The sequence below is a fragment of the Colias philodice genome, chromosome 1 (assembly GCF_061535455.1).
Source record: "Colias philodice isolate Cphi_HAF_F1 chromosome 1, ilColPhil1 Martin Lab GWU primary, whole genome shotgun sequence".
NCBI lineage: Eukaryota > Metazoa > Arthropoda > Insecta > Lepidoptera > Pieridae > Colias > Colias philodice.
In genome coordinates, this window is record NC_143086.1 from 6,958,969 (window position 1) to 7,175,099 (window position 216,131).

Here is a 216,131-nt window from a genome sequence, read left to right on the forward strand (position 1 = left end):
ACGGGGATGCACGTACAAAGTCGTGGGCGGAAGCTAGTATAAAATAATTATGATGTTCCCAAAGTCAATGAAAGTAGGTATCTACTCATTATGTAACGTAATCGTCGATTTAGTATTTACTATTTAATTTGTTCCTTTCCTTATTATGAATTAAAATACACATGTTTTTACATGGCATATTTCACTATTTTAATAATTTGTCAGTATAATAGTCCTCTTGTCGTAAGTATTTTAGTATACCCTTCATGTATGGCGATGATACATATACCTTCGAAGTTGGTATCTACTAATGCGTAGATTTATTGATGTAACACAGTTACCCCCGTGATTCGTGCAGGAACACGGGTGAGTGTGGTTAGAAAGAGGTCCAATTTCGAACATGGCGTGATCCTTGTCCATATAAGTATTGTTTATTCACCCATATATATATGGGTATATATATATATATATATAGGTATATATATATATATATATATATATATATCAGTTATTTATCTCATTTAAGAACCAAATATTTACTACATTAGTCAACAAGTAGGTATAATGGGAGAATTAAGCCTGTACAATTTTCAATTATGTAGTTAGGTATATTATGTTGTACAGGAATATTTCTTGATTATTATTTACGAACAACAGGATAAAAAGAGTGAAAACAAAAGGAAGAAGGTTGAAATAAAAGACTATTTACAGTACAATTTTAATTACAGAAGAATAAAACAATATAAATCGAATTAAACCCACAGTTACAGCAAATACAATATTTAATGCAACATAAAACAGAAACAATGCAGGTAAAGATAATAATAAATACACGTTGCAACTTGCAAGCCCCGCACTTATGGTTTGTTGAAATAATATACTTCAATTTTTCACCGTATGCTGAATATTTCTATTACAAATCAATGAACTCATGTGATTAGTGTTAGTCCAGATCACGAAATTATTTTTCATACGGATTTAAGTATATCTATTTGTGCAATTTTAAGTTTATTCGTTAAAGATCTGCCCCCTATGCAAGTGGCTTTCTGTTAGATACGTTTATCTACAGCTTACGTCAATCTCATACATTCGTAGTCTATTCTATTGAACGCTACGCTAACAGAAAGCCACTTGCATAGGGGGCTGATTCTTCGATAATAGAAGGAGAGTTGCCAAAATAATTGCAAAATGAAAATAAATAAATCGATTACAACTATGGTATCTACGTTAGCTAACTAGAACGTAGTGGACCCTATGTATTTATATTATATTTTACGTGGAGTAAAATGCGTAAGATCTATTTAACGAATAAGCTTTTGAGAACGGATAATTACATAATAATTTAATGACCACTTAGAAATTATAACGAAATATTGAAGTTACTACACGACTACTTTACAATTTTGAGAAAAACTCGGATTATTAACACTGTGACACAATTGTTCAATAAAACTGTTTGTCTGATTAGATTTGAAGAGAAATTGAAGAAACATGATTGCACGATCTGGATTATCAAGTGAGTATGTAATATAAATTATGTAAATCTCCGCGATGTGCCCAGTAGTCGGTAGTAGCTTGTAGGTTACATCTTCTTGAATTTGTTTAATTAAATAAAAATGTACTAAATTACCCTTAAATCATGTAACCGTTACAATGATTTTTTTATTCTCTAATAATATTTCACAATATATATTAAGCTATAATATTTTTAATGTAGATAAATACATGCAATGTTATTCACTAAATTTTAGGTACTGTTGGTAAGTAGTAATTGCTTAATAGGAAGGATTAATTGAATTTAAAAAATTGACGAGCTATGCCTAAAAGATTACAATTGATTTAATTTGGCTAATATCTAGGATACTTTTGTAGGAAAATAGGGTACAGTTGGAAGTTGAGTTATAGATAAGGTACAAGTACTATACTTAGGACTCGTGAGAAAGTTCATTAGTTCATTTCATATACACCTTTCACTACCAAAAACAGCGCCATTTCAATAAACATCAACGAAAACGATTGATGACTATGTTTTTGTTAGAACGATTTTAATTTAACAAGGAATCGATTGAACATTTCTGGGTCTATTTACCTTCTCACTTTTACTGTAATTATCGGAAATTATTCGTTGAAAAAATATGATAGTGGTGATAAAGTGACACATCTCACAAGCCGAGATTACGCCGCACACCATTACACTCACAATACACGAACGAGAGTCGTCTCGAAACGTACATAATCATTACATTTTGTTCACAGCGCCCGTTACGAAACGTGCTAAGGCAACTATCAAGTAATCTTCCCCGTTCTATCTGCGTTTCAACGTTTTTCATCTAAGTATACCTCTACCACTTTCACGTATGTACTACTCGTTTCATCACTTTAATGACATCACATTCTACATCTAATGGTATAAATATTGTAAGTAATTAAAATATAGTTACTAAATACCTAATGTGCCTAAAGTCTATTGTGACTAGTATAGTATAATTTTACAGTAACATTAGTTTTAAAAGCACATGTTTCATAAAATAACACCTTGTATTAAACCTTACCTAAAATCTAAACAATAAAACTTAAAGTTATATTAGACATTTTCATACTAAACCCAGTACGCAATAAAACATCAAATAAATGTAAATATAAAAATATTTATAATAATGAGATCTGAAACCTAAGTAGTAAAAGAATTCGTTGTAAATTTTCGATTACGTCGCTGTCGTTGTCGCATTATTGCTTTCGAATGACCTTAAAACTAAGAATTATGTCATGATTCTCATAATAATTATTAATTATCATTTATAATTTGTCTTAAACTTAGGCACACGTCCGTTAATAACGTGTTTATCGAAAATATAAATTAATTTTTATGTATAACATGCACAATACATTAAATACCTATCGCTACTTATCAATAATTACTGTACAAAATGGAATATTCCTTTACCGCACATACAGGGTAATTTGAAAAATTAAATTGTTCATGATTTACCTATCATTCACATCTATTGAACGATGCATTTACAATCGACATACTATTCCAACGCTATAAAAACAAACGTTTGCAAAATTTGTTAGTTGATAGCAAGAACATATTTTTATTCAGTTTCTTTTTTAAAGCCAGGCAGTCGTTCGAAAGCTTTTATCGCGCTGTATGTATGTCATTGTTAATACTGCAGGTATGCATGTAGGGTACACTTTCGCTTCATTTGTGAAAACTTTTAGCTATTGTTGCTGTTCTAGTATTATGACGTCAACACTTTTTTTTTAATCGGAGTCAAAATACAAATTCTGAATATATAATTGTCTTGGTTATCGATCAATTAAATACAGCTATTAATTAATTCAAGAGTGCAGTTTACTCGAATTATGCAAAAATACAATTACATTAAATGAAACGTGTCATAGAAGCGATTATCTGAAGAAACTGTGAATATTATTTATACAAATAATTTTGTTCCTAACTATTTTTTTTCTACTTTCAAAGTGTGCCTATTATTAATTGTAAGAATCAGAACAATATATTTTTAAATATTCTGTTACTAATCACATATGAGTATATTCAGTAGGTATATGCAACGTTATTAATTTACGAATAAACTTTGGCATCATGGCTCATAAAGTGAAATAGAATGATTATTGATTAGTATGTATAAATAATTAGCTTCTTTTTTAACATATTATTAGTAACAGTTTTTTTAGAATTAGATAAAATGTAAGCTCTCCAAAAACTCTATTCTTTTATTTCGATTATTAATCAATGGCACTTTTAATTAAAGCATCTAAAGCCGTACTTTTCTGAATTAAATTAATGTTGAAATATGGATTATCAGTAATTTTCTTGATTAGATAAACTACATACTAAAATTTATGTAATATATAATATATACGGACTGTTTCCATAGGCACACTTTGTAAAAAACATAGAATTGTTTATTTCTTAATTGGTTTAAAGAAAAATTTCTTGTGGAGCCAAGATAATTAGTTGTACCTATTATGACTGATTTTGTATTCAGTTCCTTCAAATAAACGCTGTAATACCTATGCTTAAATCAATCACAAGGTTTTATTGTTTAGGTTACGTTCTAGAATTAAAATTTCTTATATCGAGCAATATATTCGATTTTAGGCCAGTTTTATTATCATAATTTCTTATTTATAATACTTTAAAATTCAAAGAAGTAAGGTGTTAAAATTGTAAGTTCACTCGTAACATATTTTTGCATGAATTCACAGAGATGGTAATTGGCGATAATTCGTTAATGATATTAAAAAAAGGAGCCGTATATTAGCAACGCGTTGTATAAGTTACATAAATATATATTTAAATCTATACTTATATTGATTGGTGTTCTCTTTCTCAACTACAAAGCTAGACTAGGCATTAAGTAATATATTTGTATATAATTATTTAAATGCTACCCATTTTAAAGTGAAAAGTATTGCTCTGCGATTTACATACAAACATCTACGTGTATCACTTGGTTGCAGTCTAGTTATAGCAACAAGTTTAGATGCACAAGTATTTGTGTTTGTATCACTTTTCCTAGTCTAAAATACCACTAGATAATATTGCTTTTCGTTTAGTTACATTATTGCTTAATGTTACATACCAAATACCAATATTAATATACATTTTTTTAACTCATAACTTTAGATTTTATTGCTTGCATATTGCTTTTTTGGACATAAGTAGTATCACTATTCTTCTTATAAACGAGAACAATATCAGAACACTGTTTTAAACATTTATCACGGTTTACAGTTAATTTATATAGTTTCATTCGTTGCTTATGGTAGTCACTAATTTATTTAAACTTAATGTTCAGTCGGCGCCAATTAACCAATATCAACCATCAAATATACCAAAGAAATATTATTTTTGCTCTTGGATAGATTCAGATTCTCGGCGTCGTAAGTAAGCTGTTAAGGTACTTTGACCAATAGCGCAAATTATTGTTTAAAAGTAATCACAACAATCGCATAATGGAATTAAGATTTCGTAAATATCAAATATTTTTTTACAATTGTAGTCGTTTCCCGATTTTGATCTAAAAATATCTACTTAAAATTTTGTAAATAAAGCTCACGTAAAAACATTCAGTATAATACTATTGAAAATATTCATAATATATTGTACTGTGTTACAAACTAATTGATCATTCCAAATTACATACTTCGATGTTGTTAATAATTCTCCGACTCGACGTCTTGTCAGTCGTATTCAAGTGATAGCTGGAAAACTTTAATGCATTTAAATAATATATTACTTCATTGTTGCCTTTTTTTATAGAATAATGTTATTGTACGATGTTTTCTACGGAAGAAGCTTTTCCTTTGCTACGTTAATTGAATGAGACTTCCCCCCTTTTAACCTTTTATTGTTATCGCAGTATTTAAAATGTAAAGTGCAAATCGTTTAAGCAAAATGCTCAAAATGGCTTAATTAAAATAAACCTTAAATTTAATTGTTACATAAATATGTAACTTATGCTAAATATTTGACTCCTACAACTACAAAAATTGTAAAGAAGGTAATTTGGTACATATGAAAATATTTACATTTAAATATTGGTATATGTTTTTGTATATATTATATTACCTTCGTAATGTAAGATTTTAAACCATTGCTTATTCGTAAAATAGCTACAACTACAATAACGTTAGTATAAATATTTGAACAAAATATTTTCTCGATTTTGTTTTTTCTTTTTTTTTTTTGAAAGCCATATGCTTGCTCTATTCTACAAAACGATATAATTACTATATCTATCATATTACGATATAAGGAAAATGCATAGGAGTACATAGTCTCTTCATAATAGGTAGCATTAGAGATTTAATAGGTATTAAATAAAACTGATAATAAATTAAAACTTATGCACTACTTTAACACATTGTAATATTAATTTTGAAACAAAATATCACAATTGAATCATTTTTACGTTAAAATTCGATGTCAGATTCGTTCAATACTGTACTCCAAAGCACCAAAACCGACTAGAAAACTACTAAATATACTATTATTAAACAATATAATATATGACTACGTTAATGCTACCCTAGTATTGCTTATCGTTTTACATTATATTGCTTATTACGCGCAACCTTTGTTATTTTTTAGCCTAATAATCGAAGTTTGACTGAAAAGATGTAATCATGTTTTACAATAATTAAGAATTACCACAAAATCAATCCTTTATAAAGACACTACATCTACGTTAACTAAAACATAACACTAGGAGTAATGTAATGGAAATTAATAACCATAATAAATAAATCAACACTTTGTAATAATTTTGATTTTACAACAAGAGTAGGGAAATCCTGGTTATTAAAATTTTATATAAAATGACCACTTAAGTCTCATCAACATGGTTAGTAATTTTGCTCCAAATAAATTTCAACGAAACAAGGAATTGACTGATTTTGTTTCACAAGAAGGACACAAGTACTTAATTCTTTTACAGAGAAGATCTCTTAATTGACAGGGTTAAAGAAATTCATTAAGAACAAATTGACACGCGAGGCACTACCTATACACTATTATACGACAGGAAGTAAGTCGACGGCCCCATGGATAACCCTTATTACGACCTAACCTACTTCGATTTATCTATGTGCATACTACTAATAGTCTTTTTTTGCAAATTGGTCACTTGAAAACGCAGGAACGTACATAAGATATACCAAGAGGCCGGCGCTACACACCGTCTACGAGAGCTACGGATCGCTACGGGAATAGAATAGAATAGGAAAGTCTGCTGCGTCTACCGACTGCGGTGCGCGACTTATTTAGTGCCTACATTATTATTGCTTTTCGAATACCCATTTCTTACCGAGCACCTCGTGCTCGTCTCTTAAACCTACTTTAATGCTACCTTAATCTACATTATGTTATTGCCAGTTACACTTTACTTTTCCTAATAACACACTCTCAATCTGAAGGCATGCTCGCTGCGTAATGCGACGCTGCCCGTCCCCTATCGTCGCGTTATGCGCCCGCCACTCGTCCAAAATATAAATTCCCATCATTTTAAATCAAATAGCGCTCCCTTTTTATTTATTGTAAATAAGCCTTGAATTTGTACTCGAGATTATTTCATTCGCTTCGCATAGTATTTATTAAAGAAATATTTATTTGTAAAAATTATTTCATAAAGACCGATAATTTAGGAATGTAAAATAACCTTTTCATAAATACATTTCAATACAATAAAAAATATTTTAAACTCGGATTTTTGTCGCTAAGCACGTGAAAAATTAGGCGCGGTGGCGTTGCGGATGCTTAAAGGCCAAGACGGGGGAAAGATTCGGAGACCGGAGTGGCAGGGAAAGGAGGGACGGGCGGGACGGGGCGGCGCGTGTTCGCCGCTAAGGCACTGTGGCGGGCGGCCGACGCGGCGGGCGCGGCGACGTTGCGGAGCTTCGGACGGAAAGTTTCGGCAAGTTCCTCGCCGACGGACGACGCGGCGCGCCCGGGCGCTCCCACTCCGTCCACAGACGTACTTCGCGCTCAGCTCTCGCATCCCCATACTAAACTTACACCGTGATACTCTAACCTACGTTGCGGTTGTAAAAATCACCTACAAAAGATATTAATTTCATTCGTATTTCGTTACTTCTATGTATATAAGGGTATATTTATCGACGTTAATATGTACAATACACCGTTAATGTTTATCTTTAACAGGACGTCTGTCGCTACGGCCTATCGCCGCGTTTGCGGCACTACGGGGTCGTACGTGATTCGTTGTTTGCGAAACGTTGCTCGATTGCGGCACTGCGAACCGACAGACGCTTACGCGTCGAATCGGCCGCGAGGCCTCTTATATAATATAATAATATTTTTATAATTTTACTTTACTTTAACGAACTAAATTCATATTAATACTTTACGTTATCGAGTAAACCAAAATGGCGATTGTAACGGTCATTCAGACGCAGAGGCGGAGGCATCAGGCGACGATGAATCATCCTCTCGAACACAGGCCGATTCTTGGTGTTTATTGAGGTAGCTTTTTAATGCAAAAGTTTTGTGACAGCGCGAACATTCGTAATTTTTATCAGAAGAATGTGTTTGCATGTGAGCGCGTAAATTAGAGCGATCGGCGAATGCTTTCCCGCAGTGCGCACAACCGTAAGGCTTCTCGCCCGTGTGAGAACGAAGGTGGCCTTGCAGTAACCACGGCCGGGAAAATAGCTTGCCGCAGACGCCGCAGACGTGCGACAGTTGATGAGTCAGCACGTGCATAGCTAAAGCAGGCATAGACACATATGCTTTACCACACTCTCCGCAGCGCTTCGCGGCGACTGAATCGAGGCTGCGATGAGTTTGTTTATGTCGCGACAAATTAGAAGATGTAGCGTAGCGCTTCCCACATTCGCTGCATGTATACTTTGACTTGGTTTCGGTCGGTTGTTGGGCACTTTCAACAGGTGCATTTGCATAATTGCGCCGTTTGGACCGACCGTCGCTGACAAAGAATGCGTCGTAGGTGTACGCGACCGTTTCCCTGGGGCGTTCGGTAGGTTGTTCTTGGGTAGGTTCGGGTTCAGGAGGCGGAGGCGGCGGTTCGGGGGGTGAGGGCTCCGCGCGAGGCGGCGTGGTCAGAAAAACCGCGTGCTGGCTCAAGTCTAGGATCGCGTGGGCTGCATTGAGATCTTCCTCCGGGCGCTGTAGATATGCACTATCCCCTAAGCAATACGGACGATAAATGTCCTTCTTCTTAGGCGGTAGTGACAGTAGAGTGCCATTGCTCGTGTAACACATCGAGGTGGATTTGCCGCTCGCCGGTGGCGGAGGAGGGGAGACAGGTGAAGATTGGAGATGCACTTGGAGGAAGGGCGTTTCTGATGAGTCAGAGGTTGAGAGATGTAGAAGAGCATAGGAGACAGGCTGAGGCGCCGGCTGAGATGGGCCGGGGGGAGCCGAGCTCACCTCGGTCGGAAGCTGTGCGGTGAACTGCGTGGAAGGCTGCTCCTCGGTGTAACCTGCGATACAAAAATCTATTAAACATCCAAATTGCATTAGACTACTATTAAATTACTTATTTAAATTCGCAGTTTTATTAGCCTCTTAATAATATAAGTGTCAGTTATTGATTTTGTAAAAAATTATCTCGATTGTATCCCGTTCTTCGTCGATCGTTCTTAAAAATATATTATGCAGACTTCAATCGAACCTTCAATAGGGCTTTTTTTAAATCCTTCACAAAGATGCATGCAAATCAGGTATTTTACGAGGGGGTGGAAAGGCGCTCAGTGCGAGAGTGTGAGGGTCCCCAGTTTACAAGAGTTATTCTGGGTCCGTTAATAATTTACGAAGGCAACCTGTAGCATGCAGTCTAGCACCTATATCAACCAGTGGCTACGTTTTTGACGTGACTTCAAAACATTGACTAATACATAATGGGGTATTTGGTTAGCACAGCACTAGCCTTGATTAAATATGAAATACTTCTAAATGTTGTCACTAGAAATATTTCAATTGATGACCTTCTTTTTACTACAATTTCTGTTTAGTTACTAGAAATTCCTTCATAATGAACTGCGTAGCAAGGATCAATAATTGCAATTGCCATCTCCAATTAGAACAAAAATTCGTATAGAAATTTGAAACCATGTGCCGTTCGTGCGTCTCATCTCTTTTTTCTGATCCTTTTAAATCTCTGCGATACTTACATGAAGGCCCCTCTTTTGGACCATTGCCTTTAATTAAACCACGCTGACGCGTTTCAAAAGGCAGACTTATTCATTCGAAACATTGGTGTTTGAAACTGAATATTAAGTTTTTTATTCATGTTGAATTGCTTTATCGTAATAATTTTAATTACTTTCGCAGTGATTTATGAATGAGAGCCTTTGATAATTTAACGATATCGGTAAACTAAGTACCTAACTAGCTAACTAACATAAAACGACAATGTAAGATCAATAGTCAAAGGACTTTGTCTCTTGACTAGTAAAGTAAATGAAACTTGGTCACAAGTTGTGATTAGTTAGTGCGAGTATGAGTAAAGGGGGCTCGCGGGAGCTACACCCTCCTTTGTGAAGTGAAGAAGAAAGGACGCAATTTCGTGTTCAGCTTCAAGGACTCAATTTCGGGTTAAACATTTTCTCGGGCTGCACAATTCTTTATTTGTATAGATTTAACTTTTTGATAATGGAATGAATAAAATCTCTCTGCTCAATGTTTTACGTTACATGCTTGATGCTATACTGTGTTACTAGGTACCTACCTGCAAGAAGATTTCGGATTACTAAAGCTAGCTGGAAAATTATTCAATTTTATTAAGTCTAATTTAGACTAAAAAAAGTATTTAATCGTAGTAGTGATTTTGCATCATATTTGTAGATAGTCGTTAAATATTTATATCACCCGCATCAGCATAAAAACGACATTCACTTTATTTCTCTATTTTTTTTAATTAGGCAAATTTAACCCTTATCTTTAACAAGTATTCGCTCCCTTTTAGCCAAGAGAATGTGTTCACATTGCGGAATATATATCTCGACTGAACCAAGCAAAGCTTACATTAACTAGATATTATTATAAGCGATGTATGGAACATTGTATATTCTAGAAGTTCGGTTAGGTCGACATTCGTGCTCACAGACTCTACCAACGGCTTAAGGTGCTTTATGCAAGTAGTTTTTGAATGAAGCGATCGTGCTTGGAGTAGACGTGCATGTTCTTGTACAAGTAGATCACCGTAATATTTAATATGCTGGCTAGTTTCATGTGCTTTTGTGCATCTGATACTGACAATTTCTAAACAATCATTTTATTATTGCTTATTACGAGTGTGAAATGTGAAACACTGAATATTTAAGTTTATATTAACATTTAATTGTAACATAAAACATTTTCTGTAAGTATCCCTAAGTGAATAATAATAATGAAGTGTATAACTTGGATTGATTTCTAGATTCATTATTAATTAATGTGATGTGTTTAAAACTTACCATAGAATAGGTATAACCTATCCCTACCTATTATACCTTAGCTATACCTTGGACAAACAGGAGTTTACAGAAAATTAATGAATTGCAGTTGATTAATTTTCTGTAAACCCTTGGTTGCGTCCAAACACAACGTGTTTATAATTTCAATTTGGCACGCAATTACACAGCTGCATAACAGTCTATTATCTCGCGAAATTGAAATTATTACGTGAATTAGGAAGTGCACGTGTGAAAATTACGTTCCATCAAATTTTGGAACCGCAGCCGATTTTAATTATTAGAACAATAGGATGTAATTTGGCGTTTACGAGTCGAATTGTGAGTCCGCCGGCTTCTAACAATTGATGTTAAATCGATTTCTGCAAACAATCGACAAACGTATCTCGTTTACAATAACCTATATGTACATATGTATAAATGGGAAGAACTTTCGTGTCGGATGGCAACAATGCTTACATAGAACAATTGCTTCTGAAATCAACAGGTATGTTTCGTGTGTACTTAGCATGTTTTGTTGGATAACAAATAAGTCAATTCAGCGCGTTTGCACCTTTACTATTTAAATTTTAAATCGCCTTGAAGCTCGTTGTCTCGACAAATTCGTATGGAAATGTGAATGCAGTGGTGTTGCGTCAGTTTACGGTCAAATACACAACTCTCTCATCATACCATTTTCAAATAAAAAGTAATTAGTTTATACTTGACCATGCTCCAATTCAGACAGCCATTCAATCAATATATAATATAGAAGAAACACTTACGTAAGCTGAATTATCGATTGAGCTGATCATATAATCGAAATCCAATCTGCACCATATAAAATTAGATTTAGATCAACTAAAACCGCTTACAAAAATTGTTATAGAGTATAATACCGCAAAAACGTAATAAGATTATAGCGAACAACCAAAACAATCTTTAATAGAATTTGCTAAGCACAGAAGCAAATTTTAGCGTAAAATGGATTTCATTTCTCTCAGCATATTTCATAAACAGAGCTGGTTCATTGTTAAAAAAATTAACACGTTGCGGCGTAGTTGTGTACTACGAGCGAACTTTGTTAACGTTGTTTACGTTAACAGTTACAAAGTTAAACCAACATTTGTATTTCAAAATACAGAAACAAAGGTGAATAGCTTTTCTATTAAATCTTTCTTTTTTTATAGCAGATTAGAAACTTGCATTATATATTGTACGTTGAAAAAGCTCTTATTATGGCTATTTTACTTATAATATAGGTGATATCAACTGAACGGCAGATACTTATTGTAAATAATACCAATATATTGAACCGATTATAATCCATAATCATTGTTAAACTACAATAACAATAACGTGTAAAATTTTGTATCGATTTACAATTTACAAAACAATATAATTATTCAACAAAGGCAGGCATGTGAATTATGCCGCAGGAAAATTTTTCACACGTTTTCAATAAAGGAATTTCGCGATTAAATATTTCGTCCAATCATTTATGTTAACACGTTTATTGAATACCACCTGCAATTTACTTTTATATCGTGTAATAAAATACTGCACGGGAATAAATACTTTTGTTATTTCAGTTTGGTATTTTGTACACTAGATATTTATGGTTTTTATTTATAGCATCTACCTATTAGTATTTCAAACTACGCAATCATAAACTTTCAATCGCTTTTAATAATATTTATTAAAAAGTCACTGAGTAGGTACTTACAAACTTTATCATAGTTATAAATTGATGTGGATGGCAGATAAAGTTCAGACTTATAAGTAACTTCATCGCAAGGATTAACGCAATGTTATTTTAATACAATATCATAAGCTTAACCAAGTTCTATAAAGCCTGAAGCTATGCTTAAGTTACGAATATAAGTATATTTTGTTAGAAACTGTTTAATTTTACATCACGTAGGTACCTACTCAAGAAAGTTGAATAAATAAAGTCTCCGTTAACATTTTCAGAGTATTACTATTTTACATTTAAGCAAACATCGATGTGTATGATTATTTGTTTAATTATGCAATCAACAGCTTTAAACGTATGAATTTACCGTACAACCAATATTCATTTCTATCAATGCTTGAAATTAAAAGTAATACTGTAATGTTTATTAAATTTCAAATTTGCTTTGATCAAATATTTATTCAATAAATTATCAACAGCAAATTCATAAATCTAAAAGTAGTCACGTAGTTAAATAAACCAGTCTGGCATTTTAACGCAATTATTTGTTTTAGAGTGAAACATTAATTGGACGCTCATAAATTATTTCAGTCGCTATAGAAAACCTGAAACTGTATTTGAATATCTCTTGTCACCTAACAACTCTATGTTGCACAAACATGACAACAGTTGACCTTGTTGTTTATCTAGTTCTAGTTTATAAACTTTACGAAACTTTTCTTTTCGATCCTGTGTATAGGATTTCTTACGGCAAACTTCTTTCAATCTTCCCTTGAGTTTAATTCAAATATTAAACAGTATAACCATATTTTACAAGAAAAATGTTCAGTTAAATAAACATACTGTGATTTACGATTATATATGATAAACTTTATACATCTATAAAAGTATTGAATAGGTGCCAAATTTCAAATACAGCCATGAATTGAATGAAAACATTACCGCATTAAGTCCGCAGTGCTTTGTGTAGCCCATACTGAATCTACTAATATCTACTTATATAGCGAAAATAAGTATTATTTTGTATAGATTGTTGAGCGTAAAAGAAGTTAATGAACAGACACAAGTTTTTATGAAATAATTCAATCTTTCAACTATTCACACACACAATAGATGACCTTTTTGTACAGGTTTCAGATCATCCGATCATTTTCCTCGATTTTCTGGTGAAAATGTCTCGAAAGGATATATAAAATTTTCTTTAAACTCAATTTCTTACAACCTTTTATTAAAATACATTTCGGCGCTTCATAATACACGTCGACTGTGAAGAGGGATATTGAAAGTAACTCACGAGCGATCGAAGAATATTCTTCAGGTTGTTAACATTTTACAAGTATTCGGACCAGGAAATGTGAAAAATGATTCTATGTAGTAGATTTCATCATTAGGCACTTCAACGTACTTCTGAATAGACATTTACAAAATATAAATTTAGTATCTAAATTGTAATGCAATTGAAGGTTATCTTTCACAATTTATTCAGCTTGTTTGAATCTCATGTAAGTTATTCTATGAACGTGTACCAGTTATCTTAACTATGTTACTTATACATACCTATTACCTAGTGAAAGTTATAAATAGTAAGTGCTACACATGAAGCGACATTCTTAATGATAATAGCAACCTACATTTAGAAAACAAGTGGTGTAGTGACTAGGCATAAAGTAAAATTGCATTAGAAGTGCAAAGTATAAATAGGTACCGACAAGGTAATTGTTAAGAAAAGAAGGAAGATAGAAACATACAAGTATACAGGTAAGTGTATAGTAAAAAGTAAAGATAATAGGAATAAGAAGAGATAGTGCGGTAATAGGGTAAATTAATTGTAACATAGTTGGAAGATATGTTAGTTTTACAGAGGTTGCGTATTAGATTTCAGGAGTCTCAACGTACAAGCAGCGACGTAATCAACTCGGTCAATCTCAATAAACGGTCGCTACTGGCAAATAGGGAATAAGCGGAATAATGACCAGCCAACCCTCATTTAAGGTACCTACTGGTACAAAAGAAACGTAACAAAATCAACGCTTAGCGTGCCAACTGTGCGCCGCAGATACAATAGCAAAAACAAACCGGGACAGTGGGATGAGCGAAGGGGTACGCCGCATTGCACCAGTTGAATCTCGACCCCTCGACACCCCACGTGCCCCTCCGTCCCTCCCACACTCCCCATCATCTCAACCGGAGGGCGAGGGAGCACAGAGTACTTGTTGACGCAGTTTCATATGCGATCGGGACGCTTACTCGATTGATTTCCTAGAAAATACACACACGACTAGTTTAAGCTCTTTCACTTGCAGAGTTTATATGCACCTACCTTAAGAGTACCAAGAATTCTCTACATAGATATACACAGGATTGCTTTCAATTCTACGTAATGTTAAGATACTTAGAAAATCTTCATGTCAATTACCGATATAATTAGGTACCTATTTCATTAATATAAGTTTTCAGAAATTATTATCGTTAATATCGTAATAGCTTGGCGCAATGTGAAAATGAAAATTTATAAATACAATGAAAACGTTCTCTGAGAAAATTATTTTTCAAACAAATAATTTTACTAAAGTTGTAACAAAGACAATTCATGATTCATAATTTATTTTATGAATTTTATATTTTTTGTAAACTGATATTAAAAATAAAGTAAACTAAGGAATATATTATTATAAGAGAGTCTTTTAAGGATCATTTCTATACATTCTATGTATACATACATAGGTATGTATGTATACATATATACATTCTATGTATACATACATAGGTATGTATACATAGATTACACAATATATTATGCACCTAACTTAATATCTTAGACTTACCTAAACCAATTCGTTTCAAAACATTCAAGTAAAGAATATTCATAAAAACACAATCTGTTAACGTGTTAGTTGGTCTGGAAATACATTTATGTATACTCAAGTAACATGAATTCATGCAAATGAAAGCAAGGCTTTGAATTCTCATAGCTTTATGTTTCTAACTACCTACACAAACATCTTTGTTCCTCCTACATGAGACGGGACTTAAACATGACGCTACACAGGAACTTGGAACTTATGATAAATTTAATAGTAAGTAATATACTAATGAACGTCGCAAATATTAAAGGCTGATTGATTTCTATCATGCACACACATTTGATACCATTTTAACTGACTATCATTATTAAAACAAAAAATAAAAGAAAATCTAATAGCTATGAAATGTGTCATATTTTTTAAGAATGATGTTTCTATTTGTAAAACAATAACTTTGTCATGTGCAGAAAAGTTCACTGTGCTTCAGTTTTCTGGGTCAATGGGTGGGAGGAATAAATACAAAGCTATAAGTCACTAAGTCAGCAAGACGCCGTGCTCAAGGGTACGATGAAAGATTAAAACAGAAAATCCCAAAAATATTAATTATTAAGTATGTTTAAATGAATCCTAGTTGACTTAAGCAGACTTTCTCCTAAAATATTAATCGACTATAGTGCAGTAATTATGGTATGACTAATTATGAAAGTGATAACTTTATGAAGTTAAATGAAGCTACGGAAACCTCTTTTATTCCTTAAATCAAATACGTGTCAGAATATTGCATTATATTTGAAATAATCGTGTAATATAAAACATATGGTATTTTAAAAGCTTGTTTTATGAAGCAATTTCTCTTCGAAGAATTCAAATCCAATACTTATAATAATTATACGTCTTATGAGGGAACCGTGTCATGTGCGCAACGTCTACAATCAATAGCAAGGAATATTGAAAGATGCACAGCTGAGCCCACTTATACGTGAAAGGGATATAACATTTTGATATTCACTCACTATGACATCAATTCAATTTAAATAATACTACCACGCTATTAGGCAGGGTATCTTAAAATAGCAAATATTGTCAATTGGATTTAATAAATTACCTGTTTCAACGATATTCCAATCACCGATTTCGTAAAAGTAGACTTCAATTTCATCTTAATCTCACATATTAATAGAAACTGAGAATAAATAATCTGAAACATTTGAACAGTTAAATGCATCATACATTTTTAATCATAATTATAATATAAGCTTAACCGTAAATTAATCTCGTGTGTCGCTCGTATTTTAATACGCGAAGTAAAAATTAAAACGAATCTGCCGTCGTCCATTACGGGATTAAAATAAACAGGGTCAGTGACAGTAATATATATTTATCTACTTGAAATTCGAATATGGGTTTGATTTTTATTATAAATATGGCAGTAGGTACTTTTGTACGTAAAAAGAGATTTCAAATCAACAATAAGATATAATTAAACTGAGAGCTTCCGGTTTGAGTTTCAGTAAGATAATCGAAACCAAATCATCAGTTATGGGAAATGTGAAATTAACTATTAGATTTAAGAACGATCAAAAGTGTTAAGGTTTTATTTTTTTGCAGTTCGTGATGTGTCGTTACGTATATTTTACATTTCCACTGGCGTACGGAGTGATTTAAATTTAATTAAGAGAGAACTTAATTAAGAGAAATAAAAAAGATAATGACTGCGTCGGCAGACCAGAACTTCAGGGAACACCACTATTTTTTTATTTTCGTTTAAGTCTCCCAATTATTTCGGAAAATATATGGGAACATCTTTTAAAAGTAATTTAAAAATTTTACACGTAGTAGCTATCTATGCGTAGTACCTACGTACATCGAAAAAGTACGTTAATTGATACACGATGCGCTGAAAATAAAGCAAATATTCTAGCTATTCCCTTTCTACACGCATGGCTCGATATTGAATATCAGAGCAATACATTTGACACTTTTTTATTTGGCTGTCTATTAAACTCACCGACGTTCAAATTTCCGGATTTTATTTTTCACAAAATGTTCCGTAGAGGATGTGATTGATCAATGTTTTCTATTGAAAACAATTTGCCTTTTTACGAAGTTTTGTAATTTCCGTTCAAATTTTATTACTATATCCAAGTAAATATTTGTATTTGTCAGCAGGAAATTAAAAATAGGGAAATATCAAATGACAATTTATTTCTTAGGACTTAGGAGTGCAATCAATCATTTTTGTGAATGCTTTTAGATGTTTAAAATACTAAATAGACTGTGGTAGAAGCCTTTGAAAATAATGAAAAGATAAAAAAAATCGCAGTCGGATGAAACCCATTAGAAAAGGAGGGGAATATGATAAAAATGTAAGGAAAAATAAATTACGGTCAATCCGAGTTCGGGAAGCGGGAGGGGGGAGCTTTTAAGAGAAAAAAATGGTTTCTCTCGATTTCCGACAAAACTACAAGTCCTATGGAAAAAAGTTCAATGGCAAAGTTGTAGGTAATTAAAAGTTCTACAACTTTGGATTCACAATTTTTTCACATAACCTAAAAATTTAGGTGAAAAATTCAAAAAACCAAGTTTTTGGTCTTTTATTTCTATCTACTTCAAAATTTATTTTTTTTCTACGAAATTTGGTGGAAACTTACTTTATTATGTCCCAAATACACTGTAATTTATTTGATTGAAAATATTTATTTTTTCGCCTTATTTTGAATTAATACCAAAAAAACAACCTAATTTTCAATCGAAAAGTCACCCGTCAAAATATCAGCTTTTTTCAAAAACTTGGGGTGCCTTTTATTTATTGAAATCTCTACTTTCATATGGTGTAAAAAAAATAAACACCACCATAGTAAATGTTCTCAGGAAATGCATACAAACAGTGTGATAATGAGCTTTTACTAAATCAGGCACACTTCTTGAACTCTATATCTTCTCTTGTATCGGCTTTTCGGTAATATTTCAAAAGAAAAATAATTATCTGTTCTAAGTTTAATATTTTACAGCATATTCAAAAGCAAAATGATGTCGATAAAAACATTTCAGGTAGTTCGAGAAGTGTGCCTGATTTAGTAAAAGCTAATTTTCAGACTGTTTGTATGCATTTCCTGAGAACATTTACTATGGTGGTGTTTATTTTTTTTACACCATATGAAAGTAGAGATTTCAATGAATAAAAGGCACCCCAAGTTTTTGAAAAAAGCTGATATTTTGACGGGTGACTTTTCGATTGAAAATTAGGTTGTTTTTTTGGTATTAATTCAAAATAAGGCGAAAAAATAAATATTTTCAATCAAATAAATTACAGTGTATTTGGGACATAATAAAGTAAGTTTCCACCAAATTTCGTAGAAAAAAAATAAATTTTGAAGTAGATAGAAATAAAAGACCAAAAACTTGGTTTTTTGAATTTTTCACCTAAATTTTTAGGTTATGTGAAAAAATTGTGAATCCAAAGTTGTAGAACTTTTAATTACCTACAACTTTGCCATTGAACTTTTTTCCATAGGACTTGTAGTTTTGTCGGAAATCGAGAGAAACCATTTTTTTCTCTTAAAAGCTCCCCCCTCCCGCTTCCCGAACTCGGATTGACCGTAATTTATTTTTCCTTACATTTTTATCATATTCCCCTCCTTTTCTAATGGGTTTCATCCGACTGCGATTTTTTTTTGTTTCAAAAATTATCTACTCTAGTCTAAAAGTGACAGGAGTTTTGCGTTCTTCCTTCATCATTTTACATGAAATATAGATACGTAGCACAATTATAAATGTTGAACGTTGCTGACATATATCGTACCTATAACAACAAAAAGTTCTCCAAACAACGCTTACGGATATATTCCCAATATAACGAAATTAGAGTACCTGTACCGCATATGAGCTTATATTAAAAAGGCTGAGGAATTTGGAACGCTACGTACCTCACCTAACTCGGCATGCCGGTGGGGCGAGCCTGTATATTAATCGTAATAGCTGCATTCTGTATTTCCATTATTCTTCTTGTTACCTACTCAAACAGCATATGGTTCTTTTGTATTTGACGAATGTGAAATAAATCACTTTATATTACAAAAAGGAAAAATGTTTTGTTTGTAGAAAGCAACATTATTAGGAAGTAACAAAAGTTTTTATCCTGGGTCAGCCCAGGTGCAGCCTGTACGAGCTATTATATTATATAAATCGATTAAGTTGTGTATATCATTAATAAATAACTCAAGGCAAACTCAAGCTCTTCCCGAACTTTTATGCCTGTTACATATAAATAGGTAAGGATGGAATAACTTAATTACTGTTTTTTTATTTCTCAAATAAAGACGTCTTAACAACGAATTAAACCCAAACATGACGATGCAGAAACCCAGAGCTAATTTATAAATCACCCTCATGAAAAACATGAAACGGAAACCTTATTTCATTAGTATGATAAAATAAAGATAAGACTTGTATAATGTAACAATAAAGCGTTAAAATCTACCCACCACCACTAGTTATTGTCGTATATAATTCAACATACCCTAATATTTATTCTAATTACAATTAATGTCCAATAATGCCCCAGTTTCAGTTTCCAAGAATGCAAAAAGTCCGTAACTACTATTTAAACTCGACGTCGATTAAACTAATTGCATTGTCATTTACGGTATCGAAGGATCTATAGAGAATTCCAAATCAAAGGAACAGTATCTGTTTCCGAGTTAATGCAATAATTTAATTAAAGTTGTCTTTCCGATCCATTCTTGAGTCTTCGCAAATAACGTAAGCAATTAGTACACAACTTGCCAATGAGGAAATAGCGAATAAATAATCAATTTTTTCTATCTATTCCGTTTAAGCGGGTAAAATTGTTTGTAATCCCATTATAAAAATTAAATGTATACTAATATCTACTTATTAAAGATTAGAAAGATATTACTGTATAAATATAGGTATTATTAATATATTTCAAAGAAGTAAAATGGAAATAATAGCACGGTTGATTTTTTTTTTGCACTAACGTTTTAATACTTTTTATGGCCTAAGTTACAATTAATCAATTTCATGATATTTTTAGATTTGTCAATACCTACCTACTTTTTTATAATGATGATTAAATGCACGTGCGCGATAATATAAAAATGTAGTAATAACTCTATATAATTACAAATTCGGACCAGCTTAATAAAGTATAATTTATCGGTTAACATAAAAAAAAATTGTTAGGACATGTCCCACCTCTGCCCAAATACTGCCACATCCACAAAAGCAACGTAAGTATATTTACGTAAGGCGCTCCTGAAAACAAAATGTGTAAGCGAGAGGGAGACAGCTTAGCAACATCTGCTCGTGGCAATAAATTTCAGGACATAAGGAAAATGGGTTTAGCACAAACAATTCTCACTAAAGTGCCGCCTTCGTTTACTTTTCAATATGTTCCCCATTTTATTACATGTCCTCATTTTCTGATAAACGAATAAATGCTTCAGTTATTATTTATTAATCAATATGCTCGATACATATTTATGTACACTTATGTGTAGTGTTCATTTAATCTCCAACATCAAAACCTAAAGGGTTATTATAGACATATAGATGAAGGGGGCGAACACAGACAAAGCGGCGGAAGGGATCAAATACTAATGAGACAATATCAATTCGATGTACCTGTATAATGTATATGCAATACGTTTCGTCTGCATTCAATTGTGTCTATTTAACCTGACAGCTAAGAGACTATAATTGCCCAACAAGTGCAATACGCCGTGACTACAAATTACAATATGCTTATAACGAAGGGAGGGCTGATAAAATTTCAGCAGCGGTAATTGGGACCGTGAGCTGGCGAGCACAACTCACGATCCCAATTACAACGGCTATCATATTATATGTATTACATTTTCCAACAAATTGACCGCAGAACAAGCGCAGAACAGACTGATATGAACGCGGCTACCTAATATTAAACACGTTAATAATTTACGGGCACCGAAGCAAATTAGATCCCAATTTTGCAACGTGACTAAAATTTAGCTTACATATATTTTAAATTTACATACTTTTATATTTTAATTCCTATATCCATACTAATATTATAAATGCGAAAGTAACTCTGTCTGTCTGTCTGTTACTCAATCACGCCTAAACTACTAAACCAATTTGCATGAAATTTGGTATGGAGATATTTTGATACCCGAGAAAGGACATAGGCTACTTTTTATCCCGGGAAAATGACGCAATCCCGGAAATCCCACGGGAACGGGAACTATGCGGGTTCTTCTTCTTCACGGACTGCGCGGGCGAAGCCGCGGGCGGGAACCTAGTACATTATAAAAATAACATACCCTCTAGCGAAATAGACAGATTATTTCATATTTTTGTCTTATAAAATTGGAAACCTTTTCATTAAACGACTATTTGGCCACAATATCCTGTCTGTAGTTTCCTTGTAGTTTCTATTAAAGTTTTATTATTGGTTTCCGTCGGCAAAGCAATTAAAGGTTAATAAATAATACATATAGAATAGAGGTTATATTTATTTATAATTTTTATATTGGTAGGAGAGCGATTTAATATATTAGAAGTGAAAATAGAAGAGGACCTTTATTGATTTATGTGGATGTCATTTACTTTAGTATTAACAGAGATAGAAACAGAAAGGTACTTTACTAGAATACAATAACAATTTTCCCTTTTATTACATTGTAATATACTTGGACACAGGAAAACTTTCAGTGAGAACAGTGCCATTGAAAACTTCCTTTATAGATTGCTTTTAAGTGCTTTCCAATTTCTTATAAAAGAGAATAAAAAATTAAAGAACTTGAACGTATTTGTTGTACAATTCTTACAATATAAAAGTTAAGAGATGCAATTTCATAACTTGCATAAGCAACTATATTCACTTCAAGTTTGCTCCCACTACGTCATAGTTCTAAAGTGCCGCATTTGCTGTTCAAAACTTGTTAGGATAAAGCGAAATTGAAGTCCAACAATGTAGGTACGGTCTGTGACCAACATGCTAACGCAATATTATGTAAATTTAATTTCAATTATTACTTATATATTAAAAATGCGAAAGTCACTCTGTTTTTGCATTGCACCTTAGCAGCGTACACGCCCTAGATATACACTATACAGGATTTAATCAGATTAATAAATAATTACAAAATGTATCCTATGTTGCCTTTGTAAATTATTTTACTAAGAATAAGTAATAGGTAGGAAAGTACAGTTAAGTAGGTCTCTTATTTTTTTTTTGATTGAAATCAGCCATTATTTAAAGTAATTTTGGTATGTTGAAAATAGCAAAACGAAACTTAAACAAGTAAAATATTACAATAGAATTAGGTTCGGCACTAGCCGGCCGCTGCCGCAGCACGCTCACTTCGCTCGGCTTATATGATGTGGTCACAGTATTCACCTAATCTAACCCAAATCTAGCCATTACAAGAAGTATATCTTTACAATACCCATACAACATATCTATTATTCCATAAAAATAAAGGGTAGATCAATAGAACGTAATAATTAATGTTTAGTTACAATTAAATATGACGATAAAATCTCGGTAAATATTCTATATCACAAAAATAAGACTGCTACATTTACGTCAAGGCCTACATAAAATATTTATCTTCAAAAGCTCTATACTGGCAATTAAGCTTAAACGATGGACAATTAGTGCAGGTGGTAGTGCACTAACCGCAAATTAATAATAATAGCAGTTAATCGTTACCAAAATGGTGCGGTCGTATTGCCTCTACCTACAGATTTCGATTATAGCACACGTCTAGATATACGTCTAATATGATAATTTTAACGAGTAATCCTTTTTCACATGTGCTCAGATTGAACTACGTTCTTACTTATAAGGTATCACTGCCTCACATAGATATACCGATATCGGTATATCAGTATACCAGGAGTCGAGTATTTGGGTCACTTAAAATACCTTTAACGTAGAATAAAGGCATGTCAAAGACGATAACCTCGCCACAAACCTATATGGATCCACCGTAAAGATGCTTGGTCATACACATTTGTACGTAACATCCTTGCAAATAAGAGTTTGTTTGCCTCAACATTTTAGGAACGTTGAGCGTTTTATAACCTGAAATAAAAGTTACTATCTTCAGAAGAAATGTTTTAATTTTTTAAATGTTTATTTAAAATTTGTTAATTCACAAAAAATTACGCCCGAAATTAAATCTAAAGGAAAACGTATAAGATGGTAGGTACCTAGTATTTAAAATTCTCACAGTATGTTTCGTATTATCCCATGCCGTTGAACAATTAATTTAAAAGGCATGCGTTATTCAATGACTTTTCTACTTGTTGCATAAAATAGTATCACCCTAAAGTCTAATAGAAATCGTTAAACGGATGATCTTATAGGGCTTCTAGTTGACACCGGAGGGTAGCTACGCTCGATCGTACTTGTATGATAAGCGAGTACTCTTTTACAGAAATTAATAACAGTATAAACCGTATAACAGTACTATTGAAGGACAAAGGTTAAAACGTTATCGTGAAATTAAAAGCCCTAGTGATGTTGGCTGCGATTATCATCGATTAGCTGTTGTCATTATTTCAATTAATAAGCCAAGTGCATTAGAAGGTTATATGGGTAATTGCTTGCATGATATATTTTATTTACGCACAGACAACATTTATACGATATTTGTACTAAATACTGTACTCGTAGGTTTATATTTGCATAACGACTTATTAATTTTGAACAAAAATTAATGATGCTCTTCTTATGGTGTTTATAAATGTATTTTCTATTAAACGAACATCCGATCAAATAAAATAGTCCGCAATGGACTGATAAATGATTTATTTTTATCATTCCATTTAGCACTCTGAGTTTCAATGGAAATAGATTTTTATTTACAAAATGTAAATATACATTTGTAGTGAAAGTGATGTGTGATATACAATATTTATTTAAAAAAGGTGCATTCATCGGATATCGAGAGTTAACAATGGATAAAATTATGATATTTTTGGTATTTCAGCTCGATTTAGAAAGGTCTTTTGGAATTTTGATCAGTGGATTGTAATTGTTGTTTGTTACAGCGATATTTCTCTCTTTGTTCATGTTCAATGGATTATTTACCCTTTTCCAGTTAATTCTTTTTTTGTGTTAACTTTAGTCATTTTAAAGTTTATTGTACAGCGTTGATTGTGCTTCACTTGTTTTTATTATTATGATAAAACATCACAGGAAAATAGCTTGTATTTGCGGATCTCATTTCTCAAAATGTTTTGTTAATAACTAACTCCATTATACGAATTAAATATCAATAATTATATCTATAGCATTGAAAATCCATAAAGTCGCCTGTCATACCGTTCCGATTTGAATTTTTTTATTAAACAATGGTTAATGCATAGTAAAATTCCCGTTTAATGAGATTACATATGCCATATTTGCCGAGTGTATTTTAGCAGCTTGCTTGCTATGAAGTAATCCGCTTTTCTGGGACACTACTTCCATTATGTCCGTTCGGAGTTCAGGAGACGGGTGGGACATTTAACGAATGGGTGCTGCGAACAATACGACTAGTACAAATACAATTGTAGTGAATTACTTGCCTGGAAATCGTTCAAAAGTTCAACATGTACGCTCGACGTGCTATGAGGCTGTTAATGGCGCACGCTTGGGAAATTCGAGAACTAAGCCTTAGAGAATTCGACATGATAGCGCGAGGAATATTCGGTCAAAGCCGACAGGATTTACGAACGAGCGTAACATGTTGCTGTTTTCAAGTTTTTCATGAGTTAAATTTCATGACAATTAACGAAGTGTTATTAATAACGTTCATTTTATCAATGGCTTAACCTTTGTATTGTAGGTACTCAAATGATCAGGAATAATGTATGTAATAAAAGTGGGAAAAAGCAGAGTGAGGTAAAAATTACGATTCATTAATTTTATTACCTATACTGTAATAATATGTATATTTAGTATTACATTAAAAAAACAAACATCGTATAATACAGTAATGTGACGAACAACACGTGTATAAACCACACCATCATTATAATAATTATTAAGACAGAAACGAACCGTCCATGATAATAAAAGTAATAAATAATGTTATTTCATCGCTGCTAACACGTACGCTCTACGAGTTTCAACTGCGGAAGCGCTACGTTCGCTAAGAAAATCTATATTAGGCCGCCGTTACTACGTACGAACAAGCTTTTGCCGCCGTTCGTTTGTAGAAAGAAAACGGTAAAATATCTAATACAGTACTCACTAAACAAGAATTGAAAATTTTACTTTGTCACATGAAATTTGTTATTTCATATGATGACTACAATAATTTACAACTAAAGCATGCGTGTACTAATATGAAATGTAACACAATTAGTCTGTTAAATGTTTGGAGCGTTAAAAAGAGCAAAATACAAGCTCACGTATTTTATTATAATTTATATAGACATATTACGATTAATTTTTTTTTAATGTTCTATTAAAGGATTGATAGGGGTAAGGGGTTGCCAGGAAGGTAGGATAGATATATCTATTCCTCGAGAAAAACTAATCAAAGTGGGGTTTGTATTGATGAACAGAAATCTACCTCGTAACCCAAAACCCGTAAGTGCGATAGCGTAATCTGATACGCCATTTACTAGACGTTATCAGTGTGGTTAGAAAAAGTGGCGTTATTCTTGGCTCAATTCAACGTTAAAACAGTTGTACTTTTATAAAATTTCTTACAGAATCATTTTTAATCACTATCACTATAATAATATAGTTTAAAATATATCTACGCTGTCTCTACGCGCTTGTCCAATGTCCCAATTTACGCTTATCTTTAAATTAGATTTGGTTTTATTATTAATCATTTTTTGATTTTAATATTTGTTTATAATAAGTTAGACAAAGAGGGTTCATCCGGGCGAATGCTAGTATATTATAGCTTACACAAGCATGTTAAAGATGTTGCATATTATTTCCTAATCTATTTTAAATTATATACCTAATCAAAGTTTGCATAAAGTAGAACAATACTGTGCTCATTAAGATCGACCAACGGATCGCACAAAGTCTAAGAATAGTCATTGTAAAATCATAAAATGAAGATAGTTAAATGAAAAGTTAATTTATGAGAGACATATAACAACAGCTTAGTTATGTTCTGTAAATCTCTCAGTAAAATATTAAATAATTATTCAATATTTTTAACTGAAGAATGAAGTTTTAATTCAAGGAATGTTTTGATGTCAGTCGCAACTTTCTTATTCTTTGTTCAGAAAAGAGTTAATTTATCTTTCTATGTTTTTTTATTAATTTATATCTAATAAAATTCGTTTTGAAACTGAAATCTCAGTATAATAAAAGCATTCAAATGCTTTATAAATATAAATTTATAAAGAATAGAAAAAATTCGATCACGAGGCGGGACTCGAACCCGCATCCTTCGCGCCATTCCATTATAAATTTATATTTATAAAGCATTTGAATGCCATAAAACCAAAAATATAAATTCAACAAAAAAGGTCGTGTTCCATCGTTACAATATTGTATTCACTGAAAAGTGCTTCATATTGGTTGAAATGGTTGTTAATCATCTCAATAGATGGCGCGCGGTGTGTCCCTTCAGACACATAAAACTGAAAGAATAGAATAAATTCGATTGCTCTGGCGGGTCACGAGTGGCTGAGTTGGTAAGGCATCCGCCCCGGAATGGCGCGAAGGATGCGGGTTCGAGTCCCGCCTCGTGATCGAATTTTTTCTATTCTTTATAAATTTATATTTATAAAGCATTTGAATGCCATAAAACCAAAAATATAAATTCAACAAAAAAGGTCGTGTTCCATCGTTACAATATTGTATTCACTGAAAAGTGCTTCATATTGGTTGAAATGGTTGTTAATCATCTCAATAGATGGCGCGCGGTGTGTCCCTTCAGACACATAAAACTGAAAGAATAGAATAAATTCGATTGCTCTGGCGGGTCACGAGTGGCTGAGTTGGTAAGGCATCCGCCCCGGAATGGCGCGAAGGATGCGGGTTCGAGTCCCGCCTCGTGATCGAATTTTTTCTATTCTTTATAAATTTATATTTATAAAGCATTTGAATGCCATAAAACCAAAAATATAAATTCAACAAAAAAGGTCGTGTTCCATCGTTACAATATTGTATTCACTGAAAAGTGCTTCATATTGGTTGAAATGGTTGTTAATCATCTCAATAGATGGCGCGCGGTGTGTCCCTTCAGACACATAAAACTGAAAGAATAGAATAAATTCGATTGCTCTGGCGGGTCACGAGTGGCTGAGTTGGTAAGGCATCCGCCCCGGAATGGCGCGAAGGATGCGGGTTCGAGTCCCGCCTCGTGATCGAATTTTTTCTATTCTTTATAAATTTATATATAATAAAAGCAGTTTTTCTATAATAATGAGTCAGACTTTTGTAACGCAATTTAATTGATGTTAAATGAAAAGTCCTCTTGAATATTAATTTAAGCGAAGGATGTCTGGGTCTGAATCTCGAATGACGCTCAATTCACTTGCATGTTCATTTTATAACAGTGCCCATTTCAGACACCATTGTTATTATTTCAGAATATTTTATATTTAATTGAAAACCGGTTCGTCGGCGAACTGGCATTGAAACATTTTAAACAGAAAATTTATTCTCTATTAACGGTACAAACAATTTCACGAGCACAACGTTGTGGATATTTTAATTAATTAATGTAATTGATAGCATTAAAGATCATTGTTTGGTCCTGGATGTTGCGCTTTTATGATTTTTATTTTGTTTTGATTGTTCTGTTTTACGTAATGCGCATTATGCTAATGATTTGTTGTTTTTATTAAACGTTGTAATTGTTTTTTTAAATATACAATAATATATTATTTATGCTATTTATCAATAAACAAAATTCATAAAAATGTTCAATGGCCGTAAATACAACCTCGCATGCGCTTAGCTACTCTAATGTATGAAAAAAATTATTAAAAATTCGCAAACCAATAAGGCAGTCGCTAAGCTATACGTAAACATGGTTTTCCCGAAACTCTGTAATATACTTACGTTACCTTCAGATATAACAATTGTTTTTTATGGTGAACTCCATTCAGAAGCATTTTGAACGTAATGTTTTCTAGATGAAAAATAATAATGAAGAACAGTATGCATGTTTATTTTACCATGGATCCATAGAAGAGAACGTTCGGCTGGCTCCAGGTGATCGCTGGTCTGCGCAAAGTTCTAGCCAGGCACGAAGTAAGCATGAGTAACAAGTGCTTACCGTTGTAGAGAAGCGTCGGCTCTGGGTCGCGCGGCGAAGGGCCCGGCGCGGTGGCAGCGGGCGCGGGGCTCCGGCCGCGCCCCTCGCCGACCACGTCGATCTCCTCGTCGGATTCATCGACCAGCTCTCCCGCCGGAGCCACCTTCCACTTCTTGGCCATGAGGCAGCGCGGCATGGCGGCGCCCGCATCGGCCTCAGCGCGACTGCATCAGCGAGAAACAGACGAACAGAGAAAAAGAGAGAAGAGAAAGAGCGGCGCCCCGGGCGAGCGGCGTTGTGGGCGTTCGCACGCGTTCCTCTTGCGTTGTGAGGGTCGGCCGTGCGACTCGCGGTATATATTGGGGGTAGGGTGGTGCGCGCGCCGCGCCTTCGATCGGCATGGGAGGCGGGTGGCGTTCGCACCATGCCGCACAAACTTTACCCGCTGCCAACTTGAGCGCCACTTGCGGAGAGCGGCGACGCAGCGATCCCGCGATCAACCAGTGGACGCTCCGCCGCACGCCGCTCGCGCCCGCCGCTCGCCGCCGCCGCACGCCGCACACACTCGACCTCTCCTATTAATATTAATCGCTTACACTAAGGATGCTACGAAGGTTACTTGAGGAATGTTTGCTCTGCGTTCACTTTTAGAACAATAAACATGCTAACGAGGAATACTAATTATAATAAAATTTAATATTATGTTTATGAATGAAGCATCGATAAAAGTAATTACTATATAAAAATGTACAAAGATAATATTCTTATCTTTAACTATCTATAGAAAAACTTTTCTACATGCGGATCTAAAACTTGGAACTACATAATATATTAATTGCTAGAAAATAAACACCAAAACGTTTGCATATTTTTTTAAATTTAATAAATATTCCATTTTGAATTCAACGTTTTGTCTAAATTTAAATAAAACAACAGATAGTGAACACGTACAATAACATTTTATTTTTGTAAAAATTTAAATACATTTTTCTATCTAAATACGAATAGCGGTGGAATAACGCTAACCTCGTATAATTATTATTAGAATTCTCTTGGAGTAAAAACCTACATCAATTTTCTTATAAATGAGGAAGAATGTTATGAGTAAAAAAAAAAAATTTATCGCTGACATCATTACTTCGCCTAATTAGGGCAATGCAACTGCGACATAAAATTATGGCGTAGTACAATTATTTGCATATATCACAACTAGAATCAAATATTGGTATTTTATATGTCAATAAGGACATAGATAGTGTTATAACAATATCAGGTTCTCTGAGACAGGCACTAGACAGGTCTGTATTGCCTAGACTTGAAAATGATATTATTACAGTTCGCTATCAAATATCCTATCCATCCTATCCTATTCTACTAGAATAAACGTGAACATATGAGGATAGATGGATCAATAAGTCATAGATTGATGGATGTATGTTCATCGGATATGTACAGAGATATATTATACCTAATATTAATTAGAAAATCGACTACTTTTCTCTCGCATGCTATGCGAGTAAAGCCACGGTGTCATATATATATATATAGCATAATTGATGCCCCAATGTAAAATGGTTGAAAATAAGTTCTCGTTAAGCATAATAAATAATTACACAATAAACAGTAATAAAAATAAATAACTAAGAAAAAATAACTAGCAAAGATGCCAGTCTCGAACAGTTGATTGATATATATACCTATCATTATACAATTACCACCTAATGTATTTAGCTCTAAGGTTAGGTTAAGTTTGATTGAATAAACGAATTTGAATTTGAATTTGAATTTGAAACAAAATATTATAATAATTTATGTAATGTAGCGACACGATAAACCCTCGCTTCCCTCTCTCACAAGGAAAATTCAAATTTTAAAATTCTTTGCTGTCATATACACGGAGCTGTTTAACCAAAGGGGTGAGAAACACGAAGGGTTAACAACGCACATTAAATTTTCGTTTAGCTTATGTCAATACAACATGCTTTGGCGTGAAAATGTCATGTTTATTTATTGTTTCCGTACATTTTTAGAAAATAGGATAAAAATACGATCTCAGAAATAATGGCGGTCGGGTACGCTTCGACATAAATGAGACCACTTGTAGACAATACACTTTCCCGGAATAAGGATATAAAGCTGAAACATTGAAGATATTTTACTATTATTCTATAAACTCATCTTTTCACCCGACATGATCAATTACCAACAGACACTATAGGTTAGTTATACCAGTTATACATTACTCGTTACGTCCTGTCGATGGCACCCCTTCGTCGCTGAACAATACATTTCCAATCTACGGTATATCAATTTAGTCATTAAAATAGCAATTGCTGCATTTTTTTCATCAATCAATAACGTTCAGGCGCTCTTTTTATTTTGTTTCCTTCATATTTTTCGTCTCGTCAGTATTAAGTCAAGAAGTAAAAGCAAAAATGGCGAATGAAATACCTACCTTCGTTTTATTTTATTTCTGCGAAGCTTGAAATCATAACTGTCACAATTTTATGTCCAAATGTTTGTGTTTGAAATTGTAACTCAATAACGATTCAAGTTCATGGACGTCGACATTGAGCTACGGAGCTTACGTAATCGCATCAGAAAATACATCCTTCATTGTTTAGGTTTGGTTCTTACTATGTATGAAAGTGATTTCAATTTCCAATACAAATAGTATAAGCAAAAAATGTACTTTGAATAAAAGTACGGAAAAGGTATCTTCCTAATATCAACAAATACCTACGTACGGCATTGCTACTTGTTGATGATGTATAGAAAAAAACATTTGTACATTCATTATATTTCGTTTAGAAACATATATAAATAGTAACAAAATGTCGAGTGAATATAATGTCAGTTTAATTAGTTCCCCTATTTATTGCCCTGTAAAATTCCATAGAAATGTTAAAATAGAAATAACATTTCATGGAAACTGAAAGCAATTCAAACGTCGATTTTCTAGTTCGTTATGTGGTTATTTCAATAAAAGTGCGCAGCACCTGTGAAGTCGGAATGTAGTTCATGAAAAGTTTTATATCGGTACATTTTGTCCTGGTTTCCTTTCATCAATTTTGTATTAATACCTACCTACTCGTCATAACTCATAACATGAGCACATTACGTACCTATAGCAATATTGGTATACATTTGCTTCAATCTGAACAAATGCCCGACGGACAGTTCATTTAATTAGAGATGATGTAGCAGCGCACCAAAAATAAAAAACCAAACGACCGAAACAGAATTTCAAAAAAGTCCCCCAGCACGCGAGTGACCCCTGGGGCGTAGCTTAGTATTTAAAATTTCAGAATACCGCGTGAGTGAAAGCAGTGATGAGTTTATTTTTGACGCATTGTATATTCTCATATATGAAAAAATAATATGAAGGGGTTTCATGTAAAATTTGACTATAAATTTCATTTTTTAAAATCATCAATTGCTATTTATCAAAAGGTTCAAATTATCATACCGAAAAGAGAAGTTACAAACCTTTGAAGTAAACAAAAAGCAAGAAACAATAAAAGGGCAAGAAAACAAATAATTATTCCATGAGGCGACGAGATAAAAGCTATTAAAATGCTCTGTAATATTTTAACTTTACACTTTTTAAAAGTCACGTAAACAAAAAGATTCGAGAACACTGAAGGTACTCAGCTAACCATTTGACGGTTTGTGTTTTAATGTGTTCCTTTTTTACAACGTCCATTGCGATGCTGGCTTTGGCTGAGAAAAGTGTGTTTATTAACTCACCACATACTCCACCATCCACCATATTCGTTTGCGAATATTCTCTCAACATTTCACCTTTTTAAACATTAAAACAATCACAATCTATACTTAATACGGTGGTATTATACATTTTAACTTTGTAATATACTATCATTATATTGTTAATAAGTAATGTTTCTAGTTTTGTATGTGTGTAGGGGTTCTAGTTAGGTTGTTTGATAATCTTCGGAAATACTGGTATGACATAGTCTATTGTAATCCCTAGTCTAGCGAGCGAAGCCAGGACAAGGCTATAAAACATAATATTATATGTAGCAAAGCTTGAAATAACGTTTCTTCGAATACACATTTCATCGATCTTTTAAAAAGTATCAAATCCTCTGCACAAATATTTTATATACAAGCCAAAGGAAAACTCAAGTGAGTCGCAATACTGAAAATATTTCACAACTTTTAAGCCACAGGTTTTACGTCTTTCTCGATATGAACTGTGAATAGTTTTCTATCCAAGGATAAAGTTGAAGATAGGTACAATTTCCTCGAAGGTGAATACTTATAGGTACCAACTTCTTCGTATTAAACTTATATCAACAGGATCAGTGCTCGTTCTTATGACTTGTACCTACTTCAATAAAGGCAAAGAATAAATCACCTAAGAATAAATATACCTACAATATCTATATAAAAAGGAAGCCATATTTCACGGTACCACGCATGAAAAACAGGACCGTTTTAATGATTAATAATTTTTTTAGATGTTTGTATTTTAAGGAGAAGTCTCATGCACAAAACTAATACTTAAGAAATTCAATGCACCAATCATTCCGAAAATTAAGTAATGTTATCGGCTATTTATTTTTATCTATCAGTTCGCGTGAAGATGTCTGCCATAAAATAAAGATAGAAACGATGTATAAAATATCTTTGTAACGATAAATTAGATATCTACCTAAGATCGGCTGTTGCAAATCAATGAATGAATGAATGAATGAATGAATGAATGAATGAATGAATGAATGAATGAATGAATTGAATCAATTACTGAATTAAAAAAATGCTTCATCCTAAATGCAATTTTCCAGGTATTCGTAATCATCAGAACAAATATGTAGGCTTTAAATCAACAAACTAACCGGCCCACATCACCGGCGTCAATCAAACGAAGCTATTACGAAAATTAATCGCCAATCTCACTGGATAGGTACCTCATATACAGACCGTTTGAAGTTTTTATTGACTTTTCAGTTTCAAGCAGCTGCCGTGGAATTAATTTGGAAATCACGTTTGATACTGAACTCTGAAGAAGCGTATATAACTCCTGTATAACCGCTAACAGAATATTAATAAAATGAACTAGATTCAAACATACGTGAAAATTATAGGTATCTGTGACTGAGTCTGCTTTGCACACACACACTGTGAAATCCTTAGAAATGTATTTCACTTCAAAATATTTCACACTAGCTTTCCACCCGCAGCTTCGCCCGCGCAGTCAAAGAAAAGAAAAACCCGCATAGTTCCCGTTCCCGTGGGATTTCCGGGATAAAACCTATCCTATTTCCCGGGGTAAAAAGTAGCCTATGTCCTTTCTCGGGTATCAAAATATCTCTCTATACCTACCAAATTTCATGCAAATTGGTTCAGTAGTTAAGGCGTGATTGAGTAACAGACAGACAGATTTTTCGCATTATATTAGTATGAATTAATGACATAACATTAAATTATAATTATTAAATATTGCTGAAATTCAAATGAGTGAGAATATAATACCTCAAAGGGTTTAATGCCATAACCACACCGCAACACTCAGCATCCAGTACCTATAATTTATTTAATGCAAACCGTATTATATAAAACATAAAGTTGTAATTACTTGAATATTTTAGAAACGAATTTAATCGGAGCATGGGTTCAGTTTAAAACGATTTATTATATTAATTTTCGTAAATACATCGAATATTTGATCAACCATTACGGCAGGCTTTTAATCCTCTCGTTTGTAGGTACCGACTAGTTTGATGAAAGTAATTTATTCAACGTCATTTTCTACAATACAGTATCACATTATTGGGTTTTATAATATTCTGTTGAATGTAAACAATTTAATGAATGTGTTGGAGTTTATCGGAAGGCAATACCGCCTATTGTGTCTACAATTTATCAGAATAATTCAACAATTATACGATTTAATATGTGTTCTTTAGGTAAATTTAACTAAATCGGCCATTGTAAAAACTTCCATTGTCATTTAAAGGAAATAAATTAAGTAATTAAATGCTCATATGCGTAATGTGAGCCTTAATATCTTGTTAATAATATGCATATTTATTATACCGAAATAATAAATCAAAGCCATAAACTTAGGTATATCAATATTTGTTTGATAATTGGAAACCAATATGGAAGTGACGATCAAATTCGTAATGTACATAACATAATTGTAGATACAGCAGATGATCATTTGACATCAAAGGGAAATACTATATCTACTTGTTACTGTAAATTGCGGTTGTAATTTAGTCTGCATTTCGTCCCCTCTGCGGACATACCCAGTATTCATATTTTGCAGACTAGGTTTAAAGCATAGTCATAACCAATGACAGCAATTTAATAAATTGTGCTTTATAGTAAAATAAATAAAAATAATAGCTAAATGATGCCAATACGATTAGTTTTATGATGTATGTACCTATGCATTTAAATACAATTGACTAAAACTCTAGTATACCTAAGTGTCTAAACATTCCTAAAAAGTACATATCAGTTAAATAGTGACTCTCCAATATCACTACATAGTATAAAACAAAGTCGCTTTCGCTGTCCCTATGTCCCTTTGTACGCTTAAATCTTTGAAACTACGCAACGGATTTTGATGCGGTTTTTTTAATAGATAAAGTGATTCAAGAGGAAGGTTTATATGTATAATAACATCTAATAAATAGTGGAGAAGTACTGTTATTTTTGAGGTTTCTAATGTGATGTCGTAAATAATTACATTTTTTCCGCTTACATTGCAAACGCATCGTGAACCCTACGAGTTTTATCAAAATAATGTACTAAGTATTGTACACATTGAAAAGGTCTACAGAAAAGTCCGCGATGGTATATGTCTATCTCTTATGGATAACCCACAATAACTTTTTTTTGCCATTTACTTTTTACGACAAATAATGGCTAATTTTCGAAGCGATTTTAACCAATACAGCATTAATCCTTAACCAATTAAATACCTTGAATACATTATTCATTTAATTTAGATCTATATGGCCCTTTACACCGTATGATTTAAGTGAATATTTTCGAAGATATTACAGATTTAAAAATTGCGGGACGTAGCGTTTGCGGCGGTACCAGCCGGCCGCCATTGCACCCGTGCGAAGCCGGGGCGGGTCGCTAGTATAAGTATAAAACAAGCATATACTAAGAACTTACATTTAAATTGAATTCCTTGAACGCTATATTAAAATACTCCAAACTATAATTAAAATTCCATCGAAACAAAAGGATTGTCTAAGTTTCTCATTTCTGCACATTTAATAAACTCGTAGAAAGCTACAGGAATATTCAACAAACAAAGACGCTTAAATCTGTATGAGAAGACAACAATGGCAGTGATTTCTACGTTAAAACTATTTATCAAAAGACTTTGTACAACTGACACTGCTGAACATTCCCTATTTTACACGGTGATCTCTTTGATTAAGTTATATAGTCCGGGATACATCGCCCATTTTTGCAAGTGATTACTATCAAGCTAATTTTTCGTGAGTAGCTTTATTTTGATGAGATGCCCAATAATTTCATGGACGAAACTCTCGATTGTGGTAGCTAACAGAGGTAACAAGGATAAAAATTTTTGATTTGACGGTTCTCAAATATTTATTACGCAATTTGTAGGACAATATGTCTGTTGAATTATATAAGTATTAAATAAGTGAAAATAAAAAAATCAGCTGGTTAGTAATCATTTATGATGACTTCGTTATCGATACACATTGGAAAGGGGGACTCTTTGATCAAACCATAGATTTTGTAGGACAAATATTTTTTCGAATAATTTAGATAATTATCTTGAGATTGAACAAAAAAAAACATTCAGTTAGTAATTAATATTTGAGAACCATCAAATCAAAATATTTTATCCTTGTTTCCTCTGGTAGCTACCACAATCGAGAGTTTCGTACATGAAATTATTGGGCATCTCATCAAAATAAAGCTACTCACGAAAAATTAGCTTGATAGTAATCACTTGCAAAAATAGGCGATGTATCCCGGACTAATACTGTATATCTAACTGATGACATACGGAAATAATATTCATGCGCAAATAGTACCTACTCGCTTACATAAGACCATAATTATGTTGGATGAAGTGTTTGGTTGCATATCGATTATTTATGAAATTAAAATTTATGTTTCTTTACTGTTTCATTAAGAATGTTTTGTATTTAATGATAATAATATCTGACATACGCAGTCGCAAAAGTAAAATTGAATAAGAAGTGAGACAAGAAAAATAATTCTTTATTTTAAGTACGGATAGATACATTCAACGTACAAAACTCGTTAGTTGCTGTCCTCGATTTATTACCTTGGAAGGACATCAAGGTCATTGGAAACTAACACGTAAGAGTGTTTAATTAAGAATGAAACCTTTCATTCTTAATTTAACACTGTATTAAAAACTTGAATACATCAACAGAAATAAATTTGAAACCGAACACAGCACATACCATAGGACAAAACACGCATTCGAATAATTTAAAAAATAGATATAAGCTTAACATGGAAAGCTTTTATCCATCAAACATGGGAATAATTAATATTGCAAAAGAGAATACCTACATGTACAGTGTGGACTGTGGAGTACAGCTACTACGCTCCCTCGCACCCGCCGGCGTATATAAATATAAATCTATAGATATCGTCTCTACAAAGGGCTACAGTGCACCGTATCAGCCCGTTGTTAGGGAACTGTTATGTTACTCTATTTGTGATGGTCCCTGCGACGTTGCTATAGCAACACGATGGAAAATACCCTCAAAACTTGTTGTTCAAATCATTGTTCTCGTGATCTCGTTCAAATCATTGTTCTCGTGATACATCTCCTCACCTGCTGTACATTCGCACACTGGATAAAAATAAATTTTTATTTTTAAATCAGAAAAGTTTAGATCTTTATCAAATAAAATAAATAAATGTTGGCATGTATTCAAGAAGAATAATAGATACGTACATTAAAAGATAAATATTATTTTGTGATTTAATAACGGATTTTCTGCGTTCATAACAATGTAGTTTCTCCAATACGCGCGTAGACATTGCGTAGCACTCGTAGCAAAAAGAAGACATGATATTGCATTGGCAGTAACAATTAAACAGCTATTGAACACATTGTAATTTAGTTAAGTATTATTTCGAATAACTTAAAATGTTTTCGTCACTATATTATTAAAAGTAGGTATTATTACTAATTCGACACTTGAATACCACAAAAACCTCATCAACAAAATATTCGTATCAATTCCCTAATCGAAAAAATGAAACAACGCTAAAGCCAAGAATGTATCGATGTATCTGGTGAATGAAGATTCCCATCGAAATAAAGCCTACCTTTAATACACAGCTAGCAAATAATGCTAGCATAAAATAATAACAAGTCGTTGGATATATTTTAATTTAATAAATCAAGAAATCGTACATCAATATCATATCTGATTTACGGAGCATTCTTCGCTAATAAAGACAAAGGAAATTATTAACTCAATAATTGACATTCACGACAAAATGAAAAATTCTTTGCTTTAATTAAAAGCTTATTTTCAAATACCTTTCGCAGGAGCTATCGCTATCCAAATGCTGAGCGAAATTTTATAAAAGAAGGTTGGTATTGTGTCAAGAATAAGTACTGAGCATACTTACAATGAACATCGAACCGGAAGAAATGTGTTCTGATGCGAAAAGTTTTTACTGAAGTCTTACAGCAAAAGTTTTAAATTAATGAAGATAGTTTAACACAATGCTTTTGTAGAATTTAAGCAGACAGTACTTAGTAATTTTATTATATTTGTATAAAATACAATCAATAGCAGTCATGATATTCTGTACATTGATGTTATAATCATCACATCGATTCTTTCCTAGTTATTAACAATATTTTATGAATAGACTGTATTCATATTTGTTTTGGTAAAATCTACAGTAGGGTTACGGGTGAGCTACTGTGAATTAACTTTTTATTTGTTTTGTGTAGTACAAATATTTGCAGCGAACGTTGCAATTACTTGTTTAAAAATATTTTCCTTTATACCTCTTTTTATTCCGCGTTGACTCTGCTCCAATAAGTGAAATAAAAGGGAGAATATTTTTTCTAATTTGTGCTGAGTTTTCATACACGATCCGTATGAATTGTTGCGAATTAATAATATCTAAATGTTATCTTATCTGGCGCCTTATCATATTACGATCTAATTATTGCAAAATAATAAAAATTATTTCCAAAACTTACACCTGAAAGTTCTACGATGAATCTACTAGGAATGTTATCTTATAAACTATCTGAAAATGTAAGGTATCTACGACAACATGGCAGCCACCATCAATCGGTGAATACGAACGATGTTTCATATTTGAATTGACATAAATAGGTACCTGATACTAAGGGCTCGACAGTAGGACTCCGCGACGGCGCGATGCTGGCCTCGCTCGGGCTGCTCGGAGTGCTTTCTGTTTCCCACCATTTCTGTATCAGGTAACATCGAGGCATCCCTGTTGAAAGGTTATAATTAACAATAAAATAGTTATTGGAAAAGTAATAAGTATAAATTATCTATACTTAATATTATAAAGCTGAAGAGTTTGTTTGTTTGTTTGAACGCGCTAGTCTCGGGAACTACTGGTCCGATTTGAAAAATTCTTTCGGTGTTAGATAGCCCCTTCATCGAGGAAGGCTATAGGCTATATATGCTCGTGTCATCTCGCTAAGACCAACAGGAGCGGAGCACTGCGGGTAAAACCGCGGAGCACAGCTAGTATAAAGATAAAATATATCATAAGTAATTTTTCTGCCTAAGATGTCGCATACTTATCATTACTATCCATAATAATTGCTCTACTATAATATTTTTAAAATCATCAAGGTCGAGATTACATCGTGTCCTAGGTATCTACCTGATTGGCTACGGATTCAGAGACTAATTCTAAGTTGTTAGTAAGCTGATAAGCTATTGATTAAATTTAAGTATGTAAATAATATCAAATGTACACTTGATACAAAATATGACGTAATAATAAGTATGACGACATGTGACATCTGAAAACCAGCACTTGGCCAGCGTGGTGGATTATGGCCTGGACCCTCATAGGAGGCCAGTGTCCCAGCAGTGGGAAGATATATGGGCTGATAATGATGAACAAGTATACGTTACAACAATATAAGCATATCATATTTAAGAATAAGGCAAACCGACCTTATACTTATTCTGATTCATGGGTGCGGTATGATTCGATTGTAACCTAAAATAGAGTGCTGGATGATAGAATTTCAAATCATTTAACAGGTTAGACGTTTATTAAACTCTCGTTATCAATAATGTATTTACAAAGTTAAGGTTTAAAACAAGTTTCAGAAAGTTTTCGTAAGGATATCGTAATTCCCTTCAAACAGTATGTAAGCATGCCTGGGGCGACCAACTTTGGGGTGAGCAACAAGTGCTTTGAGATCTTTTGTTATTGTCCCGAAATTATACCGTGACTGGAAAAATCTCTAGTCTCGACTTTTAAAACGTAGTTGAGTTTCAGCTTACTTTTTATGCCATTATAAACTGGCACGCTTAACTTACAACTCTACAAGTTTCGACCTTTAAATTTCGTAGGTTGCAGTCGTATAAAACTTTTGGTGCCTTCCTCTTTAAATGATAATATATTGAATGCATTTTAAAGTTAAACGTTTTTACAGAACAGTGTACGAGGAAGTGTACGAGTCTAAATACAATTTAAAAAATCACTTTACGTTCATTTTTAAATCGTTCATATAAAATTACATTTTAAGTTATTGATTGACTTAAAAAGTATGAACGTATAAAAGGAATAGGCAAAAAGTAAAATTATTCAAAATTTATCTTAAATTGATTAATGTTTAAGATCATGTACACAGTACAATGTTCATACAATTTCAATGCTTGTGTCTTCACGTACATATTGATCACCAAATGCCACTTTGATCAATCGTGTGTTGACCTTATAGGTATTCTCCAATAATTGAGCATAAGTAATAAGTATTATCTTAAGCTTAGGATTGATTGCTGGATGCATAGTTCAATCGAGTGCGATTACATTCGGTCTTATTGGAACAATTGATAACTATATACAGCTGCAGTGTTAGCTTTTAGCTTTCGTATATAAGCAATCTATAATAATATTTTAAAGCTGAAGAGTTTGTTTGTTTGTTTGAACGCGCTAATCTCAGGAACTACTGGTCCGATTTGAAAAAATTCTTTCAGTGTTAGATAGCTCATTTATCGAGGAAGGCTATAGGCTATATATCAACAGGAGTTGGTCGCTACGACCAACAGGAGTGTCGCCACGGGGGTGAAACCGCGCGGAGCAGCTAGTAAACAATAAATAGAAAGTAGCATGATACCTTTCTTTTTCCAGATATTGTTCTACGGAAGGTAGGTAGACGGTAGGTTTTGAGGTTTAACGAAATATATAAATACTTCCTACAATGCATTATTAATTTGATAGATATGTAGAGTAATATGAATTCGCTTTTTGTTGTTGTTTCTTATGGACATCGTAAACAAATTTGTAGATATAAATTATAAATGAGATGAAACTTTTGTTTCAAAAAAAGATAGGTACGTATGTTACTGAATTTTAACATTACTAAATATTTGGCCTACTAATTAGGTAGTTTAAAACATACATTAGAATTAATCGATATTTATTGTAGGTATACTTGAGCATTATCATATCTATTCAATATCAATATGTAACTGCAGTGCAATATGTAAATAGCGAAAGTAAACAAGGGTCGTTGATTAGTCAGACAAAATTAATACCATTTCGAACTCACTTGAATTGCCTGCGGTTCCTGTCTACACAGACTGATTGATATTACAACCCCTTTGACTCCGATCCTATATTAAAATGTGTCCGAGGGCTAAATGTCTGTACCTTTATTATATTGTACATATTTGTTTTTTGTACATATATGTCCTGACGGGCACATTTTTATACCTACTAATTATATGGAAAGAATTGATTGTTTGTTAGTTACGATTTAACTTTAAAACTTCTTGAGCGCAAGACATTCAATAAGAAATTCTGTAACTTAATGAAGTCGTGGGAAAATATAATGGGAAGCTGGATTAATAAAAGTAATAAATGAACGAAAAAATAACCATATTATGCTCATAACTATCAGATTTTAATTTATAATATTCATACAGCTCTTTATATGTAAATTGTATCAACCAGCAAAGAAACCTCTTTTTATCTTACCTCTACATATTTTCTCGGTAAAAATACCTTAGCTTAGATGTGAAAACCTATTCAAGATAAATTTAAATGAGTCGCTTCAACGTCGCGCTCGTCTTTCTGGAAGACGTTTCAGTATTTGCTCATTTAATTTTTGATTTAAATTTATATTGTAAATTATTAAATGTATATTTATCAGAGGACTTTATATACTATGTGTATGATATTTTTGTAATGTCATATCCCACCAAAAACATTTTCATGTAAAATGTTGCCAAGACGAGCCCATATGACTCGCACTGTCAAAAAGTTATCAGATCTCATGTAGAGCCAAGCTTCTAACACTACACGCCCTAACTCTACAAGGCCTAACTTCACAAACTCTACACCTTAGTCAAAATATGTGGCTTGGCCATTTCGCTACATTCACATCGGCGTAAGGTGAAAAATTAATTCACTGTTCATTACTTTTGTGTTATACAATAGTTCTTGTAGTAACGAACGGCCAAGCCACATATTTTGACTAAGGTGTAGAGTTTGTGAAGTTAGGCCTTGTAGAGTTAGGGCGTGTAGTGTTAGAAGCTTGGCTCTACATGAGATCTGATAACTTTTTGACAGTGCGAGTCATATGGGCTCGTCTTGGCAACATTTTACATGAAAATGTTTTTGGTGGGATTTCATTTCTTTTTGTAAGTTGTTTGTAACATTTTTTTTTAACAAGGAGTACCTATACATATATATATCTAGGGGAACCAAGTTTTAGATTATTAGATTAGACCTCTAGCGTCATCAAAATTTAATTTAAAATTACATGTCTCATACAAACTCCCATCCCCTAGTTTAAGGGGTTGGGGGATGAAAGTTACAAGTTTTATAATTTTTTTGTTGTTTGTGTGCTAATACTAGCTTACATACAAAATTTCAGCTTTCTAGGACATTAGGAAATACCTTAAGAATTTTGATGATCATCAGTGAGTCAGTGACGAAATTAGCGTTTTTTAGATATAAATAAAATCTGAAGTATAAAAGCTAATGTAATTAAAACTTAATATGTTCAATAAGTCCGCTATTGACAATATATCCCGAAAATTTTGTTGATCTAGCATAATCCAAACCCAAGTTATGAGGGTTCAAAAAAACGTCGAAGCGCTTCGAGAAAAGGTAGGTAGTGCCCGTGCGCCTCGCTTGGCTCGTCTTGGCGGGCGCACTACCGTGCCCCCAGATATGTCTACTCATAATTGGATAGGTCATTCGTAGCATGTCCGTAACAAGAGCTTATTATTCAAGTGGACGGTCCACTTGAAATAAATGTCGGTAAATCTATGACACGATACCGAAACGCTTTAAAACGAAATTCATCGTAAATTATTATTAATATTATTTATTATTATTATTTCAGGAATTATTCTACAACTTTTTGTACATTGTATTGTACTTGTACATAAACTCTACAAAGAATTGAGGTATACAATAGAGAATTTACGTATTTTATACCTCTAAATAGTATGTAAGAATAATATATATCGTTCTTATTTAAGAACATATTTTAAAGACAACATTAACTAAGTTTTAATAGTTACGAGGAAACGCTTTTGAGTAGTGAGTCAGTCGTACGTAGGTAGTCTATCTAAAAGAAGATTATCAGATTACCTAACTTTTTATGGCATAGCGGGCAAAGGAACAGGTGGTCCTCCTGACGTTAAGTGGTCACCACCACCCACATACACACATGAACACACATTAGTAGGTAATATAGGTGGTGTTACAGGTGTTTTGGTTTGGCACAATTCACAGTAAAACCTTTTTTTAAATAGAGGTTTTATATTTTGTACCGTATTTTGAAATGCCATTCCACTAAACATTGTTACTTGTGACGTGTTAAAATTGCTTCAAACAGTCTTTTATTTCGTAAAGTTTATTTTTATTTTCCGACATCCTTTTGAACAAGTTTTTATTGTGTATATATTTCATAACTTCCTTTTATCGTTTATTATTCTTCCATGCAATAAAAATATTATAATCTATCTATCAAAATTTAAAAAAATACCTGCATGTAAAAAGAATCGGCAGATTAAATTCAATATCGAAGCTTCATTTTATAATCCTTTAAAAGCTTAAAATGAAAATACCTAAATTACGAGAGATTACATACAACATTTACAGCCGGTTTCTGAATCAAGAATTGTTAAGATTTTAGTTTATGTCAGATAAGAGAAAATATTGTCTTTTTAAGCAGTATTTAAATAAAGACAAACAAAGAAACACGCATTCCCATTTATAACATTTAGTGAGGATAGAAAAATATTACAATTTAATTATTTTATCTATTCTTAGATTTTATTATTTTGACTGACCGGTTGGCTTGGTTGGTAGTGGCCCTGCCTCCCAAGCCAGAGGTCGGGTTCGATTCCCACCCGGGGCAAATATTTGTGTGATGAACATAGATGTTTGCTCTGTGTCTGGGTGTTAATTATCTATATAAGTATTTATTTAAAATTATATATGTATGTATGTTTATCAGCCATCTGGTTTCCATAACACAAGGGAAACCTTAGTATGGGATCAGATCGTGCCGTGTGTGAAAAATTGTCCTGAAATATTTGAATAAAAATTTAAATAAATAAATTTAAATCTTCTCATCTTTTCGGTTTGACATAAATATATACCTTTTTTTTAACGTTGGGAAATGCTTTTACGCCTCTCCCTCTGCAGTTTTTCTGCGTGAGGGGGTATGTGGGACTCGCGAAAAGCCATACCCACTAAAACCCAACGGTGGCCACCGATCACCTACATACTTACCTATAGGTACGTTTATATTCATTTAGGTCTAGACATGCTCTCATTTAATTTTTGACATCCTATAAAATATATTTCGTTTGGCAATGTATTGACTTTTCCATTGAAAAGTGGATTAAATGCTTTTAAAAAATAAAAAAAAAAAATAAAAAAATAAAAATCATTTATTGATCAATTTGTGGGTTAGGTACAAACATGTAACATTTGGACCCCAAACTAGGACAGCCTGTATTTTGGGGTCCACCTTCCTTAATGACACAATAATAACAGAACTATAGCATAATATTAACTTAAATAATGATTTAGGTAATTTAGCTATTTTTATACAAAATTATACAAAATAAAATTTAAATTATACATTTTTTTACTCAAGTTTAGTAGATATACTCATATGTTGTGCGTGCGTGTTTGAATGAGTGCGCGTGTTTGTATGCATGTGTGAGCGTGTCTGTATGTATGAGTGTGTGTGTGTGTGTGTGTGTGAATGTATGTGTGTATGAGTGTGTTAGCGCGTGAGTGGATGTAGTGGCCATAGATAGAGGTTTGCTAAATTTTTATTTGAACTATGTATTGTTCAGTATCTGAATAATTCTGGGTCAGCAACCACTCTGTAACCTTCTTTTTACATTTTACTAAGGTAAGACTGTGTATTAGTCATATAACAGCTTAATAAAATAGCATTTTTCATCCAATATCCAGAGTTACAGGAAACATCCTCGCATACGCCGATTAAAGGGGTGGCACCACGGTGGGACTGAGTTTTGATGAAAAAACAAGTAGGTAGTGACTTTTTACGATGACAATTTCAGCTTCAATCTAATAAAAGCATGCAATCCTAAAAGAGACAAAACAATAAACGACAATGCGTTTTTGGCGTCCATTGTTAGGTGATCAATAATGAATCTCTCTGATTAAAGTTCGATTTACACCTTTATAAGATCACGGTCAGGAACTAAGGGGATTAAATTGGGAGAAATAATGATATAAATTACATTAGATAATACTTTTTATTGATTAGCAATCGAAGAATGAGAGCCAGTCTTGCAAAATATAACTACTATTAATATATTGTATTTTTAACTAATAGGTAAAAAGTAAATACATACATGTGTATGTATATATACTTTCCTAAAAACGAACGTAAATCGTAATATACGTACATTGTCACTACTATATACTATATGTACTCAGATGATACTTCCACATACTATTTCATCCCCTTAGTTTATAGTACACGGTGGTACACGTTTACCTTTAAATTTCCAAAACAGACCAAAATAGCTGCGACAAACTGACGCTATTCTGTTTATTCAATAATATTTACCGAGCAATTTAATGCAATTTCTGGTGTAGCTTTATGTGCATCAAATACGAATGGATACTGATTTTACTCTTTGACAAACATTTGAATAACTGGACAAGATATTTGAATACATTTTGAGAATCCAACTCAAGCTTATAAAGTTGGCTAAAAGGAAAGAAAATTGCCTTAAGAAAATTATTAAAATAAAGCTATTTTTTGAATGTTTACAACCCAATACATTTAGCAATGCCTACTGTATTTTTTAACTCACCGCCACGACGTTATACAAATAATCTTAATCCAACATTACCTACAAATGTAGCAAATCTAAACTCATAACAATAAAAATAATTTCAGGTTCAGGTGGTTATTGAAATTTACGTTAAAATATAATGCAAATTGTAATTCACGACTAGATAGTAACAAATGCAATAAAACCACATTAAGAGCCCCTTGTACTGAAAGTTTAGGCATTTTAGGCACTGAGATGGCTCGCGCCCGCGTTGCGCAGGAGCCGGCGCGGCATGAACTCCGGTGACCTATGAAGGCGGGCGATTATGCCACAGTATAAATAAATCAGTAGTTCGATTTTATTTGCTATCGTAGGAATGTTGTTGATAAATAAATTTACTACTTATCCTATACCATTAAACGAGCAATATTTGCATATTTATATATTTGTTTGTATATATACAGTGTGGAAATTTTCGATGTGCCCTGAATGGAAAGTACTTGAAATACTAGGGATAGCAAATTTTTCTGAAAGGAAACATTCCTTTTTCAAATTTTATTTTATTATTCAAATCGATAGAAACAATATAAAAGATAATTTATTGTTAATTTCTCGTAAAAATTTTTTGGTCTATTATCTATACTTGCAAGACATTCAACTATCCACAAGAAAATAAATCGTGCGAGTGTAAGATATTAGAAAGTGCTCTTACCATCAAATACTTAGGTGTTCACTTAGATAACCAACTAACCTGGAAGTATCACATTCAAACTCTGGCATCACGCACTCGCAAACTAATGGTCATATTCAGGAAGCTTCGTGACATCGCTGACTTAGATATCTTAAAAAAAGCATATTTTGCCATTGGTCAATCGATTCTAAGTTATTGTATCCAAGTATGGGGCGGAGCAGCAAAAACGCACATGCTCAAGATTGAAAGAGCGCAACGAGCAGTTCTCAAAGTAATGATGGCTAAGCCAATGCTCTACCCTACCTTAACACTTTACAATGATTGTAACCTCCTCTCTGTCAGGAAACTTTATATATTGGACTGTGTTCTAGGCACTCATAACTTGGCAGCTCGACATACAAATCATACTGAAAAAAGACGTAATGATAGAATCTTTAACTTACCTCTTGTTCATACTGTGTCAGCTAAGCGTTGTCCCGCCTACATGGGTCCTTTGCTCTATAATAAAGTAAATAAAATAGTAAATATCCGCAACATGACATATTTTAACCTAAAAAATAAAACCACAAGCATGTTACTTACCTTATCATACGTAGAAACCGAAGAATTGCTAAAATTATGAATTAATAATGTGTAATAATGTTAATTGTGTAATAATATATTATTATAATGTAATGTGTAATAATTTTATGTGTAAAAATGTAATTTGTATTAATCTAACTTTTTTAAATCAAATGTATTAGGTATGTAAACCTTATCTATTACTATATTATGCACGCATCCTCGTACACACTCACACTTACACACACACACAAACACACTCACACTAAAATACACACTCACACACACACACACACACACACACACACATACTCACGTTACTATCTTTTCCTACGTTTTTACTCACGTTATAATGGCACTGTGTCATAGGAGTGGAAAGCGTCGATCGCCTATAGCACAGGTCTAGTACCTAGTTTAGGCGATCGTCGTGTCTCATGTATGTAAACTTTTATAATGTGGGTCCAAATAAATATTTTTTCATTTTTCATTTTTCAAACAAATATATTAATATGCAAATATTGTTCGTTTAATAGTATAGATTATAGAATAAGAAGTTAATTTATATTTACAACAATAATCCTAGGATAACTAACAAAATCAAACTACTGATTTATTTATACCGTGACATGCTCGCCGTTTTACTCGCCGCTCGGTTCTAATACGCGAGCGGCGACTGCAACGTGGTCGGGAGCAAAACTAGCACAGGTCCTCCTTCGATGACGTCCGGCTGGACTCTGGCGGCACTGACGTGGTGCGCGCGAGTCGCATTTTACGTATTATATTTTATATAGAAAAAAATAAGGGCTAAATTAAAAATCTATCCAAAAATTTCCCTGTAAAACCTGATCATAAATGAAATGTCAAATTTTCATAAACATAGCGTTCCCCTAATTCTCATAAAACTGATTATGCTTTTAAAATCGATGTTACTTCTGATTTTTTTTTGATCGAGTCAAATGTTTAATATTGTGTTTTTATCCAAAAAAGTCACTAGATCAAACGTTTATCTGTGCTATATATTTTTTTAGGATTTTAAATATGATGATTTCTATCCAAAAACCATGATTTAGAAACATACATTTCGGAGCAGGGCCCCTTAAGGAAGAAATCGATTAAGGAAGCAAATATTTAATTTAATGTGCATTTCACTATGCTTGTGTAACTGCTTTAAGTAGTATAGTTTCACTATCATAGTCCATTCGGACGGAAATCAGACACGACCCAAGAGAGATTAGGCGCGAGATCGACAACTTAACATGCTGTTCCAAGGACGAGGTGTAAGAGTAACAACAAGGCCAACTTCCTGACAACATTCTGTTATCGACAGATTTTTGGACAGACACATTGCGTGTTGAATCGGACAGAAGGTTTAATCTCATGAGTCATAATACATCAAAGCAATAACAACATCATACCTACCCGTAACGATAGACTTTTCTACACGATCCAGACAATTATTTCCCAACTGAGACCCCATTATCGAAATGCATCCAACATGTAAAGTTTTTCTTCTACCTATTTTCAGAAAAGCCTTAAGTTTGTTAAACGCAGATAATTGCACTGTTCCGTTTCGCAGTTATATATAATAATAGAACCTTCTAACTCGTTACAGCATTTAAATTCCCGCATATTATATTCCAAACTAGCTGCTCCCCGCGGTATCACCCCCGTTGCTCCACTCCTGTTGGTTTTAGCGTGATGATATATAGCCTATAGCCTTCCTCGATAAATGGGCTATCTAACACCGAAAGAATTTTAATTGTAGTTCCTGAGATTAGCGCGTTCAAACAAACAAACAAACAAACTCTTCGGCTTTATAATATTAGTATAGATTTTACCGATGAAATTAAACATACCTAATTATTGATTCATATCCGCACAAACAGAATTTATGTATTTGATGGCAGTTGTATGAGTTTATGTTTTAAATCAAGTGCAAATAAAATTAATTTGAATGCGTGATTTACATGGTTGGCATGGGTTCTTATTTAATTAACTATTTATCATTCATCATACATTAAACCTATTATTTTGATATTTTTTAGATTGAAACACTTTTCAATTGATTTGTTTTGAAATTGATTTTAATTAAGATGACTGCGTTTACTGCCAAGTAATACATGTTATGTCAAGCAATTAATACTTACCTGCTAGAACTCTTTACATCTTCAAGCAAAAATATTTTTAAAGTTGTTCGTCATTGTGTTCAAGTATTCAGAGATGACGATCGTGGTTATACTTAGTTCCCGATACTCTTGTTAAGCTTAGCGGTTTAAACTTGAATTTAATAAACAAGATTGGTCTTTGAATGACTTAGAATAGCTACCATTTACCAATCTTACGAGAGTAGCCATTTCATTTAGATGATAGAAAAGGAATGAAGACTATTTTTGAAAGACCAATACATTGATAAGACATTTGTGTAAAAACATCTCAACTTAAGATCTCAACAAATTTCTAAATGTAGAGCATTTTGTAAGGGTAATTGTATTAATGAAAAGTAATTATATTAAAATACTCCGAAATAATAGAAATGAGAGAGAGTATAAATCAATTTACAATAAAAAAATAAAATAAAAATCATTTATTGAGTACCAATACAGTGACATAAAATAATACAAACTCGACGATCGCCTCAACTAGGTATAAACCTGTGCTAGAGACGACCGACGCCTTCCACATTAGACTTAGCCATAGCCAGTATTGTACTATAGTCTATACAAATTTAAATTTCACTACACAATAAATAAATAAAAAATGTACAAAAACAAAAAATAAAAAGTACAAAGACCGGAATTAAAAACATTCAAATTTCAGGCATGCAATGTGTGTGTATGAGTATTTGAGTGTGAGTGCGAGTGCGAGTGTGTGCGTGTGTGTGTTTGTGTGTGTGTGTGTGTGTGTCTGTGTATGTGTGATTAATAAAATTATGATATGCGGTTCTTTTAAAGTGTTATACTTGCGCTTTCAGAAAATCTTCAGTTTCCCCGTAAGAGAGGGTAAGTAATAAGTTTGTTAGTTTGTTTTTCAGTTCAGTTAATGTCAAATTGCGAATGTTTAAGATTTTATTGATTTTGTTGTAAAGAAGTGGACCTAAGAAACCGTGGAAACGTTTAGCAGCTGCGGTGTGTACAAACCGCAAGTTAACAATGAATAGTAAATAGAGAAAATAAAAATAATTTCAATAGTCTAGTGGACTTAGATATTACAAGACTACATTAATATTGTTCGTTCGTAAATCAGTTTTCCGCTGCGAATTTGTTTATACATACAATTGTTGAGATAAAGCACTTACTTTCGTGAGTGTATCGTACTCACTCTTGTGTGTATACCAACAGCAATAAACAAACGAAATAAGAAGTTCATTCCTTATTCTAGTTGTTTTGTGGAACAGAATATTAAATGGCTTCGTAAAAATGTATCCGTTGATTGTCCACTAAGCGGTGTTCTTGACAACTGAGATTAACGAGAACCTCTCATCGGACTTATTGCCTATTTTGAGCCACGATCCTAGTCTATATAAAGCTCAGATAACTGACGGCAAACTCAATTCGAGAGATGAATATTCGTAGCTTCGGTCACTTTACACAAACCACCTATGCGAAAGTTATTATACAGGCACATGATTATGTTCAGCATGCGAAAGCATGATAAGAAACATGATAGGAAAATGTAATATTCTTGGAAATGGACATACGAGAAATGAAAATATCAAAGCTCAATCGCGGATTTATTTCAATGGAAGCTCGACGGGAAATCCAGTGCAGCAAACCTAATAGCTTTGTACCTACTTACAATATTATTCAAATGGTAGATACCTAGAATCTTGTAATTTCTCAACGGCATAACAGATTGGATACGATATTCAATTCCACGAGATACTTTTAATCTGGAATTTGCAGACAAATCATGTCATCTAATATGAATTTGCGAAATTGAAAGAACCTATGCTATTTGTGACATGTGATTTATAATAAAAAATGATGCAAAATTATCTTGTAACTTTAAGAGATCTCAGAATAAAACATTTAATTAGTTTTTAATTATACTTGTAAGGATATATATTTACAATAAGTTTAACTACTTATGCAAGTTGTAGATGTTAATAAAATTAATCCAAGTTATTGAGTGGACCTGCCCCCCTATGCAAGTGGCTTTCTGTTAGCGTAGCGTAGATACGTTTATCTACAGCTTACGTCAATCTCATACATTCGTAGTCTATTCTATTGAACGCTACGCTAACAGAAAGCCACTTGCATAGGGGGGCAGGGTCGGATCTCAAGAGTCGCAGCTCGTATTCTAAACAAATTAAATAAATTGAATAACTTTGATTTCTCTTATTACCAGGGTATTATACTGGAATCAATAAAAAAGAGTCTACTGTATTACTCATTGCTAACGATTTTTTTATTTTCCTCATAACTATACTACTTAACAAGACTTTAGTGTAGTGGTGTGCAGGGAGATGAATTAAAGATTTCAGCCAAAAGAAATTATATATTTTCTAATAATAAGTTACACAAAATACACTACACTAATTTATAAACTACTTAGACGTGGTTTGGTGACGCGAGTTACGGGATAGTCTAAGATCCCACCGCAGGATCTTTGCGTTCATAGTTTTTTTTTTTTTTATGAAACCAAAATTTTATGTATATTTATAATTAGGAGAATATATATCGACTAGGTTGCCAGTAAAAAATTTGCCGCAATCATGTTTAATAAACTTTTTTCGTATCGATTTTTGAGAAAAAAATTCGTTCACTTATTTTTTATATAAAATGTAGTCTACATCACGGCAAATGATATAAACATTCTCTAAAATCACGGTTGCCGTTTTTAACATGGCCGCAACATCTTCGCAGCCTGGTGCAAACAAGTATCCATTTATACATTTATAACGCACATTTATGAATCATATTTCAAATTAAAGCTAATTTTTTTCTATTAATTATCATATATGGGTGCCTTATTAAATCCTGCCGCAAATAAGGGTTGCTGGCTATTAAAGATGATTAATATTAATTTTTTCGCTTATTAGGTAATATTATATAAAATATTATTAACGCTTTCAAGATTCAACTTAATATTTTACTAACCCAACTTTCCATTATCTACATAGGTACCTAAAATTCAACATACATATCTTAATTACTGCTATAATCGTTTAAAAATTATAAATGCATCTATCCTATCCTATCCTACTAATCCTATCCTACTAATATTATAAATGCGAAAGTTTGTGAGGATGTGCATGTGCGTGTTTGTTACTCTTTCACTCAAACACTAGTGAACCGATTATAATGAAATTAAGCACACATATAGAGGGTAACTTGGATTAACATACAGGATAGGTTTTATCCCGTAAATCCCACGGGAACGGGAACTTTGCGGGTTTTTCTTTGAAAACGCGGGCGAAGCCGCGAGCGGAAAGCTAGTAATATTATAAATGCGAAAGTTTGTGAGGATGTGTATGTGTGTGTTTGTAACTCTTTCACGCAAATACTACTGAACCGATTACAATGAAATTAAGCACACATATAGAGAAGAGAGAACTATGTTTTTCTTTGAAAACGCGAGCGAAGCCGCGGGCGGAAAGCTAGTTAACAATATTGACAATATTCTTAGTATCTTTTAAGTCATATAAAGGCCCAGGCAATATTCAAATAGCTGTGGCGGCAAAGCAGAGGATTTAAAATTAATTATTACTTAATAAGACGCTTTCATAACTATAAATATAGAGAATTAATCCTCACTTATTCCCATCCTTCGTGCCATCCTTTGTCTACTTTGGGATTAAGCTATCTTCCTTTTAACTTTCAAAAGGTGTATTTGGGAGTTTGTACTCTACAGATTAATAATGTTCATTATTAAAATATTCATATACATTATAGTAGGTATACGTACCGTAACTTGTTTGAGCTCGGGTTCCGCCGGTGAATGTAGAGATTATTTTTCGAATTATACTAATTATATATTATTATGCTTATTTTTATTTATTATTAAACTATTTTTGTAACTATCGAAGAAACTTATCACGAAGAGTTATTTAATTATGCTTAAATACACAAACTATTTATTTAAATTTAATGCAATTCATGAATCCTGAAAGAAAGATACCTATTGAATGTTTTTAAGTTCATAAATAGACAGAGAAGTTTATTCAAATGAGTGGAATTTATATTTTCAATATGTCAATTTTAATAATAAAATGTTTAATATTTGGTAAAATTGGTTAGCATCATATTTTTTGTTTTAAAAATAATGATGTTATATTATACATATATAAGTACACAATGGTATTCACATTTTTTTTTTGTGTTATGTAAAATAGGTATACTTGTCAAGAAGTTACGTGTACTGATCGCTTGTGATTAAATAACGAAATTATAAAAATATGTTTTTTTTTATATAAAATACCCTATTATTTCAATTCCACACGAACTAACGTGACTTTTTTTCATATTAGCAAAATGGAATTACCTACAGTAAATTAAAAAAGCAAACAAGTAGCGTTTATTCTTTTATTTATTTTTTGTTTTTAATATTAATGGTATGAAAAAACATCGCGCGGCAACTCATCGCGCTCAGACATTGGAATAAAACCGTAATCAACAGGTACCTAAAAACTATATGGGATATCCGAGCGCGCACGGCGTTGTCACCTGTAGGCGGGCGGGCCGAATGACGAACGGAACGAGCGATTGCATCCGCGATGCACTGGGAACTGCCGGTGACTGTAAAGCCACTACCTATATACTTGTGCTTATAGAATATATGAGAACAATTTATACCTGGAACTTTCCAACTGGACAAAACAATGTTTACGTAGATAAAATCTGGCACTTAGTCCACGTAATAATTGCCGAGCAAATCAGACCGCCAGCTAGAATCGAACGAAAACATAAAAATGAAGCCTTTAACGTATGTAAATAATAATTATAACGCATTTTTATTTTTTGTAATATTCACATGAAAGCTTTCGAATTTTTTTCTGTTTCCAATCCAAACTACTTTCGCACGATTCAAACTTATTGACCTAATAAACAATCAACTAAGAGACACACTTCTGTTCTTCTCGAACTTAAAAACGAAAAAATGTGACTGCTGCTGCTACTCTGTTATGGAATTAAATTTAAAGACGCTTATGATGACTGAGTCACCGAAATTCATTTTATTAGCTTTGGCTAACCTGAGATTAGGGTAAACTTTTAGTTTAGTTGTGTTTGAAGGGTTATGGAACATCAGCATGTGATGAATAGTGTTTTAATAACTCTAGCGGTAAAAGTGGGTTGTGATTTTGTTGTGATTTATTCGTTTCAGGTATTAAAAATCTAGCCGTAAGTCTAAATTAAGATCATTAAGATTATTTTCGGTAATCGGCTAGAATGCGGAGAGGGAGTCGTTTTTTCACGGCCTTCTGAAAAGTTCACTTTAAACAAGGTGCTTTAATAATTACTATTGATTACTGATATTCTTTTTGGTCTTACGTTTTGTTATAAAACTACAAATTGTTTTAGTTGACTGAAGCGCATTATTTTATTTTCGTTCATTTGATTCCACATTTAGTACTCATAGTACCTACCTACTCTGCTCATTATAGTATTTATTGTTCAGTGGTTTTTTATTCTTAACACTGAATTAAAATAAATGCGTATAAGTATAAAAAAATATTTGCCAAATAATTAAAAAAATCAGACCCGTCAGTGGCATCTCCAGGCCCAACGCGACTAAGAGCTGTGGTGGGAGGCCGCCTGAAACAGCCGTGTCCGCACAGCACCTGTGTCAGGCGGAAGGTGATAGCCCCATGCCGCCTGTCGCACCACTCACGTAGGACCGGTCGGATGGCTTTGACCGTCTTTACTCCTGCGCTGGGCTCTTCGAGCCGGAACGTTGACACTCAACCAAATAATATTATTAACTTCTCATATAGTATTTTAATTAACTCAAATTAATGTAAATATATAGCTGTTTTATTGATTTCTCATCACTCGCAGTTAGTCGCTCATTTAGTTTTATATGTGCTATGGAAACGGGGTGTTCGACGGACCCAACCTAAGGTTGGGTTAGGTTACCCCAACCTACCAAGGTTGGGTCCTTGGTAGGTTGGACCAAGTATGGACCGTGGGCTATGGACGTCTGTCTTTTAAAGATTAAAAAATTGAACGGATAGAGATGTGGAAAAGCGCGGCAACGGTTTCATCATCGCGGGCCCGCATGCCTGAATTGGGTTTCCCTACTATTAGGCGCGGGACAGACACAATTGCGGCGCGGCGCGCATCGGGCGCACTGCCGGCGCGCATCGGGTGCGCTATTGGCTATTTCCAAAGTTCTTTCATACAAAATGTAGAATAAGGAAGTGGTGCAAAACAGGTTGAAGAGGTGCGCTTATGGCACGCCCGCGCCCGCGCTGCTTGTGTTTGACCCGCGCCTTATGCCATTAGACACTTCAACCCACGAGCTATGGCTGTAGCGTTCCACTTTGGACTGTCAACAAAGGCAAGCCAGAAGTGAGAAATTCTGAGCCTCGTCCTTGTCACTACGAACTATCACCGAGGCAGTGCGGAGATGAAGACAGAGACCTCCCCCGGATACTCCCACAGTTTTTTAACATACCTATATGTACCTATTAAATTTTAATATTTGCCATATTGTGTAATCCGTATTGCTCAACATTGTAAATATCACCTGCAATGACATCTTTTATTTATGAAATATGAATAAGGAGTTTGGGGGCTTCCAGTTAACTGTTAGTAGTTAGGTTTTTTTATCTATATGTTTGCACAGTAATAAATATACCAGATATTATTTAAAAAAACTATTCATAATCCTGGGGTAGATTAGTTAGCCACGAAGTCTATGTAAATTAATCTAGCAATAAGGATTTTCTCTGGACTATGATATTAGTGACGTCTTTGAGTCCTTCATACAATGTAAGCGTAAATGAACAGCGACGGCGCTCGAAAATTTAACTTGATAATAGATTCTCCTTGCAAGGCCCGAGTAAATTACGTCCTGGATACGACCACAAAGCGTCGAAATAGTTTCAGCTTGTATTATTTATTAACATCTATCGCAATATTTTATGTATATTATGATCAGGCCGTTCTAGAAGTTAAGGTGACCTACAATACTGACGACCCCTTCTTTAAATTTGTAACATTTCACGTTCTTAAATAACAGTGGTAGTTCTCTCGATATAGTTCTGTGGGAAGTTCCATATTTTGCAGCGTTTTTCTTTAATAGGTACCTATCTATTTGTGCATTATAAATCACGACCTAGGTACTTGTTCGGTATCATAATTTTTTTTAATGGTAGGGGGAAGTTTGAAACATGACCTTTTATATGTAGATTATTTAGAAAGTATATAGAGTTAAAAACGTGAATTTACCTGTATCAATATTAACTGTGCCCCGCGGTTTTACCCGCAGTGCTCCGCTCCTGTTGGCCATAGCGTGTTGATATATATTATTAATTATTATACTTATATAGCTTAAAGCCTTCCTCGATATAAATGGGCTATCTAATAGACTACAAGCCCGCATAGGACAAAAATATGGGTCAAATGAACCACCAGGGGACATATCTAGAACGATAGCAGAGCAAAAAATAATAAGATTCATCACTATGCCGTCACTTGTAAGCTGTCCAACTGAGTGCAGATGAGAATGGAAAAGTACAGGTAGACTCGGTAAATTTTGGTCATATATTTTTTTACGGCATTCTTAACCATCGATAGATTCATTAAAAATAATAAGAAACCGCTCAGTGCCGTACAAAAATGGTGGTCCACCAAGTCGGAATTTTTATTTAATTTCCGAGAGTTACCGGGGGTAAATTTGGTCATTTGACCATGTACGGCATCTGTGTCATACTATTGCTATACTGCTTTTAATCCATTATTCCGCAACGCCGTACAAAAATCATGGGGACAAGGGGAAAAAATCGAGAGTTGCAATCCCCTCTCTTTCCCCACTCCACGGGGTCATTTGACTAAGTACGGCTTCGGTTCCAAAACATTATCTAGCACTCAAAAGTACTATTAAAAGCAATGCCGTCAAAAAATAATTGTTCTTTTAAATGTATACCAATAATCATCTTAATTTCATCGAATTCTTGATATAAAGAGCTGTAAGGTCATTTGACCCTGTACGGGAACTTTTTTTTTAACATGATATTGTAAAATTCAATTGTTGTATAGTATTGCCGTTCAAAAGAAACCGTTCTAAAAAAAGTTATAGAGAAATGCAAAACCAGAAATTTTGTTAAAGTTTAAACATCGTAGATTAATGAAATATAATAGTTTTCTACACTTTATCCGTTGTTTTAAATAGTATTAACATAGATAAATTAGGAAAAAACGATGCCGTACATTTTTGTGCAGACCACATCTTTTAGGCTGATGAAAGCGACGAAAGCTACAATTTTAAGGGTGCTTTATGGCCATTTGATACAGTACGGCATTAACATATTTTTACCCAACTACGGCAAAGCAAAAGGAGGGTTATGGTTGTTTACAGGTCATGTATGTATGTTCATCTATTCCCTCGTAACTTCTAAACTACTTATCAGAATTCGACAAATGACATATCATTAGAAGCGTCTGAATTGTTCACTGGATAACCAGCGACCAGCTAGCTAAAGGCCATATGGGGTTTCACAAAATCTAATGTGGCGCCCTCTAGCGGACAAAACATACAGAGTAAAAAAATAAAGTTAAGATAAATATGCAGTATTTGGTATCATTTGAAAGCGCTTTACTTGTACATTTTGAATATGTATATATTACTAGCATTTGCTTGTGACTTTACCTGTATTCATGGACTGATTGCATATAATTCACATCTTTTCGTTCATAGCTTATTTATTAGTTCATCAATTTAACGGAGTCCATTCCACCTGACTCCGACTTTTCAAGGTGATAATTAACCACCTCGAGCTTCTTAATATTAATGTATATTAATATTTTATTATAAAAATATAAAGCAAACATTTCGTTATATGGATTTTTTTCTTTTTCAGATTTTTCCCCTTTGAACCAACGAAAATGTACGGCACATGAAAAAATATTATCTATGCATAAAATACTTTAAAAATAAATTTATTTCGTGTTGTGTCAAATGACCCCCTGGAGTGGGGAAAGAGAGGGGATTATAACTCTCGATTTTTTCCCCTTGTCCCCATGATTTTTGTACGGCGTTGCGGAATAATGGATTAAAAGCAGTATAGCAATAGTATGACACAGATGCCGTACATGGTCAAATGACCAAATTTACCCCCGGTAACTCTCGGAAATTAAATAAAAATTCCGACTTGGTGGACCACCATTTTTGTACGGCACTGAGCGGTTTCTTATTATTTTTAATGAATCTATCGATGGTTAAGAATGCCGTAAAAAAATATATGACCAAAATTTACCGAGTCTACCTGTACTTTTCAATTCTCATCTGCACTCAGTTGGACAGCTTACAAGTGACGGCATAGTGATGAATCTTATTATTTTTTGCTCTGCTATCGTTCTAGATATGTCCCCTGGTGGTTCATTTGACCCATATTTTTGTCCTATGCGGGCTTGTAGTCTATAACAGCGAAAGAATAATAATATTAATAAATTGTGTGTTTTCTATTTTAGGTGAAATTTTAGATTGAAAGTAGGTAGCATAAATAAAAAAATAGTAATTCGTAAAATCTATGATATGAAAATAAATCTTACATTTCCATTAAAATTTTCACATGAGCTAAATTCGAACCGGTTTGAATAAAAAAAATATCTGCGAATATTTAACCTAACTGAAAATTGGCGTGGAAGATGTGTGTGTATGTGTGTGTATGTATGGTATGTGTGTGTATGGTAATTAAAGCTGGAGGCTATTGCTATTGCAATCGAGTTAGCTTACACTGGACACAAATTTACTTAAATGTTGGCCCGAATACATGTTAGGATTTGATTGCACAAGGGTTAAGTAATTAAGTATGCTATTTGGTTTTCAGACCAAAATAATTCCTTTAATTTAACGCCAATCTCTTAATTAATAATAATTTTGATCATATAACTATCGTCTATTAATATACTAATAAAAAAATCCCCATTATTACATTATTTATTTTTACCATTTTTTGTCTTTGATTCATATATTTTCAGAAAATCAACTTTCGTTATTTTTCCTAGTCAAAGTAATAAAATTGTGTCCACCCTTGACATATAATTTTTTAAAATGTATCAAAGTAACAGTTGGCATTACCTTCTGCTAAGTTAAAAGCTTACGTGAGCGTACAGGACGTGCAAGTTACGTTTATTAATATTTAACAGCTTCGCGTTAGAAAGCAAGCAACAAAATGATAGAACAATAAAAAACCGGCCAAGTGCGAGTCGGACTCGCGCATGAAGGGTTCCGTACTATGGGGACCCTTAATGTTTTAACTTTTACTTTTTTTAATTTTTAGTATTTGTTGTTATAGCGGCAACGGAAATACATCATTTGTGAAAATTTCAGCTTTCTAGCTATCACAGTTTATGAGATACAGCCTGGAGACAGACAGACAGACATTCAGACAACGAAGTCCCCTTTTACCCTTTGGGTACGGAACCCTAAAAAGGAATACTATTGGATAATTGCTTTACTTTGATAAAACGAAGAGAAAACTATTGAAAAGTAAGAATCATCTTGTCTTGTCCTACGATTGTTCTACCTAGTTCAAGACATGCTCAGTGCTTTCTGATAAACCGCATCATTTTCTCTCTTTATATCGCATATGTAAGAAGCAGTCTCGAATATAATTGTACTATATGGGACCCCTACCAACATAAATATATTTTAAAGCTCGAAAAAGTCCAAAAGAAATTTTGCAGATTCATTTATAAAAAAATGTACGGATACTATCCATACATTTATCCCCCCTTATTTGTTTATGGAATGACAGGCTTTATGTCACTGGAGTCGCGACGCAAATATTATATGTTAATACATATGTACCAACTGTCACGGGGACGTGGACAACCCAGACGCCCTAGAGCAGATCTGTCTAAACTTTCCGCCTAAGATCATGTACAGCGTGGCGGGTCCTCAGGACGTGGGCCTGCGACGCCTTCACGATTTGTTCACCGTCCAGTCGGGAGGGCGAACGAAGTGGTAGGAATGCTCCCCTTATACGAGGAATAAAGCTGCTCAATAACATGCTCGCTCACAGCAATGATTGCGATATATTTTGTTTAAGTTTATATAAATTTAAAAATAATATTTTGTTCTTTCTTAGTTATAAAAAATGATGTTATTTTAGTTAAGTAACTGCCTTGTTTTGGGTATACTTATCTGTAAATTAGGTACTTGTTTTGGAAAATAAAGAATAAAGAATAAAGAATAATTTCTTGCCACCAAGTAGAATCACCACATTAAATTAATCATGAGCACAGAATATATAATAGTATGTCATGAGTAAGATATCATTCAAAAGGTAAATATTATAATTTTATAAAATAATGTATTTGTAATTACTACAACTAGTTTAAAAAATGAAACTATAGGTCTGTTTATGAACTTTGATTGAGTATTTCTTTATGTATATGACTGTTTGTTTCTAAAATAAAATAAATAAAATATAATTGCGAGAATTGGATAATTTGTCCCAAATGAAAATTCCATCTCCTATTTGCCGATCGTAACACAAACTGTAAGCCGCAAATATTTGGAATCTGTTAGTGAACCATTTCATTTGAACATTGTTAAGGGACATCGCTTGGATTAATTTTACGTTACAAACGACCGCAGTCAATAGAGCTTCGAATGGTTCGAGATTGAATCACTAAAATGAATAGGCTGATCGATCAACGGGCTAATAACGCTCCGTACATTCGTTAACGGTGGTCAAGTCTGCACATAGAGTAGATGTCATGCTCATGCCATATATGTAATTTAAGGGTTCATCTACTCCGATCACATTATAAACTACAAGGATAATTGACATTGAGTCATGTAAAATTGACGTAGGTACAAACGTTAGACAGGACGCATAGTGTTAAACATGGTTTAACTTTAATCAGGACCAAAAAGTGTTGATTGTGGTTGATTATAAATGTTATGGGCCCTCTTCACAATAGGCAGGGTTGGGTGAATAGAGGCAATCAATGATACTTTCTAAGTTTTATATTTTTGTAAATAGCTTGCATCGGCGATAGGTTAAATAACTGTAAGCTGGTGCAACGTATCTATGAACAAATAAATAAATAAATATATACCTCATAAGCCCTTGAATCTTTTCGATTTCGTTTCATTTCCCACTACCTAAACCAAGTAGTAAAATAATCGTAATTTATGTTGTTAGTGTTTAATAGTTTTATTACCTGCCCATGCACGAAAAGGACCTGGGGCCTTAGACAAAGTAACAATTAAAAAACGATAACGAAGTTAGAAAAGGAAAAATGTATGGGATTGACATTAGATAGACCACGTGATCTAACGCGGCGTATGTCAATCCCATACATTTTTGCCTTTTCTAACTTCGTTATCGTTTTTTAATTGTTACTTTGTCTAAGGCCCCTGATGATAAAGTTGCTTAGCATTTTTTCAAGTATTTATGATTTTAATGATTTTATTTCAAAAAACCTTTTACCAGTTTTGATAGCAGTGGGTCCCATTTTTTTATTTGCCCCATTTTGTTTACCTAGCTACGCCACTGGTAATCACGATAGCGTAGAGGACCTAAATGATAGATGCTTTATGATCGGCTCTCATTGTCATTGTAGATGTTTATTCAAAATCACCGTAATGGCGGCAATCATCGACGATCATATTTTTGTTGGGCCAACGTCGCCCATTGTGAATAACCATTACATAATATGTAAAATATAGGTACCATAATAATCATGCCAAAGAACTGTCTTACTCGACAACTTTCCCAAGCTCAAAATCCATGAAAAATGGTTGCGAGAACCACAGGACAGTTTTTTAGCATTATTATTATGATATAATATGTTACATATTATGTAAAATTGACATTATTTTAAAAGATCAACTACAAAGTTTCTTGCCTTTTCTTCTCCGTAGAAACTGCTCTCCGAATCTGTGGTAAATGGTAAAACTATGTTATGACTAGTCAATATAGTCCTTCTAGAAGAAGTCAAATTCTATAAACATGATTTTGAGTTTGAGATAATATTCGTGATGAGGCACTGACATTCAAAGAAGTAAACGAGATTAAAAGATGTTTTTATTGACAATACGTATTAAATTTCTTTGGATGAACAGTAAAATGTGTCGCGTTCCGCATCTCTAGTCTCTACTCTACATTCGTCATTATACCACATCTTTAGCATACTAGATATAGCTCAAGGAGATGAAAAAGTAGTTATGGGTGATTTTGAATTTAAGTAACCACGAAGTAACTTCTTAAAAAATACATTTTCCATATAATTTTCTGCCTAAATAATAATGATAATGATTTCAGATAATAATCAGAAGTAGGTAAGAACATAAATAATAATTTGTACGTACCTGACCCCGGGTATTATAACCACTTGTGGAATATGTTTCAGTAGCTATTTATAAGTCAATGTTTTCCTCTACATAGCATAGGTACTAAAGCCTTATGAATGTTGTTGAATGATTTAAATCCTGTGTACTGTCACTGTGTAGGTAACCTGCATATTCTGAGTTAATAGAAATAAATTTCTGTTTATTGGTTTCTCAAAAAAAATGTCACCTTACTAGTTACGTATGCAAAAAAAATACGTAAACTGAAAATCAACATTGAGAATTCTCAATTTTAAATTGTTTTCCAAAAACGTCCCCTTACTAATTACTAACCCTACTTTGTCTATATTTGCCATATAAAATCGTATATAAAACATTAGCTATTCAGTTACATTTGTATGTAACATTTGTATGTACATAAATATACTTATACTGTAGTCACGCTTACCTTATACTGTCGGTGACTCCATGTGTTAACAGGTGGCGCTTTCAACAAGTCGCGGAGTCACGCGGCCCGTAGCTCAGGCGTGCGGTAGGGGCAGAGTCCCGACAAGAACACGGCACGCTGCATGCGAGACGCAAGCGTGGCTATACCTATCGCCATCGATTTTTTATATACCTACTTAAGCGGCAACACGTGGTTTAATCTTCAAAAAATACACTCGTAATTCGATCATATGTTCGCGCTGTGTAGGTACTTCAAATAAAGAGAAAGATCATGCTACGCCGCTATTTGAAAATTTCATAAAATTTATTTTCCTCCCATGAAATTCCCAGACAATTCTTAATATTCGCATGTTAATTTTGATTTATTCAATATGTGCAATTTTAATAAATAGATTTATGTTGTTTATTTTACAACAAAATATGTAAGAGCCATAAACTGTTGTGGGTTGTTACTAGCCTCTACAGTCTAGGTTCGTAGCTCGTAGCTAATGCGTTCCGAGCAAACGTTAATAACGACTGCTGCTGACAAAAGATGTCGCTCTGTTAAATTGTATTTGTTGTCATCTAAGTTATAACACCGTGAACTCAGTGATACATCAGGGATATTATGAGGATATTCATAAAACATAGAATACCTAGTAACAGACCTACATACTTATAATATTACATGAACAAATTATTATTAAGTAATATGTATCTAATATTAAAGTTTACTCATATTTATAATTAAGCACGCATAACGCGTCGCCGTGCACATGTGATACTTTAAAAAAAATGAAAGGTATATTGCACAGTATATTGTATGTGGATTATAGGTTGGTTATAGGTATAATATTGCATATCTGACTAAATACTATAACACATGCTAAGAACACATCACTAGATAGTATAAAACAAAGTCGCTTTCCCTGTCCCTATATCCCTATGTCCCTATGTCCCTTTGTACGCTTAAATCTTTGAAACTACGCAACGGATTTTGATGCGGTTTTTTTAATAGATAGAGTGATTCAAGAGGAAGGTTTATATGTATAATAACATCCATTAAATAGAGGAGAAGTACTGTTATTTTTGAGGTTTCTAATGTGATGTCGTAAAAAATTACATTTTTTCCGCTTACATTGCAAACGCAGGCTGAACCCTACGAGTTTTATCAAAATAATGTACTAAGTATTATACACATTGAAAAGGTCTACAGAAAAGTCCGCGATGGTATATGTCTATCTCTTATGGATAACCCACAATAACTTTTTTTTGTCATTTACTTTTTACGACAAATAATGGCTAATTTTCGAAGCGATTTTAACCAATACAGCATTAATCCTTAACCAATTAAATACCTTGAATACATTGTTCATTTAATATAGATCTATATGCCCTTTTACACCGTATGATTTATAATAAGTGAATATTTTCGAAGATATGACAGATTTAAAAATTGCGGGACGTAGCGTTTGCGGCGGTACCGGCCGGCCGCCCGGCTATATATTTTATACCCGCGCGAAGCCGGAGCGGGCCGAGCCTATGTTTTTATATATACAACTTTCTCAGTTATTCTGTAGTGTATATTTAGTATCATTATTGCACCCGTGCGAAGCCAGGGCGGGTCGCTAGTGTATGATAATCCAGATAGCTTTCCGTGAAAGATGCCAACATTGCCCACTTTTTTGATACAAAAAAGTGGGCAATGTTGGCATCTTTCACGGTACTATTTTATACATCTTTACTACCTGTTACCTGCCCAAGTAACCACAAGTCCACAACCCAAACTCGCTAGTCGTTTTTATCTGTATAGGACACATACACAGAGAAACTTTCAACTTTTATAAATTAATAACGAAGGTCTGGCCGTCGTGGGCTCTTGGAATAATAATACTACATATTTACAATCATAACGTAAACGCTTAATACCTAATAACTACGATATCTGAAAAAAATAGGTAACTAGGTAGTTTCTTTTAAAATGAAAAGAGATGGATTTGGAGCACATATTGGAGATTTGGAGATTTTTTTTATGGCAATGACAAACCTTAGTGTACACGTCGTTGTTACACATCACACACCGACGCCTATCTGGCAGTGTCATCCAATTGCTAAAAGATCCAGGTAGGCCACTTGTCATCCTAGTCATGTCTGTAATAAAATATTTGGTAATCAATTTCACCATAGCAGTTTCAAAATAAATGTACCTATCATATAACAACTTATAGATTACGGCGACATTATATAAATAGAGAAAAACGATTTAATCTAAACGGAAATATGGTCACCCGAACTAAAAACATTGCGGCCTTTGGATCAAGTGTTAAGAGATTTGAAAAAATCACTGTACATCCCAGTTTAGACCCTAGTGGATTATATACGGAACGCCCCGATGGATGTGATCCTTGTCTTTATCATCCTCAGTCAATCAATGAAATTTTTCGGGTTAATCGACATAGAAAAGTCGATAAAGATCCTTGGAGATACAACACTGAACTAGAAGATTGGGCAAGAAATTTGGGATATAGAAATCAGAAAATCTTAAATCAGAGGAGATGGCAAAACTCTTTGCTAGGTCCAGCTTGGCACGAGGTCAAAGAACTTCCCAAATATAAAGCTTCTTGTATGAATGTTGGTTTTGGAAGAATGCGAAGGTGGAAACCTCTTAAAAGTAGCACTCCGTGTCCTGGTACGTATTATAATGCTGTACCTTTTAAATTACCTTATGGTCCACATTCTAATAGACCCACATTTGAAAGAGAAGAGCCTTGTCGATTCAAAGACACTTCTCCAAAGTGGTCTCTGGCACCAAATAGGTACGTGATTGTTGACAAGGAATGTATCGAACAAAAATCCAAGAAAATAGTGTCCTTAAAGGGTCCATATGATTTATTTACTGGAGTGCGCGATGAGACCACAATAAAGAATCACTTCAATACATCGTTGCGGTGCGCAGCGGCCACTTGGCCGATAGCTCTTAAAGGATGCTTGGAGACATATAAAAAATCACATTTAGGTACAATGAATAAGACCAACCGTAGTGTGCCATACAGAGGACGAAACGCATTGGTAGATATAACAATGTGCCTAAAGAGCCCAGACGAGCCTGGACCAGCACATCTAAATATCGATACACCTAAACATTTTAAACAAAATAAAAATGGCTTCAACAGTAGCTATGACAAACCGCCGGGATACAAACGCGTGGTTGTATGGCCAGGTGTCGGCCGATATACCATCGAAGGTGACAGGTGCATCCCGGGTCATGGCCATAAACACGTATTTATCAGTAAAGAACAAAGAACGATAGGCGCAATTTTACCACAACCAATGAACTCTTTTTAACATCAGATGAAAATCCAGTACCTTTTCCTGTGTCGAAGTATACAAAAACTTGTTCAAGAAATAGGCATCTAACTACGTTTAGCTTCATGTCAGCCCGGGATATTACCAAAATTAAATATAGATTATATCGCATATGGTAGACCTTTTCATTTCAACAAACAACTCCAATAAGTAGGTATGTAACTAATAGTAATAAATCTTAACTTTTTTCATTCTAACAATCAATAATCCTAAAAAGTTTGGAAAATCCAAAAGTGCACGCCTCATATTTTTTTTTTTTTTAATAATTATTTATTAATTATTATTTTTGTTTATTTAACACGTTCAGTGCCACCGACTCGCCCGGAGAGTCCACGTAAATTTTATTCCAGCGCCGTAGACTCGCCCGTCGAGTTCAATGTGTTTGCTATTTTTTTCCAAAATGCATGTGTATTTTCTGGTTAAAATGATACTGAAGACTAAATATACCCTAATCTAAAGAATTACGTGGTGGGCCGGGTGTGCAGACCCAGTTTATAATCGAAAGAAAATAAACTGTTCTGCAATGCCTTGAACTCGCTAGGCGAGTTCACTGACATAGATTCTCAAACTTTTATTAATGAAATATCTATATTTACGGTTGATACTTTTATTTCATTATATTCATTTTACCAAAAGTCACATTCACTCGTAAAACAACGGCGGATTGTGTTCTACACCTTGCAGGGGCTCGAATTTGGTGTTATTATATAGGCAAAGGTTACCTTACACGCCACTTTATCACGCAATTGCCGACATTTTAAAACTGTACTGTTTTTTAAACTATATTCTTAAAAAGCCCGTATCAAAATGTTTCCGGGTAAAATTGTTTTTTATTTATTCGAATTGAAAACCTCCTGTTTATAAAAAACAATATTAGATATTTAAAATATAACCTCAACAATAACCACTATTTATAAGATTGAGAGCCACTGCATAAATTACGAAACAAATTTACCTTTTCTTTTTTCTATAGTGTTTCTTGCCATTTTTATATGTTAAATTACACCGTATGTTAGTTAAACTCTTTTTAATTGCGTTAAACACGTAACGTACACTGTCACGGCCACAAAAATAACAAAACATTGTTTTTACCCTAACCCAATGCCACTGAACTCGCCTGGCGAGTGATTCAATTCGTGTTGCAGCGCCGGGGACTCGCCTAGCGAGTCCAACGTTAAATGTAGGCGGCAGCCGAGAAAACATCGTGAAAATCGTAGTGGTAATGAAAGTGTTAACAATTAAACCACATCGAATCAGACCCTGAAAAATGAAAGGGTTCTATTCCTGAGCATACTCAAGCGTAAGAGAAAAAAAAGACTCGATTAGTAAAGTATTTCGGTCGCTATCGTGTTAACAAGAAAATCCTCCGCACATACAGACACACGGACGTCCAAGACAGAACTTTTTTAAACTGTTTTTTAACTAGTTTAAATAACAAAAATGACATCAAAAATATCATGAATGTTAAAAATAGTGTTTTTTCTTAATATGTGTGTGTATGTATTATCTTACAAGTGCAATGTATGATACATAAAGATATTTTAAGTTTGAAAAATCAGATGTTTTGCGCGAAGTGACAGTAGTACCCACCTCAACGCTTCGCTTATGAGGCGTGCAATACTAGTTTTCAATGTTCATAAATATGAATTATTAAATTTTGTGATATATATTATAGGTAGCAATAACTTCACTACATATCTATACAGATGTATCACAGATCGCTATCGAAACTTAATTCACATATGCGTATTATAAAATAAAATAAAAAAAAATTCATCCAGTCGAAATTTAGTTCGTTGGTGTGACCGAACCATTATAGGTAGCGCGCAAGAACGACTTATGTCTCCGCAACTATTTTGTCTCTCGCAACTCGCAGCAGCAGGAACGTCAACACATTCACATTGCACATGTGTATTGTGTAGTGTCTGTGAAGCTCGGAGCAATTATCAAGCCTGGAGAAGTAACAATTAATTGAACAATAAAGCACTAGTTTGGCCTTTTTGGCTTATGGCAAAATGTCATGCGAAAAAAGAGGACAGATATATGTCAGTTCGACAGTTTGAAATGACATGTAGTCATTGAAATTTGTTTTAGTGACCAGTCTGGTCACTAACGCATGGTGATTTTAATTATTGTTTTTGAAGTGAAAAACGTGTTTTCTAGTTTCTTATGTTATTTTCTGAAAAGATAATTTACTAAAGATTACATGGCTTGTGTTGTTCACGGCTGTAAAAGCCGTAGTACTGGGAAATCGGATGAAGATTGGAATTTGTCTTTTCACAGGTTAGTGTTTTGATCAATTTTTTTGTTAATTGTATTATAAATAAGCTAATTTACGTTATTTTCATAATCATCTATGTTTTATCTAACCTTAATCATTGAAATGAAATCATAATCAGCTTAGTTTTTAGAAAAAATGCAAAATATAACTTCCATAGTGTTGTGCAATTATCGATACTTGAGTAGGTACGAAGTACTTCATTGATAATGACTGCTTTAGGTTAGGAGAAAAAAAAAGGTATTTAAGTATGGATTTTATTGTTATTTGCAGGTTTCTGGCTTGAGAAAAATTAAAAGATGTTTGGGTTAAAGCTATAGCACAGGGAAAATTGGAAGCCTTCAAAACATTCTCGGCCTTGTTCAAATCATTTCGAATCAGACGGGAAGAAAAGTAAAGTGCTTTGCAGAGATGCTGTGCCACAAGTTTAAGGTGGCATCTATTTTAAATAATAAATATTGTAATTTGGTAATTATGTATCGAAATAAAATGTTGTAAAAATTTATTTTAAATTTTATTTGTTTTATTTGAAGCAATTTATTTTAAACTTTTACCAATTTTTTCCTGTGGGAATGAGTTATTTTCCCGCCGTAAATTGTAGCCTATAATATGTTATTCTGCTGTTTAAACTATATAGTTTTTACATGAAAGAGTATCAAATGTCCATTCTTATATATTTTTGCTTTTATAATATTAGTAGGATACGATTATTGATTTGTAAAAAGATCAACCAGGTGGAAGTCAGATTCGCGCACGAAGGGTTCCGTATAATTCTATGAAAACAGGAAAAAATACGTACCTTTTTACGAAACCATAAAAAACAACCTAAACCGAAATACCTAATAATATTAATATTTTTTTATAAATACCACTACCATACAATGCAAGGCAGTCAATACGCATCGTAAATGAATAATTCCAAATTAAACGAATCTTAAAATTTGGAATTACCTATCCATAATTCAAAATTAAACGAATCTTAAATTATCTTCAAGCAATTTTATAACTTAATTTTTTTATTTATCGATATTTTAGTATTCGATAAAGTGGCAAGCACTACCTTTTTAGAACAAAAAGTGGCTACATGTGGATTTGAATGCCAAGCCGATAACAATGTGTTGTCTCTTTCTATCGCATTAATTAGGGTATTGAATAAAAGAGAGCCACTATATAAGAAACGTTCAATTAATTGTTACTTCTCCAGGCTTGTTAATTGCTCCGAGCTGTGAAGAGTGAAGAGTGAAGACGCGCTCGGCGTGACGTCATACTGCATACGCATCATGAAAAGTGTAGACAGAGAATTTCTCTGTCTACGATGAAAAGTCTGTCCGTCTCCCTCGCGAGCAGACTAGCTTATGAGGTCACCCTCAGGGGACAATTATTGTTTTTATTTTGCAATTGTTTATAATTACAGGGTGGTGTAATTTAAACAAAGACGTTAGGTATATCTACTACTAACTATATTCGACGAGATACTTCGCGGCACGCGGATAAGAATATTTTTTTACTTTTCCTAGGTAGTCCATTGAATGAGTCCCTCCAAGCGAGGTCTAGAGTGCGTGAGTTAGTAACGTAAGATGTTTCTTCGGAAAGATGTCAAGAGTCCCTAGGTAATAAACATATTAAAACTCCGGGACACTAGGAGGAGCCCCGGAGTGGGGGGAGGGGGGAATGGGTCCATTTTTAGGGTTCCGTAGCCAAAATGGCAAAAACGGAACCCTTATAGTTTCGTCATGTCCGTCTGTCCGTCTGTCCGTCTGTCCGTCTGTCACAGCCGATTTACTCGGAAACTATAAGTACTACAGTGATGAAATTTGATGGGAATATGTGTTGTATGAACCGCTACAAAAATATGACACTAAATAGTAAAAAAAAGAATTGGGGGTGGGGCCCCCCATACATGTAACTGAGGGATGAAATTTTTTTTTTCGATGTACATACCCGTGTGGGGTATCAATGGAAAGGTCTTTTAAAATGATATAAAGTTTTCTAAAAAACATTTTTCTTAAAGTGAACGGTTTTTGAGATATCAGCTCTCAAAGTCGTAAAAAGTATGTCCCCCCCCCTCTATTTTTATAACTACGGGGTATAAAATTCTAAAAAAAATAGAGGTGATGCATGCTAATTAACTCTTTCAACGATTTTTGGTTTGATCAAAGTATCTCTTATAGTTTTTGAGATAGGTTGATTTAACTGTAATTTATTATATTTGCTGCTACGGAACCCTTTGTGCGCGAGCCCGACTCGCACTTGGCCGGTTTTATTTCATTTTTCGCTTACATCTCAAAAACGGTACATGTTAGAGAAAAACTTTCAAGTAAAAGTTGAAAGGCCATAAAATTATCTACAAGTTGTACCTAAATCAATTTTTTCTATATCCTACCGTTTCTGAGTTACACGTAGTAAAAAATGATTTTGGCTCAAACAATTTCCCCATACTACATCAATCGATCAAAAAATATTTCTTTCTTCCAAAAAACTCAAATGTGCAACTTGTGACCAGTACTGATAGATTGCTCTTAATTAGGTCTATAATTGGTAAAATAAACACATTCCTCCATGGAAGCCTTTAGGAGGAATCGATTGTCAAAATATTATATTAGGGCAGTTTGAGTTACTGAACTTGATCTTTTGTTTTTTTCTTCCAAAAAACTCAAAAGTGCAACTTGTGACCGATACAGATAGATTGCTCATAATTAGGTCGCCTATGTTCTTTCTCAGGGTCTAAAGATTATCTGTGCCAAATTTCATCAAAATCGGTCCAGTAGTTTATGCGTGAAAACCATACATACATACAAACCTTTCCTCTTTATAATATTATAGTATAGATATAGCGATAGCAGTTTCTATTCCTTGGCGATTCTGCCACTTGTCTAAAGACCCTACTGTCTTCATCTTCATACAACCATTTACTTACCAATAACAATGATTGAATTATTAAATAGGTAAATTCAATTTAATATAACAACTAAATAGGTAAGAATTTGCACGTTCTAAAGAAGCTTTCTCTGTATAGATTATGTTCTACTCTAGTGGTAGGAGTTCAAACATATTATTATATAAATAAATATTTTAATTTGTCAAATTATAGATTAAAATTTTTGTGAATCTGAGCGTTATGAACATTGTCGCACTTATACTTAGTACTAAAAATTGTATGAACGTTAAATTGTAAGCGGTTTGTTACAGTTCACAATTTCATAAACTCGAGCGAGTTCTAATTATTATAAACTGTGTTTATAATCTTACGGTGACAAAAAAGTGAAGTGGTGAAACAATTTTTTGGATTAACCTGACTTTTGGCTAAAACTAACAAAGCTAATTAGGTGTTAAAAATAAGAGTAAATAAAAAACGGTTTCATTGACATTTTAATAATTGAGGAACAAATCTAAAATTATTTAACTAACAACATATTAAGCGATTCATTTATAAACATTATATATTCAATCTTAATGGAAACAAAGATAATTTAGTTTTGCTCCCCAATTTCCCATTTACATCTTTATTTTAAAGCTTATCATTAATGTACTGGTTAAATACTATGTTACATTACATTTTCTGATAATGTGTAAAGCGCATTTACAACAAAAAAACATCTAACCTTAAACATATTTCTATAAGAGATAGCCGTATTAGTTACACCACTTTTTCAAGTACGGCTGAACGGATTTCAATGATTTTTACTTACGGATTTTTATCCGCCCAGGATAGAATAACTTAAAAAAAATCAAATAAATTATATAGGCGGAAACGGGGCGAGAATCTAGTATTTTATAAATGCGCTTACACATACTTAACGTTAACATATAGAAAAAAATATATACAAAACCATTAATATCTCTAAACAACTTACGCTTTTAAAATGTTCAACATTTTGATTTAATCTAAAAATCAAAAGGTAGGTTTGTATGTGAAATAACGATATCACTAGTATAATAATTTGGTGCACTGCCTTTTGATATGTAGATTTTATCAAAGGAAACTTATACGAAAATATCATTTTTTTTTATTTTTCAATATTTGTGTCTGTTATGTCTATATGATTAATAGAGAAGTTTTAAAACCCAATGTAACATGTAATTATTCCACCGTAAAGCATTCAAGATATTATATAACCAGTATATTGAGATGATAAATGGAATTATCAGCAACATTAAAATTTCAAAAAAAAAAATAATTCATACCAAAATTCAGATATCTGAAAAATACCTATTAATAAATAAAATATTGAAATGAATTATCACTAAGCTTCTTAGCGTTACAGTTCATATTTTAGTGTATTATGAGTAAATTAATATATTTTACTATTACATTTAAGTAATACATTTTATTATAAAACTAGCCGGTCGTCACAGCTCCGCCCGAGTCGACCCGGGACAAAATAAAATTCAGTTTGTTTTTTGTTTGTTTCTATCATGTTATAACGGATTCCATGGTATTTGTGTCTGGTGAGAGAGTAGAGTAGGATATTAGTAGATAGGTTAGTTTTTAAACTAGCGCCCTTATCGAATTTATACAAAATTCCTAACTGCCCTCCAGACACAAATCACATAAAACCACGGAGATGAAAGGACAAACAAAAAAAACACACTTTCAATTTTTTTTTATATCGATAAATACTATAAGATGATAGAAAGGATAAGGGTGTTTTATATATATGTGATTTAATGACGCACGTGGGTTTGTCCGCATGTGGAAAATAATTTTTTGCTGTTATCCAGGTAATTTGCTCGAGACCCGCGAGCGTTTTCTGCGCATTACAATAAAGACTTGCATTAAAAAAGAACACTTGCGGATAATTCGCGTGCGTTATTAAATACGCAAAATACTACAAAAATCCCTATAAATTTACAAATTTAAGAAGTCACGTTTTTTAGCCAGTTATTTCAATTACATTAGTTACCAAAGGAAACTTCTCCATTGCCTCACAAAGTTTCTTAGTTATATGCGTAAAAAGGAAAGTGAATGTATATACAGTACTGTAGTGAATGTATACCAACTATTTCAATGTTTTATACATAATTGTAGGATCCTGATAGACACACAAAGGTGATGACAAACAAAATAGTAATCCCCACGATCACGTATGGATACGTATTAAAATATGTTTTAAATAAAAAAAAATTGGTTGTTTGTAAAGTAGGTTTACGATCGAGATGTTTACGTGATAACGTCTTATTGGTGGCAGCGCTCGAGATGAGACGGGAGATCGGTCCGTCTCTCTCTCGTTATACCTGCACTCGCGCTCGTGAGGTTTTGGTGTGACACAAGTTTCTGAACATGTCACCCGACTAAAACGATTTTAAAAACGTTATCACGTCAAAATGACATGATTGACATACATACAAACAGAATAACTATTTAATAACAATTGTTTTGGGTTCTCTAAAACATCAATATAATTGCAGAATAACTGAAAAAAATATTTAAGGGTAAGTTTACTTTTTTATGTCAGAGCAAGCAAAGGGGCAGCTCGTGTTAAGCACCGCCCAGGTGCTTTTAAGGACAAATAAGCCCTTTTCTTGAAGGCTCTAGGTGGTAAATCGATAACTGTTCCAATTACGTATTAAAACACCGAAATAATTGGGATAGTGAAAGAAAGTGATTTAAATAACATTCATGTTGGTTTACGGATCATATATAGCAACTTATTGATGAATAACATGAAGATGAAATCAAAACATTCATAAATTCATGTACATAAATGCATATTTTATTAAAAAAAATACTAGATTTCTAACAACTACATATACCTATAACAATATCTTACATTTTATCCAATACAACTATTGTGTAATATTTAACAACCCAGAAGCTGTGTTTTGTTTTTTTTTTTTTAATTTATCAACATATATTTTTCCGTGGTAAGCAAAATATAAAATAAAATTCTGAACATGCATAATCTCGATACAGATATACAAATTTTGTAATAATGGTATTGACATAACCCATTATGAAATATTCAATTATCTATAAATATAAACTATTTCGACCATGCAACCCTATAAAATTAACTACGCGGTACGTTCTCACGTACTTAAGAACCTGCTTTAAAAGTTTACGGAGAACAATAACATCTAGTTCACGAGCATCGATTCACTACACAAGGGTAGACACTACACAAGGGTAGACACTTCACAAGAGCGGCGCGGCTCATCGCTGCGTGCGGCGCACGGCCTTGCGCACGCGGCGCGTAGCCACGTTGGGCGCACTGCCAACCGAGAACTGCACCTGGGGCGACCCGAAGCTGTACACCCCGCCCGGCTGCCCGCCCTGCCCCGACGGTCCCGGCTGCCCCTGCGGCACCTGCTGCACCTGCTGCCCCTGTGCTGGCTGAAAATATTTTTTTTCCTTTATCAGATATGCCAAATTTTAAGCGACTGAAAAGCTATCGCCGTGCGAAATTCTCTCCTCCGATTACCATAATGCCTTAGATGAGATGTGAAGATAGAAAAAAAAACATCAGTGAAACAGATAACAAATGACCGATGCACGCCCCTGTAATTACTTATTGCTTGTAATAAACCCATAGCGATATATATCTCAAAATAAATATTCAATTTCAATTTTATTTACATACCTGACCAAATCCAGATGATCCGGATAGATTCCAAATTCCAGGTCCAGGGGCAGGTTGCGATCCAAAAGTGAATGGTGCTGAGCCCAATGGATTTGAACTGTTTCCAAATGATTGATTTACATTTTGTTGCCCAAATAACCCTGATGTAGGCTGGCCAGGTGGTGGTGGATTATTCGGCGGTTGTAGAGGACCAGTTCCAAACATATTTGGGGTCTGGCTTGGCACAGAAGTTGAAAACATTGATGGAGTCGATGAATTATTTGCACTCTGATTAGGCAACATGAAAGAATTCGGTGATTGAGGCCTGCTTCCCCCAAAAACTGGACTAGTGTTATTAACCATGTTTACATGGCATGACATATTATTGCTTCCGAATGAAAATGTGACTGGTTTTTGGATAATATTGCTTGATTTAGAATTTGCAAATAAATTGGGACCTAAATTATTGTTTGATGACCATGTACTATTACTAGGCTCTTGAGCTGGCCCTGGTGAAGGTGCTCCAAATAATCCTTGTGGTTGTGTCGGTAAATGTGTAGATTGCGCTGGTAAAGTCATTGGTTCAGTATAAGTGGGACTCATTGTTTGAGATAACCTATTAGATCCAGCGCCACTATTCGATCCTAATGGTATGGATGAATTCATTGGCAAAGTATTTCTAGCACTCAATGGTTCAGATAACATACTAGATTCAGTTGGTGTGCTTCTATTAGATTCTGTTGATAATGGCAAGTTTGTTGTCAAACTATTCGTTTCTACCATATTATATCCACTTAACATATCGGTAGTTGTAGAATTTTCACTATTACCACCCATAAGGTTTCCACTAGTTGGATGATTACCAATACTTGAAAAAATACTGGATTGAAAGGTACTTCCACCTTGTCGTGAAGCAATATTGGGTTTGCTTGGAATAGGTGAAGATGATGCGAGATTATCTGGTCTAAATTCAATACTAGAAGTAAATATGTTTGTAGTAGTTTCTCTGTTGGCACCAAATGTGTAATTGAATTTGGGTTTCTCAGTTTGCAACATCTGATTATTTGATTTAAAACTAAATACTGGCGCAGAGGAACAAGCAGACTGTGTAGTAGTATTGTTTTCAGTTGTTGCAATAGTCCCAGAACCTTCTGAGAAGGGCGATACCGATGCAGTAGGTGTAGGTTGAGCTTGCATCTGTGCATTCGTTTCTTGAAATAATGAAGAAGTTGAAGGCTGTTGAACAGTATTCTTTTGAAATAATGGAGGTGTTATAAAATTGATAGAAGTTTTCTGTGGTTGGTTATTCTGGAAAGATGCTGTATTAACTGAAGTATCAGCTGGTTGGATGAAAGATGTAGAGTCAACTGTTGCTGATGCAGGTTTGAAGAAATTAGCTGAACTACTTGCAGAAATAGTGACAGGTATTGACGATATATTTGCAGCAGAATTTTCTAACAATGTTCCAGAGGTTGCTGTTGCTTGTGAAATCTGCACAGATGGTTCTTGAGGGTAAGTAAATAATTTTGATGAGAATTGCAGACAATTTGCAGACTCCAATCTCTCCACATTGGGCACTTCTTGGGGCTTTTCATTTATTTTCATCTCTGGTTTTGATGCAAATACGGATGATTCTATGCTCTCCTTATTAACTGAGTCGCTTTTTGTATCCTTGGGTATACCAAAAGCAAATGATGTTTTCACTGGCGTGGTGGACTCTGTGGATTTTGCTAAAGTGGGTGCTTGTGCTGGAGAGCCTATCTTGGCCTGCTCGTTCTCATTACCTACATTATTTGTTTGGTTTGACAGAATGCCAAAAGTGAATGTAGCTTTAGGTATCTCATTATTATTTGTTTCCGTTACATGGGATTTATTTTCGTTAACCTTTTCCTTATCAGTCATCTTTGGATCTATGCCAAATTTAAATGAGATATTTGGGGATATGCCGAAATTAAATTTCGACCCTGACTGCTTGGTAGCACCAGGTTTCTCAGAATCACAGCACACACAACGGCTTTTATCATTGTCATTATGCACAAGACAATATTGACATTCCCACTTTTGTGATTGACTTTTTATTATTTTTTTAAGTGGATCATTAGAACTACTTTGGAAATTGGGTTTTGTAGAATTTTGGGGTATTTTACTGGCAGAGCTTGAATCAGGGTTTGATGTTAAACATGCTATACATTTCTCTACCTTAGATAAATTCTCAAGCATGCAAACATTACACTTCCATCCCTTATCAGAAGACTTTATAACATCAGTTTTATGAGCAGGATTTTTCGCCCCACAGCAGAGGCATTTATCTATATGATCATCATTGCTAACCCAACAATCTTCACATTTCCATTTAGATGAAGTTCCACCCTTTAGCATACTAGATGGTTCAGTTCTATATTTATCTGATGATGATGATGATGTGCCTGGTTTCTCTCCTCCGCAACATACACATTTATCTTCCGTAGAATTGTTGCTTACCCAGCAGTCATTACATTTCCATTTAGACAAATCAGATTTTATTATGTTATTTGTTTGATTTTTTTTACAAGCAGCACATAAATCAGATGACTCTAAGCATTTGTTAACCAGACAAGCAGAACAATTCTTTTTGTCGGTTGTTTCTTCTGTTACTGGTTTCTTACCACCGCAACACACACACTTGCTCTCATCAGGTTTGTTGGATACCCAACAATCATTGCATTTCCAGTTTGATGTATTAGTACTAGCTAAAGCATTTTTCTGGGATGTACCTACAATAGATGAAATAGAGTCAGTTTTTGTATCATCTATTTTTGTTACATCAACATTTCCCTCGGGTCTTATAAAAGTATATTTTGGTAATTTATTGTTAATAATAGATTCACTCGAAACTGTAACTGGTTTTGAAAATGAATAGCAACTACTTTTAGACTTACTTTTCTTAGTAGGAAAGCTAATGACTGGACTTTGTAAATTTAAATTCTCAGGCATGTTAATATTCCCTACAGTGTTAACAGGTGTGTGCAATGGTGGACTAGCACTAAGAGTTTCTTGAGTCTTCGAAGTTGGAGTATCAAATGAAAACTTTGGTAAATTATTTTCCTCAATCTGTAACACAGCTGGTGGCAAATCTAGAGTCGCATGTGACACATAGTTATTTATATTCTCTGCTTTACTCTTACGTGTCGTATTTTTTATTTTTGTTACGAACTTAGGATCTTTCCACTGGGAACTGTAAAAAAGAATATTGATATTAATAACAAAAAAACCGGTAATCTAGATGTACCATATCTTCTAATAATAAAATATAAAAATTTTAAACTTTGCCCAAAAAAGAAAAAAAGACAAAACACTTAGCTTTTAAATATGAAATAAGGCAAAAGTATTTATTGTTAATATTTATTAGACTACACAAGAATCTATGTATATACAAATGAATATAGTAATACTATGATTGACTGAGGATCCACTTTTCCTCGATTTTAAAGTAATTGAGTGAATATTATTGTAACAAAAATATTAAATAAAAAAATTGACCTATCGCAACATTTTATCATTCAAAATATGTATTAATTTATTTAAATTTTCAATAAGAATGTTAATCTAAAGTAAACTTAAATTGATTTATCTTGAGTATCGAGTACCGTGAAGTATGGTAACATTACTTTTTATGCCGCATTGGTAAACGTCAAAACGGGCTTTTTATTTTGTGAAGAGTATAGAGCAGGCTCCAAGGAGATGTTCGTTTGCAAAAATAACGGACCTAAATCTGACTTCTGATATATTATATTGTATAGATCCCAGACATCCTATAGACAGATGTTGCCAACCAGTTTTGTGGTCCCCCTCCCCCCACCCTGGTAATTAAATATGGCATACAAACAAAAAAATAAAAATTTCCAAAACATGCCGTGTGGGGTATCAAATGAAAGAACTTATTGAGTAGATCACGAATATATAGCATACTATAACATTTCTTACACTTTCTCTAAGGTTTTTTAGAAAATTTACGAAAATGCTTCATTTTTGAGTTAACTTTAAACCACTATAGATTGAAAACTCATGAATATATATTTTAAATTATTATTTTAAATAATTAACAATAGTCCATTGTTTACTCAATAGTTCGTAATAACTAATAAGTGAGCTATATGTATGTGGTGGATTTGATGACCCCACAAAATGTTATAAATTGCAAGGCGCAACTTTCACTGAAGTTACCGATTTGAAATCTAATCACACAGAGGCTGATTCAAGAATGTTCTGCCATATTGCAGAGATAATTATTCTAAGCCCTGACACCGATATTTTTGTATTAGGCCTTTATTTCTGGCATAAACTTGAAAATATACTCGCCATCTTTGAATGCTCCCCCCACTCCCCCATGCAACTATTTCACTGTAAAAACTATTAAATCGTAAAAAATTTTTTTTTAAGTGTCTTACTGAAGCTGGTGTAAAGATGGAAGAAAAGAAGGTTAAAATAACACAAAATTTAAATTGTATAAAATATGGTTTTCAAACACAGGTTTACATTTAAACCATATAAATCTAATCATTAAAATCTCAGTTCAAAAGTATTTACAGTACTGATCATTCTTCAATATTATGACAATTACAAAAAAAAAAGAAACAATCAAAATCAGGGATTATCTTTATTTCTGACATTTTAGATACATCGGAACTTTCATTATGCTCTTCTTCATTTTCACTTTCCCTACTATTATCATGTGTAAATCATTTCAGCGATTAATTCAATTCACCATTAAAAACAAAACCAAGAAGGGTATGTTATAGCAGCTCTATATAATTCCACACAGAGAGAACATGTGCAGTCACCACCAATATTTAAAGACGACTGACGGATGTTTGAGTTTTTTGACTGACAGGCTACCGTCACCTACCGCCCGATTTGTTTTTGATTGTGTATGACCGTGAATTGACTTTTATTTCTTTTGAACAAGGTGTTAAATGTATGTGCATTGTTTAGGGCTCTTACGTTTCAATGATTCGAGTGTTTTCGAAAACATGCGCATTATTAATTTTGGAGTACTGTATATTTGAAATTTTGATAATGTTCAAATATTGTTTTGATATTTCTAAACATTTCATAATTTGTGTTCGTTTGTATTTATGTCTCTTTAGTTACTGAAATTGTTGATTTTTATCCCAAATATTATACCATATGTACCTTTTTGTCTTCACTGGATAAGGCGACACATTTGTTGAACTACTATGAGAAGCTACTAGCTGTCTCGCTGAACTTGTTGTATCCAGGAAACGAGTTTTTTTCTTTAAAGTTATTACGCTTGCAATACTAGGGATTGCGAGCTCCTGTGTTTTGTGTGCTGGAAATAAAAATATAATGTTAATGTCATGGCCATATTGTAGATTTGTTCATTTCATGAAATGATTGATCATTTCACGAAATGGTCGCATTTGATGATGTGGCCAACATAGTTTGACCAGATCGTTAAATCGTCAATGTTTCACGATTGTCATCCACATTTGGCCAGATCATATAAAATATAGAAAAATATAAAATAAAATATTTAAAAAAATCAGAATATTTTAGGAACTTGTTTATTGTCATAATTAAGTTAGTGCCGCGGCAGCAGACGGCGAGTGCTAGAAGCGAATCGCTTTTTAGAAAAGAAGCAATTACATATAATAATCTATACTAATATTATAAATGCGAAAGTAACTCTGTCTGTCTGTCTGTTACTCAATCACGCCTTAACTACAGAATTAATTTGCATGAAATTTGGTATAGAGATATTTTGATACCCGAAAAAGGACATAGGATAGGTTTTATCTCGGAAATCCTACGGGAACAGGTTTTTCTTTGAAAACGCGGGCGGAAAGCTAGTATAGTATAAATATATTTATAAGATTTTAGACGCATTTTTTCTTGAATCCATACTATTAATATTATAAATGCGAAAGTAACTCTGTCTGTTCACGCCTTAACTACTGAACCAATTTGCATGAAATTTGGAACAGAGATATTTTGATACCCGAGAAAGCACATAGGGCACTTTTTACCCCGGGAAATAGTTAGATTTTATCCCGGAAATCCTACGGGAACGGGAACTATGCGGGTTTTTCTTAGACTGCGCGGGCGAAGCTGCGGGTGGAAAGCTAGTATAAGATATCCGCAGTTTCCATATGACTTTCTTCATATTGTAATTAAACGAATTATGAAGTTTTTAACTGCGAATAATAAAATTTTCGCCAGCGGCCGCCATCTTATCACATAAACACAGCGCTTGCAGCGCCTCTAACAATAATTAATGTAAATTTATGATATCATCAAATCAAATCAAATGATGATCATTTCATGAAAAAAACCGCGCGTTTAGTTGGCCATATCGAGGAACGATTTCTTATCATTGAACTGCTCAAACCACATCATGATATTGTAGCCAATACACATTCAACCATTTCATAAAATGCAACTATTTCGTGAAATGAGCAAATCTACAATATGGCCACGACATTAATATAACAAACCAAGTCTCAATAAACTCAATAACAAAAGAATACAATAATATTATGGGTTTAAAAAAATATTTACACTTACTAGTAACCTTCTTGCAATCGGTATTAGCATTTGAAGTATTGCAACTGCTATCTTGATTAACATATTGTGATATCCTTCTTGCTTCAGCCAATGGGGAAGCATAGCTATCTAATAAATCCAATAACTGTTTAGTAGAGCTACCCATGTCACGCCCTTGTCTGCTGTTATTTTTATTGAGCTCTGTCGTTCTATTATTAACATGGGTAGCTTTAGAATTAATGGGGCTGTTTGTTCCACCATATATTGTTTGGCCAGAATAGAATGTTGAACCAAGTAATGAGGATTTATTATAAGAGTGATAATCATCCTTGTGTTGATCACTGTGAGAATTACCTGAAAAACAGTATATTGAGTAAAAAGTTCATAATAAAAAAAAAAAATATTAATTCATAAAAATTACTACATACCTTCAATCTGGGTGTAATTTGTAAAAGAGTTAAATAAGGACTTCTGTGCCTTGGCCATTGATGTTTCACCCGAATACAATGAATTTTTAAGTATTTGAGATACTCTCTTTACTACTTCAGAGCTTTTAAGTGTTGATTCATTGTGTTTGGCATGGAGAGGGGTTGACATGAATTTTGGATCTCCTTTGTGATACTTACACTTGATTGATGAATATATTATAGGACTCTGAACAATGTCAGCTGCATCAGTATTTGTGCTTGTACATTTAGTCTGCAAATTTTTATAAACATATTTACTCAATTATAAAAGATATATCCAGCCTTAAAAAAAACGAGTTATAACATTTTATGACAAGAATAAACTAATAATAAGGAAAAATCGTACAAATAAACACGTAATAAAAGAAACGCAGTATTACGTCGTAATAAGTATTCATACTAATGCTATTTCGTCGTTATTAAAGTTGGAATAACATCGATGTAACTATTCTCCCGCTATGCAATAGGCGCGAAGCGCCAACGTAGCAATTCATTCATAAAATAATAGTACACATTAAATTTGTCTATAGATAAGCATTGGTGTTGTCATTTTGATGCTCGTTTGACTTCTCTCAAATTTTCTGTTGCAAGTTTCATGTTCTGTTTATTAATTTGTTAAATATTATTGGAAATAATTTAAATATATCATGAAATATGCAAGCAATTGAAAGAGAATGCTATCTTAAAGTAAGCTATCAATATATGGAGAAAACAGAAGATAAACCAGCACCATGTCTGCCTTGATATACAGTTGCTTAATAACTGGTACTAAAAACATAAGTCCAGACATAGAAAATCTATATTTTTTACAAAGGTTTACATATAAGGAAACACCCTTTTGATATTAATAATTATTTATTTATTTACGGCATGCACCAAAGTGCATATCGTGTGCATGCCGTAAATAAATAAATCATTATAAATATCAAAAGGGGAATTTCTTAATTATGTATGTATTGATATTTCTTACAAAATTTTTCTAGGTATATAATGTGGTTTTGGCGACTCCTTACCTGAATGTCCATAAAATGGTCATTTACAGAATGGCTGCGACGCAAACGCTTTTTTGGTGGTGGGTTTAATGTACAGTCTGTTCCTTCATCTTCTGTTGATGAGTCATTCACTTCAACTAATGTTGCTGATCCATTAGCACTAGACGAACTTGGACTGCTAAACCACTTGGTTATTGTTGTTGGTAACAATTCAGACATTTTAGATGTTACATTCTGGACAAATGACTGAAACATGATTATTTATTAATAAATATTCAAAAGATCTGTTCTTTTCAAGCATTTTTTTTTCACAAGTTCGCAAGTTGCATTATGATATTAATAAGTGACCTATCATACTTTAAATCTGATCTTAAAACTTTAACCATTCTCTGCTTACTAGGTATGTAATATATAAAATAAAGTCATCTATAATATAAAAATGAAACAATAAATTTGTTGCTAAGCGCAAATATTGATAACAGCTGAACCAATTTCATTCTCTTATTGAAGTGTTGTCAGTTAGAAGAAATAATTATATCATGAACTTGTGTGTCAAAAATATTATTTCCAGATCAATGAACTTTAATGGTTTCTTCATACTAAAAATAATTTACATCAGACATAGAGTAGACATATCAGGATGTAGTAACCATCTTAGATTCAAGATCATATATGTATAATATATAGAAATCCATAAATATATTCAGATATATTTATGGATTTGTATATATTATATTATAGTCAAATCCCGAAACACAATCTCTTTGAGAAGGACCGGTTTATCGTAGGTTTGGCAAAAGCCATCGGAAAATCCTCGAAATACGAATTTCAACCTTTGACTGAAGCCAGCAGCGGTCTCGGGCATAGGTGAACGCAACATAGGCATCGTACGCGAGTTAGATGCCTCAGCTAGTCAACGACTGACGAAAATTGTTTAATAAATAATAATAGGCCGAAATATTACATTTATTTGGGCTTTGACAAAGTCATTATGCCAGACCTGGGGTTTGACTAACATATATACAATAGCATAAGTAAATACATCTCTACGCATAATAATAATATAAAAATATAGATATTATGAATGTTTGTCAATAATAACAGCTACAGCAAATTCGCAAGCAATTGATACTATGTTACCTATATTTAATAATTATTAATTTAGAATACTTGAGGAAATTGTACTTAAACTCTTGAATAAAATGACACCTTATTATTTTTTCATTAAAATTCGCATTGCAGATATACATCACTAAAATCTATACTAATACTAGTGGTCCGCCCTGGCATCGCCCGTGGTACCTACATGTTTAAACTATCCTATCTCGCAAGTTAGATCAAACTGCACATGGTGTGCAAATTTTATTATAATCGGTTAAGTGGTTTAGGAGTCCATTGAGGACAAACATTGTGACACGAGATTTATATATACATATTAAGATTAAGATTATGAATGATTATCATGGTATGAAATGTAAAAACATTTTATTATTATTACTTATGGAATGTCAATTGAAGAGGGAATAGATGTTAAACTTCTTCTACCTCTATGGCCCAAGGAATTACAATCCAAGAAACAAATTTGAGTTAAAGTGGGCTTAATGACTTGAAGAGAAGCAAAATGATTCAAGAAAGATTACACAGATTGCAAAGGAGCCAGGAATCTAAGCATAAAATTAACATAGCTGCTGTAGCTGGTTCGAAAATTAAAAAAAGTTATCATTACATTAATATCTTTTACATTAATTTCTTATGGTAAAGCAATCTAACCAGCATGTTTGAACTATATTAAACTGATTCATCGCGAAAGAATAAACAAAATTTACCTCCTACCACAATTTCAAAACATGAACTTTAACGTTAGAAAATTTACATGTGAAATATCTAAGGTCACATGTAAGACAGATTCATAAATATTAATTTAAGATCATGCATGATACAAAAATACTAACAATCGCCATGCATATCATTTAGGATCATAAATAACGAACTACGCGTGTGGCCTATGATTTTACATATCGCCAAGAGCGGGAATTCAATGAATACTTACTTTAGGTGTATTACAGGATTCTCGTGGACGTTTTTCTCTGTTACTAGAATTCATAGTTGATACCCTTTGTATTTAAATGAATATTATATTTCAGCAGCACGCTATATTACAATTTTTCAGACAAATAAATTCACCAATGATAAAAACGTGACACAATATGGCGTCTTACAAATGTGTCAGTAAAAATATATTTATGCAACGTTTCTTATACTTCAAACCGAAGCGTATTATGAATTCATTATAAAAAATGCACTAATAACTTTATTAACCAACTAGACTAGATAATTTAAAATAATTATGAGAAATATCTTTAAATTTAACAAGTACACCTGGACAAAGCCATGAATTTTACGTTACCGCTCTTATTGAAGTGTTGCCACCCAGAAGAAATAATTATATCATGAACTTGGTGTCATTGTCAAAAATATTATAGATAAGTAATATTAAATACAATTTTCCTTAGAGTATAATATGTATATATGATATATTATAAACTAGCGGTCCGCCCCGGCTTCGCCCGTGGTACATATTTACGTTTTCTCTACATAAAAACCATCCTCGTACTTCATGGAATATAATAAAAAAAGAATTATCGAAATCGGTTCAGCCGTTCTCGAGTTATGCGCTTACCAACACATTTTGCGATTCATTTTTATATATAAGAATAATAATGGTCTCCATGATTTTTTTCCTTTATATTTAATAGTCACATTATACATCTTATGGATGGTCAATTTTTTCACCAGTATTAGGTTCAGGAACTCAAAAATCTGTTACAATCTACTTGGTTTGCAGAAAATCAAACACCCGGAAAATTTATATCGCTGCAGGTAAAAGACAACATGAGGAGGAACAGGAAGAATTAAAAAAATAAGTTCATCTCCTACTAGAATAACTAATCTCGTAATGTGTTAACCAAAGTTTACGCTTGAAAATACTGTTTATTTTGTGGTTATGACGTGAAATGAAGAAAAACTGAAGCTCAGTATCTTAGAGTATATATTACAATAGTATAGAGCGCGTGTATTGCACAAATTGCTTAGTGCGCAATGCGCATCGTAGGCAGATGAGCTATAGATACGTGGATACTATGGCTGTTTTCCAATTACAGAGCATAATGCGACTCAGTGGCGCACAATGCCGAATTATGCTGATGCTTAATTGGAACGTGAAACGTACCAGCAGGTTGCGCAATTTCAGTGTTGAAAAAAAAATATTCATAGAGTTAGCCACGAGTTAGCCAAGAGTTAGCAATAACCTCATTAATGTGTATATAATAATTGGTTGAAAAATATTTACGGTTATTTTAAGTAATTCGTATATTATTTCATTAACATTTTTTTCAATGTTCTTCAAACATCCTTCATCCATACTTATATTTATTTTTTAACACAATTTGAATTAACTTTGATTATTTCGAATAAACTACAATGAAACGAAAGCTTTAAATTTTTTTCCAACAATTAATAATTACTAACGATAAATCGATTGCACGCATTAATTCACGCGCATTACTTTTATGAGTGCTCGATTGTGCGAAGCGTTGCTTTTTTTTTATGTATTAGAGCAAGCAAAGGAGCAGATGGGTCATGGGCCACCTGATGTTAAGTGGTCACCACCGCCCATAAACACTTGTAACACTAGAAGTGTTACAGGTGCTTTGCCGGCCTTTTATAGACAAGTTAAGCTCTTTTCTTGAAAGCCCCAATGTCGTAGACTTTGTTCGGGAACACCGCAGGTGGCAAATCGTTCCACAGTTTAGTTTTTTTTTTTTTAGTTGCTGTAGTTGGAACATTCAACGTTAAGCATTATGCCGCATAATGCGCTCTAGTGCTCTTTTTGGAAAACACGGTATATAGATGTGTGTGTGACAAATAGGGATGGGTAGGTATCAATTCTGTGTATCAATTAGTACATGTTGAGCTATCGATAAGTTATGTAAATATTATGTATCATAAGTAAATATTATGTTCAATATGTTATTTAAGAAGAAATGTATGAATAAAGTACACCTAAATATATAATTTTAAATTTGTTTGCCAAGTGAATAAAGTGTGTTTATTCCATTTAAATATGTCTTGTATTAATAATTATAAGTAGTTTAAAAAAAAAATTTAATTGGAATATCTGAAAAACGTGTGGACTTCTTAAATATTAAAGTTAATAAAATAAAAGATCGGGTTTAGTACTATTTATTTAATAATAAATCAAATAACAATAGTATTTAAACATTTTTAAATAAAAATAAGAAATAATTAATAATTTAAAATGAAATAATAAACAATATTAATTATTTTTTTTTATTCAATTTTACCAATTCTATACCTACCAAAATCTTAATAAATCAATTTAGCGGTTAAAATATAATATCGTAACATTACATACTTTACATTTACACTATAATACATTCGCATTCATAATATTAGAAAGTGTATCATACAAAACACACCACAAAATTATTTTTAATACATTTTTAAAAGAGTTTTAATTTTAAAGTTAAATAAATAATACCTATATGTTAAAATATAGTTCTTCTTGTAAACTATCGAGTACAGCGTAAGTCAAGTCACATCACTACGATCACGTGGCCGGTGGCGGCAGTGGCCAGTGCCCAGTGAGGTGCGCGAAGGGTGCGCGCGTGAGCCTGCGCATGCCGCATGTCCGCCTCCCACTTCCCGTTCACCCCCGCGATGCTAGATTTATTTTCATAAAAATAAATACAACAATCGATTTACCGATGAAATGTGATACTGGATTTAAATTTTGTGTTTTTTCTAGTATCGTTCTTGCAAGATCGAACTGCACATTTCACCATGTTTATTCGTAAATATGACAAAAAACCCTTTTTTTTTTTTTTTTTTTTTTTTTTTTTAGTGGGGAAATCTTGCATAGATACCCACGGCCTCCGGGGAAGAGGCCGTGGGTTATGTCGGATTCCTACCGACCAAAACCCCACTGTGTTCCGTCATGCCGCATCAGCGACAGGGCCACGGGTATGTGTAGAATTCATCCGTGACCCGCGGCAGCCCGTCGCCGGGCCCAAACATGACAAAAAACCCTAGAGAAACGCACTTCGATAGCACTCAACCACGACTACGGCTCGCCACTCGCGGCGGGAACGTCGTGTTGTTCCCACCTGTGCCTACTGTTCCCACTTCGTTGTTCGTACTCTATAGATAGTATATATTATATACTCAAAGCTCAGTACCTATCTCCAAAAAAAAAGCTTGACCTCACTAAAATTTCAAAGATTCCCTGTTGAAATTAATCCATACTAATATTATAAATGCGAAAGTAACTCTGTCTGTCTGTCTGTTACTCAATCACGCCTTAACTACTGAACCAATTTGCATGATATTTGGTATGGAGATATTTTGATACCCGAGAAAGGACATAGGCTACCTTTAATTGCGAAATATGTACCACGGGCGAAGCCAGGGCGGACCTCTAGTTGTATATAAAGATCTTTCTGTGATGTTTCAAAGGCTGTGTGATATCTCACAGATAATAACTCTTGGGAAAGAAAGCATGGATACCATTTTTCTAGAGAATTATCTTATATATAAAATTCTCGTGTCACAATGTTAGTCTGCATACTCCTCCGAAACGGGTGGACCGATTCTCATGAAATTTTCTGTGCATATCGGGTAAGTCTGAGAATCGGCCAACATCTATTTTTCATATGTACCACGGGCGAAGCCGGGGCGGACCGCTAGTAATATATAAAATTTTGGTCCTACGGCTTTTTTATAAAATTTACCGTTTTCAGGGAAAATAAAAAAACCTCATAGTCTAAGAGCGTATACGCACTATGCGGGTAGCCGTCCGGCTGACCGCAAGCACAATTATGTACGTAATATTCATTTCTATGCGCACTGTGCGGTCTGCGGTAGCCGCATCGCAGTGCGCATAGAAATGAATATTACGTACATAATTGTGCTTGCGGTCAGCCGGACGGCTACCCGCATAGTGCGTATACGCTCTAAGATCCCATCGCAGGATTAGTGTGTTTATAGTTTTTTTAATGAAGTCTACTTATATGTATATTTATAATTATGAGAATATAATATATTGACTAGGTTGCCAGTCAAAATTTGACCACAACGGGATAGATAGTACTATCAAATTGTGACCTTTGATCTCGAATAACTTTTGTTGCGTACATGGGGTCAATGAGGTCTTTTTAAACTTTATTTGTACACTCCAGCTCCCCACCAAAATTCGGCTCTGTCGAAATTGTTATTATTTTCAAATGTTAAATTTGACTGGATTATATACATAATATTAAATTTAAAAATATTTTTTTTTGGCATTTGGAAAAATTGAATAAAACACTAGAGCTGAATGAATTATTTATTATCAAAGTTATATTAAAACTATTTTGGAATATATGCCTTTTCTATTTTAACATCGTCTACTGGTGAATCATTTTTATCACATTCTACTAGTCCAATTCTCTTAACAACAGACATACCACTTTGAACTCTACCAAAAATGGTATGTTTCCCATCCAGCCACTGTGTTGGGGCTAAAGTAATAAAAAACTGAGAACCATTTGTATTGGGTCCCGCATTGGCCATAGACAAGATTCCAGCTCCTGTGTGCTTTAAATCAGGGGTTATTTCATCATTAAACTGCGGTCCATAAATTGATTGCCCACCTTTCCCTGTACCTGTGGGATCACCTCCTTGTATCATAAAATCTCTTATTATTCTATGAAATTTTGTATTATTGTAATAACCTCTTCTTACTAATTCCATAAAATTTCTACAAGTCAACGGTGTGTGTTTCCAGTACATTTCTAAAATAATAGTCCCCATTCTGAAAGTTAATTATTATTTTTATTTTAATGCTAGCTGCAGCTCCATTTTTTGTAAGACTTCGATTAATAGATACTTAGTTATTATTATAATCGCAGTGGACACAGATATAACAAACTTTAAATAATTAAAATCTGTTCAGCCATTATTGACTAATAAAAATAAAAGTGGTGTTTAGAAGTGGTAACATTTAACAAACACAACATTCTTTTAAATATTTTGCACCTATATTCTTTTTGGTAAATATAAATCTATTGAGATCTCTAAAATAATTTCTTTTAAGAATTAAGATTATTTGGTTTTCTACACTACTATTATAAAGAGGAAAACTTCGTTTGTTTGTTTGTAATGAATAGGCTCATAAACTACTGGACCGATTTTGTTGAAAATTTGGCACAGATAATCTTTAGACCCTCAGAAAGAATATAGGCTACCTTTTATTGCGAAATATGTACCACGGGCGAAGCCGGGGCGGACCGCTAGTATATTATAGTATTAATTAATATACGTATGAAAGTGATAGATTGATAAATACTCACGTTGTCTCTAAAATAGCGACTGGTGGTTGCCAAGATTTGTCTGGTATTCCTGCGTTAGTATACCCAAGCATGATTATTAACGAGCTATGATATTGATATTGAAAGATAATATTTTCGCTCCCCTAAAACCACATTAATTTAACTGAGTAGGTAGGCAGGTACTCAATTATATGTTTTCGTTAAATTATTTATAAAAGAAAAAAACAATATTATATTAAATACATTTAGAGGCGTCTTTATTACACAGAGGTATATTTCACAGATTAAGTATGTATTAGTTGTAAATTTCATAAATTGTTTACAATAAGCACGCAAAATGCAAATGCACCGTAGAAATGCACGTTTTACGCCGCCAGGCGGCAGGCACCCGGCACAGATTACAAATTACAACACAGATAATAACTCATAATAATTACAAGGCGCTTTCGCCCTCACTTTCAGTTTCGCCTTTCACCCAAGAACATTCACAGATAACTATAAACATTAAACACAGATTAAATAATACAAATTACAAAGACGTTTAATGTGCACCAGTCAGATCTCGCCCTAATGTCGCCGTTTCTCATGCTTTCTCTCTTTTCTCACTAGTATAGTAGCTCAGTAGAGTCTGTGTGAAAAGAGAACCGTCCTAAATGCATCTACAGACGCTCCGATTTGGTTGGTGCCAACCATCCGACCACGACCAAATCGGAAAGTGTAGAGAGCGGTCGGTCCGACATAATTATTATTAATATTGGTTTGACGTGGTCGGATGCGCCAGCAATACCGACCAAACCAACTTCCTATCCGATCCAACCAAATTGGAACGTTTGGAAGCTTTGTTCCGACCAAATCGGCTCATTCCATAGAGTAATATAGGTAATTGGCTCATTCACATTTGCAACGCCGCCGGTGTAGGACGTCAACATGAACGCCGAGGGAGTTACGGTCACCGAACGTGACATATTAATAAAATTACTGGAACTATATAAAGACTTTCCCTGTTAGTGGGACTTATAACAAAGATTACGCAAATAGAGATGCCAGAAATCAAGCGTATTTTATTATGTTAGAAGTATTAAAAAAATTGACAGTGCGGCTACATTAAAAACCTTAAAAAATAAGTTATAAGAGCCGCATATGACTGTAATTTTCTCTATTTCTATAGTAGAATTTAGCCCATTCTCTTCGTACTATGGTCAACTGACATATTACTCTATGGTCAACTGACAGTTGGAAGGCCAACCGTCGGACAATCTGTAGCAATGTTGGAATGGTTGCCATGTCGGTTCCAATATGGTTGGCACCAACCAAATCGGAGCGTCTGTAGATACACTAAGATTTGAGGGCGCCTCTGTGATTAAATTCCGTGTTTATGATGTTGACAACACTGTTATGTCATTATAGTGTGACTGTAACATTTTGATATTTTAAGGTTGTGTAAAGAATATAATATTTACAACGACTGTCTTAATAATTGTTTTGATGTATTGTATGTATTAAGATTATAATATGTTTAAGTAAAGGGTCTTTTTTCAAGATTTTATTTTACCGCTGTCGGCGTGATTCGTATGCTTCCATGACAAATAATAGCTTTCTAGTACTAATTCACTGAGCAAAGCCGCGGACAGACAGACGGACATGGCGAAACTACCTACATAATATAAGGGTTCCTTGTTTGCTACGGAACCCTAGAAAGTTATAAATAAAATGTTTAAGAAAGCTACAAAATAATATGAAATATATTTCTAAATGGATTAAAATTGATTGAATGTGCAGTGTAAACTAAATTTGTGCAGTAGGTATAAGGAATAAAACTAAAAATTTATTTAAATCTATTTTTATATTTATTCATTGGCTCCCTGATCAGAACCATAACTAAAGTCTGATTCTAAATATTCAATGCCGGACATGACTGAACTATCTTTGGAACTAATGGAGAGATCCACAGAATTATCTTCTTCAGAACTGGATGTGCTCGAGTCTGTAACATTTATGATGATCTCTTGCATATCTTCAATTAAATGGTCTTGTATTTGTAACCCAGCTCTTTTAAAATACCACTGAGACTACTGATTCCACCGCAATAGTTTATGTCTTCCTTTAACACACGATGTAGCTTCCTCAAAGTCGGTACCTCCTTCCCCACAGCATAAAATTCACGAATTTTGTTACGGATGACGCACTTATCAAAATCATCAAGAATGAGTTTTGGTCTTCCTTTACGTTTTTTCCCTGGTGTGCACCACACGCCGTTATTTGTAGAACCTTCTTTTTTTATTTTAGATATTGTACCTCTATTTAAGCCTGGAAAAAATAATCTTAAATAAGTCTAAACACATTATAAATGAAAAGTATCAAAACTCTTTATACCGGCTACCAAAAACATTGATTGAAACAAAACAAACATTTATTCATTTAGATCATCACATATTTAATGAATTACTTTTAATTTATATACATTTCGAGATCTCAGGGATCGAAGGTTACCTAGGAGACTAGAAAACATTAAGAAAAACTGTTACATACCGGTCATAGCTGCCACACGTTTCGTGACTGCGTTTAGGTCAATAATGGTATGTTTTGCCGCTTTTTCTCTTTGGCAAAAGCGAATAATATTATATATTAATTCCCTTGTTGAACTGTGTATGGTTTTACCTCTTTTCGACATGATTTTAATCAAAATTCACTGGAAAACGTTAGAACAAACAAAGCTGTATCGACACGAAATCAAGTTTGACGTTTGACAGACGGCTGGACTGGGTTGCCGTGGTTGCCATGTAAAAATCATATCGTTAGTTCCATTTTACGCCACGCCTATTCTCTTTTCACACAGACTATAGCCCAAACACCATGAATAACCTCCTAAGACCCCGCGTACAAAATTTTGTACAAAATAAAATAGTGCTATCTGACCCAGCTCTGTCATATAGTTTATAGTAGTAACCGCCCAGTGTACAATTTTTTGTACTTATTCTTTTAACAACTGTAGTTTTTTTCAAATCTTCCCGCGAATAGTTTCACATGTCAAAATTACTTAAATAGTTTGTATTGTCTATGGGCGTATTCAGAAAGAAAGCTTGAAACTTATAAGCGCTAGCGCTGGTAACCCGCGCAGGAAAATATATGAACATGCGCTTATAAGCGCTGATCGGCGCCGACAAGTTTGTTGAAACTTGTTGGAACTTGTCGGCGCCGATCAGCGCTTATAAGCGCATGTTCATATATTTTCCTGCGCGGGTTACCAGCGCTTATAAGCGCCGATAAGCGCTTATAAGCGCTTATAAGTTTCAAGCTTTCTTTCTGAATACGCCCTATGTTATCAACGCTGCCAACAAAAAAATAAGTACTTATATTTTCAAAACTAGTTGTGATGAACGACGAAACCTGCCGCTCCCTCGTGCTAAGAGTAAGTTTAATCACAAAATACTTATACAGGGTGTACCAAAAAGTAGTGATGAACGGAAGCTGAGAGGTAGAGGACCTAGAGGGCTATCCGAATCACCCCCATGTATGTTATGCGATTTTTCGTATTTTCGGAGTTATGACGTTTTTTTTCAATTTTTCACCTATCGCCGAGTACGATGATATTTTCACTCATGCTGACGTCAATGATTGCGGAAGATGCTTGATTTTTTTTGTGTGCTAAGCTGAAAGATAGGCCAATTCAGTATGGTAACATTTACTATCGTTAGATCTTTGAATGGAATAAAAAAAAGAATTAAATGGCAAGAAAGATAAAATTACCCAATATGTTCACCACTTTAAGGGCCCGTAAAAAAATAAAATCACATAAAAAAAGTTTTCCGTTTGACTTTTAAAAACTTGCTCTATCTATCAGATAGCTACCCTGAAAATTTCATTTAATTATTCAGAAGGCTTCAATCGAAAAATTTAAATCTAAATGTGGTAAGTGCAAAAATTGAATTAACTTGATGATCATTAAAACCAATAAATAGGTGTTTAATTACCAGAATTTTTTAAAATAACCCCGCTGTTGCTCAATGTAAGTGCGACATCACCGTAAAAAGTTGTCTTTTAAATGTCTGAATGCCCTTTTATCATTTTTAATGGTTTCTTCTGCTACTATGAATTTCCGGGTTATTTCGTCCAAATTGTGGCATTTTCTCTAGTAGCCGAGGTCTTTATAGTATTCCCATTGAAACAAATCAATGGGGTTTAGGTCGAGGGACCGTGGAGGCCAGGCTTTAAGGCAGGCATCACCGGCGCATGCGCAGGCTGCAACGACCAATCCATCTTTCAGGGTATCTTTGCCCTTTAGCCTGGCCTGCACGGTCCCCGGACATAAACCCTATTGATTTTTTTCCTTGGGGATACTACAAAGACGAGAGACTGCCACAATTTGGACGAAATAACCCGGAAATTCATAGTAGCAGAAGAAACCATTAAAAATGATAAAAGGGCATTCAGACATTTAAAAGACAACTTTTTACGGTGATGTCGCACTTGCATTGAGCAACAGCGGGGTTAATTTAAAAATTTCTGGTAATTAAACACCTATTTATTGGTTTTAATGATCATCAAGTTAATTCAATTTTTGCACTTACCACATTTTGATTTAAATTTTTCGATTGAAGCTTTCTGAATAATTAAATGAAATTTTCAGGGTAGCTATCTGATAGATAGAGCAAGTTTTTAAAAGTCAAACGGAAAACTTTTTTTATGTGATTTTATTTTTTTACGGGCCCTTGAAGTGGTGAACATACTGGGTAATTTTATCTTTCTTGCCATTTAATTCTTTTTTTTATTCCATTCAAAGATCTAACGATAGTAAATGTTACCATACTGAATTGGCCTATCTTTCAGCTTAGCACACAAAAAAAATCAAGCATCTTCCGCAATCATTGACGTCAGCATGAGTGAAAATATCATCGTACTCGGCGATAGGTGAAAAATTGAAAAAAACGTCATAACTCCGAAAATACGAAAAATCGCATAACATACATGGGGGTGATTCGGATAGCCCTTTAGGTCCTCTACCTCTCAGCTTCCGTTCATCACTACTTTTTGGTACACCCTGTATAATCACTAGTTTTCCCACGTCACTGTTAATGTTATTTTATACTATAAGGTGTAAATATTACACACTATTAATATTTTTTGTTGCTGTATTGAATAAAGGTGATTCACAAAGTCATCAATTATTTTGTTCAATATTTTGTACATTGGTTCTCAGTATCAAACGTTAGGTATCTGCTTTTCATAGAGAGTATTTTTGTTTTTATTTTAGATTCTAATGAAAATGAGATTCTTCAGTGTCTAAATGAATTAGAATATGAGTCAGAAGCTGAAGAGGACCCTTTTGAATATAATGAGACAGATGACGAGTACATGCCAGATGGAAGAGAGGAATCTTCATCTTCAAGTTCTTCTAGTGAAGATGAACAGCCGCTTATTGAAGATGACAATGATGATTCTCCTTTTTTCGAGGATCAAGTCGCAGCAGAACACGAATTCGTCTACGTTGGACACGTGGTTGTAGTCGTGGAAGAAATATTATAAGCACTCGCGGAAGAAGGAAGTCGTGGGAGTAGAAGTCGAGGACGCGTAATTTAATATTGCCTTAATAAAAGTTAAGCCTAAAGATCTCAAATGGAAAAATGTTGTTCTCTATTTAATTTCTATAATAAACTTTATTTTTTGTAATTTTGATTTATTATTTTCTCTGCTACATTAAGACCCACTGTACAAAATTTTGTACAAAAGATAGAATTACAGAAGGTGACCAAAAATGTCCCATAGACACCTGGTATTACGGTAAAAATACTTTCGAAACCCTAAAAGGTATAGCTTCAAAATTACGACGTTTTACGTCTCTGGGTCTGACAGCAATAAATTAATTTGTGCATAATTTTGTACAGTGGGTTTTTACGACTACCTTTGGTAGTTCCGATCTGGGTCTTAGGAGGATAAAATAAAATGTAGTTTTTATCAATTTATTTATAATATGTTCTTAGCACACTGATAAATATATATTTTGTATACGATTTATTTATGGATTACGTAAATTTGATCATATTTCTGAGTTTAGAACAAAATTAAACTGGCTCCCCGTTCGCTTCCGCCGGAATACTCACATTCTTCATCTCCTGTATTGTATTTTATTTCATCCTAAAACACCGTCCTATTTAAAAAACAACTTTAACTATCTTAGCTCTACTCACACTCTCACTCTTCGTTCTTCCAACCTTTTATTATTATGTACTCCTGTCCATCGGTCAAACTTTTATGACAACTCGTTTACTGTTCGTGCCATTCAGCTCTGGAACGCCTTGCCGGAAAGTATCCGACGTGCACAAACGCTTAGTTCTTTTAAGTCCCTATTGAAAGCTCATTATCTAGCCATGCAATAGTTGTATTAGTAATAATTTATGTATAATTATAATTTTTGTATATATTGTTATATATATATATATATATTGTAGTTTGTGTAGTGTATAATACAAGTATATTTATATAACTATGTGGTATATAGATACCACATACACACTGTACATAGGTACAGTAGGTATATGTAGTTTATGTAGTATGTAGGCATTTTTTTAAAATATATCCTTTCTTTTATTTCTTTTTTGCGCTATCCTTATTCTTCTCACATTTCCTTTCCTACCAGGTTGCCTGGCAGAGATTGCTGTGTAGCAATAAGGCCGCCTATTGTGCAAAATTTTTGTACCTCACTAATTTGTACCAAATTTCCTATATTGTTTTGTACAATGAAGTGTTATAAATAAATAAATAAATAAATAAATAAATAGACAAATGCTGTCTTTAAAACCCGTTAATGAAATATTAAAGTTGACATTTTAAGTTAAATAATTAAAAAGTGAAACTGTTCGAACGGTTCCGAACACAGGTTCCGAACACTGTTTTGTGCTGTTTTGTGTAGCGCATGTCGCGTGACGGTCGACTGCCGAGTAGGTATACCACAAGGTATACCTACTCGGCAGCCGCGACACGCGACATGCGCTACACAGACCAAAAAGTTTGAGACGATGTAATAAAAGTTTCACTTTAATAAACCTATCTAGGGTTTTGATACTTTAATTTAAAAATGTTATAAATAGGTAACTATAATATTGTTTGTTGATTAAAATATAATTTTATGAAAACTTATTACAGGAGTTTCCAATTCTGCTATTTGTCAAGTCCAAGGTGTACAAGTCAATTTTATAATGTGTTAATACTCACGAAAATAAACATGATTTTATTTTATTATTGTTTTATTTTATAAAAACTTATAAACAATCGTTAAATATACCTAGTAAATAAGTTTTGATCTGCATTATCATTACATCCATATTTTCACATGTCATAATAATTATATAAATCCAAATATAGGTATGTGTAAATATATAATATTATTATGTATTTTAGAAAAGTAATATGTATATTATACATGTAATAAGTACCTACATAATAATACGTGGATATCTCATTATTAAATACAGTATTATCCACTTGTGTAATGTGACTAATGATATTGAGGACAAAATAAAAAATACGCGGTATCAAGATCGTTCAGTCCAAGTTCAGTCCATTTTCCCTAGGGTTGCACACTCTAAATTTTGATTTCCCTAATTGCCATCAGATTCTGATTTACCCATACCCATTTTCATTCATACCCTACCTATTTAATGCCTCAGCCCCCGGAATCACAGACACGGCCCGATCGGGCCGCTCGGTGGTCAAGGAGAAGTAAACAATTAAAGTAAATAAAAACTTAAATTTTTAAATTTAAAATAAAAAAAGACGTGTGGCACTCGGGACTGCCGCGGTCAAGCTTTTTTTTTTTTGTGGTGTTTCTCAATGTTAGCCAGAAGGGCTTCTACATTTTAATGCGGACGCGGGGGTGAACTGAAGGTTCACCCTGGTAGCGACATGCACAAGGGCGTCCCCCCTTGACGGGGACCACGAACCTCGGCTTGAGCTGTCGCTTGAGTGGAGGAGGCCAGAAGGGCCCTAATCGGACGGGGCGGTAAAGCTATTGCAATTGCATGCTATGCCTTTAAGCCACACCGCCGTGCCCGTCGGAGTAGGGAGCGTGAGGTTTTTTCGTTACGGAATTTCTGGATTCGGTCCCCGCGCTCAAGGCCCGCGATAGAAGCTATGCAATAGCATAATAAAACATTCCTACGGTCTCTTCTTCTTCTTCTTCTTTTTAGCAAATGGCAACTCCCGATCCCAGTGAGGACCATGTGAGGACGGATTCTGCCACGGTCTCTTCTTGGCTTTGCTATTCGTAGACAATTGACAACTGACAGCTCAAATAAGTGATCTGTATCTGTGATCTGTGGTAATTTTGATTTAACATCTGCATCGAACTTCGAAGAGAAGTTAAAAAATAATAAATCTGAAATCTGTTCACAGTAAGAGCGTTTTCACATTATCCGATCCGATATCGGATATCGGAAGCCGATAGCCGATATCCGATATCGGAGGGAAGTAAAATGTATGAAATATGTGCCTGTCTTTCACATTGTCCGGTCCGATATCGGATATCGGAGCCGACACCGATATTCCCAGTGGCTATCGGACGATAATGTTCAGTGTTGCCAACTCAATTTTCGAAAAGGCAGTATACCAACAGCAAAAAAGCACTAGTTTGTGTATTTTCAGTCTTATAGGGCGCTCAATCTTTAAAAAAATTCTTTGCTTTTAACCTAAAACCCTTTCTATTAAAAGAAACCTTTTTTTATTAAGAAAACACACATTTAAGTATTTATAGGCATTTAAAATACGATTTATACGGCAGGTATTTTTATTTGCCGTATTAAAATATACGGCAATTGGCTGAACTGAAGTAAACAAAAATATATTGCGTTCTTAAATTCAAATATTCGAAAACATTAGTGTCTATCATCTTTATTTTATCTCATTCTGCCTCGCTCCTCCTCCTACTCGGATGTTGGTTGTGCTGTTTATTGTATTGTTGTCATTGAGTGCTTTGTTTTTAACTGACTTCAAAAAAAGGAGGAGATTTCACACCGATTTTATTTTTATTTTGAATTTACAACAAAGAATACAAAGTTTGAAAACTCTTATTTCTAAAATAATTGTTTATGACAATAAAATAATTTATGTATCTTTACTTACAGGAAATTAAAACAATTATTATATTACAAATATATTTGAACGAGTGACAATATTATTGCACGCCTCATAAGCGAAGCGTTGAGGTGGGTACTACTGTCACTTCGCGCAAAACATCTGATTTTTCAAACTTAAAATGTCTTTATGTATCATACATTGCACTTGTAAGATAATACATACACACACATATTAAGAAAAAACACTATTTTTAACGTTCATGATATTTTTGATGTCATTTTTGTTATTTAAACTAGTTTAAAAACAGTTTAAAAAAGTTCTGTCTTGGACGTCCGTGTGTCTGTATGTGCGGATCCTTTTTCTTGTTAACACGATAGCGACCGAAATACTTTACTAATCGAGTCTTTTTTTTTTCTCTTACGCTTGAGTATGCTCAGGAATAGAACCCTTTCATTTTTCAGGGTCTGATTCGATGTGGTTTAATTGTTATTAAATAAACAAAAATAATAATTAATAAATATTTATTAAAAAAAAATTATGAGGCGTGCACTTTTGGATTTTCCAAATTATTTTAGGATATTACAGTGTAATAAGAAAAAGAAAAGAAAATGTGAACAAAGATTGTATCACTTAATAAATTTATCATAGGTACTACATGAACTTTTATAAATGTATGTAGTGAAAAAATGACTAAATGACTAGGTACGTCTTGCTAAAAATACATTTAATAGATTTTGAAAGGTATTTACTAATATGTATTACCATAGACAAATATAAATTATATTCGTCCATGGTATTACTAAAACTATTAACTAATACTAGGTTGTAGCTGTATGTATTGATATAAATTTATTTAATTTATAATGTGTTAACATAAGTATATTATGTTATACAAATGACCGATATCAAAACTATTTAGTAAATAGCACATCTAAATAATATGCAGTAATTTGTGATATCAAATCTTTTTTTACATTTTACTTTTCTTTTTTGAAGTTGTTTTTCTTTATCGTAGTTATTTTTAATGTACATGTACAACTATCATTTATAACATTTGATTTTTTTTAAATTTATACCTTTTTTTATCAACTGGCAATTTAGTTTAGTTTTCTCTAAAAATTTCTGGCAACACTCATGATGATATCGGAACGATTTTATCGGACAATGTGAAAGGGCAAATTGTATCCGATATCGGATATCGGCTATCGGCGTCCGATATCCGATATCGGATCGGATAATGTGAAAACGCTCTAATTGTGATGTTGTGATGTGTTGTGATGTGGTTGTGATCTCAGTTGCATAGCCGACTTATTAAATGAATAAATTGGGAATTAAAAAAAGTTAACTTGTTTTAATCGTGGCTTTATAAATTTGTTAGTGGCTGATGATAACACAAAATTATTAAGCGGAAAATCAATATCATTATAATTTACATTGCGTACTCTACTTATTCTAATTATAAATTAGTTCTGTGCAATTTTTGTCAATTACATTTCATAATTTCGTAGTTATAAATATTATTGGCGTATTTTTGACTAACAAATTTTAAATATGGCTAAAATGTTGAAACTAATATGGCAGTGTTTGTACTCGCCACGGCTGTTCAAAATTTATGGAGATGGAGAAAAAGATGTAAGTTAGCAGTATAATTTATTCATATACCGTTTTTTGAGATTTAAGCGATAAATGAAAAATGGACCCATTCCCCCCTTCCCCCACTCCGGGGCTCCTCCTAGTGTCCCGGGGTTTTAGTATGTTTATTAACTAGGGACTCTTGACATGTTTCCGAAGAAACATCTTACGTTACTAACTCACGCACTCTAGACCCCCCTTGGAGGGACTCATTCAATGGACTAGTATGAAAATTGATAAAACGTGTTTCATTAAAGAAACGAATCTTCAATGGCGGCCAAAGCTGACACTGACATAATATGGTAGGGTCAGTAAAAAAGAAAATAAAAATAATATAAATGGATAATCATTTTATTATGTAATTATTTCAAATTGTTTATTGACAAACTTCTTTGTTATGGTACTTGTGTATTTATATGAATTATCATATTTACGTATACAGAATGCAACAAAATCCCCATTATACTTGTAATGAGCCCATAAAACTGAACAACTTTTCCCAAAGAACATATTTTGTCAAATTCCAATAAAACATTATTTAATATCGCAAATACATAATTCTCATTGTAAATTTATGATAAAAACTATTATAGGGAAAATCAAATACATTTTAGTGATTTTAATTTTCCCTATTTTTTTTTTGCATGCCGTACGTGTGTAAGCGAGAGGGAATGATAAGCGCCGCCATTTAAGATTCGTTTCTTTAATGAAATGCTCTATATTACTCTAGATTTTTAATCATTTTTATTTTATTTGTATTAATTAATTTATATAAAGAATGAATCTTGTTTTGTCTATGTTTAAGCACTAAAGCTGGGGATATACCTACATGCCTGTAGCTTGCACTACTGCAACTGCAACCACCACACAAATAGCTAGCACAAATTTGATTATCTTGCATGCATGTTGATGGAAGGGAGGCTGCTTACTTAGCACTTGTTCAGATGTGACATCTATGGGCATAATGGGCATGCCAGTAGCCATTTCAATGTATTCATAGGCACACGTTTCATTCACTGATATCCATGTTTGGTGCTCTCATAACTTCTATGAACCGTCCTGTATATCCAATCCTCCTCAATCCTGGAATTCAAGGGCACAACTCGCATGCCAGTATTCTCAGAAACATCTAGTTTAAGTATATTTTATTTTTCAAATTTGGTCTTGAATATTATACATAATATCATCTAATAGAAGATTGATAATTATGCTTTATACTCCCTCTTAAAAACAAATGTAAAAAGGAAATTACCCAAACCAATGCAGCCAAATTACCAAATTTGTTATGAACAACCAACAGCCAAATTACCAATAGCCAATCAATTAGCATTTGGCAATTCATCTTTATTTATCTAAATAACAGTGAAAATAAGAAAAACTCAAATATTTATATACCTCATTAATTAAAAAAAATCTTTTACAGAAGTTGTACCAACCAAAACAATTAGAAAAAATTGGGGACAAAATAATTTCCACGGTAAGTATCATTTATATAGTTTGATGTATGTATTAACTTTCATGTTATATAGTTAGATGTATTAACTTACACCATTTACAGGCACAAAGCATATTCACTGTTGCTGGTTACACATCACCATTTATGTGTACATACATATATAGAAGAGGTTTCTTTTCTTGGGATGAAACAGTTTTCTTAAGTAAATTCTTTTCTGGAATTGGATGTCTTATCGCAATTTCGTTGTTTATGAGAGCCATTGGCCGTGCATTTAATTCTCAATATAGAGACTTTCTATATGCGATCACTAGCCCAAAGACAGATGATAAAGCATACATGACTTCAATACGCAAATATGATTTTGAATTCTCTGCCTGGCCTGTTTCATTCGCAATGCCGGCAAAAACAAGGTATTTTGTGAATAGTTAATTATGTATTCAATTTTCATTAAAATATATGAATTTTTATTGACCATTTATTTTCAGCTCCTCATGGTTTGAAAACATTCCTTTCAATAAGTGCTCAAATACAAATTTGCCAATTTACCAAAGAATACCATTGCAAGTAATTGCATTTATAGCAGTTCATACTTTTGCTTTGCGTCTCATTTATCCCGGAACTCTAGGGCTCATCCAAAATTTACTTTGTAAGTATACACCTTGTATTCATTAAAACTTATTGCACGCCTCATAAGCGAAGCGTTGAGGTGGGTACTACTGTCACTTCGCGCAAAACATCTGATTTTTCAAACTTAAAATGTCTTTATGTATCATACATTGCACTTGTAAGATAATACATACACACACATATTAAGAAAAAACACTATTTTTAACGTTCATGATATTTTTGATGTCATTTTTGTTATTTAAACTAGTTAAAAAACAGTTTAAAAAAGTTCTGTCTTGGACGTCCGTGACCGAAATACTTTACTAATCGAGTCTTTTTTTTTCTCTTACGCTTGAGTATGCTCAGGAATAGAACCCTTTCATTTTTCAGGGTCTGATTCGATGTGGTTTAATTGTTATTAAATAAACAAAAATAATAATTAATAAATATTTATTAAAAAAAAATTATGAGGCGTGCACTTTTGGATTTTCCAAATTATTTGAATTATGCATTTAATTCTTCTATTAACTCGACAGGGATGCCTTTGATCGAAGGACGCACTCAACTAGTTGAAACATACAATGGGAAGCGCGCTAAAATTATAACGTCAGATGCTAATTGTATTGACACTATCTTTGTTGAAAATCGCCATCATACAAATGGAAAAATTCTGGTGATATGTTGTGAAGGAAACTCTGGATTTTACGAGATAGGAATAATTACTACCCCATTTAAAGCTGGCTATTCCGCTTTAGGTTGGAATCACCCTGGATTTGCTGGGAGCACTGTAAGTAATATACGTAACATGTAAATTTTAGTAATGAATGTTGCGTGTTACTAAGTTATTATCCTATAATATCCTGCAGGGTATGCCGTTTCCAAAACAGGAACAAAATTCGATTGACGCCGTTGTGCAGTACGCAATAAACGAACTCAAGTTTCCCATCGAAAATATTGTTATCTATGGGTGGAGTATCGGTGGATATACTGCGTCTTGGGCAGCACTAAACTATCCAGAAATTAATTCACTGGTAAGGAAAACATTTGTTACTATTTTCTTTTGTACCTATAGGTTTTAACCCATTGAGCCCCGAACGGCCCGATCGGTCCACAACACAATATGAAAATGAAATGAAAAATGATTTTCTATTGTGTCTGTGATTCCGGGGCTTGAGTTATTAAAGGTATTTAACACTACACGTTCTTCACTTCTAGTAGGTATGTATTGCACTAATTGTTATCTCACATTAGAATATTTTTACAATTAACTAGAAAATTCTGTAACTTAGGTTCTGGATGCGACTTTTGATGATTTACTACCACTTGCTCAAAACCAAATGCCGAAATCTTGGGCTTCGCTCGTTAAAGAAGTGGTACGGTCTTATGTGGACTTAAATGTCGGGGAGTTTTTGACTCAATACAAGGGACCCGTGCAAATTATTCGAAGAACTGAAGACGAAGTGATTTGCTTGAGGTACATTTATAAATATGAATATTTATGTATGTATTTTATGGTTTATGATTTATATAATGAATTGTTTGACTTAGACAAGGTCAGCTCGGCACCAACTTTGGGAACAATCTTCTGATTAAACTGCTGCAATCTCGTTATCCGCCATGGTTCAGTGAGGATAACTCTTTGAGAGAGGCGATAGATCGATACGTTGTAATGACGGAGGCACAGCGGGCCACTATCGACCAACGAGAGTTATCGGAGACCAACCGACGTGCCCTGCAATTGGTAATGGATTTGTTTCTTGTTCTAAATTTTAGATAGAGTAGGTTTGTAAAACTATGTACCGCGCATTTATGCAGGGGTCTAGTTAATGGCAGCTATTTATAAAACACAATGTATCATATAAGAAAGAGTTTATGTCATATGGGCTACATTGTTACTAGACGCGACACAGTGATTTATCACTTAATATAATTTGTCAGTCATGACATGCATCATGCACCTGTAAATTGAATAAAATGTTTACACACCTACAAACATCAACAAAGTCTAGGGATATTTTGTATTGTACGAATATCTTAAAATTAAAGACCTTAAAATTATCTATAATTCTTCCATTTACAATATGACAAAATTTTTCATAGATTCGTAGGAATATCTAAAATATATTCGTACAATACATAATATCCCCTAGACTTTGTTGATGTGTGTATATTGTCATAAATCCAGTCACTCTAGTAGCACCTATCGAGACGAAAGGTTTCATTATTTGTTTGTTACAGTTGAAATTCCCAAATTACTTGACCGATTTTGCAAATGCTTTTACCAGCAGATAGCTATATCAGATACCAGCGATTAACTCAACCTGGCGCGTTCACAGTACTTATACTTATGCAATTTCACTATACAGTAAATAGGCGGTCCGATAAGTACGTAGCCTCCCTGCTCTATGGTGCCACTATCAAACAAAAATTACCTTGTAGGATAGTTCCTTCCAGTGATGAAATTTCGGAAATGGTAATTCTCTTGTGAAAGCGTTTGAAAGAAAACTTATTCGTTGGTACTAGAAATATGGATAAGAATCAGCAGTATCGGTCCTTCATATTATCATTCTCGTTTTTTGAAGGAAAGGCGCGCAGTAAAATCAAAGATCGCTTTGATGATATGTATGAGGACACTTCTCCCTCAATAGCAACCGTCAAAAACTGGTTCAACGAACTAAATTATGACCGCACATCGCTTTTTGATGAGCGATGCCCTGAACCTCGAAAACAGCAACAACGGAGGATAACGTGTGGAAAATGCACAATCTCGTTTTGGCAGACCGCTAATAATTGAACGTGTGCGAGGTAGCTGTGATAGCTGTTGGCATCTCAAAAGACTGTGGGGCATATCATATAGGAAATTTTCTGTCAGTAAGCGAGCCCTCTTACTGACAGAAAATTTCTTCGCTATTTCGCCCGCATCTGCTCATTCCGGATGATGAGCGCAACCATATGACTATCCGAGCTGTATTCGGCACTGTTTAAACGCAATCTGAATGAGATTTTGCGTCATTATGTGACCGTCGATCCACTGGTAAACACCAGAGAGCAAGGAATGATCGAAACAGTGGACTTATCCCGTGAATCAACTCAAATAACGGAAAAGACTGTCACACCACCTAGAAAGGCGATGACCAAGGTGGTCATGGTTCCTGGAATTCACGAGGGGGGATATACATTGAATACAATATAGAAAAGAGCAAAACGGTCACAGGACAGTATTGTATTAAATTATGGCGTCAATTCGATACCGAATTAAAAAAAAGACGGGTTGCACTCCGGGAGTGCCGGCAGAAGTGAAAACTTGATTATTAACGTTCAGCATGTTTGATATTTTGGAATGGTATCCGTCTAACGCATGGAATATAAGGGCTAAAAAAAAATTCGTCTTACGCTTTTTCGATCAGGCCACGTGTCCTGACGCGAGATTAAGATTTTATACCCAACGCCGCTAAAGAAGTTTTCACTTCAAAAAATCGGCCCCAATTTGGCGAAAATAAAAATGCTCTTCCACCACGACAATGCACCAGTTTACGAATCCGCCCTTGCCTGGGCAAAATTGATTAAATTGGGTTACAAATTGCTACCATTTTCACCAGATTTGGCCCGTTGCATCTTCTTTTTGTTTACCAACTTAAAAAAATAAAGCACCGGGCATAAATTTCACTCGAATGAGGAAGTTATCGCTGCTATAGATGCGTACTTTCCAATCCTCAAGAAAACGTTTTATTTAGACGGCTTTATTGAAGTTAGAAAATTGTTGATACAAGTATATAGAATTTCAAAGAGATTATGTTGAAAATTAAATAGCAATTTTTCTAAAATTATATTTTTTTCTTTTTTTTTTCTTTTGTAGGCTAAGTATTTCTCGGACCGCTCACGTATGTTCAAAAATAATTTAATGATTTTGATTGAATGCGACTCTAGTTTAAGTGTAGACTTGAATTGTAAAAAGGGTGCGTTGTAGATAAATATACAGGGTGTAATCAGTATACAGTGTGCACAGGCCATTATTCCGTAACTATTACAGATATCAAAAAACTTTAAACTGATATTGAAAGTACTAAACCTAATGAGTAAAATGACAATAATAACTTTTTTAAAATAAAACGAGAAATATCCAAAAATATTACATGAAACGCTCCCATTCGACGAATTGGCGATTCGGTTAATCGACGTTCAGATAATCGGCGTAAGGCGTTATACTGTAATTATACTCGGCTCGGCGACTGATGATTCCTGTGACACTGACAGTTATTCTCAAGAGACAAACTTGTAATGGTGTCACCATTAAATTAGAAACGTATTGGAGGCGTCTAAAAATAGCATTTATTAATTTTTACGTAGCTTTATGCCATTACAATGATATTCCGTTAGAATTACTATAACAATTCTTAACATTTACGAGAAATTATATCAATCTGACTTTACGTTTACGTCCTACAAAACTTACATCGTTGGCATTTATCGACTAGTGCGGAAAGAATCGATAAACAAACTTCGATAATGGAAACGAGTTCACATTTTTTCTATGCTTAAGCTTTATTAGTTCATTCACTATTGAATGGAGCAGAAGATCGCAGCATACAACAATTATTGTATACTCAAGAAAATTAAAAAAATAATAACTATAGGACAAAACAAAATTAATCAAAAGCTGTTTAACGATTATTTTTATTTAAATATATTTCAGTCTGAATCTGATGAAATCAGTGCTTGCGCCTCTAGGTAATTCAGAATCGGAACTGCAACTGCTGTCGCCTACGTTTATTAATAGCGGTTGATCTCACAGAACAGTAAAAACATATAGAAGTGCTGTAATGTCTAATTAGTATGAAAACCAGTGTCGCCAAACCCACACATTTAAACCGATAGTTATACATTACACTACAAGTAAACTATGCCTTTGATTGGACAGCTTAATTTGAGTAAAAACTGACTTAGGTTATAAATTCAGCATTTCAATATGTACCCTAAAGCACCATGTTACGGTTTATTTTAGTATAACATCCCTAGGTATATTAGCTGTTTTGTTTCTCATTGCACAGAAATTCCAAATTCGAAAACATTCAGCTACTCCACAACAGAGGGCGTTAGTTTTCGATAGATATAAATTTGAAACGCAACACATAGAGATAAGGTTGAAATTTGTGTCACTCAACATTAATGACATTAACTTGATATTTATCTGATGCTATGCTCTGAGGGATGTCAGCCTTGTTATCGATATCTCGATATCGATAATTCACAAATAAATATTTTTTGTATATTTTTTTTTCTTTCTTTTATATGAGTATAGTATAATGCGTCACATTTTGGAGTATGTTTATTACTACTAAGTACGTCTTTTTATATTATTATTATTAAATAAAAAACGGAATAGAATAGTATAAATCTATATTTACAAAATACAAACAGAAAATATGCATTATTTTAAATCTTGGAACTGCTGTAGGTTTGATGTATCGGTGGCCTTTGTTAGACCGCTTAGTACTGTTCGGCATCCAGTTAACTCGTCACGTTGCATTTATCCATTTCTCTTTTAAATTAGCCTCTTTGGGAAATCTATAAATAAATTAGACAAATGAAAGCTAAGGAAAAATAAAATAAAATTTAATATTTATAATGTTTGTCTTTTCTAAAGTATCGATACTGTCGATATGCACCACAAGCATCACTAAAGCGACATTCGTTTGTTTATTGCAATAATATTCCAGAAAGTCTTGTTTGCTGTTCAATCTATAATAGTACTAATTTCTTATGGATTAAGGTTCATTTTGACTAGATATTTGTATACAATTTTGACAAATTACGACAAGCGAAGTTATAACATAAAATATAATTAAAATAAATTAAAATAAGACTTACCGACGGTATGAAATGCCTTCATTGCTGATATTATTTCGTCTGCTATCATTTTTGCACTCTTTATACCGAACAACACGTCCTAATTAATGAATAAATATGGAAAAAAGGTTTGACAGCTGACAACCGACTCGAATATTTTTCTGCGCACAACTGAGAGCAAGTTAGGTGATCTAAACTTATCATTGACACGTGGGCCACGCCCACATCACACTTCTATCTACTTTACTGTTCTGTGGGTTGATCTACAATGGTGTCGTATCGCACATCTCGATTCCAATCATCGTAGCAAAGTTTTTTAGTCTTTTCTACAAAATAAAAATAGTAAAGTATCGACACGACCCATCATACGAGCAATCACTAAGACGAACTGTCAAAGGGATCATCATTCGCCGCGCCGGGTATAGAAAGAGACAAGTTGGGGAATGGCTTTTGTTGATTTTGTGTTAATGTGTTGACGTGCCAGCTCTAGTTAATCAGCCTACACGTAATTTCTTAGTAATATGAATTATTTTGGTATATTTATATCCTAACTATAGTTGAACTATGCTCTTGTTTACAGATTGTCAAGTACATGCGCGATTTTCAATCGACACATTGCGCTCCCCTCCCGGAGGCCCAGTTCGCTGATATTATGAAAACTATACATTTAAAAAACTAGCTCATAATTCACATTTCTGAAAGTCACAGTATTTCTGTCAGCTTTTACAATATCGGAAAGTTGAAGAGAGACAATAATAATGTTGTTGATGGAAATCAGTGAAGTGTTTTAGTATGACAAAAATGTGACTAGAAATGTTGAATATGTGAAATGGACTTCTCATAATATAAATCTAAACGCTCGTCTTGAATGACAATTATAATTATTAATTAATAGGGTTATATGGAATAGGTCCAAGGTGTGCGACTCAGTATATACGGAATTACGTATAGTGAATATTTATATGTAGGTAATTTCACATTAGTATATAATATAATTCATATTTAATAACTATGTAGCTTATTAATGAAGCACCAACTAATGCGAATTCTATTTTCCTACTATGTAGATATTTAAATTTATTATCGTATTTATGCAAAGCGATTAGTAAATATATTAAGAGGGGGTATAAAGCAAAATTACCAATATTCTATTGGATGATACGTGTAATATTCAAGACCAAATCTAAAATATAAAATACTAGCTTTCCGCCCGCGGCTTCAACCGCGCAGTCAAAGAAAAACCCGAATAGTTCCCGTTCCCGTGGGATTTCCGTAATGAAACCTATCCTATGTCCCGGGGTAAAAAATAGCCTATGTCCTTTCTCGGGTATCAAAATATCTCTATACCAAATTTCATGCAAATTGGTTCAGTAGTTGAGGCGTGATTGAGTAACAGACATACAGACAGAGTTACTTTCGCATTTATAATATTAGTATGGATAATCTTCGCCTGACATTCTTTCTAATGATGTTTTGAAAGTGTTAAAGAGGTGGTTGTGATTGTACAGCATTCTTTGAATTTTCAAAACAGTATCCCTTACAACTCCTTCAATGTTTTGGCACCTGCGGTCGACCTCACAATTTTCGTCACCCATGAAATAAATCTGCAAGAATTTCGGCTGATCATTTGTAGGCAATAAAGAGCCAATCCTGTGATAAATCTGTCCTTGGATTGTAAAAGTAGGTGAAAATCCAGGCATAACAACTTCATTGTCTACTCCGAAAGATGTCATTTGGAAACACGAATTATATTTTCTTATACGACTCCAAAATCGCCGTGATTCATTGTTGTCATATAACAAAAAAGATTTTAGAGGTTCTTCTGGTTCGCCAAGTAATGGGAGTGATACTTTACCACCAGAACAACACATGCCGGGAGTTTCGTCTTTCCATTTTAGTGCTTCACAATGTGTGCACTTTTTATCCATCCGACCAATGAGCACTAATTGATGATTAATGTAATCAATCATAGGGTCATAATTAAAAGCTGCGTCTTGAAATGCATCCCATGTATTACGTGTAAAAGCAGTTCTTCTTTGTGCCTGACGTTCAGCGTTCAAAGTACGCCGTCTTTGTGATTCATCATGGGAATCTGACACAATTAGTGATGCATGTCGCTCAGCGTCTAAAAGTCTTCGTGCCTGTCTTTCATCTTCAGTTTCAGCGGCTCTTTGAGTTGCGTGACGCTCAGCATCTAAATATCTACACGTTTCACTCTGAACTTCAGTCTGAGAAGCTCTATGAGCCCTATGGCGCTCAGCATCTAAAATACATCGTATTTGACTCTGCTCTTCAGTCTCAAAAGCTCTGTGAGCCCTATGGCTCTCAGTATCTAAAGCCAAACGGGTTTGGGTCTGTTCTTCGGACTCTTGGCTTCTAGCTATTTTCGCAGCTCGAGCTCTGCTAGACCTACGCGCTAGATTAGATTTACGTTTTCCAGGCATATTAGCGTATACTTCTTAGACCTGATTACACCAAAAATGCTTTTATTCAAGAATAAATATTCTTTTCACAATAAATGTCACAAAAATTAATAAGCCCAGAATATATATGTTCTGTGATTAATACATGCCAAAACTTTGTTCAAGTTTGATTGAAATAAACGACTGTGTAAAACCTCCTAAATTGAAGTATCTGCTTCTCATATAAAGTGATGTGAACTGGATACTATTCTATTTGGTAGGTTTATACATCAAAATTATAATCACAGTAAAATTTATGATTAAAATGTGTTTTGACGGTTTTGACAGAATCCTTTCTTAGGCTGTGTCCGCATATTTCACCGCGCGGATTTTATTCTTGCGATTTAAATTGCGCAATCTAAATTCGCGCGATTTTTGTCAGTTGAATTTTTGATAAGTGTAAAAATTTAAAATGGGTTAAAATCGAGTAATAAAAGCGTGCTTCTCGATAGCGTCGTTGCACGATTGATCAAAACGCGCGGTTTTTTCTGCAGAGCGGACATAATATTCATACTAACATCATACTACAGAAAAGGTCGCGCGAAAATAATTCGCACCGCTTCCATGTGTTACAGAATTGCGGAAAAAATCCGCGCGGAAAAAGCCTTATGTCTATCTTGGTTGCTTTGGTAAAATGGGAATTCGTCATTTTCCCTGGGTAAAAAGTAGCCTATATCTTTTCTCGGGTATCAAAATATCTCCATACCAAATTTCATGGAAATTGGTTCAGTAGTTTAGGCGTGATTGAGTAACAGACAGACAGACAGAGTTACTTTCGCATTTATAATATTAGTATGGACTAGCTTCCGCCCGCGACTCCGTCCGCGCGGATGTCGGTCTTCGCGTGGATGGTTTATTTCTCCATTTTGAGTAACTCTGACAATGACATCTTATAAATATCTATTGGACCCAAATACGGCTAGGCCTATAATAATACGCAACGTGTGTTCGCGGTTCTACAGAACAACGTCTATGGATAAAACTGAAAAATTAAGATTAATTTTTTTTTACGTATTTTTCCAGGATAAAAAGTATCCTATTTTACGCCCAGGATAATAAGGTATAATTATACCAAGTTTCATCGAAATCGAACCGTTAGTTTTTACGTGATGCCTGAACATACAGACAGACAGACAGACAGACAGACAGACAGACAGACAAAAATTTTTTTAATCACATATTTGGGTTTGGTATCGATCCAGTAACACCCCCTGCTATTTATTTTTTCAATATTTTCAATGTACAGAATTGACCCTTCTACAGATTTATTATATGTATAGATATATCAAACTAGATGATATTTTCGAGGATTCTGTTTGATCAACGTGACAAAAACAAAAGTAAAAGTAATTACACAAAATGCTTTGACAAAGATCTCGCAAATTTTTTAATATAATTGTTTAAGAAAAAAAAATCATAATAGGTATTACCATGTCAAGTAGAAAACGTAAAAGTGTGAAAATTAGAGACAACTTCGTCTTTTTTTTTATCGAGTCAATTTTCATATTTTATGTTTTTGATCAAACATAATCCTTGAAAATATCATCTAGTTTGATATATGTAGGTATTATATTTTATTTTTTAGATTTGGTCTTGAATATTTACACGTTTCATCTAATTTAAGATTGGTAATTTTGCTTTATTCGCACCCTTAAGTAATGTTTTAAAGTATATTTAAATTATACATATATTCAACTGCCTTTATGTAAATTTCGCTCATCATATATTTTGACACAACTATATTTTTATCAGGTAATTTTTGACGGTAAATCAATGTTTTATAAATTAAATAAATAAAAATGTTTAATCATATAAACTGTGTAAACTATTTACCTAATTGCCTAAAGCAACTGTATTTATGTGTAAAAGCCTTTTATTAGCATTTAATATTATGATATCCGGGATATCATAATCCCTGTTGGTTGATATTGGTGAGATATCTGAACTATGGAAATAAACATTTATACATACAAAGTTTTTTTTTTTGTTTTGGTGCAGCGATGGATTTGAAATATCCACATCTATATGATAATGTTAAATATAAATATTTAATACTATAGATTACCATAGTCATTCAATACATGTATACTTATACAGAAATTGCTAGTAATGGTGGATCCAGTACGTGCGTGTGGGGGAGGGGGATAAGCGTAACTTCCCCTTGACTAGAAAATCCTAACCCAAACGTAATTTAAAATATGAAATAATGATAGGATTTTCAAAGAACTTTACGATTTTTTTCTATCAAGAAATTTGTAGATATACTTATCTAGTAGGTATATTAGGTCCATAAATTAGGTCATGGAAAAAGCCACTCAAAATTATTCCATAATTAATGATATGGTATAAATTATTATACCATATCATTAATTATTTAACACAGTTACCTCGATACTAATCAATTAATTACAAAGCATAGTTGAATATTCATTAACTTTCTATTGTCTAATTAAATTTATTATTTCGTTATTTTGAAGATGACCTGAATTACATGTCGACTGAAAGTAGTGATAGAAGTAATGTCACTTTAGATATACCCAAGGATATACATAACCAAGAACCTAACTAATTCCTTGTCATAATATTTTTTGCTTTTATTGAACAGATCGTCATCAAGATCGTCATATATGTAGACATTTTACTGTCTCAGTCTCAAAATATTTCAAGAGAGCAAGACCAATTATAATTTATACCTAACATTTATAGGAAACTAGCTTTCCGTCAGCGGCTTCGCCCGCGTTTTCAAAGAAAAACCCGTTCCCGTAGGATTTCCGGGATAAAACCTATCCTATGTCCTTTCTCGAGTATCAAAATATCTCTATACCAAATTTCATGCAAATTGGTTCAGTAGTTAAGGCGTGATTGAGTAACAGACAGACAGACAGAGTTACTTTCGCATTTATAATATTAGTATGGATAGGAAATTAAAGGGTGACAACTCAATTTTAGTGCGCTCAACCACACTATTACAATATTATTGTATTAGTTACTCTTTACTAACGATAGTAGTTTAAGTTCTGTGTCGTATAGATGTCGCAGTCAAATTGTATTATTTCGCTGTTTACAAACGCTTGGCATTTTGTAAATTGGGACAACCTGTATAAACGGGAAGAAAGGTAGAAAGGGTATAAAGGTAATCTAATAATCTGTACAATATTTATTTGATTATCTGTTTGAAGCTGTCAAATACTGACATTGACATACATTTGAATTGAAGTTTTGCACCGAGTGACGAATGGTAACTAATACTTAATCTGTGGACGAATGGATCATTGGATGTGAATTCAGATTTGAGATATGATTTTGGGTTTTAAAATTGTAATACTTTTCATAGGCGGTGATTTGTGATAATAATTGATTGTTATAAGTGAAGTTTTACATTACATACATTAAACGTTACAATAACAGTTTGATTAAGAATCACTGTAAGAAACAATTTCATTATATTATAAGAAATGAAAATATTTAACTTTCAAAAATTGAATATTGCTCAACCTACACACATTCAAATTTAAATGCAATCTCTACCTTAATATCTGCATATTCATTTATAATTTATATTTTATTTATTATTATGTGCAATTTTAAATTAAATATTATGCAATAATATACCATTAACTATGAAATTATAAATAACCTTGAAGATTACACAACTCTGAGCTTCTTATATACTTTATTTATGTGACATGTTTAACCTGTAAATTTTCTGTACATTTCACTTAACTTTCAGGGATATTATGTCTCATATTAACGACTTCATAGGTGTAGTGAGGGGTATTCGTCAAGTTGTGGAGGCTAGCCTTAAATTACAACAAGAGAGCACTAGACTAATATGGAATAACTCAAGCTTTAAACCGCTAATCCAAAATTGTCCTTCTAACACCTTTACAAATAAAGCAAACCCTGATACACCTAAAGATGTCTTCGAAAGAGCTATGGTTGTGGTACATGGTCTTAGGCAATATGCTCTAATGCATGTACCCAATTTTAATAGTAATGTTGAAAAACAGACTATGGATGCCCAATTGCAAGATGAGATTGAACAACTGAACAAGGAATTTGACAAAACATTTGAAAGCTTGAAGAAGTCACAAGCACAATCTAATGTCTCTGGATCCATATCTTCCAATGAAATTGTTGTCCCTTTAGAAAAGTTGAAATCTCAAGCAGATCGGCTCAAAGTAACTCCAATTGTAACACTTAAGGTATTAGAACATGCATCAGACCCAATAGAAAAAGTAACATCTATTAATGTTGAGCAGAGTAAACCATCTCCAGCAGCTAAACCAGTTGTAAAGAAGAAATTAAAAGTATCAGTAGGTATTTATTCTATTCATAACTTACTAATACTTAAATAATGAAGTTAAAGACAAGTAATTGCCCTTCATTAACAAAACTAACCATATAATCCATACTAATATTATAAATGTGAAAGTAACTCTGTCTGTCTGTCTGTCTGTTACTCAATCACGCCTTAACTACTGAACCAATTTGCATGAAATTTGGTATAGAGATATTTTGATACCCTAGAAAGGACATAGGATAGGTTTTATCCCGGAAATCCCACGGGAACGGGAACTATGCTTTGACTGCGCGGGCGATGCCGCGGGTGGAAAGCTAGTAATGCATAATTCTCAAGCAGAATGTGTTGCACAGTCTTATTACTACATACAACATCTACATAATATTATTAACTTCTTATATAACAGGAATAATATAGGTACACCATGCAGGCATAGCTAACAACAAAATTACTTTTCTATAAATTAGATTGTGTCTATGCCCTTTTTATTGAAGTGATATTTCTTTAGATGCATTGAGAGTAAAATTCAAGGTTGCGTCATGACAATATCACGTAATAGAGTAAGGCAATAATCTTGCCAATGACGTTTCACTTCTGACACATGTGCTTGGTACACACACTCTTTTGTATACATTACATATTCATATAGGGCAATATTGTATCTAAGTTATAACATATATGTCGTGGCCATATCGTAGACTTGCTCATTTCATGATATGATCGATCATTTCACGAAATGGTCGCATTTCATGAAATGGCCAACATAGTTTGATCAGATCGTTAAATCGTCAATGTTTCACGATTTGGCCATCCACATTTGGCCAGATCGTATTTTTTTTATTACCGTATATCGGAAAGATAAGCGAATGGTTTTTGCAATAGAAAACATTAGGTTAGGTTAGACTTTAATAAACAACGCACGAGCCGAGCGAGCAAAGCGAGCGTGCCGCGGCAGCGGCCGGAGAGTGCCAGAAGCGAATCGCTTTTTAAAAAAGAAACAATTATAATAAAATAGGATATTACGTAAATATAGTTATGTGTAGGATTTTAGACGCATTTTTTCTTCAATATAAGATACCCGCATTTTCCATAGTACTCGAACTTCTTCGTCGTAAATTCTTTGCTATGACTTTCTTCATATTGTAATTAAACGAAGAAGTTTTTAACTGCGAATAATTAAATTTTCGCCAGCGGCCGCCATCATATCACATAAACACAGTGCTTGCAGCGCCTCTACCAATAATTAATGTAACTATTTTACGATAATATGATCAAATAATTTTGATAATTTCATGAAAAAACCTCGCGTTTAGTTGGCCATATCGAGAAACGATTTCTTATCATTGATCTGCTCAAACCACATCATGATGTGGCCAATAGACATTCAACCATTTCATGAAATGCGACCATTTCACGAAATGATCGATCATATCAGGAAATGATCAAATCTACGATATGGCCACGACATATACATAATAATTTCTGTTCACAGTTGAGCGCAAGTTCCAAGCCAAGAGTAGTTCCATCTTCACGTATAGGTAGAATGATTTCATTTGGTTCGTTAGCAGCTGGCCTGGGAGTGGGGACAGTGGCTCAGTATGCCAGGAACACTCTGCAGTCGGTAACGGGGAAACCAGATGACACCAGTAATGCATTCCTCTCTCCAGCCAATGCTGAAAGGATTGTAGACACGCTTTGCAAAGTAAGAGGTTAGTATACACAATATATATTTTGAGTACAAATGTTTGGCTTTGGCTAACATACTCATGTATGATATAATTATATTTCTTGCTTACTGAAACAATACAAAAATATTTTCCACACTTGAGCTTCTGGGATATTTATTTATTTATTTATTTACCCTTTTTGACTGGGTGAGAATGGTTTTTCTATTATTTTTTTTTGGCTGTGTTGTTTTCATCGCTAAAGTATATATCTCTCAACTCAGTGTGCCTTCTGGCAAAGGCCTCCTCCAGTAATTTCCATTGCTTCCGGTCTTTGGCTACTCTTCTCCATTTGGGTCCCGCGGTAAGTTTAAGCTCTGGCTCTGGGATATTACCCCATATCAAATTTAATATTCTACCAGCTGACCCGACAGACGTCCTGTCTTTGCGCAAATTGTCAATCCCATGAAGGTTATATGGCCGTTATGTTTTCGCATTTTCTTAAATTTTTTTGGCACAAATTTCTTAAGCTCTTCTTTCAAAAGATCCTTCCCCCTGGCAATTACAAACACATCAAAATAAGAATTGTCTAAACCGGTCCAGCAGTTCATGCGTGATTTCATGACAAGAGAAATATTTATCTATATTTCTATCTATTATAAATATTATTTTATTAGAAATATGTATTTTATCTTTTTTTATATACGTATATATATACATATAGAATATCTATATCATACTTATTCCGACAGGTGCTGCTCTAAAATTGGGACAACTTTTGAGCATACAAGACGAGTCAATGATACCGTCGGACTTGCAGCGTATTTTCGAGCGCGTGCGTCAGTCAGCCGACTTCATGCCCACGTGGCAAGTAGAGAAAGTTATGACGTCACAGCTCGGGCCTGATTGGCGAAATCGGGTGCAGTCCTTTGAAGAGAAGCCGTTTGCTGCTGCATCTATAGGTTTGTTGTAAATCTAAAAAGAGAAAAATTAGATGAGTTTGTTTAATAGATTTTCAACAAACTCATCTAATTTTTCTCTTTGATCATAAAAGATCAGCCCCCCTAGACAAGTGGCTTTCTATTAGCGTAAAGTTCAATAGAATAGATTATGAATGTATGAGATTGACGTAATCAATCGTCGCCGTCGTCGTAATCAAACGTCAATCTCATACATTCATAATCTATTCTATTGAACTTTACGCTAATAGAAAGACACTTGTCTAGGGGGAGTTTTTAATGAAAAAAAAAATTGTGATAAGTTTTAGTTTATTTTTTTTATTAATGACCTTAAAATGATATCTTGCATTTACTATACCACAAAATTCTTCATAGATTTTAGATATTCGATACAGTACAAAATATCACTAGATTCTGGTGATATGTGTAGTTTATATGAAGCTTTAAATGTTGCAAAGAAAAAATAGTTTAAAAGTGTGTCTATAAAATTGGATAGAATCCTCCAAAGATCCTTGAAGTCACTATATCTTTACTTTTCGTTTAAACTTCGAGCTTCAAATTGACTACCCTAATTGGTTCTCTAACAGACAATATTGATTAATATTTATTTAATCAGGCCAAGTGCACTTAGCGGTTCTACACAGTGGTCAGGAAGTGGCTATGAAAGTGCAGTACCCGGGTGTAGCTAAGGGAATTAATAGTGACATTGACAATCTTGTTGGTGTTTTAAAGGTATAACTTATTATTTATTTCAACTTTACAATAAATTTATATTCATTTATTATTATATGACAATGATATTATAATTATTTGGTTTGTTGTTAGGTAACCCCTTTAATTTTTAATTTAGGAAATAATAAAGTAAATAAATAAGTAAATAAATATATATTTTTTTTCAAGATTATAATAGAAACATTTATAAGTCTATTCTTCCTTTCTACTAACATTTCAGCCTACTCACTGCTACTTACACTAATTCTACAAAATTATTTATGTAGTTTTTTTTTTTAATTATTCATACTCTTTTGGACCTAGCATATTTATTTTCAAGTGTGTAAATTAAAATTGTAACTATACAAATATATTTTTCTAGGTATGGAATGTATTTCCGAAGGGCATGTTCATAGATAATGTTGTGGAGGTAGCGAAGAAGGAGCTTGCTTGGGAAGTGGATTACATTCGAGAGGCCGAATGTACTAGAAAGTTCAAGAGGCTTCTAGCGCCCTTCCCCGAGTATTATGTTCCTGAAGTTATAGGTACGTTTTGTTAATATGTATTTACTCCTGGAATGTAAGAATGCTTTTGTTCAAAGCTATTTTTCTGTAAGCTATATTATTTCTGTAAATACTGGTGAATTCATAATTATTAAGATGAAATTACTGTTGCATTTATACAAAGTTGATAATATTATTTATTGTTGTTAATTTACACATAAACACAATTAATAGACTATTTAACATAGATTAACTGAGTACAGAGAGTACTTTATTTTTTTTGTTATAGACGATTTATGTGCGCCAGAAGTGATGACCACAGAGTTAATAGATGGCCAGCCCATAGACAAGCTATTTGATGCAGACGAAGAGACGAGATACGACATCGCTTATAAAATCATGCAGCTTTGCTTGCGAGAGATGTTTGTGTTGCGTTGTATGCAGACGGATCCCAATTGGGCGAACTTCTTTTATAACACCAATACTAAACAGGTATGAAATATTAGTATGCGTAACAAACGTTATTTTCTGTGGGCCTTATAGGTGTTTTTTTTCATGTATTTTTTGCATTGTTTGTGTCATGTGCATTTGATAAACAGTGTTCGTGAGCTGTTTAAGTAAATATTACCTACTCCGTGATCATAAATCTTTAAAAAAATCATAGTTTTAGAGCAATAAGCTTTCATTTAAAGTTTTCAAGATTTATAGAATGAGCACTTGTGAAAATCCGAGTGTAATGAAGTGAAAATGATGTTGAATTTTGTTAATTATGCTTTGATTAACTTTGTTGTTTTCATATGTTTAGTTGGTTCTATTGGATTTCGGAGCGACGCGTGAATACTCGAAAGAGTTTATGGATCAATACATTGAGATTATAAACGCAGCGTCAGAGGGTGATCGAGATGCTATTCTACAGATGTCGCGTGATATGAAATTCTTAACTGGTTACGAGTCTAAGGTGTGTAATTTTAATAATGTTACCTTTTGAACTTTCCTATAAAACAACACTATAACACATTTGATATCAGTACTCCATATTTCTTCAAATTGGTAGATTATTTTTAAAATATAAAATTAAATAAAAAAAAAGCATGTTATGAAGTAAATTCCCATTTTGTGCAGGGAATACTTTCAAAAATTTCCCCTTTACATATGTAAAGGGGAAAGTAGATACATATATGTATCTAATGTCTATTTTCACATTTCAGCTAATGGAAGAAACGCACGTGGACACAGTTATGATAATGGGCGAAGTATTCACCAAAGAAGGTTCAAAGGGCTTCGACTTTGGTTCACAGAGCACTACGAAGCGAATACAATCCCTCGTGCCCACAATACTAACGCACAGACTATGTCCACCCCCAGAAGAAATATATTCCTTGCACCGCAAACTCTCTGGCGTCTTCCTACTCTGTTCAAAATTGAAGGTCAAAATGAACTGCCGCGAAATGTTCCAAGATATTTACAGGCAGTATAAGAGCAATGGCTTCGAATGAACTTTAAAATAAGTACAAAGACGAAATAAATCGCATAAACTAAGCTTTCATGACGGATTTCTGAATTCAGCAATCAAAAAAATTATGATATAAAATAATATAGCATTTCTGGAAAATTAATAACTTTAATCGATTAATGGTAAAATTATATTTTTAAAACTCTGTGCTAACAAAAGAAACTTATTTTACTAATAAATTGGTTTGGTACAATCCAGCTGTAACAAAGTAAAAGTTGAATTTTTATGAATAATGCTACCTCACATATTGTATTTATATTGTAGGTACTTGGTGTTTATAAGTATTAACATAATGAAAAAGATACAAATTTTGCCATTTTTCTATGTAGATATAGCGACTAGCCTGTATGAAAAATATTTTGTAAATTAATGTTGAATTAATAAAATAAATGTTTTATGTTAAGAATGTTTTTTTTTTCTTTTTCGTTTCAAAACATTTTCAAACATTATTCTAATCCAGCTTCTACAATTACATAATAAACTGAATAAATAATAGCCCACTCGAGCCTTGATAACTTACTATCAAATCTGTAAAGTCATATCAGTTTTTGTTAATTTTTTACTGTTTTAAGGTTACCTTTGTTTTAAATTTAATTGTGTTTTATATACATATTACTAGCTTTCCGCTCGCGGCTTCGCCTGCGTTTTCGTTCCCGTTATCGTGGATTTCCGCGGTTAAACCTATTCTATGACCTTTCTCAGGTCTCAAGGTATTTCTGCTAGTACCAAATTTCATTCAGATCGGTTTAGTAGGTTTTGCAAACAAACTTACATTAAAATAACTATACAATTAGAAGGATAAGGATACATATTTGAAGAACAAATAGAAATAAAACACAAATAATGAGTGCGCATTTTCTGTATATTATAATAATTCCGTAGAATATCGTTGGCCAGCACTCTGAAGGCTAATATTATGATCTAAATATTAATTGGTTCTTCTAAAGAAAAGCAACACTTAGACACAGTAGACACTAAGAATATTGCAACATATGTATCACGAACATGTATTCAGTGTAATCTGTCAAATATCTGTAGGTATAAGTATAAACAGTGATAGTACAGAGTGCTACAGTCCTTCAAGATAATTCAATGTGAAATTAGTTTCATATAAAACTTTTTATTGTGAATATATACTTCAATAGAATATGAACCTAATAGAATTTTGTCACCAACCAACTTTAAAGTACAGTATATTTTTATATTACTCGGAAATACAACATTATATAGCTATAACATGACTTACCCTATGAGTACGTTTCATTAGTTTGCCGTTAATTTAACCACTTATGTATTGTATTTGATACGTTTGTTGGTTTACAAAACCTATAACGTTTTAAAAAACAGTGATTTGTGTAGGCAAGTACCACCGTCCTGTAGGCAGATTCCATCTGACACCAAATACCTACTTACATGAATTAAAGTGAATACGTTATAATGTGCGAATTGAATATTGAATATAATAACATTATGTTATATTTGACACTGTTCTAATACTCTACAGAAGGTCGTTACGTTAATAACTAACATTAAAATTGTACTAATTTTAACACATTGAATCTAGGTAACAATACTAACAAACAACTACATTGATAAAACTGCAAACATTAATTCATTAAAATATTTTATATCCTGTAAGGATATTAGTTGGAATATAAACATTAATAAATAATTGTGGTATATGTAGGTAAGTACCTATAGCAGGTTACTTAATATGCAAAAGTAGAGGTTGAATTGATAATTCTTTGATAGAAAATATACGAGGATCATCATCAAGGTTTAAGGCGCAAATTCTTAAGCAAAGCAATAAAATTCTATTAAAATTTCTGCTGATATGAAATTTAAAACAAAAGGTTGAAGGACACCACTATTAGTCCTTCCATCAGTTATCTATACATTAAAAATGGCATAATCAGTAAGTTAAATACGAACAAAAAAAAGCAGTCATTAATTTTTTGTTGTAATGAACGATATGTACCTAAATTATGTACGAAATTCTAGGAAGTTTAGGTAATAGTGGCGCTTTTATAATGTGTACAAAAGTTTAAGAAAAGTTAATAGATACTTATGCAATAAGTATCTACTCACATCAATAAAATGATAAAGAAAAGGTGATAATATGAAAGATGACAAAAACGAGAAGGTAGTAACACCCTGTATCATTCTAACTTTCCGTCCGAGACGTCCCAAATCAAGAACAGTGTTGTTGATTTCCAATTTCTTAAAATTCAAAATTTCAGAGTTTGTGTGGCAGAGCTTTTTGGTGTAATTAATTTTTTACAAAGCTATTTAGTTTAACAAATGTGAACAATTTGGAAAACGTAGCAAGACCATTTAATTTTTTTGGGACGTCAAGAGACAGTTAACACTAATCGCACATGTTGGCCTTTGAGTAAATGCATTTCACTCATTTAATAGGTAAGTAATAAATTTAGTTTACCTGATCAACGCAAGCAGCTATTACATTTATTTGAAACCTATCGATTTTGGTTATTTTAAAACGTATAATAGGTACCTAGGTATAGTATCGATTGTCATGGTTTGAATTTTTATCTAACTAACGCCCGAAATATAATAATGTATCACATTATCTATGATAAGCTCTCCTCTCCATTGAATATTTTTGGTCGATCTCTTCTTCGATTAGTTTTGACAAGCTTTTCTCAGATAATGGATTTCTATGCATGATAGTTGCGATTTTTGCATTAGGATTAATCACGGATTAATTATTAGGTAACATCGGGCGTAAGTGCGAACGCTTTATTCAATAAAAATTGTAGTAATATCAATTCAAATCGTAGGTGGTCCTATTCGTCGTCGTTTATCGTTCATCTAATACAATATGAAAACTAACGACAAATTAAACGATTGTGTAATTGGGCTATTTAGTAAATAAATTCGAACATATTTTTCTATTCCTAACTTAATCACTAAAATAATAAAAAATATACATAAACATTTTAAACGTATATCTTAAAATGACTCAACATATACTTTAATACTGTTATCGATTTACCAACATTGTTAGATATCCAAACAAAACATTACGACCAACATGTATTTTTCCTACTCGTAATACTAATCAAGGGTCTAAATTGTGTTACAGCAAAATTTAACTAGTTACAAAGTAGTTAAATATATATTATATAATTTTATTATCTAAGTATATACACATCTCTACATATCACGACCGCTTCCCACTCCGTCAAAAATGCAAGTTTAAAGCTGTTTAGAGCCTTATAGAAATTCTTATATAGTAAGTAATTATTTTTTATAGTCAACATGAACAGGTTTCTCTAATATGAATTGTAGGAATTAAATATAAAATTTAAAAGTGGTCTAAGGCTTCAGGTTCTGGTCAGATACTATTGACTATAATATTTATTTGTCAAATCGGGTGAATACCCTTTGGAATTTATCCTGCATCAATTGTTAAATACTTTTTTAAGTATTTAATTTTAAAGGTAGGTAGGTCAGGTAGGTAGGTACATCTCAAATGATGGATGATATTTTAAATACTCATAAATAATGAAAGGCGGATTTTCATAAAGTTAAAACACTTTGTAATCATTAGAATATTATATTATTCTGTTAACTAATTAGACTTTCGCAATCTGCCAAAAAATAACGTTAAGCAATAACCATTGAGACCGTACCTACGTACCTGCAGCAGGGGCAATATTGGAATTGCCCCCTTAATTGGCTCCATAATTGTGTATAGGGAAGCAGGGGAAATTTAGAGAACAACTGAAATTGCTCCGACCTCCGACCAACCGAGATTGTTCCAATATTGCCCCTGCGGCGGGTACGTGAGTAGCCGGCTTAATAGAATTCAATTCAATCGGAAAATTATATTGAAATATAACGTACCGAATGCTACTAACGCCATTACCTAATTATGTACTAAACTATGTTTATCTATGTATGAGTCTCAACTCTCAAATAACACGAAGTCAGACAAAGTTAGGCCTAGGTAGGTATTATCATTGTGGACTGACGCAGGGTAAGTGCGTCTCAGTGCGTAAGTGAACGTATAGGTAATTTACTAATAATTTCATTCGGTACTGTGTAAAATATTAACGTGAGAAACGGTCTTATTGCGTAGACGATCAGAAGCAGTCTGTTTGTACAGTAAACATAGCAATTAGTATAAAGTTAGATGTCAATAAATATCAGTCAACGTCGTCGCCTGCGGATAGTGTCCGATCGTCTACAGCGATTGCGTAGACGTTGCGTTCACGAAAACGCGTAGAAAACGTATTACAAAGTTCTGAATATCGTTAAAGTAGCGTTCATTAAGTTAAGCATTAGATTCTTTGAGATCAGTGAGCCTCGCCAGTTGCGCGGGCTCCAACTCGTCGGGAATGGAGGCGCGGCCGGCGCGGGGCGCGGAGGGCGGGGATTGGGGAGCGGTCGGAGGTCCGGAGGCCACGGAAGCGCCGGTCGATTCGCCTTCGGACGCCGTTGAGCTCGAGGCGGGGTGCGGAGCAGAGTCAGCGTGGCCTTCGTCAGTTTCTCGCAAGCACACGGCGGTCTGTTCGGAGAGGGAGGATTCTTCGTCGTCGTTCTCTTCCGGGCGTTCGGGTTCCTCAGGCTGTTGCTCCGACTGCTCCGGCTCCGGCTCCGTAGGGGGGAATGGTTGGTCGGGCTCCTCTACCATAGGGGTGGCGGCAGTGATTACTATTTGTGCCACGCCCAGGCCGCAATCTTCGGTGGGTAGTTCAACTTTTGGCGGCGGCGGTTTCGACTGCGGGGCGGGGGGTATCTCCTCTTCCTAGTATCAAAACAACTTTTAATCATTCTTATTTCCTATAAAGATATGTATACCCGTTAGGTAAGCACTTTTACTCGCATATAATATATCCTTGCTGTAGCGTTGTTACAAGTTCAGAGGGCAACTTTTTACTCCAGAAGATGATTAAGAAGCTTTTAAGAATATTCTTTTGGTAAAACATTTGTCATTCCGATTCTGTTAAATTCACTAATTTAACTGTAGAGCTATTATTTGTTCTACATCCAACACACCATGCTTTTATTTAGGCAACATGCTTGTGATGAGATGAATGTCTATCTACTTTTACTTTAAGCTACTAATTATTATGATATATTCTTTTACACATATCGTTGATAGACAATTTGTAACTACAGTGTTCGTCAAACCTACTCAATATACCTATATATTTAATAGAACTAGTTACAATATAGGTATGTCAACATAGCTGGAGGTAGGTATATAATACTCTTATTAAATATAGATAATTAGCACACAAAATATAAGATACCATTTAGACACACATAAACGACAATAATATTAAAATAAAGTTGTATGAAAGAATAGACATTGTTCCATGGTAGGTCTATAGGTCCATGTATAATGTATTGTCATTTATGTTTGCGTTTTTATGGCATATAAGTACTTTGCATATAGCACGTCAGTAGATAATTAGAAAAATATAAACACAGAAGCAAATAAAAAGCATTGTGATAGCGGCACGAAGCACACCACATTATCATCATTATTGTATTTAAATATTATTTTTGAAACATAAAGTCAAACCTCGTCTTCAATATTTTCACCCAGAACCTCATCGACTGAAGCATGGAAAAAATGTGGGAAATTAACACAACATAGTTTATTATAGCATGAACAATTATTAAAAAATATAAACCATCGAAATCAGGATATTATGAAAACTCCATAGGTACTCTACTACAGACACAACTTATAAATTGCGTATAATTGCTGTAGGGCACCTACGAAAACATTTAGCATAATAAACGACTTGTAAACGACATATTCACAATTTTATAAAGAATTCTAGATTTGACACGATTATTGTCCATTTATCTATTGGCGCTTATTGCATATTTTCATCCTATAAGTCATAATAGCAGAAACTAACGTCAGGATAAATTGCCCCATACAATAACAATGGGTTTCTTCAAATTATAGCGTTGGAATATTAGCGCTCAAAATATCTATTTTATTTTTCAGATATCGGGGTCACAATACACAAGGTTTTCCTTTACCTATTTAATAAGTAAACACAGCTCATTTTACCTTATTAATCGATCGAGCAATCGATCAAAAAATTGCAAGTTGTTATTAATTTTTATTAGTCATTTGGAGAATTTTGGAATCACCAATCATGTAAACGAATGTAAAATTATTTGTTCGCATTACTTACCGATTATAGCAGGAGCGCCACCTTGTTGAGGCGAAAATTGTGTGTCATAATGATCGTGCTGATTCCTACTTAGTTCTAGATTAAAGCTGAAATCTGGTTGACTGTCCATAGAGTCGCCCATGCCTGCTGGTGGCGGTGGCGGTGGGTTAGCAGGAGGCGCAGCACTTTTTACATTGTTGTTTTCATTCTCGACCTCTAGCAGCGTCCAAGAAGGGCAAATGTTTCAGCAAGCTGTTTCCATGGTTACTTTCGTAGTAAGTATGAATTTCATATGAGTTCAGTGCCATTTTTATACGGATTACAGGCACATATATCCATTTCTCTAACTTGTTCTATTTTTGTCATAAATATATTATTGACAAAAGGTATAGATAAGCGGTGACGATGCCACAAACTTAGCCATTTGTGTGTTGTGTCGTTTCATAAATTGATAAGCAATTAATTTCTTGATCCTTTATGTATATAGTAGTTTTAATTAAAAGTAGTTGCTGGAGCAAGTGTAAATAAGAAGAAATAGCAAAAGAAAGGAAAATAAAGATATAATATAGTCTTCATAATTCTAAAGCGCGTTGTCCGGTAACTAACATGTAATATTTGATCAAACAATGGAAATCTGTTCTTTTCTATTTGTGTAATTGCATATTAAATATGACAGTTATTTCTATGTAATAATTTCGTGCAAATTAAGAATATCATGCAATTACAGCGATTACGAATGGACCTGTGATTTGTAGCGCCGATTGTCCTACCGAAATCTATCGAGGATGTTTAAACGTGCCATTATTTAAAACACATCATGCCAATTGGGAATAAAAACCACAACCAATTACCCAATCAGCCAAGAAGCTATCTATGGCGTGAGATATGGCACAATGTGTTGCCACTATGATTGTACGATACAATACAGAAATATACAATACTGCGCTGCAAGACACCGACATAATTTGTCACTCGTACATGGACAATTCAAAACGTATTGAATTAAGTCTTTAGAAGGAAAAGAACCAAGGAAAAAGTTGTCAAAGTACGAGAGACTAGTGCAAGAATAAAATAGAAGAAAGTAAAGTTAAAAAATCTTGAACGCTTACGGTCATCATTAAAGCCACCACCTGGGGATCCAGGAGGAGAAGCGAACACTGGTGGAGCTGAATCCGGCGGAGTCCAGTCCTCATCCGCACCACTCAATGGTTCTCCATTCTAGAAGTGTATCCAAATTACAAAATTATATCTTCATCCACTTTTAAGAATAAAATTAACGATAATGACGCAACAAAAATAAACATTACTTCATCACATTCCTCGACTATCAAAGATGGGAAATTTCCTATAACGCCGTTAACTTCCCCGCGCCACCATCCATCATCAACACCGTGTGCATCTCGAGAGACGATACGGATAATCTAAAACAAATAAAGTATAATTATGATTTAGGCATATTAAAATAATACTAACACTATTTTTGAATTTACAATAAGCGTACCTGTCCTTCTTCAAGATTGAGTTCATCTGAGGCTTCGGCATCATAATCATAAAGTGCAAAGCAATAACCGAGAGTTGGTAGCGATACTTCCTTAGCTTGAGCGGGTTTTTGATGCTGTTCAACTTTTTGTTCTTCAGGCTTGGCGACCGGTGCTGAAATAACAGATATTTGATCTGGGGATTGCACTACGTCAGCATCTTCACCTTCTACCGTGTAGTCAACAGATGAGAAAGATATCTGTGTTACCAAACCTGGAGCGCTTGAAGCCTGAAAATATACAAAGTTGAAAAGAAACAATTTACAGTTACTTTATTAAAAGGAAACATGTCGAGGATTTGTAATTGTTATCGCCTTACCTGTTCCCTGTCAATATCCAAATAGTTGTGTGGCACGTAGCCCTCCTCGCCACGATAGTTACGAGCACGAAGCCAACCGTCACCATCACCTTCTCCAACGACTTCCAATTGCTCATTTTCAATGATAGATAATTCATCTGGATTTTGTGCCTATAAAAACAAGTAAATGATTTACCTACTCATTAAATATTCGATAAATAATTGTTTCCAATTCTATTATCTATTATGATAGCTTACCGTGTATGAATACAAAGCGGTACATTTATAAAGCGGAGGTGCTGGTGGCTCAATAGTCTCAGCTGGAGGTGCCGTTGTTTCAGGCTCCGATTCACCCCAGTTCACTTGTGTGGGATCTTCCCAGCCGACGGTAAGCTGTTCTATACGCATACGATCTTCTTCCAATTCCGCTGCAAACAATTATCATTTATTATAAGATACTTGCTAATGAACCTAATTATGTAAATTATTTTACCGTCTTCATCGTCCTCATTTTCATCTTCATGTTGGGAACCAGAAGTGGTTCGTTGATGTCCAGACGTAGTAGCGACAGCTGAAGTTGTGGCAGCTTCACCTTCAGTATTGTCACTATCGTAAAATGAATCCGAACTGGGTTGGTCCTACAAATATCCATTAATCAAATAATTACAACAAAAATAAAAATTGAAATTAAATATATTTCAGGAATAGGAGAAAAAATTGCAAGTAACAATTTATAACTTACAGCTGCACCAGAAGCATCGGTTCTGACGCTGACTAGACTGCTGCTTCGCGGCAATGTTTCTTGAACGGCTAACAAATCGACTTCTTTCAGCCATTCATCGACAGGAGCTCCTCCAGTTCGGAGACACTCTAATCTAGCCTCGTATTTAGCTTTAGATGTTTCTGAGCGTCTTATGTTTGTGCGAAGTTCGTCCATTCGGACATCTAACTCTGGACCATTTGGGTCATTCGGATCAACCTTAAAAGTGTATCAAAATTAATATGTCATGTTCGATTTCATAGTTTTTAATGTTGTTTTAGAAATATTATCTATTACCAACCTTTTGACCAGCATCTCTCATAGCTTGATACAAATGTAATTTTCTGGTAGCATCCCTTACGAGAGCTGTCTCTCGGACCACTCTAGTAGCCCAACGACGAGCTTCTTGAGCCAAAGTTTGTGCAACAGTTTCATGCTCCATTGTAACCGTATCAATAGGATCATTGTCACAGGGTTCAAAATCATACTACAAAATCAAATGTCTAAATATTAAATATCCAACAAGTTATGTGAAAATTTGAATAGACTATTATTAGAACAATCAAGTACTTAGGTAGGTATTTAATGAAAATGTAATCCGATAAAAGCATTTAACTTATCTAATTGTTCGCATCACAATGATAGTAAATTACACAAATACGGTAGACACATCATGTAAACAATAGTTTTATTCGGCCGTCATAAATTTCAGAATAGATCAATTATTATTGAAATTAACATGGGTGGATATGTTACCTGAATATGTTGTTTCAAAACTGGATAGTACAAATAAAGACATTGTAAATTGTACTCCCTGGTGAGTTGTTGTGCTTGATCCCGAATTTTTCCGAAAGAATGTTGAGTGGCGGAGCACGTAAGCAACTCTGTTCGACCCATTAAGGTCAGAAACTCAGATACCTTCTCATATACGGCAGCTTCCATGCTTTGCATGCATGATTGCAGTTCCACCAAAAAGTAACGGTTCTAGGAAAAAAAATCTTTATATTCATATAATATGGAAGATAGTGCTTTACTTTTTTTGTCTTATTGTATCTAAAACTGAATAGAATTTAATAACATTCTCAATTTAATTCCGCAACTATGCTTGCAACTTTTAAGAGCTAGCTAGCGTCTGATATAAGTGCTGTAAACGATAAACTTTCAGGGTATGTATGGTATTATTTTTCAACAGTCTACGAATGAATTTGACGGACGTTGTAGTTAATTTATAAATTCTGAAGTACACTGTTAAGTTATCCATGCGCCTTTTGAACCGTTTATTAAAGTCATTCGTATAATTTCAATGTTCTTAACAATGGACAACTGTTTGAATTATTCTAAGTACTCTAGTATTCAACAACAAACAAACTTCATAACTACAATGCCCGACATTTGAGTTAATATGTTAAATAAACAAAGATATGGTATAATTACTCTTTCTTTCTCTATGAAGAATGGCAACGGTTAATGTACTTTAATTTATGATAGAAGTTCTTTGCACAAATTAAATGGGTATCTAAATAAGAAAAGTAAATAACCTGATGAGCGTTGGCTGCAGCAATGCTCAACAGATAGTCATTCCTAGCGCCCGTTGATTTTTCCTCCAGCTGATCCCGCCGAGAAGAGACTTTGGCGCTATTCTTTTGCAACGATGTTATTGATTGAAAGAAAGATCCCTTTTTCTTTTTCAGCCTAAAATTGTTTAGACGCATGAATATTTGCGACGTTAAAACAAGATCATTATAAACATTAACATTGAATCTAAATTTTAAAAAATGTAAGTATAAAATCATCTCTGATTGACTTTATATTTTAACACTTACTTTTCCTCGATGTCTTTAGCTTTGTCCCTCACGTCATGAGCTGTGTGTTCCTCATCAAAATACAGCTTTTTGTTTTTATCCACGTCCAGAACAGTGAGTTGAAGTTCTTTGTGGGCTTGAGCCAATAAGTCTGTGCTCTATCAACCATTAATTTTATATTTGAATTAGCGAAATAGAAACGTGGCAAAACTTTTGTGTTTGCTGCAATTTTGCGATGACAGATGTTGATGATTATTTTAATTATGCAATGAAAACTTTCAGACATGTTTCAAGATAAAAAATTAATGAGAATTGTTTATTATTAAGTCTCTATTGGCGTGTCTAAAGTAGTTGGTAATCCATTAATTGGCAACTACAACGAACTTTATTTGTAATAATAGGCATTTATAACGAAAATTATTACAATTTGCGGTAATAAGTCTAAGTACTATCCTCCTACTCAAAATATCAAAATTTTGCTATTTATATTACTTATATTTAATGCAAATGAAGTTATCAAGCTAATGGAAAATCCATTATTATTAATTGTTTATTAATAACATAAATGGATTTTCCTTGTTCTGTGATTGACATTACCTAAAATAGGAATCTTCAACTCCAATTTAATAATGGAAAGGTCGTGCCATTTATAGCAATGTCTAACGAAGTTCATAAATAAAACCAAAGGTAAGTCCTAACTTTTCCGACGCGGTAGAGTTGTAGCACAGTATTACAAATATGGTAATACTGTGGTTGTAGCATCTATTTCAGTTGTAAAAGTTTTAATTTAATTTAACGCAGACATTATTAACTATTGATAGAATAATTAATTATTCAAGCCGAGGTTGTCAATATTCCAATAAAAATCTTTAACCCAGCCTCAAATAAGAGTACCTACCTATATATAAAAAAACGGCAACATTATTCTGAAAAAGTATCAAAGCTAGATTTCCACGAAATTCAGCCGGATTCAACCGTTACATTTAATAACGTTTTTACAATACATTAGCTGTAGCCTGTAGGATAACAGGGCCACGAAACCTACATAATTCTAATTTGAGGTAAGATCATAAGGTGGATGACATGAGTGGGTAGATATTCTTTAATTTTTTTTACTTTCCTATGCTGATGTATACCTACATAATATATGAATTTTGTACATAAGTATTTGCGTATCAGCTTTAAAAAACACTTTATCATCATAACTATCAATCCTCAATTAATTAAGAAAGGTCATTTAATCTGTACAATCTGCTGTCTGTACAATTTATTGTCTGTTACCTGAAATAAATGTAATAAATACAATAAATAATCAAAAAGTTTAAGAGCTGAAACCTACTCTTACCTTCTTAGCAACATTCATCTTATGCTGCCGTAACACTTTAGCTTCGTCGGCGATTTGCTGTTGAAAAACCTCGACTGCGGCGAGGCGGGCGCGAGCTAACTTCTCGTTTTCTTCCAAAACAGTTCGCCACACATTCCACATGTTCCTAGCATTTTAATAATCATGAAATATAAAGTAGGTATCGATTTTAAAAACTTTACGTAGGTAACAGAAACTGTTTCCCGTGATTTTAGAGAGAAATCTATACCTACTTTATATATTCCAAGCATTTATGTAGCTAATGTATTAATATCAAAAAAGCTAAACACGGGAAACAAATTATTGAGATTAGGTAGGTATTATACGTGTAATCCCTTAATGTTTTATGTCTAACTCCCAAAGTACTAGATATATACAAATACACTTGAGAAACTACCTTTTTAGATGTTTTCTAAAAAAAAATGTTGTGTGGTTTTATGAAACCACGGTAAAAGTGTAAATTTCCGAACACTGCTTTATACCTACTCGGCAGCCGACCGTCACGCGACATGCGCTACACAGACCAAAAAGTTTGAGACGATGTAATAAAAGTTTCACTTTAAAAGAAATATTTGAAATAATGACTTATGATACATAACAAAAAATTTAAGCGATAGCGATTTTATCGAATATTAAATAACGAATCTAGGATATTACAATGTGGCAGGACGCTTTTAAAGTTCCATCTTACTTGCAAATAGGTATGACCTACTTCAGATTATCCATCTACAGTATTTACAAAAATTTACTAATTAGTACCTACCGATACCTAGTTACCTATGAGTATTTGAAGATGCGAAAAAAATAAAACTAAGTACCTAGGTCACAGAATTACTATGATTATAAAGCTTATTATCATTTATCAGAAAAACTATATTTACGATTGTAGTACTTAGGTTCTCACAGTGTTCTTACATCTCTGTCACATTTATCGTATATAATATAAATAAAAAGCAAAAACCAAGAAAGATACGAGTAATAATATAATATAATATAGACCTGCTGTCAGGTTGACTTTTGGCTCTTGGTATTTGCTTAGTTCAACAGGAAGCTTTCACCCTTTCACCTATATGAAATTTTTACAGACGTAGTTCAATATCAACGATATGTTTATTTTTAAATGGCTAAGCATTTTGAAAGAAAAGTAATACGTTTTTATAGAAAATTGTATAAATATATTCATTAAATACCGGACGTAGGTTCTGTAAGTAACAAAGATTTATAAACTATTTGTATGGATCGTATTCATCAAGCCACCGCATTGGCTAGTTCATTGTTTTGTATGCTTGGAACTTGGAAGACAGAAATGTAATGGAAATCACTGTAGCTTCTTCATTAAGTCTTTCATTGTTTACGATAATACGAAATTTCAGTTATAAGTAGACTTTAAACACACTTGAAATGAATAGGCATCTCGAACTATGACGTACATAACTTAAATACATAATGTTAGGTAGCTATAAGTTTCTTCCCTAGACTTAACTCCAGCTTCTATAAGTATTTGCTTTAAAAAAATAGTCTCCGCACCGCATATCTTTTTCGAATGATCATACCTTCACGTAGGTACATAAATAATATATATCCGCTACGAAATTTGCAACCACACTGACACTAATGCACAGAAGTTGTTTGGGGAATTTATTTAATGGAAATCTATTTTCGTCTAGATCAAATATTCTCTAGGATTATTTCACGATAGCTAGTTTCTACTTTCGAGATGCGATACTGTTCTGAGTTCATATATAGTTCGTACCTAGGAATTTATTAGGTATAATTACAAATATGTACCTATATTTAATGGAAAAACAATGTTTGCCCAAGCTAAATTTACAATTCAAGAGGGATGCGATAGACTGTTGAACACGATTACTTCGAGTGAATGGTTTTAGATCGGATACGTACGTAAACAAGTCAACGTTGCGTTCCATGACAGATGACACGTCGGACCACGCTCGCCCACGCGATCATGCATGCATTTTGCTTGCTACTCAATTAGCCATAGTCAAAAGTTTTATACATTTTCTTTCGTACCAATGTAAATAGGTATTAATCTTAATTATTCAATGTGCAAAAAATTAGAACATATCTACATCATTTGTTTGTGCCTAAAAGGACTCTTAAAGATCTACCGATTACCAATACAGGTTGAAAAAAAGAAGCATTCATAATATGTACTTGGAATAGAATATGTGTGGTAAATTTCATTCTCAGTGAATGTTATGTTTTTCGAATATTATTTCTATATCTACTCAGCCCATCGTGTAGTTGAGTATCGCTCCATGAAAGAATATAATTAGATGTTCCTTTCAAGTCCTTTCGCACACTTTGAAGAACTTTTTCACATTATTATCATTGATATAACCCAGATTATCTTATGAGCGTTAGGTACCATTTCTATCTTTGAAAATGTTCAAAAATGCAAATAGTTTATACTAGGATTATACCTGCAATAACAGCGGAAAATGGCCCGTGGCAGTGCAGGTAAAATAGTAAAATAAACAGTACCATTATCCAAAACAACATCGCCAGAAAAAATCACCTCGTGACAAATCTTATTAGCTGTATTATAAAGAAAATACTTACCATTTTTCTTCAGCTCCATCCACCTTAATATCAGGTATATTAGGTATCTTCTTGTTCAGGTATGCAGAAGATATTTTCAATAGAGCCTAGGAATGAAAGATTGCAAGCAATGTTGTAATATCTTCTGTGTAAATTTTAATACATAATATGATGAAATAAATTCAAACGACAAAAGGCTTTAGAATTTATTTCTTTTAGGTTTAGGATTAGGACTGCATTGTCGTGAAGTGTCACATCCGAATAATTTTTGAAAAGAAAGTAAAATCCTGTGTAAAATTAAATTTTCCGTTACCAAGGCTATGTTTTATTAATGCTACAATTCTAAGGCTAGAATAATAAACATATTTTGTTGTATTTACTTTGATAAAGAAAATATAAATCCATTGATAGATATCCAATAAGTATGGAGAAAAGGAATTCGTAGAAGCGCTACGAGCTTTGCAGCGAATCCATATACGTATAATATAATATTCCCACTTTCAATTTCAATAGTGTATTATGTTCAAGATTCAATAACATGTAAGTAATATGATTTTTCATTTTGCGTCTTGTAATTGTGGAAGGCAAATGAAAATAGTGCATGAAAAAGTATTCTGATGGAAATGATATTAATGTGTAATGTTTTTATTATAAATTTTATTTTGTATAAAATTTATAAATAACAGTACTGAATCTTCGAAGGAATAAGTAAATGTTTTGAATTTAACATCTATTTTTTCCGTATGATTCTTTTATTTCTTTCCGGCATATAGTTACAATTTGAGTGATAAAGCGTGCTACGCCGTTCGTATGTTCTACGGTCATGAAAGTATACCGTGTAACTAGACTTGTTTGTTGTTTATATCTTTAAAATCATTTATTATAATCATATATATCATGTATAATGTATGTAAGACTGCTGTTCGTTTTAATTACTTACCTCGGAATATGATTTTTCAATTGCCGAGCGCTTGATGGTGTAGGTGCGGAGATCTTCAAGCAAATCACACTCATGTTGGTTCTTAGCGTGTAGTTTGGCGATTTGTTCGGAGTGCAGATTTTTCAGAAACTTCGTGTAGTTACTCTGAGGACAATGTAGCCAGTTACTAATAGGATTGAAATGAAATTAAACAACTGTTTCCATGAAAGAAACAATTGAAATGAAATTAAAGAACTGTTTGTACGTATATACACATTACACATATACATATTCTTAAACACTTAAGAATTCACTAATCTTATTATTTGCTTTGCTCAAAATGATCGGAATAAAGAACCATAATAGGTAAGTCAATTTTATATTGTTTAGCAATTATTTTTTTACATTTTTTCAATACAGCTGAAAAATAAAAGATTTTAAATAAACCTTATTTTTATACCTTCATAACCTGCTCACAGTACCTGTGTTTATCATAACTAATTACCTATAGGGATCCTACGGAAAAAACAACTTTGATCCTTTGGTTTTGTAAAAAATAAAAAGACATGTAGGTACGTTGTACAATGTACAGCCTTTTCTGAGTCTAAGTTTAGCCTCGCCAATTATATAATATGATTTCAATTTCGCTATTGTAATAGGTAAGTAGGTATATACCTATTATGCGCTTCTCATATAAACTCTTGTATAATTGTTCAGCTGTATTAAAATGTTAGATACAATATAACGAAAATGAAACAGCAAACCAAATGTTCTGAGACAATGAATGACCTTTGAACTGCAAGTAAACTATAAAAATAAAAAAGTCAACTTTTAAATTAAAAAAGAACGAGACAAAATAAGTCAAGGCGGTGAAAAATCTGCTACAAAAAGCGAAAAAAAAAATAAGATGCACTTCCAAAACATTAACAAAGGTGGAGTAAAAGAGCGGTGTTGTATAGGTATTTATAATAAGCTCGACCTTGTTTTGAAAAGGTTGATTCACTTAATAATAATGCAACTCTTAACTTATAAGGCTTTTTAAATAATAATTTTGTTTATTTATTTTAAACAATATCAATTTTGTATTAAGTAGCGATTTGTTGTGTATTCTCAAACTTTTGAATTATAAATTGCATTTATTTATTTCTTTACATTTTATTTTTTCAAGTGAATTTTTACCCAGGAGATAAGATTCCTTTGTAAATCCTATTAGACTGTTATTATATATAAATTGATCCCCAAAAAATTAAATAGACTTTTTTTTAAAGATTAAATGCTCCTTTTACGAAATACGCATATTGAAGAGCATTGAGATACTATTAGTAATAATAGCTCAATGTTGAAGAGCGATAAAATTGCAATATGTCTATTATAATTATTATGGGCTTTAATAAAAACAGATTGTCCTATTTAAAACAAATTTAATTCGAATTAACTTAGTTTTCCTTCGGTCAAACTTAATAATTTTATAAACATAAAATATACTTTCTTTTTTAATTCTTATTACTTCTCCAGAATTTATTAAAATTTATTATAACTATTCACAATTTTGAAAACCTAAAGAATTATTACTGTATTAATATTATAATACATTTCATAGCGTTAACATAAACTTAGTTCAGTTTTCGTTATTAGACATAAAAACAAACGTAATATTTAAATACAATCTTGTCGTGAATAAGAATATTTTTTAAATTAAAAGTTTAGGTACGCTTCATTACATACTAAGTATTGTTGTAGTGCTGAATGGGTTTAACTTACAAACTACCAAATAAAAACTGCAAATAGTAACTTAGTAAGTAAGCACGAATATGGACATGATGCTACCTTCTCAAATGCTTCCATTATTAAACTAAAGGATGTGCAAATTATTCAATCATGCATCGCAACGATCTCATTGAAACATAAAACATTATTTCTATAGTTAATACACAATGGAATTCCTTTTCATGTTACATAAGACTACATGCTACTAAACAGGGTCCAAAAACTGGATGTGTGCTAGTAATCTTTCATCGTAGATGCCAAGAAACGAGACCAGTTAGTAGGTGTAGGTGGTGCGCTAAATCCTGTGAGGGAGTCGCGATGTTGAGGGCAGTCATTGTCGTAGCCGTGAACTTAACAACGGAGGGCTTACCTTTCTCGGCGGGGGTTGCATGGCGAGGCGGATCGCCGCGACGGCGGCCGAAGGGTATCAACGCGAAGCTACTCGGATCGATGGCGACACACGCAAGCGTGACCGTGCTCTGCCGCTTTTGCTCGTCGCCTGCCCGAGGCAGACTTTACGCATGCGTACCCTATACCACTTATCACCATAGATTGGCTGAACCCACAGAGTAGACAGTATTCTCCAGATTTTGATAGCTACAATTATTTTTTGAACTATGACCTTATGTCATGAACATGAAATTATTATCAGGAGAGGTTAAAAATAAATTTCTTAGATTTCTTCGTTGAGTATAAAGGTCTGCGTAATGCTAAGACAAGGAAGATTAAAATCATAGAGAAGGTACCAAAAAATATATTTATTTCACGATCGCAACTCGGTTATCTTTTGCTTCGAGGATGGGTAAAAAAGTTGCCCGTTTTTTCATTAAAAATGCAATTTTCGATTATCGATTCGATAGAATTCTCATGTCACAATTATACCTTTTATATTTTTTAAGACAACCATGGGCGTAGCTAGCCATGGGCACAGGGTGCAGGTGGGGCAAAAATAAAACCGGCCAAGTGCGAGTCGGAGTCGCGCACCGAGGGCTCCGAACAAACCTACTTTTTATTATGTTGTAACTCTAAAATGTATTTTTTAGCAATTTTTCCTATGCATTGAGATTTAAGACATTGCTTTGCATTATATATCCTGTGCTATAAGACATTGCTTTTAACCAAATTTCAAGACTTTGTGTTCACGGGAAGTACAATGTAGGTTTTGATTCCCTTGCGAATGTCGAAATTTGCGATAATTTGCAGCATAAAACGGCTGTATCTTTAGATTTTGATTTTTTCACAGCTTTAAGAGACCGTAGACTTGAGTTTTCGATATAAATTTCAGCTTGATACCTCCATGCGTTCCTGAGAAAAAGGGTGTTGACAGACAAACAGACAGGCAGACTTTGTTGTCCGTCTGTCTGTCTGTCTAAAAATACCTTTTATTTCAAGAACGCGTGGCGGTATCAAGCGGAAATAATAATGAATTAATCAACACAAACAAAAGATACCTACAGCCGTTTATGTTGCAAATTTCATCCCTTATATAGTTTATCTTTCTAATACAATAATATCATTCCTTTTTATCATAATAGGTACGTACTAAACAATATGTCTATGTAAATGGAAAAATAAACCATTTCAAATCTTTGAGCATTAAAATGCTCTAAGTTTCAAATGGTAAACTCAGTAAATAAAGCATTTAACCTCGCACTTCCGATTCAATTTCATTTTTGTTTTAGGTTAAGGGTCACTTAATACCTATTGACCATAAAAACACAAAATGCTGATAGATCCAGGTGGAGCTTTGCTCGCAATCTTACAGTTTTTGACCGATATCTCGAAAACTATATTTATTATCAATTTAGGGCAAAAAATACAAAGACTTTTTTGTAGAAAGTCAAATTTCGCATCTTTTATAATTATTATGTAAACTTTTTTGTAAAACTTACTGCTTACGGTTTATGGCCTATTTAATGAACCGGTTTATTGTTTTTGGTTAATAACTCGTAAAATATTGGATTAATCAATAAAATACATGTATGAAGTTTTTAGATAACTTTATTCTCCACAACTTTTGTTTGAAATTTTTTCTAGTGCCCATATTTTTTGAGTTGTTGTACGTTCAATGTAGAAATGCCGCCGCTCGGCGGTCCACGTGGCAGGCCAAAAGATTTTTCGGATGTAAGTAATGAAAACGAAGAAGAAATTTCCAATGCAAGTGGATTTTCGCCGTTTGCGAAACGGCAAAATTTTTTATTTTTTTTTACTTGTTGAAATGTTTTTAATACATTTTTTAAATATTTTCCTTTCATTTCCTTTTATTTTATTCTTGCATCCGAATATAAAATAGGTAACTATTCAATATTATTTAGTTGTACGAAACATATACGAAACATACATACCTTGAAATTTTCTATTTTTCGCCCGGTAATCCAATATTAAACGTTAAATAACTCAAAAAGCATAAGAACAAAAAATGAATATATGCATTTCACTGATTAATCCAAAATTTAAAGAGTTAAAAACGATTAACCGGCTCATTAAATAGGCCATAAATCGTAAACGGAAAGTTTTACAAAAAAGTTTACAACGTATAAAAGATGTAAAATTTTACTATCTTCAAAAAAATCCAAATAGGTGGATAGTTTCCGTGATATCGGCCAAAAACTTTTATTTAAGATTGCGAGCGAAGCTCCACCTGGATCTGTCAGCTTTTTGTGCTTTTATGGTCAGTAAGTGACCCTTAACCTAAAACAAAAGTGAAATTGGATGGGAAATTTAGTGCTAATTTGGCTAAATAAAAACAGCTTTATTTAATGGGGTAACAGTAACCTACACTACTTTTTCTGTCACCAAAGGTGGTTTAAATCATGCAACATAGAAGCGCAAGCTTTTTGTGTCGACTGACAACTTTCGAGTGAGAATTTTTTAACGGATATTTATATTTATATATTTACTAGCGGTCCGCCCCGGCTTCGCCCGTGGTACATATGAAAAATAGATGTTGGCCGATTCTCAGACTTACCCGATATGCACAGAAAATTTCATGAGAATCGGTCCACCCGTTTCGGAGGAGTATGCAGACTAACATTGTGACACGAGAATTTTATATATAAGATTATATTTTTATATTTTTTGAGTTTTGTAGTCGGTACCTAGATAATTAAGTTTTTTAGATTTGGTTAGGTACCTTCCAGGTCAGAGCCAGCGTGGGGCAAGCGCCCCACCCTCCCCCACCGTGGCTACGCCCATGAAGACAACGATTCAGCGAATTTTGTATTGTGAAATGTAAAAGAAAATATTTTGATTGCTGTTTGCTAAGTCTATTGTTTTGATTAACACTATGAATAACTACTTACACATGTTGAATTCTCAGATTGTTATACATATGTTTTATTTCTTTCTACATAATACATAGACAATAGATAGACAAATTATGTCTACTACAGTGGTACTACATAATTATGTAGTACCATTGTAGTAGGTACTATGTAACCTGCATAAACGATGATAGATACCTAGTCGTTTCAAAATGCCGGTATGGGCTAATTATGTTGTCAGAATAAGAACTAGGTACAAATTCTAATATTCCTTCTTAGAAGTCCGCAGTGAAATAAAAATTAGGAAACATGTATTTTTTACTAAATAATTGACGACGCATTGAATCTAATTGGGCATTGGTACCCATCTCGTATGGTCCGGGAGACAGGCGCCGGATAAGTGTATCATCGAACATGGTGACAGTCACCTGCAGTTCCGTTGGTCTCTTTTCCGGATTTATTATTTATTATTTACACCCACTAATCACTATCTTGTAGCAATTAAAAAGTTGGCCTCACCAGCACAAGTGTTTGTTTCACATCTTTGTATGACCAGCCAACGTAGAATCCACCAACCTACAACCACCTGACTTTTTAATTGCATAAATTTCCAGCTGGACTAAATGACTATATCTTTGCTACGAAACGGTGGCTAAATCCACAAGCGGAGCAGAAGCTGACTGTCACCATGCTGAATGTGTATCATTCAGCATGGTGACAGTCAGCTTCTGCTTCTTAAACAATGTAAAAAATTAAAATCGTTTATTTAAAAACCTACAATAATACCTACAAGGAAATGGCACGAAATCTGTGGCTGACTTTCCGCGCACGGCTTCGCGAAAATATGCAAAACTGATTACTAATACATACCATAAAATACACTTACCTATAAAACTACACTAGTTTTTAGAGTATAGAGCAATTTCTAACAGAAAACCTAATGAAGTAATGGATATAAATATAGTTATCAAAATTAAAAATAGAGGCAAAAAAGCTTTAAACAAAATTATTCTCTTATTATTTTATGTCGATATGACTATTGTTTACATGAAGAATATCTTTAGTATCATTTACTAATGACTGCTAAAATCCGCCTACGGAACTTGGTGCTTTATTTAAAATAAAATTGAGGATAATTATTGTTACGATATTCTACAGCTTTTCCATTTAAAATGCTAGTCCAACTAGATATTACCTGTTTCCTAATAATAAGCTAGATTCTTTTAAACTATACTTATTGAAAACAACGTACTACAACAAAAGATCTTTAAATTATACGGCTACAGAGGACATTTATTTTTATCATAAAATTTTATCATTTATGCTTGCTTTACAATTGTGTAACTTGGTATGGTGATTTGGCAAAATTGGATGAACAATAAATCGTATTAATAGATAGAATATTCCACTCAATACGAGCTGCCGAAAGACCCGATATATTCTATCCAGTTTCCTACGTTTGTATTAAACTTCATACATGTTCGATATACAAACAATAAACATAGTACATGCGATACAACTCACAACTGTCGCGTTTATAATATTTCATTGTAGAATTGATGTTTCCATAAAAATATCCGAGTTCTTTTTTTATAATTTAATAGATAAGTATACTAAACTGGTCCGCCCCGGGTCCGCCTATGGTACATGTTTTCTTTTTTTTTTGCATAAGAACCATCCTTCAAATCATAGGAAATTCAAAACTGTAGGTACATTGTATATTTTTTTAAAAGAAAACTTGGGGGGTTATCTAAAAGAGACCTGAGGAAGGACATATGATAGGTTTCATCCCGGGAATACCACGGGAACGGGAACTATGCGGGATTTTCTTTGACTACGCGGGTTTAGCCGCTGGCGGAAAGCTAGTCTACGAATAGGTAAATACAAATCATTCTAATGTAGACAGCTAAAATCCTGTCAATGCTTAAATTAATTTTTGTTGTACATTCACTTTTACTTTTAATATTTTAACGTACATACTTACTTAAGTATAAAAATAACACAAATTAAAGAAAAGAACTCAAGTTTAGTAGGCAGGTAGGTACATCCTTTGTCATCGCTATAATTTGTTCTTAGTTATCGGGGAAATTTGTTATTATATATTCAAAGGCATGGTTTTTCCATTGACTACAATCGACGTATCGATTAGTAATTCCTTGTAGCAGCAATAGGGAATAAATTATACTCAACGATATCCTTTCCCGATAAGTTGGATATGCCTATCTATATGCTATAACCTAGTTATCGTGTGGCTGCCGGCTTTTAATACCTATAATATGTGATAATGTGAAAATATAATTAAAACTTTAACTTACCCGAAAATATCTTGTAGTCCCGTATTTACGTTCATAGTAACTGGACATTTTGTTTTATTTATCATTAACAAAATTCTGACAATTTTATTGGAGGAAAACTATGTGAACAAATATTTTTAGTATAAAATCATGAATAATACATGACTTCGAGCACGCGGTTACTAACTTTTGGAAAGTGCGACTATAAGTCATTGTAATGCAAAAAAATTAACTATAATTTCAAATTAAACTTGTATCAACTGAAGTAGTGAAATCCTTTACACTCGATAATGTTGTAATCTAAAGATATGATACGAACACCGATAACATAAGAGTATTATAGATTAGTGTTTTAGAAAAGTACATATTATTAATGAATTTTTTATAACAATAAAATGTTAACTTCTATTTATTAAAATTGAAAGGCAAAAATATGGAGATCGGAGATGTTTAATTTATGAAGGATAAATTATAATTATTATGAATGTGACATCGGTTGGAAATTTTTGGAGTAACTACAACTAGGTACTAACAAGGTAGGTTATAAAAGTACCTATACATTTTTGATTTTGAGAAATAGACACAAAAAAATCGACGAAGTGCATGTGAAATTGACTAGCTTTCCGCCCGCGGCTTCGCTTACACAAATGGACCACCTTACATTAACGACTTAATAATATGATAATTATTGATACGCAGGAATATCTGGCCACTAAGTATTTATTTTAGAAAAAAAATATTTCATTAGAATCCTCTAAGTATTTCATTTTAAAAGATCTGTCGTTGGTAACTACCTCATTTAATTACAGATTTGCGATTTATCATCAATCTTTTTTTATCCCCCGGTTACATGTATGGATACCATACCATAGAAATCTAAATTTTTATGATCGATCGGTTGATTTCTATGGTTCATACAAAGGTAAAATTTATCAAATTGCTATTGACGCACTTACAAATGAACTGACAGTCACCCAAACAAGTAAAATACTAACCATCAAGTAACGATGAAATTTATAGAACAAATCTGAATATTTTGAAAGTAATTTCATTATTCAGTTACCTATTTCAAAAATTAAATCTCCATTTTAACCGCTACCGTAGTTTTTAAAATGCTATAATTCAAAACAAACGTTTTCTTAGTAATACCAAAATAGATCAAAATAAATTCGCAATTATTTGGCGCGCATTCTCGGAACACGGATCGATCATATTGTTGTGACGTCAAAATGGCGCTCAAATTGTATGCCTCGAGTTGTTAGCTGTTTTTAATGTGGTTTATAAGTCTAATGAAGATTGTAGATACCTCTTTGTTTGAAACAAACCTAAAAAATAATACTTACTCGAGTTACTTGATTTACTTGAATACATACTTGATAAACGACTCGCCCACTGCAGCCCGTTTAATTTCTCTCCATATAATGACGATATACCGTCTAATTTATAAGGCTGACTTTGAACAGCTATACTAATATACCTAAATATAAAAATTAATTGAGATTGAAACCACATAGTTACTTATGTGTGCTATTAGTCTATTTTAGACGATATAAGACCAACAAACTTATTTTTTTTTTGCTTAGTTTGTTCGGCCCTCTGAGGGTGGTACATAATATTATGTACTACTGTCATCTATCCCTGTACGTAATCTCATACAGACGTAATACAGACCTGCTCAGGAGTTTTAGCGTGAAAGAACAAACATACCTATAGGTACATCTATACATTCTTTCTCAAACTATCACGTACCTATAAAAAATACTAGCTGTGTCGCGCGATTTCATCATGCAGCGGGCAAAAGCAAGCATTTCTATAATTTGTTATTCTTGTACATAAGCTACATACCTACTGCTATAATCAAAATCCGTTCAGTGATCTTATGCTGACGGAGTAACAAACTTTCACATTTAAGATATTGGTACGGATTACGATTACATAATGATTTTTATAATAATATTATCTACATAGTAGGGTCAACCGGGGCAAATGCAACTAAAAAATAACAAGTTTCGAGTTTGATCGGTTGCAGTTATCTCCTTTTATATTTGGTCATTTATTTGACCCATTTAGTGATTTTTGTATTTATTCAAGATTATTTTCAACCAATCAAGCAATACAGTAGTCTTATAAATAACTGGTAGTGAGAATATTTCCTAAAATTGGTAGAAAAAGTTACATTAACCCCTAGTCGGGGGTAAATGCAACTAACTGCCATAGCTCTTCTTCTATTTCATATAAAACAACGAATATAGAATATATTTATGAGATTTCATGTTATTCATAGGATTTTGAACTGGATTACCGTGTAGCAAGGACGAGTTTTCAGGAAAAATCTTATTTTTCTGATTGTGGGGCAAATGCAACTATTTGTTAGAGAATTAGTGTGGGGAATGCAAAAAACTTATTCATCGATATATTTTTATTATTCTATATATATATACAATAACGTTATCTATACAATAACGTTGCGATCGTAGATGGCGCCGCATTATTTAGAGGAAAAACTCATGTACCTACTTTGATTTACCACTTTAAATCGCAACAAAAAAAAATAACAGTGTACTACCTACTAAGTCAATTTTAGTTTTTGGTCAGAACAAATAATATTCTTTGTGTTAAATATTGTTAAAAACGTAAACCAAACAAAATACGTTTATTAGTTAATCAACCGTTTACTAAAAATTACTTGAACAATCACAGAACTATCCTACCTATCGTTTTTAGTTACTTATATTCTTTAACCACGCTTTATCTAATTTGAATTTTACTTATGAACCCGTCTCTGGGTATAATATCGAAGAAATAATCGATGGTTCTTCTTTAATTAATCATAAAGAAAGTATATTTTGACTACCAAGAAGGATACATAATAAAAATATCGACACTGTCACATCACTAGTGTTTTTAGTTTCATACAAAAATATAAGGGGCTATTGTAACTAACCTCACAGTTGCAATAACCCCACAGTGAAATTTTCATGAGGCAATTGTAACTGCATCAATAACACAAAATAGAGTCAACTAACGCACTAAAAATATAAATGAAATAAGCTTAACGGCTTGTGATAATCGTGTCCAATCATGGGCGTAGCCACGGTGGGGCAGGGTGGGGCACTTGCCCCACCCTGGCTCTGATCTGGAAGGTACCTAACCAAATCTAAAAAACGTAATTATCTAGGTACTGACTACAAAACTTAATATCCGCTAAATAATTCTCACTCGAAAGTTGTCAGTCGACACGAAAAAAAATGCGATCTAAACAAAAAGCTTGCGCTTCTATGTTACATGATTTAAACCACTTTTGGTGCTAGAAAAAGTAGTGTAGTACTGTTACCCCATTCAAAGCTGTTTTTATTTAGCCAAATTCGCACTAAATTTCCCATCCAATTTCACTTTTGTTTTAGGATAAGTTAATGACCATAAAAGCACAAAATGCTGACAGATCCAGGTGGAGCTACGCTCGCAATCTTACATAAAAGTTTTTGGCCGATATCTCGGAAACTATCCATTTTAAGGCAAAAAATATTGGGAATTTTTTGTAGGTAGTAAAATTTTACACCTTTTATACTTTGTAAACTTTATGTAAAACTTTCCGTTTACGATTTATGGCCTATTTAATGAGCCGGTTAATCATCTTTGGCAAGTAACTCTTTAAATATTGGATTTATCAATGAAATGCAAAGGCATTAATATATTATACACATATATATTATATTTATTAAGATTACTTTATTTGAAACTTTTTTTTCTAATCCTTTTTGAGTTATTTAACGTTTGGCGATAAATAGTAAATTTCAAGGTACCTATGTATGTTTCGTATATATTTCGTACATATGTTTCGTATATATTCTAAATAATATTGAGTAGTTATTTTATATTCGGATGCAAGAATAAAATAAAGGAGAATATTTAAAAAAATGCATTAAAAATTTTCTATAAGTACAAAAGAAAATCAAAAATTTTGCCGTTTCGGAAACGGTGAAAATCCACTTGCATTTCAAATTTCTTCTTCGTTTTTATTACATCCGTAAAAAAGCTTTTGGCCTGTCACGTCACCCGCCGAGCCTCGGCATTTCTACATTATACGTGGAACAACTCAAAAAATATGGACACTAGAAAAAAAATTTCAAACAAAACTTGTAGAGAATAAAGTGACCTAAAAACTATGCACATACATGCATTTTATTCATTAATCCAATATTTTAACGATCAACCGGTTCATCAAATAGGCCATAAACCGTAAATAGTAAGTTTTACAAAAAAATTTACATGGTATAAAATATGCGAAATTTTTCTTTCTACAAAAAAGTCTAAGCAACTTTTGCCCTAAAGTGGATAGTTTTCGAGATATCGGTCAAAAACTATAAGATTGCGAGCAAAGCGAACCTACTAGGGAAGCGCGTACCATCTTAGACCGCATCTTAGCTTTCCATCAGGCGAAATTGCGGTCAAGCGCTTCCCTATCTAGAGTAAAAAAAAAAAATGTCCACCTGGATCTGTCTGCATTTTGTGTTTTTATGGTCAATAAGTGACCATTAACCTAAAACAAACATGAAATCGGAAGTGCAAGGTTTTGCTTTATTTACTGAGTTATTTAAAATGGTTCATTTTTCTATTTACATAGACCTATATTTTATGGTAAAAAGGAATCATATTATTGTTTTAGACGGATAAACTATATAATATAGGGATGAAATTTGCAACATAAACGGCTGTAGGTATTTTTTGTTTGTTTTGATTTATTCATTATTATTTCAGCTTGATACCGCCACGTGTTCTTGAAAAAAAATGTGTTTTTAGACAGACAGATGTACAACAAAGTCTGCCTGTCGGTTTGTCTGTCAACACACTTTTTCTCAGGAACGCGTAGAGTTATCAAACTGAAATTTATATCGAATACGCAATAATGCAATCAAAAGATACCTACAGCCATTTTATGCTGCAAATTATCGCAAATTTCGACATTCGCAAGGGAATCAAAACCTACATTGTACCTACTTCCCGTGGACACAGAGTTTTGAAATTTGGTTAAAAGCAATGTCTTATAGCACAGATAAAGGAAAAATTGCTAAAACATACATTTTAGAGTTACAACATAATAAAAAGTAGGTTTATTCGGAGCCCTCGGTGCGCGACTCCGACTCGCACTTGGCCGGTTTTTTTTTTGCCCCACCCTGTGCCCATGGCTAGCTACGCCCATGTGTCCAATCAAAAACACCTGCAAAAAATCACTCCTAAACAATTTTTTTGTCTGCAAAACTCGACACCTGTTTTTACGCACACCAACTTCAAAATAGCGGTTTGACACAATGGCCTATCAATCAAATAGTTTTCATCGTAGGGGCACCATCTATTACTTGTAAGATTTATTAGTCGTTGAGTTATTGAATCATAGGTGGCGATTTATTACAACAACTCTAATAAATTAGTTATGATAACTAGTTGCCATAGCCCCATAGTTGCATTTGCCCCGGTTGACCCTATATTGTTTTTACTTTTTATTACTGATTCATTAAATTCAATCAATGCAAGTGATTTATTTATTTTTAGATGTTTTCAGGAAGCACAACTAACTATTCATTCATTGAAAACTTATTCATGTAAGTGTCAAGGAAATCACCTTCAATATATTAAGTGGTAAAAAGAAATGAAAGATATGAGTAATTGATCTAAAAAATTTATTAATGAAGGAGGCGACTATGTGCACATTGAAACTTACAATATTTACAACACCCGCGTTACATTACATTATCCTTTTGCTACACATTGCTTTCTTAGCATCTCTCTTTCTGTCACTTACTCTTCTACACTGTACATAAGTAGTTTGTACAATTTATTCTTAAATTTAATTACTAACAATCTAAGTTTTTAAAACAATGGAAATATTCTTGATCATAATACTTATAAGGATAATGGTATTAGGTGTTAATCTCTCTTAAAGTTACACTTATGGACTAATACATAAATAATAATATATGTATTTAACCTAATGACTGTATTGAGTCATTCAGCCAAGTCAATTATATCTAACATTGATAATTTTTGCGACTGTGGCACACAAAATCATTTACATAGTAGATAAATATCATACTGAAAGATTGTCTCTCATCAACAGATACTACACAAACCATCACTGAGAGCTACCTGAGGGTCGGTCACTATCGAAAGCTTCTGACTACATTTAATGCTATAAAGTAATTATTAGGTTATTTCGAATGACTCGAGTAAGCTCCAAGGCAGTCTAGAAGCGAAGAGATCGGGGCGGCCTCTAGCGGCCAACACTACTGAGACTGCTATAACCTCTTACGTACATGTAACACATTTAATATTTCAACAACACTCATTTTAACGACGCTTACAATATTAAAAGTAAAATACGATTCCAAACAACACTTACAGTAGTTAAAACTCGGTAAATTAAAATATAAAATCATACGCTCAAAGCTCAAATCTAAATAACACCAAATATATATAGTAGTACCAAAATCGTTTAATATTTATCGCCAATTAATAGATTTAATTTATTTACAATGCAGAGATAACGTCATTATCAACGATTGGAATCTCGAAATACATATTACCCTAAATATTCTTAAAAATTAATGTATAAATTAAAACAAATCACAGTAATAAGGTAATGCTCGACAAACATTGAAGTGTGATGATTTTATTTCTTGTGAAAACATTGTGCGTAGACAGGTGATATCAAATGTGATAGTGCCGAATAAACACTTTCAATTTGATTTTGAAAGCAGCGTGTGTTTTGTGAGTGTAGGAATAAACATGAGATTTAACCAGAAGTAGGAAGACAATTTCAATGTGATTTTGTTGTTGAATTCACGATTCTTAATATTGGCATAAATAAATTTTAAATAATTATATATTATTATAGATATAGATTGCGATTATATTATTAATACATATGAACATTTCCTGATTGAAAAACAGAGAATTTTATTGAAATTTTTAGATTTTTTTACAATAGGCATCAAAAAGCTCCCATATTTAAAATCCTGAATAAACCCCTAGGAAAAAAAAAATATTTCTGAAATTATTACTTTTTTTCATTTATTTATTTATTTACATGCCATCATTTCATTGATTTAGCTGACATTCATAATTTTATATTACAATCGGTTTAAAATCAAAATATTTCGCCTGCGAATAGTTTTTTTTTTTAATATTAGCAAGTAAAGTCGCTAAACCTGCAGAATGCAATCTATTAAAATTATTCTTTCAATCCATGCCTGGTATCGCCTGCGACAAATTATTTTATAAATAAATACTAAAACACCCCCTTATACTTATGTAGTTTAAAAGTATGTCATTTCTTAGATCAAAGCGAAAGATTAAGAATTGTAAAATCAATTACTATTGATTAAATATTTAAAACGTTTTACAGAAAACAGTCATCATCAAATATAAGATTCGTACTGTTTAATAGAAATTATGTTGTAAAGCATACATTTTTTGGGGATTAATCTTAAAATGTGTTTAAAAGTTTTACGTTAAGGTCAAGTAACTACAACTTGCATATTTAATCTAATAAAAAATACAACATGTCTTCGAACGCAAATTATTATTATCGAAGTGACAATGTCGTACCTTCAATAAATAATTAAAAATAATTAACACAATTTACAATACGTCAAAAGTGATTCTGTTTCTATTCAATGTATCGAGCGCAAGAAAATACCACTTGAAATTCGTGCACAATCTAGAAAGCCTATGAATGTAGGTGTACATAATACATATATATTATTTATCATAAATCTACGCACACCAAATTGTATGAAAAGAAATCTCAACCAGTCAGTATAAAAAATAATACTCATATAGTCGATAAAATATATTATTTACATTCAAATTAGTTTTTTAACTTTTATTTTTGTGAATGGATACAAATCATACAAAATTCTTAAAATAATAAATGCACACTTTAAAAGCCTTTCGATTTTCTCGTTACAAACAATAATAATTATATTCGAAATCGACATAACGGCATGTTTAGTAATTAAAATTTATATTTTCTAGGATTTTGTATAAAAATAAATATTTTAGTGTCATTCATTACACCATCTACGACTAAGATAGTAATTGTTCTAAAGTAACTGTAAATGTGTGGAAATGGATGAATTTTGAAGTAGATGTAAGCAGCAAAGAATTGCATTTTGCAGAGTATAATATGCACGAATTTCTGTACAATTTGACATTAATTAAGACATGACAGCTTATTATTACCACGTTTCAAAGATCAAATTCGATTAAACTACTTTTTTATTTCGATGACATTTACAATGAAATGATAATCTTAGATTTCGATAAACATTGACAATGTATATTAACAAGAGGAAATATCAAAACTCAGGTTCTTTCTGATTAATGATCAATAAAACTATAAATTTACAACAGTGCAAAGAATTAACCACAATTCTGAAATTTCCTTCTTTATATTTGCTAAAATTGATTTTTAATAAATATGCTTTATTTACAAACTGATGAAATAACATTTAAGAGACGAGTTACACTTAACAAACATGCACTTAAAACTACTACCGGCCGTGAAGGTCGATTCAAACCTGACTATCCGATGAGTATTGGCAAATATTGCACATTCATTATTATTATGCATACAACATACGAATTCATAAGATAAGAATCTGACCTCAAATTCTTATTACAAAAAGTAATTTTTCAGTTACTCCTATTGATACACAAAAAGTGATATGCAAATAGACGAAATATTAATTTACAATAAAAATTATTATTTAATTATATTCATTATAACATTTAAAAGGATTTGGATCATAAATTAATTAGATTATCGTTATTTGTGATTTATATGTGTAATGTGAATAAATTTAAAATTAGTTTCATATTAATAATTAATAAAAACATAATTCAGAACAGCAATAATATGTATAAATTATAAAAAAAATATTTAGTTTAGATAAGCACCAAATAAAAACATGCTAATATAGTAAAATTGAATTATTCTCTTATTCATTGGCAATTGAAGACATTTAATATAAATGTTTCTGTGTTTTATTATTTGTTTCAATGGGACAAATACAAAATATATTAATGGTCAATTAACATGATTATGAATATATTTATAATTCAAGTCAAATATGTTTAAAACTTTCAAGTTAATTCTTGTCTTTTTTCAATATTATGTTTAAAATAAATATATAATGAAAAAAGGTATTATAATAATATAATGTTCTATATTACATAAATGGGAGTTGGTAAAAACGAAGTAAAAAAATAATAAATACATACATAAATACCATTAAATATGATGTGAATGAAGTCATAGTCATCTGTTAAAATTATGAAGCAAATTCATGAGATTCCATATTACGAGTCATACAGTTAATTGTATATAAATCTTATTGATTTAAATTATTTCAAATCACATAACATTGTGTATTCATTAAATACTCCGACATGCTTCGAATTATATTTAAGATATAAATTGAGCTTTCGTTTTATACAAATAAATAATTTACACTTAAAGGTAAAATTAAATTCCTGAAGTAACTATGTACAATAAAGGTTCACTCACAACAAGAAGAGTTTATAGTCCCGTGTTAAAGTAGCCGTATCACCTGACGGCGGGCGGGTCGTCGGGCGCGGGCTCGGGCGCGCCGGCCTGCGCCTCCAGCGACGCCTGCTCCAGCCGCGCCTTCTTCATCACGTAGCCCGAGCCTTGCGAGCTGCGTTTTAAGCGGATGGGCGTCACCTTCTCCGTGCGTATCCGGCGCAGCGCGGCCGTGGGGTCGGCGAAGGGCGGGTCGATGGCGAGCGGGTCGGGCGCCTTGGGGTCGTAGTCGAACGGGTCCACCGTCGGCTCGGGCACCACGGCCGCCGCGCCGGCCAGCGCGCTGCCGTCTCCCGGCTCCTGATTCACTTCTTCCTCCTTTTGCCGCTTTATTTTTATTATTAACTTTGTCGCACTTTCACTTTCACTGTTCACCACTAATAGCTTCTCTTTATCGCACTTTTTGTCCTTCTTTTTCTTTCCTTTGTCTTTTTTAGGCTTCTTAGGTTTCTTATCTTCTTCGAAGTCCGCCATTACCATGCGACGGTAGATCATACTCTCGCGTTTTAAGTCTTCCATGCTAGGCGTAGGTATGACTTGCGATTGGAGTCGCTTTTTGGGAGGTCGAAACTGGCATCCCGACGTATCCTCGGGCATCGATTGCACTATGTTAGATCCGATCTTAATCTTAAGTTTAGGTGCAACAGGTGAAGTTTCACTCGGTGAAGGAGGACTGGGCTTAGGAGGAGGAACACGCGCTCGTCTTTTTGGATACTGTCCTAACCCAGCTACGAATTTTGACAATTTAACATTATCTGACAGATCAATATCACTATTCAATTGCCTTAGCTCACGCGATAGCGCGCTGGACTTGCGCTTCTTCTTTTCCACTGTAGTTTCCGTCATCTTGTAATCCTCTCGTGTTGGTATACTAGTCATTGAAGCAACAGCTTTAGGTATTGTTATGACGGCTCTGGCTAATTGAGGCTGTGGTGCTACGGGAGGCGGCACGATACCTATGTTTGCAGCATTGGTTGGATCATCCATGTTCATGTCCTGAGTCCAATACTGCCGTAAAAGTTCTTTCTTACGCATACGTCTTAGGTTTGTGGAGCCTGTTGACGCAACTGAGCTTGTGGATACATTCAATAAGTTCGTATTAGGATCGTGTACTGGTACAGGTGGTTTTGGCACAACAGGTGGTGCAGAGCTGGCCGAGTAGTTTGCGTCTAAAAAGGGGCCTTTAATTTTTACTTTAAGTTGATTCCTTGAGTCTGATAATGACACTTTTGGTAACTGAGCCACCAAAGTTTCCTTATTGGCGTGATTGACTTGGGTATTAGATGTATCTGACTGTGATTCCGTTTCTGGGTTGCTCGCCATTAATGCAGTGTGCAGTTGTTTTTCAACTTCTTCATCTATTTCAGCTAACTGTTGTTCAGCAGTTCCACTTGCGAAAGCTAATAGATGGGTATGATAGACGTCAGTAGGGGCAGCTGGAGGCTGGCTATCGATAGAATATGTACGCATATCAACAGGACCCGGTAGAACAGGTTGTACTTGTGAAAAACCTGTATGTTCCAAATTATTTTTATTTACTGGAGATTCTGGACCATCTCGGGGTTCTGGAGTTGGTGATTTATTATCTTTTCTTTCAATCATTAATGGTTGTGGATTTGGAGTGCGAGGCGATTGCGATGGCTCCTTATAACTATGTTCAGATTTACGATCATCTTTTACATCAATTGATTTAGGCCTTTCTCTTAGTGCTTTTAAATCTACACCGTCATTGGCTATTTCTTCCTCAAAATCATATACAGTTCCAACTAGTTTACTTTGAATAGAATTTCCCATATAGTGAGATGCAGGGAAGTTATGAGCTCCTTGGCCGCGGCTCTTCGAACGACCTCGTCCCCTTTGACTTCTATTATTTTTGTTGCTTATTCTCTTTGTTGCTTTTGTTACCTCAGTCTGTTTTGGTGATATTCCGGGACTTTTACCAGGTAATTTTGCTGGCAAAGGTTTTATTACTTTGGCTGGCGATTTTGACTCTGGTATTTGTAAATTAATCAAATTTTCCGCATTTTCATTTAGTTTGGATGCATCCCTTGTATTACTTCCCTCGGTAAATGAACCCACACTTATGGTGGGACTGGAGGGCGCAATCGATGACATTTTATCACTGCCTGTTACATCAATATCTTCAGACGGCGAATCTATTTGTTTTGATGTTGGCGATGAAATCATGGCGCGTGTAATAGCAATATTCTGAGAAGAAGATGTGAAAGCAGCACAAATACTCGAAAATACAGGTTTTGGTAATGGCGGCATCAATGGTGGTGCAGAGTAGGATAAAGTAGGATATATGCCTGGCGCGGGTGATGGTAAGGTAAGCTGTGAAGAAGGACATGCTCCTGGAGCAAACAGTGGTAGAGCCAATGGTGCCATATAAGGAGAAGGACTTGGCGCATAATTAGCATATTGATTCAGCGATAAAGCCGGATCTACGTGATAGGCGGGCATTGGTGGGTATGGTTCCATTTCAGTTATAGCGCCACTTTGATGGGGATCTCGAAGATCTCTAGTATCTCGTGGATCTGAGCGACCACATGTAGTTAGATGCAAATTATTCTTTTGAGATCCAAGGGATGCTTCTGAATTTGTGCTCGAGGTTGATGATCTCCTGGTTGCTATTTTGCTTTCCCGCCATTTTGCATCATTACATATGTATGGAGAGGTCAAAGTTGCAATCTCAGAGTTTAAAACAGAATTATTATTGTCATAGGTTGTATGGTCTGGTATCAAATCATTGTTGTCAATAGAGTGGTCAACTACTGATATAGACTGGGAATCGTCACTTTGTTTGGATAGTGATATATTATCTCCAACTTCAGAAGCAGAGTGCATATCAGATTTAACTGTGGAGGGTTCCTTTAAGTCCTCATTAAATGAGGCAGTATCATCATATTTTCTATCATTGGTATGTTCTGTATGAGATTCGTGTTTAGACCCCATGGAGTCCATCAATTTTTCATTTGTTGTTCGCAGAATGATATGGTCATTTTGATGAAAAATTGTGGAATTTGTTGTAAGCATTGCTTGGGGATTTTGAGGTGATTGGGGAGTCAAGTTTTGAAGTGCCTCAACTGTTTTTGGAATATGATTGAGTGTTAATGTTTCGTTTACTGAGCTATGTTTTTCTTCTTCATTAATTAAATTTATAGAACTGTCCTTAATATTGCCATGATCACTCTTGGGTGTGCAAATACCAATCAGATCAATAACCATATCCTTATTTTCATTTGTAAAACTCTCTTCCGGTACTAAGTTCTCTGGTTGTGCTTTCTTGTTACTTAGCTGCATTCTGAGTCTATCAACCAGATTTAATGTTTCCTGTGCACCTTGTTCCTTTGAATCTTCTTTTAATATGAATTCCGAATATGATGGGAATACGTCAATTTCATAATGTTCATTTTCTCGAGGCTGTGGCGAGAACATATTTCTATTGGGAAAAATATTGACGACAGATGGTATCTTAGCACTCTTTGATATTTCTACTCCTTGAACATGACTAGCATCCTGTGTAATAAATTTCTTATCAATGGGGCGTTTCCTACTATTTCGCGACATGGGATTATCTACATCAATGGAATCAATTGTATTTGTTCTTGCATCCATGGGTGTCTTTGGTGATTTTATCATGGTGTTTTCATTGAGATTTGCTTGTATCTTAGCTATCATTCTTATGCTACTTCTGTCTGTAAAATCTGCATCAAGTGATTTATCCTCTGTCATATACTTTTCGTGATCACCTGGCTTTTCAACTGGAGGTGGATGTATGTGTGGACTTGGAGCCTGTGATAACCAGGTTTCATGAGTATTGATAGCATCATCTTCAAAGTTATCTACTGTTTCTTTAGGAGGCGATAGATTTGTTGTTGTTGAGAACGCGTGATTACTTGATGATTTATTTTCGGCCTCAATTTCAAAATCTTTTGTATCACCAGAAATTTTCTCATCCTTAACTTCTTCCTTTTGATTATTAAACTCTTCCGGACTTAACATTTTATCAGATATTTTATCATCAGCTGTCACCATATTCTCTGAAACAGATACATCAGATTTGATACTATGATCAATTATAGCAATTTCCTCTTTAGTTTGTTCCTCTACCGCCTCGTCCGTTTGCCGTTTCGTAATTGTAGATTCAGCGGACTTGCTGCTCTCTTCGGTATTTTGTTTTGGCGGAGAGGTATGTTCGAGCTCCCGAGATGATTTTCTTGCTCTGGTATCAGACTTATCAGACATATTTCCGCTTGTAGTAGTGCTTCTGGTCCGAGCACCCGCGGCGGGAACCGTGTTGTTGGGTCGACTCGATTCCTCTCTTTCAGTAGTCGGTGATGAGCCCCCACACTCGGACCTCCGTTCGGAAGTTTTAAGCTTCTTGTCTGGAGTCTTGTGAGGGGACTCTTCTGTAACGGTCTTGGCTTTTCTGCGTCTGCGAGGACGCGTAATAGAATATCGGGATCCCTTCGAACTATCGGAATCACTAGAGGCACTAGTTGAAGACAATGGTCTTGACACCTTGTCGAGAAAGGGCAAATCCACTGTCGGTCTAGATACATGAGGTGAAAACATTGAAGTTTGCCTCGGAAATGGCTTTATTTCGCGTGCTTTAGCTGTAGGCTTTATACTTGGCTTTTCTTTAATTTCATCAGAACTAGACGATGAAGAATAGCTGCTGCTACTTGAATTAGATGAGGAACTTGAACTTTCTTCTTTGACATTTTTAGTACTTTTTGCGTCATCTTTCTTTGGAGATTTTGATGTATTTAGTTTATCAACATCTTTCTTTTTGTCAGCATCAACTGTTTCTACAACTGGAGCTTTAGACCCAAGGCCACTCTTAATATGTGCTGCCGCTTTTTTCGCAGCCTGCCTTTGTGGGACATATGCAATAGTCTCTTTTTGATCTTTAGATGATTTCTTTCTGCCAACTTTTGCAGGTTTTGGATCCTTTATTTCTTTACCCTTGGCCTTGACTTGAGTCGTTTTTTGTTTATTTTTAGCATCATCACTACTCATTGGCTTCTCTACACAAGTTTCATCTTTCTTTGATGTAGTAGTAGAGCGCATATTTTCAGAAGCCTTCTTAGCAGCTTGGCGTTGAGGAACAATTAAATCTGTTGGATTATCTTTTTGTTTAGCAATTTTAATATTTTCCTTATCTTTTGCTTCATCATCAGACTCGATAGATTTATTTAATACTTTCTTGTCTTTATTAATCTGTTTTCTACCTCTCTTTCTAGGTGAAGGTTTGGGATCTGCTGATGTTTTGTTTTCAGGTTGGCTAGGAACGAACTCTTTCATTGCTGCCTTTGTTCTAGGCAATGATTGTAAAGAATCATTTTCAGTTGGAGATTTATCAACTTTGACCTTTGCCTCTTTTACACTTTCACTGCTATCAGAATAAATATCAACTGGGAATTTATTGTTTCGAGTAGATCTTATTGGAATTAATTCATCACTATCTGACCCAGAATCTCCTACTCTACCAGCAGCCATTTCTTTCTCCATTTGTTGAAGTGTCTTACTACCTGATTGATCTTTCTTTTGGCGTGTTTTTACAGTATCCTCTTCTGAACTACTTTCCACAATTGCTTTTGATTGTGGTACTTTCTTCTTCCTCTGATCACACTTTTTAGGTGATTTTTTCCCTTTTCCTTTGGGTGAAACTTTCTTCTTTGAAGAGTTTAATTTCTTTGCATCATCATCTGTACTTGACCCTATGGCTCTTCCTCGGTATTTACTAGAACGACCAATTTCTGCACCACTTTCTTCACTAGAGAGACCGGTATACACACCACCTCTACGAGATCCATTGACATAAAGCTTTTTGTAAGGATTCGTTGACTTTGCACCTCTAACGAGACCATTACGATCTTTCTTTTTATCGTCACTAGATTCCTGTGGAGCTATTCGCGCAAGGAGATCATCAAAGTCATTTTCATGATCAGGAGCATTTGGACCAGAGTATAATCTGTCGTAAATAGAAGGTCCATGATTTGCCTCAATAATTGCCGACAATTCGGGCGCTGATATAGTAACCTCTGCTGATAACACTGCAATTTGTTTGTGAAATGTTTGTTCGCGCATCCGAAAATAGGATCGTGAAAGTTTTTCTCGCCTGCTAACCATATAACATAAATTTCGTACTCTCTCTAAATCTTGACGAAGTTGAACAAACTTCTTCATCTTCTCCAGATCAGCTTGTTCTTGTCTATGAGTTAATAATTCATTGTTGTCAGATTTTGGCGGTAGCAGCGGCCGATTGTGACAAGCCCTTCTTTTCAACTTCCAATAGTTATAAATGTAACTTATGGCATCGTGGTCAACATCAAGATGAGAGCTAATATCGTTGATACCAATATGCTCATCAAATTCAGCTTCAATTTCTTGTAGGCGAGCTGCTCTAGCTTGGCTCTTTTCCTCTGAAGTCATGTCTTTACGACGCTTTCTTTTGGATTCCTCCTCTTCTTCACCAGAACCAGTACACTTTTCTTTTTTAGAATTCACACTATGCTTTTGACAATATGACCGTAATTTAACACCATCATCAGCATTTTCATCTTCAATAATTGCACGCATTTCTAGCCCATGTTTAAATGCACAAGTCACATGATAAGCTGTTTTACAAGTCTTTACAGAGCACTGTATGCAGGCTCCTTTTCGCTCACGGCACAAAACACAAACTAAGGACCAGCGTGACTGGGGTATTGATCCTATTTTTGTAATAGGCTCCATTTTTTCGGCACAACCAATAGACACTTCCGGTATCCACAGAACACAACTGACATGAGCCCACTTATGACCAGAAGGAGTGCACTTCATGGCACCACTTACATTTGGGCACAAAACACAATCTGGTTTGACACCGGCTCGGCACGGGCGACATAACCACTGTCCTGTAACAAAAATAAAATTGTGTTGAAAAGTGATTTATTATGCAGACATTATAATAGCATGAACACTCACAAAACTTACCCTCTGGAATAACAGTAATGCCATAACATGCTTGGTGCACGCAGATGTTACATTCATCACAAAACACCATTTCATTACCATCCTCTGAATCAGGAGATCTGCACACATCACATATGACATTCTCGTCATATTCCAGTCCCAAACCCTCTTCAGATTTTATAATTGACTGAATCTTCTCCCATGTCCGTACCTGGTGACAAAAAATGGTTCATCAAACACATGTTACATAATACAGTTTATGTTTATGTATACAATTATTTATTTTAAAAATCTTCCTCCTCTCACTCATTCTTGTAAAAAATAGTATATTTTTATATTAACATACAATTTTGAGTACTAAAGAAAATAATAAAGTGTTTAAAATGTATACAATTTCATAATATTAACCAATCATAGATCATGTTTGCTTGCTTCTACAAAATGAAAAATATGTATGTTGTAAACATGTTATTCACATTATTATGTCTTAGATTGAAATTTTCTAAGATTTGTCAGTCGGTGGATTGTTTTATATTATATGTACCACCATTCATTTAAAAACTGGTAAAGTTGTATTATATATTTGTAGATTGTTAATAAAAATTGTTATTTTTATTCTATTCATTTTTAAGTGATGAATTGAGAATTTGGTAGGTGATGTCATAACAAACTGCAGTTTTTGTATCACACCTCTCATTAAATAGTAAAAAATACATCAATTTCTTATGTATTCATCATTGTTGTCCTTAACCTATCTTCCCGGCAGTTATTAAATGCCTTCCTCGTAAAATGTGACTTCTTTGAACTAGAAGAATGGTAAGTAGTTGTTTTCAACAGCCTACCTGCTTTATGTACTTTGATTTTCATACAAAATATTTATAGGCTTCAGAAGAAGTGGTAAGTCTGTTGAGGTTAAACACACTTAAGCATGATTTTCTTCTTGAGTCACCTTTGCCGCGTGTGGTGGCGAATTGTCGGCAGAAAGATGACATTAACGAGTGCTGGACACTTACTTCTCGACTTTCCCTAACTTTTCCAGGTAACAGATAATTTTTTTTTTAATTTTATTATCTATTTATTTACTCTAAACCCTACAATAGCACATCAGTACAATTTTACAGTTCTATTTCTAAGGACTTTATTAATTTTTTCTATTTATTTATAGCCTTTATTGCCAATATTACAGGTTACATTTTTACTTATTAACTAAAATTTAATTGCTTTGTGTGTGTTGGCGTGGCTTGTGACACAAAGGCCTCTTCCAACTTCTTCCACTCGCCACGTTCTTTCGCCTTCCGTAGCCAGAGCGGCCCCGCCACTCTCTTCATCTCATCCGACCACCTTTTTCTTTGTCTTCCTCTTTTTCTTTTAACATCCACTCTAGGAGTCCATTCAGTTATCCCCCTTGTCCATCATTATTAAATTACACATCATAATTAAATATTATATTTATTATTCAATGTATACAATGTTATTTGTTAAATTTACATTTCTTAGGAAAAATAACACGTAAAGTCGACAGAAATTAAATAAAAAACAGAAATATTAGAAGGATAGCCCTCTATCGGTTCTTATTTTAAAGTAATACTAGCTTTCCGCCCGCGGCTTCGCCCGCGTTTTAAGAGAAAACCCCGCATAGTTCCCTTTCCCGTGGGATTTCCGGGATAAAACCTATCCTATCTCTCAAGTTGGATCGAACTGCACATGGTGTGCGAATTTTATTATAATCGGTTAAATGGTTTAGGAGTCCATTGAGGACAAACATTGTGACACGAGATTTATATATATTAAGATAACCAGGAAGGAATTTAAAAAAACACTTCTACCATCTTAATCGGTTAAAACTTATCAATACTTTACCATATACTGCATTTTCTTTTTTCAGGTCTACACCTTGCACTTTCGCCTTGATTAAATTCCAGAACATATAAACTATTTGGCTCCCCATTTCAGAGGATAGAGAAACAGTTTATTTTAAAGTGTATCGACGAAAGACTAATGGAAACCTCAAATAATAAAGATATTGATGAAAACAAAATCATGGTGTCAAGGTAGTTTATATGATCTTTATCTGAATTTTAATGATAGAGTCTACAGAGCTGCGTCGGTAGTTACAACTCGTCTTTCGACCTAAGTGTAGTATACCTATACATATTACTTTTCTTAGATTATCAGTTTTTTTAGTCTTTGCAGGTTAGGTTTAGGTCATAAGAGTGATCAAAAGTTCTGTATAGTAAAGCAAATTAATTTCAGAACATAGCACAACTTATATAAAATTGAGGATGTTTGTTTACTTTTTTCTTTATTCAAAAGATTTTTTGAAGTGAAAACTTCTTTAGCGGCGTTGGGTATAAAATCTTAAACTCGCGTCAGGACACGTGACCTGATCGAAAAAGCGTAAGACGGATGGATATCAAACATGCTCAACGTTAATAATCAAGTTTTCACTTCTGCCGGCACTCCCGGAGTGCAACCCGTCTTTTTTTTTTGTTCTTTCACACTACTATCATCTGAGACACTATTGGCTCCAGTGAGCCTCAGCCTGGGTCAATGTTAACTTCCAGTGTTCCTGGTGTTTTGCCTGGTATTTTTAGCCTTTACACCAATCATTTCTAAGCCTTATTCAACGGCCTCTAATCAGCAGAGGTCTGGTCGTCCTAGTATTCTGCGCCTATCTGGTTTTTCATCAACTTAGCATAAAGTTGCTTAGTTATCGCCCAAGTCTCTTCATTTTTCAACTTTATCAATTTAGTAATATAGCTTAACCCAGGTAGCTGAACTTTAATCTATTATTATAGATCAAGAGCCCACGACGGCCAGACTTTCCTTTCTTTCGGAAAGTTGAAAGTTTCTCTGTATATGTCTCCTATACAGATAAGAACGACCAGCGACTATCAAGTTTGGGTTGTGGTTACTTTGGCAGGAAACAGGTAGTAAAGGTGTATAAAATAGTACCTAACTTTCATTATAGTTTAAAAGCTAAATTTTATATATGTTACTTGGGGACCTATAAAAAGATGGTACCTAAGGAGCCAGACAGTTTTCATGGTTCTTACATCTAGCCAGACACATTTAAAAAATAACTAACATATCATCAAATTCACATAACTACCTAAAAGCGTAACAAATATGAAATAACCCACTAAAAACATTAGTTAACTACAATTATTAAAAAAATAAAAGTATAATATATAAGTAATAAAGTTATTACTTATCTTTTACTTAGACTTATGTTGATGGAATTTCACGTATCCCGATCACTTTTTTATTGTGTCATCGAGATACGTGAAATTCCATCAACATAAGCCCCCGTAAAAGATAAGTAATAACTTTATTACTTATATATTATACTTTTATTTTTTTAATATTTATAGTTAACTAATGTTTTAGTGGGTTATTTCATATTTGTTACGCTTTTAGGTAGTTATGTGAATTTGATGATATGTTAGTTATTTTTTAAATGTGTCTGGCAAGATGTAAGATCTGTATAGGAGACATATACAGAGAAACTTTCAACTTTCCGAAAGAAAGGAAAGTCTGGCCGTCGTGGGCTCTTATATTATTATACTAACAGAAACTTCACAAAGGTGAAGCAAATATCATATGGGCATAAAAGTACATATTATGTACCTGTAACTTTTACAATCTCATAATACACAATTAGAATCAAGTCAAGTCAATCAAAAGAAAGAGGTTGGAACTTAAGAGTGTCAATTATATAATCTTTTTCTTTGCAACCTGTAAATAAAGGCCAACTCTTCTATTAAGACTAAATAAAACTCCATATAGGCCACACTTGGCCATCATGGTGGATTATGGCCGGATCCCTTACAGGAGGCCCGTGTCCCAGCATTGGGAATGTATATAGGATGATGATAATGAAACTACAAATTGTTATATGACAATGCACTATTAAACCTGTTCAATAAATGTTGATATACAACTTAGCCACTCAATGTTAAGTCAAGGTATCTTTTTTTATGTCCTGTGTTCCTTTGTATGGTGATTTTTATTACAAACTAGCGGTCCGCCCCGGCTTCGCCCGTGGTACATGTTTACGTTTTCTCTACATAAGAACCATTCTCGTACTTCAAGGAATATAATAAAAAAAGAATTATCGAAATCGGTTCAGCCGTTCTCGAGTTATGCGCTTACCAACACATTTTTATATTTACAAATATTTATTTCTTATTTCTTACCAGATAATCAAAATATTACATTATTTTATTTCTTTCTTGTGATTCATGAAAGAAATACCTATATTATTCCACAGAAAGGTAAACACCAGTATGAAAGATATGTACATTTAACATGATATATTTTAAGCTATTAACCCTGTTATATAAATAAACCTACCTCTAATTCTTCAATCACTTTTTCAAGTTGATCTTCTGTAATGGCTGCTGCACCAGCTCTTGCACGTTCGGCGTTCAACAACTTCAGCCAAGCTGTATCCATGGCATCCAGGTCATAGCTGCAAGCAGCCTCTGCCTGTGCCGGTGTTGTGCTGAGCAAATGTTTGTCTGCTTCATAGTGGGCATCTCTGGTAAGATGAATGTATTTATCCTTGGGTCTATAAAAATAGGTTCACAATTTAAGTAAAATATATTTAAAAAAAATATTAAAGAAAAACTTAAAACACTTGAAACAGTCAAGACTGCTTCCTACTTACAGTTTAAATTCAACAAAGTTTGGTGGCTTTGGGTTTTTAATGATTTTGACTTTTGGTGCTGGCAAAGAATCAGGATTGACGGGTACTTGTACCCCTCGCTCCCAATCTTGCTTCCAAGTATCTGTGATAATCCAGTAATCACTCGGTGTTAGTGGCTCAGAATCAGCTAGTTTCATCATAGAGATGAAATCTTTCCTGAAATTTTTATGAAACAAAACTGTTACGAATGGATCAACGTTGTCATGCCTGCATGTGAAATGATTGAGATTACAATATATTTTCTTACAGCACTTGCTGTGCTTCAAATTAGAAAAATTTGAGACATTTTATTAATGAAATGATATACGTACATAAAAATGTTCTAAATTATAGTATACATAATTTATTCAATGATATAACTTAGTGACAATCCTTATTTTCATGATAAAGTTTAAATACAATAGCAGATAATCTTCACTATAAACTATCAATAACATATTATGTTTTACAAATGAATAAGCAGCTTTAATACATATTGTTAAACATAAGAAATATATATATCGCACTTACTATTACAATGCCTTTCTATTAAAATATAACTTGCTATTTTTACAATTGTTAACAATTTAACAGATTGGTACACTTCAAATCATATGGTGATAAATTCTATTTCCTTCATGTTAATATGATGTAGAGAAAAATCTTAAAGTAATCATGGAAAAAACACAAACATTTCTGTTTTTAATTTATTTATAACTCTCAATACCAACTATTAAATGAAATCCTTACAATTTATTAAAGAAGTACTTATGGAATGGAGTGAAGTAAATTTCTTTTGAAATGAAAATTTTAAATGAATTGCTAAAAAAACTATTATACCTAGCTATGCTTTGACAAAATACAATTGCAAACATTTAAAGAAGAAAGCTTCTTTTGTGTTTATATTTCATTATTTGTTCAAATAATTTTATAAAGAAAGTTCAAATGCATAATTATATATTACAATCTTTTTATTTGTGTATAATATACACACAAATAAGTTCATAATCAAAATTAACCTTCCCCTTTATAAATGAATAGTAGATGGCACTAAGAGAAAAATTAAGTTCAATTGCTGAGCAAGTAATATTAAATTGTATACAAATATAATTCAAATTGCATCAGCTTATAAAGTGAAAGAAAATTTTAAAAACAATTTATATATGATAATGATAATAATAAAAAGTATTGGTTATATTTTTAAAATTTCCTTCATTCACATATATAACATTTGCATTGCATTTCACATGATACATAAATAAATACTATAAATACTTATAATTAAGAGCAAATAGCATTTTGCCATTATATTATTAGAGATACATTTCACAATTCACTTGTTTAGGAACAATTGCATATGCATAAAACATAGTATTATTATAACACATGTATTTTGTATCACAATATTATTTAAAAATAAAGCACTTCATAAAAAGGAGCACAAACCTGAATAGTTCTGCAGGTGCCTCAGAGGCATTTCTGTTATAAATGGATGACATCTTGAGGTCACTCACAGGCCGAAGCTGCCAGAGGGCGTCTTCAGACTCCACTCTGCGGCGCTTGGATGTGCCTGCTTCGTCCCCGCGGACCCCACTTGTCCGCTTTGTGCCTCTCAACGACATCTTTAATAGTTTTTTTCACAACCTACATGTTCACGATCCCCACACTACTTTACACTTTGAGCGTGGTAATAACATTGTGTAAAATGTCACATAGTTTGCTACATAATGGTACTTCAATTTGCCACAAGACACCAACAGGTACAGCCTGAAATACAACAATAAGTAACCAATTACTTTCAGGGTCCAGAGGTAGATTTAATAATTCAATTGAGTATAATAACGTTTATTTTGATATATTCCTACTTTTTAATACATCCCAATTGTGATAATTACGATTTTATGAGCAAAAATTTTTCAGTATAATTCCATGTCCAGTAATGGATATACTTTATCTTTTCAACTAAATCAAAGGAAATTAACTTTAAATCCAACTTTAACCACAGAAATTCCCATATTAACTTCACAATTATCTATTTCTTTTAGCTTATTATATCGAAAATATTTTTGACGTAAGAAACAAAATGTCAACTTGTTGTAAGTGCAATATTTATACAACGATTATAGAAAAGTGTATCAAATACCTGTTCTTCTTAAAATCTTAGCAATGATTCATTATTAAAGAATATACGAGGGAAATGAATAATAATTTCATTTGACGTTTCACTATTGCATGAGTAAAATGTATGGCGGGCCTGAGTATCGTACTCCATGGGACTATCGAACACAAACGAAGCAATTGTTGTATTTATGCAGATAATCACACGGGTAAAAAGAAATCATACGTAAAATAATAACACTGGACACGAAACTATACCAGTAATTTCTTTTTGTGGAACATTAACAGTAAATATTTATCACAAAGATATTCTCCATTGAAACTACATAACAAAATTGACAACATAGATAGCAGCACTGTATTGTTGCCAGATTGACGTTAGTCCTACGCATCATTTTGTTCAACTACATTTCAATAAACCTATAGATATGTATATGTATATCATACTCTGGTCGATTTTACACTATTATATGTATACTAAATACTTTAAAAAGGGTTTTAATGTACATACATTTTCTGTATAAACAATTTGGCGCCATTGATCCAAAATCCACTGAGATCACGTGACTACATACGAATCACTAACGCAAGCCAAGTAAAATGGCCAAAACGCACATCGAGTTCATTGAATGTCATAGGTTCCGAACGGCACTTGCTATATAACATGAACATTTAGATGAAATTATCTTTTCATCGCATCGGACAACAAATAATTCACAAACACATAATAAATAAGCATAAAATTAGTAAATATGTAACACAAATATTAAAATTTTACATGAACTCTCGGTGAGAGATATCAATAAGAAGTTACGGAAATTAGTCACTAGTTGGCGCTCGCGCCTGGTGAGCTATAGTTGATAGCCAATTGCCATTGTAAAAAATATATATGTATACTGAAATCCTTCTGAAATCACAACTGAAATGCATCCTTTTTGTTTTTGAGTACATTCGTGCAGTTATTTGTGCGTTAATATAGGTGATATTGTATCACATAAATATTTGATCTTAAATTTTTATTTTCGAAATACACAATTCAGCTATTCCTTAAAAAAGTGAAAATGTACGATTTCGTTAAAATGTATTTTACGCAAAGTTTTACACATATAAAATAAGTTAATTTGCTAACATGCTTGTGACTGCCTATTTTGTTCCAAAATTTGTCCAAAATATACAATCTACGTAACTGTTTCAAAATTAACTAAAATAATTTTAAGAAATGGAAACATTGTTCAAAAAATTTACAGAATCGATACCTACGTCATGTATATAGTGTTGCTAGGTAGTTTAATTAAGCCCTAGCGAAACTTAAAATCTAGAATATTTAGATAGGTACATACATACCTACTAGGTATGTAGTGGTAACTAAATGAATTCTATTCGGTCTAATCGGAGTAGGTACTGAGTAGGTTATGCTTCATGAAGTACTGCTTTAAAACGGAAAAAGAATATCCAGAAAAATTAGCCATATAAGCAATACCTATAGTAACAAAACGGATTTGTTTTTCCGTTTTTCATAATATAATTACACACCGCATTTAAAGGAGATTTTGAAAGAAATTTACATTAGTTTATTCACAAGATTTCAAATGAAAAATTTCAATAATATAATTAGTGCCCCAATTTACCAATAATTCGTTTATCTAGGTATCCACCCGTACATCATTATTAAAATATTTACAAAATCACTCCAACAACAACATTATTGCCGCTGTATTCAGAATACTTACTTGTTTAATTTCGCGTTTGCTCTACTTTCGCTTCGATACATCGGATCGAACGTCAAGAGCGCTGCGCCGAAGCGCGCCGCTCACCTGTATAACACAATTAATTACATACTAGGTACGATCCACTACGTTATTTTATACATTGGAAGCCTAGTTATTAGTTATAAATTTATTGAAATCATTTTATTTGTAAAAATAATTAGTGTTGTGGACAAGAGAGAAAACTTATCAAAATCGTATATATAATGATATACATACCTACTTAGTAATGTAATACATAATTATAATATCTAAATAAGTATTAAACTTTTTTAAGATCACAGATATCGATAAAAATATCTATTTATAATAATATGCCCGACCCGGCAAACGTAGTTCTGCCTTACTATTATGATTTAAGGGGATGAAAAATAGATGTTGTCCGATTCTCAGATCTACCCTGCATATTATGCACATTGCACACAAAATTTCACGATAATCGGTCAAGCCGTTTCGGAAGAGTTCAACTACAAAGTACAAACACCGCGAACAAATTCAAATCCTTCGTTTAAAATTCAAGACTATTTCTTTCGTGCATATAATGTAGACATAATGTAGCTATGATTTGAGAAAAAACTGTTTGCTATTATAAATTATTCCTTATAGATTGATTCTCACCTTCTGATCTAGAAAAATTACTTATGGCTCGTATTGGCGATGGCACTACCGGGACCAAAGATACTTAGATTTGTACTTATATCTACTTGTTATTTATTGACGGCTTTGGTGTTGTAATAACTAGGGAAGAATAAATAAAACAAATGTTATTTTTAATTAATATATTTATTTTTAGGAAATACAATATTTACAAAAATTGTGTTATTGACGTTGATTGTTTTAAACTTTAATTTCAGATTGATTAAAGTATATGTAGCATACCTATATAAGGGCGTATTCAGAAAGAAAGCTTGAAACTTATAAGCGCTTATCGGCGCTTATAGGCGCTGGTAACCCGCGCAGGAAAATATATGAACATGCGCTTATAAGCGCTGATCGGCGCCGACAAGTTCCAACAAGTTTCAACAAACTTGTCGGCGCCGATCAGCGCTTATAAGCGCATGTTCATAATATATATTTTCCTGCGCGGGTTACCAGCGCTTATAAGCGCCGATAAGCGCTTATAAGTTTCAAGCTTTCTTTCTGAATACGCCCTAAAGGTCCACTAACTTTCAAATCAAATTTATTGAAGACAATAAATTATTTATCTACGCTTAATGTTTGTAAACATATTGTTAAAATAATTTGGAAAATCCAAAAGTGCACGCCTCATAATTTTTTTTAAATAAATATTTATTAATTATTATTTTTGTTTATTTAATAACAATTAAACCACATCGAATCAGACCCTGAAAAATGAAAGGGTTCTATTCCTGAGCATACTCAAGCGTAAGAGAAAAAAAAAAGACTCGATTAGTAAAGTATTTCGGTCGCTATCGTGTTAACAAGAAAAAGGATCCGCACATACAGACACACGGACGTCCAAGACAGAACTTTTTTAACTAGTTTAAATAACAAAAATGACATCAAAAATATCATGAACGTTAAAAATAGTGTTTTTTCTTAATATGTGTGTGTATGTATTATCTTACAAGTGCAATGTATGATACATAAAGACTTTTAAGTTTGAAAAATCAGATGTTTTGCGCGAAGTGACAGTAGTACCCACCTCAACGCTTCGCTTATGAGGCGTGCAATAAACAATTTCTTAACTTAAATTATTCTTTAGAACATCGAATGTATTTCCTAATCTATAATACTTATTACTTCTAAATAATGATAACAAATATTATAATGTTATTTTTGTACGTAATAATGACTGTTGCTCTAAATTCACAACTTTGGTATGCATAGATTAAGAAAATGAGAAATGAAAAAGGAAGGACAGAGAAATAATTTAGATATAAAGATATACAGTAATATGTCATAGTAATACCAATTAAAATATTACCCACCGTTTTTTTAAATATCGGTGCGATGTAAAATAAACATAATTTTAAACTTTTAAACATATCCGATATACCTACATGCAAGACCTACATGAATAATCAGCGAGAAAATAAGTAGTAGTTTGACGTGGAATGTCATTATACGAGATTCAAGGTTTTTAAATACACTGTAAATTTAAGGTGCTTTCATTTATATTAAATGGTTTAACAAAATATTCCCCTCACGCAAACATATTATTTTTACATTAATTATTATTATTATGCATATAATTATATAATAACGGACGACTGTATATAAAGACGGTTACATTAAAATAGTTTGGAACCATTCAGGCAGATCGTAAACGTAGGAAACCGTGAGATATAAAAGATACGCAATTCAAAACATTTTGTAAGAATTTAAAACATAGGTATTTCATTGAAGAATATTTCTCCGAAATTAAATTTCACGATAAAGTGACACAAAATTAGCGATGAGATACAAATCTGCGGAAAACAACGACTTATATTTTTATAATCAACAATATATCGTTACTTCGCTGTGCATTTCCCATATAATTAGAGTACAGTATGTTTAATGTACATAATATAATAAAGACTACAGTGACAAAGTTTATAAGTATCTAGAAAGAGATTAAAGTAAACTTTACATATGAAACAACGGGGTTTGTGTCAACAACTTATCAAAAATTTGAACTGATCCTTCATATAATTATTTAATAATACGATGTAGTTGAACTGAAACTGTATAAAAAATACCAACCGTTCACGGCACTTTTAGGTCTTACTATAACAGCTGTGATACCTACATTTACACATTTTGCCAATTTGTTACCAATGTATAACAAAAATTAGACCGTAATTTAGAACATGCTATATAGTATCGTTACAATTCATATACGAATAGATATATTAATATACCAAATTACTTATCAACCAGAAGAAGGAAACGGTCCCTACTTTTTCATAAGGCTCGGTTATACAGTCATAACTATAAAGCTTAGGACACGTGTCTATAGGTACCATCAACATTTTTCTAATTAAACATATAAAGAAGCTCTCGTCGATAATGTATTTTTCAGTATTCACTACAATATTTTCACAACAATTTTAACATTTGAACATCAATTTGCGACTACTGACTTTACAATCCACAGAAACATCATATTATGAACGTTATATATTCTATACTTATACTATAAAATCGTAATATCGATGGTTACCGATAGTCAATTTGAAATTCTCAAATATTTCATCTGATGTACCTATTAGGATAGAATTGAAAAAAATACAGATCAATGTAGGAATGTACAAAAAGGAAAAATCATCAAAAATATATAGAGATCATGGAAAAATACAAGTAGAAACAGATACAAATATTCAACTATAACCGGACAAATAATATGATAATGTATACTTAGTATTTTTATAAAAAGGTTATACAAAATATCATTTAACATCGTATGTTTATTAACCTAATTGGATTAATCCTAAATTTTGGTATACTTACAAACAACTCAAATTATATAATTTCCTTAATTCGTATTGCACCTATGTAACTAGTAGTATCTTGGTGCTTTTATAGATACCAATTAGACCACTTTGAATATGTTTTAAACATTCAGGGTGTTTCATCAATAATTCATTTATGTCAAATGTAAATTAATCAATCGATAGATTCTTATTAATTTATAAAATTTATAATTGATGAATTTTGTGAATATTTATTAGTGCATATTTATTTTTATGATATTAAAAAATAAGTAATACATTTTCTTCCATTACCAGATCGCTACTTTTTTTTAACACGGTTTTAGGTGTATTGACTTCCTTACAATCTCATCTACACCCTGAATATCTACATGATTTCACTACAACAAATACTTTTAGAAACTAAACATTTATAAGTAAATAATTATGCACATTTTTGGTTAGATCCATAAATACCCAATACCCATTTTGTTTCGTTGACAAATAACAAATTTCCATACCCTTATAGTATATTATTTAATTTATAATACAATATGAAACATCCATTTAACGACAAATACATATTATGCCTAATTACCACATATTATATCGTTACTACAGTCCAACTTAAAAAAATTGTCAAAAAGTCAAGATGGATGCGCAATTACAATACACATTTTAAAAACTTACAAGAGATGAGAAATATTAGTAACTAAACATAAAATACAAAAGTATATTGATAGTAGTACATATTAACTCAATGTATTGTTACAACGTATTTGTACCCTTCTACCACGTATTGTGCGATTTTTATCATTCGATATACTTAAATAACTTAAATAAGGTTATGATAATGGTGGTTTAATAATTGTACTATAAACAAACGAGTATGTTGACATATTTTTAATTGGAATTGAGTCATGATCACAACTACTATTCGAATTAGAGCAAACACAGAAAAGTGCTAAAACCAATACGCCATAATGTGAACGTAACACGCGTATTTAGAACTAATGTTTGAAACCACTCCACTCTACTATTGTCTAAAATCAGTTTAACTATTGTTCAAATTCGCTATTTCCGATGTGCTGAGTACTGCTAACAATCAACTGGATCGAATGCGCAGACACACAAATCTCATTAAAGCATTTATATTTTGATGAACGCTTTTTGGAAACTAATATAAGACGTGCATAATGTTAGGTTGCGCTAAAAAAATTATATTACTTTTTCAAACCATTTATATTATTAAGAACAGGCTTATACAAATATTTGAAGTTCCTCTTTGAGTGGAATAATACTGTGGTAAAACAAAGTAGGGTACCTATAGTTTAAAAAATATGACTAACGTGCATATATAGTATAACAACAAGTACCTCAGGTTAGGAGCGGGTAAGTAATAACTAATAACGTGATAGATTAATTTACCATAATATGAAACGTGGCACCAAATTTTTGGCAATTTTTTTCACACATTTCATGTACATATTCATTCCTGTATGCAACTCCTCGTAACATTTACTTCGTAAGAACAATATTAGATCTCTTCGTTACAAAACAACATCAACAATACTACCGTTCATTTTAAAACGATACTATTAGATATCAACATTTATATGTGAATATAACTAGGTTTTATTTCAACCATTAATTAGACCATCCAATATATAAATTACGTTAAGAATAATCTCAAATTTAGGTACGACAAAGACGACACATTTTGCCGGTTAACTTATAATATTATTTTTTATTAAATGGTTTCATATTTTCAGCGTCTCTTCGGACTCGATCTCAAACATTTTGCCGTATTCAAACATACAACTTCGATTATTAAATAATGAATATTGTTTCTTGATTTTCGAGCAGGAAGTCAGTGAATGCGTTGATGGGAGCAATTGACTGAAGTGACATTTGTCCAGTCGGAGGCCAAGATAAGTTAGGGCCAAACACGACCGCCAAGTTGCTACTTGTCATTTTATTGAGACAGCTTCTGTCCTGGACCTGAAAAATTGCCAAAGTTGCAACCGGCCATTCGACGGAGCGATAACACGTACATGGGTCAATACATACCTTCCATAAGAATTGGATAACGTATTTAAGCAGTTTGTAGTTATCCAGCGGAAGTCTCTCCAACACTAATATTTTTACCTTCCTTGGTCTTTCACTTATTGGCCAGGCTGAAAAAAAAAATAAGATAAAAATTAAAATGTTTTAACGAAAATCCACAAATTTTACTTAAAATAGCAAGATAAAAACATGCCGCATTCTCACATTGAAATTGAATAATTTCGTCATAAAGATCGAATGTCATCAGGGGTTCCTCAAGATCCCGTAAAAATGTTTTTAATAACACAGCAGCAATATGAGGATCGTTTTTAAACGAAATTGTTTCCCCTCTGTTGCAAGCCCGTTGCAGTTCCTTAACGACTGCCAAATTTGCGGATCTCCGGAATATGCCTTCTGTTTCCAAAGCTATAACAAACACGTAACATTATACACTATTGTTCATTTTATTTTAAGTGTCCTTATGTTTTAAGTTTTAATTCAAACATGTCTTATGTTTGAATTAAAACTTAAAAGTGAAAATAAAATTAAACCCACCGTCTGGTTGCGACAAAAACTCAACACACTGCCGCACTACAGGCGGAATGGCATCAACCATGTCCGAATTATTTTCCTTGATAAACTGTAAAGAAACCCCGAACTGTTGGGTGGAGGGAGGCGACAGGCTGTCTTTAGCGCTGGCCTCCCCTCGTTCCTGAGGCTTCCCTGCACGTTCCATATTTTGACGCGCTATTTCTGCGGCACGTGGATTTTTTGACAAAAGGACTTTGTCGTACCTAAAATATACACAATGAAAAATACAATTCAAACCATTCAAGATAAACACAACTAACTAATGTATACTCACTCAATTACTCGCTCGGGAATTTGAACTTTTTCCAAATCTAAATATTGTTGTAATTCATGTAAGTAATTAACGTACATCATCTTCCTACCAAACTTAACGCTAATGGCGGGTCTTAGCATTTGCCAAACGATTCGTATGAAATTTGTTGGATGTACGAGATACAGAGCTTTGAGATTCTTTTTGTATTTTCGATCGAACGCTTTGTACGCTTTCCAAAGCCAAGACAATGGTGGCTTATTTCTGCTAGTAAGACCATAATGGAAATAGATGACACTATAGTCTTGTTCCACGTACTTATCCAATGTGAACATAAGGAACCTGTTGATGATATAAACCTCATTTAGAAATTATGCCAGGGAATAAATTAAGCTAATTGACTAGTATGGAGTCCATAATACAACGAGGCTTACCGCAGCAAATAGTCAGGATGTATGTCCTTAGCAGGAGGCAGGCGACAAGCCGATACTACAATGATTCGGCGACCGATATCATCATCGCCTACTACTTCGACCAACCTACTCTGATTTAGTTCCGAGAACAAGTCATAGTCGAGGGAGCATGAGATAATCTGCACAAATGTATACAAGCGATATTTATAAAGAAATAAATTAACTTCAACCTGAAAGATTCAAGCATCGTACTGACCTACATTTAATGAAAAGGAATATAATTTACCTGATTCTATTTCAGTCTTTCAAGTGTAAAACTTGACCTATTAAATAACAAAAGATTTAAAAATTCAAAACATTTGAATGTAACGGAGGTTTTGATGGAAATGTGAGAAAAGAAAAATAAGGGATAAATATTAGTAATATGGGATAACAAATTAACGCTTCATGTAACAAAAATAATTAGTATATTTTCATGATAACGAGAAAAATAATTACATAGTATATTTTCATGATAATGAGGATGTTGTAGGTGTTAAGTTAGCGGGAACTCTACGAAGCGTATACTGTTCTAGAGGTCGCTTGTACGCCCACGTTAATAATGACCTGATTCCTGAATCTGTTGCGCTACCCTGGGAGACCTAGATTTAAATATCGATCGAGCGCCGCGCAGTACTACATATCTATATCTATTCTGAAATTCAGGGTAATTGTATTATGCACACGATAGTAAGGACGCATGCTTTCTAAATTTCAACTTATTGATTAAATATTTTGAAAAGGTCTAAATTTATTTCGATGGGTCAGTGTTAAAATTAACTTAACTTTTAATAATTAAATATGAGTAGGTAACTTAAGTTAATCTCGCATAGCTGCATTGTTATTTATTTCCGCTAGCTAGCATAGCGTTGACACAAAAATAACGGCATGACACGAAAATAATGTAAAAGTTTATAAACAAACAAAACTTTAAAAAGTTGCTCCTTCAAAAATATTGTTGCAAACAAAAAAATATTATGAAATAAATGAGTGATCAAAATTATTACCTCAGAGTAAGTTTGCGGACCGAGTTCCTTTTCAAAGTTTTCTTCTATGGTGCCGTCGCTACTTGAACGTGTAATCAACTCTTCCGACAAATCAAGCAATTCCGGTGGTAGCGGCGCTAAAATTAATTTTCCTTACAACATTTTAAAACATCGATGAAATTTTCATTGCTCCATGAAATTAAATAAACACACTAAATAGTTCATTTTCATTTGAAAATTAATTAAGTCACGTCCTCGTGAATCGACCACATTTTAATATAACAGTAGATCATAACAAACACAAGGTATCACCGAGATGTGTATAGGTCTGCTATCAATAAGCAACTGACAACGGTGTAAAATAAAAGGCTGTTAGGTGCAATGTGGGGTGGGTGGGGTGGGTGGACAATATTGCAGCGGTTACTAGCGGGCTTGTAAATAATATGAGCGGTAAGGCTTGCAATTACAACTTCATAGTCAAACAATTTAAAATGAAATGAATTTACGTCATACAATTCGAACTATAGGTAAAGTGCTGCAGGCTAGCAAGTAGAGAACATGAGAAATTAATAATGAAGTTTATGGTATTGTACATTTTTTATTATTACATAAACAAGATTATTATTTATTATCGAGTAAATTTAAAAACATCAACATTATCTAACAGTTCAATACTGTTTTTGAATTGAAAAGGTACAAATATAAAAAAATTAGGTGAGGTAATGCAATACTGTCTTTGTATGAATTACCATTTAATTTGGTATACCGGATATATTCATGAAAAGAGATATATGTATTTATTTTTTTATTTTTTTATTAATAACTTATGTAATAGATATTATATGCAATAAGTGTAGTGGGAATTGAATATTTATGTGAGTGGGTGTGAAAGTATCAAACCTGATTTATTGTGAGTATCAAAAAGTCGACTAGCTATGTACTGTGTTTAATAGGCATTATTTTCGGCAATGTTTATTTAATGACATTTTCCTTTGGTTCCAGTAGTTTTAATAGTTATTAATTTTTCTAATATACCTACCTAGGTAGGTAGATTGAGTATTTTATTTTCAAATTCTCTTCTTTTAATTCGTTTGAACCTAGGGAGAGATCAAAAAGACAAATAGCCGATTAGAAATGCTTCGAAGGTGACAAAATTTAGAGTATTGTAGCTGTATTACTATATTATTACTATATTAAAAATCTACAGGCTACTGCCGTGAACACAGAATCTTGAAATTTGGTACGTAGCAACGTCTTATAGTACAGATAAAGGAAAAATTGCTAAAATCATAAATTTAAAGTTACAACATAAAAAAAGGTTTTTTCTTGTTTTTAAAACAACTCAAAAACTACTTGAGTGATATTATCAAATACAGTTTTTACAATGAGAAAAATCATTTATACATATATAGGCCATATTTTCTTAACTCTCTCTCAATACAATCAGAAAATACGTCACGTGTAACATTTTGGGATGCGAAAACTAAAATTCATAAGATAAATTTTTAACGCGAAATTTCATAAAAAATATCAATATAATATGAAGTGTTGTGTTAAAAAAGTTATATGGTAACAAGGTGCATGTTCCCTTCATAAACAGAGGAAACATGAGTGGGCAGGAATAGATAAGATTGTCTCTTTAAACAGAATATAATCAAACATACATGTGTTATATTTGTTATTGAATGTTGGTGTTATAATTATCAGTTATAAATAATAAACTTTTAAAACACATTACAATATATCAATAATAAATCAGATATAAAAGGTACAATAAATCTATGCATAAAACTATTAAGATGAAATTTTTTATGAAAATAGTCCAAGACCCAGAGCCAATGATAAGATACTTTATTTTTTTTAATTCAACCTATAAACATTTGAAATAAAGTATGAAAGGCATTGACAGTGGTTTCAGCCACAAGTACATAAAACCACAAGGTGCATCTAGCACTACATATGTATATACATAATATACCTATTCCGTCTGATAAATTATGATGCACTATAGAGCCTGCTTTTTTTATTCATAGAGCCTGCATGTGTCAATATGTCACTGTCATCTGGTTTAATCTGCTATTTGATTGAATGACTAGCATGTTCATTGAATGACGACATTCAATTGAACGATTAGGCCGAACGTTGATTTAACAAGCATCACTCAACATCCAACTAATTAGCTGTTAGAGGATTGTAACATATCCCTTTGAACAGAGCGGATATAACGCTCGGCATATTGGTGATTGACTAGCGCGTTCATTTGAAGTGCGAGAGTTGCTGAGACTTTACTTTTACCAAATGAAGATGATTGTAGGGCTCCTAATTCTGTGTAGTAAAAAAAAAACAATGAAAGTAGCTTAACCCACCAAATGGGCTGGTTAATGAACCAAAATAAATAACTTTCAGTCAAGACGTTGAACATTACATTCAACAACTTGATGCGTTATCCTATTATTCAATTAGACATAGTCATTCAATCAAATAGCAGATTCAACCAGATGACTGTGACATATACATATATTCAAATATCCCTTCATTAACTCTTAAGGCTTTATAAAGCCATCATACTAGTTTTTTTTTTTTTTTTTTATGTATGTGTAAATGCAATCTGTTCATAGAACATTCAGCACTTGGTTATGAATGTATTGAGACTTGTAGGGCGAGCGATCCAGTGATGCCAGCCGTTATTACTTTTTTTTTTTTTTTTTTTCTTTTCTTATAAATCTATGGGAGCTTTTCTTTTAAGTCTTTGGAATCTTGTGTCGTTTTTCATTAAATCCATGGCCAAAGCATTGGGATGTTTATCAAGTCTTTTTTTGTAGGAGCTCATAGAGTGCTTGATTTCGTCTTTAACTGTTCGAATTTTAAGATCGTGGTGTAACTGTTGGTTTGTAACATACCAAGGAGCGTTTGTGATTAGTCTAAGCATTTTCGATTGAAACCTTTGCAAAATTTCGATATTGGAGTTGGAAGCAGTTCCCCATAACTGGATCCCATAGGTCCAGATTGGTTTAATGATGCTTTTGTACAAAAGTAATTTATTTTCCAACGAGAGTTTAGATTTTTTGTTGAGGAGCCAGTACATTTTTCTCAGTTGAATGCCAAGGGCTTTACGTTTAGTAAAAATATGTGTTCTCCATGTGAGTCTGCGATCCAGATAGATGCCAAGGTATTTCGCGCCATCGGCCTGAGGAATAGGTACACCATTGAGAGACACTTGTGAGCACGAGCCGTAACGAGTCGCAAATGTTACCTGTACAGACTTCTTTTCATTGGCTTTAATTCGCCAGGTTGATAACCAATCTGTAATTTTATCAAGACAGACTTGGAGGTTTTCACTAGCTTGTACTGGATTTTCGTGGATCGCTAGGGCTGCAGTGTCGTCAGCAAAAGTTCCAATTACCACGCCATCTGTCATGGGCAAATCTGCTGTAAATAGCAGGTACAGTGTAGGACCGAGTACACTTCCTTGGGGAACTCCGGCGTGAGCTTTGTGAAGGGTCGTAACATATTCTCCTTGCCTTACTTGGTAGTGTCTGTCCTCTAGATAGGACTTGAGAAATATGAAGTGATTAGTTGGTAATTTAGTTTTTATTTTATATAGTAGGCCCTGATGCCAGACTCTATCAAAAGCCTGTGATATGTCAAGAAACACTGCACTGCAGTATTTTTTGGCCTCGTAAGCTTTGTGAATTTTTTCTACCAGTCGGTGAATTTGTTCTGTGGTTCCATGGTTTTGTCTAAATCCGAATTGGTGGTCCGGTATGATTTTGTTTTCTTCTATAACTGAGTTCAACCTTTTCAAGTAAAGAATCTCTATTACTTTGGAAAGAGTAGGAAGCAAACTTATCGGCCTGTAAGACGACACTTCTTCTGGAGCCTTACCAGGTTTCAGGATCAATATGACCTGTGCCACTTTCCATTGCCGTGGGAAAATGCCTCTCGATATTATACAGTTGAACAACTGAGTCAAAAATATTAATGCTGAGTCTGGTAGTTCTTTCAGCGTTTTAACAGTTATAAGGTCATATCCAGGAGCTTTATTCTGTTTCAAAGTTTTTATAACTGCTATAAGTTCACCCTTTTTTATTTTCTTTATTGGGAGATCAAGCTGGTAGGGATCATCAATGCTTTTAAGGCGATTCATCATATCGGTTGTCATAATTTTTTGACAAGGATTTGGAACAAAGACTTCCTTTAGATGAGACGCAAAGGTTTCTCCCTTCTCTGGATCACTCTTTGCCCATGTGCCATCTTTTTTCCGAATAGGGTGCTTGTGACTGATGGGTCTTTTCAGCTTCTTTACGGTTTTCCAGAGCGAATAGTCACTTGAAGCCTTGGCGTCCAGATTACGCAAGTGACATTCGATATTGTCGTCTCGTGCAGTTTGAAGTAGTTTTTTGAGCTTGGCTGATAAGGTATTAAGACGTCTTTTATCATTTGGGTATCTGGTTTGCTGCCACAGTTTACGCGCTCTTCGCTTCTCCGCTAACAGCTCACGAATGGGCATTGGACAGTCCACTTTGTCATACCTTTTGGAAGCAGGAGTGCTGCTCCAGGCTGCATTCTGAACACAGTAATTAAAATGTTCTACACCTTGTTCTATGTCTTCTTGGGTTTTCAGTGGTAACTTAAGGTTTATACAGGACTCTACACTTCTGCGAAACATATCCCAATCAGTATTTTTACCATGCAGCCGTGTCACAGGTTCAGTTCTAATAATTTTTTCAGATATTTCTACCAGCACTACACTGTGATCTGATGACAGATCTAGAGAGGATTCGCATTTACAGTTATTTAATGGAATGCCTTTTATGACACAGAAGTCTACCAAGTCTGGGATTTTTCTTGGGTCTGTTGGCCAGTAAGTTGGTTCACTACTAGACACCGTTTCTAATTGGAGGTCATTTAAGGCTGCCTGAAGCTGTCTTCCTTTCGGAGTGGTTAAGCGTGATCCCCAGAGAGTGTTTTTGGAGTTGTAGTCCCCACCTGCAATGAATCTGGGTCCCAATGATCTGAAGAAGCGGATATAATCTTCTTTTTTTAAATTATGTTTTGGTGGAGAGTACAGTGCAGTGACAGTAAGATTACCACGCCAGTCTTCAACAACTACACTTGTCCCTTGTATTTCAGGAGTGCTATATTTATGTGTCTCATAGTGTCTGATGTTATTTTTTATTAGGATTGCGGAACCACCATGTGCTGTGCCATCTGGGTGCATTGTTTGGTAGTAAATATAGTTAGGAATATTAATGTAGTTTTTATTTGTGAAGTGTGTCTCAGATAATAGGAAGATATCAATTTTGTTTGTTTTTAGGAACATCTCAACTTCGAGGATGTGGTGTGGGAGCCCATTAGCGTTCCATATCGCAATTTTTAGGGCATTGAATGTGATAATTTTGTCATTATTTCCATCAGGAGGTGAGTCATAGAAGTCAATTGCTGCATGAGCTGTGTCATAGTATTTATCATTTCCTTCATGTCAGTGGTCTTCTCTGATGTCATTTGCAGTTCATTATTTTGTTGTGAATGAGAACCCTCATTTTTGGATGTTAGTGCTTGGCTATATGTAAGCTTGTCGGAAAATTCTTTAATATGGTTTGTCGTTTCTTTGTTCAGATTACTTTTACGCTTATCTACATGTCTTTGTTTAATTGGTTCCGGGGGGTACCTTATTTTTTGAAGTTCTTTGTAAACAGAGCATCCTTTGTAGTTTGCAGGATGGTTTCCTTCACAAAGTATACATTTAACCGAGTCCGACCTTCCTTTGCGTTCACAGTTGCTTGATGCATGATCACCAGCACATTTAATACATTTTGGTTTTCTGAAGCAATATTTCCTAGTGTGACCATATTGCTGGCAGTTTGCGCACTGTGGTATGTCTCGCTTCGGTCTAGGTGGTTCTATTTTAATCCGGCAATGTAGTAGGCTCTTTAGGTCATAAATGTTTTTATTATTACTGTTGGCTTCTATTTCTATGAAAAATATTGGCAAGGCCTTTTTGGTAATTCTTTGTTTGACATTCCAGATATTTTGTACTCTATGCCCATATGCTTCCAATTCAGCTTTTATTTCCTCCAGATCAGTAGATGGGTGAAGTTTTTTAATCACTACTTTAAAACATCTGTCTTGTTTAGGTTTATATGTGTAAAACTCTGTGTTTTTTCCATTCAGTTCCTTAACTATTTTGGTATATAATTCAGCAGTTTTGGGTTGTATTCTGACTTGTTCATTACGGAGGATTTTCACCTCGTAATTGTTTTCTCCTACGTCATCTAACATTTTAAGCAATGGTTTTATGTTGCTAACTCTGTCCACAAATATTGGAGGTGGTTTGACAGGTTTTTCAAGATCCTTACTATTTGTTGGTTCTTGGACGTCCTTATCTAATTCTGAGAAGCTGTTAGAAGTTGGAGTAGTTTGACTTAGCCAGTAGGTGTCAAGTTTTTTTTGTTTTTGTGTTGCATTGTTTTCTGGACTATCACGCTGTCTTTTTCTGATAGGGACTTCTGTCCATACATCATTTTCAGTGTGACAAGTAGATGCTTGTGTTTGGATTGGAGTAGGGTGGTCTAGGTTCGTTAAAGATTGAGTTCTAGTCCTGTTGAACAAGGCTGGGTGAAAGATTTGTTGTGTTAGTGTTTTATTTTGCGTTTTATCAGATTCAGTAGCTTTTATATTTTTTTGAGACAATTCCATTTCTGTTCCCACGAGTAGGGTCGATTAGAAAGTCACACACAGGGTAACGCCCATTCCCATGTGAAGGCACTGTACAACAATGTTAGCCAGGTCCATTGAGGTTGGCGCTAGGAGCTGATAACCCATCAACCATTCATTCTATCGGCGCGTATCCCACCTTAGAATTGGGGTTTTTTTATAGAGGAGGACTACCTCTTGGCCCAGGCGATTAAGCCAAGACCACCGTTCCCATGAGACATGACCAAGGGTTTACGGGCTGATGATCATTACTATCATCATACTAGTGGTACAGTTTTTAAACCCTTTTATATTTCAATAAAGGAAGTTAACTTTAACTAAATATACATATTAATGTATAATTGTGAAAATGTTTTAAACAAATTATAACCAAAACAAAATGATACAGCTGCAAATCTAGACTTATATAATAATATATAGTAAAGAACTACCAGTAAATTTATTTATATATATGTAATATGACTAGCTTTCCGCCTGCGGCTTCGCCCGCGTTTTCAAAGAAAAACCCGCATAGTTCCCATTCCCGTGGGATTTCCGGGATAAAACCTAGCCTATGTTACTCGTGGATAATGTAGCTTTCGAATGGTGAAAGAATTTTTAAAATCGGTCCAGTAGTTTATGAGCCTTTTCATTACAATCAAACAAACAAACAAACAAACAAACAAAGTTTTCCTCTTTATAATATTAGTGTAGATTAGTGTAGATTTGTTTTTATTGTTGGTCACAGAATCATGCATGAACCGTTGAACCAATATCAATAATTCTTTTTTCATTGTGCTTGTTTATTATACGAAGCAGTATCTTCTGAAAGTAAATAAATTAAGAAAACCAAAATAGCCATTATTTTAGTATGATATAACATTGTATGATATAACATTTTGGTATTTGGTAGTTTGCACAAATACAAAGAATGTATAATATATATATCAGCTAGTTGCTTTATATAACCAAATCCCAAAAGAAACAATCCACACATAATATTCACTACTTTTGTTAACAATAAACAAAAAATGTGTGCGTGTACTAGTGTACACACGTAAGAAGTGAAACTTCTTTATGACCTTATTTTCAAAAAATTCGTCGGATCACGTGGTAGGGATAAGAAAAATATGGCGCGTAACGGAAAAATGTCACGCGTAACGAAAAAAATGTTACACTAAATTTTTTTCCAACCCCAATAAAGAAGTTTCACTTCAATAATATGTTTAGTAATAATAAAGCTTATAATTTACAATGTAAATTATATTTATAGCTATTCTGAGAACTTCAACTCATTTATTCACATTGTGATTATTAATAATAAAAAAAAAACAGCACCACCTTAAAATACAATTTATATACCTACCTACTATAGTTTAAACTGTCTGTACAATTAAGCAGTATGTACAGCAGTATGTAGAAGTACTACTACTAAATCTAATAATTTACACTTTATAAAATTGTAATGTATTATGAAACAAATGCAATTTGACTCATAATAAATTGATATTCATATATGTATTAATCATTTATGTATAAAATAAAGGAAAAATTTAATGACCTCCATTCATGTATCAGTTGCAGTTTGTTTAAATTTACAGAAATAATAGTATGTATTTACAAATTCTTGGTATGAAAAGGACATGTAGCAGAACAATTTAAGTTTTCATATAAATAATTACCTTCAGTTTATAATTTAAGGCAATGAAATTCTACAAAAAATAAAAATTTTAGTCAGCTTTCAACAAACTTACCAAGGCCAGTGGCTTGAATCAGTTCGGAATCATCGAATTCCAAACTCGGCTCATAATCGTGGTAATCTGAAAGGCTCGTGAGATTGTTTAAATTTGCGTCATCATCTTCAGGATCCATACTACCTCCATGTAGAACTGTACACAAAAAAAAAATGCACAAATTGAGGGCATACGAAAATCTTTTCTCTATTTAGAATATGTCACACAAACCTTGAAACGCTCGTATCGGACTTAATTTAGGTTGATGTTCTGACTCCATATGAACAGGCTGTTTAAACCGATATAGCAATAAATATGTTTAGTTTCAAAGTACCTTTAGCTAGTCGCAAAATAAATAACAAGTTATAAAACCAATATTAGGAACGTTAGTTATATTTCGAGATATTCATGGTGTTAGCCAATGTTTATTGTTTACAAATTACACTTGATTAGAAAACTTTATTCAGAGAAAACAGGAGTGATTCACATCCACATCCACTACGTCTTAATTTATAGGATGGATAGTACGAATACTCAATAGATAATATTATATGGTATCTATGATTAACGATGTACGGAAGTCAGAACAAATACAACAATTTACGCAAAAGTCTGATTAGCTGAGGGCTGCCACTTGTAAGTTGTAAGTGTGACAGTTCAAGCTTGCCAGATTGCTATACAGATTTTTATTTTTGTCTTCACTTGAAATCGTTTTTTGCACGTTTTTTGTAACCGTAAATTATTGGTTAAAAATATTATTGCATGTGTGCGGTTCGCCTTATTAGAAATTAGCATGCTGGGAGGAGGATGTCGCCACTAGGATTTCGAAGGCCCGAGCAACCTTTGCACAGCTCCGAAATATATGGCAATCTCCAAAACTTACACGAAAAATAAAACTGAAGATATTTCGATCAAGTTTCGATCCAATGTGAAGACCGTGTTGCTGTAGCCTGTATGCCTGCGAGACGTGGAAGGCCTGCCTTTGTCAAATCCTTGGTATCTACTGGCTCGCGACGATATCAAATGACCAGCTTTGGGTACGCTGTGGTGAGATCGCGATTGACCAGCAAATCAAACGTCGTAAGAGGAACTGGATTGGCCACACGCTCCGAAGGGAAACGGATCATATTCCAATGCAAGCCTTAGACTGGAACCCCCAAGGAAAGCGTAAGCGTGGCCATCCTAAACAGACCTGGCGGTGGACAGTCATACACGAAGCCAAGAAAATCGGGAAAACTTGGAGAGAGATCAAAATTCAAAAGGGAAGCTCTCGATAGACACACCTGTGGGTGCTCTCTGCCCCAGCTAGGGGACACAGGAACATAAGTAATGAAATGGCTCGATTATCTGCTAATCACCATCTCATAGTGTATCCGAACATTAAAAATATCCACTAACGCGCCTTTTGCTAGTTTCCGAAATTTTCAGATTTTGAATTTTTGTATTTTTTCTTAGCAGATTTAGAAAGTATCACGAAGAACTTTATTAAAGTGAAACTTTTATTACATCGTCTCAAACTTTTTGGTCTGTGTAGCGCATGTCGCGTGTATCGCGGCTGCCGAGTAGGTATACCTACTCGGCAGCCGATCGACACGCGACATGCGCTACACAAAGCAGTGTTCGGAACCGTTCGAACAGTTTCACTTTTACCGTGGTTTCATAAAACCACACAACATTTTTTATTTATATTTAATAAAACTAACTGTGCGTGTTTGTGTGTGTGTATGAATGTAAACTGTTCTTTACTAAATAGTTATCCACCCGCGGCCTTCCGCTTTGTTTAAAACCTAATAATATTAAACCTAAACCATTGAGATACTATTACATAACAATAGCTCGATGACTAAAAATATCACTCTTTCTAAAAACACATCCTCATTCACTTTTGCACATTATTAAAGATCTAATGCGTATATAGGAAAACGGCGGAAAGCGACTTGTTTTTTTTTTATGCATTAGCGCCGTTAGTACACCGACGCATTCGCGTGCGGCAGCGAATCTCTGCGAAACTACTGCGTAGCGAAATATCTGCAGAACCTTAGTAAACAGCAATGTTTTCGCAACTTTTTCGCAATGCGTCTGTGTAATGGCCATTTCGCAGTTCCTTTCGAAACAATACTGACGACGCAACTATTTCATCTATCTATGTGCTAGAGTGAGACATATCATATGCGAAAACCTGCCATACTACTGACAGATTTTTCGTTGTTTCGCTGCCGCACGCGAATGCGTCGGTGTACTAACGGCGTAAGTTGTGGCGTAAGTAGTGATTACATGGCACTACTACCTGCCAATCATGAAAATATGTCTTTCCCTGTGGTCTTTCCATTCAAAAATTTTAAGGAAATGTATTTTTACCCGACTGCGAAAGAAGGAGGGTCTTATTCAATTTTGTTCATCAGAATAATTATTGTGGTAGTGAGTATTGACATAATAAATTAACAAATAAATTTACCAAAGTGGCGTAGGATTACAACGTATTTATATTCATCATAATAATAATTCTAGGACAGGATATATTAACTAAAAATATCCTGTCCAGGATTTTTTCAGTCAACCCATCTTTAATAGATTTTTTAATAGACTAAATTTATTATAAAATTGGTCTCATTCTATTATCACGGGTGAAGGTCGACCTATATTCGGATCTTAGACCAATATATTATTATGTCGAGTCGAATTTCATGAAAATCGGTTCCGAAGTTTTTGTCTGAACAAGTAACAAACAAACATACAAATTTTTCGCATTTATAATATAAGCAGGATTTTTAGTTTTATAGGATACCGTTTACAGTGCGACACAAAAGAGATGAAAATAAATGAGGGCGCCACCGTCGCTCATATAGCAACACTGATACTGCGACGCAAGCGATCTTGATACTATAGAATAAAAATCCAAAAATCTATATAATATAATCTAAAATAAATACCGCGATTTAAACCGTTATAATTGTTTCATTGTAGCAATAGTGTAATTTAAGACAAAAATACACTAGTATTTTAATTGACCTACCTAGGTCAAATTTTACTTAAATGTATTTGGAATTAGTTATTTTATAAAAATCGGTCAAGTGTTTAGACTGCAGAGGCGCACATAGAATCAAACATACAAACAAACAAGCATACATGCAGCTCAAACACATTACCCTCTTTCTGGGTCCGTCGGGTAGAAAAAAACAAGGCGATTTGAAAACCACATATTTTTATTTTTTTTGTAGATAAATTTTGTACATTAATATAATTCATCAAAATCTAAATATTCTACTCCTTCAAAGGACTGATCATCACTCTGTTTCGAAGTACTGGCAAGAGGGTACGGGGCATCTTCAGTATCTGTAAATATGATACAGTAAATATGATTTTTTTTCTTATGGTTTGATTGATTAATAGATAGATAGCTGTATGAAAACAGTTATCACTATACTATGTAGTAAAATCTAAACTAGGTACTTTATTTGAGGCTGGTTGGATTGGATATAACTTCTTGACTCAAATTGTGCTGGTCGCACTATAAAAACTAGTTTTTGTTTACATACAAATAACCTCAAATTAAATTGCGAAAACGTAATAATCGCCATACATACATACATTAAACACTCGTTACTAATGGAATATTCTATTTTACGTAGTACTGAGCAAAAATAAATGGAATCTCACCGGTATATTCTGCTGTACGTTTGTAAACGTTTTCCAAATCAGTCAATAACTTTCCAGCTTGAAATTCGGACAAACACCGAATAAAAACTTTATACACCACATCACGGACACCGCTACGTTTAACCTTTTTCATGATGTCTCCTTTTTTATTTAAATTTCTTGTTCTAAATAACAATTTTATCTCAATAATTCTCCACTTCACGAAAAAAACAACAAATTTTTATTCAACTTGACAGCTACATTGCCAATTCAGGGTTGCCAGGTAATGAAAAACGAATTAGTTCCAAAATAATTAATTTCATCTCTTTTATGTCGTACATTACGTGGCTTTTAATACTTATTACCAATAATTACTCATGTGATTGTACGAATTACTATCTGTATATTCTATACCACAAGTACGTGTCATCTTTGACACTTGCGATTGACGTAGATGGTAAATTGCAAACTCGAACTCGATCATTGGTGGCGAATGATGAACGGCTGGGTTAAAAAACATTGAAAATTTAATGATGTTTATATAGTTTTCATTAAAAGTAATATTTAAAACTTTGTGCCAAGTTTTATTTGTCGTGATTTTATCAAATTCGAAGGAGTTATAAGGGAAGAATTTGTGTTTATAATATTAAGTCGCAAGCTAGACATGAAACATGATTTCTGTTCTAGAGAAGGCTTTTATTCTAATAGCTATTTTTGCAGCTACAGTAACATCCAGAATTCATAAACTTCCCCTAGTGGCAAGTATTTTTTATATTTATTATGTAGGTATATCTAATCTGATAAAACGCGGGTAGCTCTATATAAACGTAATTAAACTCTTTGTTTCAAGTCATAACATTTATTTAGAGACGCATATGTTTCAGAAAAACTAATAGTATTGTACCTCTCAAAAAATTAGGAAAACAATAAATACTTTTCTGTAACTACACCAAATATACTAAATCCATGCAAATATCAATAACTTCAGTTCCTGATTTATTTCTCTCTATGTTTGTGTGATGTTTAATATGTTTTGCCATAAAACAAACTCTAGTTAAATAGACTTCTTAGCAATACATTTAAATTGGGTATCATTTAAGCTATCACCAATTTAATTAGTTTTGTGTTTCTTAAATAATAGGGTTTGTCCTCAAAATAGTAGATCTGTCACCAAAATGTAGTCACCAAACAATGCAAAATCAGTTCCACAATAAATAACCTAAAATCCTGAGATATAAAGTCTAGTACCAAATAAATGTTTTTGTATGTATTATAATAGGTGTGTCCTAATAAGTATTTAAGCAAACTAATTTAAAGAGATCACCAATAAATCATATTATGTTACTAGAAAATTGCATTAAGTTCAAATAAAAAATTAGGGTTGTCATGATCGTTTCAACCAAAAGATTCTGCTACTTAACTAGACTACCAAGGTTCTAAATTTCCACTGGTAGTATATATAAATTATATTTAAATAAAAATTTTAGCAGAGTAGTAAATAAAACAATTAAAGTCAAAATAATCAATATTTATTGTTTAAAATAATTACCACTGAACAATCAGCGCTGGTTTAAAATAGCTGGCTTATGGCTAGCAGAATAGTAGATAAAACACTTAGGTAATTAAAGATAGAAATTAGATAATTAGAAAGACAGAATAGTAATTTGATCATTTTTTTCATTAAAATTATAAATTGATGTATTAAATTGGTAACGAATACTATTAATTTAATATCTGAACGAAATAAAATGTTACTACTGTATTGGTAACAAAATATCAAATAAAAAAGAGTCGCAGTCAGGGATTGATAATCGATTTATTTGGTGACAGATCTACCATTCTGAGCACAGAGCTATTATTTAAGTAACAAAATTGTTATTATAAGAACGAAGTTTATATTCATGTAATGCAATATAATTTTATTGGTTATCGATCTCTTATTTTACACATAAATTAATATTAATTTGATAATTCATACCTGGGAACAATTTTTGTTTATTTGAGAACGAAAATATTTCGTGGTGGTAGATCTATTTATTAGGTGATACAACTTGATGACAAATATAAATTTTGGTGATAGAAAATATAGTTCCCATTTAAATTAATCTGTATTAAGTTTGATGTTAAATCTTCTCATTGTTTTCAAGCTTTTTGAACAAAGTAAACAAAAGTGTTGTTTTATTGGCACAAAGTTGTTTTGTTTTTGTGACTTATTAATCTTATTTAAATGTAATAGTTTCAGACTTAAACCTTAATATAATTCTGTATCTAAAAATTAATTCATTGTGCTTGAGAATTGATCATGCAAAATACTTTTCATGAAGCTTGTAAAATCTATATCCTTGTTTAAACCAAGTATGTTACAAAATGCAAAAGCGACAAGTCTCAAATCTTGTTTTTCTTATCAAATGATGTTCCACAAGAAAATAAAGATAAAAAATGTAGTTTGGTTAGTTTATAGCAAGAGTAAATATTTACTGTGCCATAAAAGCATAAGTTCTTATTGTGATAAATTTTTAAAATAACACAATAAAAAAACACTTTAATTGCATTTTTATTACAAGTCATAATGTTGTGTATGTAATATATGTCATATTATGGAATGGAAATTCATTATTTCATGTTTTCAACTAATTTATTTCTTATTCAAGGATGATGAGCGGCACTATGTGGATCTTACTACATTTGGATTTTTCCAAGGAGGCATACTGGATGTGCATGTCATCAACTTTAAATTACCATCAGGGCCTGTGTTAGGAGAGGTAAACCAACTTACATACATTTCATATACAGTAGAACTCCAATTATCCGAACTCCGACTATCCGAATCGCCGATTATCCGAATCACAAAAAATTGTCCAAAAAAAGTCTAAGTGCGCTATTATTCTTCCCCTAACAAGAATATGGAGAGGATGATGATGATAAAGATGCGTTGTCACTAGAGGAAATAAGAAAAATGATTGCAAAAATATTTAAAACATGTGAAAATTTCATGTTTCTTTCATTTAATTCAATAAAAAAATAGTGCAATATCAAAAATGGCAATTTTTTTTTTAAATCCGATTATCCGAATATTTGATTATCCGAATGGGTCCCGGTCCCCATTAATTCGGATAATTGGAGTTCTACTGTACATATTACTTGTAAATATTTATTAAAATATTTTACTTCACATGAACTTTCATACATTTAAGAACTTGTTAATATTTATTAAAATGTTTACGCACATGTTTTGTTTAACAGTATGGATTTACATTGGACAGAACTGTGAATGATGCAATCAATCCATACTTGGAGGTGCATTCAGATACCTGCATTCTTAAAGGCGTTGAAAAGAGCAGTACATTATTGTCACCCCATCACCCAGCTATTGTATTTTTGAAGATGGATTTCCAGAATCTGAGGTATGTGAAAGGTATTTTATTTCATTACTAGCTGCGTCCGCAGACATTGTTTTGCACTATTTTCCCTTTTTTTTCTTGTATTTTTTTTTCCCTCCATAGATCCTTGCCTAACAAAAATGTTAAAATTTGGTCGTGCCGTTTTAAAATTTTTGAACTTAAAAAAACTGTTGGTGATAATTTTTATTTACACAGATATTATTTATTACTATATATATTATATTGCAGAGCAATTTTTCTATAATATAGTGTCTGCACAGCGATGTTATTTCCCTTATCTGCTAATGCATATTGTATAAATAGTACAGGTAAATTAGCTTGGAGAAATTTTTGCGTTTGTAGTAGTGTATGGTCAGCAAATAAAATAAAACAACATTTTATTTTTAGTTTTTATTTTATACAGGGTTACTTGTAAAACACCAGCAACCTCGCAGGACAAGATAGCTAACATCATAAATAACAACATTTGTTCTACGACTTTTGGCATAACGCAATAAATTATTTTTAAATGATTTTTTAAACTTTTATTGTACTCTCCTTACATTTGTAAGTCTATGTTCTATTAATTATCGGATGGACGACGCGACGCCCCCTTCCCCCTCTCGTTCGCTTTTTGTTTACGTAATTTTTGGGAGGCGTAGAGTTTATAATATTCAGACGGAAAATTAAATGAATATTTATTTTTGTATGAAAATAAAATCTAACAAATTATCAAAAGTCGAAATGTTGTTACTTATGATGTTAGCTATCTTGTCCTGCGAGGTTGCCGGTGTTTTACAAGTAACCCTGTATATATAAGGGATTTTAAATTAAACTATATGTGTTTCTCCTCTGAAAAAGATGAGACTTTATTTTAATATTTGCACATTTAACATACATATAACTTTTACATTAACAATGTTACTAAAATGAAAAATTTACTAACCTGAAAAAGAAACGACATTTAAAGTTTAATTCTTTAGTTTGAGAAGTCAAAGGCTTGCCTCGACCATGTTTTAACACTGGAGCCATATTGAATTAACAATATAAAGTTACAACACTTACACACAAATTAAACACTAGTTATGGCCCTGCCTTCATACAAAACTGCTGAATACGCCGTTCGCACGGGAATAGAATGTGGATGCGATTTCCCTTATAGCATCCAAGCTTACGTCTTTATAATTATTAAACTGTATAAATTCATTCTTTAACTCCGGTCTGCATCGTGCAGACATGGGTGTAAAAGTCTCATTTTAGCTATTAAATGTAGTTTTTAAGTACATCTGAGTTTTCATTTGGGGCCTCCGGCTGCGGGACATGTAATTCACTTCAACAAATATTATAACAATAATAACAAATAATAACAACAATCAACAAATACAAAATTTATCAATTAAACTACGTACATAATAATTATAATTTTTGAATGAAATGTGCTTTATGTTCTAACGCTACCAAACGGCTGCACGTGGCACCTGCGGACAGCGTAAACTGGTTTATTCTGGTTTTGTGCGTGTTTCCACTTTCCACTATCAAGTGACGATTTATTTATTTGTTTTGTTTCGTAATTATTATGGTCAAATATTAATTATGAAACAAATTATTATGGACACGATATTTTATTGTTTCACGGTAGTCGCCTTGTCGTTTGCTCAAGGACGTAAAATTGAATGATATATTTTTTTTTATAAAGTCAAAACCATTTTCTTTCAAATAAAAACTTGTTTTTATTGAAAACAAAAGTGTTGCTAGGAATAAGTATAAAGTTAAATAGTAATGTTAGGATATCGAAACATTTTTGTATAGGCCAGAACGATATAGTGGAAACGCGCTCTAAGATCTGAGTAATATACACACCACTACATATGCAAAAATTTCTCCAAGCTAATTTACCTGTATGAAGGATATAATTTGATTCAATCAGAATTAAAATGTGGCTTATGACACTTGTACTTTTGTACAGTTTCTGTCATTATTTTCTTTTTAATAATGATATGATGAATATGAATAGTTTTTCTATATATCCTACTAATATTATAAAGGCGAAAATTCGTGAGGATAGATGCATGAATGTTTGTTATTCTTTCATGTAAAAACTACAGAACCAATAACAATGAAATTTGGTATGTAGGTACCTGAATCCCACAGGAACAGGAACTATGCGAGTTTTCTTTAAAAACGCGGGCGAAGCCGCGGGCGGAAATCTAGTTTTTTAATAATGTGTTCCATCTAGTATTTGAAAATATTATGCTTTTTTTTTCTTCCAATTATGTGATGATTGATAAATCACATTTTTTAGTATTGAAATCGTAATGGGTTTTTTAGTTAAATTGATGCTCAAAGCGAATGTTTATTTTAGTCAATGCAAATGAGATAAACAATGTAAGCACACCATACATTCGATTTCTAACAATTCTTTAAAATTAACATTTCTTAAGAAGTATTGGATAAGCTTTCATCTGTCTCAAATTCAACATAACCTGATTTAATATTAAGAAGAGTATTCTTATTTTATACAAAATGATGAAATTGGATAGATTTCCTCATGCAATACAAGTGATACTTCATACTCCATTGAAATATTATAATTCTAGACATGGACGTATAAAAAAAGACGGACGCCGTATTACGAACAAACAACGTGAAGCCACCATAGTAAGCTAGCGATCGTGTAAAGACAATAAACACGCACACACTCTCACCATAGTCGGCCGCCATTACGTCGTGAACTACCGACTGATTAACTGCGTCACTGTTTCACAAAAAATATTTAAAATGCCGTCTTGCGTGGTTAAATGGTGTCGCAACAGTACAATTTTAAATAACAAAACACAAGGGATTACATTCCACAGGGAAGCAAGTTATTTCTTTTATGTTTTAATGACAAAATTATTACGGCAAAATTTATAGAAAAAAATACAGCCGCCATTGTCATCAGGACAACTGTTGCCATGGCAACATGGCACACACACATGGATGTTACGCCGCCATTACTAGGCTTCACTCAATATTTAGGCGATATACCGTCCGTCTTTTTTTATACGTCCATGATTCTAGATTATTTTCAAATAGATGGACTATTATATACGCATGTATGCTATGGCAATTTTCTTTTCCTGTTTTATTTGCTGTTGCAATTGCATACTTTTTTCATTTTCAAAATTCATGAAATTTTTTATGCGTCTGTATCAATGTGTGTTTTGCTTAATTGAGCATAAATTACTAAATTGATTTGATTGAGGTTTGACATACATATAGATATTATTTAGAAGAATACATGGGCAATATTTGTCCTTGTAATATTCAAGTTAAACTGTGGATTGATACATGTAGACATCACTATTAATTACTTGTGACAAATTCTAATTATCATCATTCAATAGAACTATATTCTTTTCCATATTACCTTACCTAAATTATTATGTTACTACCATAAAATTATGTTACCTAGAAACTCAATGTTTCAATGACAAAATATTCATGGAAAATATATGTATGCCATTTACTATATAGAAAGTGCATATGTAGCATTTTATTGAAAAATTATGGCATTGGAGATGTTTTATATTCAACTTTAATAGGCAGACATTTAACTGCTATCCTGCCAGATGTTAAGAAGTGAGGCAAATTATGTAATCATGTCTGCCAAGGCCCTAGAACCCTATTTACTCGTAACTTTATTACAGGTTAAACATTACATGTGAAGGAGAAGTGACAGCTTTACACCTTTACCAAAACAAATCAATGATTCCAATTGATAGGATAAAAAGACATTCGCAGTACATCTTTGTGAATCGACGCAGGCGATCTGTCTCTGGTAAATAAATCTTTTAATAAAACACCTTAAATGTAAAATATCTGAAAATTGTGAACATCTCCATGTAAATTAAATTGTTGCTTATTTTTTTCCAATAGAGAATGATAATATTGTGAACAACCTAGGACCGCAATGTTCATATGCCGTTCTTCCAATTACAAAAGAAACGCGGGATGGATTTGATTATTATAATACTAGCGTAAGTTTTCTTTAACTAAAACTAATATTACACGCTTTATATTAGCTTCACATGTATGTTTGTAACCGACTTCTTTGGGCGCAATTTTGACCCACTTTAAACGGCCAGATTTCGTTCAAACTTTGTAGATTTATTGAGGACCGATGACAATACACTAATTTGATAAAAGTTTTCTATTTTTTAGTTCGGTTTTCTATAAAAAGCGTGTTTTTTAGTTTTTTTAAACTATTATTATTAGTTCTAACGTTTTTCTGGCATTGTATGGGAATTTTATTGATAAAGGATAGTAAGAAATTATATATTATAAAGGTCGTAATTTTTTTTTCGACAATAATATATAACCATACATTTTTCTTCTATGCAGAGGAGGCTGTCATAGTTTATATATTATTTTAATTTCAGTTTGCGATGTATGTGGCGTCTGATAAAGAAGAGGGCTTGTACAATCTGTACTTCCATAATTGTCCCCATGAGAGTACAGACCCAGCTCCTACTATTAATGCTCTGGTAATTATACACATTATATTTTGATTGTAATTATTGAAGTGAAACTTCTTTATCGGTGTTGGAAAAAAATTTAGTGCAACATTTTTTCGTTACGCGTGACATTTTTCCGTTACGTGCCATCTTTTTCTTATCCTTACCACGCGTGATTCGACGTATTTCTGTAAAGTTGCATACAGTAAATTATTTTTTTGAAAAATAAGGTCATAAAGAAGTTTTACTTCTTACGTGTGTACACTAGTACACGCACACATTTTTTTTATTACAGAAGTACCAATAATAAATTTTATACTTAATACACATTTGTACTTAAGTTGTTAATTTTAATAATACATTTCAGATAGAGATATATGAAAGTAACGATGGCAACTTCTTGTCAGCGGGTGAAATGCCACTACCAGCTCTATACAGCATGATGTCTCTTATATTCTTCCTCAGCGCTGGTTTCTGGACGTTTATTCTCAAAACCAGTCGACATAAAGTCTTTCGAATTCACATTATAATGTGCGTTCTTGTGTACTTGAAGGCCATGTCGCTCGCTTTCCATGGAATTAATTATCATTTCATACAAACACGAGGCGAACACGTCACAGCTTGGGCGATATTGTTCTATATAACCCATTTGTAAGTATTCCTTTGACATTGTGATATATTCGATAATTGATAGTTACGGTGTGGGGGCTATTAGGTGCTTGGGTAGTTTTAATTTTTTAAATGCATTGTTGGTAATGTAGGTTAGACACGCATAGGTAGTTAACTGTATTTAGTATTTACTCTGTGCATATGAAATTAATTGCTTGCTTCAATAGAATTTTTATAAACGATTATTTTTACGCCAACGGTTGCCTGCGACTTTGCTTATGTTTCTAGTTTATTTTTGTTCATTATTGAATATTTCCTAGGCAATAATTCTCTGTACTAGTTATTTTAACAACAATTTATTTATTATAATATCAGCTGCATGGTAAACAACATAAAGCAATAGAGCATTTGTTAATATATATGTAATATAAGAAATTACATTCTATAGCTCGATAAACTTTGTACCTACTCGTACATATACAAGTGAAAAATATTTTTCGTTACTACATTATGTACTTTCTCTTAACTTACAGTAGAGTTTGAGCGAGATAAATGTCCAACAATTATTTCATATATTTTTATATATTTTCTTATTACAAATCATTAAAAACAACGTACCTAAGTAAGAATATTTAATCATTTTATAGGTTAAAAGGAGCAGTATTATTCGTAACCATCGTACTCGTGGGCACCGGATGGAACTTCATAAAGCATATACTGGCTGATCGGGATAAGAAAATATTCATGATTGTCATTCCATTGCAAGTAAGTGCGGTTATTTTGTTGATTTTTGTGAGAATTTTGAGTTTATGAAATAACATCATTAATATTATAGTGTATACTATATACGGTTAAAAATGTTCTTATAAGAAATAGGTTTAAAATACTCTTTTCTTCATATCTCTATTATTTTCACTTTCTCAATTTAACCCAAACAAATTCCTTGTTTATTCAAAAATATCCTTTTTTGTAGGTTGTAGCAAACGTCGCGGAAATTATAATAGCCGAGAGCGAAGAGGGCGCGGTTGAACACAACGCTTGGAGGATTTTGTTAATGTTCGTGGATGTGCTTTGCTGCGGGGCCATTATGTTTCCTGTTGTGTGGTATGTATAGTGAATGGGAGTTTTAACTACTTTGCCAAGTTGTGGTAAATCATTAAAAAAAAGTGAACTCTCAAATTACTGTAAAGTTCGTTAAGTATCTGTAAGTAATGATGGGCGTATTGTAAACAAGACTTAAAGAAGTAATTAATCTGTATTACTTTTATATTTCAATTTATGTGTTAGGGCCGATTTTTCAATGCTTGGATAAAACTTATCCGTCCAATAAAGTATTACACGATAATATTAAAATGTCACGTAAACTGTCAAATACGGGCAATTAGAATAAGTTTTTAAAATGGTAGTTTTATACATTATTCGACGAATAAGTTTTAACCAAGGATTGAAAAATCAGCCCTAATTCTACTAGTTAATCGTGTTTGTAAAATAAAAACGTGGGTAGTGTTTCTATTTTAAACTGTTTATTTAGCACTTTGTAGAAGCGTAAATATATCGATTGTCGATTAAAAGACGCCATACATCGTTTTGTTACTTTCATAAACGGAAGACATAAAGGAAATAGAAGTGATATTTTTATAAGCTTCTGTCTGCATAAGATATCTTATACCGTTCTTGCGAATTATGAAGTAGAAGGAGTATGAAGTGAACTTATAGTTTATGAAAAATCTTGCGAAGTAAAATAGTTGTTTTCTTTTTATTGTGTTTGGGTTTCTTGTGATATAGAATCAAAAGATAAGCAAAATATGATAGCAATGCTCCTCAAAAATATGCAGTACAAAATATGATGTATCTCTTGATAAAATTACTCATTCTTAAATTTTAAGTGTACTCTATGCCACTATTTAACAAAAATATTATGCTGTTTAAGTAAAGCAATAAAATTCACATTTATCCGCGTCAGTTTGTCTGTTTAACTCAAAAACAACTGAATCGATTTTCATTTTGTGTTCACCGATGGATAGCTTGGCTCTCGAAAAAGGTTTTAATGTATAATTTCCTATGGGACCTCTTCACAATGGGCATTGGGCGAGTAGAGTCAATCACGATAGTGTAAAGGGCCTAAATGTCTATCGGCCGTAAATGTAGATGTCAATTGCCGTAATGGCGGCGAACATCGACGTGCAATTTGTTTGGCCAACTGTGCAGCCCGTTGTGAAGAGGGCTTATTAAGTTTTAATGAACTCGGGTGAAACCGCATGAGGAACGCTAGTAAATATATATTTTATTTATATTTCAGGTCAATACATCACTTGGAGGATTCGTCGACGACGGACGGCAAGGCTGCGGTTAGTTTACGGAAACTGAAGTTGTTCAGACATTTCTATGTGATGATACTGTGCTATATATACTTCACTAGAATCATCGTTACTATTCTTGAGGTAAGATCAATGAATAATTTGATTTTTGTCAACGTTATTTTTGTTCGTTTTAGGAAGGCATAGACAAAAAAAGTTAATGAGAAAAATATTAATAAATTGTCATTGGATTGATTGGATATGCCGCCATGTTGTATTTAGAATGATGTCACTTATGCATTGTCATCCAAACTGAACATTTATACAAAATTTCAGCTCTTTCCGTTAAAGATGCATACGTTGCAAGTTAATAAAAATCTTGTAATCCTAATAATATATAATATTTGTTTACAGAACACAGTCCCGTTCCAATACTCGTGGATCGACGAGATGTTCCGTGAAATGGCGACGTTCGTGTTCTTCGTGATGACGGGATACAAGTTCCGTCCCGCGGCCGCCAACCCGTACTTTACACCCACTTATGATGATGTCGAACCTAAAGTGTGAGTATGAAGCTATTTATATGAATATCTATTCAAATAAATTGTACACAAAAACGCAAAATCTATACTAATATTATAAAGCTAAAGAGTTTGTTTGTTTGAACGCGCTAATCTCGGGAACTACTGGTCCGATTTGAAAAATTGTTTCGGTTTTAAATAGCCCATTTATCGAGGAAGGCTATAGGCTAAATATCATCACGCTAAGACCAACAGGAGCGGAGCAATGCGGGTTAAACCGCGGGACACAGCTAGTACTAAATATTACATTATTCCAATGTACTAAAAATTTCCCTGTAAAAAACCATAACCAGACCTTTTCCATACATATTAAAAAAAGAGTAACTGTTCTGAAAAATTATCACCCTTCTTAGAGTTGTCTGTAGTGTCTCTTCCCGCTGTCTGTCTGTCCCTATGTATGCTTAGATCTTTAAAACTACGCATTTCAATTTGATGCGATTTTTTAATACATTAAAATTTGCTATAATTAAGCTATAATTTGTTAAGTAACAAAGAGGGCGAAGCCGCGGGCAGATTACTAGTATAAACTAGAAATATAAATATGATAGAGAGCTGACCCGGCACATGTTCTTCTACCAGATAATTTTAACTTATGGTTATAGAAAATTGTCAACCACCCATTCTCAGACTAAAATTTTATAAAATAGGTTTCCTAGGTGTATGTATAAAAAGAGCAACTATGAAGTTTCTTGTCGGTTCTTCTCCGTAGACACTGCTTTCCGAATCGGTGGTAAATGTTAAAAATTACACGACACGAGAATTTTCGTCAAACAATTCAGCAATTTAATAAATATATTATTATTTATGTTTATGGTGACTGGCAAGCAATATGATTTTTAATAATTTTCTATTCTCTTTTATAGTTTATCGGAAATTGGCGTACTCGACGGTATTACGAATAGAGAGAAAAGGCGCGAAGATATGCAACCTCTTATGCAAGAAAATTCTGAATAAAAATATAATAAATCAAAAGTAGATAGACTAAATTATTATACCTAAAAATATGGGACCGGTTAATTCAGTCATATTACATTGCTTGTCTGAAGAAATCTTTTTAAATGATTATTTTTTCTTTATAACTTATTTCGTGTTCTCTACTTGAATGTATTTTCAAATTTCTTCAAATAATTTTTAACCCTTTCTGACTACTGACTGTATTATAATTTTTGACAAGCATGTAATGTGAATTTATTATACAATATACGTATTATTATGTGTGTAGTTAGGAGTAGATTATATCATAAGAGAATTGTGAAGATGTATAAAGTAGACTGAAAAAATAATCACCCTTCTTAGAGTTGTGGTTTTATCGTAAGTATTGATAGATAAGCAATAAAATTATTGTTTTTATGTAAATTGTTTTTATGAATTAATATTTTGTTCAGGGAATAAAGTGGTAACACTAATTTTGAATTTACCTTATTTTTATTAATATCTTAATAATGGTTTACTGTTTAATTTTATTATTTTATTAAGTATCGAATGTTATCTTAATAAAATTATTATTGATATACATAATGTTGTTTAATTTCAGTAAAATAAACTAAATCCTGTTTTGTTCTTCCTTTTCCGTGTGCCACTTTTTCCCTGTGAGAATAAATGTATGTTTACATGTGTATAGCAATATTGTAGTGTTAAGATTTAACTAATTATTAAACAACTTGTTTTTCATTATTGTCCATATACATCTGAGGATTATAAATATTACCTGGTGGTTTAATTCATAACTACTGAAACAGTGTCTAGTAAAATTTAATTCAAAAATCACAATACAAAACTTTGAATTTATTCAGTGTAATAAAACATGTTTTTGAATTTGGGAAGACATATATTTGGGAATGGGTAGCTTCATTTTTTATTATTTTGATGAATTAGTATTAATGTACTTAAATTTTGAAGAAAGGCAATGCAGGTACTTCTAGTCCAATATAATATGCAGTTTATTTTAATGTTAATTACTTATTCTTCTCCAGAAAATATTATTTTTATTTCAGTATTTCAGTCTATAAAACTATTATTACAGTTTATTAACTTAAATTTTGACACTATTTGATTGATTTTTTATTTTTAATCTATAAAAATCTATTCATATTTTTCTTTGTAGCTTGTCTTAAGAAATATGTAATAATATCAGCTTTACTTATGTAATGTAATATAATAAATACAGTTAAAAATTATACAAAATATGTATAGATCAAAAATGAATAACTATTTTTCATTTCTATGTATTTCTGATTTGTTTACAACGTTTAAAATCGGTATTACAGCTTGTTGGTAATGTTCCAAATAGACTATTTGACACTTTTAAAAAAGAATTCAATTTTAGTGTTAAATAACCCAAACAAAACATATTAGTAAGTTAAACCGGTGAAATATGTAAGTAGTAAATATATCATAAATATGTTTCTATAAAAGTTCATGATTATAATTATAGCTTAAAATAATATTGCCATAAACCAAGTTATTATCTTTATTTATTACTCTTTAATAAAAGTATACATGGGAAACTTATTGCTAATTTATTATCTCTATAAATTGATCTGAACTTAATAAACATTAAAATACATCTAAATGGAATTATGTACTTTGTAGCCAGTAGCAAAGCAAAACAAAGATAATCATGCTGTATATTAACTAAGGACCTTCAAATACCGTGAAATATTAATACATATTTCCAATTTTTCAACTAACGCTTCCAGCCTTTTTAAACATTTTTTGAGTGTGAATCTTAGAACAAAGATTATTGAATTTAAAATACGATTTTGATACTTATGAATAAAACAATAAATAGATCATTTTTAATTATGATGCTACGAACTATTACGAACAAATCGTTTTTTTAAATTCATCAGTATTTTATTTCTTTAGATTAATACACTGAGGCATATCTGGGTTAATTAACTTTACTAAAATACTAGCTGTCCTGGCAAACGATGTCATACCTTTCTCTTATCACTTAGGAGTATGAAATGTGCGATTTTTAGACCTACCCGACATGCACACAGAATTTCATGAGAATCGGTACAGCCATTTCGGATGAGAATGGTTACTAACACTGTAACACGAGAATTTTACATATATATAACAGGTTACATTTCAACAGTTATTACCAAGAAATTATATTATTCCATTGCTCTTAAGAAATAAAAATACTTTTAAAAAATGTTCCGAGAGCTAAGAATGTGTATTTAATTAAATAAGTATGTATTTTATTTCTATAAATGATAATTTAGTACCTAAAAACCATACATTCCTATTAAAACGTACCTATAGTTATTACCTTATAATATTACAAGTTAAAACTAATTCAAGCATTATATTTTGTATTTAATTAATTTATTTCGTGAAGAGTTTCGTTTTTATTAATAATCGTAAGTGTTCAGCTTGTCATATCATAATGTAACGGATACATGAATTAAAACATAATGCATAATAAAATATATAACGATAATATGTATAGTAGAAGTTACAATACCTCGATATAAAGCTTCTAATTTTATTTTATAACATTAAGCTAATTTGTTCCATATAAATAAGACTAATTTAAGTTATCTACTTTTGTTTAATCCTTTATATTATTCGAATGATTAAAATTACATTTTTTAGAATCAGTCCTTTGTGATTAAAAAAATAACAAGCAATATTGATGAAGAAATAAATGTATCTTAAGTCTTAACAATGTAATTATTGTCTATGTAAAAATATTCATGTTTAAGTGCTACATTTCGATTTGAAATGATGTTCATTATACAAAATAAAATTATGATGATGAGAATATGGTTTACTTTATTCTCTTTGAATCCATAATACTGTAAAATAGAGTATAGACCATAGTTTGTACTAAAAGTGATGTAATAATTTTATAAGCATCCTATGTTTACTCCACGATGTTTATTACAGCAAGCTCGCAGTGATCCAGAGTTTATTGTCTATAAATGTAACAATAATGCCATTCTTCACACTTATGGACATTTTAATTGTACCTGAGATGTTATTTGGCGCCGGGCCAGGCATTCCGATGGAGGAACATATTGCATTAACTAAAAGTACTCAGTTACTTTTGTATTCGAATTATCTTGGCCTTTTCACAATGAGAAAATCTGTCACGGACGTGTTGATAGCTTGAGATATATCTTCGGTACGCATATATTGCGAGCTGAAATATATTGTATCATGTGGCGTTGGATAGTAACTATAATATTATTTTTGAAGAGGTCGCAAAATTTGAAGGTTCGCACCAAGGGTGCGGATTCATCAAAATCCTTGATGAATTGTGAGTGCCGTGGCACTTAAAATAATTGGCGAATTAGTTAGTATATTTTTTTGACTCTTCGTTTATTTTACTATTTTAAATGTTTTGAAATGTGATTTGATATTGAAGTTATAAGTAAGTATACGATTACCTACCAACTGTGTCATGTGTGGCCATTAGAATTGGGAGGGTTGCCGCTAATTGCTTGTAGATCATCGATCGATTGGGATTTATAGGTAGGGACGACACACATAACAAAATACATACTGACAAATAATACAAATGTTAATAATAGATGTTCATTTCAATTTGCTTCCACGTTGTCTAAAATCAATTTGTAACCAACCTGTTTGGGCAGATGATATATGGTACAAGTTCATACAAAACAAAGTCAAGAGCCTCGGGCGACGTTGGCCTATCGCCACGGACACGTGGGGCGGGCGTCAGGAAGCCCGCGACGTAAACATGCCTATTTGCACAACTGATCTTGGCCAGATCTTGACCCATTAACACGACAGCCGATGTCAGAGCTGTGTCGCCTTATGTATTTTTAGCCGGCAAGCGGGAGCGGGGTGCGATCGGAACAGTGTTCGCGCTTCGGCGCCCGCGGGCATTCCGTAGGCTCGCTGCGCGGCAGGACCATGATCTCGGCAAAATGACCACGCGCGGGATCAGGCGGAAGAAGTCGTCGCTGTCAGAAGTGAAAGTCGCGGTGGTCGGCGCCCCGTCCGTCGGGAAAAGTGGTACGTGAGTGACAGTGCGAAGCATTTAATGGATCTGTGTTTAGTTCCAATATCTATTATTTAATTTGACAAAAATTAACAAAAATATCTGTGTGTTTTGTTCTTGGTAAAATTCTCAATATTTGACTTATTTTTTTAAAGTTTCATGGAACAAAAGTTGGTTTATTTTGAATGAAATTAGCTTGGAGAATTTTTAATGCATAAATTAATTGAGAATTAAAATACGTCAGTGAATGGTTCAAAATATTGATAAATCAGGAAGTGAAGAGTAATAATTATATTCGCAATAAATGCGCACAATAAACATCACTATTTTAAGTGATATAAAAAATTGTGGTATTTAATAATCCTACGCATTGTAACGACATCAATGCTAATACAAAAATAAAACGATGAACTACAAGTGGTGTCTCAAGGTCCTGAATATTTTCCAGATTCTATTTAATGTTATGTTTTAAATTTTAATACGATAATATAACGCTGCTAATGATGATTGGCGTACTTCAGTAAAAATATAAATAAAATGGCATGTGTTTTCTGTATGTACATACGAAGTACCGAGTACCGACTAATGCTTTCAGATTTAGATGTCTTTAGGTACTGTCAGCGTAGTTAATCTTTGACAAGTTTTTTTTTATATCGTTTGGGCTTTAACTACTGAAAATTATTATTTATTTTTTTGGATAAATATTTTCGATAAAATTTTCTATATCTTTCTGCTACTTGCTGAGTTCGTTGAAAATACAATATTTTGTAAAAATTACAATTTTAGTATTATGTATATCTTTCGTCCCTTTAATTTATGTGAATACATAATTTGTTATCAACTCCTCCATAACTAAGCGGTAGCAAATTAATGAATATTAGAATAATTATTATTGTTGATGCTAAAATTCATATATTCAACTTTACGTAAAATATAGCAGTTTGCGCATGTTTTGAGCATTTCAATAGCATTTTTGCTTGCATTGCGATTTGTATTCGTAACTTACTACCTTACTACGTATATTTTATAGTATTTTATATACAACTAGCGGTCCACCCCGGCTTCGCCCGTGGTACATATTTAAGTTTTCTCTACATAATAACCATCGTCGTACTTCAAGGAATTAAAAAAAAAGAATTATCGAAATCGGTCCAGCCGTTCTGAAGTTTTGCGCTTACAAACACATTTGGCGATTCATTTTTATTATAGGTATAGGTTAGCCACGATTTGGTTTACTACATTCAAATTCAAATTAAATTCTTCAAAATACCTTAGGTAGGTAAATTTATTATAACAATAAAACATTCAACAAAATCCACTCTGTAATTTTGGCGTGAATAAGGGAATTTTATTAATTTGATTAGTGGATAGGATATAATTTATACTGATATATAAGTTATAGGGATCTCCATTCAAAGATTGTACGGGACTTGTTTAAATGAACCCACTTTTTTACAAATGGTTCAGTCATAGGTAGATCATAGATGTATCTATATAGAATATCTAATAGATTCAGTTATAATGTGTATCTATAATCCAACTAAAGTGCTCACGTTTGAAATACGTCAATATTCAAATGTGTAATACACAACAAAAATAAACACGAGCACATCGTGCTTTTTAATAAATTTAAAGAACACATTACAGTGTTCTCATTTCAATCGTCCCATAATTTACCGCGGAATCGCCTCTCGTTTTCAGCGCGGTATATCAAATCGTAAGCCACAGCCCACGACCGTATCTACGTACCTACAGCAATGAATTTCAGCCACGTGGCCTGAACAACATTACTTTCAAAGACTTGCTCGATTCGGTTTAGTTTCGTTACGCATCTAATTTTGGCGCCAACAATGTTATTGGTACAAACTTTGATATGTATATGGGTCAGCGAGTATGAATTCCAATACACTTATTTTTCCCAATACATTTCATCGTAGGCGATAGCTGCTTGTGCAAGCAGTTATCATTTTATTTTATCCCAAATCTCATAATAAATTTCATATACCTACTTATAAACGATTATAGACACATAGCAACAAAACATCAGAATATAAAGTCTTACTCTTCGGTGAATTATCGGTTTGAATTCACGATGAAAAATAGTAAATTTAGCCAAGAATTGCGATCCAAAGATAAGACAATGGCACGTAGGTCGACCTTTGTTGTGCTGAAAATATCCCAAGAAATGTGAAGACTATATGCGAGTATACAGGGTGTCCCACTGTTGGTATACTAAGCTCAAAGGAGGTGGTTCTAGTTTTGCATACGCTGAGTTCGTAAAAAATACTTATAAAATTCCAGACGCATTTTTTTTTCAAATAGATGAATTCTTAAAACTCTATGTGTGCAATAACATCCCATAACAAGCAACCTTGGCCACCAGCACGTGAGCTATCGTTTAAGATTATGTTTTCATATACAAAATGCTCACATTAACGAAGCGGTATATGCCGGCTGCGCGAAGCTAGAGAAGAAAACATGGATTATCAGGAAAAATTTTGCAAAAAATTTTTGACGTAATTTTGTTGTTTAAGTACTTATTTTTTACGTGATCAGTGTATGCAAGACTAAAAGTGCCTTTGCGCTTAGTATACCAATAGTGGGACACCCTGTATTATGCTTTATCTAACCGGATTATTTCGTCATAGTCGTTAAAGTAGCATCACGTGTTAATATAGAGGAAAAGAATTCCCCTTAAATTTTCCAAACGGTCGTAAACCCACGAACGATGGTTTTAATACGGAGATTAAAAAAAAAACGATGTAACAGTTTTTAATAGTGGAACAAAAGAACCACCTATACAAATACCGAACCTATGACGTAGATACTATAAATTGCGTAGACGTAGATACTAAAATGATACAATAATTACTATAAATTGTTGGAAATTGCATTATGATGAATCCAAACTAGTTTTAATGTCACGACAAACACGCTCCGGCACGAAGTGGACCAACACCGGGAAATGTACCAAAGTCGCCGTCAAATCTATACTAATATTATAAAGCTGAAGAGTTTGTTTGTTTGTTTGAACGCGCTAATCTCGGGAACTACTGGTCCGATTTGAAAAATTCTTTCGGTGTTAGATAGCTCATTTATCGAGGAAGACTATAGGCTATATATCATTACGCTACGACCAACAGGAGAGGAGCCACGGGGGTGAAACCGCGCGGAGCAGCTAGTCCTTAAACAATGAATTATTTATTATTTTCACACTCTCAAATGGTATGCCAGATGCCAGTCATCAAAAGCTTATTTCCGTCGTCACTTTGACACGAAGAGTACGGGATTATTAATTAAATTTATTTAAAAATATTTGTACGCTCAATACTATATCTTCAATAGTTAATTGGTACTTATATCTCATCAGAACTTTAAAGTAAAAATTATTTTATATAAGAAAAAAAAACAATGCCTACTTTTCTGAAGGCCTCGAAATGACCTACTAGCATTATCACTGAATAATATTATTACGATACACATATCTCATCCGAATATTCAAATCAAAATCTAATCAAATCAAATCATTTATTTGCAATCAAACATGGTTACAACACAACAGACAACTTACATAATATAATAACTATAATATGTGGTACATTTATTGTGATATTTTGAACAATGTCTCCTATGTTAGGAAAAAAAACCTGTGTAGGAGACATATTCCGCATCACAATTGTATTTTATAACAACGCCGCTCTTTAAATTTATCACAGGCTTTACTCATTGATAGGAACATGTAAAACGAGATTTTTGATAGTATAAAAGCTTATTGTACCTCGTTGCTACCTTGAAATTATAAACATTTTTCATCAATAGGTACGCTTTTTATATCAGCTCTCAACGCGTAATGTATTTTGATAAGATAATTGTTTACACAGAATAATGCCGAAGTATGTATCTTGCATGCAAACGTTGAGTCGAAAAACCAAATGCAATTAAGGTTATTAAGTAGGTATCCGCTTACACGTAGTCCTTACATCAGCGTTTCTGGAATGATACAGATAACCTATACATAGTCAGCGATTTTTGCATGATGCATGCTTGATGATAGGAGCGGTTTGAACAATAACAAAACTAACGTACGCCGCTCGACGTTAACCCATTTGTAATTGATACGCTTGATTATCAAAAACCGACGATCGCAGCGTCCCATAAAATTATTGGTCATATCCAAAGAGATTCACTGATGCACTTTTTAATGATGTATGATCGCGATTTTATACGTGATTTAATGCGTACTAATTGATAGTTCAACGGAATTAACTTAATAAAATAAACCTAAGGTATGAACAGTGTAATCGTGGGAATAAAGGATTACGGATTTGTATTAAAGTGAGGTGGCGTGACGAAGTAACACCTAGGTACTAATAGTTTACCACAAGTTGTCCAGTATCATGACGCGTCATATCCAATTATGCATAGATTAAGAATAGCTTTTTCCAATATTGTACGTCAAATGATATCCTCTATAAAAGCTCACGCGATTATCTTTTGAATTAATAAATCATCAACGTTATAAAATTCAATTGAATACGTAGATATAATAAGTTTAAAGCACCGCAAATCGCGCGAAAATGAAACTGAAAATGGAGTATAGATCTGACGTACCTTTTAATTCGATAAAGTATAGTATTCAATAAAGGCATTAAGCGTGTCTAATGAACATCATCGTGATTAACTTTGTCATCGGTGTTCATGGACTTACGCCCACAGTGCGATGGATAACTTAATTTCATCTGACCAAGATTTAACGTTCGAACCGGTATGTAGTTTGTGAGAATTGAAAATAGTGCCGTGCTTTTTAATGGTATGTTTAAATTTTGAATAAAAATTATTTCATTCCTTAGATTATTTTATTTCGATTAATTGTGCTGCACCCTATCGCTTCTGTGAAAAAAATTGACATGATGTAAAACTGCAACTTTGCAAATTAGGTAGGTACGTAGGTACCTACTTTGCTTTAGGATTTACTTACTAATTTACTTTTCAGTGAAATTTAATTTTTATTTCAGGTCATAAGTTTCCCCCTTTAACTTAATTACTGCTATTTTAGCTTTTACTGAGAATACTGAAGTAAAAAGTTATTTACACTCGAGTAAATGGTATGTATTTGTTTTGCAGAAAAATAAAATAAAGGTATTTTCATTTCGCTGTTTATATTAATTAGTTATTTTATACTAAGTAGGTACTATTCTTGATAATTAATTCTAAGAATTTACAAGGTGATGTAATGTTTTAGAAAGCTTTGCAATTTTAGTAATAATATAATTTAATCGTAGGTACCTCTATTTAATGAGAAGTTACCGTATTTTCAAGTTTTAATTCAAAGGTCCCATTAATATTATAAATAATATCGCGCTTTAACCACTGTACTAAGGCATATATGCATATTGCATTTTCAAAAAAAAATAGAGATCCTTACCAAAAATGCAATAATGTAACCCAAGGTGTAAAAAATTCCTTAATAAAAATTCTGTCATCGCGTGCGCTGCGGAATCTATTCCTTGGAGTACGGGGTATGAAAAAAACGTAAACATGTAGGTACCACGGGCGAAGCCGGGGCGGACCGCTAGTAATAGCATATAATTGCTAATGTGTTTCATACTGTGAGCGGTGGAATCGCAGTCCATTACTAAATTCCCATAGTCAATCCATTCCTTACTTACTTTATCCCAATACACATTTGCAGAGCAGAGAGAGCAAAAGGTCGAGCTGTCATAAAAAAATAGTAATTAGTACATGTTATAAAGAAAACCGGCAGAAAGTTTCTTTCTTTTTTTTCCCGTCGGAAAGCTCATACTTAGCTACTACTAAATTTCTAAAACCCCTTTTCATCAGTTTTGTTTATTTAGTTACATTTCTGTAAATGTTTTTGTTACCATGTTATTATTTTTCCGGATAACCATGAGGAATGTATAGACAACTGAAAATAGTAATTACCTAATGAGAGCTTTACATTTTGCACCATTCGTCACGTAGTTTATAGAGTTCAAGACATTTGTAAGTTTATAAATACGACCTGTTGTTTTCTAAACATTGGATAATTAAAGCACTTCTTTGTTTTTGTCCTTCACAATGGTATGCTGAACGCTGTCGTTTTGGATACATTGCTTTGATCTCTTCACAGATATAGTTGCCGGGAAAATATACATGTACCTACTGTCTTTTTATCTTATTTTTGATTCTAGAATCGTGATATAATTTTCGGCACTTACTACTAAATCATGTTGACTCACAAAGTTCTTTATTTTATTGAATCAAATAGGTACGTGTTTACTGATTATTTTTGATTCTACTTATTTCTCATACAAAAAGTATAATCTGTCTTGTCGTTCTCGTTTTTTTTTTCTAATTCAATTTGAGAGCATTCTATTCTAATGAAATTGAGATATAGTAATCTATAAATAACAATGCTCATATATTATTTGCTGTTAAATTTAATTTGTAAAAGATAATAAGATAAGTAATATATATTATTTTATTCTCCGTCACGAAGTGTAGCAAGTGTGGTGTCTCATTCGTATAAACATAAGATATAACCTATACTGGTCGATTAATTAACAAATGAGATCGGAATATTGACTGCGTGAGTGCCAAAGATCTTATTTATATAATAGGGACTGGTAAGATGACGTTTATCAGATATTTTTCGACAGCTGTATAGCCGCCTCTGCTGAAATTATTATATGACGAATTGTATACATCTGCATCTTATAATTAAAGTATTTTTGACTGGACTGACCCAATAAAACTATTGTCTGGATAGTAAAAATGTATTTCAGAATATAGTCGTGGTTTAACTAGATGTAATCATTAGCTGAATATAGATTAATGGACTAATTTTCTTCAATAAAAAGTCTTTATACCTACTCGATACAGTTAGCTGATAGCAGAGGGGCCCTGAGTTCGATAGTGCATTGAAAAATATCTCAATATCCAAACTGGACAGAGTAAGCATATCTTTTGTGCCTCAATAAAACAGATCAATACTGCCCATACTGCCCAACAAAAGGACACTGAGCCTAAACTATGAACATTGTTACCTACCTAATTTATATACATATGTTAATTGAACTGAAATTCTATGTAATAACATTGTTCCATATTAGGCTAGGATTACCGGTGCATCCCCCCAACGGTCCAGGCCTTGTCGCGGCGGAGGGGCTCAGTAGCTCAGAGTTATGGCCCTCTGAGTGAAGCGAAATTGGACCAGCGAGGGGCTGAACGGCTGGTTTAGAGTCGGGGAGATTCAACCGGCCCGACGGCCAGGGCTAGGTGTGGCCCAGCGGCCGCTGTGTGCGGCGTGGGATGGCGGCCAGGGGTCGTGGCTTGGCGGACCCCGTGTCCAATAAGCAAAGGTGGCGCTGAACGGCAGTTGGAGTTTGAAAGCCTCGACTGACCCGACGGCAGAGGTCCTATTTGTGGGCCAGAGAGGAGCCGGCTTTTATGCGGCGGTGGATGGCGGCCAGAGGTCGCGGCGCCGCGGGCTCGCTGGTTTAGCAAGCCACGCCGTGCAGCGGAGGGCGGGATCCCGACGCGTCATTGTGATGACGCGCGGAGACTCCTGCAGAGGTGTGGGGCGGCGGCCGCTGTAAAACGGCCGTCTGCCAACTCGTAATCCGGTCCGTGGGGCCGGACCGAGGGCCGCCACCTCTGGTGAGGTGGGGGCTGCGAGGTAATCTCTATAAAAGTGCGCCGGAGGGTCCCCCGACGTGTATTTCACACATCGGAGGACCTTCCGGCGTGCACCCTCCGGCCGGACGGTGATGGGGTCGGGGGTTCGGGGGAACGCGGATGATGGAGCGGGGAAAAATCCATTATCTGCGCGTTGGTGGCGTAAGCCTTCGTTCCAGCAGCCACCAGCGAGGGGGGTTCCAGTGGTGGGCCTGGAAACGGGCGTCTGCTGGGCGGGACACGCGGTAGAGTCGTAACCGTTCCCGCAGTTCCGTCCAAAGCAGCGCGATGGAACAGAGTGGGGTTTTAGTCGGTAGAAATCCGACATAACCACGACTCCATCCCCGCGAGCCGGGGGTATCTAAGAAGATTTCCCCACTATAAAAAAAAAAAAAGGATTACCGGTGCATATATGTAAACCCTGATGCGCATTGAATATCTATTGATTGTTTGAATCTATATCATTAATTAGTGGTTGGTAATAATAGCACGTACCTATGCTGTTACACCAACCTACCGCCTACGCTATGAAACTGGAGACCGTAATTATCGTACCTATACAATCTCGATGCATTGAATTTTGGTACTAATTAAGTCCATATCCCTGAAATATCCACCTTTTGTATTTTGTTATTATAATTTACAAGTGCTGTCCGGAGATTTCGAATATAATTTATTTCAGATCTTCGAAGCTAGTGCGTTCGCCTGAGTTACATTCGTACGGATATGTTTTATATTCGACATTTATTTATTTACACTATCAATTTCGCGCGCATGTTATTATAAATAATTCAGACGGTCTAAAAATTTTGAATCAACGCTTATATGAAATGTTGAAACAGAACTTTTCAACTGTTGATCATTGTTTATATTATAGTTTGGTTTTTTAGTCTCACTTTTTATTTTTCCACAGCACTGACGGTACGATTTTTGACTAAACGATACATCGGAGAATACGACCACCAGCAAGGTAACTTTATTTTTAATTTTACTACTTATAGTTCTATAATCCATACTAATATTATAAATGCGAAAGTAATTCTGTCTGTCTGTCTGTTACTCAATCACGCCTAAACTACTGAACCAATTTGCATGAAATTTGGTATGGAGATATTTTGATACCCGAGAAAGGACATAGGCTACCTTTTATTGCGAAATATGTACCACGGGCGAAGCCGGGGCGGACCTCTAGTAATTAAAAAAAGAAAATAAATACAATAAAGAAGTTCTTTTAATAAAGTTATTGTAACTATATAACTAATATGTAGTTATAAAATATATTTAAGTACCATTCGGGCATTCGATATGATAAAATATTGGTTTTGTTTAACTAAGACACTTTTCATCGCATGACCTAAGCCCTACTTCCACCATTACTTTATTTAAACATCACTTGCATCGGATTAACCTTTTGTTTAGATTTCAACACAAGACGAACATCGAGATGTTTCAATATGTTATTTTGGTTTTCAGAAAGTAAATACAAACACGAGGCGCTTTTGGACGGTGAGCCAATTTTATTTGAAATCCTTGACACTTGTCCTAAGGTAAGTACGTCCTACTTTAAACATGTACTACAATGCATCGTAGTTTTAAATTAATGTGAAAATTTAACCAACGTGCGTCTACGAAATCATTTTAATTAATTACTTTTTAATATAATTGAAATGAGAAAACGTTATGAATTCTGTTGTTGGTTTTCATCCAAGTTCTGCACAAATTTCTACGGATACTTTGAATAATTTTTCACTTGTCTATCAATTTAACGAACATGTGTATGTGATTAAATTATTAGATTATTAGATTTCACGAAGTTTATGAAAAGTATTTTATATTCCTTTTTGTTTATTCATAACTAGCTTACCGCCCGCGGCTACGCCCACTTTGTCTAAAACCTAATAAATTATATACTAAAACCTTCCTCTTGAATCACCTATTAAAAAAACCGCATCAAAATCCGTTGCGTAGTTTTAAAGATAAGCATACAAAGGGACATAGGGACAGAAAAAGCGACTTTGTTTTATACTATGTAGTGATTCTATGTAACTAGGTGGATTTAAAACAAAAGCTTTACAATAAATTGTTTTAATTATAGACGGTATGGAAAATTGTAATAAAAACATTACTTATCTTTATAATTGGGTAATTATAAAGATAAGAAATATTTCCTTTTTTTATTTCTCATTATTGTAAATAATCCGGGCCTTACGTCAACGCTAATTAATCCCGTTATTTTCATTCCGTAATGTTTTATTATTGGAAAATCAGAAGGCGTGTTTTTTTAGGTTACCAAGCAGAAATAAGGTTATTTAGACACTGTTTTGGGTATTATAATATTAAGGAACTAATACTTATCTATCTTGTTATACTGTTTTATTAGCGTAGGTATCTTTTTCTTTTACGCTCCATAACGCTCAAGCTCGATATCGAGCTTTTCTAGTAAATATCCAATTGTGTTGATATTACACATCATATTCATAGTTTTAAATATCTTGTGTAATACTAAAAAAAAAACTATATAGTTAATCACTTCAATATTTTGTGCCTTAAATTATGTACATAAGTAACTAGGTATATGTAATTATAAAATAATAAAAAAATCTATTTTGCAATTTATAAACATCAACCCACACTATATCATTAGATAATTTGCTTAATTAGATTGAAATTTTCAGAGTGTTGACGAGCTACCGGGAAACGAAATCGCACAGTGGGCGGACGGGCTTTTCCTTGTGTATTCTATAACGGATCGGGAGTCCTTCAATTATGT

General features: G+C 33.4%; 11 protein-coding genes, 2 long non-coding RNA genes and 1 other non-coding gene across 20 annotated transcripts in view; 8 read left to right on the top strand and 6 right to left on the bottom strand.

Annotated features, from left to right (window-relative positions):
* Positions 1-7,909: 7,909 nt before the first annotated feature.
* On the bottom strand, positions 7,910-28,851 carry LOC149491185 (uncharacterized). The gene is made up of 2 exons (XM_089699068.1): positions 28,677-28,851; positions 7,910-8,970 (listed from the first exon to the last, which is right to left on the bottom strand). Exons 1-2 carry the CDS (start codon positions 28,849-28,851, stop codon positions 7,910-7,912), a joined length of 1,236 nt encoding a protein of 411 aa, XP_089555194.1.
* Positions 27,685-27,760, top strand: TRNAS-GGA (transfer RNA serine (anticodon GGA)). The gene has a single exon. It is a non-coding gene; the product is annotated as a tRNA-Ser (tRNA).
* Positions 28,852-65,451: 36,600 nt separating the features above from the next.
* On the top strand, positions 65,452-66,840 carry LOC149491187 (uncharacterized). The gene has a single exon (XM_089699081.1). The coding sequence runs from the start codon at positions 65,622-65,624 to the stop codon at positions 66,684-66,686; it is 1,065 nt and encodes a 354-aa protein (XP_089555207.1). The 5' UTR covers positions 65,452-65,621; the 3' UTR covers positions 66,687-66,840.
* Positions 66,841-68,643: 1,803 nt separating this feature from the next.
* On the top strand, positions 68,644-69,478 carry LOC149491188 (uncharacterized). The gene is made up of 2 exons (XR_016317753.1): positions 68,644-68,990; positions 69,259-69,478. It is a non-coding gene; the product is annotated as an uncharacterized LOC149491188 (long non-coding RNA).
* Positions 69,479-73,346: 3,868 nt separating this feature from the next.
* On the bottom strand, positions 73,347-85,970 carry Nup153 (nucleoporin 153). Of its 2 annotated transcripts, XM_089711545.1 has the most exons (8): positions 85,598-85,970; positions 83,569-83,793; positions 82,517-82,787; positions 82,110-82,442; positions 80,718-80,874; positions 78,464-78,759; positions 75,567-78,298; positions 73,347-75,319 (listed from the first exon to the last, which is right to left on the bottom strand). In XM_089711545.1, the coding sequence occupies exons 1-8, from the start codon at positions 85,649-85,651 to the stop codon at positions 75,140-75,142; spliced, it is 4,248 nt and encodes a 1,415-aa protein (XP_089567671.1). In that variant the 5' UTR covers positions 85,652-85,970; the 3' UTR covers positions 73,347-75,139. The 2 variants fall into 2 exon arrangements, with proteins under 2 accessions (XP_089567671.1, XP_089567608.1); XM_089711482.1 differs by having other exon boundaries at positions 75,567-78,759.
* A 3,967-nt stretch (positions 85,971-89,937) lies between these two features.
* Positions 89,938-91,170, bottom strand: Cypl (peptidyl-prolyl cis-trans isomerase-like 1 Cypl). Its single transcript, XM_089699093.1, has 2 exons — positions 90,957-91,170; positions 89,938-90,418 (listed from the first exon to the last, which is right to left on the bottom strand). The coding sequence occupies exons 1-2, from the start codon at positions 91,025-91,027 to the stop codon at positions 89,974-89,976; spliced, it is 516 nt and encodes a 171-aa protein (XP_089555219.1). The 5' UTR covers positions 91,028-91,170; the 3' UTR covers positions 89,938-89,973.
* Positions 91,171-101,264: 10,094 nt separating this feature from the next.
* On the top strand, positions 101,265-112,430 carry LOC149491191 (phosphatidylserine lipase ABHD16A). The gene is made up of 9 exons (XM_089714344.1): positions 101,265-101,636; positions 103,060-103,113; positions 103,195-103,502; positions 103,578-103,738; positions 104,235-104,485; positions 104,565-104,729; positions 104,988-105,172; positions 105,247-105,439; positions 110,126-112,430. Exons 1-9 carry the CDS (start codon positions 101,556-101,558, stop codon positions 110,222-110,224), a joined length of 1,497 nt encoding a protein of 498 aa, XP_089570470.1. The 5' UTR covers positions 101,265-101,555; the 3' UTR covers positions 110,225-112,430.
* Positions 102,217-168,566, bottom strand: rno (PHD finger protein rhinoceros). Of its 4 annotated transcripts, XR_016318098.1 has the most exons (7): positions 168,280-168,566; positions 167,097-167,417; positions 165,633-165,827; positions 165,317-165,533; positions 160,982-161,171; positions 150,937-160,902; positions 102,217-102,350 (listed from the first exon to the last, which is right to left on the bottom strand). XR_016318098.1 is itself a non-coding variant. In XM_089713415.1 (6 exons), the coding sequence occupies exons 2-6, from the start codon at positions 167,270-167,272 to the stop codon at positions 154,001-154,003; spliced, it is 7,680 nt and encodes a 2,559-aa protein (XP_089569541.1). In that variant the 5' UTR covers positions 167,273-167,417; positions 168,280-168,566; the 3' UTR covers positions 150,055-154,000. The 4 variants fall into 4 exon arrangements, 3 of the variants coding, with proteins under 3 accessions (XP_089569541.1, XP_089569681.1, XP_089569625.1); XM_089713415.1 differs by lacking the exon at positions 102,217-102,350 and having other exon boundaries at positions 150,055-160,902; XM_089713555.1 differs by lacking the exons at positions 102,217-102,350; positions 168,280-168,566 and adding an exon at positions 168,027-168,118 and having other exon boundaries at positions 150,055-160,902.
* Positions 112,470-113,981, top strand: LOC149491193 (uncharacterized). Its single transcript, XR_016318323.1, has 2 exons — positions 112,470-112,799; positions 113,271-113,981. It is a non-coding gene; the product is annotated as an uncharacterized LOC149491193 (long non-coding RNA).
* On the top strand, positions 115,273-122,066 carry Coq8 (ubiquinone biosynthesis protein COQ8, mitochondrial). Of its 2 annotated transcripts, none has more exons than XM_089711620.1 (9): positions 115,273-115,432; positions 115,738-116,323; positions 117,803-118,019; positions 118,727-118,936; positions 119,550-119,665; positions 120,027-120,189; positions 120,437-120,639; positions 120,953-121,105; positions 121,356-122,066. In XM_089711620.1, exons 2-9 carry the CDS (start codon positions 115,745-115,747, stop codon positions 121,641-121,643), a joined length of 1,929 nt encoding a protein of 642 aa, XP_089567746.1. In that variant the 5' UTR covers positions 115,273-115,432; positions 115,738-115,744; the 3' UTR covers positions 121,644-122,066. The 2 variants fall into 2 exon arrangements, with proteins under 2 accessions (XP_089567746.1, XP_089567777.1); XM_089711651.1 differs by having other exon boundaries at positions 116,018-116,323.
* On the bottom strand, positions 124,442-139,242 carry nwk (FCH and double SH3 domains nervous wreck). The gene is made up of 18 exons (XM_089711749.1): positions 139,207-139,242; positions 137,091-137,234; positions 136,172-136,257; positions 133,571-133,715; positions 132,247-132,383; positions 131,962-132,115; positions 131,180-131,407; positions 130,725-130,910; positions 130,406-130,642; positions 130,157-130,301; positions 129,922-130,091; positions 129,685-129,834; positions 129,329-129,595; positions 129,135-129,248; positions 128,937-129,045; positions 127,849-128,043; positions 127,218-127,252; positions 124,442-126,434 (listed from the first exon to the last, which is right to left on the bottom strand). Exons 1-18 carry the CDS (start codon positions 139,225-139,227, stop codon positions 125,961-125,963), a joined length of 2,997 nt encoding a protein of 998 aa, XP_089567875.1. The 5' UTR covers positions 139,228-139,242; the 3' UTR covers positions 124,442-125,960.
* Positions 168,567-173,719: 5,153 nt separating the features above from the next.
* RhoGAP68F (Rho GTPase activating protein at 68F) lies at positions 173,720-186,333 on the bottom strand. 2 transcript variants are annotated; one of them, XM_089711939.1, is made up of 10 exons: positions 186,299-186,325; positions 185,936-185,993; positions 185,726-185,860; positions 177,297-177,412; positions 176,272-176,429; positions 175,862-176,179; positions 175,552-175,790; positions 175,222-175,422; positions 175,021-175,127; positions 173,720-174,951 (listed from the first exon to the last, which is right to left on the bottom strand). In XM_089711939.1, exons 2-10 carry the CDS (start codon positions 185,982-185,984, stop codon positions 174,781-174,783), a joined length of 1,494 nt encoding a protein of 497 aa, XP_089568065.1. In that variant the 5' UTR covers positions 185,985-185,993; positions 186,299-186,325; the 3' UTR covers positions 173,720-174,780. The 2 variants fall into 2 exon arrangements, with proteins under 2 accessions (XP_089568065.1, XP_089567978.1); XM_089711852.1 differs by having other exon boundaries at positions 185,936-186,333.
* Positions 186,334-189,803: 3,470 nt separating this feature from the next.
* LOC149491197 (protein GPR107) lies at positions 189,804-202,812 on the top strand. Its single transcript, XM_089712028.1, has 12 exons — positions 189,804-190,098; positions 191,992-192,102; positions 192,584-192,744; positions 196,410-196,540; positions 196,639-196,739; positions 197,142-197,246; positions 197,584-197,867; positions 198,473-198,590; positions 198,799-198,929; positions 200,125-200,266; positions 200,537-200,685; positions 201,567-202,812. The coding sequence occupies exons 1-12, from the start codon at positions 190,012-190,014 to the stop codon at positions 201,655-201,657; spliced, it is 1,611 nt and encodes a 536-aa protein (XP_089568154.1). The 5' UTR covers positions 189,804-190,011; the 3' UTR covers positions 201,658-202,812.
* A 2,668-nt stretch (positions 202,813-205,480) lies between these two features.
* The window catches only part of LOC149491198 (ras-related and estrogen-regulated growth inhibitor), a 12,860-nt gene continuing 2,209 nt past the window's right edge, over positions 205,481-216,131 (top strand). Inside the window, exons 1-4 of the mRNA XM_089699105.1 lie at positions 205,481-205,698; positions 214,275-214,331; positions 214,835-214,908; positions 216,037-216,131. The exon at positions 216,037-216,131 is cut by the window's right edge and continues 82 nt beyond it. Of these exons, the coding sequence (XP_089555231.1) occupies positions 205,611-205,698; positions 214,275-214,331; positions 214,835-214,908; positions 216,037-216,131 (314 nt within the window). The 5' untranslated portion in view covers positions 205,481-205,610. The remainder of the gene's footprint in view (positions 205,699-214,274; positions 214,332-214,834; positions 214,909-216,036) is intronic.

Excerpts from the sequence above, each read along its gene's own strand:
- LOC149491191 (XM_089714344.1), top strand. The coding sequence starts at position 101,556 with ATGGCTAAAATGTTGAAACTAATATGGCAGTGTTTGTACTCGCCACGG. Across the intron at positions 103,503-103,577 it reads GCAATGCCGGCAAAAACAAG|CTCCTCATGGTTTGAAAACA; the intron begins GTATTTTGTGAA and ends ATTTATTTTCAG. Across the intron at positions 105,440-110,125 it reads ACCGACGTGCCCTGCAATTG|ATTGTCAAGTACATGCGCGA; the intron begins GTAATGGATTTG and ends TCTTGTTTACAG.
- LOC149491197 (XM_089712028.1), top strand. The coding sequence starts at position 190,012 with ATGATTTCTGTTCTAGAGAAGGCTTTTATTCTAATAGCTATTTTTGCA. Across the intron at positions 192,745-196,409 it reads ATGGATTTCCAGAATCTGAG|GTTAAACATTACATGTGAAG; the intron begins GTATGTGAAAGG and ends ACTTTATTACAG. Across the intron at positions 197,868-198,472 it reads TTGTTCTATATAACCCATTT|GTTAAAAGGAGCAGTATTAT; the intron begins GTAAGTATTCCT and ends ATCATTTTATAG.
- LOC149491185 (XM_089699068.1), bottom strand. The coding sequence starts at position 28,851 with ATGCCGCGCTGCCTCATGGCCAAGAAGTGGAAGGTGGCTCCGGCGGGA. Across the intron at positions 8,971-28,676 it reads GCCGACGCTTCTCTACAACG|GTTACACCGAGGAGCAGCCT; the intron begins GTAAGCACTTGT and ends TTTGTATCGCAG.
- LOC149491187 (XM_089699081.1), top strand. The coding sequence starts at position 65,622 with ATGGTCACCCGAACTAAAAACATTGCGGCCTTTGGATCAAGTGTTAAG.
- Cypl (XM_089699093.1), bottom strand. The coding sequence starts at position 91,027 with ATGCTTGGGTATACTAACGCAGGAATACCAGACAAATCTTGGCAACCA. Across the intron at positions 90,419-90,956 it reads GTCGCTATTTTAGAGACAAC|AATGGGGACTATTATTTTAG; the intron begins GTGAGTATTTAT and ends ATTAACTTTCAG.
- RhoGAP68F (XM_089711852.1), bottom strand. The coding sequence starts at position 185,984 with ATGGAGTCAGAACATCAACCTAAATTAAGTCCGATACGAGCGTTTCAA. Across the intron at positions 185,861-185,935 it reads TCCGATACGAGCGTTTCAAG|TTCTACATGGAGGTAGTATG; the intron begins GTTTGTGTGACA and ends TTTTGTGTACAG. Across the intron at positions 177,413-185,725 it reads GATTCAAGCCACTGGCCTTG|CGCCGCTACCACCGGAATTG; the intron begins GTAAGTTTGTTG and ends AATTAATTTTAG.
- nwk (XM_089711749.1), bottom strand. The coding sequence starts at position 139,227 with ATGCAACCCCCGCCGAGAAAG. Across the intron at positions 136,258-137,090 it reads TTGAAAAATCATATTCCGAG|GCTCTATTGAAAATATCTTC; the intron begins GTAAGTAATTAA and ends TTTCATTCCTAG. Across the intron at positions 130,302-130,405 it reads CCGATGCTTCTGGTGCAGCT|GACCAACCCAGTTCGGATTC; the intron begins GTAAGTTATAAA and ends GGATATTTGTAG.
- rno (XM_089713415.1), bottom strand. The coding sequence starts at position 167,272 with ATGTCGTTGAGAGGCACAAAGCGGACAAGTGGGGTCCGCGGGGACGAA. Across the intron at positions 165,828-167,096 it reads GCACCTGCAGAACTATTCAG|GAAAGATTTCATCTCTATGA; the intron begins GTTTGTGCTCCT and ends TAAAAATTTCAG. Across the intron at positions 161,172-165,316 it reads AAGTGATTGAAGAATTAGAG|GTACGGACATGGGAGAAGAT; the intron begins GTAGGTTTATTT and ends TTTTGTCACCAG.
- Nup153 (XM_089711482.1), bottom strand. The coding sequence starts at position 85,651 with ATGAATTCTAGTAACAGAGAAAAACGTCCACGAGAATCCTGTAATACA. Across the intron at positions 82,788-83,568 it reads ACCATTTTATGGACATTCAG|ACTAAATGTACAAGCACAAA; the intron begins GTAAGGAGTCGC and ends AAAAATTTGCAG. Across the intron at positions 75,320-75,566 it reads GATCATCTGGATTTGGTCAG|CCAGCACAGGGGCAGCAGGT; the intron begins GTATGTAAATAA and ends AAATATTTTCAG.
- Coq8 (XM_089711620.1), top strand. The coding sequence starts at position 115,745 with ATGTCTCATATTAACGACTTCATAGGTGTAGTGAGGGGTATTCGTCAA. Across the intron at positions 119,666-120,026 it reads ATCTTGTTGGTGTTTTAAAG|GTATGGAATGTATTTCCGAA; the intron begins GTATAACTTATT and ends ATATTTTTCTAG. Across the intron at positions 121,106-121,355 it reads TAACTGGTTACGAGTCTAAG|CTAATGGAAGAAACGCACGT; the intron begins GTGTGTAATTTT and ends TTCACATTTCAG.